The 288,358-nt window shown below is 45.8% G+C and overlaps 1 protein-coding gene across 2 annotated transcripts; it reads left to right on the top strand.

Moving 5' to 3' along the window:
• On the top strand, positions 107,821–274,185 carry SORL1 (sortilin related receptor 1). 2 transcript variants are annotated; one of them, XM_018059640.1, is made up of 48 exons: positions 107,821–108,170; positions 125,491–125,607; positions 132,591–132,716; positions 140,750–140,911; positions 142,553–142,620; positions 148,278–148,458; positions 161,493–161,594; positions 162,601–162,770; positions 170,501–170,693; positions 172,844–172,961; positions 173,172–173,245; positions 178,630–178,718; positions 191,016–191,194; positions 192,752–192,938; positions 196,045–196,173; positions 196,995–197,080; positions 201,183–201,355; positions 202,408–202,539; positions 204,684–204,775; positions 206,417–206,663; positions 207,345–207,483; positions 213,199–213,372; positions 215,826–215,939; positions 220,120–220,242; positions 222,650–222,769; positions 229,098–229,223; positions 232,534–232,641; positions 233,790–233,921; positions 235,064–235,195; positions 236,156–236,290; positions 237,234–237,389; positions 239,128–239,277; positions 240,985–241,116; positions 242,608–242,734; positions 242,897–243,066; positions 245,647–245,759; positions 246,011–246,115; positions 246,922–246,994; positions 250,594–250,676; positions 252,636–252,732; positions 255,017–255,201; positions 258,608–258,727; positions 259,675–259,839; positions 260,827–261,001; positions 261,993–262,099; positions 265,581–265,773; positions 268,543–268,755; positions 270,125–273,862. In XM_018059640.1, exons 1-48 carry the CDS (start codon positions 107,895–107,897, stop codon positions 270,190–270,192), a joined length of 6,636 nt encoding a protein of 2,211 aa, XP_017915129.1. In that variant the 5' UTR covers positions 107,821–107,894; the 3' UTR covers positions 270,193–273,862. The 2 variants fall into 2 exon arrangements, with proteins under 2 accessions (XP_017915129.1, XP_017915127.1); XM_018059638.1 differs by having other exon boundaries at positions 107,840–108,170; positions 236,156–236,305; positions 270,125–274,185.

Genomic DNA, 288,358 nt, shown 5'->3' with positions numbered 1-288,358 from the left:
TCCATCCATGTTGCGGCAAATGGCATTCTCTCATTCCTCTTATGGCTGAGGAATATTCCATTGTGTATATATACCACATCTTCTTTACCCACTAATCTACCCATGAACCCTTAGGTTGCTTCCAATTCTTGGCTATTACAAACAGTGCCGCTATGAACCCTGGGATGGATGCAGTTCTGTTTTAAAAAGAAGATCCCCTGCATAGTCTTAGGGTTACAAGAAAAATCACCAGCCCATAAGTTAGCATTCCCATTAAGCTATAATACCAGAGAGCCTATTTAGCCTGTGATGTTGGCCTCTCTACAGCTGGGCTGGGTATATGGAATTGGAGAAGAAGTTTGGGATGCTTTGGAGAGAAAACAGAGGAAAGCAAAATATTATTAGCTCTCTAGTAAATCAATCACAGATGGCCTTCAAAAAATTAACCCAAAAGCAGAATGCCCATTCTCAGAAAATGCCTGCCTTCTTAAAATAATCTGGAAAAGTCCCAAGAATATCTCCCATATGATCCAATACTCACTGCTTCAGCTGGAAATGTGAAAAATAATCTTTGTTCTTTCAGTCTTTGCTCCTCCCATTTTTCCTGACAATAGCAAACCAGGGAATAGCACGAAATGATTCCACCCTGTGTGGATGAGGGCTCCATCTCCTGCCCTAGGAAAGGGCTGGTCCATTCAGAAACGAGCTTCTCTGCAGGCAGGTGCAGAAGGGAGTTTCGTCTGACTGGTCCAGGCTATGACTGTCACCCACAGGGCATCTAAGCTGCCAGCCTTCTCCTGCTTCCTGTAGCCAGTGGCCCTGCACTCTGAGTTGTTTATTGTGTGATTAATGAAAGGTAATGGCCTTTGCAGGTACTTTGCCAGGGATCCCCAAATTCAAACTCATGCTACTAAGATGGACTCTTCCTGCCTCCTTTTATTCATCCAGCTCTGTAAAATGTTTTTAAAGCTCACAGAGTCTCTGAGAATTCTTCTGGTTGTTAATCTCAGCATTAGAACCCTTCTCTCTCGATTAAGATTCCTACAAAAAACCCCACAAAACTACAGAAAGGAAGTCATTGCTTTTTCTCTTTAGGCCTGTTATCTGCTTTATCCTGGGGGAAAACAGCCCAGCCAATAAATCTTGGGGATAAACAACAAGGTCCCACTGTATAGCCCAGGGAACTTTATTCAATATCCTGTGATAAACCATAATGGAAAAAAATAGGAAAAGGAATATGTAGAACTTCCCTGGTGGTCCAGTGGTTAAGAATCCACCTGCCAGTGAAGAGGACATGGGTTTGATCCCTGATCTGGGAGGATTCCACATGCTGTGGGACAACAAAGATTGTGGATCACAATTACCGAGCCACACTCTGGAGTCTGTGCTCCGCAAAGAGAAGCCACGGCAGTGAGAAACCCAAGCACTGCAACCAGAGAAAGCCTGCATGCAGCAACGAAGGCCCAGCACAGCCAAAAAAAAAGAATATCATATAAGCAGCATGCCAGTTATATGAATAACTGAATCACTTTGTGTATACCTAAAACTAGCACAACAGTGTATATCAACTATACTTTAATCAAATAAAATTTAAAAAAGAGCCTTTGTTGGCTGACCAGAGCCTCAAACTGTGCTTCTGCTCAGAACTTCCAATACATGGTTTAAAATCATAGCTAATGCTTCACGGAAATAAATATTTCAAACCATTTGCTTTCTGGCCTGCCAGATGGCTGCATTTCACACTTCCAACTGTGTTAGACTCCAAAAAACTCAGCGGCTCCAATTTTGCAATGAAGTTTATGATCCTGGAGTAGGGGTTGGGGCGGTGGGTGGATAAAATAGGAAAGGTGTTTTTATTTTCTTCAATTTTTTTATTGGAATGAGTTCCACTTGCTTCACTCAAGCATCATAGAAACATCATTCGTGGGTAATTCCACAGCAGAAATTACAGTTAACCAATGCACTCAGCAAAAGTTCTTCTCATATTTGCCTGTCCACACCTGCTGCACCCTCATATCACATCCTGCATCAGTTTCTTTAGCTGTGTCTCTCTTGCTCCCTGCAGAATAAACCCAGGGAACACCAGTCTCTGAGGTGGGTTGACACACTTAGAATTCTTAACATATTAGATACAGATGTCCATAAAGAAGAGCCCAAGTATTGGGTTGGCCGAAAAGTTCATATGGGTTTTTTATGTAAGATGTTACAGAAAAACCTAAATGAACTTTTTGGCCAACGTAACATCACTTCATGGCAAATAGATAGGGAAACAGTGGCTGACTATTTTGGGGGGGCTCCAAAATCACTGCAGATGGTGATTGCAGCCATGAAATTAAAAGACACTTACTCCTTGAAAGGAAAGTTATGACCAGCCTTGACAGCATATTAACAAACAGAGACATTACTTTGTCAACAAAGGTCCGTCTAGTCAAGGCTATGGTTTTTCCAGTGGTCACATATGGATGTGAGAGCTGGACTATAAAGAAAGCTGAGCACCAAAGAATTGATGCTTTTGAACTGTGGTGTTGGAGAAGATTCTTGAGAGTCCCTTGGACTGCAAGGAGATCCAACCAGTCCATCCTAAAGAAAATCAGTCCTAGGTGTTCATTGGAAGGACTGATGTCGAAGCTGAAACTCCAATACTTTGACCACCTGATGCGAAGAGCTGACTCATTTGAAAAGACCCTGATGCTGGGAAAGCTTGAAGGCAGGAGGAGAAGGGAATGACAGAGGATGAGATGGTTGGATGGCATCACCTACTCAATGGACATGAGTTTGGGTAGGCTCTGGGATGGACAGGGAAACCTGGCGTGCTGCAGTTCATGGGGTCACAAAGAACTGGACACGAATGAGCAACTGAACTGAACTGAACTGAATAGGACTGAGGGGTGGAGTCCTCCGAATCTTTTTAGATCCAAGATTTTCTCTGTCCTTTGGGGCTGCTATAACAGAATATCATGGGTGGGGTGGCTTATAAATGACAGACATTTCCTTCTCGCAGTTCTGGCAGCTGGGAAGTCCAAGACTCAGAGTCTGGTGAGTGCCCACTTCCTGGTCCATAGCTGTCGTCCCACTGTGTCTCATGTGGCGGAGGGGGAAGGGCACTCTCTGGGGTCTCTCTTACAAGGGCACTAATCCTCTTCAGGACCCACCCCCAATTACCTACCTATGGCTGCACCTTCTAATACCATCACGTGGGGTGATAGGAGTTCAACATATGAATCTGGGGAACAAAATGACTCAGTCCCTTGCAATGGTCTTGGTTTCTCTTAGATCCTTCCTGACTGTCTTTCAGGACTTGTGTTGAAAGGGTATCCAAATAGTAGCAGGTCATTTAAGCCTCTCGTTGCCGTATGTTCGGTAGTAGCAGTATTGTTTATTATTATTTGCCTGTGCGCTGTCATTTCGGTCACGTCTGACTCTTTGCAGTCCTGTGGACCATAGCCAGCCAAGCTCTTCTGTCCGTGGGGTTCTCCGGGAGAGAGTACTGGAATGGGCTGCCATGCCCTCCCTCAGGGGATCTTCCTGACCCAGGGCACAAACTCACATCTCTTAGGTCTCCTGCATTAGCGCGTGTGTTCTTTATCACTAGCGCCACCTGGATAGTCCTTGTCATTGTATAAGTAATATATATTCATTAAAGAAAAATCAGAAAAGAAGAATAAATCAGAGAAGGCAAAATTCTAAACACACATATACACAAACCATGCCAGATCTTATAATACAAAGAAAACCAGTACTAACCTTTTACTGTATATGTCCCCAAACTTTCTCTGTATGTAATTATGTACACACATAGTAGATTTTGTGACACCAGGTTCATGCTATATCTACTGTTTTGAATATTGTTGTTGTTGTTGTTGTTTTCATTTAACAACATACTGTGGACTTCTTTCCAAGGCCATATAAACCCTCTGTACTCGTGTGATCACGCTCACACACACGCTCCCACAGCATCTGGATCCCTTGCAAACAGAAGCTTCCTCCCCCCAGAAATGCCCACAGATTTCAAGAAGTTCAGTGTCAGGGTTGAGTTGAACTAAGAAAAGCAAGAGGATGAATTTTCTCCCTGACTCCCACTGATGCTCCCAGTCTCAGCTCTGCTCCTCCCTAGATACCAGACCAGGCTCAGAAAGGGGAGAGGGTGATCCTGCTGGAGGCAGCATGAGAAGAGGCTGAGATCAGGCACTCTCTGTAGCCATAGAAATTCAGGACCATGGACACGAAAGCTCTGGGAGCACAAACTGTGGGAACGGTTCCAAAGCAGAGGCCCTTGCTCTCACCTAGCCTTAGATAAGGCTGACGTGCAGCATAAAAACATAAATCAGTGAGTTGCGGATGCTGCCTCCCTTCCTAATTAGCATGAGAAATGTCATGTCCTTGGCAGCCCCCACTGCCTCTCTCCCAGCCTGAGAAGCCAGCTGAGAGAGTTCTAGCAGCTGGGAGCCTCCTGTAGCCCTGCCAACCAGTCTTTCCCCAGACCCGGGGCAGCAGGGGGTGGACTGCCACCATCCTTATGTTCTCTGCCAACAAGCCTGGCGAGAAAGCTACTCTCCAGAAATCAGCACCTCTGAGCAACGCGCTGCCCTGGACAACTCTGCTCTGCCTAGCAGCCTGAACTACAAGGGGCTCTCACGGTCCTCAGGGCACCAAGTCCCCTGAGCTCTAGCAGCCAGTAGTAGTATCCTTTGCACAGAAACTCTAATGTGCATGAGCTACATGAGCATCCTGCACTCAGTACACTAGCTGTTCCATGCCGAGCGTGCGATGCCTACAGGAGGAAGTCGTCCAGCTTCAGCCAGGCATTCAGTCAATCATCAGGCATTTATTAAAGCTTTCCCCTCTCTTCCCTCCTCTCTTTCCCATTTCTTATCTCTCACCAAGTTGCTTTTTTAAAAGTTATTGAATCTGTCCCTTCCTCCTCAAGCCCAATTCTTCCTTAGTTTCGACCTCAGTGAAGTTGATCGTGGCAGATGTGTTAATAGCTGTGTCTGTCCTATATGTCCTCAGTTCCTTCTCGTTTTGGTAACTATACCAGCTTATCCCTGGGGAAGGGTCTTTTATCCAGTCTACAGGGGTGAGCCTGGCACTGTGCCCTGGGGAGTCCGAGGGCCCAACACATCTGCCCCCAAGGAGGATGTGTTCCATGCAGAGCCAATCAGAGCACGTCTGTGAAATTTGATATGAAGTTTCAGGGAGGAAGAGGGTCTCTTTTCTTTTTTTAAAAAAATATTTTTAATATTTAGCCGTGTTGGGTCTTAACCGCGGCATGCAGGATCTTCAGCCCTCGTTACGGCATACTGATCTTTCAGTCGTAGCATGTGGAATTTAGTTCCTTCACCAGGGAAGGAATCCGAGGCCCCTGGCACTGGGAACACAGAGTTTTAACCACTAGACCACCAGGGAAGTCCCTCTTTCACTTCTGAGTCAAAAATTATAAGGATATAGTCTTGAAGTTTTCAGCATCCATTGTTCCTGCCCTGTGGACATAATCTGTCTGTAGGATGAGAGGCTATAACACATAAAGAAAAGAGAAAACTAGCGGAGTCGAGAGATGGAGACAGGGACGTACGTGGTGGTCCAGTGGTTAAGACTCTGCCCACCCAATGCAGGGGCTCAGGGTCGATCCCAGGTCAGGGAGCTAGATCCCACTCACCACAGTGAAGGCCCGGTGCGGCCAAATTAAAAGGTGGGAGAGGGAGATGCAGAGAGATCTGATGACCTTTTTTGCATTCCTGAATCCAGTGGTGCCTTTACACCCCGCTCTATGACTCCGCCTCTCTCTCTCTGTTTATCTGAAGTTAGTTTGAATTGGATTTGTGTTTTAAATGAAGAGTTGACAAACACACGTCTGGACGTCTAGACGGTGTCCCTGCTTCTCATCTCACCACCACCTCCTTCAATCTGTTCTCCCTGATTCTACCAGAGTTAACTTTCTAAAACATACTATGATTTATAAAAGATGTATAAAATATTAATACAAATATGGCTGTGTTATCTCATTATCTCTGAAATATCAGTGATTTCCTTATCTGAGATAAGGATAAACTTGAAACTCCGTATCATAACGTATTAGTCTCCTATGGTCTGATGGCTGACTATTTCTGCATTCTCACTTATCATTATTTCCCTTCCCTTCCTTATGCCCCTAAGCACTGCCATCACTTCATAGTCTACACTCCAGCTTTACAAACTGACCACTTCTTTACCATGCTTTGCTGTTTGCATACATTCTTACCCTGTCATTGCAACTTGGCTGCCTGGTGAACTCACACCCATCCTTCAAAACTCAGCTAAAGGATTTCCCCAGGGGTGCAGTGGTAAAGAGTCTGACTGCAATGCAGGAGGTGCAGGAGATGTAGTTTGATCTGTGGGTCGGGAGGATCCCCCAGGGAAGGAAATGGCAACCCACTCCAGTGTTCTTGCCTGGAGAATCCCATGGACAGAGGAGCCTGGCAGGCTGTAGTCCATGGGGTTGCAAAAGAGTCAGACATGACTTACTTATCTAAGAAAAACAACAACTCAGCTCAAGGGGTACTGACCCATCTCTCTTTGGTTCCCCACTACATCCTATACACACCTTCAAGATAGCATATGTGCCCCTAAACAATCTCAATCCTGGACTAGAGCTTATTGATTTCAAGGTTTGTGTCTTATTTGAGCTCTCTGCAGTTAGTTCTGTGCCTGGTATACAGTAGGCACACCGTAAATGTTTGATAAATGATTGAACCAATGAATGAATAAGGTGTGTGCCCTGAGATTGGCACGGCCCAGGGAGGTTATGACAGCAACTGTCTGGGACAAGTGGGTCCTACTGTTTACCTGCTTATCTTCTTTCCCATTTCCATTCCATCTCCTCATTGTGCCACCCAACCCCAGAGGGCATTAGAGGGAATAATTGATGAAACAAAGTGGCAGTTTATCCTCTGAGTACTCAAAATATCTTAGAAAAAGCCAGTCATTTGGCTTTTCGTCAATCAGCCTCATCTTCAGGAGGCAACAGGGAAAAAGAAACAGTCAGTGCCCACCCTCTTGACTCCATGAGGCCCAGGACGCTGCAGTATCCAGGGCGATGTCCCCAGGCACTGAGAATAGACATCTACTAAGTGCTTGACTCAGTGACTGACAGGTCACATGTCAAAGGCCGAGTAGTAAGAGAAACTCAGCACCTTGACTATACCCACTATCTCATCTCTCCCCAGCCAGACACATCATCCTGCTTTATAAAGCTCATTGACAACTCCTGACTCTCTGTGGTGTAACGATGCCATTTCTCAAGCATGGCTAGAGCTGAGCTCACAGCCTCTGACTTCAGCCTCATCAGTTCAGTTGTCATCCAGGCTTCCCCACTGTCTGTAAGAGCTGGCTCTTTGCCTTTTCAGGTGACAGAACCTAAGGGCTGAGCTGGGGGTGCAGCTGGCATTCAGGTCAGGCTGATGCTCTCAAAGAAAGGCAATGGGACAGAGCCCTTCCTTAAGCAGCACAGAAGAGACTCAGCCTGACCGCGGAGCACCAGCCCAGCCAGGAGCTCTAACCAGGTCCAATGGAGGGAGTTGATTTTGAGATAAACAATCTATTTATCTTACAGACCCTGCAGATCCATAGGGAAGTTGTATAAAGTTGGGGGAGAGGGGGAGGGAAAGGGTGTTCTTTGTGATAGCAAATGCAAGTCAATAAAATACTTGAAAAAGGAGGCATGATAAGAAACTAACTTTACATGGTCACTAAATTGAGAATTAATTAAAAAGTTAAGCTCCAGCAGAAGATGGCCTTTTTTTTCTTCTCTGTCACCAGCTGATGGTATTTGGGGCAGGGGAGAGAACCAAGGCCCACAGGGATGCAGGAGGGAAATAAAGCAGTGGGGTGGGTCATGCTTCCATTACCACCAAGCTCACTGGACCAACACCTTCTCAAGACCACCAGGCAGGGCCACCAGGAACTCAAGGAGGAGGGAGAGGAGCCAGGAAGGGGAAGGGGGAGGGATAGGGGACAGAGTTGAGAGCCCAAGAAGGTGATGCTGGTGGGGGCACCTAGCCAGACCTGCAAGAATTTTGAAGAGGCCTGGGAATGAGAGCTCTTGCTAGAGAGCCCTGGAGAAAGTCACAGTGAGTGGGGTTATCCAGATGAAAACAGCCTTTATTTTATTCTTTTTTTATTTTTGAAAAAAAAATATATATTTTATTTGGCTGTGATAGGTCTTAGTTGTAACATGCAGGATCTTCAATCTTTGTTGCAGCATGAGGGACTTTTTTTTGAATGGCAGTATGTGGGATCTAGTTCCCTGACCAGGGATCGAACCTGGGCCTCCTGCATGGAGTCTTAGCCACTGGATCACCAGGGAAGTCCTGAAAACAGCCTTTAATATGGAGGGAGGGAGATAATAAAAAGGCTTTTCAACTCTCCGGTGTTGATAGAGGTTGCGTATGGGCTCTTCCAATGACTTCTTTTCATATTGAACAAGTTCATTCTTCCCCTAAACTCAGGCCTCCTCCTCATCCATAAAATGACAATGATAGTCCCTTCTTCATAGTCATTTTGGGGATTAAGTGAGATTATTCATGGTAGCCTGGGACCTCACAAATACTAGGTTTTCAATATTACTGTTTTGTGTATTTGCAATACTGAGTTGGTATTGGAATTGAGCAGACTCAATACATTAGCAGAACCTGTAGCCAAAATCAAGGAGCAACTGTTCTTCATTCAATAAAACCTTTCTGAGCACCTTCCAGGCTGTACTGCCAGGAACTTGAATACACAGGGTGACGGAACAGTTGGTTGCACCGTCACACCCTTCCACGGGAACTGCCTTCAGGGGGCCTTTTCGGGGCATAGGACACACGGAAATATAACCACAGGTGGGCATGTGGAGAGGGAGTCAACTGCATCTTCAATGTAGGCACACTGCATTTTATTGCACTTTGCAGATACTGAGTTGTTATTATCATTTAGAGTGTTTTCCTGTGTTTGCTTTAACAAATCAAAGGTTTGTGGCAACACTGAGTTGTTGTATAAGTGCCGTTGGCCAAGAGCACTGGCTCATTTCATGCCTTTTGTGTCACATTTTGATAATTCTCACAATATTTCAAACTTTTCCACCCTGATTATGTTTGTTACGGTGATCTGTGGTCTTCGATGTTACTGTTGGACCTGTCTTGAGGCACCACCAGTAGCCTTGCCATGTAAGACAGGGAACTTAATCATTAGATGCTAATGTGCTCTGATTGCTCCATCGACCAGCTGTTGCCCCTTCTTCCCTCTCCTCAGACCTCCTTATTCCCAGACACATAAAAGTACTGAAATTAGGCCCATTAATAACCCTGTGGGGACTTCCCTGGTTGTCCCGCGGTTAAGACTCCACGCTTCCACTGCAGAGGGTATGGGTCCATCCCTGGTTGGGTAACTAAGATTCTGAATGCCACGAAGCACAGCCAAAAATAAAGAAAAAAAAAAACCTACAATGACCTCCAAGTGTTCAAGCAAAAGGAAGAGTCATATATCTCTCACTTTAAGTAAAACTGATTTGTAAATGATTCAGCTTAGTGAGGAAGTTACGTTGGAAGCCAAGATGGGCCAAAACTAGGCTTCTTGTGCCAAAGTTTGCCAAGGTGTGAATGCAAATTTCAGTTGTGTGTGTGTATATATATATATGGCTATGCTGGATCTCCATTGCTGCACAACTTTTTTTTTCTTTTCTTTCTCTAGTTGCAGGAAGCAGAGGGCACTCATCATTGCATTGCTCAGACTTCTCATTTTGGTGGCTTCTCTGGTCGCACAGCACAGGCTCTAGAGCACAGGCTCAGTAGTTGTGATGCACGGACTTAGTTGCCCCGTGGATGTGAGATCTTCCCAGATCCAGGATCCAACCTGTCTCACCTGCATGGGCAGGTGGATTCTTATCCACTGAGCCACCAAGGAAGTCCAAAGGAAAAGGTCTTGAAGAAAATGGTCAGTGTTACTGCAGTGAACACATGAATGATAAGAAAGTGAACAGCCTTATTGCTAGCAGTGCAAGAAAGGGTCCAGAAGATGTAGAGGCTAGATATTGAGGAACAAACCTCCGTAGTTGACAAAAGAGACCAAGACATGAGATCCTTCAATTTTCTTATTTATCCATTACTATGTGTTGGAGTTATACTTGTTTTACAGATAATAAAATGGAGGCTCAGGAAAGTTAAGTAATCTGCTCAAGATGTTTCAACTAATACATGTCAAAGCCAATGGTATTTCCAACCTCAAAGGCCATCGTCTTTCCATTCAGAGATTGTTCACCAAAAAAACAGCATAACACGATGATTAGAAGCACAAAGTTTGGAACCAGATGGCCCCAGCTTCCTTGTATTTAGAGTAAGGATAATGTGCCTATCGTAGAACATTATTATGAAGATATAGTAAGTTAATCTTGCTAAGTGCTAAGCAAAGGTCAGCTGTGGTGTGGTAGTAGTTGCAGTAGGCTGGGTTTTCCTTTGGGTGTAACAATCAGGAAGAGAAAGGGAGATGCGGTTTTGGAAGACTGGATTCCAGTGCAAGTGAGTGAAATGATGAGTCATTTATATCACCGAAACATAGGGCATCTGGTGGAAAAAGTAATAAGAGGAAAGACCATGTGGGGTGCTAGGTACAAAGCCTGAGCAGCTTCAGCTAGGACTGGAGAAGGATGTGAGATGGGGGCAGAATGACATGCTGAGTGTGTCCATTGGCTGCTGAAGGTCAGGGACTCCCCACCAACAGAAGGACCCCCCAACACACACATACACACACACCCATCATGGGCAGTCCTGGAAAGCTGCAAGGAACTGCACTTGACCTGAACCTTCTCATTCCCACACCATGCCGACCCCCAAATCACTTCTTACCTCTCCACCTCTTCAGAATTCCACGTACTTGTCCCATTGATCTTGAGCACTAGGACTCTGCAATGTCCCATCAAGGCCCGAGTGCATTTAAAAGAAAAGACTTGGTAATTTAAGATTCTGGGACTGCTGATCTCTGGCAGTGAGACACAGAGGGAGCCCACAAGTTCAAATGCCTTTGTGACCCCTTTTCACTGAGTTGAGCAGGCTGCACCGTGGTTCTTAAACCTGTCTGTGCAGAGAAGTCATCCAGAAAACTCAAAAAGAAACATTCCTTGGCTCCATCATCAACTTTCTGTCTCAGAATCTCCAGGGCTAATGAAGAAGACTAACACCTAGGTGACAACGTCACTGGCTCTTAAGGTTGAGGATCTAGACTTGGGTTGCACAGCCCCCACACAGAGAGGTATCCTCCTTCCCTATCAACTGCAGGGGCTGTGGGACTTCCCTGGTGGTCCAGTGATTAAGACTCCATGTTTCTGTTACAGGAGGCTTGGTCCAACCCCTGGTCAGGGAGCTAAGATCACACATGCCTGGTGCAGCTGGGAAAAAAAAAAAAATGCAGGAGCTGTGAAGGCCCAATGAGCATGCCCCTTGACATGGGCAGAGACCACCAGCACCCGCCTGGTGTCCTGGCCAATGCCTTTCCCTCCCACCTCCTCCTTCATGCCCTGTGTCACCACTCTGTTGTGGAGGAAACCTCCCCCTCCTCCACCATCACCACCTCCACTGCAATGCCCACCCCAACAAGGGAAATACAGGTATTTTCTATTGAATGTCTTATCCCAAAAGTATTACATTCATTATTTCCCTGAATCATCACAACCATATGAGGTAGTCACTATTATTATCTTCATTTTATAAATAAGAAAGGACTTCCCTGGTGGCTTAGATGGTAAAGCGTCTGTCTACAATGCGGGAGACCCGGGTTCTGGGTCGGGAAGATCCCCTGGAGAAGGAAATGGCAACCCACTCCAGTACTATTGCCTGGAAAATCCCATAGATGGAGGAGCCTGGTAGGCTACAGTCCATGGGGTCTCAAAGAGTAGGACACGACTGAGCGACTTCACTTTCACTTTTATAGATAAGAAAATCAAAACTAAAAGCAATTAAGAAATATGCCTGCAAGCATGAAGCTAAGACATGGTAGGACTTTGACCTTAGGTTGGTCCAGATCCGGAACTGTAATTCCTAACTCCTGCACTTGGCTGCCCCAAAATGTTCCCAGCCACTAGGTCTTCACAGAAACCATGTCTCTTTTTTACAGAGAACAACTGTTACACATTCTTCCCTTTGAGGGCTGGAGATGGAGGAGCAGCTTGTGACTAGCAACACAGAGCCACCTACCCTCACAATAGACTCACATCCTCCTGCTCCTTATAGGGAGCCTTCAAGACTGTTCTAGGAGTCTGCCTTCCTAGGCTCCTGAAACAGGGCTATGAACGGGGCTGCCTGCCAGCCAGCCAGCCAGCCACCTGTCTCCATAATATAATGCCTGGGGCTCTAATCCTCCCACAGAGCCACTGAATGGCAGTGAACTGCAGCGACGCATGGAACATTTTGTACTCCCGTCCCTTGGTCCAGCATCATATGTTTGAACTACTAGTTTTTTCAGTCGCTCAGTTGTGTCCAACTCTTTGTGAACCCAACGCCTAGCTTGGGTTCCCTGTCCTTCACTGTCTCCCAGAGTTTTCTCAAATTCATGCCCATGGAGTCGATGATGCCATCCAATCATCTCATCCTCTGTCACCCCCGTCTCCACTGGGTGTTAACTGTACTCCTTGAATGGTGTTTTTCAACCCTGGATGCTCTTTCCAAGAGCTTAAAGAAAAAAAAAACAACAACAAAAAAAACCCACAGCTCTGCCCTACCAACCAGAATTTCTGGCTTAACTGAGTTAGGATTGTGCCCAAAGTCCCCAGGGATTCTAATGGGTGACCATGTTTAGGAAGCCCAACCCTAGGATATTGCTGCTGGTCTGGTGCTAAGAATGTCTTTTAAATTTGGGAAAGTGGTGTTTCTTTCCTCCTGGAGAAACCTAAGTAACTCTTCTCTGATGAGAGGGAGGCAGTTGCTCATAATGAGAAAAAGTTGTTTCTCTTTCCCTCCCCATGTGGACCAGAGAATCCCTATATGCTGGGGTCTCATGAGAGCAGAGACCCTCCAGACAAAAGCTCTCTGCCTCAGCAGTCCTGGTGGAGAAACTGCGTCGAGGGCCAGAATCAGAACCCTCCTTATAGTCAGAAGAATGAGAATAGAAAGGGTGGAATCAGAGACCTGGATTCTTTTTTTTTTTGCCTTGGGCTGTACTGTGTCTTCTTTGCTGCGTGGCTTTTCTCTAGTTGTGGCAAGTAGGGGCTCCCCTTTAGTTGCCATGCTTGGGCCTCTAGTTGCAGTGGCTTCTCTTGTTGCGGAGTATGAACGCGAGGGCACGTGGGCTTCAGTAGTGGCAGCATGTGGGTCAGTAGTTATGACCTCCGGGCTCTAGAGCACGGGCTTAATAGTTGTGGTGCACATGCTGCTCAGCATGTGGGATCTTCCTGGACCAGGGAGCGAACTCGTGTCTCTTGCCCTGGCAGGTGGATTCTTCACCACTGAGCCACCAGGGACACTGGAAGCCTGGATTCTGGTCGTTTGTCCTGTAAGGACTGTTGTCAGCCACCCCATAAGGAGAGCTGTCTCTAAAATCTAGAAAGAAGCCTGCTGCCCTCCCTGTCCCTTATTCCTCCATCTCACAATACTTGGAGTCTAACAGTTCTTTCTCACATGTATTCCAAACCCCTCCTGCTGCAGTGAAACTGCAGTTTTCTTGTCTGTCCTTGTCTGAAACAAAGAACCGCTGTTCCCCTTGTACAGATCTCCTGAGGACTAGCTGGTGGAGAGCCTGGTGGCAGAGGGTAAAGATAGAGCTGTCTGACTCTGGTTGTGTGTAAGCCCTCAGGTAAAATTCTTCTTCCTCCGGGACCCTAATGAGCTAAACAGAAGGTCATTCAAGTGAAGGCTCCTAGGTTTCACTCCTGGAATGAATAACTGAGACTTGAGGTTGTTATTGTTCATTCTGTCTCTTCACTTATAAAGGAGATGACATTGTTTTGAGGGAAAGCCTCATCTAAGGAACAAATCAGGGCTTTCCTGGTGGCCCAGTGGTAAAGAATCCACCTGCTAATGCAGGAGACATGGGTTTGATCTCTGGGTCAGGAAGATCCCCTGGAGTAGGAAATGGCAACCCACTCTAGAAATGGCAGCCCACTCTAGTACTGTCTGGGAAATCCCATGGACAGAGGAGCCTGGTAGGCTACAGTCCATGGGGTCACAGAGTTGAATGCGACTTAGTGACTAAACAGCAACAATAACAAGGAACAAATCATCTTTATTTGCACTTATTCTACTGCTCTGCGCCTCCCCCAACTTCCACCAACACCACCAATAGCTTCACCTGAATTTTATAAAGCAAAAAGAAGGGCAGATAAAGCCAGCATATGCACTGGCTCCTTTCTGCAGCCTACAGAAACGAGGATGGCAGGGACAGCATGAGACCGTTGCATGTAACAGCCATAGATTTGTTCCAAGGGACAAGTCTCCGTGCTGTTACACTGAACAGAGGCGGTCATCTGAGGGGCTTAGGGGACTTACCAGGGTCATGTCTCTGTTCATCTGTGGCTGTGCTGTCTGTGTTCTGGCTTCATAGTTGCTCCCACCACCTGCTGGGGAGAGAACAACCACCCTGCCTGCTCAGCGACTAACTGGTTGAAATCAAGTCTTCCGTCTATTGGGCAGATTGTCCCACTTTTCTTCCCCTCCTGCCCTCATGCCACACTGTTTAGTAAAGAGTGTCTCTTTCCAGTTTTCCCCACAGGAATAGCATTCTTGAAGGCAAAGTCACCCCACTCCAGTATTCTTGCCTCGAAAATCCCATGGATGGAGGAGCCTGGTAGGCTGCAGTCCATGGGGTCGCCACGAGTTGGACACGACTGAGTGACTTCACTTTCACTTTTTACTTTCATGCTTTGGAGAAGGAAATGGCAACCCACTCCGGTGTTCTTGCTGGGGGAATCCCAAGGACGGGGGAGCCTGGTGGGCTGCCGTCTATGGGGTCACACAGAGTCGGACACGACTAAAGTGACTTAGCAGCAGCAGCAGCAGCAGCAGCAGCAGCAGTGTTGTCTGCGGTAGATTATCAACTAGAATCTATGATTCATTGACCCAAATTATGTTCCCACTGACAATATCTTCTGTTCCACAATGGCTTGCTGAATTTACAGGAAACATACATCACTCCCTGGAATTCACCCTCCCCAGTAAGGCCAACAAAAGAGCAAATTACATCTTATCTCCTCAAAAGTCCTTGATGAAGAACGTACTGGTCTTGGCAATTCACTGTGTCTTTTCAAAAAGTTATGAGAAAGCAAGATCATTAGGGTTTTTCTGTGAAGTACAGTTAAATCCCAAGGCATTTATGAAAGACTTCTCTGTTTGGACAATAAGCTATTTTCTGAAACCACAATTCTGAGATCAAGTCCTAGGCTTACTTCGTGCTATAAGCACCTAAAGGCGTCACAGACAGTTTTCTCAGCAGCTCTGTGAAGTGCATGGGAACCAGGATCTATCTTTGATTTCTCTTGCCCATGATCTTAAGGAGGAAACAAAGTAATGTAAAAAATGAAGAAGCCAGACATATGTTGCTTTCCTTAATAGATAAGCTTCTTTGTAGTGATTTTGGTTTTTATACACTCATCTCAGAATGAAATAAAGTAAAAGTTAAAAACCTCCTTCGTTAGTTTATAAGTTGTGGAGCAGAGTTAGGTGGAATTCTTGCAAAGCAAAACAGAAGCTGAAGATGGAGCAAGCATACTCTACCTCCTCTCTCCCAATGAAGGCAGCTATAAAAACTGGAAAGAATGCATGGGGCAGCTGAAAAAATGATGTCAGGTGGCTTGGGAAAGAAGACCAGAATTTGAAGTACCACAGAACCTGCAATGAATCTCCTCCTCCCACTTGTTCCCCTTGGTGTCTGCTGGCTGGACTCAAGGCAGTCTGAAAACTGGAAGTAAGAACAAGACACGGATAGAGTTCCAGGAGAAGCCTCCACTTCCAGCTCAACAATCAGAAAGGAGACTCCTTAATGCTTAGGGGGAGTAGAGAAAATGGTCCATTTTTCCTTCTCTCTTTACTTTTTTGCCCCAGACCCCAGAAGATCCTGAGGTGATGGTGGCATGGCAGCAGAGGGGCCCCTGAGCATCTAAAATCATGAGAAGAGGAACTTCCCACTCTGATTTGAGAAGCTGTGGTCTCCAGGGGATGTTCCCTCCATTGCTATCACTATCTCTCTTGTTCTCCTGCTGCCTGGACCCAGATTTAGGTGCCCTTGTGAAAGTACACAGCAGAACAAGGAAATTAAAGCCCCAATTTTCTGGCTAAAGGAATGAGAAGTGGAGCCCCAGAAAGTACTGAGGAGGTTATGGAGAAGGAGGGCCTAGGGACATTGTTGATGAATTCCTGAGCTCACCCATAAGCTTGACATGCATGAATCTGACCCTAAGCAATATACTAAAGACTCTGAAAACTGAACTACGGGAGAGACCACTGCCCCCACCCCAGACTGACCACAGGGTCCTTACATGGGAGGACATTGAGAAATCTGAGTAACACTGCAAAGACTTTGAAAATGGAACTGACATTGGAACCACACACACAGAAGTATGTAGTTGGAGCGTGTGTCCTGAGCCCAGCCAAGCCGGTTACTACTAAAACAGAAGTATCAATACTCTTCACAGGATATAAATAAGACCTAGGATCTCATAGAAGAATATTGAAAATATCCAGAATAATCTAAAATTACTTGGCATACAATGAATCAGAAAAATCTCAAATTGCACAAGAAAAGATAATCAACAGATGTCAACAGTAAGATGATACAGATGTTGGAATAATCAAAGACTTAAAGCAACTATTATAAAAAATCCTCCAAGAAGGGTGAATATTCTTGAACCAAATGAAAACATAGAAAGTCTCAGTAAAGAAATAGAAGACATTAAATAAAGAACCAAATGGTAATTTTAGAATTAGATAATATAATAACAAATTTTTTTAATGCATAGATGGGATACATTTTATTTATTATATGTTAAAATGGAAGAATGGAGATGTTAGAAGAAAGAATGAAAGAACTGGAAAATAGATCAGTAGAATCATCCAATCTCAAAAACAGTAAAGAAAAAAATTGGAAAAAGTAAACAAAACGGCAATTCCCCAGGGACATATGGGACATTGCCAAATGTCATTGGACATTTTTAGGTCTACTACTGATGTCACTGGACATTTTCAGGTCTACCACTGAGGTCACTGGACATTTTTAGGTCTAATATTGATGTCATTGGAGTCCTAGAAAGAATGCAGTGCACGAAAGTCATTTGAGGAAATAATGGCCCAAAATTTCCTAATTTGGTGAAAGATATTAATTGTGGTGCTGGAGAAGACTCTTGAGATTTCCTTAGACAGCAAGGAGATCAAACCAGTCAATCCTAAAGGAAATCAACCCTGAATATTCGCTGGAAGGATTGATGCTGCAGCTGAAGCTCCAGTACTTTGGCCAATAATGCAAAGGGCCAACTCATTGGAAAAGACCCTGATGCTGGGAAAGATTGAGGGCAGGAGGAGAAGGATGAGATGGTTGGATGGCGTCACTGACTCAATGGACATGAGTTTGAGTAAACTCCGGTAGATAACAAAGGCCAGGGAAGCCTGGCATGCTGCAGTTCACAGGGTCACAAAGAGTCGGGCACGACTTAGTGACTGAACAACAAAGAAATGCATAGGGGCTTTCCTGGTGGCTCAGTGGCCAAGAACCCACCTGCCAATGCTTGAGACTGGATTCAGTCCCTGGGTCTGGAAGATTCCCCTGGAGAAGGAAATGGCAACCCACTGCAGTATTCTTGCCTGGGAAATTCCGTGGACAGAGGAGCCCACCAGGCTCCTCTGCCCATGGGGTCGCAAGGAGTCGGACACAACTAGAGACTAAAAAACAAAACAACATTAATGTATAAAATCAAGCAGCTCAGCAAACTCACAAAAGTAAACATCGAAAGTCATCCATACCAAGATGCATCACAATTGTTGAAACAAAAGAAAAAATCCTGGGAGCAACTTAAGAGAAAGGACACAACAGAAAGGACACAATAATAATCTTTATTATTGTCTTAATAAAGATAAGAGCAGAAATCAATTACATTGGAAACAAAAATCCAATAGAGAAAAACCAAAAGTTGTTTCCTTAAAAAGATCAGTTACACTGATAACTCTCTCTGTCTTTGTCTTTATCTCCCCATCCTCACAACCTCAGCCCCATTTCCTGTGTTAATTACTGCATTCCTCCCTCCCTCACTCGCTCTCCATGTGCATACAGCCCCTTCTCTTTGGGATGCCTTTGTCTTTTTCCTCCTTTTCCCCTCTTCCACATCTCCCCAAATCCCTTTCATATCCAACTCAGTAAGACAAAAATTTGTCATTAGTCCAAATTGTTATTGTCAGTTACCTAAGCCCTAGATATGAGCTACAAGGCACCATAGAGTCAAGGCATTCCTAGTTGCTTTGGGCTTAACCAGAGTTTGATGCTCAGAGAAAACAGGGTTTAGAATATGTTCTCTTAGTCTCTCTGAAGTACTTACCTAAAATTCCTTAATCCTTGAAGACATTTTCATATGAATCCTTTATCCATTTTTTTCCTTCACAGAAGTGGAATATTTTCAAAGTACCAAGGATTACTGCAAATCATTGTGGATTCAAGATATTGAAAAATATAAGAACATTACCATGTCTTCATCATAGGAGGGGATATATTTCTATATCTAGATATCACTTACTTTACTTGATCTGCTGTCATTAATTTGCCAGATATTTATTGAGAAGCAACTATGTGCACAGCGCAAATAAAACTTTGAGAAACTGCTTTTGACTGTTAGAAGCTTTGTTTGCCCAGCTCCATCCTGAAATAGCAAAGTATTAATGCCTGCTTCTCCAGAATCCTGGTTGGAGCTTGGAAATTAAACCCATAGTGCATTCAAGCAGAAGTGGGAAGATCTGTCTCACCTACATGAAAACGCAAGTAAGGGAGAATGGCCATCCCTGGCAGTTCACCCTCAGAGAGAACGGTTCCCTCTCAAGGTTGGACACACGTATGGCCTATCTCCCTCTGGAAAAGCAGAGCTTCTTTTTTCCTTTTTTTAAAAGACTTCTTTATGTGGACCATTTTTAAAGCCTTTATTTGTTGCAGTATTGCTTCTGTTTTATGTTTTGGTTTTTTGGTCACAAGGCATGGGGGGTCTTAGCTCCCCAAGCAGGGATCAAACCTGCAACCCCTGCTTGTGTGTGTGCTAAGTTGCTCCAGTCGTGTCCAACTCTTTGTAACTTTATGGACTGTACTCCACCAGGCTCCTCTGTCCGTGGGCTTCTCCAGGCCTGAATACTGGAGTGAGTTGCCATACCCTCCTCCATGGGATCCTCCCACCCCAGGGATTGAACCCACATCTCTTATGTCTCTTGCACTGGCAGGCAGCTTCTTTACCACGAGCACCACCTGGGAAGCCCCCTGCATTGGAAGGCAAAGTCTTAACCACTTGACCCCCACAGAAGTCCCAGAGCTTCCTAAATAGACACTGAACTTCAAGACCAGACAGTTCTCCCTGGAGTCCGAGCATGTGCTGGGGGGAGGGAACCCAAGTCTCCTTTCCTCCCCTCCTCCACCACTACTATTGAGTATTGAGTAAGCCCTAAGTCGCTTCTTTGAGAAGGCAGCTGCTCTTCCTTGGGCAGAGCCACCTCTCTGCCCAACCTTATCTGGCTTCTTCAGATTAGCTTCATTGCCAGCCTGACCGACCCCAGCACCTGACCTAACCTCCCCCTTCCAAGGGGACCACCACTTGCTTACTCTGAAGGGCTCATGTCTATTACTACAAGGCAAGGCGGGGGGAGAATTGGGCTGGCACTTGAGTCAGCAGTGCCATACAGCATGTTTCCCCATAAATCATCATTTCAGAGTCCCGTTCAGGGTCCTTGTCATGACTGACGAGGAACCAGGTGGGGCCAGAACTTCATATTTGATCCCTTTGAAGCCAGAGGGAACGGTAAGCCTTTTCCATGCCTGAGCATGAGGCTGATGGCGCACAGAACATTTGGTGTGTCCCACATATAGAGTCTGCAAGGCCTGAGCTTCCTGCTTTCTAAATGCAGAAATGTTTATCTGCACCGTTGCCTTGGTAGACTTCCCAGGCCTGATGATGCTTCTGAGTTACCTAGGGAGCTTATTAGGGACTCCAGAGGGCTGGTTCCACAGTCTGATGAGCTGGAGCCCAGGAATCTGTTCTTCACAACACATCTGGGGTGACTCTGAGGCAGCAGGTGCACTAGGCTGACATTTGGAAACAACTGGCCTATGTCACGACTCTGGATCAATCAGCGAGATGAGCTGATCTTAGATGGGGACTGTGGCTCTTAGACTGTTCTGAGTTGTTCAGGGACCCGTAAGAGTCCAATTCTCGAGGCCATACCATAGTTTTTTCAGGACATCAGCTCTGCACATTTCCAATTCACCCTCTGGCACAGAAAATGCTGACTGGAGAAAGCAGAGCTGGCTAATGTGGAAAAGCTCTTAAGCACAAAGGGATGCTTGAACAAACTGGCGTTTCCCCTAAACAGTTCTCAACAGCCCTTTAAAAATGCAACAGAACCGACTGTATTTTTAATCATATCATTCAGCTCACTCACTCTCTCCCCACGATCCCCCATGCCTTCCTCTAGAGGTCACTTCGAACATCGGGTTCCAAAAATCCTGGGCACAGGCCCAAACAAGCATCTTCATGGGATTTTCTGTTTGTTTTTAAATGTTGCAAGGTTACAAACCAAGACAAAGACTCCAATCAGAACAAAAGAAAGAGAGCAGTCATTGTCATCTATCCATTCATAAGGCCAAACTTTGGAATTCATTGCTGTGCTAACACAAATCATCTCAATATTTAATTCTGCAAGAGAAAAAGAATGGAAACAAATCAAATGCCTGTCAATGAAAGGCTGATTACATGAGAAAGGATACAGTGGAAAACGATGCAGTCCTAAAAAAGGAATAGTTTGTGTGTCTTGATTTGGCAAAAATGTTTATAAATGTGATGTTAATTGAAAAATAAAAGCAAAATGCAGAATCAAGGAAATGACATATGTGTGCATTTGTTTATATCTGATTACATGTGCGTTCCTGAAAGAACATCTTTAAATAATCACATTGTTTGCTTCTGAAAAAACACTATTTGGTGGTGTGTGTGTGTGTGTATACCCATGTGGAAACACACATGGGTATATAAGGTATGAGGGAGAATTCACCTATAGCCTTTTATACTTTAGTTTATGGGTTACCTGTTCAAAACATTGAATTAAAATATATATGTACACTAACAACTGTACATTGAGGGAACACATGTAATCCAAATGAAGCTAAATATTGAAGTATTTATATCTAGTTTTAGTTTGGTTTCATCTTTTTTTTTTCCAACAAATTTGCCTCTCTAATCATATTTTGCTCACTCTAATTTTAGGCCACATCTGAATTATATGAACATACACACCAGCTGGACAGTAGGAGGAAGCAGTTAAGAATCCATTCTGGGAAAGAACATTTGCCTTGAGTGACTGATGTGCAAATAATGGAGAGTGGCTATGTTTTCAGCCCCACTATCTTCTGATGGTGACAGTGTGAAGGTCAAGACCCACTGCTAGGGTGCCCTGGAATCTGCATAGTCTTACAAATAGTCAAAGAGTGTGAGTCAATTTAAAATGATGACAGTTGATCCCCCAAATGATGCCCGATTATTCCTCTTCATGTTGTCACACACTTACTCTAACTTGCAGCTCGCCTTATTAAGAGGTAGAGTCTACTGCCCAACTTCTTGACTCAGAACTGGCCTTTTGACTTGCTTTAGCCAAAAAAATGAAGCAAATGTAGTCATATCCCATGTTCAGGCCTAAAAATCAAGAGGTCTTGCACACTTCTTTCTCTCTCTTGGAACCCTGCCTTGGACATGAGCCCAAACATGGGTTAACGGCTGTGATGAGACCACATGGACCTGAGCAGAGGTCCCCACTGTGGGACAGAGCCCAGCAAGATCAGCCGAGCCAGCCTGTCAACTGACTGCTGACACTTGAGCATCTCCTTGGGATCAGAAGAGTCGAGCTGGCCTGTACACTCATGACTTAAATAGAGGCTTATTGTTTTAACCCACTGGGTTGTTTTAATTTGTTTGTTTGTTTAACTAAACTATAGCAAATCCCATGGATGGAGGAGCCTGGTAGGCTGCAGTCCATGGGGTCGCTAGCAGTCGGACACGACTGAGAGACTTCACTTTCACTTTTCACTTTCATGCATTGGAGGAGGAAATGGCAACCCACTCCAGTGTTCTTGCCCGGAGAATCCCAGGGACAGGGGAGCCTGGTGGGCTGCCGGACATGACTGAAGCGACTTAGCAGCAGCAGCATAGTTAATTTACACTGTGTTGTTCATTTCAGGTGTACAGCAAAGTTATTCAGTTTTATATATTTTATGTATATATATTCAGTTAAGTTATTGTTCAGTCATCCAGTCACGTCTGACTCTTTGCAACCCCATGGCCTGCAGCACGCCAAGCCTCCTTGTCCCTCATTACCTCCCAAAGTTTGCCCAAGTTCATGTTCATTGCTTTGGTGATGCCATCCAGCCAGATATATCCATCTGGTTAGATATATATAACTGAATATATAAAACAATCTGAAAAATAATGCATCTTCTTTCAGATTCTTTTCTTTTATAGGGGCCAGATGGCTTTATATGTATTTTTATTATTACTTATTACAAGATACTGAATATAGTTCCCTGCGCTATACAGTAAATCCTTGTTGTTTATCTATTTGCATATATTAATAGTATGTAATCCCAAACTTGCTAATCACAAACTCCTAATTTATCCCCCTCTCCTTTCCCTCTTGGTAACCATGTTTGTATTCTGGCTATGAGTCTATTTCCCTTTTGTAAATAAGTTTATTTGTACTATTTCTTAGACTCCACATATAAGTGACGCTTCATGATATTTGTCTTTCTCTGTCTGATTTACTTCGCTTAGGATGATAGACTGTAGGTCCACTCATGTTTCTGCCAGTGGCATTCTTGTGTCTTTTTCGTGGCTGAGTAATATTCCATCGTATCTACGTACCACATCTTCTTGACCCATTCATCTGTTGACGGACTCTTAGTTTTCTTCCATGTCTTGGCCACTGTAAATAGTACTGGAATGAATACCGGGGTGCGTGTGTTATCATTTCAAATTAGAGTTCTTGCTTTTTCTGGATATATGGCCCAGGAGTGGGACTGCTGTATCATACGGTACCTTTAAGTTTAGCTTTTTAAGGAAACTCCATACTGTTTCTTAGTGTAAGTTACTGGGTTTGGGGGTTGTTTCTTACATAAGCTTATTGTGGCGACAGATGACAGAAATAGAACTCCATCACTGCCCTAGCTTTGTTTCTTTCCTCTCTCTGTTAAGTCACTTCAGTCGTGTCTGACTCTGTACGACCCCATAGACAGCAGCCCACTAGGCTCCCCCGTCCCTGGGATTCTCCAGGCAAGAACACTGGAGTGGGTTGCCATTTCCTCCTCCAATGCATGAAAGTGAAAAGTGAAAGTGAAGTCGCTGAGTCGTGTCCGACTCTTTGCGACCGCATGGACCGCAGCCCACCAGGCTCCTCCGTCCATGGGATTTTCCAGGCAAGAGTACTGGAGTGGGGTGCCATCACCTTCTCCACTTTCCTCTCTCTAGTGCTATACTATTGCCTTCTCATCACCCACCCCCAGGTCTCCATTCATAAGCCCCCTTAGTAGACAGCATCCCTCATCCATCGTGTTATTAGACAGCATCCATCGTCCATCATGTGTCCGATCTTTGATACACACTCCTTGACTTCCAGGGACTGACAGCAGGTGGGGAAGCAGATAGACAGGAGGAGGTGTGTGCTGACCATCATGAACTTACATGGGAGGAGCACTAGCTCAGCCTGGACACCCAGCAGAGTTTTCTGGAAGTGACCTCTGAGCTATTTTAAAGGATAAACAAAAGTGTGTCAGTGAAATTTGCAGGCAAAGTTCAACACAGGGAAAAGCATGGGGACCTGTGTGTGAAAGACACCAACCAGCAGCGAAATGTTCCCTGCACTTTTCTCCCATTTCTAATCCTTTCTGGTTTCTAATCTCCACCACCATCCCCCAGGCCCCTCCTACCACTTCTTCCTTTTTATTTTTTCCACGGTCTTCTGATTATAGTTTCTTAGTAGAATCTCTTACAGTCTTGATATTCAAAGTGTGACCAGCAGACCAGCAGCTGTAACATCACCTGGGAGCTTGTTTTAAATGCAGATTTAGGTCCCATCCCCGACGTGCATCAGAATTTTCATTCTAACAAGATGTTGAGGTGGTTCACACACACAGCGAATTATACCCATTATCTTGTAATAACCTGTAATGAATATAATCTGTAAAATATTGAATCATTATACTTCCCACCTGAAATTAACACAATACTGTGGTATCAGGGGGAAGGCTAACAACTTGCCCTATAACTGAATCAATCACACAAACCGTTTAATAATAAACTTTGCAGAATGTAAGTTCACCTGCAGAACATAGAATGCTTGTATCAGCTACATTTTAGACTATCTTCTTAATAATATGGGATTCCCAGGTGGCCCCTGCCAATGCAGGAGATACAGGTTCGATCCCTGGTTCAGGAAGGTACGCTGGAGAAGGAAATGGCAGCCCACTCCAGTATTCTTGCCTGGGAAATCTCATGGACAGAGGAGCCTGGTGAGCTACAGTCCATCCAGTCACAAAAAGTCGGGCTTAGCAACTAAACAACAACTATTAATAAAGCTATTTTTCTTGAAGACATGTTTTTATCTCCCTAATTAGATTATAATCAAGGAATATGTTTCCTCAATTCATTACTCTTAAGTGCCTCAGGCAGAAAGAAAATGCTGATATGATAGAGACAGAATCTTCCATTTCAGAGTCTGCAACCTATGTCACTATGAACTGAAACTCAGCTTCATGCCTTGCTCTGCACCTTGCTAAGGGATATCCCTGGACAAGTTTCCTGATGTCAATGAGCCTCAGGTTTCTCATACAAAAAAAAAAGGTATAGCACATAATTGGTTCATAATGCAAGTTCATTGTAAGGATTAGAGGTGACAGGTATAAAGTGCTCAAGATGAGACGTGGCACAGTGTTGGCGTTTCAGAAATAGATGGCACAAAAGAGAGAAACAAATATGCTGATGCTACAGAAAAAAAGGAGAAGTCACATTTCACTGAGGGAGTCAAGACAGGCCTTGCAAAAGAACTAGCACTAGAAAGGACAGGGAAGCCTCAGAGAGGCAGCAAAATCATGATTTTATTTTATATTTTTAAACTGAAATTCTTCTTTTAAAAAATGTTTATTTTTATTTATCTACTTGGCTGTGCCAGGTCTAAACTGCAGCATACAGGATCTTCAGTCTTCATTGAGTCATGTGGGATCTTTAATTGTGGCATGTGGGATCTCTAATTGTGGCATGTGGGATCTAGTTCCCTGACTAGGAATCGAACCCACGTCCCCTGCTTTGGAAGGCATCTTCTTAACCACTGGACCACCAGGAAAGTCCTTCCAGAGAGAGCTTGTAAAGGTGAAAGAAAATAAATAAGTAAACACATTCTCAGAAGATTGCATAAGGCATTTTGGGGAGACCAAGAAGTCATTCTGATTCACCCCTCCCCCATTTGTGAATGTATTGATAGGAATGGTCTTTTAAAAGGTAAAGCAATTGGATAACTTTAAAAAAATATATTTATGCATTTAAAAAGTTGCCTTTACTATAAAGATTAAAATGATGAGAAATAAGATCGCCCAGAAAATCTGGGCCATATGGTTCCCGCACATCGTGGTTGTCTACACAGATTCAGCCCTTGTGTTGGCTGCCTGCTGCCCAGACAGTGGGGTGAAGTCAGGACAGAGCCCCTGTTTCAGCATGAATGCCTCTGCCTTCTCTTGCTAACACATTCCCTGCTCCACTTAAGAATGCACAGAGCATTTGCCAGGTCAGGAATGCCTGGCTATGACAGCACCATTTGCAAAGTAAAGAGTCTATTTATGAAGATAATGGCAATACCCAGGCCAAGCCCACCGTGGGAGAACCTTGGCTCCTAATTAGCAAGAGCGGTGCATTTTAATGAGGACACTCGGTGGGCAGTTGGCTCCTGCCTTGACTGCCAATGAATCTGGGGCAGAGGGAGGGTTGGCAAAGAGAACACGGAGCAGGTGAGGAGAAAAAACAGAGATGTGCTCATCTGTTGGAAACCTTAAGCCTTAGAATTATGTGATTCCCCTATTATCCTGGCTGTCATCCCATAGGTTGTTTCTCTGAGAGCAAACAGCTCTTAGAAGAAACAGCAGATCTTGGGTGAGCCAAGGTAAGCAGTGCATCAGTTTTAGCAACCCCGGAACTATTGCTGGAATAGAGAGCGGAGGCCTAACAGGGCTGGAGGCCTGGAAACAGGAGCACTTGATCTCTCTTGAAAAGCAGTCAAGCAGTTGCTAAGAGAGCTATTGGAGAAATCTGAATCCTTTGCATTTTTTTGGTTGGGCAGCAATAGCTCAGGCCTTCATAGACCTGTGGAGGTGATCTGACATTATCAAAGGCAATTTAAGCCAGAACTTCAAAGTTTGTTGCAGACTGCTGAAGGTATACTGCTTGGAGATGACATAAAGAAAGCAGAACTCAGCACCTATGTTGTTTCTGAACTCTGTCTCAAGGAGATGATCCCCCTACTGAAAGGGTGAATGACCATTCCTAGGTGGGGATAGGTGCTCCAAGGTGCATGAGCACCCTAATGGTTTAATTGACTTCACATCTTGAGCTTCTGCAACTTACACCAAAAGAACAGGTAAGTAGTTAAACTCTAGCTGGCTATCTCTGATGCATCAGGGACAACAAAAGAGGACTGAAAGACGAAATTATTTTCAGAAACGGAAAGGATTCCAAGAACTACATACAGCCTCTGAGTTTAACAGTGAGCCCAAGCAAGGTAAACAATGGGATTTTCAAAAGAATGTGTGTGGACTACTGGAAGAGAAAGAAGTGAATTTTAGGACTGGATTAAGATTATCTGTCCCCCCACCCCCACCCCGCCCGCCCCAGTCCCGGGAAAAAAGTTGCTGTAGAGACTTCTAGTTATCTCCCAATATCTAGCCTTTCCTTTTTCCAAAGTAACAGAAATTTCAGCAGAGCAAATAGATACTATGTTAGCTTCTTGTTGCCACTATAACAAATTGTCACAAATTTAGTGGTCTAAATCAACACAAACTTACTCTGTTCTGGAGGCCAGAAGTTTAAATGGATCAGCGGAGCTGCATTTCTTCTGGAAGTTCTAGGAGATAATCTATCTATATGCCTTTTCTGCTTCCCTAGTGGCTCAGATGGTTAAGAATCTGCCTGCAATGCAGAAGACCTGGATTTGATCCCTGGGTTGGAAAGATCCGCTGCAGAAGGGAATGGCAACCCATTTCTGTATTTTGTCTGGAGAATTCCATGGACAAAGGAAACTTGCAGGCTATAGTCCATGGGGTAGCAAAGACATGGCTGAGTGACTAACACTTTCTCTTTCATGCCTTTTCTAGCTTGTACAGGCTGCCTGCATTCTTTGGCTTGTGGCCCCTTCCCTCATCTTCAAAACTACCAGCATAACATCTTTAAATCTCTCTTTCTCCCTCTCAGTCACCTCTGCTTTCATCCTCTGCCTTCTGACTTTCCTGCATCTCTCTTAAAAGGACCTTTTGGGGAAATTAAGATTGATACATACACACTGCTATACTTAAGATAGGGGCTTCCCAGGTGGTGCTAAGGGTAAAGAACCTACCTTTCAATACAGAAGACATGAGATGTGGATTCAATCCCTGGGTCCGGAAGATCCCCTGGAGGAGAGCATGGCAACCCACCCCAGTATTTTTGCCTGGAGAATTCCATGGGCAGAGGAGCCTGGCAGGCTATAATCCGTGGGGTCGAAAAGAGTTGGACACAACTGAAGTGACTCAGCGCATATGCATGCACTTGAGACAGATAAACAACAGGACCTGCTATATAGGACAGGAGACTCTGCTCAGTACTCTGTAGTAACCTGTGTGGGAAAAGAATCTGGAAAAGAATAGGTACATTATAACTGTACACTTGCCATATCCCTGAAACTAAAACAACATTGTAAGTCAACTATGTGGTGATGGTTTAGTCACTAAGTCATGTCCCACTCTTTGTGGCCCTGTGGACTGTAGCCCACCAGGCTCCTCTGTCCACGGGATTTCCCAGGCAAGAATACTGGATTGAGTTGCCATTCTTTTTTCAGAATCAACTACAGTCCAATATAAAATCTAAAAAAAAAATTTTAAGACCCCTTTTTAATACATTGGACTTATCTGTATAATCAGTAATAATCTCCACATCTCAGGTTCTTTAACTTAATCATATCTACAAAGCCTTTTGCCACATAAGGTAACATATTTACAGGTCCCATGGATTAGGACATGGGCATCTTGAGAGTAGGGGACTTTATTCACCTTACCTTAAAAAAAAAATTTCCTAGCCTCACTTGCAGCTAGGTTTAGAACATGTGACCAAGTTGTGCTGTGAGCAAAAGCAAAGTACACTTTTTCTGAGTCATGCCCCCAAACAAAGATGCATGTTATTGCTAAAATGTGGATGGGTGGGTCCTTTTGGACCATGCAGATGAGGTCAGTATGTAAGTGTGGGACAGCAATAAGAGCCTATATCCCTGACAATCCCTTGGAGCAAAGCTAGTATACCAACTTGAACCTTTACATAAGAGTAAAATAAATTGCAATCTTGTTTAACTCTTGCAGATAAAATCATACCCAACAATACATGATTCTAGAAGACCAGGGAGCTATAATTTTCAGTATTTTGGTATTTTAGCAACATTTATCAAAATCTCCTATGATTTCAATATACTCAAGCTGGAGAAATATGGATTAAAGCCATAATTAGGTGGTATAACTGCTTGAGTGATTGTAAGGATAGAGATGAACAGATTGGTATTAATCTCTACAGAGGTTTTAATGTTATGGCCTTGTCCATGCTCTGGACAGGACAGATCACAGCTGAAATGCTTAACTTTCTTTCAAGGGCCTCACTTGTAGAGGGCTGTAGATACAAAAGGTATGTCAGAAATGGTAACGAAATGGTGGAGGCACTTGAGTTCAGAGCATATAAGAAAGAGTTGAAGGAGCAGCAATAAAGATATGAGAGGACTCTTTATTGGCTGTAAGGCACAACTGCCATGTCAAGTAACATGGACAGAAAAAAGTGAGAAGGATACATACCTTGCTCCTCTTCTCACAGGGGCCAGGGGATATTTACATAAATGTGTACAAGGTAACTCACAACTTAGCTTGCAGGCTAGACCATTAAGAACTTATTTTACTGGGGTTTTCTATTTTGTTTATGCTTTGTTAACTCTAGCAGAGTCCCTTTGTCCATCTCTGATAGATGATGATTCATCAGAAAGGACGGGAAACATTGTTTTATTCTGGGAAAAAATCAACATCTGTTTCTAGGAATTGAGTTCCCTCTGCCCCTACATGAGGGCAAACAAGTTTTAGGTTGTCCCACACAGGGCTGGACAAATTTTCCAGTCCATTATCAACCATCAGGCTCTTTAGAGGAACTATTAAGCCCTTTTATGGTTTAAAAAACAAAATGAATTAGAAGAATAGGGGCTTTTGAGAGTGAGGCCAAAAAAGAAAATGAGAGTAGGAGGTGGAGTTGAAGAGGAAATAAGGAGAAAGGCTCTGAGTCCGGGGGCATCTACTCCGGAGAGTTGGATCAGGTTGGCCCACTGCCCCCAAAGTGCCAGGGGAAGTGGACCCCAAGGAAATGCATGAGAGTCCTGTGTGTGTCTAGGAGCTGTGAATGCCAGAATCTCAGCCTAGAAACCCTTTATCAGGGCATGAGCGGGATGCTGGCCCTGTCTGTGCTCACCTGCCAACCCACAATTCTCCAGGACCCTCAAGAACATCAGGGTGCCACAAGAGCTGATGGCCACCGTATTAGCACACTCTGAGCTGGGGCTGCAAGGAATGAATATCCCTGTTGCATACGAGTGCATACATTGGGATATCATGGATTCAAACAGAGGCATTTGGCCCAGCCTTGACCTAGCCACAACATAGATGAACTTAAATATTTTTCAAGTTTCCCTTTATGGATAGGCTCTGAAGAAGTGTCTGCTTTCTTTCTCTTTCCATGCAGAATTCTTACGAAAGTTCAGAGGAGTTTCCATTCAGTAAACCAGTTGAACAGCAATTTCCTTTGTCCTCTAGCCCTTTCCACCCTTTAGAACCAGTTTGCATCTCTCTTCCTGCCTGGAGGGCCCTCACCCTTCTTCCTGCCTCCTGGGTATAGTTACTCTCTCCTATGGTAAGGATGGGTTTCAGCCTGTGCAGAAGATGTGGACTGAAAGATGCTGTAAAAGGGCTTAGGATAAATACCAATTAGTGACAATCAAAAAGTAATTCCCAGGCAGAAAGAGGACTGGCCCCCTCTTGGTTTCAAGCTCATGGGGATGTCTGTTTGTTTAGTTGATAGAGGTCTGGGGAAGGATGCTAAAATGGGACATGATCTCTTATTGACAATGACTAGAGAGGTCTCTGCCAGAAATCTGCACTGCATCTGCAAATAGTCAGGAGCCAGAGCTCACAGGAGTTGGGAAAATGATCATCTCTTCAGAAAAGAAAAGTATGTCAAGTGTCTTGATGACACTTTTCCAGCCTGCAAGTTTTATATTAAATCCTACTGGTGTTCCACAAACATAACTTTAACAGCTTTAATAATTTTAACTGGATACCTGCTGTGTTTCAGGAGTTTTCTACACAACACGTTATGTCTCAAAGTAGGAGAAACTGCAGCTGAGAGTCAGTAAGTGACCCGTGCAGTGTCGTCTGGGATAAGGTGCGAAGCTGGGGTCTGAACCCAGGTTTGCCTGTGCTCTTCCCAAGATCTTTCCCCAGTCACACCGTCAAAGTGCAGAGGGATAGAGATCTGAACAGGAATTCCTTTCAGTTCTTCACAGTAGGAAAGGCATTATTGTCTGGGTAATCATTTATACCCCCTTTTGCTCCTGCAAACCAAAATGCCTGGGAGAGGGTTTATATCAGGTAGTTGGCCTTGGCCCATTGGCAAGCACACATACAGAGCTGGAGAATCCCCGGGACGAGGCAGCCTGGTGGGCTGCCATCTATGGGGTCGCACAGAGTCAGACTTAGCAGCAGCAGCAGCATCAAGAACGACAAAGACTCCAAGGCACATGCTTACCTCCATGTGTCTGGTACTTTGTACAAAACCCCACGCCTCCCCCACAAGCCGCAGCAACCATGCTTTGCACAAAAGGGAGTTCATCCAGGGGACAACAGTCCATTGTTTTTTCTGAAGAATTGCTGTCCTCCCTCCAGGGGCTGATGGGCAGGTATAAATTGCTATGAACACTCAGTCTCTGCCTATGCACATGGAGTATTTGTCCACCCTGCAAAGGGCAGCAGAAGAGAAAGGTCTTATTAAACCCCTGTGTTCTCTTTCGCAGAAGGGAGAACCAGGCTGCTTACTCAACCCACTGTCCTCATGCACTAGAGAAGCCAAGTAAATATTTGCTAAATAATGAAAGTTGACTGGACACCCATGGCATGTGGAGGACAACAACGGACAGGATCCAGGCTCTCTTTCCACCTGAGCCAAAATACAAAGCACAGAAATAGGACTGGTTAGTTGGAAAATTGAGTCACTGAAAGAACCGGTTATGTTAGCATCACCACAATATTTGCATAATTCTGACCTTCCTCGCTGCCTGTGTTTATGTCTTAAGAGTCTGGACTAGGCATCCACTAAGGTTTCTGTCACTTTTTTAGGAGAGAAGTAACAAATTTTCTCACCAAGAAGAAATGTTCTCCCTGAATTGAAATAATTCAGGGAATTAGATCTGAACTATGTCTCATTCAAATTTCTGATTTTTTTTTTTTTTGCAAGCAAACTGACAGAAGCGATGATTTTTAAACCTAGAACAAAAATTATTTCACAAAATTAGAGCCCTACTCTGAGTGACACATTAATAATGGAACAGAATACTGAATAAATTGCATTAACTTTGTCACTTCATAACAATAGGACAGCGAAGGGGTGATTAAATTGAACTCCCTGACACAAGAGATAACTCCATACCAGATGCAGTGTTATATTGTGTAAAAAAAGGCATCTTTGCCTTTGCTGGTCTAAACTGTGAAGTAATGACACATAAAAAGATCCCTAAACTTCAGCTTCCTGAACAGCTCAAATTAAACCGAGTTTATTTTTTTAATTATGTTTATTTTTAACACAGTAATAAATGTACACAGTAAAATAGAAAAAAAGTCAAGTGGCAGTGAAGAGACAGAAGAAAAATTGGTTTTTCTTGCTTTCATTGTTGCTGTTCAGTTGCTAAGTTTTGTCCAACTCTTTGCAACCCCATGGACTGTAGCCTGCCAGGCCACTCCATCCTTCAAAATCTCCCAGAGTTTGCTCAAATTCACGTCCATTGAGTCGGCGATGCTATCTTACCATCTTGTTGTCCTCTGTCACCCCCTTTTCTTTTGCTTTTAATCTATCCTCGATCAGGGTCTTTTCCTACAAGTTGGTTCTTCTCATCAGATGGCCAAAGTATTGGAGCTTCAGCTTCCGCAACAGTCCTGAATCAACAATATTAAGGGTTGATTTCCTGTAGGACTAACTGGTTTGATCTCCTTGCTGTCCAAGAGACTCTCAAGAGTCTTCTCCAGCACCACCATTCGAAAGTATCAATTCTTTGGCACTCAGTCTTCTTTATGGTCCAACACCCACATCTGTTCACGACTACTGGAAAAACCTTAGCTTTGGTTTTTCTTTGGGATCTTGCTTGGCAAAGTGATATCTCTGTTTTTAATATGCTGTCTAGGTTTGTTGTAGCTTTCCTTCCAAAGAGTGTTGTTTAATTTTGTAGCTGCAGTCACCATCCACAGTGATTTTCAAGGCCAAGAACATAAAATCTTTTACTACTTCCATTTTTTCCCATTCTATTTGCCATGAAGTAATGGACCAGATACCATAATCTTATTTTTTTGAATGTTGAGTTGTAAGCCAGCTTTTTAATTCTTCTCTTTCACTTTCATCAAGAGGCTCTTTAGTTCCTCTTTCATTTCTACCACTAGAGTGGTATTGTCTGCATATCAGTAGTTATTGATATGTCTCCTGGCAATTGTGATGCTACTTTGGGATTCATCTAGCATGGCATTTCACATGATATACTCTGCATAAAAGTTAAATAAGCAGGGTGACAATATAAAGCCTTGACATACTCCTTTCCCAGTGTTGAACCAGTCCATTGTTCCATGTCTGGTTCTAACTATTCTTTCTTGACCCGAATACCATTTTCTCAGGAGACAGGTAAAGTGGTCTGGTAGTCCCATCTCTTATTTAGGCTTTAGCATAGTCAATGAAGCAGAAGTCGATGTTTTTCTGAAATTCCCTTGCACATAGTCAATGAAGCAGAAGTAGATGTTTTTCTGAAATTCCCTTGCTATCTCTATGATCCAACAGATGTTGACAATTTGATCTCTGGTTCCTCTGCCTTTTCTAAATCCAGCTTGTACATCTGGAAGTTCTTAGTTCGTGTACTGTTGAAGCCTAGCTTGAAGAATTATGAGCATTACCTTGTTAGCATGTGAAATGAGTGCAATTGTGTGATAGTTTGAATACTCTTTGGCCTTGCCTTTCTTTTGATTGGAATGAAAACAGACCTTTACCAGTCCTGTGGCCAACTGCTGAGTTTTCCAGTTCTGCTGCAGCACTTTAACATCATCATTTTTTTAGGATTTTAAATAGCTCAGCTGGAATTCCATCACCTCCACTATCTCTGTCTGTAGTAATGCTTCCTAAGGTCCACTTGACTTCACACTCCAGGATATTCGGCTCTAGGTGAGTGAGTGACTGACCATACAGTCATAGTTACCTGGGTCATTAAGATCTTTTTGTACAATTCTGTGTACTCTTGCCACCTCTTCTTAATCTCTTCTGCTTCTGTTAGATCCTTGCCATTTCTGTCCTTCATCACACCCACCCTTGCATGAAGTGTTTTCTTGATATCTCCAATTTTCTTGAAGAGATATGTAGCCTTTCCCATTCTAGTGTTTTCCTGTATTTCTTTGCATTGTTCATCTAAGAAGGCCTTCTTATCTCTCTTTGCTGTTCTCTGGAATTCTGCATTCAGTTGGGTATATCTTCTTCTATCTCCCTTGCCTTTTGCTTCTCTTCTCTTCTCAGCTATTTGAAAATCCTCCTCAGACAATCACTTTATCTTCTTGCATTTCTTTTTCTTTGGGATGGTTTTGGTCACTGCCTCTTATACAACATTATGAACTTCTGTCCATAGTTCTTCAGGCACTCTGTCTACCAGATATAATCCCTTGAGTCTGTTTGTCACCTCCACTGTATCACCATAAGGGATTTGATTTAGGTCATACCTAAATGGCCTTGTCATGATGAAGGGGCTTGGATAACTCAATGGAGCTATAAGCCATGCCCTGCCATGGCCACCCAAGATGGGCAGATCATAGTGAAGAGTTCTGACCAAACATGGGTCACTGGAGAAGGAAATGGCAACCCATTTCAGAGAGAGTATGAAAAGGCAAAAAAAAAAAAAAATATGACACTGGAAGATGAGTCCCCCAGGTCAGAAAGTGTCCAAAATGCTACTGGGGAAGGCTGGAGGAAAATTAGTAATAGCTCCAGTAAGAATGAAGTGGCTGGGCCAAAGCAGAAATGCTGCTCAGCTGTGGGTGTGTCTGGTGGAAGGAAAGGCCAGTGCTGTAAAGAACAGCAGTGCTTCCCAGGTGGCACTAGTGGTAAAGAACCCACCTGCTAATGCGGGAGGCATAAGAGACTTGGGTTGATCTCTGGGTTGGGAAGATCCCCTGGAGGAGGGCATGGTAACCCACTGCAGTATTTTTTCCTGGAGAATCCCATGGACAGAGGAATCTGGAAGGCCACAGTCCATAAGGTCACAAAGAGCTGGACATGACTGAAGCGACTTGGCATGCACAGGAACCTGGAATATTAGATCTGTGAATCAAGGTAAATTGGATGTGGTCATGCAGGAGATGGCAAGAGTGAGCATCGACATCTCAGGAATCAGTGAACTAAAATGGATGGGAATGGGCAAGTTTAACACAGAGGACCATTATATCTACTACTGTGTAGTCTAGTCAAAGCTATAGTTTTTCCAGTTGTCATGTATGGATGTGAGAGTTGGACTATGAAGAAAGCTGAGTGCTGAAGAATTGATGCTTCTGAATTGTGGTGTTGGAGAAGACTCTTGAGAGTCACTTGGACTGCAAGGAGATCCAACCAGTCTGTCCTAAAGGCAATCAGTCCTGAATATTCATTGGAAGGACTGTTGCTGAAGCTGAAACTCCAATACCCTGGCCACCTGATGTGAAGATCTGACTCATTGGAAAAGACCTTGATTCTGGGAAAGATTGAAGGCAGGAGGAGAAGGGGATGACAGAGGCTAAGACAGTTAGATGGCATCACTACTTCAATGGACATGAGTTTGAGCATGCTACAGGAGTTGGGGATGGATAGAGAGGCCTGGCGTGCTGCAGTCCAGGGGGTCGCAAAGAGTCAGACACAACTGAGTGACTGAACTGAACTGAACTGTGGGCAAGAATCCCTTAGAAGAAATGGAGTAGCCCTCATAATTAACGAAAGAGTCTGAAATTGGGTGCAGTTTCAAAAATGACAGAATAATCTTGGTTCATTTCCAAGGCAAACCATTCAACATCACAGTTATCCAAGTCTATGCCCCAAACACTGATGATGATGAAGCTGAAGTTGGCCCATTGTATAAAGACCTACAAGAACTTCTAGAACTAACACCAAGGAAAAAAAAAAAAAAAAGATATCCTTTTCATTATAGGGGATTGGAATGCAAAAGTCGAAAGTCAAGAGATACCCGGGATGACAGGCAAATTTGGCCTTGGCGTAAAAAATGAAGCAGGGCAAAGGCTAACAGAGTTTTGTCAAGAGAACACACTGGTCATAGCAAACACCCTCTTCCAACAACACAAGAGAAGGCTCTACAAGTGGACATCACCAGATGGTCAATACTGAAATCAGATTGATTATGTTCTTTGCAACCAAAGATGGAGAAACTCTATACAGCAAAAACAAGACCAGGAGATGACTGTGGCTCAGACCATGAGATCCTGATTGCAAAATTCAGGCTTAAATTACAGAAAGTAGGGAAAACCCACTAGGCCTTTCAGGTATGACCTAAATCAAATTCTGCCTGCATACCTCTTGTCAATAGCCCCATTCCTCAGATGCACTGACTTTCAATGTTTAAGCTATTTCTTCTGGTATTTATTTCTGTACTTGTAAATAACTTGTTTATATTAGTATGTCTTGGTTCAACAATTTTAGATAATATCTATTCATTTTTATATTTCAGGAGATGAGGATTTCTTGCTCTTATACTTCTCTTTTCATCTCTTTCTTTACTGTTAATCTCAATTTTTGTTAAATCCATATTCAATACTTACATTATTATACCTGTATGCTGCTGCTGCTGCTGCTAAGTCGCTTCAGTCGTGTCCGACTCTGTGCGACCCCATAGACGGCAGCTCAACAGGCTCCCCCGTCCCTGGGATTCTCCAGGCAAGAACGCTGGAGTGGGTTGCCATTTCCCTCTCCAATGCATGAAAGTGAAAAGTGAAAGTGAAGTCGCTCAGTTGTGTCCGACCCTCAGCGACCCCGTGGACTGCAGCCTACCAGGCTCCTCCGTCCATGGGATTTTCCAGGCAAGAGTACTGGAGTGGGGTGCCATTGCCTTCTCCATTATACCTGTATAAATAAAATTTATTACTATTCATTGGAGTATTATATTGGTAGTATACTAGTAAAAATTGAGTCACATGTTATTATTGTTTCCCTTGTTATAAAATGTAATTATAATACATTTTATATAATTATTATAATAATTATTATATTATATATAATATATTATATTATATTATATTATTAAATATTATAATTATTATATAATAATTATTTTGGTTTCTTATTGTTTAAATTTTTAAAATCTATTCAGAAAGTTATAGGTAAAAATAGATCAGACGATGAAATCCTATTGACATCTTAGAACCTTAGGGTAGAAGTGATAAGACAAACAGTTGTAGGGCTAAAGCACATGTAGCACTTTTAAGATTATCAAATCATTTGCATAACCATAAGGTGAAGACTCAGGATCTGAGACAGAGAGCTGCGTTCTTTTACTGATCTCAGATCCCACATAAGTCAATAGTATAATTCGGTTGTTAAAATACAAGCTTAGGCTATATTAACTAAAATATACTCTCCAGAACAGATGGTAATTCTGGTCTATCCATGTTACATAAGCAATCTATTCTGGTTCCACATTTTAAGAAATGCAAAATTCACAAAACAATAACCAGCATACATCAGCCAATGTTATGAGAATCTGAAGAATAGGTCCTATGAGAAATAGTTGAAGGAAATTGAGAGGACATTTAACCTGGAAATGTCTTAGGGAGAAGTTACAATTATCTTCAAATATTTGAAAAGCTTTTGTGTAAAAAGTGAGATAGATTTATGCTCCCTGAGTGCGGGCAGATGTAGGACCAAGAGGTGAACGTCAGAGAGGCGGACTCAGTTTAGGCAGCACAGAATTTTCTAAGAACTGGATCTGCTCACATCTGTGGTGGACCCTGCCTTTCCCTTCCAGCATCCAATCTCCTCTTTGCTTTCCTGGTGATAGCATTTTATGCTGGACCCTTGGCTGACCAACTGAAGATTCGTTTTCTTCTCTTCCTTGGTATGGCTTTGAAATTAGGTTCAGGCCAGTGGGATGTAACCAGAAATGATCCACCTGCTAATATGCTTAATAGAAAAGGAGCAGTCCCTCTTCCCAGGGACTTAGTGGTTCCCAGGTGGCTTAGTGGTTGAGAATGCACCAGCCAATGCAGGAAACACAGGTTTAATCCCCAGGATGGAAAGACCCCCTGGAGGAGGAAATGGCAATACCGTACCAGAGCACGGTATTCTTGCCTAGAGAATCCCACTGACAGACGAACCTGGTGGGCTCAGTCCATGGGGTTGCAAAGAGCTGGACCCAACTGAGCATGCATGCACACAGTCCTTCTTTCACTCGCACTCTCCCTACAGTCTGGAATGTGGTCATGAGAAATCTTTGATCCTCTGGACAAACCTAGAAACTGCAAAGCAACCAGATGGAAGGACCTTGAGTTCCCAGTACCAATATCCAACACTCCTCTCTCAGCCTGAACTACACAAACTGTTAACTAAGAGAGAAACTATCCAGTTAAATTTTCTGCCTGGTTAAGCCACATGTTCGGATCTTTGTGATACTAGTTGTAAACTGTATTTTAAAATAATGGAGATGCCTTCCAAATACTGGTCTTCAGGAGGTCATCCTTGACTCCTCCTTTCCTTTCATTCCACTGTTTTTTCCAACACCCAAGAAATTGAATCATTTCTGACATTCTCTATCTGAAGTTGATATCAGATCCCACAGCTTAAGGGCTCAGCCCTAAAGACTGTCCCTTCTGCTCCCTTTAGATGCCCATCACAAGTCCAGGCTATTACTTATACTTCTGACCTATGGGCTATAGATGGGAGATTCCCACAAACCTCTCCTCAGGTTCAATGAATTTGCTAGAGTGCTTCACAGAACTCAGAGAAACATTTGCTTACGTTTACCCAAAGAGTCCGACACGACTGAGTGACTGAACTGAACTGAGCTGAACCAGTTTATTGTAAAAGATGTTATGAAGGACAAAAGGACACAAGGACACACTGGACACCTGGCAGTCCAGCAATCAGGACTCTGAGCTGTCACTGCCAAGGGACCAGGTTCAGTCCCCAGTCAGGGAAGTAACGTGCTCTTCCAAAATGAAACAAAGGATATAGATGTAACAGATGTACAACCTGATGGAAGAAAGAAACGCTTAGGGCAAGGGATGGGGAAAGTGGTGTGGCATTCCCATGCTCTCGCTGAGCACGCCACCCTCCCAGCACCTCCATGTTTTCACCAACTCAGAAGCTCTCTGATCTCTGTGCTTTTGTGTTTTTATGGAGCCTTCATTACATAGATGTGATTGATTAAATCATTGGCCTTGGGTGATTAAACTCATAAAATCAGGCGTGACCAAAAGGGGCTTGTTACAAATAATAAGACAATCCTCTGACCTTTCTGGCTCTGGAGCTGTTTCAGGAGCCAAGGACAAATGATCAAATACTGCAGCAAAAGATGCTCCCATTACTTTTCCAGCTTGGGAAATTCCTAGGGTTCTGAGAGCTACGTGCCAGGAATAGAGATGAAGACCAAACATACACTTCTTCTTTTAAATCACAATATCCCACTTATTTCTACATGCTCTAAGCCCAACCAGACAATCTTATACATACCATTTTATACAATTGCCTCTTAAATCAGTTAAGAGATGAAAGAACACAAAGACATTTACACTGTCTTTTTAAATTACATTATTATCTTTACTGGTACTCTTTGTTTTTACAACGTGGATTTGAATTGTTTCTTGGGGTCACTTGCTTTAATTCTGAAGAAATCCCTTTGTTATGTCTTTTTTTTTTTCTTTTATTATTTCTTGAATCCAAAGAGGAGAAAGTCTGATGGGCAAAAATGTGGTTTCCTGCAATAATGAACAACAAAGAGAAAAATGGAGAAGTAGGTAAAATCAAACAGGCAAATGCCTAGCCAGCTATGCTAAAGCATTTGTACAGTTGCATTACTAGAAACTTGAATAAGCCTGCCTTACTGAGTCATTGAATTTCACCTGTTTCAACTATATTGCCAGATATGGGTCTTGGTGTTTTTAAGTGTACTTTATTATGTTCAGTTCAGTTCAGTCGCTCAGTCGTGTCCAACTCTTTGAGACCCCCATGAATCACAGCACACCAGGCCTTCCTGTCCATCACCATCTCCTGGAGTTCACTCAAACTCATGTCCATCAAGTCAGTGATGCCATCCAGCCATCTCATCCTCTGTCGTCCCCTTCTCCTCCTGCCCCCAATCCCTCCCAGCATCAGAGTCTTTTCCAATGAGTCAACTCTTCGCATGAGGTGGCCAAAGTACTGGAGTTTCAGCTTCAGCATCATTCCCTCCAAAGAAATCCCAGGGTTGATCTCCTTCAGAATGGACTGGTTGAATCTCCTTGCAGTCCAAGGGACTCTCAAGAGTCTTCTCCAACACCACAGCTCAAAAGCATCATTTCTTCAGCGCTCAGCCTTCTTCACAGTCCAACTCTCACATCCATACATGACCACGGGAAAAACCATAGCCTTGACTTTATTATGTAATGTTTAAGAACTCAGTCGTTAAAACAAAACAAAGCAAAGAAAACCATACATGCACACACAAAAACCGAACTTGGGCTTTTCATCAGATAGAGATGAGTTCAGTCTTGAATATGCCACCTACAAAGACTGTGACTTTGGGAAAGTTACTTAAACCTCCACAAATCTTATTTACCCAACTATAAAACAGAGTGTATACCACATAGAGTTGTTTCACAGTTACATGAGAAATGCACGTAAAGTGTTTAGCCTTCCACACAAATGCTCAGTAAATGTATGGGCGTGCTCAGTGAGTCATGTCCAACCCTTCATGATTTCGTGAACTGTAGTCTGCCAGGCTCCTCTGTCCATGGAATTTTCCAAGCAAGATTACTGGAGTGGGCTGTCATTTCCTGTGCCTGGTCATCTTCCCAACCCAGGGAAAGCAAGCTTTAAAATCATAGTAAGGGAATTCCCTGGTGGTCCAGTGGTTAGGACTTTGCAGTTCCACTGCTAGGGGCTAGGGTTCCACTCCTGGTCAGAAAACTGGGATCCCATATGCTGCACAATGTGGCCAGGGGAAAAAATAGTAATATTGGACTTGACATCTATTTAAAACTTTACTTATCAGAGTATAGTTGATTTATAATGTTGTATTAGTTTTAGTTGCAAAACAAAGTGAATCAGTTATACATACACATATATCCATTCTGTTTTAGATTCTTTTCCCATACAGGCTATTACAGAATATTGAGTAGAGTTCCATGTGCTATACAGTAAATCCTTATAAGGTCCATCTAGTCAAGGCTATGGTTTTTCCTGTGGTCATGTATGGATGTGAGAGTTGGACTGTGAAGAAGGCTGAGTGCCGAAGAATGGATGCTTTTGAGCTGTGGTGTTGGAGAAGACTCTTGAGGGTTCCTTGGACTGAAAGGAGATCCAACCAGTCCATTCTGAAGGAGATCAGCCCTGGGATTTCTTTGGAAGGAATGATGCTAAAGCTGAAACTCCAGTACTTTGGCCACCTCATGCGAAGAGTTGACTCATTGGAAAAGACTCTGATGCTGGGAGGGATTGGGGCAGGAGGAGAAGAGGATGACCGAGGATGAGATGGCTGGATGGCATCATGGATTTGATGGACGTGAGTCTGAGTGAACTCCGGGAGATGGTGATGGACAGGGAGGCCTGGCGTGCTGTGATTCATGGGGTCGCAAAGAGTCGGACACGACTGAGCGACTGAACTGAACTGAGTAGTGTATATATATTAATCCCAATCTCCTAATTTATCCTCCTCCCACCCTTTGCCTTTGGTAACCATAAGTTTGTCCTCTGTACCTGGGATTCTATTTCTGGTTTGTCAATAAGTCCTCTTGTACCATTTTGTTTGGATTCCACATATGAATGCTATCATATGATATTTGTCTTTCTCTGACTTATTTCACTTAGGGTTGAAGAGGAAAAGTTAAAATTTTACATAACCTCCTGCTCCTTCTACCTCTGTAACTCAGCTTGCCCCTTACAAAGTCTAGATCATGTAGGCCTCAGAAAGCGGGGACTTGCAATACTAGGAACTGGAGTTTATCTCACTCACCCTTGTCCTGCTCTTTGCAATCACCCAGCCCCTACAAACCTGCTTAATTACACCTGTCCAGGCCAGACTTCCCCCTGCACATCTTGACTGCTGTTCCTGCGAGGGATACCCCTTAGCTTAAACCAGTCTGTTAACAGTTAGAGTTGCCCACTACAGTCTGTCTATGAAAACTGTGATCGCCTTGCTCGGGGCTCAGAGCTGGGAGTGCTAACTCCTCTGGGCCCAGCAGCGTAATGAACCTGAGTTCTCCGGTTCTCCGAGCGTGGTGCTTGGTTTGTCAAGTGCTGGTTTCTGCGACGGTGTAACGTCTAGTTTCCTCCATGTCACTGCAAGCGGCGTTTCATTCTTGTAGAGCTGAGCAAAGGTTCCATTGTCTATGTGGACCACATCTTCTCCATCCATTCATCTGTTAATGGACATTTAGTTTGCTTCCCTGTCTTGGCTAAATCTAGCTGCAGTGAACACTGGGGAACATATATATTTTTAAAGTATGGTTTTCTCAGGATGGACTTAGGATTTTACCATGATGGGAAATAGATCTCAAATTTATGTTTAAAATTCTTTACCTATGTATGTGTTTTTTCCTTCTTGGCTGCACTGGGTCTTTGTGGCTGCACCCGGGCTTTCTCTAGCTGCAGTGAGCAAGGGCTACTCTTCATTGCAGTGCATGGTTTCTCGTTACAGTGGCTTCTCTTGTTGCAGGGCGTGGGCCCTAGAGTGCTCAGACTTCAGTAGTTGCAGTCGGTGGGCTCTAGAGTGCCAGCTCAGTAGCTGTGATGCGCAGGTTTAATTGGCTCACAGCATGTGGGATCTTCCAGGACCAAGGATGGAACCCATGTCCCCTATATTGGCAGGAAGACTTTTAACCACTGCACCTCCAGGGAAGCCTTCAAATTTATTTTTATATTGTAAACGATTGTATAACTGTTATGTTACATTCAAGGTTTAAAAATTGTGTTCCATTTTCTGAGTTTGAAAAGTTATGTTCAAGCTTTACACAAGAGATGTAGGAAGGATTTTATCCTTTAAAAATTAAAAACTTTAGATGGACTCCCCGTACATCACATCTTTCTGCCTGGGAGTTATTTCTAAGGTGCCATGAAGGCAGTCAGATTTTGCAATTCAGTTCAGTTCAGCTGCTCAGTCGTGTCTGACTCTTTGTGACCCCATGGACTGCAGCACACCAGGCCTCCCTGTCCATCACCAGCTCTCTAAGTTTACTCAAACTCACATCCATCAAGTCGGTGATGCCATACAACCATCTTGTCCTCTGTCGTCCCCTTCTTCCACCTTCAATTTTTCCCAGCATCGGGGTCTTTTCCAATGAGTTGGCTCTTCGTATCAGGTGGCCAAAGTATTGGAGCTTCAGCTTCAGCATCAGTCCTTCCAATAAATATTCAGACTGATTTCCTTTAGGATGGACTGGTTGGATCTCCTTGCAGTCCAAGGGACTCTCAAGAGTCTTCTCCAACAACACAGTTCAAAAGCATCAATTCTTTGGTGCTCAGCTTTCTTTGTAGTACAGCTCTCACATCCATACATGACTACTGGAAGAATCATAGCTTTGATTAGGTGGTAAGCAAAGTAATGTCTCTGCTTTTTAATATGCTATCTAGGTTGGTCATAACTTTTCTTCCAAGGAGTAAGCATCTTTTAATTTCATGGCTACAGTCACCATCTGCAGTGATTTTGGAGCCCCCAAAAATAAAGCCTGACACTGTTTCTATTGCTTCCCCATCTATGTGCCATGAAGTGATGGAACCAGATGCCATGATCTCAGTTTTCTGAATGTTGAGCTTGAAGCCAACTTTTTCACTCTCCTCTTTCACTTTCATCAAGAGGCTCTTTAGTTCTTCTTCACTTTCTGCCATAAAAGTGGTGTCATCTGCATATCTGAGGTTATTGATATGTCTCCCAGCAATCTTGATTCCAGCTTGTGCTTTCTCTAGCCCAGCGTTTCTCATGATGTACTCTGCATATAAGTTAAATAAGCAGAGTGGAGCATTAGAGGGCAGCAAGCCATGCAGAGACAGAGCTCCAGAAATTAGCCTAGGGTAACCTTGAGTCTTTGGCTAAAGACAAAGTTAAATATGTACATTGCAAGACTAATGTAGGCCTGGCAGAGAATAGCTACTAGGGGATCACTGAGACCATCTGAGGTTTGGTGGTCACACAGTACTGGGAAATATTGGAATTCCAACCAACCAGAATACAGAAATCTTGCTGTACAACCCTAGTGTTGCTCAACAACTCTTAAGACCACAGTAAACTCATACCTTAAGAGTAAGACTACTCTTGCCCGGAGTTAGATCCATTTTAATAAAACTTAAAAACAAGTCTGAACAAGAAAAAGTAGACCCCTCAACAGATGAATAACCTGTCAGAACAAAAATTTCAAGACTTTTTGAAAAAAGCAAAATCTACCTTCCAAAAAAGGAAGAATTTACAGTGCCCAACAGACAATCAGAAATAACTCAGCATATGAAAAAGAAGAAAAATATAACTCATAGCTGGAAGGAAAAAAGTCCATGGAAAAAGAGATGATAGAATTAGCGAAGACTTTAACACGAGTTATTATAAGTATGTTAGAAAATTTAAATGAAAAATGAATATAATGAGTATGACAGACTGAAAAATAGCTTCCCCAAAGATTTTGCATCCTAATCCTGAATCCTGTGAATATTACCTTATGAGGCAGTTTTTATGGATGTGATTAAGAATCTTGAGATGGGAGTTGCGTGTGTGTGTGCGTGTGTGTGTGTGAGTCACTGAGTCATGTCCGACTCTTTGCAATCCCATGTACTGTAGTCCACCAGGCTCCTCTGTCCACAGAATTTTGGAAGCAAGAATACTGGGGCAGATTGCCATTTCCTACTCCCGGGGGATCTTCCCAACCTAGGGATGCAACCTGCGTCTCTTGAAACTCCTGTATTTGCAGGTGGGTTCTTTACCACGGAGATCCCAGGGAAGCCCCTATGATCTTAGCCAAAAGGAGTTTATCTGAGTGGGCCTGAAACACAGGCACATGTACCCTTTCAAGAGGAAGGCAGAAGGAGATTTACACCTCCCCTTCAAACACACACACAAAAGAGACTCCAGAGCAGGGGGAGATTTGAAGGTGTGGGCCCTAAAGACTGGAGTGATAGGATCACAAGCCAAGAAATTTTGGTAGTCACCAGAAGCTGCAAGAGGCATGCAACAGATTCTCTCTAGAATCTTAGAGAGGGTGACCCCCTGACACCTTAATTTCAGTAATACTGATTTCAGACTTTCGGCCTCCTGAACAGTGAAAGAAAACTTTTTCTGTTGTTTATAGAAACCCATTATATGCTGTCATATATATGCCATATAAACCTGTTGTATACATGGCATCACTGACTCAATGGACATGAGTTTGAGCAAGCTCCATGAGATGCTGAAGGACAGGGAAGCCTAGTGTGATGCATTCCATGGGGTCACAAAGAGTCAGACATGACTGTGTGACTGAACAACGATAGGAACCCAGTGTGTAGTAATATATCATGGCAACTGCGGGAAACCAATACAATGAGGGAATACAGAGGGAGCTCAACAGAGAAATGAGAATTATTTTTTAAAAGCAAATGAAAATAATAGTGAAACAACAATGAAAATTACAACATTCAAAATGAAAATAATCACTGGATTTTTACATATTTACAAAATATTGGATACTTTAGGGGGAAAAGATTAGTAGTCTGAAAGATGGGGCAATGAAAATTAAACAGACTGGATGTAAAGAGATAAAGAGTGAAAACAAAATGAACAGAACCTTGGTGTTTCATTATGAGACAACATAAGGTGGTGTAAATATTTAAACAAGAAACAATACTCAGTTTGTGCATATACTTTTAGGGAAAAAAAAAGGAAAGAGCACTTACCACTTCATTTTACAAGGCCAGAATTACCCTGTTATCAAAATAAGACAAGGACATTACAGTAAGAGGTAATTATAGATAAGTAACCTTCATACTGCTTACATCCGCTGGATCATGGAAAAAGCAAGAGAGTTCCAGAAAAACATCTATTTCTGCTTTATTGACTATGCCAAAGCCTTTGACTGTGTGGATCACAATAAACTGTGGAAAATTCTGAGAGAGATGGGAATACCAGACCACCTGACCTGCCTCTTGAGAAATCTGTATGCAGGTCAGGAAGCAACAGTTAGAACTGGACATGAAACAACAGACTGGTTCCAAATAGGAAACGGAGTACTTCAAGGCTGTATATTGTCACCCTGCTTATTTAACTTCTATGCAGAGTACATCATGAGAAACGCTGGGCTAGAGGAAGCACAAGCTGGAATCAAGATTGCCGGGAGAAATATCAATAACCTCAGATATGCAGATGACACCACCCTTATGGCAGAAAGTGAAGAGGAGCTAAAAAGCCTCTTGATGAAAGTGAAAGAGGAGAGTGAAAAAGTTGGCTTAAAGCTCAACATTCAGAAAACGAAGACCATGGCATCTGGTCCCATCACTTCATGGGAAATAGATGGAGAAACAGTGGAAACAGTGTCAGACTTTATTTTTGGGGGCTCCAAAATCACTGCAGATGGTGATTGCAGCCATGAAATTAAAAGACACTTACTCCTTGAAAGAAAAGTTATGACCAACCTAGATAGCATATTCAAAAGCAGAGACATTACTTTGCCAGCAAAGGTCCATCTAGCCAAGGCTATGGTTTTTCCTGTGGTCATGTATGAATGTGAAAGTTGGACTGTGAAGAAAGCTGAGCACCGAAGAATTGATGCTTTTGAACTGTGGTGTTGGAAAAGGCTCTTGAGAGTCCCTTGGACTGCAAGGAAATCCAACCAACCATTCTAAAGGAGATCAGCCCTGAGTGTTCTTTGGAAGGAATGATGCTACAGCTGAAACTCCAGTATTTTGGCCACCTGATGCTAAGAGTTGACTCATTGGAAAAGACCCTGATGCTGGGAGGGATTGGGGGCAGGAGGAGAAGGGGACGACAGAGGATGAGATGGCTGGATGGCATCACCGACTCGATGCACATGAGTTTGGGTGAACTCCGGGAGTTGATGATGGACAGGGAGGCCTGGCGTGCTGCAATTCATGGGGTCACAAAGAGTATTGGACATGACTGAGCGACTGAACTGAACTGAACTGAACCTTCATAAGGCTTCCCAGGTGGCTCAGTGGTAAAGACCCCACGTGCCAATTCAGGAGATGCAGGAGACTTGGGTTCAACCCCTGGGCTGGGATCCCTTGCAGAAGGAAATGGCACCCCACTCCATTATTCTTGCCTGGAAAGTCCCATGGACAGAGAAGCCTGATGAGCTACAGTCCATGGGGTTACAAAAGAGTCCAACAGGACTTAGCCACTAAGCAACAATAACAACCTTCATAGACATAAAAGAAAAAGTATTTAACAAAATGTTAGCATATTGAATTCAGCAATGTATGGAATATAAGGATAGTACATCATGGTCAACAGTTTGTAGGCAAGAATGGAAAGTTAGTTCAATAATAAGAATCAGTCATTATAGTTCACTACATTAAAAGAATAAAGGAGAAAGTCATAAGATTGCCTTAATAGATGCAGCAAAAGAATATGACAAAATTCAACTAATCTCTCATCAAACTAGAGAAAGAAGAGCAGTCTGGTAAAGGGCATCTACAAAATCCATAGCTCATCTGTATTTAACGTTAAAGGGCTAAAAGCCTTTCCCCTTAGCCTGGAAACAAGGCGAGAATATCTATTCTGACAATTCTATTAGTATTAGCCAGCAAAAAAGACATGGAAAAGAAATAAAAGGGCTACAGATAATAAAGGAAGATACGAAAGAACTCCATTCATAGACAATATGATAGTGTACTTGGAAAATCATTCTAAAAATCTACCCAAAAACCCAAACTTTATAGAAATAAGTGAATTTATCCAGGTCACCGTATATAATTTCAACATGTAAGAATTAAAGATTTTAAAATTTAAAAAATAAAAAACTAAAAAAAAAAAAAAGTTAATTATATTTCTATATGCCGGCAATAAACCATTAGAAATAATTTTAATGTATTGATTATAATGGGCTTCCCTGGTGGCTCAAACAGTAAAGAATCTTCCTGCAATGCAGGAGACACAGGTTCAATCCCTGGGTTGGGAATATCCCTTGGAGAAGGGAATGGCTACCCATTCCAGTATTCTTGCCTGGAGAATTCCACCAATAGTATTAAGAAAAATCCTTGGGGATGAATTTAATGAATGAGGATTGAGAACTACTGAGAAATTGAAAAAAGCCTAAATACTTTAGAGAGATAGACCATGATAGTTAATAATTCACCAGATTGTGGAGACTGCGGGGAAATGGCATTGCTGTACGTTGTTGGTGGTTACTTTTTCTAAATACATACTGCTTAAACTATTACATAATAAGATAATAATAATTGCTACCACTTATGAGTGCCAGTTGTGACTGACAAATTAAATTCCTTAGAGGACAGCTTTGATCTTGGCACTTCCCTGCTCAGAAACTCCTTCTGTTCATGGAATCAGTGACAAACTCCTCTGGCATTCCCTGACCTTCCACCATTGATTCCAAGCTTCCTTTCTATATTCATCTCCCCAGTTATCCCCCACACACCTCCTACATTTCAACAATACTGGATTCTTTGCCATTGTCCAATTTAAATTTTTTTTTGCATATTACAGGTACATTTCTTCATGCCACGTGTATAACGATATTTCATGTTCCCATCTAAAAGAGCTTTCTTAAATTTACAGCCAGACTGATGTTCCATCTGATGTGTGCTCCAAGTAAAGATGGTTAATGATGACCATGAGCAGAATCAGGACTCAAAATTTTCTTTCGTTCTTTTCACTGGAGTAGGCTTCCCAGGTGGCAATAGTGGTAAAGAACCCGTGGGCCAACGCAACAGACGTAAGAGATGTGGGTTTGATCCCTGGGTCACGAAGAGCCCTGGAGGAGGGCATGGCAACCTACTCCAGTATTCTTGCCTGGAAAATCCCATGGACAGAGGAGCCTGGCGGGCTATAGTCTATTGGGTTGCAAAGAGTTGGCCATGACTGAGCAACTTAGCATGCACGCACAAACAGTGGCTTTACGTTGCTGTGTTAGTTTCTGTGTACAGCGAATAGAATCAGCCACGCCTACACATATCCCCTCTTCTCTGGATTTCCTTCCCATTTAGGTCACCACAGAGCACTGAGTAGAGTTTCTTGTGCTATAGAGTAGGTTCTCAAGAGTTATCTATTTTAGACATAGTATCAATAGTGTGTATATGTTAATCCCAACTCCCAGGTCATTCCACCCTCTACCCTTCCCTCCTTGGCATCCATATATTTACTTTCTATGTCTGTAGGACTCAAAACTTTACTTCTTTTTACCAGCACTTCTGGTATTATAAACAGTGAAGCCCATCAACCCATTCCTCCCCAGTCTTCTGGTAAACTTGAATATAATAGGGCTTTCTGGGGATCCAAAGTTTTTGGAGGAGGGGCATGCCACATGACTGTGTGATCTTAGTTCCCTGACCAGGAATTGAGCCTCGGCCCTTAGCAGTGAAAACACAGAGTCCTAACCACCAGGCTGCCTGGGAATTTCCCAAACATTTTTAATAAGGTTTTGAAACATCTCTGTGCAGAAACAATGGCTCGGGTAACTCCAAACCCTACATTCAACAACTTGGAAAGGTCACCAAATGAGATTATTTTTTTGGTGGTAGTTGTGGTGACTCAAACAGGGATTGAACACCAAATGACCAATTTAAGATTTTGACTTTCATGCCTTGGCTCATAATACTGTCTTCTTTTAGATGACCCTTCATCCCACCACTGCAGTCATCCTTATCTGTGGACTGGTCCCCAGTGGTTACAATACTTAGCACAGCATGGGGCGCATAAAGTTCAGGAAGTATAGGAAGTAGTTGCTGAATAAATAAGAGAAGAAAAATAGTTCACTGACAGCCATCCAGAGGGGAGGATAAATGGATGCACTTGATTCTGAATAAAGACAGATGGGGATAAAAATGCATGGTAGACAACGCAGACAAATCCCCTTAATCGGCAGGCCCATTTGGAGACAGATTGCCATAATGAGCCAAAGCCACAATCATTCTAATTTTAGAGAATTCACAGAAATTTAGTAATTGTGGGGCATTTATTTGTTCCTTCTATTGTTTAATTAAAGAATTGCCAATTTTTTTAGTATATAGATGATCAGTGATGCTTTCAATGGATTTGTTGATTGAAATATACCCATTATAGCCAAAGGAGAGTTTTGAAATTATCAAGGCAAAGAGCCTTGAATAAAATTGGTGCAGCTGATACAGGTGTTGTCATATACCTAGGGCTGGCTTCACTGACACATGACCTGTGCAATTAGTTACACAGGCCCCACACTTAGAAGGACTCTGCACTTTGTTTAATGCTCTGTTGTTGCCATCTTGAAATTCTTAACAAGGGGTCTGAATTTTCACTTTATGCAGGGCCCTGCAGATTGTGTCACCAGTCCTGCGTATACCCTCTCATTCTCCATCATCCCCTCCCTCCAGGTACCTCCCCAGCCAGACAGCAATTTCAATGCCTAGAGAGAGGGAGGGAGCATTGTATGCAGAATACTGGAGGTTGCATCACCTCGCCAATCCAATCTTTACGATTCCCTCTCAGTCCTCCCTGTCTGATCCCCAACAAAATCTGGAGACTTTTAAGCCGGTCCAAGTTTCCCATTTCCCATTTGAGAAAAACCAAGATCCAGAGAGGCCAGATATCCCAGTTACCATTTAAATAATTTAAATGAACGCAATCAGGGACATTAATGATTCATCACTCCAGTATGATGGGGTACAGGATGAGAACCTGTTCCTGTCTCAGATGAAGCCAGGTCCTAATCCTAGGCAGAGCTCTGAGCTCTTGACCTCTCTCTCTGGCAGTATTCCCACATCCATCTCCACTTCAACACCAAGTAGTATGTCTCACTCAGGAAGCCTTAGACCATCACCTCTACACCATATGATCTTGCAGTCCCACTCCTGGGCATATATCTGGAGAAAACCATAATCCAAAAGGACAAATGCACCCCAGTGCTCATTGCAGCACTATTGACAATAGCCAAGACATGGAAGCAGTCTAGATGTCCACTGACAAATGAATGGATAAAGATGCGGTGCGTGCCAAGGACTATTACTCAGCCATAAAAAAGAATGACAGAATGCCATTCGCAGCAACGTGAATGGGCCTTGAGACTACAGCGCTAAACGAAGTAAGTCAGATGGAGAAAGACAGGTATCCTATGATATCACTTATATGTGAAATCTTAGAAATGATACAAACAAACTTGTTTATAAAACAGAGACTCACAGACATAAAAAACAAATTTATAGTTGCCCAAGGGGAAAGGTGGGTAGCTGAGGGATAAATTAGAAGATTAGGATTAACATATACATACTACTATATACAAAATAGATAATCAACAAGGACCTACACAAGGAACTCTACCTGATACTCTATAATAACCCATATGGGAAAAGAAATGGAAAAAGAATGGACATGTGTATATATATAACTGAATCACTTTGCTGTACAACTGAAATTAACACAACATTGTAAATCAGCTGTACTCCAATGCAGGCTGATTCTTTACCGTTGAGCCATCTAGGAAGCCCTATACTCCATATATATATGGAGTGGGGGGAATTTCCCGGCAATCCAGTAGTTAGGACTCAGCTCTTTTACTGCAGGAACCAGTTTCTATAGCTGGTGGGGGAGGTGGGCAACTAATAAGATCCCACAAGCTGCAAGGCTCAGACAAATAAAAAAAAGTCACTTCTAAGTCTCTGGAAATCTTACTTGTTGAGTGCAGGCCTGTTTCATTTTATTAGAAAGTACTTTCTTTTTATAAAGAACAGTAATCGGACTGCTAATTTCAATTGTGGGGATTGATGCCTCTATAAAAATGACAAGCAATGACTTTACTTCCTTCTCTGCATAACAGCTTTTCAAATAATTGCAAACGGCTTCACTTCCACCACCCCTTCCCCAGAGCCTGTTTGTTTGTTTTCTTAGTTGAACACTCAGTTGTTTGCAATGTTCCGTACTGATGTGGTTTCTAAACACCTTCCTATATTTATATCTTCTCTGTTGGAATCCTTAGAGCTATTAAAAAACCCTTAGATTACTAAAAGGAAATAGGACAGTGGAAAAGTATTATAGTATGTGTTTTACTTTAATTTACAGACTTCAAACTCAGTTAAAAATATATATATATACAACCAGAAAGACTGCAGCCAAGATTATAGGAAAAGAGTAGATACATAAATTAAAGCTTTTGGTTGCAAATGACAGTACCAATCTGGGACTTGCTTAAACAAACATGAGAACATCTTCATCAGAGAGCAAAGAGCCCACTTCTCTTTCAATTCAGTTGGAATAGTTCAAGGAAAGGTCTGTGATTGGTTAAATTGTGTCATTGTCCATCCCTGTGTCAGCCAGTCAGAGCTGAGTAAGAAGAGAAAAGTTCTTCTGAGATGTCTTGGTTGAAGGAACAAGGGTGTGTGGTGAGCACTCTTTTTGGAAGGGAGGGTGCTGGGCAAACAGGAATAAATGTGCCCTACAGTGGATGGACCAGACAGCCAAAGAAAGATATTAAGGATTAATACTGAAAGGAAGAGGAGAGACAGTAACAATATCCTAAGGGTAGAGTAAATAAGAGAGCAACAACACTGGGAAAAAATTTTTAATTAGCTAATGAGTAACATGTGAAGAAAGCTGAGCACTAAAGAAGTGAGGCTTTTGAACTGCGGTGTTGGAGAAGACTCTTGAGAGTCCCTTGGACTGCAAAGAGATCCAACCAGTCCATCCTAAAGGAGATCAGTTCTGAATGTTCATTGGAAGGACTGATGCTAAAGCTGAAACTCCAATACTTTGGCCACCTCATGCGAAGAGTTGACTTAGTGGAAAAGACTCTGATGCTGGGAGGGATTGGGGGCAGGAGGAGAAGGGGATGACAGAGGATGAGATGGCTGGATGGCATCACCGACTCGATGGACATGAGTTTGAGTAAACTCCAGGAGTTGGTGATGAACAGGGAGGCCTGGCGTGCTGTGATTCATGGGGTCACAAAGAGTCGGACATGACTGAGCGACTGAACTGAACTGAACATATATAGCTTTTTTTCTTCCAGTTTTACTGAGATATATTGACATATATCCCTGTATAAGTTTAAGGTGTACAGCATAATGATTTGACTTACATACATCATGAAATGATTATCACAGTAAATTTAGTGAACATCCATCTCATACACACACAATATTAAACAAGTATGAAAAAAGTTATTTTTGCTTGTAATGATAGCTCTTAGGATTTACTCTTAAACAACTTTCATTTATAACATACAGCAGTGTTAATTATATTTACCATTTACAGTAGATCTCTAGTACTGATTTATCACATAACTGGGAGTTGGTACCTTTTGACTTGCCTTCATTCAATTCTTCCTCCCCTCACCCCCTCCCTCTGGAAACCACAAATCTATTTTTTTTTTCCTATGAGTTTGCTTATTCCTTTCTGAAGTGTAATTGATTTACAACATTATGTTAGTTCCATAGTAATTCAATATTTTTATATATTTCAAAATGATGACCATGATAAGAAATCACAATCTGATCACTTTGGAACATGGAAGCATTGAACCACAACGGAACTAAGGTAGTGTTGTAAATCAATTACATACATAGATATTACATAGGTTATTACTACATTCCACACACTGTACCTTTGTACCTGTGACTCATTTATTTTGCTGAAAGTCTGGAACCGGAAGTATGTACCTCTCAATCTCCCTTATATATATAGCTGTGTTTTGGGTTTTTGTTTTTTTTTAAGGGAGTAATGTATAATGAGCAAACAATAAAATGTTGAATATATTAATTTTTTAATTGATGTCTACTGAAATGAAATTTGGTGGAAAGGAATTATACTCATTTAAATATATTTTACATTAAGTTCTAAAACCTGTGCTTATGAGTTAATACTTGTGTGAAAGTGCTTTGAAATCTAAAACCGAAATGACTTATAACCACATGAAAGTGGAAAAGAGCCAACCACTGAAGGCAGTAGAACCCGATGGAAAGAGCCTGTCATTCTCCGCCCTTGGCAGGGCTCCCAGGGAAGAGGCACACGGAGCATGCGCTGTGGGCGGACACTCAGCCTGCATTTCTAATACGCTGCTTTCTTGAGCACCAGGAAAGCTGGAAGAGGAGCATTTCATTTGTCCAACTAAGATGGGTTTTCACTGAGTGCCACCCTGGAGCCCGCAAACCACAGGCACAAGTGCTTTAGTGGCTCCCAGGAGCCAATAAAGGCATCTAAAATGTTAGCAAGCAAGGCCGCAGAGTGCTTCTCGTGGCCGCAGAGTGGCTGCAGTCTGTTAACAGCCCAAAACTGACCCCATGGGCCTGGATCGGTGTACAGGGAGCAAGTGAGGGGAAGTTAGCCAATACTGGATCTAGGCCAGTCAACCCTCTGAAAACATGTGCCAGCAAGGAGCCAGGGAGACCCTTGCCAAGAGAAAGCTTGCAAGCTAGGACTGTTTCTCATGGAGACATAATGCATTGACCGGCCAACTGCTTGCACTGGCCCAACACAAAAGGTATCCTGCCTCTCCAAGGCTACAGAGTGATTACTCTGAGGGGAGTCCCATGAGATGAAAGAAGATCAGTATGGCTGTCTGGTAGATAAATGTGACTTGGGGCACTTTGTAGAGCTTGTCATGTTCTCTTAGGGGGCTGTGGTTGTTTATACAAAATGAGAAAAACTTTAAGTTTGAAGGGTTGAAACTTTTGATATGTTACTTTCTAAAGGGAACTCTGTGGGCATTTTAAAATCAGTCGGCAAATATTTAGCAATCAGCTACCATATGCAAACTCTTGTGAGCTCAGCTGTGTCCAACTCTTTGCAACCCTATGGAGTGTAGCCTGCCAGGTTTCTCAGTCCGTGGGATTATCCAGGCAAGAACACTGAAGTGGATTGCCATTTCCTCCTCCAGGGTATCTTCCCTAACCAGGGATCAAACCCCTTGTGTCTCCTACACTGGCAAGAGGATTCTTCGCAGTCAGTGCTACAAGATGCAATGTATTGTGCTAAACTGTTGTAGATGCACAAGAATGGTGTAATTAAGCCATGCAAATGAAATTAACCATTTTATAATCAATATCTCTGAATTTATATATCAGATAAACATTGTCTCTTCAGTATGATTATATCTTAATGCAATGGTGTTGTCTGTGAAGAAATCATTTTCAGAAAAGCTTTTCTTAGTGCATCACTTTCAGAGTTTATGATACATTCTTTGAATAGTCTCATGTTGTGAAGCTATTGAGAATAAAGAAAACATAAAATTGAGAAATACATTTTCTGATTTAAAAAAAGGAATGAAGTCCACTCAAAGACTTACATGTGAATGTTAAGAGCAGCTCTATTCATAGCAGCCAATAACTGGAAACAAACCAAGTAACCATCAACTGAGGAGCGGATAAACAAATATCATATACACTTAAAATGGAATACAGTTGTTGTTCAGTTGCTCAGTCCTATCTGACTATTTGTGACCCCATGGACGATAGCACACCAGGCTTCCCTGTCCTTCATCGTCTCCTGGAGCTTGCTCAAACTCATGTCCATTGAGTGGGTGATGCCATCCAATCATCTCATCCTCTGTCGTCCCCTTCTCTTCCTGCCTTCTATCTTTCCCAGCATCAGGGTCTTTCCAGTGAGTCAGTTCTTAGCATCAGGTGGCCAAAGTATTGGAGCTTCAGCTTCAGCATCAGTCCTTCAAATGAATATTCAGGACTGATTTCCTTTAGGATTGACTGATTTGCTTTAGGATTGACTTGTTTGATCTCCTTGCTGCCCAAGGGACTCCCAAGAGTCTTTTCCAGCACCACAGTTTAAAAGCATCAATTCTTTGGTGCTCCCTTCTTTATGGTCCAGATCTCACATCCATACATGACCACTGGAAAAACCATAGGTTTGACCTACTTTGTAGGCAAAGTAGTGTCTCTGCTTTTTAATAGGCTGTCCAGGTTTGTTGTAGCTTTTCTTCCAAGGAGAAAGTGTCTTTTATGTCATGGCTGCAGTCACCATCTGCAGTGATTTTGGAGCCCCCCAAAATAAAGTCTGTCACTGTTTCCATTGTTTCTCCATCTATTTGCCATGAAGTGATGGGAACAGATGCCATGAACTTTGTTTTTTGAATGTTGAGTTTTAAGCCAGCTTTTTCACTCTCCTCTTTCACCCTCATCAAGAGGCTGTTTAGTTCCTCTTTGCTTTCTGCCATAAGGGTGGTGTCATCTGCATATCTAAGGTTATTGATATTTCTGCCAGCATTCTTGATTCCAGCTTGTGTTTCATCCAGCCTGATGTACTCTGTATATAAGTTAAGTAGGCAGGGTTGAGTCCTAAAAATGAGTGAAGTGTTAATACATGCTACAACGTGGATGAACCTTAAAAACAAAAAGATTATGCTAAGTGAAGTAAGTCAGTCACAAAAGCTTATATATCTTATGATTCTATTTATATGAAATATCTAGAAAAAGCATATCTACACAGACAGAAAGCCGATGAGTGGTTGCCAGGGCTATGGATGGGAACAGGTGATGAAGATGCTCCAAAACTAGATTGTGGTGATTGTTGCACAGTTCTATAACTTTGGTAAAAATTATGGAAATATATGCTTAAAACGGGTGAGTTTTATGATATGTAAATTATACCTCGGTAATTCTTTAAAAAATAAATGAAATGTAATGATTATAAAACATCCAAACTGATTCTGGGGGTGACTTGTGAACAAGTTCTAAAGAAAATGTGGGAAATGTCATATTGCTGTTAAACAATAGCAGCACTTTGAAAATGAGGGTAATAAACAAGATGAAGTTTATGTCTGAAGAAAGATTCAGGAATACGTTTTATTTTTTATATTTATTTACTTATTTTGGGGGCTGTGCAGGGGCTTCATTGCTGCCCGGGGTTTTTCGCTAACAGGGGCTACTCTCTATTTGTGGTGCTCAGTTTTGTCGTTGCCTTGGCTTCTCCTGTGGCAGACCACGTGCTCTAGGTAAGTGAGCTTCAGTAGCTGTGGCACTGGGCTTAGTTCCCTCGTGGCATATGGAATCTTCCCAGACCAAGGATCAAACCGATGTCCCCTACATTGGCAGACAGATTCTTAATCACTGGACAACCAGGAAAGTCCTAGGTATACATTTTAAAAGAAAGGGAGTCATGATATTTATTGAATAACAAGGGATTTGACCTTGAAGGAGTGAAATATCAGGAATATTTTTGTTAGCTCTGTTTTGAGCATTTAGAATATGTTACGTGTTATCAAATTATTTTGACGATGGAGGGGCTGGTTTCCCTCATCGTCCTGTCCCTGGATGGACGACAAACCTGGACAGCCTATTAAAAATCCACACATTTATTTCTATATAGTCATGAAGTTATGATCATGCTTTTCCAAGAATTGTGATTATTATTCACCATCACTGAAAGAAACACTTAAGGGAAGTGGTCAAGATGGGGATGAGTGACAGCCAAGTCTGATGGGCACTATTTCTGCAATGCTTTAACTAATACTGAATTACTGCCTTTCCCCAAGTCTACAGTCCACTGGGGAGATTATATTTATCATATTTATCAATAATATATATATAGAGGCTTCCCTGGTGGCATCACTTAGCCGACAAAGGTCCATATAATCAAAGCTATGGTTTTTCCAGTAATCACGTACAGATGTGAGAGCTGGACCATAAAGAAGGCTAGTACTGAACAATTGATGCTTTCTAATTGTGGTGCTGGAAAGACAGAATCTGTTGGACTGCCAAGAGATCAAATCAGTCAATTTTAAAGGAAATCAACCCTAAGTATTAATTGGAAGGACTGTTGCTGAAGCTGAAGCTCCAATATTTTCGCCACCTGATACAAAAAGCCAACTCATTGGAAAAGAACTTGATGCTGGGAAATATTGAAGGTGGGAGAAGCAGGCAACAGAGGATGAGATGGTTGTATGGCTTCACCAATTCAATGGACATGAACTTGGCAAACTCCAGGAGACTGTGAAAGACAGGGAAACCTGGTGTGCTGCAGTCCGTGGGGCTGCAAAGTGTTGGACATGACTTAGCAACTGAACAACAACAACTGGTGGCTCAGTGGTAAATAATCCTCCTCTCAATGCAAGGGACACAAGTTCAGTCCCTGGGTTGGAAAGATCCCCTGGAGAAGCAAATGGCAAACCACTCTAGTATTCTTGCCTGAGAAATTCCACAGACAGCTACAGTCCATGGGGTCACAAAAGAGTCAGAGATGACTTAGTTTCTAAGCAACAACTATATATATAATACATATTATATATATATATATATGGTAGATGTAGGAGGGATGAAATCATGTTTAGAATCAAACTTCAGACCCACCAGCAATGCTCAGAGGGTGCAAACAAAAACCTTGTAAGCACCAAGACTTAGGGAAAGGTGCAGTGACCCCCACAAGAGACTAAGCCAGACCTGACTTTGAGTGTTTGAGTGTCTCCTGTGAGGCACAGGTCATCAGTGGCCTGCCATGGGGACAGAGGCCCTGGTTGCAGCAGACCTGGGAGACGGTGGGTGGCATAAGTCCTCTTGGAGGAGATCACCATTAGCATCACCATAGAGCTGCCAAGCAGACGACTCACTAACTGGAGAATAGGTCTCTCACACTGTTGCAAAAGTTCTAGGGCCCACAACAGATTTCCCAACCTGGGGATCTGACAAGAGGACTGAGAACCTCCAGGGAATTTGACTTTGAAGGCCAGTGGGATTTGATTGCAGAACTTTCACAGGACTGGGGAAACAAACTCTTGGAGAGCACAAATAAAGCCTTGTGCATAACAGGACCCAGGAGAAAGGAGCAGTGACTCCACAAGAGACTGAGCCAGATTTGCCTATGAGTGTCCAAGAGTCTCCAGCAGAGGTGTGGGTCAACAGTCCGATGCTGCGGGGTCAGGGGCACTGACTACAATAGTCCTGGGAACCACAGCATGCTAGCCTAAGTTCTTTTGAAGGAGGTGGCCATTACCCCTCCCATAGCTTGGCCTTAGGCCAAATGACAGGGAGGGAACACAGCCCCACCCATCAGAAAAAATTGGATTAAAGATTTACTGAGCAAGGCTTGTAAATGATTTACTGAGCCTTGGACTGAAAGGAGATCAAACCAGTCAATCCTAAAGGAAATCAGTCCTATTCATTGGAAGGACTGATGCTGAAACTGAAGCTCCAATACTTTGACCACCTGATGCAAAGAACTGACTCAGTGGAAAAGACCCTGATGCTGGGAAAGATAGAAGGCAGGAGGAGAAGGGGACAACAGAGGATTAGATGGTTGGATGGCATCCGATTCAATGGACATGAGTTTGAGCAAGCTCGGGGAGTTGGTGATAGACAGGGAAGGCTGGTGTGCTGCAGTCCATGGAGTCTTAAGGAGTCGGATCAACTGAACTGAAGTGATCATGGCCCCACCCACCAGAGCAAGACCCAGTTTTCCCCACAGTCAGCCCCTCCATCAGGAAGCTTCTGCAAGACTCTTATTCTCACCTATCAGAGGGCAGACAAAATGAAAACCACAAACACAGACAATTAACCAAACTGATCACATTGGATCACAGCCTTGTCTAACTCAGTGAAACTATGAGCCATGCTGTGTAGGGCCATCCAAGACAGATGGGTCATGGAAAGTTCTGTCAAAATGTGGTCCATTGGAGAAGGGGATGGAAAACCACTTCAGCATGCTTGTCTTGAGAACCCCATGAATAGTATGAAAAGACAAAAAGACACGACACTGAAAGATGAACTCCCCAGGTCAGTAGGCACTCCCTGGGTGCATAATATGCTACTGGAGAAGAGTGGACCAAAAGCTCAAGAAGGAATGAATAGGTTGAGCCAAAGTGGAAATAATGCCCAGTTGTGGATGTCTGGTGGTGAAAGTTAAGTCTGATGCTGTAAAGAACAGTATTGCATAGGAACCTGGAATGTTAGATCCACGAATCAAGGCAAATTGGAAGTGATCAAACAGGCAAAGGCAAGAGTGAACATTGACATTTTAGGAATCAGCCAACTAAAATGGACTGGAATGGGCAAATTTAATTCAGATGACCATTATATCTACTACTGTGGGCAAGAATCCTTAGAAGAAATGAAGTAGCCCTCATAGTCAGCAAAAGTCCGAAATGCAGTACTTAGATGCAATCTCAAAAATGATGCAATGATCTCTGTTCATTTCCAAGGCAAACCATTTAGTATCACAGTAATCCAAGTCTATGCCCCAACCATTAATGCTGAAGAAGCTGAAGTTAAGTGGTTCTATGAGGACCTACAAGAACTTCTAGAACTAACACCAAAAAATGATGTCCTTTTCATCACAGGGGACTGGAATGCAAAAGTAGGAAGTCAAGAGATACCTGAAGTAGCAGGCAAGTTTGGCCTTGGAATACAAAATGAAGCAGGGCAAAACTACAGAGTTTTGCTAAGAGAACACACTGGTCATAGCAAACACCCTCTTCCAACAACACAAGAGAAGACTCTACACATGGACATCACCAGACGGTCAATACTAAAATCAGATTGTTTATATTCTTTACAACTGAAGATGTAGAAACTCTATACAGCCAGAAAAAAACAAGCTGCTGCTAAGTCGCTTCAGTTGTGTCCGAATCTGTGCGACCCCATAGACGGCAGCCCACCAGGCTCCCCCGTCCCTGGGATTCTCCAGGCAAGAACACTGGAGTGGGTTGCCATTTCCTTCTCCAATGCATGAAAGTGAAAAGTGAAAGGGAAGTCGCTCAGTAGTGTCCGACTCTTAGCGACCCCATGGACTGCAGCCCACCAGGCTCCTCCATCCATGGGATTTTCCAGGCAAGAGTACTGGACTGGGTTGCCACTGCCTTCTCCAAGAAAAAACAAGACCAGGAGCTAACTGTGGCTCCGATAATGAACTCCTTATTGCAAAATTCAGATTTAAATTGAAGAAAGTAGGCAAAACCACTAGACCATTCAGGTAGGACTTAAATCAAATCCCTTATGATTATACAGTGGAAGTGACAAATAGATTCAAGGGATTAGATCTGATAGACAGTGCCTGAAGAACTATGAATGCAGGAGGTTCGTAACACTGTACAGGAGGCGGTGATCAAAACCATCCCCAAGAAAAAGAAATGCAAAAAGCCAAAATGGTGTCTGAGGAGGCCTTACAAACAGTTCAGAAAAGAAGAAAAGTGAAAGGCAAAAGAGAAAAGGAAAGATATATCCATCTGAATGCATTTGAATGCAGAGTTCCAAAGAGTAGCAAGAGAGATAAGAAAGCCTTCCTCAGTGATCAGTGCAAAGAAATAGAGGAAAACAATTGAACAGGAAAGACTAGAGATCTCTTCAAGAAAATTAGAGATACCAAGGGACTATTTCATGCAAAGATGAGCACAATAAAGGAGAAAAATAGTATGGACCTAACAGAAGCAGAAGATATTAAAAAGAGGTGACAAGAATATATAGAAGACCTATACAAAAAAGATCTTCACGACCCAGATAATCATGAAGATGTGATCACTCACACTCACCTAGAGCCGGACATCCTGGAATGTGAAGTCAGGTGGACCTTAGGAAGCATCACTATGAACAAAGCTAGTGGAAGTGATGGAATTCCAGTTGAGCTCTTTCAAATCCTAAAAGATGATGTTGTTAAAGTACTGCACTAAATATGTCAGAAAATTTGGATAACTCAGTAGTGGCCTCAGGACTGGAAAAGGTCAATTTTCATTCCAATCCCAAAGAAGGGCAATGCCAAAGAATGTTCAAACTACCACACAATTGCACTCATCTCACAAGCTAGCAAAGTAATACTCAAAATTCTCCAAACAAGGCTTAAATAGTACATGAACCAAGAACTTCCAGATGTTCAAGCTGGATTTAGAAAATGCAGAGGAACCAGAGATCAAATTGCCAACATCTGTTAGATCAAAGAAAAAGCAAGAGAATTCCAGGAAGAACATCTGCTTTATTGACTACACTAAAGCCTTTGACTATGGATCAAAACAAACTTAAAAATTCTTAAAGAGATGGGAATACCAGACCACCTTACCTGCCTCCTGAGAAACCTGTAGGAAGTTAAGAAGTAGCAGTTAGAATCAGACATGAAATGATGGATTGGTTCCAAATTATGAAGGAGTACATCAAGGCTGCATATTGTCACCCTGATTATTTAACTTCTATGCAAAGTATATCATGTGAAATGCCAGGCTGGATGAAGCACAAGCTGGAATCAAGATTGCCAGGAGAAATATTAATAACCCCAGATGTGCAAATGACACCACTGTTATGGCAGAAAGTGAAGAGGAATGAAAGAACCTCTTGATAATGTTGAAAGAGGAGAGTGAAAAAGCTGACTTAAAAGTCAGCATTCAAAAAATGAAGATTATGGCATCTGGTGTCATCACTTCATGGCAAATAGATGTGGAAACAATGGAAACAGTGACAGACTTTATACTGGGGGTCTCCAAAATCACTGCAGATGGTGACTGCAGCCATGAAATTAAAAGACGCTTGCTCCTTGGAAGAAAAGTTATGACCAACCTAGACAGCATAATAAAAAGCGGAGACATTACTTTGCCAACAAAGGTCTAGTCAAACCTATGGTTTTTCCAGTGGTCATTGTATGGATGTGAGACCTGGACCATAAAGAAAGTGAAAGTGAAGTCGCTCAATCGTGTCCCACTCTTTGCGACCCGTGGACTGTAGCCCACCAAGCTCCTCCGTCCGTGGGATTCTCCAGGCAAGAATACTGGAGTGGGTAGCCGTTTCCTTCTCCAGGGGATCTTTCCGACCCAGGGATCGAACCCAGGTCTCCCACATTGCAGGCAGATGCTTTAACCTCTGCACCACTAGGGAAGCCCTTACATACAAGAATACAGTCTGTCAGAAAACCTCCTATAGAGACACAGAACTTCAGATCCAAGCACTAACATCAAAGATTTCAAGGGAGGAAAGGAAGCCAGGTTGAAAGAAGAATTGGGAGGAGGCAGGAGAGGGGGGCGAAAGGGGTGGTCTTACAGATGTCTCCTGCCACCTACAGACACCCAGGCGCTATGGGACCATAAAGAAGGGAGCACCAAAGAATTGATGCTTTTGAACTGTGGTGTTGAAGAAGACTCTTGAGAGTCCCTTGGACTGCAAGGAGATCAAACCAGTCAATCCTAAAGGAAACCAGTCCATCCTCAAGGAAATCAACACTGAATATTCATTTGAAGGACTGATGCTGAAGTTGAAGCTCCAATATTTTGGCCACCTGATGAGAAGAGCTGCCTCCTTAGAAAAGACCCTGATGCTGGGAAAGACTGCAGGCAGGAGGAGAAGGGGACGATAAAGGATGAGATGGTTGGATGGCAACACCAGCTCAAAGGACATGAGTTTGAGAAAGCTCAGAGAAATGGTGAAGGACAGGGAAGCCTGGCCTGCTGCAATCCATGCAAAGAGGCAGACACAACTGAACAGCAGTGTGTGTGCGTGTTTGTGTGTGTGTGTATGTATATATAAATTAATTAATTAACCTCATACCAGTAAAGACACTTTTTCTCTTTTCAAAGTGTGAGTTGATGGCACTGTAAGACATAGTGAGGTTTTCTTTTTTATGGCCAGTTTGCAGGATGACTGCATAAGGAATAAGAAAGATCAGTCTTGAGGCATACATAAAATCTCCAAATGAGAAATATACTCTTCTTTCTCCCTCCTTCCAGTGTTGCTGTAGTAATTGGAACCTTCCACTCAAGTCCTTTTGCCCCAGGTCCAAAGGAAATAGCACCACAATTTACATTGCCTTTTCAAAGTTACAAATACATAGAACTAACTTGCAGCTACAGTTCAAACAGCTGACTGCATTTTAAATTTCAGCTGACATAGGGTTGAAATCCATCTCTTTGGCATAGTCACCATTTCCCTGCAGAGCTGAAGTTGGCAGCCTGAGGTTTTTCGTTAGTGGATTCACAAAGGACCTCTTTCTCCCCTTACCTCAGTTTCTTGCCTTGAGATTTCTTGCCCCAAGTGCAGAATGGTTTTCCTATTGTACTCTAAAGAATAATCTCACACAAAATGACTGACATCAAGTTCTGTGCCAGGGTGTGGTCATGGGCTTAGGAATTTTCAGGTCCAGTTTTGTAGGATTTTCAAAGCTTCTTAGCACAGCAGGAAATTGGGCTTGTTAATTACTCAGATAAATGCCAGCTGACCTGTGAAACGCAGGTTTAAGTTGTCATTAAGATTTGCTCCAACTGGCTTTACAAAAAGATGGAGAGTTACAGTTTTCCTGAGGGATGGAGAGGTGCATTCAGATTTGTGCTGTAAAGACAGATGGACTTCCCATGTCACTGCAGGGTCTCTTAAGTGATGCCTGAAGAATAAGAAGAGAGTGTTCAATAAATGTATGTCATGGAGAATGGAGTTTCCTGATGCATGCTCGTCAGTTCAAACTTAATAGAATCAAAACAGCAGTCACTGAGGAGGGAAATTTAGAATAAAAGCAGTAGGAGAAAAAGCCTAAGATGTTTTCTGGAGAGAAGGTGCATGCTAAGTCATTTCAGTCATGTGTAACTCTGTGCGACGCTATGGACTGTAGCCCGCCAGCTGTCCATGAGATTCTCCAGGCAAGAATACTGGAGTGTTTTGCCATTTCCCTCTCCAGGGATCTCCCCAACCCAGGGATCAAACCTGCGTCTCTCACATCTCCTGAATTGGCAGCACGTTCTTTACCACTAGCGCACCTGGGGAGAGGGGAATACAACAAATTTTAAGACTTTTTTTTTGTTGAAAGCTTAAAAGCTTTCAATGTTCTCACTGTTATTGGGATCAGGCAGTTCTGAGCACCAGGCAGTTCTAGCATATTTCAGTAGATCTAGTAGGAGGGGAGACTCAGCACTTAGTTGTTCAAACTTTAGCTAGGAAGCAACTGTGTATTAATCATTTTGACACATGAGCATATTTCGCAGTACTGTGTTAAACTGTTTTGTGTTCATGTCAGCTTTGGAATATAAATATTCAGAGGATACCAATTATATCCACTTGAACTCAATTGCTAGTGCTTAGCATAGATTCTACAAGGATGCTTAAACAATATTATTGGATTCTGCTGACTTTAAAAAGGTCAGCAAGCTCAACTAAACAGAAAAACACAACCTCTCACCCACTTAAATCAATGCTAGCCAAGAGTACCTCTTAGATTTGTCATATGAGTTAATAACAGAAAAATTGCTCTCCCAAACTAAGCCATCAAATCAAATCCCCTTGTTGGTCACCTCTTTTGTAACTAAAACAAACGTGTGACTTCGCTGGATGAACCATCACTCAAGAGGGAACATTAAAGCACAGACATTAACCATGATAACTTCTCAGAGGCACTAAATAGAGTAGAAATGTATTTATAAGACTGAGCAGTGGCTCAAAGATATGCTAGATTTTCATTGAGGACTATCAGGAGCAAGGGGGATTGAAGCAGTGTCAAAAGGCAAATAAGAGGGAGCCTGCTGTCCACAAGCGATGAGGCCAGGGTGAACCTAAGGGAAACAAGAATCACCCAGTGCCCATGTTCCAGGTCTCAGAGGGCAGGAAGAACATGGATCAGTCTGCTTGAGCAAAGAAACCATACCTTAGGCAAAGCAAACAGGAAATTAGGTAAGAGACAAAGGGAAGGAAGAGATACTTGACTCAAAGAAAGAAGGAGAGGGAGAAGAGGAAGGAAGCTGTAGGGTGACCGCATGTCAACAGGAAGAGGCTAATGCTACTGAAAGATATGTGCATGCTAAGTCACTTCAGCTGTGTCCAACTCTAGCCCTCCAGGCTCCTCTGTCCATGGGATTCTCCAGACAACAGTACTGGAGTGGGTTGCATTTCCTTCTGTAGGGGATTTTCCCCACCCAGGGATCGAACCCATGTCTCTTAATCTCTTGCATTGGCTGGCAGGTTCTTTACCATTAGTGCCATCTGGGAATCCACCTCCTGAGAGTAGGAGGTACTGGTGCCACACAGGGCCACATGGAGAAGCACTAGATTGGGTCAGGAGGCAGAAATAGGACTTAGAGGAAAGCACAGGCTCCACTCTTTTTCTGTGGGAAAGATTGGATTGGACAAGGTAAAACAGTTGAGGATCGGCTAGTTTGAAACATTCCTGTAAGCTTTGGGGCAGAGGGACTGGCCCTAGTTTCCTGGTCCCTGGCCTTGTGTTGATTGATTCAGGGCAGGGGAAATGCCGGTTTGATGTGTGAGAGGTAGAGAAGAAGGTGATTGGGAGTATGGCCTCAGGACTGGTTGGTTAGTTTAAAATGTGATTTTTGTGAACCGACTTAAGCTGGATCACTAGAGGGACATAAACTATTAATACTTTGGCTATAATTTGACCCTGTGATTAACGGATGCAAATAGACAGAATCTGAGAAAACACAGATCTTGGGAGTCATCCATCTGTAGGTATTCATAGTGCCTAGTTCACCACTGTACATGTAGTATTTGTTATTGTTGTTCAGTTGCTAAGTTGTGTCTGACTCTTTGAGACCCCATGGACTGCAGCACACCAGGCCCCTCTGTCCTTCACCATCTCCAAGATCATGTCCATTGAATCACTGATGCCATCCGACCAAGATCAATAAATATTGACTGGCTGGATGGATGGATAAGATTTTTGGTAGCTGAGAAGCTTTGAATGAGAAGGGTGTCACTTCCCTATTATCCCTAAACTATACCCAGCCTACAGCAGGATTTGTAAGCTGTAAGGATTGTATCCCCAGCTGCTCAGGGAAGAAATGGCCTGGGTGAGAGAAATGTTGATAGCTTTTTGGGCTAGGTGATTTTTGCTAGAAGATACCACCATGCTCATTTTATTCATGATTTATTTTTTATGCTTCACCACAAGCTGGCCAGATATAAAAAATGTTTCCTTATTTAATAAGAATCCAGGACTACACATGGGACTCTTTGGTGTGTCTTCCAGTAAAGGTAGAAATGCTGTAGGGGCTCTCATCTGGCTCACAGTCAAATCCAAAATTCATAAAGTGGCCACGACCAGTCAAATAAAACCCCACCCCACTATCTCTCCACCTTCCTCTCTCTGCACTCTCCCTCCATCATTCTGCTCAGTCACTTAGGCCTCTTCTCAGCTCCTGGACCTTTGCATTTCCCCTTCCTCTGCCTGAAATGCCCCAGGTATCCATGTAGCTTTCTTTATCATCTCCTTCATCTTTCTAATCAAATGTCATCTTATTACAGAGCCTTTGAGATATATATATATATATATATATGGCACCATATATATATATGTGGCACTATATATATATATATATATATATGGCACTACCATATATCAAACTGCAAACCATTCCCTATATGTATGCTGCTGCTGCTGCTAAGTCACTTCAGTCATGTCCGACTCTGTGCGACCCCATAGACAGAAGCCCACCAGGCTCCCCCGTCCCTGGGATTCTCCAGGCAAGAACACTGGAGTGGGTTGCCATTTCCTTCTCCAAAGCATGAAAGTGAAAAGTGAAAGTGAAGTCACTCAGTCATGTCCGACTCTTCGCGACCCCATGGACTGCAGCCCACCAGGCTCCTCCATCCATGGGATTTTCCAGGCAAGAGTGCTGGAGTGGGTTGCCATTGCCCTCTATCATATGTATAGACACACTTAATTTTTTATCCTTTATATTGTTTCATTTTATTCATAGTACTCATCGCCATTTGGTATATTATGTACTTTTTGTGTGTACACATGTATACACCATACCTAGTGGAATAGAAATTCTATGAGACCAAGAACTTTGGCAATCCCCAAACCTAGGAGAGTGTTTTCCTGGTGGCTCAGTGGCAAAGAATCCACCTGCCAATGCAGGAGACTTGAGTTCAGTCTCTGAGTCTAGAAGATCCCCTGGAGGAGGAAATGACAACCCTCTCCAGTATTCTTGCCTGGGAAATCCCATGGACAGCGGAGTCTGGTGGGCTACAGTCCATGGGGTCACAAGAGAGTCAGACATAACTGAAGCAACCAAATAACAACAACAAAACCTAGAAGAGGGTCTGGCATATGATACATATCTGTTGAGTGAATGAATGATCTTAATAAGAGTACACATTTCCTCTTTTTCTCTCTCTTTTTTTTTTTTTCTCAATTTCATGCCCAGAATTCCCACTGGATAAGAGTAAGTGGCTACTGAATGACACGCAGCTTGTTCTGCAAGAAAATCACTGCCTCCCACCCTCAACGCTTAAGTTTCTCCTCCTATTGGCCCTTATCTGGATAAAAGGCACCATCATCCAGAATGCAGTCACCCATGGTTCCTCTTTTCTCCTTACCCCCTTCTCAGCATATCAGCAAGTCCTGGAGGGTCAACCTCCCAGACACATATCCCTGTCCCCTGAATGTGTGATATTTATCACCATGGTCCTCTTTCACTCAGTCTCCTAATCTCCTCTTCTCTTCAACTCTTGACCCATCTCCACTTCCCACCTGGTTTGTGCACAGTAACCAGAGAGGGCTTTTAAAATCTGCCTAAGATCGTACATACAAACAAAGGAATACTACTCCGTCATAAGAAGGAACAAAACTGGGTCATTTGTGGTGATGTGGATGGACCTCGAGTCTGTCATACAGAACACAGTAAGTCAGAAAGAGAAAAACAAATATCATATATTAACACATTAAAAAAATGATACAGATGAACCTATTTGCAGGGCAGGAATAGAGACGAGGATGTAGAGAACGGATGTGTGGTCACAGAGGAGGGGAAGGGGAGGTGGGACAGACTGGGAGAATAGCACTGACGTATACACACTACCGTCTATAAAACAGATAGCTAGCAGGAAGCTGCTGCGTAGTGCAGCAAGCTCCGCGGGGTACGCTGTGACAACCTAGAGGGGTGGATGAGGGTGGGGTAGAAGGGAGGCTCAAGAGGGAGGGGATGTATGTGTCCACATAGCTGATTCACTTTGTTGTACAGCAGAAACTAACACAATATTGTAAAGCAATTTTAATTCATTAAAAAAGAAGATAAAATAAGTCTACCTAAGATCTTGTAACGACCCTAAAAGCCCTTTAGTGTGTATGTAAACTTCCTATTTAGGCCCCAGAACTATGTGTGATCCAGCACTGTTCCCCTTTATACTCATCCTTTGCCACTCCTCCTTGCTCCTTGATCCTGGCCTGAAACTTTCCTGCTTGCTTCTTCCTACTCCTTTGTGTAGGGCTGGTTCCTGAAAACCATGGTTTACGTCTCAGCCCTAACGACACCTTCTTAGAGGGGCCTCCACGGACTAGTCCGTCTGCAGCAGAACTCCTCACACTACTTCCTACCACACCACCCAGATAAATACTGTGTAAGTGGCAATGATTTTATAGTTGTCTGCAGAACAATCTTTCAAACGGACCCTGAGATATACCTCTATCAGTACTGATAACAAAATATATCAGGCCACAGAACTTGCACTTTTTTCCCTCTCCTGTTTTCCCTTTCCCAGTTTCACATCTACATCCAGTGATGAATGCTCCCTCACTCTCTTCCTCCAATTGTCCCCTAATTGTCTAATCAAATCCTGCCCTTTTGAAAGTAGCCTGGTGTCAGTAGTACTTGTTAGCATGAGTGGACAGACTCCAGTTTGTTGCCAGTGTCAGTCTAGAGCTCTTTGTTGAGAATTCTCAGATGTATTAATATCAGATTGAATGGGATACTCTGCTTTGCGTCCATCAATGCTTAGGGAAAGAGCAGTGATGGAGTACATTGTTGTTGTTGTTCATTTGCTAATTTGTGTCCAACTCTTTGCGACCCCACACCAGGCTTTCCTGTCCTTCACTATCTCCCAGAGTTTGCTTACATTCATGTCCAGTGAAGCGGTGATGCCATCCAACCATCCTATCCTCTGCTGCCCGCTTCTCCTCCTGTCCTTAATCTTTCCCAGCAGCAGGGTCTTTTTCAATACGTCAACATTTCGCATCAGGTGGCCAAAGTATTGGAGCTTCAGCTTCAGCATCAGTCCTTCCAGTGATGGGGTTTATGGCCATATATTTATCAGACGTGGCAGAGTGAATATATTTGACTTGATTGTTCCTTATCCTCAAGATTATTTACGATTTCAACCTTATTTATTTATTTAAGATCCTGAGGATCTTAGTTCCCCAACCAGGGAATGAACCTGAGCCCTTATCAGTGAAAGTGAAGACTCCTAACCACTGGGCCATCAGGGAATTCCCTCCATCTTCTTTCTAATCTGGTATAAAAGGTTTTGTCTTCTGGAAAAAAATTTTAAAAGCTGCCGACAAAGGAGAAAGATATTTCATAGATTCAGCAGCTTCTGCAATAATATCACTAATTTCTGAAGGATCTTCAAGTGCTTTTGAACACAGATTTGAATTATCACACACACAGATCTGACTTAATTATCACACAAACCCTCAGTAATTTATTATCATGTTTTCATGGAAGAAAATTAAGCTTTCAAATATTGATCCTTTCCTCCCACGCAGCTGTGAATAGGAGAGCTGGAATTTCACCTCTGCAATTTTCAGAGCCCAGGATCTCTCACTACACCAGTAAATAAGTTCCTCATTTGTCTTTGCTTAAAGCGAGTTCCTTGGACAGCAAGGAGATCAAACTAGTCAATTCTAAAGGAAATCAACCCTGAATATTCATTGGAAGGACCGATGCTGAAGCTGAAGCTCCAATACTTTGTCCACCTGATGTGAAGAGCCAACTGATTGGAAAAGATTGAGGGCAGGAGGAGAAGGGGGCGGCAGAGGATAAGATGGTTGGATGGCAACATCGACTCAGTGGACATGAGTTGGAGCAAACTTTGGGGATAGTGAAGGACAGGGAAGCCTGGCGTGCTACAGTCCTTGGAGTTGCACACTGTTGCAGCTGTTGTTCATGAAAGAGTCAGACACACCTTAGCAACTGAACAACAACAAAAGCAGCCTGGGGATGAGGGGAGAGTAAAGGGAAATTATATAGACACAAAAAAGAAGGTCCCTGCCCAAGAGCCATCACCTGGGAAAACAGGAGGTACACTCATAACCCAAGACTCATGAAATTTTCAATCCATACACAGACGAGAGAAGGTGAACCTAATTGGAACTTACTAGCAATTATTGTTTAAATGATGGGAAACATGTATCAATAATTAGATCCGGAAGTAATTAACCAAGGAAGACTTTCTGGAGGGAATAATTTCATATCAGGATTTTGAAAGAGTGCTGATACAATGGGGGGAGGGATTCTGAGAACAGGAAAATGAGACTTGCACTCGTAAGTTTGTTAGTTCTAGCTTTCCAGATGAGTGTTTGAATGTGAGCAGCTGTATGAAGGCATCACCTTTTATTTCTTTGGAAAATTCTGTTATGTTTTATTTAAATAGCTGAAACTCTAGGGGGCCTCCCAAAGTTCTTTTTAAAAATTGGTCATTATATTGAAACTGTCTAATAGATGAATTATAAAAGCCAGCTGTCAGAAAACACCCTCATTGACAAATAAGAGAGATTTCATGACTTTATCACAGAAGAACGATGCATAATACGGCTGTGATCTCTTTTCATTGTCTTTTTGGCTTTACCCCAGTGGAAAGAGAAGGCAGATTAAGGAACTGAGAGCAGAAAAGAATAAATGCAGCTGTTGTTCATGTGCAATCTGTGTGAAAATGCCTTCTTTTTCTGTCTCACAGGTGTGTCTCTAGCTGCAATCTGGGGAGGCTGGAGGGTTAGCTGGGGAGGTGGTGCAGCAGAGTGACCCTTCCAGTTTCTAAAATCTAGATTGTATTCACTAGATGATTATCATCAACCAGTGGTCCTCCAGGAAGTACAAAGAGTTCTGAGGGTGATGGGGCAGAAGATGACCTCTGACCTATCCTTGATGCTGTCAAGCCTGCAATGCTCCTTTTTTCTAAGCTGAATACACACCGAACTCCATGTGTGCAAAAACAGCTTCATATTGGAGAGTTTAGGAAAATGTTCAAGCCAAATGGAATTCGGGGTATAGTGAATAGCTGTCCTCCAAGCCATCCATCTGAGAAATGCCCTGAGAATCGTCCATAGCAATCACACTATGTGATTTTCGTGAGTATATGTCTCCAGCTGAACAGTCAGAATATCCCATCCTCCTGGATGGAGTAAGATAAGCATGTAACCTTACCAGGGTCCTGTTTGGAAACTGACATGGACTGAACATTATGCTAGGGAGAGAAAATTCTTTCTTTTCTGTTTGTGTATATAGATGATATCAGCCAGGGACAACTCGTGATCCTCCTGACTGTCACCTGACAAAAATTTGCTTGGGCCCAACAGAACTAGCTGGGCTTCCAAGGTGGCTCAGAGGCAAAGAATCTGCCTGCCAATGCAGGACACTCAGGTTCAGTCCCTGGGTCGAGAAGATCCGCTGGAGGAGGGACTGGCCACCCACTCCAGTACTCTTTTCTGGGAAATCTCATGGACAGAGGAGCTGGCAGTCTGCAGTCCATGGGGTCACAAAAGAGTCAGACATGACTGAGCAATTAAAACAACAGAACTAGATGCCTGTAGAGCTAAGGGGTGGTGAAAACCATAGTCCTCATGTGGTAATTTGAAACCCTGGGTCCAACTGGACCTGAACTTAGATCAGCTTTTGGATTTCTTGGTTATAGAAGTGTAGTAGAGCAATTTATATTGGGTTCTCTGGTAGCTCAGCTGGTAAAGAATCCACCTGCAATGCAGCAGACCTCGATTTAATTCCCGGGTCAGGAAGATCTCCTGGAGAAGGAGGCTACCTGCTCGAGTGTTCATGGGCTTCCCTAATAGCTCAGACAGTAAAGAATCCACCTGCAATTTGGGAGACCTGGGTTTCATCCCTGGATTGGGAAGTTTCCCTGGAGGAGGGCATGGCAACCCACTCCAGTATTCTTGCCTGGAGAATCCCCATGGACAGAAGCACCTGGCAGGCTACAGTCCATGGGGTCACAAAGAATTGGACACGACTGAGCAACTAAGCACATAACAATTTGCAATAAGATATATTTGATTTTCATTTCCTTTTCTAGCACAGAGCTCCTAAAATCTTTGGAAGTTCCTAAATGATAGGAGAGATTAAGGTGTATTTTGTCATTCATAACAAGCTCCTTTGAACTGTGCCTAAGTTTATGTTAATGAGATGATTTTGGAAAGCGTCTACGGGTAGGGATTCAATGCCAAGGGAACCAACCACGTGATTAGATGGTTGGAACTTTTAGCCCCAATCCCTGCCCACCCCCACACCTCTGGGGAGGGGAGAGTGGATAGAGAGTGAATTAATCACCAACAACTAATGATTTAATCAATTAATCTTATGTAATGACAATAACCTCAGATATGCAGATGACACCACCCTTATGGCAGAAAGTGAAGAGGAACTAATGAGCCCCTTGATGAAAGTAAAAGAGGAGAGTGAAAAAGTTGGCTTAAAGCTCAACATTCAGAAAACTAAGATAATGGCATCTGATCCCATCACTTCATGGGAAATAGATGGGGAAACAGTGGAACAGTGGCTAACTTTATTTTGGGGGTCTCCAAAATCACTACAGATGGTGATTGCAGCCATGAAGTTAAAAGACACTTACTCCTTGGAAGGAAAGTTGTGACCAACCTAGATATCATATTCAAAAGCAGAGACATTACTTTGCCAACAAAAGTCCATCTAGTCAAGGCTATGGTTTTTCCAGTAGTCATGTATGGATGTGAGAGTTGGACTGTGAAGAAGGCTGAGTGCTGAAGAATTGATGCTTTTGAACTGTGGTGTTGGAGAAGACTCTTGAGAGTCCCTTGGACTGCAAGGAGATCCAACCAGTCCATTCTAAAGGAGATCAGTCCTGGGTGTTCTTTGGAAGGACTGATACTAAAGCTGAAACTCCAGTACTTTGGCCACCTCATGCGAAGAGTTGACTCATTGGAAAAGACTCTGATGCTGGGAGGGATTGGGGGCAGGAGGAAAAGGGGACAACAGAGGATATGGCTGGATGGCATCACTGACTGGATGGACATGAGTTTGAGTGAACTCCGGGAGTTGGTGATGGACAGGGAGGCCTGGCATGCTGCAATTCACGGGGTTGCAAAGAGTCGGACATGACTGAGCGACTGAACTGAACTGAATGAGGCTCCCATAAAGCCCTGAAAGAATGGGGTTTGGGGAGCTTCTGGGTTGAGGAAGCACTCGTCTATATGCCTGGAGGATGATGTACCCCAAACTCCCTGGGCACAAAGCTCCTGTGCTCAGTCCCCTTCCAGATCTCTTCATCTGGCTGTTTATTTGTACCCTTTAACATCCTTTGTAATCAACTGGTAATCTAGCAAGCAAACTGTTTTTCTGAGTACAGAGCTCAGAAGTGGCATTTTCTTATCAGTATTCACCTGTCTTGTGATCCAGGAATTCCAAAAGAAATGAAAACCTATATCTACTAAAAAAAACTGTATAAGAATGTTAATTGTGACTCTGTTTCTAATAGCCAGAACTTGGAAACAATGGAAATGTCCATCAACAGGAGAACAGATAGACAAATTGCCCCTTTAACACTTTTCTCCTCTCCCTTCCCCGGTTCAATCCCCCTTTTCTCCTGGAATCCACTACCTTCCCAAGAAAAGTATTAATAGTTAAATTTCAACTCCTCCAAGCCTTTTTCTTGTGTACAGTAAATTCCACATCCTCAGTCTTTGCGGTTCTGGATGGTTTTACTGGTACCCTTAGCAGGACTGCTCTGTAGCAAGGAGGGAAGGTTCTGGACTTAGGGTGCCCTGGCTTCCCCAGGAAAGGAGGCAGCTTACCATCCATCAGATCTGAGGGTGAGGAATGGGAGCAGGACAGTAATATTCCACACTGGGCTGCGGGTGCCTTCCTCAGGGGCACCTGTAACCAAACACACATCAAGAATTCAAGAACTGATGCAGGATAAAAGCTTTTATCTGGTCTACCAAAGAAATGCATATTCCCCTATTAGCATAAATCTGACACTGTGGGAGTGATAATCCTGGCCTCGTTTTACTAAGAAAGCCTTTATCCCTTTACTATCCTGTGTTACATCTTAATTTAATGTACCAAAATCCCAGAATAAGCAGACATTAAACAGCTCTGGGCCCAGACCACTCCTTCCAGATCACAAGTTCTGTTTCTCAGGAGGGTAAAGCTGAGAGGCTGGACTTGGGGGGGTGGGGGGTGGGCGATGGGGGGGAGGGGGGGTGGGGGGGAGGGCGGGTGGGGGGGAGGGTGGGTGGGGGTGGGGGGGAGGGGAGGGAGTCAGTTTCTCTACCATAGTGGCAAAAAGATTATCTAAAAGCTCCTTCAGGAGTGTGAGGAATAAAATATTCAAGAAAACTGGCTTAAAATCACAGATGCTTAAAAATCAGAACTTGGGGAGTTCTGCGGTGGCCTATTGGTTCGAATACTGGGCTTTCACTGATGTCTCCTGGGTTCAGTCCCTGGTTAGAGAACTGAGATAGCACAGACTTTGTGGCGTAGCCAAAAAAGAAAAAAATCAAAAATTGAACCAACCGTACAAAGTTCAGGAAGGTTTTTGACGCCAAGAAAAATTTCAGGGTAAAGTTAAAAGGTTCTTTTCTATTTAAATGTGGGGGGGAAACCTAAAGTAGTTTGAGAAGAGACTGAGAATAATAAAAAGGCAAAGAGAAAGAGATCAAATTATACTTAGTATTTGTACTTAAATCGTATTTATGTATTAATTAACACCACAGAGCTCTGAGCTATGTGCCAGGTACTGTTCTAAGCACTTTAAAAATGGTCACTCATTTAACCTTCAAAACAACCTGATGAGAGCATTTACTTTATGGTTGGCACGTCATTATTTTAACATTTTACTAATGGTAGTAATTATGATCAATAGCATTTTCGAGTGCTTACTGTATTCATACCTTATATTATTTCATTTAACCTTTACCACAATCATAAGAACTAGGTACAATTTTTAAGTCTATTTTATAGATGAGAAAAAAAGAAAGAGGTTAAGTAACATTCCAAAAGGTACACAGCTAATAGGTAGAAGATTTGAATATCTAACTTTAAAGCTTGTGTTTTAAATTACTGTACTATGCCTATTAATACTCAATTACTCTTAACATTTTACTGTTTTTATATGATCTTAGTTTCATAGGCTCACATACTTGAGTTTAAAAAGCAAGCATATTTAATGCTGCTGCTGCTAAGTCACTTCAGTCGTGTCCGACTCTGTGCGACCCCATAGGTGGCAGCCCACCAGGCTCCCCCGTCCCTAGGATTCTCCAGGCAAGAACACTGGAGTGGGTTGCCATTTCCTTCTCCAATGCATGAAAGTGAAAAGTGAAAGTGAAGATGCTCAGTCGTGTCTGACTCTTCGCAACCCCGTGAACTGCAGCCTACCAGGCTCCTCCGTCCGTGGGATTTTCGAGGCAAGAGTGCTGGAGAGGGGTGCCATTGCCTTCTCCTGATATTTAGCACTAGCACATATCTAACAACATTACTGCCAAGCACTACCACCCATCCGAATGCCCGTGCGCTCAGTCGCTCCATCACGGCTGACTCTTCGCAACCCTTTGATCTGTAGCCAGCCCAGCTCCTCTGTCCATGGGATTTTTTAGGCAAGAACACCGGAGAGGGTTGCCATTTCCTCCTCCAGAGGATATTCCTGACCCAGGGATCGAACCTGTAACTCCTGCATTGCAGGTGGATCCACTGAGCTTTCGGTGAAGCCTGTATCTAAAGGCAACTTACTCAAACTGGAGGCAGTTTGAATGAAGAACTTTTCAAAGTTCTCTTTGCAACACTCAAAACTCATAAGGTTAGAGGATAAGATAGTAGTCAGTATATAAACTTGCCTTGGGGACAGTTACTCTGATCTTCATTTCCATGTCATGAGTTTGACAGCTCTTCATTAAAAATCAGGTTGATTGAACATTAGACATGTTCTGAGATGACACATGCAATTCTATATTTTAAGTCAGTCAGACAGCTCAGTCGCGCAGTCGTGTCTGACTCTTTGCAACCCCATGAATCACAGCACGCCAGGCCTCCCTGTCCATCACCAACTCCCGGAGTCCACTCAAACTCACGTCCATCAAGTTGGTCATGCCATCCAGCCATCTCATCCTCTGTCATCCCCTTTTCCTCCTGCCCCCAATCCCTCCCAGCATCAGAGTCTTTTCCAATGAGTCAACTCTTCGCATCAGGTGGCCAAAGTATTGGAGTTTCAGCTTTAGCATCATTCCTTCCAAAGAACACCCAGGACTCATCTCCTTTAGGATGGACTGGTTGGATCTCCTTGCAGTCCAAGGGACTCTCAAGAGTCTTCTCCAACACCACAGTTCAAAAGCATCAATTCTTTGGTGCTCAGCTTTCTTCACAGTCCAACTCTCACATCCATACATGACCACAGGAAAAACCATAGCCTTGACTAGATGGACTTTTGTTGGCAAAGTAATGTCTCTGCTTTTGAATATGCTATCTAGGTTGGTCATAACTTTTCTTCCAAGGAGTAAGTGTCTTTTAATTTCATGGCTGCAGTCACCATCTGCAGTGATTTTGGAGCCCCCAAAAATAAAGTCTGACACTGTTTCCACTGTTTCCCAATCTATTTCCCATGAAGTAATGGGACCGGATGCCATGATCTTAGTTTTCTGAATGTTGAGCTTTAAGCCAACCTTGTCACTCTCCTCTTTCACTTTCATCAAGAGGCTGTTTAGTTCCTCTTCACTTTCTGCCATAAGGGTGGTGTCATCTGCATATCTGAGGTTATTGATATTTCTCCCAGCAATCTTGATTCCAGCTTGTGCTTCTTCCAGCCCAGCGTTTCTCATGATGTACTCTGCATATAAGTTAAATAAGCAGGGTGACAATATACAGCCTTGAAGTACTCCTTTTCCTATTTGGAACCAGTCTGTTGTTCCATGTCCAGTTCTAACTGTTGCTTCCTGACCTGCATACAGATTTCTAAAGAGGCAGGTCAGGTGGTCTGGGATTCCCATCTCTTTCAGAATTTTCCACAGTTTATCGTGATCCACACAGTCAAAGTCTTTGGCATAGTCAATAAAACAGAAATAGATGTTTTTCTGGAACTCTCTTGCTTTTATGATGATCCAGCGGATGTTGGCAATTTGATCTCTGGTTCCTCTGCCTTTTCTAAAACCAGCTTGAACGTCTGGAAGTTCAGGGTTCACGTTTTGCTGAAGCCTGGCTTGGAAAATTTTGAGCATTACTTTACTAGCGTATGAGATGATTGCAATTGTGTGGTAGTTTGAGCATTCTTTGGCATTGCCTTTCTTTGGGATTGGAATGAAAACTGACCTTTTCCAGTCCTGTGGCCACTGCTGAGTTTTCCAAATCTGCTGGCATATTGAGTGCAGCACTTTCACAACATCATCTTTCAGGATATGAAAGAGCTCAACTGGAATTCCATCACCTCCACTAGCTTTGTTCATAGTGATGCTTTCTAAGGCCCACTTGACATCACATTCCAGGATGTCTGGCTCTAGGTGAGTGATTATACCATCGTGATTATCTTGGTTGTGAATCTTTTTTTGAACAGTTCTGTGTATTCTTGCCACCTCTTCTTAATATCTTCTGCTTCTGTTAGGTCCATACCATTTCTGTCCTTTAGCGAGCCCATCTTTGCATGAAATGTTCCCTTAGTATCTCTAATTTTCTTGAAGAGATCTCTAGTCTTCCCCATTCTGTTGTTTTCCTCTGTTTCTTTGCATTGATCGCTGAGGAAGGCTTTCTTATCTCTTCTTGCTATTCTTTGGAAGTCTGCATTCAGATGCTTATACCTTTCCTTTTCTCCTTTGCTTTTTGCTTCTCTTTTCACAGTTATTTGTAAGGCCTCCCTAGACAGCCATTTTGCTTTTTTGCGTTTCTTTTCCATGGGGATGGTCTTGATGACCAGTGTGTTCTCTTGGCACTGGTTCCTGGTTCTCTATTAGCCTTTGCCCTGCTCATTTCGTATTCCAAGGCCAAATCTGCCTGTTACTCCAGGTGTTTCTTGATTTCCTACTTTTGCATTCCAGTCCCCTATAATGAAAAGGACATCTTTTCTGGGTGTTAGTTCTAAAAGGTCTTGTAGGTCTTCATAGAACCATTCAGCTTCAGCTTCTTCAGTGTTACTGGTTGCATAGACTTGGATTACTGTGATATTGAATGGTTTGCCTTGGAAACGAACAGAGATCATTCTGTTGTTTTTGAGATTGCATCCAAGTACTGCATTTTGGACTCTTTTGTTGACCATGATGGCTACTCCATTTCTTCTAAGGGATTCCTGCCCACAGTAGTAGATATAATGGTCGTCTGAGTTACATTCACCCATTCCAGTCCATTCTAGTTCACTGATTCCTAGAATGTCGACGTTCACTCTTGCCATCTCCTATTTGACCACTTCCAATTTGCCTTGATTCATGGACCTAACATTCCAGGTTCCTATGCAATATTGCTCTTTACAGCATTGGACCTTGCTGCTATCACAGCTGGGTATTGTTTTTGCTTTGGCTCCATCCCTTCATTCTTTCTGGAGTTATTTCTCCCCTGATCTCCAGTAGCATATTGGGCACCTACTGACCTGGGGTGTTCCTCTTTCAGTATCCTATCATTTTGCCTTTTCATGCTGTTCATGGGGTTCTCAAGGCAAGAATACTGAAGTGGTTTGCCATTCCCTTCTCCAGTGGACCACATTCTGTCAGACCTCTCCACAATGACCTGCTTGTCTTGGGTCGCCCCACAGGGCGTGGCTCAGTTTCATTGAGTTAGACAAGGCTGTGGTCCTAGTGTGATTAGATTGACTAGTTTTCTGTGATTATGGTTTCAGTGTGTCAAAGTATGGAACATTTGTAAGGAATAATACAGAATTCTGGGCTAATAACTGTGGGGAAACTCTCTCATCCCTTAGGCTTGTATGAAAGAGAGCTGCCTGACAGGACCTGGGACAAGGTTAATCCACAGCGACCTGGAAGGCAGGAAATTGAAAGAATAAGTACGCTTGTTACCGAAAGAGTGGGTTCCAGCTGCTTGATGCTCTAAAATCAATAAGCAGGCCAGGTTGGTGGAAAGAAAGGTTTGGTTTATTTCAGATGCTGGCAACTGGAGGGGAAGCTAAATGTCTATCCAAAGGCCACTCCCCCCACGGACAATCGGTAGGCAACAACTTTTATAGATGGGTGGCGGGATTGGGGGTGGGTGGCACTGTCTGCAGAAACAGTACAGTCAGCTCTGACAGGCCTCTTGACATTGGTCATGGGAGGTCTGACCAGCATCATCTTGATTGTTATAGGTACAGTTAATCTTTAGTTCCAGGGTTGGTTTGTTTCCATTTCCTTGAGCTCAATTCTCAGAATTGTGGCCGCTGACATCACAGCAACAGTCTGGTCATCATCTGGTTAACTTTTTCACCTGCTGGGGGTTTCTGTATCTTTAAGACAGGTCACAGGATGTGGCTCAGAATATTATCTGTGGGATAGATAGGTCCTTGACTTCGCTTAATGGCAGCGTTATTACTATTTGGTCTCCTTTGACTATTTTCCGTTGTTTCTGCATCTTCTCTGATTTCTCACATCTTCTCTGATTTCTCACATCTTCTCTGATTTCTCACTGCTCTGATGAAACATATTCTTTAGCTAAATTTTTTCCACACATGAAAGGCAGGCTGAGGACACGGCACAGGACCGGGACCGCAGAGCCCTGCTCCATTTCATGCTGGTCACCTCTCTCTGTTTACACGGTGATCTGCTGCCAGTGCTTCTGATTGGCCAAAGACAATTGAGAGCCAGGGGGCGAGGGATTCTGTTGACGTGGACCATTTTGCCAGCCTCTGGAGCACAGAGCAGGCCGAGTAGGAATGGAGACCATGCTAGAGGTCAATGGACCATATCCGGGAAATAGAAATGGGCCAAATCAGTGCTTGTGCTTTGATAAAACTGAATTTCTGAGCGTGCCAAATTAAGAACCAGCTCCTAGATCTAGAGAATCTCCATCGAGTATGGATCCCTGTACCAGCCTAAATAATTGGTCAGTCTGACTATTGTAATCCTCTCTCAATCTTTGTCTCCATCCCTTAAATTCAAAAAGGCCTCTGACCCAAGTTAAACCAGCCCCTGGCTTTGGTCCCCTTAATGCGCTTCCTAACCGGCTGGCACAACAAAGTGCCACTTGCTGAAGGTTCCTCCAATGAGGGCCAATGCCAGCTCAGTATTTACACTTTGTTCTGACCTCTGGGGTGGCCCCGTTTGTTGTTCTTGCCAAAGGCTTCCTCGGGAAATTTCACAATCCCGTCTGCTCAACAGATATCTGCCCTGAGGTAGGTTTGGAAAAGTTACAGACTTAAGCAACAGTCAGAAAACCTGGCTTCTGTTCCCAGACTTGTACAAAGTACATCTCTTCTACTGTACTGGCAACCAGAAGAGATGCTGGAGGTGGTGTGTTTATTCAAGCTGTCGGGTGAGGGAAAGTATCAACATGTTAGCCCAGTTCAGCTTCCTTTCTTGATCCTTACTTAGAAACCACTCAAGGCAAGTATTACACATGAATAGTCCACCCTTTTTCCCTTTAATGATACCTAATCTCATATGGCTCATCCCCACCAGGATGTCTCACTGTCATGTTTGGCTCAGCCTTGCTTTCTGGATAGTGCTCAAGGCACTGGTTCTTCCTCTCAGCTCTGGTCTCTATAAAAATGTGCAGTGGACTCTGGCTGGAACAACATGGGTTTGAATGGCATGGGTTCACTTAAAGGCAGCTTTTTCTCAATAGCAAATATCAAGGCCGTTGGTTGAGTCTGCAGATGTGAAACATGGGCTAGAGAGGACCTGTGCTATGGAGAGCTGACTATGAGTTATAGGAGGATTTTCAGTCCCTCAGTGGGTGGGTCCCCTGAACCACAGTGTCATCCAAAGGTCACCTGCACTTGTCCTGGGTCTCATTCCCCACACTGAGTTGAAGAAAATGGAAAGAATAAAGAGAAATGAACCAGCTATCTGTTGCTAAATGAATGATGCTGTTCTCAACATGCGCTCTGCCCCTTACTAACTTAGATATTGTAGCTTTAAAACCTCTCGTTCTCCAACTCAGTGGCCTGAGACATTTTAGGTTTCAATTCTGAGGTTTGAGGTTAGGCTCTTGAGTAAGAAAGACCCAGAATTCTGGGTATTCGCAGCACTATTTTTGAAAGCAAAGATTTCCCCATAATACGGCCATGTGTGCTCAAGAGAAGGAGGAGGAAAACATGGAGAAATGAGTTCCTAGTAGGTGCTGAATGTGTTTGTTGTAGTTTTTGCTTATTTAGACCAAGGGACCAAGGCAGGATGACTATTGCAGAGTACCAGCATAACATTGCTATGGTTTTCTGCTCCTGGTTCCCATGCCTACTAGCTTAGTGCCTGCATTTCCCTTGGCTAGACCATAGTTTCATAGTACAATTGACTCTATGGTCTACATAAGGTCTCATTCCACCTTAATGAGAATAAATCCGTTTCTCCATCTCTTTAATGAATATTTGCTTCTTGTCTTACCTTGTCCCCTCATCAGTCTTGTTTTATATGACTCCAAACTACCCTGCTATAGAAATCTGATGAAACTCAGATGAATAGAACAGATAAAGAATATTTGAAGTTCTTACTGTAGCAGTGTCTGCATCCTCCTGCTTCTATTGAAATTATAATTTACACTTATCTACTAATCATGCAATAAGAGTAGAGATTCAGATTACATACGAAAAAGGGCTCCCTGGCTGGAGATGTGAGAGATGCTGGAACAGGTTATTGGGGAATGCTGCAGACTCCTCTTCCCAGATAACCTAAAAATAATGGGAAAAGGATTATCTGTTTGGGCTGCTTGAGGTACCTGAAACCAAGAGACAGGGCAAAATGATTTTGGCAGCTCTTTTCCTAGGAAACAGAAGAGCCTGGTGATTGACAGTATGGACTCTAGAGTCAAACAGACTCAGAAATGAGACCCAGTTCTATCACTTCCTAGCTCTGAAGTCTTGGGTACACTACTTAATCTCTCCACAGAGAGTTATAATGAGGATTAAATAAGAGTCATGGATTCAAAGTGTTTAGCATAGAATCTGGCACCAGAGAAAGTACCCCATAAATATTGGAGTACTGCAATACTCCAATATTTGGAGTATCTGCATTTAGTCTTGAGTTGTATGAATCCTTTTCTCTCAAACCCCTGCACCCAGGGCCCTCATGAAGACCCACTCTGCCACCACCAAGTTTAGTGCTTTCATATCAGACCCCAAAGCCTCAAGCATCCAACTCTACATGAGTCTGACAGTATCAGCCTACTCTTATCAGTCAGTGGAGACCATAGTTTCCAATTTAAATTTAGGTGCTGTACTTCCCATAGAAAAGTGTCCCCAGGTTCTGTTTTTTTCATTTGTCTTCCTCATGTGGAACCTCATGAAGATGCTACTGCTGGTGACTTGACTGTTTCTCTTCTTTCGAGTCTAGACCCAATTGTTCAAAGAGCTAAAATTTTTGAGCCAGAAGAAACCTTGGCATCATTTAACCTGAGGTAAAGGCAGCGTTACAGATAAACCTAGAATAAGCACAGAACTCAAACTATGGGGAGTGAGTGGTGTTTACTGGGAAGTCTTGCTGGTGTGGTGATTTCTGCATGAAATCTTCAAGGAGAGGCAGAAGTTGACGAGAAATGGGGGTGGGGAGGATGTTTAACAAAGGAAGTGTACAAACACCACACCTTCTAAGATAGGAACACAGAATGGTGTCAGGAGGGAAGTAAAGATAAGGCCAGATAAGGGGAGACTTCCAGAAAATAAAAAGAAACAAAAACATTTTAAAACACCTTGAAATTTCTAGCAACATAAATTTCCTTATCTGTGTTGAATATTTGAAAAGAGAAGATGAACACAGGTACTGCTTTTTACAAAATATATGATTAGAATGGTATCATGTATACCAAGGTTTTGAAAATCTGAGTTTACTTTCTATTAAATGACTTAGTCTCAACCATCCACAATACCTCCAACAACATGTAGTTTAGCCTGAATACTTCAAGTGCCAAGGAGCAAAATACTGGGAGATGCAACTCATTTCCTCCTTTTATTTATTTAAATTCATTTTAAATTAAAACATAATTACATGCAGTAAGGTGCACAGACCTCAAGTGTACAATTTGATGAGTTTTGACAAATATACCTGTGTATCCAATGGCTTAATAAAAATACAGAAGATTGCTGTCGCACAAAAATTTCCCCATGATCCTTTCTGGTTAACCACCTTCCCCCCACCTCCCAGAAGAAACCACAATCATCTCTTTCTTCTTTAAACCTTTTATTTATTTATTATTTTTTGGCCATGCTGCACAGCATGCAGGATTTTAGTTCCCCAACCATGGATCGAACCTGGGCCCCTGCAGTGGAAGTGTGGAGCCTTAAACACTGGACCACCAGAGATGTCCAATAACCACAATTCTGATTTCCCTTTGCACAGATCAGTTTTGCCTGTTTCTGGGCATCATTACATAAATGAGTCATTCAGTGTATATACTCTTTCATGTCTGTTTTTTTTAAATAATGTAATATTTTTTAATATTCATCTATGTTGCTATTACTGTATGTTTTAATAATTTATTCCTTTTAATTTATGGACAACATCCCACTGTACCACCAAAGATGGACCGGTCATGGTGGAGAGGTCTGACAGAATGTGGTCCACTGGAGAAGGGAATGGCAAACCACTTCAGTATTCTTGCCTTGAGAACCCCATGAACAGTATGAAAAGACAAAAAGATAGGACACTGAAAGATGAACTCCCCAGGTTGGTAGGTGCCCAATATGCTACTGCAGATCAGTGGAGAAATAACTCCAGAAAGAATGAAGAGATAGAACCAAAGCAAAAACAACATCCAGTTGTGGATGTAACTGGTGATGGAAGTAAAGTCTATGCTATAAAGTGCAGTATTGTATAGGAACCTGGAATGTTAGGTCCACGAATCAAGGCAAATTGGAAGTGGTCAAAAGGAGATGACAAGAGTGAACATTGACATTTTAGGGATCAGCCAACTAAAATGGACTAGAATGGGTGAATTTAACTCAGATGATCATTATATCTACTACTGTGGGCACGAATCCCTTAGAAGAAATGGAGCGGCCATCATAGTCAACAAACGAGTCCGAAATGCAGTACTTGGATGCAATCTCAAAAATGACAGAATGATCTCTGTTCATTTCCAAGGCCATTCAATATCGCGGTAATCCAAGTCTATGCCCCAACCAGTAATGCTGAAGAAGCTGAAGCTGGATGGTTCTATGAAGACCTACAAGACCTTCTAGAACTAATACCAAAAAAAGATGTCCTTTTCATTATAGGAGACTGGAATGCAAGGGTAGGAAGTCAAGAGATACCCAGAATAACAGGCAAATAACAGGCAAATTTGACCATGGAGTACAAAATAAAGTAGGTCAAAGGCTAACAGAGCTTTGCCAAGAGAATACACTGGTCATATCAAACACCCTTTTCCAAAAACACAGAGCAACGAAGAATTGATGCTTTTGAAATGTGGTGTTGGAGAAGTCCAAGAGAGTCTCTTGGACTGCAAGGAGATACAACCAACCCATCCTGAAGGAATTCAGTCCTGAATATTCATTGGAAGGACTGATGCTGCAGCTGAAACTCCAATACTTTGGCCACCTGATGTGAAGAGCTGACTTATTTGAAAAGACTCTGATGCTGGGAAAGGTTGAAGGCAGGAGGAGAAGGGAATGACAGAGGATGAAATGGTTGGATGGCATCATCGACTTGATGGACATGAGTTTGAGAAAGTTTCGGGAGTTGGTGATGAACAGGGAGGCCTAGTGCGCTGTAGTCCATGGGGTCGCAAAGAGTCAGACACAACTGAGCAACTGAGCTGTACTGAACTGAACTGATCCCACTGTACAAACATATCTCAGTTTGTCTATTCACTCTGCTGTTGATGAACTTACATTGTTTCCAAGGTCTGGCTATCAGAAATAAAGCCACAATTAACATTCTTATACAATTTTTAGTAAACATATGATTTAATTTCTTTTGAAATTCCTGGATCACAAGAGAGCTGAATATTTATAAGAAAATGCCAGTTTTCCAAAGCGGCTGTACCATTTTATCTTTTCACCATCAATGTACAAGAGATCCAGTTGCTCCATAGCCTCCCTAATATTTGGTATTGTTACAATTTTAAAAATTTAACCCTTTCAGTGGGTTTGTAGTAGTATCCTGCTGTACTTTTAATTTTCATTTCCCTATTGATCAAGGATACTGAGTGTCTTTTTTATGTGCTTATTGGCTACGCACATATTTTCTTTTGGGAAACATGTCCATGTTATTTTCCCATTAAAAAATATTCTTTGTCTTTTTATTGTATACTTTTAGGAGTTCTTGCATATTCTGTTTAGGAGTCCTTTGTCAGAAACACATATTTCTTCCAGTCTGGGGATTGCCTGTTGATTAGACATTTTTTTTTAATAAAGTACATTGAATCTGTTTTTGTTTTCTTTATGGACCCACCGCAGGGCAAATGGAATCTTAGTTGCCTGATCAGGGATCAGATTGCACCCCTGCATTGGAAGCTCAGTCTTAATCACTGAGAAGTGATTAAGTCATAATTTTTTTTCTGTTCTTGTTATATTTTTATGTGGCCTAGGAAATCTTTCCACCTCAGTCTTTGCATATATATTCTCCCATATCTTCTTCTAGAAGGTTTATAGGTTAGTTTTTACATTTAGGTTTATGATCCATCTCAAATGAATTTTTGCATATGGTATGAAATGGAGGTTGAGGATCATCGCTGCTGATGCTGCTAAGTCACTTCAGTCGTGTCTGACTCTGTGCGACCCCATAGATGGCAGCCCACCAGGCTTCCCCGTCTCTGGGATTCTCCATGCAAGAATGCTGGAGTGGGTTGTCATTTCCTTCTCCAGTGCATGAAAGTGAAAAGTGAAAGGGAAGTCACTCAGTCGTGTCCGACTCTTAGCGACCCCATGGACTGCAGCCTACCAGGCTCCTCTGCCCATGGGATTTTCCAGACAAGAGTACTAGAGTGGGGTGCCATTGCCTTCTCCGTGAGGATTGTTGCTGATGCTGCTGCTGCTGTTAAGTTGCTCAATCCTGTCTGACTCAGCGACTGCATGGACTGTAGCCTACCAGGATCCTCCGCCCATGGGATTTTCCAGACAAGAGTACTGGAGTGGGTTGCCATTGCCTTCTCCGAGGATCATTGAGCTTATATAAATATCAAATTATTCAAGTACCACTAAAAAATGATTTTTCCTCTATTGAATTGCCTTTGTCAGAAATCATTGGACTCTGTGTATGATTCTGTTTCTAGATTCTATTTTTTCCCATCTATCTGTTCATCTATCTATGCCAATACCATACTTTCTTAATTACTATAGCTTTATAGCAAGTGTCAAATCATGTATTATAAGCCCTTTGAATTTGTTCTTTTATAAAATTGCTTTGATTACTCTAGGTCCTTTACATTTCTATATAAAATCTACTATTAGCTCACCAATACATTTTATTTTTTTAATGACTCTGTCGTTAGAATGTTAGTCACTCAGTCATGTCTGATTCTTTGCTTCTCCATGGTCTATAGCCTGCAAGGCTCCTCTCTCCATGGGATTCTCCAGGCAAGAATACTGGAGTGGGTAGCCCTTCCCTTCTCCAGGGAATCTTCCTGACCCAGGAATCAAACCAGGGTCTCCTGCATTGCAGGTGGAGTCTTTACTGTCTGAGCCACCAGAATTCTTTATTTGAACGTATCTTTCCTGGCTCTCTTGTAATGGCTTCGTTCTGCTCTATAAAGTAATGTGAGTATTACCATTTCCTCTTCCACAAAGAAGGCAGCATGACTGCGGGACAGAGCTTCTCCTTTGGAGCCAGGCACCCAAGCGTTTGAAGCTTGACTCTGGTTACATGTCTTCTGCAAGTAACTCAAAATCTCTGCTCTTCAGTGCCTTTGTCAATGAAATGAAAATAATCCCCATGATACAGGATTACTTTGAGTATTTGAAAGAATAACATGTAAAGTACTGGGCCCAGTTCAGGTCTTGGCACATAATAAAAGAACTTAAAGGTAGTGATTATTATTAAAAATGTTTAAAGATGATGACTGAGCTGTTCCCCCTTCCAAATATCCTCTATTTTAGGTTTAATTCAGTTCAGTTCAGTCACTCATTCGTGTCTGACTCTTTCCAACCCCATGAACCACAGCATGCCAGGCCTCCCTGTCCATCACCAACTCCCAGAATCCACCTAAATTCATGTCCATTGAGTCGGTGATGCCATCCAACCATCTCATCCTCTGTCGTTCCCCCTCTCCTCCTGCCCCCAATCCCTCCCAGCATCAGGGTCTTTTCCAATGAGTCAACTCTTCACATGAGGTGGCCAAAGTAATGGAGTTTCAGCTTCAGCATCATTCCCTCCAAAGAAATCCCAGGGCTGATCTCCTTCAGAATGGACTGGTTGGATCTCTCAAGAGTCATCTCCAACACCACAGTTCAAAAGCATCAATCCTTTGGCGCTCAGCCTTCTTCACAGTCCAACTCTCACATCCATACATGACCACAGGAAAAACCATAGCCTTGACTAGACGGACCTTTGTTGGCAAAGTAATGTCTCTGCTTTTGAATATGCTATCTAGGTTGGTCATAACTTTTCTTCCAAGGAGTAAGCATCTTTTAATTTCATGGCTGCAGTCACCATCTGCAGTGATTTTGCAGCCCCCAGAAATAAAATCTGACACTGTTTTCTACTGTTTCCCAATCTATTTCCCATGAAGTGATGGGATCAGATACCATGATCTTTGTTTTCTGAATGTTGAGCTTTAAGCCAACTTTTTCACTCTCCTCTTTCACTTTCATCAAGAGGCTTTTTAGTTCCTCTTCACTTTCTGCCATAAGGATGGTGTCATCTGCATATTTGAGGTTATTGATATTTCTCCCGGCAATCTTGATTCCAGTTGTGCTTCTTCCAGCCCAGTGTTTCTCATGATGTACTCTGCATGTAAGTTAAATAAGCAGGGTGACAATATACAGCCTTGAAGTACTCCTTTTCCTATTTGGAACCAGTCTGTTGTTCCATGTCCAGTTCTAACTGTTGCTTCCTGACCTGCATACAGATTTCTCAAGAGGCAGGTCAGGTGGTCTGGTATTCCCACCTCTCTCAGAATTTTCCACAGTTTATTATGATCCACACAGTCAAAGGCTTTGGCATAGTCAATAAAGCAGAAATAGATGTTTTTCTGGAACTCTCTTGCTTTTTTGATGATCCAGCAGATGTTGGCAATTTGATCTCTGGTTCCTCTGCCTTTTCTAAAACCAGCTTGAGCATCTGGAAGTTCACGGTTCACGTATTAGTCATGCCTAATCATTAGTTCTTTTTGATGGATAATGGTAGCTGCCAAATTGGAGCAGGTACAGATTATCTACTCCTTGTTACTGGCTGAACTGTGTCCACCCACACATTGTATGTTGAAATCTAACCCTCAGTACCTTGGAAGATAGCCATATTTGAAGATATTGTCTTTAAAGAGGTGATTAGGTTAATTGTGGCCTTTAGTGAAGTGAAAGTTTCTCACTTGTGTCTGACTCTTTGTGACCCCTTGGTCTATACAGTCCATGGAATTCTCCAGGCCAGAATACTGGAGTGGGTACCCTTTCCCTTCTCCAGGGGATTTTCCAAGCCCAGAGATAGAACCCAGGTCTCCCACATTGCAGGTGGATTTTTTACCAGCTGAGCCACAAGGGAAGCCCAGTTGAGGCCTCTAGGGTGAGCCCTACTCTGATCTGATTGGTGTCCTCATAGGAAGAGGAAGAGACTCCAGATGTGTACACAGGGATGACCATAGGAGGACCCAGCAAGAGGACAGTCATCTGGAAGCCAATGAGAGAGGCCTCAGAAGAAACCCGCCCTGCTGACACCTTGAGCTTGGGCTTCCAGTCTCCAGAACTGTGAGAAACTACAGTTCTGTTGTTTCAGCCACTTTGTCTGTAGTATTTTGTTGCGGCAGCCTTAGCAGACAAACACACTCCCTGTAACCTCACTGCCAGATTTTAATGACAGCAAATCTCGTGGCAGGTTCTGCTGTACACACAGACATTTATCACACATTGACAAGGAAAAGGGCACATCCCGTGTCATCTCTCTTATGTATTCTCATCACACCTTATTTGATGCGCTTAATTAGACATTGGTAACAGACAACTGGAATCCTCAGACCATGCACACAGAGCATGAACAATATTCTGCCAGCTCCGAGGCTGCAGGACTTGTTATATTCTTGCACCTGCTCACAAAATGACTGGGTGTGTCTATGAAATCTTTTTGATGAGCCGTCTGTCATAAATACTTCTGAATTCACTACCCAATGTCCGTTTGAATACTCATTAAGCTCATTAACAAACCAGTAGTGAAAATCAATTTTTAACATTTGTTATGCTAATTAGTAAAAAAAGAATCACTTGTATTGACTGAGACTTAGAATAACCAAAACATTTGTAATAGCTATCTCTAGAGTGTGGACTTTCAGATGAGAACCTAGTTGACTATTCCAAAGGCATGAATTCCTGATGAGGGCAAATGACTGTCCTAGGGCATTGCCCAAACAACACTGACTATCTCACTGTCCAGGCTGTGCTGTGCTTAGTATCTCAATCATGTCTGACTCCTTGAGACCCCGTGAACTGTAGCCCACCAGGCTTCTCTGTCCATGGAATTCTCCAGACAAGAATACTGGAGTGGGTTGCCATGCCCTCCTCCAGGGGATCTTCCCAACCCAGGGATCAAACCCAGGTCTCCTGCATTGTAGGTGAATTCTTTACCATCTGAGCCACCAGGGAAGCCTGTTTGGAGGCTCCTAAGTAGATGGCTGCTGCTGCTGTTGCCAAGTCGCTCAGTCATGTCCGACTCTTAAGCGACCTCATGGATTGCAGCCTACCAGGCTCCTCTGTCCATGGGATTTTCCAGGCAAGAGTACTGGAGTGGGGTGCCATTGCCTTCTCTGAAGTAAATGGCAGACATGAGCAATTCTCACTGAAAGAGAATCCATGACATGATTCTAAAGGAAAAACATTCTCCTTGTGTGTGTTACTTTACACTCCACACTCAGCTACAACACTCCTTCACTTTAAAAAATAATAATTAATTTTACTTTAACTGAACTGGGTCTTCATTGTCGCACTCAGGCTTCCTCTAGTTACAGGGCACAGGGGCTACTCTTTGCTGCAGCATGCAGCTTCTCATTGCGGTGGCTTCTCTTGTTGCCAAGCATGGGCTCTAGGGTGTGTGTAGCACACCAACTCAGTTCCCCATGGTATGTGGGATCCTAATTCCTGGGCCAGGGATTTAACCCACATCTCCAGAATTGCAAGAGGGATTCTTAACCACTGGTCTATCAGGGAAGTCCCATCCTTCACTTCTGATGCCAGATACGTGAGTTTTCCAAACATTGAGCAGTTCTGTGACACCAGCTGAGTGTCCTACAGTTTAACTCAGTCCTGACACTATCTACCTGGAGATCGCATCAGAACCCCCGGTTCATCGTTCAGACTGGCCTCCTCCACTTCAGAAGGGAAGGGAAGGAAGGGCAAGTATCTCAGTCATGTCTGACTCTTTGTGACCCCATGGACTTTATAGGCCATGGAATTCTCCAGGCCAGACAGAATACTGGAGTGAGTAGCCTTTCCCTTCTCCAGGGGATCTTCCCAACCCAAGGACTGAACCCAGGTCTCCTGCATTACAGGCAGATGTGGATCCCAAATCCAAGTTGTTAGCCGTGCTTCTGACCAACTGGCTACAGATTGGAGGTTCCCACCATCTCCTCCTGAAGTTTGATTAATTTTGCTCCATAAATTAATCAAATTGATTAATTGGCTTACAGAACTCAGGAGGACATTTTACTTACTAGATCACCAGCTTACTACAAAAGGATAAAACTCAGGAACCGTCAGGTGGAAGAGATGCTTAGGGCAATGCATGGGGAAAGGGCACAGAGTCCCGTGTCCTCTCTGGGAACACCCATATCTCCATGAATGCCCCAACTTAGAAGTTGCCCGAATCCCATCCTTCTGGGTTTCTCCTGGAGGCTTCAATGCATAGGCATGGTTGATTAAATCGTTGGCTGTCCACAGTTGATTTAACCTTGAGCCCCTCTCCCATCCCCAGAGGTCAGGAGTGGGGAGGTCGATAGATAGTTCCAGCCCTTTAATCTTGGTTGGTTCCCTTGGCAACCAGCTCCCATCCTTAGGGGACTTTCCAAAAATCACCTTATTAACATAAACTCTGGTGCGGTTGAAGCGGGCTTGTTAGAAATAACAAAAGACAACTTTCTTAAGCCTATCACTTAGAAAGAAGGGTTTAGAAACTCAGTGTTAGAAATGGGATGAAGACAAAATTATGCGTTTCTTATTATCAACCACAATAGTTTATGTCTGTCTCTTGTTCTGTTGCTGTTGGAAGCTTTTGTTTATTTGTCTCTAGTTGACTTTTAACTACTTTAATATAAACAGAGTCAAGTATGAGTGTATAAATTAATTTTAATCCCTGCCTGGGGCATACTGTTAACATTTAAAGGGTCCTAGTCAGGAATCCAAGGTTCCCAGATGGGTCAGCAATAAAAAAAAATCCGCCTGCAATGCAGGTGACACAGGAGACTCAGGTTCCATCCCTGGGTTGGGATGATCCCCTGGAGGAGGAAATGGCAACACACTCTAATATTCTCGCCTGGAGAAACCCATGGACAGAGGAGCTTGGCAGGCTATAATCCATGGGGCCGCAAAAGAGTCGGATACAACTGAGCACAATCGCGCATATTGACGAAGCCAGGATTGACACTCTAAGTGGGGTCTGCATTTGAAGCACCTTATTCCGGAATCCAAGCTGCTGAGGTGGCTCCCTCCACCCAGATCTTGCAACATCTCGATCTCAATCTGAATCCAATGATGCAGGAATTAGCATAAGGAATACCAGGAATTATTTTTCACAGGTGAAATTGATGCTGCCTAAGAAACACGGTCGTCTGGGATGGGCTTGAGTGAACGAGCTGTGAGAACCTGGCAAACAGCCGGCCAATTCCTGCTTCAGAGCTGTGTCACCAGGCGCCATGCGTCTCGTCTCTTGTCCCCGTGCTTAATGAGAAACTCTGTTACCTGGTCTGACCGGGAGTTTAGTAGACCCTTGGCCCCAGAACAGTGAAACATCTTCCTAGGGCCCATGTTTTCCTGCAAGGGGTGGGGGTGAGAGGAGGACCTCACCTGAGTCTCCAGAAACAGGCTACAGGAATGCTTTGTACCCATTTGTTAAGAAATGCTTGTGTGTGTGACTGAACCAGACCTGGGTCTTGTTTATGTGGCCACTTGTCACTGGGTAGGTGGGACACAGACAAACCCGAATAAAACCCCGACATTGGCAGAATGGCAAACTGATTTAGCCACAATCTCTCATTTGAATATTCCATAATATCCATAGGTAACATTTAGTGGACAAGTTTTATGTGCCATGCAATGTTGACATGTACAATCTCACTTAATTCTTTACACTTGCAGAAGTAGCCAGTTCATTTACAGATGAAGACAGGGTCTGAGAAGGTGTCTGAGATGATCCAGCAGGTCAGGGGAAAACCAGGGGAATAAACCCAGGTGAGCTGGCTCCCTGATGTCCAAACTCAGGCCTCTGCTCTCTCCACGCTGTTCCCAGGTCAACCTCCTGAGAAATGGGATGTGAAAACACAGGAAACCGGCCCCATTTAGCTGAGGTGCATATCAAAGGGATGATTTCAGTGAGCCCATATTCTTGCATCTTCCCATACCTAGAAAAGTGCTAAATTCCTTAACTTGATATGTCTGGTTTTCTTTCTTTTCTTTACTTTTTTAAAAATTTATTTGGCTGTGTTGGGCCTTTGTTGCAGCCTTTGAACTCTTGGTGGCATGTGGGATCTAGTTCCCTGACCAGGGATCCAACCCAGGCCCCTGGCTTTGGGAGCACAGAGTCTTAGCCACTGGGTCACCAGGGAAGTCCCTCTGGTTTTCTTTAATAACAATAATCTTTTGGAGTTCAGGCTACCTGCCCTTTGTTGCAAAGCTTCTATATAACCTGCCCCCACTTACCTGCCTTTAGGCAGCAGTTCTCTCATGATCATTTGAGATCTTGTATCCCAGGGTGGAAGTCCTAAAAATTCCCACCAAATAAAATGTAACTCTCAACTTTTAGGTTGTGAATATTTTTTAAGTCCTGTTCCATTTATGTGATGAAATGATCTTGGCAAGATTAGATCATTGAGGAGGAAGAGGGGTAGAGGGCCAGCTCTGATTTTAGTGAGCAGAAAAAATGGGGACACAGTGGGTGCCCCTCTGCTATGAGGTCCATGAGGCAGATGGGGGAGCAGGAACCACACACCGTGCTTGGCAGTGGGTGAAGTATTCCATGGCGTCATTATCACAGAAGAGCAGCCTTTTAGAATTAAGAATAGTCTTAATTTGCACTTCGTTGAGTTTTTCATTTGCATAATGTTAGAATGCAAAGAAAATTCATACACAAAATCCACTGCTAATTTGGCATAGAAATTCTTGTTGAAATAACCACTGAAAGTGAAGGATTTCTCACTTATCCCTCAGCTTAGGTGGTGGGACTAACTCTGGCAGTGGGTCAAACCCTAGATGAGAACTGTCATGTGAGTATATGTTCCTTGGTTCTTTGTCTCGTCACAACAAAGATCTGGAGTGACGGACATTAAAGCCCCCTCAGCGTGTCACAGCTCTCAGGTCTTGGATAGACCGTGTTATAGCTCTCAGGTCTCGAATGGACTGTGTTATAGCTCTTAGACAAATCAGTGTTACAGCTCAGTGTTACAACTCTATTTTATTTAGAAGATAGCAGGAAAATCCATCTTCGAGGTGTGAGGGCATGTAGATCCAAAGACAGAGGAGAACAGCGCCCCAGCGCCTGGGAGAGAGAGAGAGCTGGCTTTGGCTCCTCTATTTATATGTTTATCTTTCCCTGGGCCTGTCCTATGTAAATTGGGCCAGCCAGGAGTGTTGTTTGTTTTACCTGAGGTCCTCACTCCGGTCCTCAGACCTTCTTTTGTTCTATTTTTGCGGGCTTTTCCCTTCCTTGTCTTTTAGCCACCGCCATTTTGGACTCCTTCTCCCTAGTCTACCTACCTAACAAGGTCCGTCTAGTCAAGGCTATGGTTTTTCCTGTGGTCATGTATGGATGTGAGAGTTGGACTGTGAAGAAGGCTGAGCGCCGAAGAATTGATGCTTTTGAACTGTGGTGTTGGAGAAGACTCTTGAGAGTCCCTTGGACTGCAAGGAGATCCAACCAGTCCATTCTGAAGGAGATCAGCCCTGGGATTTCTTTGGAAGGAATGATGCTAAAGCTGAAACTCCAGTACTTTGGCCACCTGATGCGAAGAGTTGACTCATTGGAAAAGACTCTGATGCTGGGAGGGATTGGGGGCAGGAGGAGAAGGGGACAGCAGAGGATGAGATGGCTGGATGGCATCACTGACTCGATGGATGTGAGTCTGAGTGAACTCCGGGAGCTGGTGATGGACAGGGAGGCCTGTGATTCATGGGGTCGCAAAGAGTTGGACACGACTGAGTGACTGAACTGAACTGAACAAGACCATAACAATATTTGCCTCCCTGTAGATCTTTTGGTGGAGAAGGCAATGGAACCCCACTCCAGTACTCTTGCCTGGAAAATCCCATTGATGGAGGAGCCTGGTGGGCTGCAGTCCATGGGGTTGCTAAGAGTCAGACACGACTGAGTGACTTCACTTTCACTTTTCACTTTCATGCTTTGGAGAAGGAAATGGCAACCCACTCCAGTGTTCTTGCCTGGAGAATCCCATGGACGGGGGAGCCTGGTAGGCTGCCGTCCATGGGGTCGCACGGAGTCGGACACGACTGAAGCGACTTAGCAGCAGCAGAAGATCTTTTGGTAGGCTCCAAGCTCTATTCACCGTTTCAATCATTTATTTGGTGTGGAGGATTTAATAGAATTTGTTTAAGGACTCTGAGAAAATGTATTCCTTTATTCGGGGCCTCATTAAAAGCACTTGCAGCTTTGAGTCCAGTGGGAATGATCAGTTTAGCACATACTAACTTGGTTGATGACACCACACAAATTTTCCAGTGTGAAGGATTTTGAGATGGCAGACAGTGAGAGAGGTATGATCCTGATGACCCATGAAAGATCCAATGTGTGATAAACACGTGCCTCCCAGAAGAAGGGGGTAAACAAAGCAGTGATTGTGGAGTGTAGATTATGGTCCTGATGAAAGAGTTGCCCTGGTTGCCCAGCATCTGTAACTCTCCTGGACCACAGTCCTTATGTTGCAGGAAGGGGAAATCCCGTCCAGGGCCCCAAACTGGAAATGAAACACTCAGAAATGAATTATCCAAGGAGACAAATGTGCTGACAAAGCAAGAGTTTTTATTGGGAAAGGGCACCCGGGTGGAGAGCAGTAGGGTAAGGGAACCCAGGAGAACTGCTCTGCCACGTGGCTCGCAGTCTCAGGTTTTATGGTGATGGGATTAGTTTCCGGGTTGTCGTTAGTCAATCATTCTGACTCAGAGTCCTTCCTGGTGGTGCACACCTTGTTCAGCCAAGATGGATGCCAGCGAGAAGGATTCTGGGAGGTGGTTGGACATGTGGTGTCTCCTTTAAATCTTTCCCGAGCTCTTCCGGTTGGTGGTGGCTTATTAGTTCCGTGTTCCTTACCAGGACCTCCTGTTTGTAAAATAACTCATGCAAATGGTTACGATGGTATCTGGCCAGGACTGGCAGTTTCAATCAGTGTGCTTCTCTAGACTTACACAATTAGATGAGGCTCTCTTGGTTTCTCATGCCCTTTGCCTTCCCATCCTCTGGCAGCTCGCACCACCCCACCTTCCCTTGCTACCACCCGCTTACCTTGTAGCTTTTCCTCATTCCCTCAGACATGTACCTTCCTATTCCTCCTGGACACAGCAATTTCAGCCTTCTCCCCATCCACATCCCACCCCCAGACACACACTAGAGACTACGGTCCCAATGGTCTGGTTCTCTAAAAAATTTTCCCTGGCTCACTCTCCCCAAACCCACTGATCATCTTTGTTTTCAAAACAGAGCTATTTCTGTTATTAAATGATAAACTGGGGCATGTAATGCATGCAAAAGTTGATTCAATCAGGCAGTACCAAACTGGAAATGGTTAGAAGAACTTGGTGGAAGGAATCAGAAAAGACATATAGAGAAGGTAAGGAAGCAAAGGAAGGAAATTAATTTATTTGCTGTAGCTTATTCAGTTTTCATTCCAATCCCAAAGAAAGCCAATGCCAAAGAATGCTCAAACTGCCGCACAATTGCACTCATCTCACACACTAGTAAAGTAATGCTCAAAATTCTCCATGCCAGGCTTCAGCAATATGAGAACCCTGAATTTTGAGATATTCAAGCTGGTTTAAAAAAGGCAGAGGAACTGAGGAACTAGAGATCAAATTTCCAACATTCACTGGATCATGGAAAAATCAAGAGAGTTCCAGAAAAACATCTATTTCTGCTTTATTGACTAAGCCAAAGCCTTTGACTGTGGATCACAATAAACTGTGGAAAATTCTGAAAGAGAGGGGAATACCAGACCGTCTGACCTGCCTCTTGAGAAATCTGTATGCAGGCCAGGAAGCAACAGTTAGAACTGGACATGGAACAACAGACTGGTTTCAAATAGGAAAAGGAGTACGTCAAGGCTGTATATTGTCACCCTACTTATTTAACTTATATGCAGAGGACATCATGAGAAATGCTGAGCTGGAAGAGACACAAGCTGGAATCAAGATTGCCGGGAGAAATATCAATAACCTCAGATATGCAAATGACAACCACCCTTATGGCAGAAAGTGAAGAGGAACTAAAAAGCCTCTTGATGAAAGTGAAAGAAGAGAGTGAAAAAGTTGGCTTAAAGCTCAACATTCAGAAAACAAAGATCATGGTATCTGGTCCCGCCACTTCATGGGAAATAGATGGCGAAACAGTGTCAGACTTTATATTTTGGGGCTGCAAAATCACTGCAGATGGTGACTGCAGCCATGAAATTAAAAGACGCTTACTCCTCGAAAGAAAAGTTATGACAAACCTAGATAGTATATTGAAAAGCAGAGACATTGCTTTGCCAACAAAAGTCCATCTAGTCAAGGCTATGGTTTTTCCAGTTGTCATGTATGGATGTAAGAGTTGGACTGTGAAGAAAGCTGAGCACCAAAGAATTGATGCTTTTGAACTGTGGTGTTGGAGAAGACTCTTGAGAGTCCCTTGGACTGCAAGGAGATCCAACCAATCCATTCTGAAGGAGATCAGTCCTGGGATTTCTTTGAAAGGACTGATGCTAAAGCTGAAACTCCAATACTTTGGCCACCTCATGCGAAGAGTTGACTCATTGGAAAAGACCCTGATGCTGGGAGGGATTGGGGGCAGGAGGAGAAGGGGATGACAGAGGATGAGATGACTGGATGGCATCACCGACTCGATGGACATGAGTTTGGGTGAACTCCGGGAGGTGGTGATGGACAGGGAGGCCTGGTGTGCTGCGATTCATGGGGTCGCAGAGAGTCGGACACGACTGAGTGACTGAACTGAACTGAATGTTTAGTTGGTTGTTTGTGGTTCGCTGTCCTTTGGTTTCCTTTTTTTAACTTCAAGGCATGTGCTATTATTTAGTGGCTAAGTTGTGTCTGACTCTTCTGTGACTCCATGAACTATAGTCCACCAGGTCTATTTCCCAGGCAAGAATACTGCAGTGGGTTGCCATTTCCTACTCCACACCTGGAGTAGGACCTTCCTGACCCAGGGATAAAACCCATGTCTCTTGCATTAGCAGTGGATTCTTTACCACTGAGCCAGAAACAACAACAAAGGTTTCTGTTTCTTAACTTCAAGGCGTGTATAGACTGATTTTGGTTTGCTTACAAGGTCACAAAGCATTTGAGCCACTTGAGCCGTATAGCTTCCTTGTTTAATTAATTTAATGCTGTTTCCACATATTGCTGCTATTTGTGTTTGTCTTTCCTTGAGGGTAGTGGCTGGATTTTTTAGACACTCTTTATCCCCATCCTCAGGCAGTAGGTAATGACAAGGTCAAACACTCAACTGTGTCAAGGGAAGGACTCACTTCTCATCTCCGGCTGAGGACCCTCAAGCTATCTTTCCAGCATTGTTTGATGTAAACATTAGGATGGAAACATTCAGTCTCCCAAGAGCAGTCATTCAAACTTAGAACCAACTGTCAAGTTGTGAGGAGCAGGGGTGAGGGTTCACCACCCCATTCCCACCCCCACCCCAGCTGTTCATTTCAACTCAGCAGGATAGACTCTATTAAGTGCAAGCTTAGAGGATAGATCTAAAGACATTATTATCATTTAGAAAAGGAGGTTTAGTACCAAGATAGCTGCTGTAATGAAAGGCAGAACATTGTCAACATCTCAGGTGTGTGCTAAGTTGCTTCAGCCAGGTCAGACTCTGTGACCCTATGGCCTGCTGCCTACCAGACTCCTCTGTCCATAGCATTCACCAGGCAAGAATACTGGAGTGGGTTGCCATTTCCTGACTTCAGGGGATATTCCTGACCCAGGGATTGAAGCTGTGTCTCTTACATCTCCTGCATTGGCAGGCAGGCAGATTCTTTACCTCTAGAACCGCCTGGGAAGGCATAAATCCAAGATAGCAGGGCTTTGGATGATTGGGGAGAGATCTGGGCAGAATCAAGAAATGACTTCGTAAAAGAGTTAACAATAGTGTGGTGTTTATCTCATTTCCACTGATGCAGGAAAACCGAAGGAGGGTTTCTGGGTCTCTGTTACAGTGAGAAAGTGAAACAAGTGTTAGTCCTTCAGTCGTACCTGACTCTTTTTGACCCCATGGACTATAGCCCGCCAGTCTCCTCTGTCTGTGCAATTCTCCAAACAAGAAGATTGGAGTGAGTTGCCATTCCCTTCTCCAGGGGATCTTCCTGATCCAGGGGTCAAACCCAAGTCTCCCGCATTGCAGGCAGATTCTTTACCAACTGAGCCACCAGGTGGGTCTCGAAGCCAGTCAGCCTGCCTATTTCCCTTGTCTGGATGGCCCCAAGACCACTTCAGACCATATGTTGCACTAAAGCATCACAGACTTAAACTGACTCCTGACAGGGCAGTGCCCCCTGGCTCTCTAGCACCTAAAGCTGTGCTTGCCCTGTTATTGTATTGCAAATGCTCCAAGGAAACGCTACCGGAGCCTTTGATATGTAATTACTTAGGGATTTCCAGAGAATCTCCAGCTTTACTTCCTCCCATTCACTCCCAATTCAGGAGGCTGAGTCCTATTCTATATTCCTGGGGAGGAATATAATTTCCCATTGTCTTCCAACTGGAGTGTTTGTCCTGGCATCTACATAACAATCAGGACCTTTCCAGGTTTTCCTTTCACACTCTTTGTAAGAAAGGTCTAAATGCTTTCCTCTTAACAGAAGCTCAAGAAGTTGAGTTTCTGAGTGATAGAGGCCAAATGACCAGGGTAAGCAGTGGGATTGAAAGCTTTTAAAACCTGCCCCCTCCTTCACTGGGTTTTGAGTACAAAGTCCTCTTTTGAAAATTTGAAATCAACTCTCTCATTCCATTTATATTCTAGAAAATCGGGGAAAACAGAGTTTGACTCATGAGCTCTGTAATATTACTGTCTACTTGAGCACCATGCCTCAGCGAGGCACCCCGGGAAGGGGAGGGGCAGGACAGTGCTGGTTTACTGAGGGTTCACGCAGGGCTGAGTTGTGCAAGAGGTGAGGACTTGGGCAACTGTCTTCTCCTTTCTGTTCTGGCTCTCACTGCCCTGCTCCACCCAGGACTTGAAACACTAACTCTTCTCTCTTCCTAAGGGAGGTATCAGATGCGGTAGAAAAAGTCAGAGAACCTTAGTTTGAATTGAAACCTTATAAACCAAAAAAAAAAAAAAAAAGAAACCTTATAAACCATGTGACTCTGGGCAAGTCCTTCCTTAATCCCCCAAATCTATAAAATGTCTGCTTTTTCCCCCATTTAAAGGGTTGCTTTGAGAGGAAATCTGTTAGACAATGCCGTTGTAATGCAAATAGAAATCACTGCTGTGTGAAAGTAAGTTACAACTATTTTCAGAACCTCCTCTTTGAATTTAATGTATTCAAGAGTGACAGTCTGAGTCATACAGCAAATTCCCATTGACCATCTATTTTACATATGGTAATGTAAGTTTCCATGTTAATCTCTCCATATATCCCACCTCAAACTGGGACTCTGTAACAGCCTAGAGGGGTGAGATGCAGAGGGAGGTGGGAGGGAGGTTCAAGAGGGAGGGGATATTTGTATACCTATGGCTGATTCATGTTGATGTTTGGCAGAAACCAACACAATTCCAGAAAGCAATTATCCTTCAATTAGAAAGTAAATGAATTAAAGAAAAATAAAACCACAGTGACAGTCTTTAAGTTACTTGTTCTATGTTCTGGGTGCATCTGTATTTTAAACCTCATCAGTTATCCTACACTGTGGCTTAACTAGAGGCATTTTTGGCAACAGCAGGAGAAAGTTATTTCTTTGGGGTCGGAGGGTGTTTCTACTTCACCCTGACTGATGAGGTAAATGGTAGTTACTTGACCAAAATGATATAGAAGTGGGAATAAAGTTCACCACTCTGGGCACTGGATGGAAGTGGGGGTGGGTTCCTTTTGTGCTTCAGCAACTCAGAAGTCTGGTTCTGACTCAGGTCAGGCAGCTTTGAGAGAAAGAAGTGGTGGAGGGCAGATAGTGGTCAAATTCTGATATTCAATTGTTGTAGCCACGCGTTCTGGGAAACAAACTCACTCAGAAGGACAATGCAGATAGTGAGTGCAGTTTCTTACACCAGCTGGCCCAAGGCAGAGTCTCTTCTTAGCCAAGGACCCCAGCCAGTTTTTGTGAACACCTTATATACCCTAAGTGTACCTGCCCAAACCCACCTCCCCAAATTCCCTGAAACTAGTCTGAATTCGTGATTCATTTGCCTTAACCCTAGGTAGTTAACAGTGGACAATTATCAATAGGCCTGTGGCCATACCCCAATAAACATAATAGAATGTATGATTCCATTTAGTTACACAGATAATTAGGGTATTCTTTCCTGCAAAGGAGAGCCTAGGCACAAGCCCCTGGGCTCTTCCTTCGGGGGCCTGGTTTTCCAGTTGGTATGTTGTTTCTACAGATACTGGGCATATAGCTCAAAGTCCACAGTTCAGCCCAAGATGGAGTCCTGCTTTCAAGACAGAGTCTGTTCTGTCTGTTTCCTCCTTCACAATCACATCTGCTCCTTACCACTCTCTAACCCTCACCACGAGACATAGGGTGTCTTCTCGAACTCTTTTCATTCATACAGACGTTCTATAAACGTCACTGGGTACCCACTCTATGCAAGAATCATATAAGCACTGGAAGCACAGACATTGAGAAAGATGAACCTGGTTTTGCTTATAGTTTTGCTATGTTATATTGTTGTTTAGTTGCTAGGTCATGTGACCCCCACAGACTGTAGCCCACCAGCCTCCTTTGTCTGTGTGTTGATGGGATTTCCTAGGCAAGAATGCTGGCATGGGTTGTCATTTCCTACTGCAGGGGATCTTCTCGACCTAGGGATCGTATTCACATCTCCTGTGTCCCCTACATTGGCAGGCAAATTCTTTTTTTTTTTTTTTTTTAATTTATTTAGTTATTTTAATTTGAGGATAATTACTTTACAATATTGTGATGGTTTTCACCATACATCAACATGAATCAGCCATGCGTGCACATGTGTCCCCCCCCCATCCTGAACCCACACCCACCTCCCTCCCCACCCCATCCTTCTGGGTTGTTCCAGAGCACTGGCTTTGAGAGCCCTGCTTCATGCATCCAACTTGCACTGGTCATCTGTTTTACATATGGTAATATACATGCTTCAATGCTATTATCTCATATCTTCCCACCCTCACCTCCCACAGAGTCTAAAAGTCTGTTCTTTACACCTGTGTCTCTTTTGCTGCCTTGTGTATACGATCATTGTTACCGTCTCCCTAAATTCCATATATCAGTTCAGTTCAGTTCAGTCGCTCAGTTGTGTCCGGCTCTTTCTGACCCCATGAACGTTAATAAATTGTATTGGTGTTTCTCTTTCTGACTTACTTCACTCTGCATAATAGGCTCCAGTTTCATCCACCTCATTAGAACTGACTCAAATTTGTTCTTTTTAATAGCTAACTAGCATTCCATTGTGTATACATATCACAACTTCCTTATCCATTTGTCTGCCGATGGACATCTAGGTTGCTTCCGTTTTCTAGCTATTGTAAACAGGAAGCAGACAGATTCTTTACCACCTAGCCATCTACAGAAAATCTGACTACAGGTTGGATCTGTTCCTTTTACTTTAACCTTTGCTTCCTGTTAAAGATACTGTCTGTACATAATGGCCTGCCATAGGGAACCCAGCCCCTCTTCTTGAAGGTTAAAGTGCCTTTGTTCAGGGAGACATCCTGATGTTGCCACCTATGAATGGCTGAAAGAAAAAAGAACTGTACATATCCTTGCCTTGAGGCTGGCCATTTCAGGAGATGTTTGTAAAATTAATGGCTCTTTTTTACATCCTCACCTCCTCTACCTCTGTGTTCTGTAAAAGATACTGGTATCCAGGCCCAAATAGCTAGGATAGTTATTTTGAGACACTAGTCTGCCATCTTCTTGGTGGACTTGGCAACAGTTTGAGAGGAAAATGAGGTTAAGTAAGTAATGTGACCAGAGGGAAAGTACCAAAGATTGCAAGAGACTTAGGGCCTCTATCTAAGTAACGTGGCGTAACCTAGGCTACTCCGGAGGCCTCTTAGAACCTGAAGGTTGCACAGAAGTTGGCTAGGCCAGGGGCTGGGCAGGGAGGGAGGGTGAGATGCCAGATACCAGCATTAGGGAAGGCCAGGAGGGGAGAGAGAGAACATAAAAAAGTCCAGTTCGGCTTTGGGAGTTTTTCTTGCTTCTTTGTGGCTGTCCTTGTTGCTGCATTAACAGTGACTCCATCTGGATAAGATGTGGGACTCTGGTGACCTCTGGGTGATCTTTCCTTGGCCCCGTCATCAGCTCTATTTTAGGATGGCCTGGGTGGGGCAGAAGGACAGAGGAGTGCAGTTTAAAGGCTGACCCTGGAGCTTCCCTGGTGGTAAAGAATCCACCTGCCGATACACGGGACACGGGTTCGATCCCTGATTTGGGAAGGGGAAGATCCCACATGTTGTGGGGCAACTAAGCCTGAGCGCTACAACTACTGAGCTTGAGTGTCTAGCCCCCGTTATCTGCAACAAGAGAAGCCACTGCAATGAGAAGCCCATGGACTGCAAATAAAGAGTGACCTCCACTTGCCACAAATAGAGAAAGACCATGGAGCAACAAAGACTCGTGGAATGCAGTCCATGGAATTCTCTAGGCCAGAGTACTGGAGTGGGTAGCCTTTCCCTCCTCCAGGGGATCTTCCCAGCTCAGGGATCAAACCCAGGTCTCCCGCATTGCAAACAAATTCTTTACCAATTGAGCTATCAGGGAAGCCCAATAAAGACCCAGCACAGCCCAAAGCAAATAAATAATAAAAAATAAAGTCTTACCCCAGGCTCAAGACCTTTTTATACACAGTAACAAGTCTAGTATAAAATTCCCATGCATCTTGGTTTTCCTCCTGATGGGGAGCAGCAATGAGACAAAGGCCATGCAAGTTGGGGGGGAGGGGGGTGGGGATCCTCCATTCTCTCCATCTACCTTCCCACCCCAATACGGACGTTGTTTTGGAGGCATGGAGGAAGTGGAGGCTTGTTTACAATCCAGAGCCGGTTTTGAAGCTAGGAGGAACATCCTGCTCAATTGCAAAAGCCAGCCGTGGCCCTCGGCTGCACCCATCTTGTGCCCAGGTGGAGGTCCTGAAGGGGTGGGGAATGGTCAGGGCTGTGAGGTCTCTTTTCATTTCACATACGAAGACATCAATGCCCAGAGAGACCGGATGATCAAGAACAAACCCGTGTACAGTACTTCTATCTGGGGTCTTCACAATTTGCCTGGTAATGTTAGTTCACTTACATTATCTCCTGTGATGCTATCAGTATATCTGTGTGGATAGGCAGGAATTAAGATCCTTATTTTGCAGATGAGAAAACTGACATTTGGTTGGAGAGGCAGTGTGGTTACGAGGCTCACACAGTCTCAGGGTTTGCTGATTATTCACCTTAGAACAGTGTGGAAGGTACATAATGATTACAGAGGAGGGCTTTCAAGGAGCAAATTATCCATGTTTGATCATTCCTGCCAGTTCTCCAGCAGCCATGTTGCAAATCAAAATCAAAATCAGCAAGTAGCTGGCCCTGCCCTACCAATCCTTCCCTGCAAATTGCCATTTGCACCTCAAGCCAACGGTTTTCATTGGAAAAGGAGCTTTCCATCTTCAAGTCCACACTTAAGGGACACGTGTTTTCTGCTGGGACTCTGACACTCACTCTTATAGAGAAGGTTCTCATTAAATATATATTGAAATAAACAACAATTGAAACTGCAGGGTGTTCTGACTCTAGCTCTGTTCCTCTCATTTTCACTTGAGGGTTAAATAGGTGTTGATGTGTCTCCGCTCCTGGTCTGGGGAGGCCACAGAGTGGTCCATGCCTGGTCAGGTGATACTGACCAGACATTGCTGGTCCAGATGGGGAGTTGCAGCTGGCAGTGGATCCGTGGCTTTCCCAGAGGATCGGTGATTTGTTTGGTGGGGGAGAACTAAGTGGTTCTATGATTATGGTGAGATGGATAGAAAGACTGGGGGAGAAAGGAAGGGGTGAGAGCAACCTGGGGACTAAAGAATCTGACCCAGGTCCCCAGAGAGTCTGGCATGGGGTATGAGATGGGGGTAGAAGACTGGATTTAGGGAGGCAAGGAAAGGCTGTCCCTCTTTGGGTGGGTTGTCCCCAGGGGTTATGCTAGGTAGGGGAAGAGGGTGAGCTAAGCTAACTGGAGAGTCCAAACGGGCAAACCATGGAAACAGTGTCAGACTTTATTTTATTGGGCTCCAAAATCACTGCAGATGGTGACTGCAGCCATGAAATTAAAAGACGCTTACTCCTTGGAAGAAAAGTTATGACCAACCTAGATAGCATATTCAAAAGCAGAGACATTACTTTGCCAACAAAGGTCCATCTAGTCAAGGCTATGGTTTTTCCAATGGTCATGTATGGATGCAAGAGTTGGACTGTGAAGAAAGCTGAGCACCGAAGAATTGATGCTTTTGAAGTGTGGTGTTGGAGAAGACTCTTGAGAGTCCTTTGGACTGCAAGGAGATCCAACCAGTCCATTCTAAAGGAGATCAGCCCTTGGTGTTCATTGGAGGGACTGATGCGTAAGCGGAAACTCCAATACTCTGGCCACCTCATGTGAAGAGTTGACTCATTGGAAAAGACTCTGATGCTGGGAGGGATTGGGGGCAGGAGGAGAAGGGGATGACAGAGGATGAGATGGCTGGATGGCATCACCGACTCGACAGACATGAGTTTGAGTGAACTCCGGGAGTTGGTGATGAACAGGGAGGCCTGGCGTGCTACAGTTCATGGGGTTGCAAAGAGTCGGACACCACTGAGTGACTGAACTGAACTGAACTGAGGACCAGCAGCATTTAGTGGGCACTGAAATGACCATCCTCTCCTCCCTCTCAGCTTCTCAAGGGCTTGCATGAAACTCTAGAAGTCTCTCCTTCAGCCCTGCTTCCTCTGTCTTATCAAGAACCAGGGTCTGAGTCCAGAGCACAGCGAAACATAAAATGAAACAGAGGATAGGCCTTGGCGGCTCCCACAAACCTGCAGACAAATATTGACCTTGGGTTTGTCTCCGCCCGTACCGTTTATCTCCTTGTGCTTTGAACAAGGTCTTGGATCCTCCAGCTGCATGTAGAGTTAATTTAAAATGTGTCCTCCCCACTCTCCAGTGTCTACCCCACCTGCCCCCAGTGGCAAGGCTTTACCCACCCTGGGAGGAGGACTTGTAACAGCATTGGCTGTGGGCTGCAGGGTCTGGAGTGTGTGCACAGATTTGAGGGTTTAGGTAGGATGGTTCGGTGCTCCGCCACCCAGGCGGGGGTCACAAGGAAGCCACTGTGCTGGGGCCGTGTGTCCCGCGCAGGTCTTCTGTGTGCAAGGAACCACTGTAACTAACTGGGTGGACTGTTCAGGTGTGGAGTCTTGTCTGACTATCCTTGTTTTTAAGGCCTCTGTGCCAGGAGTATATTTACTATGTTCCAGGCAGGGGCAGTTTAGTTTGAGCAACGGTAGTTTGGTGCCCAGAGTAATTGAAACTGTGAGTTGCACCATGGGGGCGGGCTCATCTGGACGTGCCCGCCGCGTTCTCTGCGCTAATCTCCTCGGACTCCCCACGCTTCCTCGGAGGTGGGGACGCGACAGGGGGCGGACGAGGTGGTCGTGTGGCGGGACCCAGGTCTGTGCAGTCGGGAAAGGAAACTGGCCGAGGTTGAGGGCGACCTCGACACGACCCGAGAGAGAAGGCGAGAACTCCAGGGAGGACCGGCGAGCCCCACGCGACTCCCAGTTGCCGCAGGGCGCACGGGCGACAAGGACCGCCCGCCCGGGGCCGGGGCCGCGTGCCCACTGCCTTGACTTCCCCATCGCCGCGCGGGGGAGGGGCCGCGGCCGAGAAAGTGCGCGAAGGGGCCGCGGCGGCGAGCGTCCCACGTGACGGCGCCGCGCCGAGCCGAGCGGGACCCGGCGGCGGCGGCGGGCGCAGCGGGGCGGCCTGGAGCCCCGGGAGCGGCGCGCGCGGCCCCGGCCCGGCCGGCGTCCCGGCCTCGCGCTGCACATTCTCTCCTGGCGGCGGCGCCACCTGCGGTCGCGTTCGCCCGAACATGGCGACACGGAGCAGCAGGAGGGAGTCGCGACTCCCCTTCCTCTTCGTCCTGATCGCGCTGCTGCCCCCCGGGGCTGTCGGCCAGATCTGGCCGCAGACGCTGCCCGGCGGCCGCGCGCCTGGGCCCCAGGACCGGGGCTTCCTCGTGGTGCGGGGCGACCCGTTCGAACTGCGGCTGGGGGCGCGCGGGGCGCCCCGGGGGGCGGACGAGAAGCCGCTCCGGAGGAGACGGAGCGCTGCCCTGCAGCAGGAGCCCATCCAGGTGTACGGACAGGTGAGCGGTCGGCCCCCGCCTTCCCTCTGGCTTTTTCTTCTCCCTGCGCCGCCGCACCCCCGCATCCATCCTTAGCTGTCGCCTCCCAGGTGCAGGCACCGCTGGGGACTTCCCGGCTGGCGTTTGTTTTTCTCCCCTCCGCACACAGGAGTACAACCGTCAGCACTTGAATCGCCTTGATCTTTCCTTCTTCCTGCCAATTTTAGCAGACGGATTCCAGGGCACTCGTGGGGTGCACTGTTTCCCCCAGGCTGCGTGCTCTCCGGTGGAGTTTCTGGCAGGTATCGGAAGGGCGCAGCTTCATTTTACGTGTAGATGGAAAACGGGCTTGCTTTCTTGTATCATCAGTTAGCAGCGGAGGCGAGCACTCTGCAGTTGCTGTACGTTTACCCAGAACAGTCAGAGGAGGGGGTTTCCGCACTTACCGTTTTAAACCACAATTAAGGTGGGCAAACCTGATATCTTGACTCTGGGCATATAGTCACACAAGAGGTGTGTGTCTGTAAGCTGAATTCTTATTTTGGTGGTGATGGGGGGCGGGGGGTGAGGTTCTATCCATCCTACCCCTTTCAAAACACTGATTTAATGTTGGAATATTTTTCATGACACTTGGGGATTTGAAAAACTGCAGGAGTTTGGTAGGTGTTATTATTCAGTAGATGATTTATTTCTATCCAGGCAATGGGCTTATTAGATCATGAGGAACATGAATTTCACTTTTATGGCCGGACTTACTGCTGGCAATTGCAAACCGAGTTTGTGGGCTAGAATCAGTGTCGGCAAAATTAATTTCTCCGTGTTATTGCCTCATGAGACTCACAGTCCTGTGGTTGAGATTGACCTGTGGGGGAAAAGAAGTGGAAACAGTGGAGGTGGTCAATTATGTGATTTCTCCAGTCAAAATGTTCCCTTCAAAGTAGAAATTAAAAGATTGGTCTGAATTCTGCATCTCTTCACTGATTATCCTTTAGCCATTTCATCAGGAAACATACAGAGTTTAATGTTCAACGTTTGGAGCCGGAAGAACATTATAAACCATCTCTCCCTATTGTGTCATTTTGATGATGAAGCCACCAGAGCCGGAAAAGGTGAAGTGACTAGCCCAAGGTCACGTGGGGCAGGGTTGCTGGCTCTTTAGATTTTGTCCGTATTGTCTCAGTGATCTTTGAGAGATCAAATAGTCGCCCACTCTTTATGCAGTGCTTCTTAATAACTTCTTTCTAAAGAAAAATATATTGGTAAGAAAGGGGATTGGGATGGAGGTTCGAGGATGGGAGCATTTGACTTCCATTTACCACCAGCCCTAAGGCAAGAGCATGTGCTGTGGGCATATAATAGCTGGTTGGCATGGGCTGATGGAACTTGCCTGTGTGGGTCCCGCGAGGGTCCAGATCCTTGTTGCCCTCTCCACTCCCTTCTGAAACTTCTTTTTTGTATTAGTGAAAGAAGTCAGCAGGGTCCTTGCTCTCCACAGGGACACCAGCATCCTGATGGAGGATGGGGGAGGGCGAGAGAGAGGCTCCTGGGTTCACTGAGTCTTCCCATCAGCTCAGCTCTCTTGTGGACTTGAGTCACCTTTCTGGGGGCTGGGAATGGGGAGCAACGGAAGCTGATCCCTTCTGGATCTCAGGTCCCCCCCGAATATAGATTGGGCTGCCAGAAGAACTTCCTGGTGGCAAAAATATGCACGCAGGTGCCATTTGTAAAAGCTCCTGGGGATTTGGGACAAGTTAAACTGTGTTCTCCTTAGGAGTGACTAAAAAACCTTCGGCTTTCATATTTCTGAGTCAGCCAGATTGAATTTGTTTCCGTGGAAGGATGGAGAACTAGCCGTGAAACTCTTAATGAGGAATTCCTATCAAGGGTAAGGGCCCAGAGCAGTGTTTCGTCTTCTCCGAGGCTGCCTCCCTGTGCGTTTGTTCTTGGTTGCCCTGAGGTTAATAAAAGTGGGATTAACTTGAATCTGTAAGTGTCTGAGTTAGATTGAAGGAAGGACTTCCTGGGCTTTCTGCTACAAGCACTGTCTGGTGCAGACCTTTCAGACCCCAGGCACAGGAATCGGGCTGAAGGGGTTTGGCCTGTCCGTCTTGGAGCTCTGAAGGGCCTCAGGACTCTTTGGAAGGATCTTTCTAGTAAAGATGACCATTTGCCCTTTTTTTCCCCTGGGACAGACCTGGTTTAGAAGTTGTCCCTGTTGGATATGAAATGTGCTGTGTTCACTCTCAAAAGTATCAGGGTGCAGACTATAAATTAGATCCTTGATGGCTCAGATGGTAAAGAATCTGTCTGCACTGTGGGAGACTGGGGTTCGATCCCTGGGTTGGGAAGATCCCCTGGAGAGGGAAATGGCTACCTACCACTCCAATGCCTGGAGAATTCCAGGGACAGAGGAGCCTGGCCGGCTACAGTCCATGGGGTCACAAAGAGTCAGACACGACTGAGCAACTAACACATTCTGCTTCTAGCCTTAGCCAGTTCTCACTAAAGAGAGAGTATAAATACTCCCCCCAACCCCCCCACTTTAAGTTTTTCTGTATCATCAGTTGAATTCAGTACTATTCTATGTAGGGATGGAGTGCAAATGAAGGGGCAGGGGAAGTTTTCATCACTGCTTTCAGAAAATTTAGAATCTAAGGAGCAGATAAAGCAGATGCAAATATATGTACAGGCATGGAAATGTACCAGACAGGGACAAGGAAACAGGGACGTGATAAAGCGGCCACAACTCTCCAGTGGGGTGTGAGTGGGTTGTTTGACATGGAAGGTGTGGCAGATGAAGTGATAAAGGGTCAGTGGGCTCAGACACTCTGCAGCGTCTCATCCTCTGACCTTTGAGTGCATTTGAGAGGATGCCAGGCACCACAGATCAGGGCTGGAAGCAGAAGCTGCCTGATGGAAAAAGACCCCCGGGGTGATGTTCAGGCTGCCAGCTTCAGGGAGGGGAGCCAGAGGGCTTCTGCATCTGAGAAAGAGCCCTGTGTTGGAATCAGTGTCATTCTTTTCCTTTGGCGCTGCTAACCTTTGGAGTAAACTAGGTTTAGTTGTTGTGCCTCTTCTGAAACAGGCCAGATCCAAGAAGGGGGATTCCAACATTCTTGCTGCACTGGATTCCTTCTTGATTTCATGTCAGCTCCATGCCTCTGTGCCACCTGCTTTTTCCTCTGCCTCCATTATTCTTCCCCTGTTTATCTGTTTGCCTGCAAAAACCTCTATTCCATTTTTCAGTATCCAAGGAAAGTCTCTTAGTATTCCCAAGCTCTGATGGGAAGAGTTCTTTTGAGCTTGGTTACAGCACCGACTGTCTTGTGTTCTAATTGCTTGTGTGACTGTTTCATCTCCCAGTTTGCTCCTTGAGGGCATGGATCAAGCCTCTCCTCAGTGTCCCTGGCACTTGGGAGGCCCTTAATGAATATTTGTGGACCAGCTGCCCACCTGGAAGGTGAAAAAAGGCCTGGAGGGTAGGAAGCACATCCAAGTTATAGAAAAGGTATTTATAAGGAGGACTGTGGTGAGCCCACAAATGGAGAGTGGAAATGAGTTGGCTCAGAATGTGGGTTAGGGAGCCCTGATTTTCCTGTGCTTTTCTGGGGGTTTATTTTGAACGAAGAGCTGCAATTCTGTTGTGCAGAATGCTCCCTTTTAGGGCTATCATGTTAATGCTAATGGTATTGTTTTGGGGAAAAAGCGTTTGGAATGAAGCGCAAAGCCTAACAGGATTTACAGGTTTATTTTCCTCCCAATGAGCTCTCTCTTGATAATTCCTGCTTTTTAGAGGCCAGGGAGTATTCAGTGTCCTGATTTGAGACTGAAAATAAAGTGTCTGTTACAGTACAAGGACCCAAGACAAAGAGCCTCCTTTGGGGGATGGAAGACTGTGTAGCTTTAGATCTCTTTGAGGTAGATTCTTGTTTGATACACTTGCTTGGGGAAGAATTGGCTGGTTGATTCTGAAGTTAGGACATTTGACCTGTATGCTTCCAAAAGATGAGAAGGCAAAGCCTCTGTGGTGTCAGGTTGGTTGGCTTCTGCATAGCTGAAGAGTTCCTTAGCCTGTTGGGTTGTCTTGATGAAGGGTGTGACCGTGAAAGACTTCCTGGTCTTGCTTGGCGTCTCGTCTTGGGCACAGTTCTTGGTTCCGTCTCTGGCCGCTGTTTAACAGCTTGCCTGTCTAGGGGCAAGCGTCGATGGAGGCTTCGAGAGGTGGAGTGAATGGAAGGAAAAGGGACAGAGAAGAGGAGCGAGGAGATGGAGAATGAAGGGGGTGAAATGATGAGCCATCCATTCTGTTTATTTAGCCTTCAGTAGGTAACACGTGTTTGCAAAACAGTATTTGTTCAGAAGAGTATATAGTGAGAAGTACAGTTCCTTCCCTCCTGTGTCCCCATTCACCTGGTGTCCCTTCCCAGTGGACACCCGTGGTCATCAGTATTTTGTGTGTCCTTCCAAAAACGTTCCATGTATATATAACATACGGACATGAAACTTGAAAGGCTTTCTCTCATCCGTAGCCCCTAATATCATCAGTAATGACATTAGCTCCAAAGTATATTTATGGCAATAGGAGGGGAGTTACCTGAAGTGTCCTAGTATAAAATGGATTGTACTTTTACTCCAGGCCAGGGTAGAAAATACTATTCCACTTGGAGGGTTCCTGTGGGCTGAGGCCAGGAGAGCAGCATTCTGTAGCCTTGTCATTTGGAAAGGTGCTGGAGGGCAGTTCCCTGGAGATGTAGAGCTCACGTGTGTGAGAGCATCAGAATACAGAGATCATGGATCTTGGCTTTAACTCATTTTCTTTTGGAGAATGTTTTCTTTAAATTCTATAAAGTGGAGTTAAAATAGTATGCTTAATAAATTCCTTTGAGACCTGGGATCCGGGGAGGCAGATTCTAACAGCAACGAGTATTCCCCAGTCAAAAGATGGATGTTGCAGGAACATTTCATTTGTCATATTTTGGATTTTCCTCCTTAAGAGATGACTGCTATTGCAGTGTCACTGTTTAATCCCAGGGCCAGGGATCCGTGGAGCCGAGCGTCATACTGTCAGCTGTAATGGACAGACACAGGAGCTTGCAAATAATCTGAAGAACGGGTAACCCCCAAAATAGCTTATTTGCTTTTGCTATTTGTTTATTTAGTCTTTAAAGCATCAATTTACCTTCCTAATTAAAGTTTGCTTAGGTGCATATTAAAATGAGCTTGTATTCTTTGAGCAGTTGGTATGCAAATAGCTGGCATACATGTGTTAGGGAAAGCCAGTTTGGAGTTTAGAAATTTTGACAATAATTCAGATGCTGATAATTTGAGAGTTGACTGCAGAGAAATATATTAAAGCTGAGGTATTATAATAACCTTTCCTCCATCTTTTTTTTAGGTTTGTGTATGATGGAAAGGAAAGGAGAACTCACTGCATTTTGGTTTGAATATTCAGGGATCAGTATTTCAGCAGAAATGGTCTGGGCTGCAGGGCTGAGCCGTCCTCTTTGTCGAGTACAGAACCTTCCTGTGCATTTTCAGGCCAGAATCTGTCGGCACATGGCGTATTCAGTCCAACCACGTAGATGCAAAAATCAATTTCCTTCAGTTTAAAATGAGTCGCAGTTAATTTCGCCCTAATTTATTGGTTTATTGACCTGTGGACCTTGGGCCTTTGAAGAAGTGGCATGGGCAGCCTTCTAGCATTGAAGTGGCTGATGGTGCTATAAATCAGAGAAGGCAGGTGGGCTGCTGATCATGATCAAGATTTGGGTTTCATCCCATGTTACTGTGAAACCCTAAGTTTTTTTATTGTAATATGAGGCATGCATTGAGCATTTTGGGGTGGGTTCCATAAAAATAGGACCCCATAAATGACTTACCTCTTGCAGCCAGGACCCCAACAGGGATTTAAAAATAATTACAAAATTCTGTTGTCTACTGGGTAACTGTCAGTCATAATGGTAACATCCAGGTCATGTCACTGCTACCAGCCAGGAGCCGGAAGACTTTATCTTCTTGGCCTCATGTCAGGTCTCTTTGATGGATCTTCCTGCCATGATGGAAATATTCTGTATCTGAGCTGGTCAGCGTGTCCATGAGCCATCTGTGGGGGTTGAGCGCTTGAAATGTGGTTAGGATGACCGAAGAATTGAAGTTATTTTCCTTTCATTGAATTTTAATCAAGTTAAATTTAAGTTTGAATGGCTGCATGTGGCCCGTGGACGGCATAGCTTTCCCTGGGTGGTGTGTGGCCCCCTTTCCCACTGCGGTCGCTGCCTCACCCAGGGAGCGGCTGTAGGCACCGCTAGGCTGGTCTTTGTTTCCACCACAAGCAGGGGAAGGAAAGCAGGGGAAGGAAAGCGAGGGTTGAGGACTGCTGTCTGAACTTGAGGTTTTGGTGGCTGCTGGCTGCCAGGGAGAGTGTCAGGAGACCCTGGCCTTTCTTTCTGCGGTAGGGGTGCAGCACCCGGCTGTGGTGGAGGGTACCCTGGGTGTCCCGTTCACCTTAGCGGCAGCCTGTGCGCAGATGCTTCCTCCCACTGGGGACCTGGGCGCTGAAGGCAGACCTGTGTGTCTTTGCTTTTGCTATGGCTTTGCCCACACAGCAGCCCACATGGCCCCGGCTGGTGTGCAGACCCTACCCATCTGTTGAGCCAAGAAAGCAGTAATGATGCCTGAACTGGGGGCCACCTCCTCACCTCTGCCCTCTGCTTCCCAGACTCGCCTTGTTTTCCCCCAGTGCAGTCAGGTCTGTCTTCATCCCTGCAGCCCTGCAGGCCAGCACAAAGACAAACATTGGGCGTGCTGTCTCCATCACGGCCTGGGTGGGAACTCCCCCACCCCCGTCCCTGCCCTTTAACCCTGCCTGTCGCTGCCGCTGCCTCCACTCAACTCAGCAAATCGGGACCCTTCACTATGATTTATCTCCAGTTCCCTGAATTAGATTAAAAACACTGCTACGAATTCTCAGAAAGGCAGGCTGATGTGATTGCATCCCACATCGGAGCGGTAGACAAGGGCAATAAAAAGATGTGCTTATATCATCCGTGTTTTGTGCCTTGTAGGGGCCACCATGTGATTTATTGTTCCTTTCCTTTTTTTAAGTGAGGAAGGTAAGCAACATTGCTTCTTTTATTTAGAAAAGAGACTAGTCTGTCGAGCAGAAACCCTCTGCCCCCAAAGCACTGGATCAAAGCAGGGAAGGCGGATGGGGTGCTTCTGAAATAAAATAAGGGAGGGTTTGAGCCTGTGAGGTGAATGGAGATTGTAATGTGTCAGTTGGGACTGAGGTGAGAGCCAGCCTACTTTGATGGGCTGGGGAGCCAAATAGTGTCAGGGTGAAATTTCTCACTCGCAGGAAACCTCTGTGCCCAGAAGAAATGGGGAGAAGCTGGAATGATGTGTTGGAGTTTGGAGGGATGGGGGTTAAAAACAATGCTGGGAGTAAGGCCAGTTTAGGGACCCTCTCCGGAGAACCTCATGTGGGTGCCTCCGAGAGGAGCCACACATGGGGGAAGGGCCCAGATAGTAAAGGACCCTGTTTCTCTGTTAGCCCAGGGGACACAGGCAAGACACTTCCATGTGGGTCTACCCTAGAGGCCTGGGAACAAGAGCTGCCCCAGGGTCCCCCCAGAGGACCCTGCTGATGGCAGAGGGTGGGGAGAGCAGCAGACAGAGACGGGTGAGGGGATGTGAGGCTGGGGGAGGGTGGAAGAGACTTGAAATGTTTTAAACCTGTGCTCAATTAATCGAGTAACATGAGACTGTGTACCTATGACTTACCTCATCTGTATATATTTAGTTCCCTGAAGTTCTCTCAACTGAGGAGTTCTTTTAAAAAAAATCCTGTAGTTAACCATGCTCACGGTTCGCTGGATTTGGCAAGGCAAGCTGTTGCTGGAGGTGATGCCGGGGTTCCTGCAGAGACGAGGCCTCCTCCGTCCTTGAGAGGGAAGAATTCAGCAGTGGATGTGGAGAGCTGGGTGGAGGAGAAAGGGCTGTCATCACAGGGCTGGGGATTTAAGCTGGGGCTGGGGAGTTGCCCCGGGGGCTTCTGCTTGCCCTCCTGGTACCAGAGGCATCTCACGTGAATGAGAGGTCAGCCTTGCTGTGGGGTTTAAGCCACAGGTAAGGTGAGGTCACGGAGAAGGCAATGGCAACCCACTCCAGTACTCTTGCCTGGAAAATCCCATGGGTGGAGGAGCCTGGTAGGCTGCAGTCCATGGGGTCGCGAAGAGTCGGACACAACTGAGCGACTTCACTTTCATGCATGGGGAAGGAAATGGCAACCCACTCCAGTGTCCTTGTCTGGAGAATCCCAGGGACGGGGGAGCCTGGTGGGCTACCATCTATGGGGTCGCACAGAGTCAGACACGACTGAAGCGACTTAGCAGCAGCAGCAGCAGGTGAGGTCGGGCTTTCCTGGTGGTTCAGTGGTAAAGAATCCACCTGCAATGCAGGAGCCGCAGGAGACATGAGTTCAATCCCTGGGTCGGGAAGACCCCCTGGAGGAGAGCACGGCAACCCACTCTAGTATCCTTGCCTGGAGAATCCCATGGACAGAGGAGCCTGGCGGGCTGCAGTCAATGGGAGCGCAAAGAGTTGGTCAGAACTGAAGTGACCTAGCACTCACACAAGGTGAGGTCTTGAGGCATTTGGTTCTGGCATGTAATGTAAATGCTTTACTCTTGGGGCGAGGAAAGTGCTAGAAATCAGTGTCACGTCTGCGTTGGTTCCTTGGAGCTTTGGAAACTGGAGCTTGGGTTTCCCCGGGTTGCGGATCTCAGGTGTGGAGTGAGGGGAAGGCTGCTTGAATGCAGGGCTTGGCCATGACTGGCTTCTGAGCTTGACACAGACATGCAGTGTCTCATCAGGGTAGGTATATCTTTGCTTCCCGCTCTTAGGCCTCGGTGTTCCAGACCTGGCCATGCGCACAGTAGTTTTTTAAAAATGTTATTTGTTTATTTTTATTTTTGGCTGCTCTGGGTCTTTGCTGCTGTGAGAGGGCTTTCACTAGTTGTGGCGAGCGGGGCTACTCTCTTGCTGTGGTGCGCGGGCTTCTCGTTGCAGAGCACAGACTCTAGGGTGCTCGGGCTCAAAACTGTGGCCCACGGGCTTAGCTGCTTGTGGCATGTGTGATCTTCCCAGATCAGGAATCAAATCCACATCCCCTGCAATGTCACATTAGTTTCCTGTGTGTTGCCATTTTGTGAAGAATGGTTTATTTTGGTATAAAGACCATACCAGTAACAAGGGAACATATTTCAGCATTTTGCAGTTTATGAAATATATTCATGAATATCATCTCATTTGAATCTTAACAGCCATCCTGTAAAATTAGTAAGGCAAGCCTTATTATTATTTTAGCAATATGAAAAGAAGCCTTTCTTTCCTAGGGAGGAATGGCAGCAGGGTCATTGTTAAAGACTAAATCTTAATGAAAGGCATCCATACATTAAAAAAAAAAGCACATATTTTAATTTTGTCATAAGTTTGTCTTTCCACTCTTTGACATCCCTAAGAAATGCAGTTTGCCAAAGAATTCCTTTTGCCCTGCAGAGCTTCTCCAATTCATGTCTACACAGTGAGTTTTCCCTCCTTTGGTAAGAAAGCAAAAGTATCCCCAGGCACCTGCTGTGGATGGGCCGGTGGGCAGATAGATGTCGTAGAGACCCTGAATTGTGTGGTTGTTGCTGTTATGGAGGTGGTGGTTAAAGTACAACTTTCCACTGGCTCTCTGGTGTCGCTCATCTTACAGCCTTATTATTCTGCTCATTTCACAGATGAGTATCTTGAGGCTCCAAAAAGCAAAGGGACATCCCAAGAGCTGTACAGCTGGTCAACTGTAGAGACCAAGATTCAAACCCAAGTCTCTGATTTGTCTCAACTTTACGGTCTTTGCCTTTTGTAAATAATCCAGTGAAGGCCTTGCTTTCAGCCAGGGGTCCGGTGGCTGCGATCTCTTTTGTTCCCCTTTAAAAGCCAAGAGGTCTCGTATAATTCCACCCTCTCCTTGGCTCTTCTGGCTCCATGAATTTTCTTTGAACTTGTCAAGTTGCGGGTCCCCCCGAGTCCTTGGCTTTCGCCCTGATCGTCCTCTTAGCTCCTCAGTCTCTCTGCTCTGTTCTCCACCCTCTTTGCCAGGACTCCTTCCTCTTCATCCTTTTGGTGCCCACTGGGGGTCCTGTCTTCAGTGCAGCCCTGCACTTGGTTATGCCCTCCCCCCAAATAACAACTGTAAGCATTATTCATGAAATTAACTCTTTACTGTTTGTTTCCCCTAATGATTTGAGAGCCACAAGGCAAGACCTAGAAGTCTGATGTTTTCTTAACACCTCTTGTGGCACCTGATATGGAGCAAGTGCTCAATAAGTATTTACTGAATGAATGAGGTGGGGGGCTATTTATTGTGAAGCTGTAGAGCTGAAGAGGAGAGTCAAGGAGAGGGGATACTCTGGAACCATCCTACAGAGGTGAATCCTAATTTAAGGCTGGTTCTAGTTCTGGGCTTCCCTGGTGGCTCAGATGGTGAGGAATCCACGTGCAGTGCAGGAGACGCAAGTTTGATTCCTGGGTCTGGGAGATCCTCTGGAGAAGGGAATGGCAACCCACTCCAGTGTTCTTACCTGGAGAATTCCATGGTCAGAGGAGCCTGGCAGGCTACAGAGGGTCGAAAAGAGTCAGACACGACTGACTTGCTGTGCTCTGCGCCCCCGAGTTTTAAGGCAGATGGATGGAAACCCCAGCTCTAAATCTTTGGATTTAACCCCATCTGCGTGGTGTGGAAGATGGTTTAGATGTTCCTGAAGTTTCTTCTGGCCTGAATATTTTCTTTTTTTTTTTTTGTCTTACTTGCCAACTGGTGAATTAAGGGGCAATTATTTTCACGACAAAGAGATTTTTCACAGGTTCTTTTTTTTTTTTTTAACAGGGAGCCCTCCCAGAACAGCAGAGCTGGCTATTTGCTAAATGACAAAGTGGGCTTCCCCAGGAGGGAGTGGCAGGTAGAGGTCAACAGCGGGTGGATTCTGCTTGCCAAAGATCTATCAGAAATAGTCTCTCTGAACTGATACTGTAAGTCAGGAGGCGGCATATAAGTAATCTAAAGACTACTCATGACTCTAGTTAAAGAGATTATAGAGAAATGCTAAGTTTTTAGTTTGAGGTTCTTCTCCCTTTGTGTCCTGGTCTGTGAAATGGGCAGCCCGCGCTGATCAGTGAAGTAGTTAATGAGTTCTCTGGCTGAAGCGTCACTGAGAAAAGTCAGATGAGTGAGCAGAGAGGCCAGGATAGGGCTTCTCTACAGGGAGCAATTAAACTAGATTTCAGCTCTCCTTCTGAGGTGGAGAGTCCAGGGAGGAAAATGAGCTTACTAAATATAGTGGGGACACAGTCTCGAAAGGGGACACGGAGGGCCGATTTGCATAAGCAGCATTTAGGTCGTGCAAACGGACGGTGGGAGGAACTTTGTTATTCTTGGACCTCGGGTGTCTGTCTTTGGTTTCCTCAGGCCTGTCCTGCAGTTCCGAGGATTTAGCAGCCGCCTCTGTCCTCGGAGTTGAAGGACAGGATATTTGCTTTATACTTCACTGTAGAATTTTTTAAATGCTTCTGTGTATTTCACTGCTAGTGAGGCAGAGGAATGAGCCAGACTGCCTTATTTGTCCTCCTCGTCTTGTGCTCTGGGAAGAAGCTGTGTAGGAGTGGTGAGGACGACCGGCCGTGGGTGTCTGGGACGTCCTGATCTTCACGTTTGACCGATTGGAGAGACATAATGGCAGAAGAAATGAATGAAGGCGGCATCAGACCCATTCCATTAAGGGGTCCCCGTCTTTTTGAGTAAGACTCAATGACCGTACAGATCTTGGTGGGTTTTATTGTAAATTTCTTACTACTCGTCAGACTTGTCACTCTGATTTCCTCCAGAAGTGTTCTGGGGACTGACAGGTGAGAAGTGACTAAGGAGCCTCAAAAGATACCTAGTCCCTTTGGGGCCTTGGGGAATATAAGTGAGCCCTGCCTTCATACAACAAGCAGTTTATGCAGTTTATTCGTCCGCCTTCTATTTATAATAAGCCAGAGCCTGGGGCTTGGGCGGCCCCAGCTTCTTCCCTCTCTCTGAATAATGAAGCAAAACACGTAACCTCTTTGGAGCATCTGGGTCTGCCCGGAGACTGAGATGATGTGTGAGTTTGGAAGTGGATACTAGTCCTGAGCCTCTGGCCCTTTCTCTAGCCAGGGACCAGGGAGCAGGGAGCAGGTCTGCAAGGATGTTGTGGCTTTGCAGAGGCCGCTGACAGCATTTTGATGGATTGCCTTGGCCAGAGACCCACTCCTCAGCCTGCCTCCTCTATGACTCACTTGAGCTGCATATTTCAGTAGCATGAAGGCTTGACATGAGAAGAAAGGAGTATTTCTTATGAGTGGGAGCTCTTAGGTATTGAATCAGCACTTGAGAAGTGTGATGTTCTTTGCAGGTCAGAGGCTTTTGAAAAAATGGAGATGAAATTCACGTAACATGAGAGTCACCATTTTAAAGGGAATGATTCAATTTGGTGGCATTTTGTACATTCCCAGTGCTGTGCAGCCATGACCTCTCTCTGGTTCCAAACCATTTTCATTCAGAATAAAACCTATTCCCTGTTAAACAGCTACTGCCTTTTCCCTGCTCCCCCTAGTCCCTAGCAGCCACCAGGCTGTTTCTATGGATTTGCCTGTTCTGGATGTTTTATATAAATGGAATCATGTAATATGTGACCTTTTGTGTTTGGCTTCCTTCAGTTAACATATTGTTTCTGAGGTTCGTCCATGTTGGGGCACATATCAGTAGATCATACAGTTTTAACAACTGCCCAAGATTCCCGAGGTGGCACAGTGATAAAGAACTCACTTGCCAACGCAGGAGATGCAGATGTGGGTTCAATCCCTGGGTCGGGAAGATCCCTTGGAGGAGGGCATGGCAACCCACCCCAGTATTCTTGCCTGGAGAATTCCATGGACAGAGCAGCCTGGCGAGCTATAGCCCATAGGGTCGCAAAGAGTCAAACATGAGTGAGTGAGCACGCATGCAAGATACCCAAAGACAAACCTGCAGAAAAAGAGTGCTCCTTCTAGCCACTGTCATCTAAGCCCCAGTTTCTGCCAGAGGAAGGGGAATGAACTAGATTCATCATTCCCGGAATAAGCTGCATTAGAGACACCAGGGGTATGTCTTTAAAAATACCGATTCCTGGACTCCACTCGGAGGGTTCTGCATCAGTAGGTCAGGGGTTTCTCTGGGGTTGCTGATTTTAGCATGCTGGGTGTGGGACCCTGAACCAGGAGACCTCTCGGGGGTCATCTTGACTCTTAACGACCTGCCTGTGATCTTAGCAGAGGCCTGAACCCCACGCACCATACTCTTTGTTGTTCATGAGGCAGTTCCTCTGTGCCCAGACCTCTGTGGCTTCCGATTTCCCTGTTCGCCTTCTGAGGGGAGGCGCAGGGCTCCCTCCCAGTTGCTTTTTATGGCCCCAATTAATTGTGGCTCATTTATCAAGCGCCAGCTACGCCCTGTGAGCTGGAGATGGGAGAGGGAAGGTTGTTCACGCCCCGGGGTGGTAGTTACAACTGACTGCACATCAAGGTTACGTTCTGGAAAAGCCACCCTCCCACTCGCCCTCACTCCCTCCTAGACGAGCGTCTCCCTGGGGCCCTGTGTGCCCACCGCTCTCCATGTGGTCTGTGGGACCCAGTGAGCAAGGCTGAGAGGAGTGAGCGGGATGTAGGGAAGCCTGCAGCTGCACCCAGAGGGTTGGGCATGGGGGAATCTCAGGGGCTGAGGCCAGGAGGAAGTCCCTGGGGATAGAAAAGGACCTCAGCAAGCTAGCAACCAGCCACACAGTGGGGGATCCAGCCTGGACACCTGTGGGTGCTGTGATCACAGGGGAAGGAGAGGGGGCTACTCTGGACCTCTGGTTGCCTGGTCACTTTCCATGGACGGCTTGCTTTGACCTCTTCCTTTCTGGGGAGGGGCCGGGAGAATGAACGCCAAGGGGAAATGGAGAGGAGGAAAGTGAGACCAGAGAGCACCGTGATGTCTTTGCCTTAATAAATGTGCCAGCCTGCCTGGTGGTGGACTCCCGCAGCTGACTCTGCTCTTTGCTGGGGGAATATGCACGTGGGGTGCGGTGGGGGTCAGCCTCAGCCAGGTCGGAGAGTTACTCCTCTGACCAGGAGGTGCCCATGCTGACGTCTAGCCGAGGGAAGGCATTGGGCTGTTTGTGTGAGTTGCCTGGTGGCCCTTGGACAAGCTGTTCCTTGCCTGAGATTTTTTTTTTTCTCTACACTGTGCTGCCCTTTTGCAGTCTGCTGTTAGGAATGAAAGGGACATTTTTTCTTTTTTTTTTAAAGGTGTTTCAGCAAGCTCACCTTCTCGGTTTCCTTTGTCAGAAAGCCCTTGGATGTTCGGGTGCCTCCTTTGTGTTGCTCTTACCCCTTCACCTCTCCTAGGATTGGTTCAGGGGCCCCGTAAATCTCTAGTCCCCCGAGCAGAAAGGCTTGTGCAAGTTGTGCTCAGACCTCGAGCCTGCTCTGATCACCGCAGGCTTTGTAACCTGTTCCGAGCATTATTTGATGAGGAACCTGCCTGAGGGGCTGTTGGGAGGATGCCCCCAGTGCAGCATTACTGGGCTTTCTTATGCCAGACCCTGGATGAACTTAGTGATTTTTTTCAGGCTCCAGATCATTGATCGTACTGACGTTTGCATAAATCATCTATTTATTCCTCTCTGGTTCTGAGGGTGAGGACGTTTTGGAGGGAGAAAGCCTTTAGCCCAGACTCCCAGGGCTCCTGCGCTGGTGGGCTTTTTCTGATCTGTCGATGCTTACAGATTCTTCCCAGAGGTGAGGGCTGGCAGGAGAGAGGGGGAGAGGGTGGGCTGGGAGAAGGCCTCTGCGGCTGGTGGTGATTTCCTTAGCTGCTTTCCTCCTTGCATACCCTGAGCTAAGTAATTTACTCATTTCTTTTTTTTCTTTGCACATCTCTGCCGATGTGTGCCTGGACTTACCTCTCTGGAAAGGAGAAGGAATGTTTTGGAATGACGTATTTTCCTTAAAAGAAAACACATCTTTTCCTTTAAAGAGGCCTCATTTCACCTATTTTCCAGGAGCCTGGATCCTGGATCAAATTAGATGCAGGTGTTTAAGACCTGAAGCAGGGTGGTGAGGGATTAGCTCCTTTGTTGTTCTGTCAGCCAAGTTGGTGACACAGGTGTTCCCCTTCTCCCTTGGGACTCCTGAGAGCATCTTGAGTAGTGGGTGGGGAGGGAGGAGGAGGAAGGTAAAGGAGAAGGCCGCTGTGGGTGGTGGGGGAGGGGGGTGGAGGGTTTTCTGCTCAGACCCTTGATGGGAAGACAGCTGGGAGGGCCCATCAGTCCAGGAGGTGGAGAGGGGGGTGGGCAGTGTGCAGGTGGATGGTGCAGAGACCCCTCGGGTTCCAGAAGGTTGGTCTCCTTCATGTGCCTGAGACAAGCCACGGTTGAAGGGGCTGGTGGAATAGGCTTCTCCCAGGCATTGCTCCTGCTCCGGATTTTGGGGGCTTTGTCTTGAACGTTCACACCAGCTCTCAGAATTTTTCTGAGTATGGTCATCAGTTGGCTGTTCCTACCCGAAAGGGGCGAAATGGTGTGCCAGCATGCCAGCCCTTGAACTATCCATCAGTGACGGGGGAAATGGGAAAAATAAGAGGAATGGAGTTAGCGTTCCATAAAGCAAAGCCTCTCGTAAAAAAACTGCTCTTGGTTCTGAGAGTCTGTCTGTCCTCAGTTTTCAGTGTTAAAACGTCCTTGCTTTGAACTATGACAGTGATTCTAGATGGTAGCTGTGTTGCTTGGGTGAGGGGTGGCCACATAACAGGTGAGTCCCAGGAGTTCAGTGGGGTGAATGCATTTCGTGATTAGGAGAGGTTCAAGATGAGCAGAGGAACTTCTCCTCGGGGATTCGGGCTCCTTCTGTCCTATGGCCCCATTCTTCTCTGGGACTCTGGGGTCCTAAATGCATTCTGCCAGTAGGGAGTGAAAACGGGGCCGTGTGGGCACCATGCCCCATTGTAAGCCCTGGGGAACAGTCTGCTGTGTCCTCAGGAGATCCAGAGACCAGCCAGCCATGCCCTTGGCACAGTGGCTGTTTTGTTTTGTCCTTACCTGGCTAAATAGAGGTGGCTAACCAGCCCTCTACTGGCCTGCCTAGTTCATCTGCATTTTACTGGTTTATAAGATCCAGAAGCCTGGAAACTACTATTTGCAATAAGCCAAAGGTCATTTCTGTGGAGTCCTGGAAAATATTTCCTTACTTGGAATACTTTATAACTGACTGAATATAGCTGATGTTTTTCCTTTCTTCTTCCTTATTACAAGCTAAGCATAAGCAACATCACCTATAGGCCAGAGAGAACCAGTCTGGACGGGGGCTGGCAAGCATGTGGTCTTTCTGGCTTGTGCCCCTTTTTTAAATGAGGAAGGTGCGTCAGTGTTTTGGTTTCAAATCTGACAAGTGTCCCACGTGTGGAGTAAGGATAAGAGGAACCAGAGGTTGATTTCACAAAGGACAAAAATAACCCAAGTAATTAGTTATGCCAATGAGAGCCTGAGAAGATGATATTTTTTTTTTGCAGTCTGGCTAATACCAAATAGCAGAGGACTAGTGTTTCTTCTTTGGGAAGTGAATCTGGCAGAGTCAGCAGAGGGGGAAACACAGGCCATCCTGGCCCCATGCTCCAGGTATAAGCATCGTAGGCATTTCTGAGTTAGAGTTGTGGAGAGAGAGTCTTGCTTTATTATTATTATTGGTTTTTTCCTTTTCTTTATTGGCCATGCCGTGTGGCTTGCAGGATCTTAGGTCCCTGACCAGGGATTGAATCTGTACCCCTTGCTGTGGAAGCATGGAGTCTGAACCATTGTTTCGTTTATTTGTTTAATCACTAGGTCATGTCCAACTCTTTGTGACCCTGTGGACTGCAGCACGCCAGGCTTCCCTGTCCTCTGCCATCTCCTGCAGTTTGCTCAGACTCATGTCCTTAGAGTCGGTGATGCCATCCAACCATCTCGTCCTCAGTCATTCCCTTCTCCTCCTGCCTTCCATCTTTCCCAGCATCAGGGTCTTTTCCAGTGAGTTGGCTCTTTGCGTCAGGTGGCCAAAGTATTGAAGCGTCAACTTCAGCATCGGTCCTTCCAATGAATACTCAGGGTTGATTTTCTTTAGGAGTGACTGTTTGGACCACCAGGGAAGTCCTGAGAGTCTTAGAATGGTGATGGCCGTCACTCATCCTGGGTCCTAATTCCTGTGTTGGTTTGATCTCTTTCAGGTTAGTCTCAATGATTCCCACAATCAGATGGTGGTCCACTGGGCCGGCGAGAAGAGCAACGTCATCGTGGCCTTGGCCCGGGACAGCCTGGCACTGGCGAAGCCCAAGAGCAGTGACGTGAGTATTGTTGTTGCTCTGGCGGTCCCTCTAAGGTGCCAGGGCACCTGTTTCTCCTCCACTGGGGTTATTATCATGCCAGGCAAAATATCGAGTAATTGAGGAATCGGGAAAATCGTATATAACCCTTACTTGCTGAACACAGGGTGCTGCACTCAGGGTTGCAGTGAGACCCATGTGATATGTGGTGACTTTTGTGCAGTGGTAGAGTGTGCTCGGGGGCTTCCCACGTGGCTCAGCAGTAAGAGTCTGCCTGCCCATGCAGGAGACCTGGGTTTGATCCCTTGGTGGGGAAGATCTCCTGGAGAAGGAGATGCAACCACTTCAGTATTCTTGCCTGGAGAATCCTATACACGGAGGAGCCTGGGGGCTACAGTCCATGGGGTCACAAAGAGTCAAATATGACTTAGCAACTAAACAACAACAACAGCAAGGGTGTGATCTGGATCATGCCTCTGCTCAGCAGAATGCCAGAAGTGTGTTCCTGGGCAAAGCTGCCCATCGGCAACCGAGCCCAATGGAATCGAATTGGTCTTTCCTTGTGCTGATTTCTGCTAACTTGTTACAGTTGGGCGAGTCCTTCAATCTGAATTGCTCATCCTCTTAATTTCCGCAGTTGGCTCTTTACGATGTTTAATTGTCTAGATGCTTTGAAGACTTTAGGCCAAGGATCACACACTCAAAGACCTGTGATAGGGGCCTCGTAGGTAAGGGTCAGGGGTGAAGCTGCCCCCAGGCTTACACCACCCGTTACCTCTGAGAGGAAGAAGGATCTCTCCCGTTATTCTTGAAGTCTACAGCCTTCTGGGACGTTATTTTGTTCTCCCACTTTTTAGAGAGATGCAGGTTCAAGAAACAGTCTCCTGTATTGATTTGAACATGGTGCGTGGTGATGGATGCTTGCTTCTTGGTCTCAGTTTATGAGAGACTCTGGAAAGTGGGAGGGACTTTGAGCTTCTGGGTGTTATTATCAGCTCTCAGCTCTGGTTGCCATGTGGCTGGATCTGATTTTTCGAGAGAAATTCAGAGGTGAGGTTGTTTTTTTTTTTTTTCAGAGGTGGGGATTTTTACGAGAAACTGCTGAGTCTTAGAAGTTGGCAGCTGACGGATAGTTTTTATAAACCCTGTGTGGGCCAAGTAAAACATATATGAGGACCAGAGTGAGCCCTTGGGTCCCCAGTGTGTAGCCCCTGCTCCAGACACCCCTGCCCCCCGTACCACTTGTGGGGAAGAGAAACAGGGCCTGCCTCAGGTCAGGGTCTGACATGGTCACAGGGTGAGGCTGTGGACAGAAAAGCCCACTGTGGAGCTTGGTCACTCTGCACTCGGGCCAGAGAAAAACCCCTGAAGAGTTTGCTAGCCCTGCCCCATCAGCCCAGTGGACATGTTTGTAATACTGGGGCCTGGATTTGGTCTCTGAGGGGCCCCTCGCTCTGTGTCCATCATCTGGGTTTGATGTGCTCCAGGGTCGGGGACCAGAGGTGCCCCAGGGACTGTTTTCTGGTGAGTAAAATAGGGGCAGCCACAGATGGAGAGGGCAGACGAAGGCCTGGCCATAACGATGTGTAACTTGGCTCAGGGTGGGTGTCCAGCAGTGGTAGTGGGAAACCACTGCAGCTGACAGCTGGCCTGGGTGCAGGGATGTGGGGCAGGGCTGAGCTTGTTCGGGGCTGTGAGGTTGGCCCAGTTATAGATTCGAGCAGGGTTGGCAAGCACAGACGGCAGGGTGTCGATGACAGCTGGCCTGAGAGAGTTTTAGCCCACTGTGTTCAGCACTGTCACCGTCTAGCAGCATCTCTTTTAAGCACAGGCGGCAGCTCTCTGCCCTACTGTGTTGAGAAATCCTCCTTAGGGTATTTAAGAATTCTTTGTCCAGATGGTATTTCTAAGACAGGTAAAGACCTATCTTTCCACTGTTTTGCTGGACAAACAGGAGCCCAGAGGCATTCAGTGATTTGCATGGGGTCCCTTGGCATGTGTGTGGGAGGGTTGGAGCTACGACCTGATCATGTACTCAGTGTGTGAGAATGTAATATAGCCAGGGTGACCAGCATTGGCTTTAGCGCTGAAAGACCTACATCCTGGGACCCTCCTCAGTCATGGATGAACCAGGAAGAATGGTCACCCTACATACATTGACAGTCTATCCAAACCTAATGGAGAAGGAAATGTCAACCCACTCAGTGTCCTTGCCTGGGAAATCCCACCGACAGAGGGAGCCTCAAGGGCTACAGTCCATGGCGTTGCAAAAAAGTTGGACACGACTTAGTGTCAACAACATCCGAACCTATGTCTCCCTCTGCCTAAGTATTTGGGTGATTCTTACTAAGGACTGATGGAACTTTTGAAACAAGAACCTATTCTGGAATGAAGTATATGCCAAGATTAAGTGGGAAGGAAACTTCATGCTTGGAGATAGTAAATCAGGATGGCAGAGATTTCTCTCATCAGTATATCAGCTGCGTTAAAGAACTGGCAGATGAAACTGAGGTGGTCTGATGTGAAAAGCTAATTCAAAAATAAATTCTGACTCAGAGGCAGGAGTAGGTGGTGCCAGAGTAGTAACAATCTAAATTTTCTCTGAAGACTGGAAGCATGGTTTCCAGGGCCCCATCAGCATCCAGAGGGTAAAGGAATACAGATCAGGAGCTGTGCGCGTGTTGGAGAATGGCCAACTCATACATATTCAGTGTATAAACAAGGGATGACCTGGAAGTTGGAATCCCAGAAGATTTGCTTTTAAGCAGGAAAAAACAAAAATAATAACCTGGTGAACTTGTGGCCAGTGATTTTGTGAAGCACGGCTCCTACAGGACCCTTCTTTTTCTGTGTTAAGTCTGGAGATGAAAGAAAACCGAAAGTGTTGTTTTTCTTGATTGTCCCTGCCTCTCATTTCTGCATTTTTCTGACCTATTTTATCAAATACCCACCAGTTGCCACATAATTTGACCAAAGAAGTTTCCAGAGATATTGTCCACTAGAAGATCGGAATCACCCAGTGCAGGCATCAGGAATGGTGGGGATCACTGCCCTTGTACCCAGAGTTGTGGGCGTTGCAGTTGCTGCCTCTGGGGACTGGCCGGGGAGCAGGGCCTTCACTTGCCAACAGTGCAGAACTTGGTAGCCTATGGGAGCCGGTGTCTAGCTGAGCCCCAGCTCTGAGAACTGAGCGCGTGGGTTTGAATCCTGGCTCTACCATTCATCAGCTGTCTGACCTTCAGCCAAACCCTTCACTTCCCCTTGGTTTTCTCATCCATCAATGAGAAATCTTGTGATTTCATCCTTGTGACATCTTGCTCCCCAAAGGGTGGTATGCTGATCGGCAGCATGGGGATTTTCTGGAGGGTGCTTGGAAATGCAGAATCTCAGTTCTCACCCTGGGACTTCCTGAATCTGAGGTTTGCATTTTGACCTGTGTCCTGAGGGGTGATTTGTAGGCATGTTTGAGAAGCACTGGTGTCAAGCACTTAGAATGTCACCAGACATGGAGATGTTTTCTGGATGTTTTAACCCTTCTTCCCCTCCTCTTCCCTTTTCCGCTCTTCTCCTCCTCCTCCTTATTATATAGTTTTGATGTACAGGAGAAATAATTTAAAAATGTTCACCTCAAAGGACCATCTTTATAGGTAAGACTCATTTAACTAGCAACTTCTGGCAGTTTAGAAACTAGTTATGGAATTGAGAGATACAGACTACTATATATGAAATAAAAAAGCCACAAAGGTATAGTGTCCAGTGCACGGAAATGTAGCCATTATTTTGTAATAACTTTACATGGAATATAATCTATAAAAATATGGAATCACTATGTTGTCCACCTGAAACTAATATAATACTGTAGCTCAACTATACTTCAATTGGAAAAGAAAAAACACCTCCTTGCTTTAATTCTTAGGGAATTATGTCCTCTCAAAGCCAGAGAGGATGGATTAGGGCAGAAACCTGTGTCTGGATGCAAAACAAACTGCAAAGCACAAGGTGAGTGAGCCTCGGCAGTTTGCCCTACAACACCTGGAGCTCATTGTGGGCAGTGAGCCAGGCAGCAGCCTCGGTCTGCCACGAGGAAAAGACCCCCTGACCCAGAATGTACCAACGGGGGTGCAGTGTGGATGCTACAAGGCCATCAACCTGCTTGGTCTTCTTATCCGAACAACTGGCAGAGGTCCTTCCAGGGTCCTTCTCCTGGGAGGAAGGCAGATAGCTGTGCGTGGCCCCGAGCTTGCATTTGCCCTATTGATTCATTGATCAAATAGGAATGAGAATTGTGAGGACAGGATCAAAATACTGTGCTGGAATTGTTTAGCCTGGAGAAAGGAAGGTTGATGAGCAGTTTGAGAGCTGCAGGCATAGCAAGGACCCTCACGTTCCCAGTCGTAACTTCTGTTTAGTATAAGCCCAAAGCGATAGGGTGTGCTTACAGACAAGAATGTTAAGGAGGGGCTTTTTGGTCGGAGGGTGGTTGCCCCTCTACCACCAGTGAGAGGTGTGTTGGGGAATCCAGGGAAAGCCCTGTGTTCCGTTCAAGGTGGTGTTTCTGCCTCCATCCAGCATTCCTTCCACTGCCTGGGCTGTAGCTTTGGTGCTTTTCTTCCTGTTGAGCAGAGAGACAGAGGAGGATATTCACCCAGAAGGCTGACTTGTGAGCCTGGAAAGTCAGCGGGGCTTGGGCTGGGAGGAACCTGTCCTGGTTTTGTCACTTTCAAGCAGCTTGACCTTGGCCTCGTGGTTCATTTCTTGGAGTCTTAGATTCTGTTTTCTCTTATATAAGGAAGTAGTCATTCTCTTGGTCACTTAAGGATCCATTCATCTCACTCTTGTTCATTTACGGAGCACGTGTGTTTACTCATGCTGTGGTTTATAATGACGCTTATTTATTCCAGAAGTCTTCCCTGAGCACCTGCTATGTTCCAGGTCCATGGAGGGCAGGAAAGAGACTCATTCGACAGGGTTTTTAAAGATGCAGAGAGATGATGTATACAAAAGAGTGTGTCTGTGTGCATGCTCAGTGGCTTCAGGCGCGTCTGACTCTTTGCAACCGCATGAACTGTAGACTGTCAGGCTCCTGTGTGCATGGGATTCTCCAGGAATAATACGGGAGTGGGCTGCCATGCCCTCCTCCAGGCGATTTTCTTGACCCAGGGATCAAATCCGCGTCCCCTTTGTCTTTTGCATTGCAGGTGGATTCTTTACCCACTGAGCCACCTAGGAAGCTCATACAAAAGAGTATTGTTACTGAAAAATGCTGCCCTGATGTGAACTTATTATTACACTGGTGTCTCTGAGAAGGTGACTTGGAGTGGATTTTCCATTTAGGGGATGCTGGGGCTAGAAGTGGCCTGAGCTCCCTTTTGGAGAAGCCGTCAGTTTGCTCCATGTGACTTTGAGTGTCGGAAGAGACCCTTCTTTCTGTTCTCGGCCTGGAGGGTGGAAGTGAGAAAGCACCATTTTCTTCCAACCTCTCAGGTGATCTGTGAGCTCTCAAGCTGCTGGCTTTCAGAAGCTGTTTTTGCGGCAGCCCCTTACTGTGTGTTTAGTAGCTGGGATCATGTGCTGTATTTAAGCGTGTGTGTTTGTAACAGGGATTCTTCAGATACCGGCAGAGACTCTTTCTGTGCTCTTCCAACCTCGACATCTAATAAATATTAATGACCACGTGTGTGCTCAATTTTCTTTGCACAAACCTCGTGTTGTTCATTGTTTACGGGGGTCATTGTTCGTAAGCAGTGACATGTTCACATCCTCGTGGTGTGAAGGGCTATGTCTTTGTATGCCTGGTGTCTAGCATGGGACCTGGCTCATGTGAAGCCCTCGGAATGTGTTGCTGCTGAAGTCAACAGGATTCATCCCGAGGTCCCATTCCTTCCTGGGCCTCACCTGTCCTTTATCTGTAATGCTTTCCCCAGTTCTAAGTCAGTGTTGTTAGTATTATCTTCATCTGTCGGGCTCCTTTTTAACCCACTGATTATATTAATTTCACAGTGAATGGGGTAGGGAAGTCCAGGGTCCGAATATCTGACAGCTTCCATTTCTTCCATCCGTCTCTGGAGGTGGGACGGCCATCAGGTTTCTGGCTTTAGAGGCAGGCAGCCTGGGTCAGGATGCCGCACTGCCGCTTACTTCGTTACTTTGGCAAGTGACTCATCAGCCCCTGTTGCCCTGTCTGTAAGATGGTTTTAATAATTGCGGTTGCTGTGTAGGGTGGGGGCGAGAGCTCTCTGAGTTCATCATGCGAAGAGGGTGGCGCACAAGTTACCCTTCTGTTTCATACCTGTGGTTACCGTGGAGCCGGAAATGTGGAAGCAGCAGGGAAATAAATACCATTGGCACCTGCACAGACCTGGTTGTCATTCCTCTAAACTCAGAATCAGTCCCCTGCGTTACAGGGTCAGAAGACATGGGTGCTGGAGCAGGGTTCTGGGACCCTGTGTGCAGCCTCCATGCATGTTTAGTCACTTAGTACTGCCCTCTTTTTTTTTTTTTTTTTTGTATCTCTGGGGCTACTCTGAAAACCTAAGAGGGTTTTTTTTTTTTTTTTTAAACTCTTCTGGAATGCTGTAAGGACAAAACTTCCCAGCAGAGGGACGAGAATTAGATTACCTTTTGGGGACATTTCAACAGACAGCAAAACAAATTCTCAATCCCTTCCCCTCAGTCAACCACATTCTCCGGTCTGGGCCTCTGGATGTAATTTGTTAAAACACTCAGCCTGGCCGTGGTGAGGAGCTTATCATGGTTTCTGTCCACACGTCTCCCCTCCAGGGAATCATCGTGGCCTCAGAAAAGAGGCCACCAGCTCGGGGACAGACGCAGAGGTCGACTGCTTCTTCTCTGTGGGTTGTCTTCACGTCTGTGATTTCATGGTATTGGGGACCCGTCAGGACCCGCATGCAGAATGGCGGGGGCGTATTTGCAGGCGGAGACGGAGCCGCCCTCCTGCCGCATCTCTCGCTGACCCTTTTCTTCCTTCTCGCCTTCTCCTCCAGGTGTACGTGTCCTACGACTACGGAAGGTCATTCAAGAGAATCTCAGAGAAGCTGAACTTCGGCGAGGGGAACAGCAGCGAAGCTGTGATCGCCCAGTTCTACCACAGCCCTGCGGACAACAAGCGTGTAAGGATGTCACCCCCTGTGACTGTGTAGGGCTGGCTGGCTAGAGGCGGCTGGGAGACGGGGCTCTTGGGGCATCTTTGCAGCGTGGCTGCTGTCTGAGGGCTGTTTCTCTGCTCACCTGGGAGTCGGTGACAGAAAGTCACTTTCAGGGCGGGACTGTGCATAATCAAGCAAGCTGGGTTCCTGGCCAGGCAGGATTTCTAGACAAACAAAGGCAGGTTAAAGCACAGAAAATCTGCCAGCTGCCAAACAAATTGCCTGACTCATAAGTGGCAAAAACCCGGATCCACCGGGACTTGCACTGAGGTCTAATCTAGGTCTTCCAGGGCAGCTGCCAAAGTCTTGGTTTTATGGGCATCACTAGTGTGTGCACACACGTGTGTTTGTGTATGTGCACTGCCTTCCCTCCCACCTATACTGGGTCTAGAAAGGAAAACCAGGGCAGCTGATACTGCTGGCACTCCTGACTTGCTTTCCCAGCTGGCTGGCCCGGGGCTGTGGTCCTACAGTGGTAGCTGGGCAATTTGGTTTGGAGGAAGCCTTGACTTGAGATTGCTTTGGGCCCCAGGAAGGAAGAGGGGTCTGTGTGCAGGGGTCAGGCAGCCTTCTGGTTAGGTAGCTTTAGCTCGCAGACTTGTCTGTGGTTGCTTTCTTCCCCACTCTAGTGATCCCCACTCATTCCCAGGATACGGTGGATGGCTGCTTCAAAGGATGCTGAAAAACTAGCCCCTTAGCAGCAAAAGTGCAGGAGTGGGTAGCTGCTGCTTTTTGCTCATCCATGAAGGAAGGAGAGTGAGAAATCCACAGGGTCCTCTGACCAGGTCCCCTGCCCCCCTCCTCTACACACCCCCCACCTCCCCCTCAGCGCTGGCTTCTCAGGTTGCCTGTGGTCTGTGAGCAGGGACTGTATTCAAAATATTTAGCCACTGGAAGGGCACTGACCAATCAGAACAGACTGGATCTGAAGGGAGCTGGGTCCTGAAGGCCACCCTGCTGAGCCAGGCATTAACCTTTCAGTTGCTGGATTGTGGGCAGGTCCTGGGGAAGGGGCAAGGCCACTGGGACTTTAGACGGGGCCTCTCATGGGTTTAAATGGGCTGTTTACTAACAGAAGCAATTGTGTTTTTATTTAATTTCTTTTTTAAATTGAATTTTAGTCGATTTACAGTGTTTGTTGTGCCAGTCTTAACTGTACAGCAAGAAGCAATTGTATTTGTATTTTAATTATTTTATTTAAAAAATTGAAGTATAATTGATTTACAGTGTTGTGTTAATCTCTGCTGTACAGCAGGAAGCAATTTTTTTAAAAGATTTTTTTTGATATGGCTCATTTTTAAAGTCTTTGTTGAATTTGGTTGTAATATTGCTTCTGTTTTGTGTTTTTGGTTTCTTGGCTACGGGGCATGTGGGATCTTAACTCCCTGACCAGGGATCAGACCCACAACTTCTGCACTGGAAATACGGAGTCTTAACCACTGGACCTCCAAGGAAGTCATAGCAGTTTTTTTTTTTTTTTTAAACAACTTGAATAGTTATTACTGGTGCCCTCTAGTTGAGATCAGCCTTGCCTGCTGATCCTTGCGTTGCAGGCAGGTTCTTTACCATCTTAGCCACCCAGGGAAGCCCCCTGCATGATGATCTCAAAGCTGAGGGGCAGTTAGGACAGATGCCCTCTAACCTGACTCCAGGGTGGCAGAGCATCCTGGAGAAGAGCGCAGAAGGGTGTTGAAGGGAGTTGGCTCCCTGTGCCCTGCCCCACTGCACTGGGGCCAGGCAGGCCGGGGGTTGCGGATTCCCAGTACCTTGAGTGATTGAGGAGCCCTGCCCCAGGGTCCAGCTCTCTTCCCTGGCTGCATCTCCTGTGGATCCATCTGTGTGCCCCCCGCCTCACAAGAATCATACAACCCTTGGGATAGTTTCTTTGAGAGGTTGTATGTATCTAGTAGTTATTGCTATTATTATTATTATACATTATCCCAAAGTTGTTTTTGTTTAGTTACTAAGTCGTGTCTCTTTGTGACCTCATGGACTGTAGCCCACCAGGCTCCTCGGTCCACAGGATTTCCCAGGCAAGAGTACTGGAGCGGGTTGCCATTTCCTTCTCCAGGGGATCTTCCTGGACCAGGGATTGAACCTGTGTCTCCTGCACTGGCACGCGGATTCTTTACCACTGAACCACCAGGGAAGTGTTAGTGTGTATTCGTTGCTCAGTCGTGTTCGACTCCTTGTGACCCCATGGACGGTAGCCCACCAGGCTCCTCTGTCCATGGAACTCTCCAGGCAAGAAGACTGGAGTGGGTTGCCATTTCCTTCTCGAGGGGATTTTCCTGACCCAGGGATTGAACCCAGGTCTCCCACATTGTAGGCAGACTCTTTACCATCTGAGCCACCAGGGAAGCTGTGTCCCAAAATTAACTCTTGCTGCAGTCGTGGCCTTGAAGCTGCCTGGTTGTCCCCATAGCGTCTCTGTTTTCAGCCCCATCTCGTGCCCTCGTCACCTCAGCCACAGGGCACAGCTGTCTGTGAGCAGGCTTGTCTCCCTTCCTGCTTGTCTCAGGTTGTGGTGAGCAACCTGCTAAGTCCGCCCATCGGAAGAGTCAGATCACAGGAAAGATTGTGGGCTTGCGGGGTGGGGTGTCGGGGTTAGTGCAGGAAGAGGATCTGGGGCCTTTGGAGCAGAAGGAGCAGGGCAGGGCGCAGGGCCTTGGGGCGAGACAGGAGGAGAACCGGGGGATGGTTGCAGTGAAGGAGCTCCAGGGGCTGCGGGTGCGGTGCGAGCAGTGGGCCTGCGACCTCAGAGCTGTCCCCTGAAGGGCAGGGCTGCTCAGACTGCTGGGGCTGAGCCGGGGATGGTTTGGAGTTGGTGTGGAGGGCTGCCTCCTTGGAGGACTTGCTGACAGTTGGACTGTGGCCCGGAGCAGGCTCAGTGAGGTTAGGCGTGGGGTTCCTGATTGCCCAGGGGAGGCTGTTACCCCTCCTCAGACCTCTCAGGGAGGAAGTGACTCTAACTGTGCTGATGACTTCACTTACTGTTGCCTTTGTGCCTTGGAAGGCAGATCGCCCCCTCCAGACCTGCCCCTTCCTGAGAAACATCACCCAGGTCTAAGCGCTTTGCTCCCCCGACTCAACCCCTGAAAGGTGCTAGGTCCTGGCAAGTCACCTGTTCACAAATGTTTTCACTGTGGCTGCCACGGAGGGCAATTGAAACTGGTTGAAATGACTGTTAACAGCTGCTAGGAAAGGTCAAGATGTCACGAAAGGGAACACGAAAGTCTGGTGGGGGTGTGTGGCCTGCGGAAGGGGAAAGATGGTGTTGCTTTAGGCAAATGGAGTGGCTGGGGGGTCATGTGAGAGTTTGGGTCTATTTTCAAACCGGCCCGCCATCCTACTTCCTTCTTCGTGGTCCCATGTGCTGACGCCTGGACCAGCGTGCGGCTCTGACCACCTGGCAGTTCCACCAGCTTCTTGAGGAACCCGAGACCAGTCAGCAGTGGCCAGACGTGTCTGGGCTCTTTTAAGGTCACTGGACGTGCAGTCGGGTTTCTCAGCCTCCACTGATGCGAGAGCTGGTCCTGTCTTTATCCCAGAGGGTGGTCCTGGGGGAGAGTGTGAACCGTGCTGTCTCTTTCCCTTGGTTCCCACCTCCTGGGGGTATGTCCCTTCTTGCCTCCTCTGACTATGCTCTTGGTTTCTCCACTCAGAACCAGAGAGAGTCACTTATGCTGACGCAGAGATGAATTCTGTACTGTCTTTTGTTTTCTTTCTGAGGTCTTTGTATTTCAGGAGGAAATGTAGCTTTAAGCTAAAGGATGAAGCACCTCTGGAACATTAAGTGATTGCAGACAGACCAGGAGATGAGAATGCTCTTGAAGTTGCCCAGCTCAGGAAGCACTTACCAAGTAGGTCAGCTCTGCTGGCCAATCCATGGGGTCACCTGAGCAGACCTGAAAGCCAGGCAGTCCCACGACTGAAAGCAGAGTGGGACGTTCTGTGCACACATGATAAGGTCACTTCATAGTAGGAGGCACACGTGCCTAAGGGCAGAATGGAAGCTGCTGGTCACTAGAGCTGGGGATCGAGTGAGGTGGGACCAGAGACGTGAAGGCTTCACGGGTGCTCGGGATTAGGCCTGGAGCCTCAGAGATGGGCACAGTTTCTGTAGCTGGAGCAGGGCTGGTGGGAGCTCTTGGGGAGGAGAAGGGCGTGGGCAGAGGCTTCAGGATGCCAAATATGGTTTCCCTGCAGGTGGGGAGGGGAGAGTTTGCACTGAATGGCTTCGTGATGTCACTGGGGCCCCATCTGAAGAGGGAGCAGCTTGCCTTCTGCCTGGAGGACTGGAGGGAGCTGTGGAGTGGTCCGAGGTGGGGAGTTACTGTGAATACTATCTCTTCGGAACATGTGTCTGCCGACAGCTGCAGGATGATCTGGATGGGCAAGAGTAGAGAAGGATCAGCAAGGGATCCCATGACTAGCCTAGGCATGAAGTTGCCTAGTCATCCGACCAAACCGAGGATCACCCTCTAAGAGTCTCACTCCCTGCTGGTCCTGGAAGCCAGGAGGATGAATAAAACCCAGTGCTGACCCCGTTTCCTCGGAGTGCCTAGTAGGGCCGCAGGCCACACTAGGAGCCCTGGGAAGAGAAAGGAAGGCACTCATGGTGAAAAACATTTTAGAGGAAAGCATAAGAGGGTGGGCGACTGATTGAGAGGGAGGGCCAGAGGAAGGCAGTGGGAAAGAAGCCTCGTGTGCGTGCTGGGACTGCGCAAGGGGTCATGTGGACCGGACGTGGGATGTGTGGAGGGAGAAGTGGGTTTGGGGGGAAGGCGGCAAAGAATTTGGTGTTGGACAGAGTGGAGTATTTGGCACATCCGGATGGAGGTGCTGAGAAGGTGCAAGAAGGACCTGAAATAGACTCTTCCGGGAGATGTCAGGGTGGAGGTGGGGATTTGAGGGTCTCGGAAAGCATGCTTTTGGAGGCAGTGGCGGAAGCTTTGTGGGAGGATGAACCGTAAACCAAGGTTGTAGCCGAGGATGGAGGGAGTCAAGGAGGTCACCCAAGGGCAAGGAGCTGAAGAAGACAGGAGCTGGCGAGAGAGAAGCAGAGACAGATGGGCAGGGGTGGGGTGTGGAGCGTTGATGAGACAGTATCCAGAAGGCAAGAGGGTTTCCAGGGCAGCCTGAGGAGTGGAGTAAGAGAGGAGGCGCATCGCTGCCCCTAACAGTCCAGGCTGAGACCTATGGCTCAGTTTGGGAAGTCTGCCTTTTAAGAATATTTATTTATTTTTAATTGAAGGATAATTGCTTTACAGTTTTGTGTCGGTTTCTGCCATGCATCAACATGAATTAACCATGGGTATATGTGTATGTCCAGGCTTCCCCAGTGGCTCAGTGGTAAAGAAGCCGCCTGCAATGCAGGAGCCGCAGGTTTGATCCCTGGGTTGGGAAGATCCCCTGGAGGAGGGCACAGCAGCCCACTCCAGTGTTCTTGCCTGGAGAACCCCACAGACAGAGGAGCCTGGTGGGCTACAGTCGCGGAGAGTCGGAAGCGACTGAAGCGACTTAGCACACACGCACGAATACATATGTCCCCTCTCTCTCGAACCTCTCCCACCTCCCTTCCCATCCCACCCCTGTAGGTTGGTACAGAGCCTTGGTTTGAGCTCCCTGAGTCCTGCGGCAAATTCCCGTTGGCCGTCTGTTTTACGTATGGTAGCGTGAGAGAATCCCAGGGACAGAGGAGCCTGGTGGGCTGCTGTCTATGGGGACGCGCAGAGTCGGACACGACTGAAGCGACTTAGCAGCAGCAGCGTACCTGTTTCCATGCTGCCCTCTCCATTCATCTCACCTTCTTCTTCCACCCCACCTGTGTCCGGAAGTCTGTTCTCTATGTCTGTGTCTCCACTGCTGCCCTGACCGTAGGTCTACCGGTACCATCTTTCTAGATTCCATATATACGTGTTAGTATACGATGCTTGTTCTCTTTCTGAGGCCCTTCGCTCTGTATAACAGGCTCTAGGTTGTTGGAAGGAGAGTGGTGAGGATTGATGAACCAGCCGGACACTGATGTGTGTGCTGCTGCCCCCTAGTCGTCTCAGGGGGCTGACCGCTCTCAGCATCCGTGTCCTCCTTAGTAAGAGAGGAAATAACACTCTCATGGCCTGGAGGTGCTGTGGACACTCTGAGGGTGAAAGGAGGCAAGGTGTGCGAACGTTCAGCCCGCTTCCTGGTACAGACCCAGTGCCCTTGACAAACTGGAGCTGTTATGAACACCGTGACCGGGCGTGTGACTGCCAGGTCTTCAGATGTGAAACTGCAAGCAGGCTTCTGATGGGTGCTTCTGGAGAAAACTTTTGAAACTGAGAGAACACTCCCTCCCCCAGTAACCAAGATGGTTTCAGAGCAGGAAGATGGGCTATGTCATTTCTAGCAGGGGGCGGACACTTCTATACCCCAAATTATGATGGTCCTTTTAGGGTCATCATTGTTTTTTATCACTGTGCTTTTGGTGCGGATAGTTTCTGCTCTCACAGCGTTTATTATCCTTTAGAGTGAGATTTAATTAGGCTTCTTCAGAGTCTGGAGTTTGACATTAGATGCTGTGGAGGAAACAACACATAAAACAGACGCCCGGGGAGTTTTCAGTCTGGATGTGGGGAGCAAGTGGGAGGGAACAGGAGCAGGAACCTATGGCAGCCACGTGCAGACAAGCGTGGCGTGTTCCTGCAGGCTGGGGCTCTGAGTGCTGAAAGGGTTCTGAGCTGAAGCGGGGTCTGGAGCAGGTGGGCTCCATTAGGGAACGAGTCCTTGGCCTGATTCCCGTGCATCGTTGATTTCTGGGACGTCGCTGGCTGGCTGGCCGGTGGCGGCGGCGCTGGGTCCCTCGGCTCTAGGTTTGGTTCACGCTGTGCTCCTGAGAGCGGGGCCGCCCTCCAGCCATGTGTGTGTGTGTGTGTGTGTGTGTGCGTGCGCACGCACGCACACGCAGGCCCAGCCACCTTCCGGGGCGGCCAGCCTCATTCCCTGACGTTCCCCTCGGGCCCTCAAGACTGTCATCATGCCAGTGCTGTGTTTCCCCTCTTCTTTGGTTCTCCAGGTCAAACTGCCCTGGCCACGGCGTGTTCCTTCCCTGTGGGCGTTTTGCCTGCACTATGAGGCCTAAATCTTCAATGGAGTTACGTCCTGTTCCCCAAACCGCAGCTCATCTGTGGCCTGTGCTGTCTCAGGACTCTGTCCTGGGTTTCTCAGTTACTCTCATTTCCCCTTGAACTGGAGCTGGCTGTGGGCATGGCTCTCTCCCACATCAGGCTGGAAGGTGCTTAAGAGGAAGCATCATCTGTTTTCTCTGGGGTACCTCCGGCATCTGGTCCGTGGGGAATATTCGGGGCACATTTCTTCAGTGGAATTGCTTTGGTCCTTTCCCCTAGAGAACTCTTTAGGCTGGCAGTCCCTTTCCAGCCAGACATGTTCAGAGTCGCTCACCCATGTGGGAGCAAAATAAGCTGAGCCCCTGCTCGCCCACTGGTCCCCAGGGTGGGTCTGCCGGCCCGAGTGCAGCTGAGTCCTCAGAGCTGCCCTGTCACCTGGCACCAAGGCATGACGGGGAAGCTCAGCTTCCTGGGTGGGCGTGATGTCGGGTATCCTTCTGGAAAGGCCTGTCAGAGTATGCACGGATGGTGAGCAGGCCGGTCCACGTGTAGCCAGTCTGGATAGCAACCCTCTGACCAAGACTGGTGACCCCGCTGAAGAGTGAGAAAGGCCGAGTCGGTGGAAAGAAAGGATGGAAAGGCTTGATTAGCTTTGTTACCTGGATAAACAGGAGCACCGTCTGGGTTCACTTTGGCCTGTTCACACCCTTCCTTTGCCAAGCCTTGTGTTGTGTACACCAGAGTCTCTTCACTGGCAGCAGATGGCAAGAAAGCCACATTCAAGGGCACCACCCTGGCCCTTGCTTGCATGGGGACTCAAACTGGGTTGAGGAGGGGGCATCAGGGGCCTGGCCAGGCCTGCTCTGAGCCCCTCTCCTTTCCTCGCAGTACATTTTCACAGATGCTTATGCTCAGTACCTCTGGACCACGTTCGACTTCTGCAACACCATCCAAGGCTTCTCTATCCCATTCCGGGCAGCCGACCTCCTCCTGCACAGCAAGGCCTCCAACCTTCTCCTGGGCTTTGACAGGTCTCACCCCAACAAGCAGGTAAGAGAGCTTCGGGAATACAGTCAGGTAGTGCTTCCAGAGGTTTCTATTCTGCCCGGGTGGTTCGCCTGTCCTTTGGGTGACCTGTGCAGCTACCATTTCACTTCCCACGGCTACAGAAAAATATATACCCCTGGAGCTCTTGGTCTGCGTCCCGGCCAGGGAGTGACACCCCCCAGTGGCCCTGTTAGTTATACATCAGGCCCTTCTCACTGCTCGGGCACGTCTCTTAGTCCTGGGCGTAGATTGGGGCTCTGGAATTGGATCAGAGAGCTAGGTAGAGAAGGCTGATGGCAGTTCTGCTGGGACCTCTCGTTGAATTTCTGTTCTGTCTTTCCCATCCTCGGCCTTCAGCATACTGCGCATGCCTGTCATTTAGTTGATGTTGTTGTTGTTTAGTTGCTAAATTTGTCTGACCCTTTTCCAGCCCCCTGGACTATAGCCCGCCAGGGTTCTTTGTCCAGACAATAATACTGAAGTGGGTTGCCATTTCCTTTTCCAGCCGTTCTTCCTGGATCAGGGATTGAACCCATGTCTCCTGCATTGCAGGCAGAGTCTTTACCACTGAGCTGCCAGGGAAACACTTATTTGATGTTACCATTAACTTAAATATTCTCCCTGTGTGTGTGTGGGCACACACATATGCGTGTAATATAAACGTGTGCATTTTCCTCCTTCAAGCAAGTTTGAAGGAAAGGTGAGAGATGAGAAGAGAGCCCAGGTAAGTTTCTGTCTCAAGGTTGAAACTTGCCATGTCAAGAGTATTGATCTGGCATAATTCTATGAAACCTGTCAGTCCTGTGGGATTGGGTTCACAGTGAGTTTCAAATGGCTGTGCTCAGAGGAACCTTGGAACGATTCTGTTTGTTGGCAGGTTTTAACCAAAACATGACCTGTTTAATCTTCACTTGCCGTAGGAAGTAACCCACGTTTGGGCTGGGCTGGTTTGCCAGTATAGGTGGATGATTGTTCTTTTCGGCCTCCTGTTTCTCACTCCCTGGTCCCCAGGACCACAAGAACCCTCAGTTTTTGTCTTTGGAAGTCGAGGGGCTTTTGCAGAGATTGGCAAGTCAATTTCTCCTGGCCACACCTTGTGTATTCAGGTGATTCCCTTTGGTGCTCTGATTCTGCACTGAGCCAAAGTCCTTTCCATTCGGCTCTCATCGTTGTGGCCTGCATGGGTTTTTAAAGACACTGTTTCTCAGATGAGAAGTACTTAGTTTAATCTTTTTTGCTTTAACCGCCACTTGAGGATCTGAAGTAACATGTAGGATTGGCCAAAAAGTTCATTCAGGTTTTTCTGTAAGCTGGCACCAAAAACCCAAATGAACTTTTTGGCCAAGCCAGTATAATTTCTGATAATCTATAAAAGGAGGAGAAGCCACGTTTGTTTTTCCTTCCTTCCGATACGAAGGCATTGAGACCTTAGTGACTATGGAGAAGAGCACAGAGGTGATCTATCCTGTCCTCCCCACCCTTGCTGGCACGTGGGTAACCGAGCTGGCCAAGGTGATCTTGCCTGTCTTCTCAGGTGGCATATTGTGAAGGGTGGGGTTTCCATGGTGTGTGCTGGCCAGGCCATTCAGGGATCATATGTTGTGTCTCTTGCATCCTGACCACTTGTCGCTTTGGTCTTTGCAGCTATGGAAATCAGATGACTTTGGCCAGACTTGGATCATGATTCAGGAACATGTGAAGTCTGTTTCTTGGTAAGTCATGCCATCTAAAAAATTAGAATTATATAGTTTCTTTGCTTCAGCTTCTCGCTCCTCCATGCGGGGCGAATCTGCCCTTCTCCAAACAAGGTGAAGTGTCTGGTTCAGGAAATACACATTCCAGGCCCAAGAATTAGAACTGCAAGTGTAACAGGCTCACCATGGGGGTGAGGAAGGAACGTAACTTGTGGGAGAAGTGACAGAACCTTTGCATTTTCCAGTCCATCAGGGTATCCAGGGGACTCTTGAAGCTCTTGCATGTATTATAATTTCTAAAATACCTTCATTTTTAGAGCATCATATCAGAAGTCGGGGTTTTTCTCTAAAACTCATTTGTTCATTCATAACATTTTTTGAATGTCTGCTGAATACAAAGCATGCCAGATGCTTTAGGGAGTAAGAAGCTGAATAATTGATAGATATAGTTATTAAGGAGATTGCAGTTTAGGAGAAAAGGAAAGACATTTTGTGCATATTAACACACATCATGAAAGAAACACAAAGTCCCACAGACACAGCACAAGAAGCCAGAGGTGGGTCATCGTCCTTCCAGATGGACCATAGACAGCTCCACAGAGCAGGTTATTGTTGATCCAAGATGTGCACACCAGGTAGGGCATGGCTGTGCAGGACAGGAATTCCAGACGGGATCAGAATGGCTCATAGCAGAGATGAGGCACTGTGGTGCTTGGGCAGAGAACTCTGAATCTTATCCTTGGACAGTGTATTCGGCGAAGTTCAGAAAACGATGTTGGTATCAGAACCTGCAGGGCTTGATAAAGGAATTTGGACTGAATTCTGAAAGCAGTGGGGAGCCTTTGTCAATTTTTGAGAAGGAAAGTGAAATTAACATGACTACCCTTTAAGAAGCACAGTTTTTTCTGGTTTTAGTCACTTCTAATCTTTTACTATTACCGAGATGGTGTATATAATCTTTTTTTTTTTTAAAGGTTTTTTTTTTTGTGTTTGTTTTGTTGTTTTTGATTTTTTTTTGGCCGTGCTATGCAGCCTGTGGGATCATAGCTCCCTGGCTGGGAACTGAACCTGCCCCCTTGGCAGTGAAAGCATGGAGTCTTAACCAGTAGACCGCCCTATATAGGGAGCTCCCTGTAGTCTTCAGTTTGTGCATATGCAGACGAATGTGTAGAATAGATTCCCAGGAGTGGACTTGGAGGGTCTGTGAGGAAAGTCAAGCCATTCACACCTGGTAAACTTGTTACCTCTTGATCTTCGCTGCCCCTAATCGGCTCCACTCGTATGGTCTTCTCCATTTCCCCTTTTCACTTTCTAGGTGCTCAGGTCAAAAACTAAGTCGTCCCGGATTCTCTGTTGTTTCCTGCTTCACGTTCAGTCCATCAGGAAAGCCTGTTGGCTCTGCCTTCAGTATACATGCAAGATCCGCTCCCCAGCTACTGCTTTACTTCAAACCACTGCTGTCCCTCACTGGTCATCCAGCTGGACTTCCTGCTGCTGCTTTTGTCCTTCTAACATTCTCAGAGCATGGCCACGTTAGAAACAGGTCAGATCAGGGGACTTCCCTAGTGGTCCAGTGGTTAAGGACTCATCTTGCAACATAGGGGAAGTGGGTTCCATCCCTGGTTGGGAAACTAAGATCCCACATGCTGTGGGACAACTAAGCCCGCACACTCTGGAGCCTGCATGCTGCAACTAGAGAGTCCATGTGCTGCAAAGAAAGATCCTATCCTGGATCCTGCATGCTGCAGCTAAGACCTGATGCAGTCAAATACATACATACATACACATTAAAAAAGAACCAGGTCAGATCATGTTCTTCTGCTTTGAACGCTTCGCTGTGTCTCGTTTCTCTCAGATGAAATGCCAGCTCCAGTCCTACCACGGGGTTTCTGCACTTGCCGTTTTCCTCTGCCTGGAAAGCTTTTACTGAAGACACACTTGCTCCTCTACCTCATTCAGGTCTTCTCAAATGACTAACCTTCTAGATGGGGGTCTTTCCTAAGTATCGTATTAAAATTGCAACTGTGCCCCTCTCAGTCCCAGTCTGCCATAGCCTGATCTGTTCTTTTCTAGCGTAGCACTCATCACGTCTTAATACACTCTTATTATGCTTGTTATTTGTCTTTCTTCAATAGAATAAAAGTTCCAACAGGGCATGGACTTCTGTCAGCTTTGCACTGATATATCCCAGGTGAATGGATCATTGAGATTGTAACTTTGCCAAATTTCCTATAGAAAGCATCAGAATGTTCACTCATTCTCAACAACATAGAATTGTGCCTTTTTCCACAGTCAGTCTTTTAGTGTCAGTTTAATTTTAATATGCATTTTTCTTTCTTTTTAAAATTTTTTTTGTCTTTTGGCCACACCATGTGGCATGTGGAATCTAGATCCACTATTGGAATTGAACCCACATACCCTACATTGGAAGCACAAAATCCTAACCGCTGGACTGCCAGGCAAGTCCCTGCATTTTTCTTTTCATGCATGAGTTTGAACATCTTTTAACTAAGTCAGGGTCGCTTTTACTTCTTTTTGGGGACATGTCTGTTCATGCCCTTAGCCCTTTTTCTATTGGATTGTTCATCTCTTTATTATTGATTTCTAGGAGCTCTTTATATATTTGAGATTGGTCCTTTGTGATATGAGATAGGTTTTATGGATGTGTTCATTTGTATTTCCCAGTTTATCCTTTTTCTCTTACATGTAGTTTTATCCTCTTTACATGTTGTCACCCATGAGATATGGATCCTGTCTGCATCTTTTTGTTGTCACTTTGAAGAGGAATGTCAGTGAGTTCTTATTTCTTCCTTAGTAATTAAGGACAATAAAGAAGGACAGAGCAGAGAGGGTCCTTAGAGCTGAGTATCTTCAGTGGACTTCCTTGTTACAGAAGGCAGCTGTTTCTGACTTTTTCATTATTTTCCTTGGGCAGTGGTTGTAGAATCAGTGAAATTATAACCACAATCTCATCCAAGTACAGCCTTTATCCAAGGAATACCATTAAAACTTTTTTTTTGCTTTCTTTGAACTTTAAAGGGACAAATTGCTCTATTTTCAGTTTAGAGAATCATATATTAAGAGGGCAAACCAGCAGGATTATTAAACAGAAAAACTTCACATCTGGGAATTTGTGTTGTACCTTCTGCGTCTGTGCAGACATGCAGATAGTTATCTTAGGGGAAAGGGCTGGCCTGGCTTATTGTAGATAATTACGTGTCTGGAGTCAGGAAATTTCAGGCTGTTTGGGGGGATTTTCGCCTAGGACTCGCCGTAATAGGTGAGCGCGTAAGCTAACCTCTCAGAGAATAATGGCACCCTTTGTTTCACAATGCTTGGCAGCCTAGGAGCAGCAGCAGTGAGGAAAAACCAGTGATTCATGTTATCCAGAGCTGGAGATTGGCAGGATGGAACAGAGGATGAGCCATGGGGGCGGGTTCCCGAGATGGCCCCCTGCAGCATCCCAGAAGGGCTATGAGGCGGGGGAGGCCAGGCAAGGACCAATGACTGTGCCAGACACAGAGCAAGGCTTGGAATTTCCAAATGAGGGGAGAGAGAACAGTAAGTCCAGGTCAGTGAGCCTGGAAAGTGGGAGGCCAGTGATTTCCAAGGACAAGAATTTGTAGGGGGAGCAGCTCTCCGAAATGGGAGGTTCAGATGTGAAATACGAAAGAGAATTGGTATGAAAGTCACAGCTCTTTCCATCCCTAGCTGTTGGCTGCTGGTCTTGGTTATGAAAGTATAGTAGGCATGAGCTCTGCCTCAAGATATCTGAATAAAGGTCCCTTCCTCTCTGCCTTTTTAAAAATATCCTGTGTGTTGTAATTTGCATATCCTCTAGGGTAGAGGAAGTACTTTAATCAGTACTTCTAATTGTGGAAAGAGAACATGTCCTCCCCCACCCCAATCCCACTGTGCACACAGAGCATCTTTTGATGAACATGAGTTTCTCATGTTGATACAGGCTGGTTTCTCTAGTGTCCAACCAAGACCCCAAATTGTAGGGCCAAAGGGAAGTCTTACCCCCTGCCCCACGATGGGAAAAAAGGCTGTTTGTTTTTGTTTTCGTCTCTCTCTTCCTCACTCCTTTCTTTTCTTTTCCTTCCCTCCTTGCCTTGGAACTTGCTCTTTTTTTTCCCCCTTGATACGCAGAATCTTTTAGTTGCGGCATGCAAACTCTTGGTTGTGGCACGTGGGATCTAGTTCTCTGACCAGGGCTCGAACCTGGGTCCCCACCCCGGACCCCCACACTGGGAGCACGGAGTCTTAGTCACTGGACCACCAGGGAAGTCCCGGAAACTTGCTTTTGACAATGCATCTTTGAAGGAATTTGTCATTGCCTTCATTATCCCGAGAGCCGTCGAGTCCTTCTGCTTCTGTTTGGGCACCACTGCATCCTCGTGTGCCCCTCTCTTCCAGTTGTCTTCAGCTGTTTTGCCCACTTGCTGAAAGGTCCTCCTGGCTTCCATGTTTCTTGTGTGTGTCAGGTAACTCGGGCAGGTTGGCTGTCCTCCCAGGCTGCCCTTGGGGGCCTTCTTTGGGGGCACACCAGTGCAGAGATTCTTCTCTGAAGTAGTTTGATATGATCACTCTACGGTTTTCAGTTTGGAAGAGCTTCTGTATCATGTCCATGGATCCTTGCAGCAAAGATCTATGCAGCTAGGAACTTGGTAGGATCAAAAGAAGTATAAGACTTGGCCTTTGAAGGAATATGTACTCTGTCTAGGAAGCTCAGACAGAAACATTATGGTGGACAGTGTAATACAGTGGGAGAGAAATGAGACTGTGCGTAAAGTGAGGCGTTTGATCCCCAAATCTGCTTAATCTAGGTGTCTACCTTTGTTTGAAACTCATAAAAAAGACTTGGAATTGAGTGCTACAGAGATGCATTGTTAGTTTTGGGAGAAGGGAAAAGGGCATGAGGGCGGGCTTCCTGGAAGAAGGGGACTTGCACTTGGCCTCAGAAGATGAGTAGGATTTGGGCGTGCAGATCAGTGTCTATGCGGAGGGCATGTGGGCAGAGGGGGATGGTGTGGCGGAAGCACAGAGGGAGGGGTGAGCCCTACGTTACTGAAGATCAGCGTGTGCGAGAAAGAGTTTGTGAAGGAGCCTCGTGGGAGGTGAACCTGCGCTGATCGGATGAACGCTGGCTGCACAGATTCGTGACAACGGCGTGGGACAGACAGGAAGGGCAGCGTCTGTTAGAAGGTGGGGGGCGGGTCACCGGTTCCTCCTGTGGTTTCCTCTAGAGCTGTTCCACTGAGGACATAGCATCCTGGGGACAAACGTTCCTTCATTCCTCTGCGGTTCACAGCTTGAGGCCAGAAGCTTGGTGACAGCCTCATGCAAGCAGTTCGTTGTTCACTGGCTCTGAAACACTTCCTTTCACTTTTCCTTCTGTTCCCTTCACTCCAGCACAGCCCAGGCTTGCCTGGAGCGAAACGCAGGCTGCCTTGTGAACAACCACCCAGCAGAAGATACTGTGCACAAGTGGCAGTTTCTTCCCCTATTTCCCGAGCCAAGGAGCCACCAAAGGGCCGGGTTTGTGGCACAGAGAGCCGCAAACACTTGCAGCTGCCACCACAGTGGCCCCGAGTCCTCACTGATGGTCTGCATGGCAGGACCTCCATGCCTCAGCGTGGAGATGATGACAAGCACTTTGTTTTTTCTTCCAGGGGAATCGATCCCTACGACAAGCCAAACACCATCTACGTGGAACGGCATGAACCCTCTGGCTATTCCACAGTTTTCCGAAGCACAGACTTCTTCCAGTCTCGGGAGAACCTGGAGGTGATCCTGGAGGAAGTGAGGGACTTCCAGCTGCGGGACAAGTACATGTTTGCCACCAAGGTGGTGGTGAGTTGAAAGCATTAAGGATTCAGCTGCTTTTGTGTTTCCTTTCTGAGGCTGGGCATTCTGGGATCAGGCTGGGAGAGGGGTTCATACAAGCAGAGATGTGGGGGTGGGGGTTGATTGTAGATGCTGGACATAGATGGACTTTCCCAAGGGGCCCGGAAGGTTCTGAAAGGTCAAGGGGTGGGAACACTTATATAACCACTCAGAGGGTCTCTGGGTGCTAGGAATTTGGTCTTTTCCTGGTCTGGGCATCCTTGACAAACACACATTTCTTTGAAATCCCAATGGAAGAAGACAGAAAGGAGGGATGAGGCTAAGTGGCTTTTTTCTTTAATCCTACTACTGAATTCTCTTCAACTCAGGCCGATTTCTTTGGGAGGTTTGAACACATGTTCATCTACATGGCTAATAGAATGTGTAGTTATTGGCTAGTGGGAGTTAATGCTCTAAGAAAAGTAGTAATTAAGCTTCCAGCTGTCAGTAAGTAGCTTAACTCTAAGCCTTTGGGAAAATCTTCTCCTTGATTTTATATGTTGAAGCCACATGCTGAAATGGAGGGCTTGCTCATTCAAAACCACAGTTGATTATTTAACGGGACTTGCCTTGCAGCTGTATCAAGTTGCAACCATACTTCCCCTTGAGTAAAGGAAAAAGCCAGGCCTGGCCAAGAGTCAGTTGGGCTGCTCTAGCTGGAGGGAGGTGAGCTCGCTTTCCTAATGCGTTTTGCGGCTGGTGCCTGCTTGACCTCGGGCTCTGACAGTCTCCCCTGTGCCTGGGAGGTTACTCTTTTTGCTGTTAAACCTTAAGGGCTAAAACCAGATGTCATGTTTTCCTTCAGGTTCTCACTTATTTATATGATTGGTAGCTGGCCAAGCAGAAGCAGGTCAGTCCCCTTGGTAGGTTCTAGGGTGGAGAGAGGATCTCCCCTAAAAGGAAAGCAGGGAGTGAGGTTGAAATCGGGAGAGAAGAGGCGAGAGGCTGAAGGCCAGAGGGGTTCCCCCTTACACACCTTGAACAAGGTTTTTTAAAACCACTAAACTATGGCAGATTTTCTTCTGACAGGCCGTTTGCCTTGAGACACTCCTGGATCATTTGCTTTCTGCCTTGCCTGTCTCTTTTACGCACACATACATGTGCGCACATACACAGAGCGGCCCAGGAGCACAAGCATCCTTGAGTTGCTTGGGGCTGGGATGTGCTGGGAACGTGGAGGTGAGAGGTCAGGCCTGAGGACTGATACCTCCAGTTGTATGGTGCCTCATAGGTCTTTTTTGTTTTAGTTTCTTGGGCATGTGCCTTCTGTGATTTTAATTTCTTAATTTTAAGGCCCAAGGACTGATTCTCAGATTTCTTTTACAGACGGAGTCGAGTGGGGCTGAGGTAGAGCATTATCTTGCATTCCTTTATCCCTATTATTTCTAGATCTCACACCCAAGAATAAGATATATCCCATTTGGGGCTTTCTGTACTCTTCTTTCTGACCTCAAAGCCGTCTGTTTTGCAGACATAGCTGCTTTGCTGAGTGCTGATGGTGATTACCGTTTCTGGCCAGTGGTAGGATCAGGGGCCATGTCTGTCTGAGCCGCACTGGTACGGTACCCAGTATTTTGCACAATGCTTGATATATAACATATGTACAATAGAGTTGAATGAATCTTGGCCTAATGTAGAAAGATTAGGCTACTGGGCTTTTTTACTGGGAGCATGGGATGGGGTTGGGGGACATTAACTTATTGGTTCTTTTATTATAACTCTCCCCTCTTGTGTGTGGCTTATTGATTTACCTGGTATTGGTGGCAAAATTGTAGTTGTGTTGACTTCTTCCCTTAGCACACAGACGGACCACCAGATTCCAAGGTCAGTGGTGTTAGCTGGAGGTTCCAGATGAGACGAGCTAGGCTACCACCTGGAAGTGTTGTCTTAGGATCACCTGTGGCAGCATCAGCAAGGGCCCTGGTTAAAAATGCAGATGGCCTGGCCCCCATGCATATTCTCCCCCTGCCCACCCTCCTGAGAATCCCTGGGGTGCCCAAGAATCTCTAAAATTTGAGACATTCTTCCCTGAAGCCTTGTATATGCAGGAGCTTTTGGCAGTAATTATATCATCAAAGGGACATTTCTCAGTGGATAGGTTGAGAGAAGAGATGCCACTGGCAGTGGATGACAAAATAGGTATTTTTCTGCTTAATATATTCGAGTCTTAAGCCATAAGGATATATGACATCGGCCCTAGTTGGATCACTCTATCAGTAGGCATGTTGGGGTCTGCACCTCCACCTTCTTATCCGGGGTGTTCCCAGCACTGTAGGTGCTGGATTTGGGGAATTCCAAACGCCTTTAATGTTTGTTGTCGTTCAGTCCAGCTCTTTGTGACCCCTTGGACGGCAACACGCCAGGCTGCCCTGTCCTTCACTGTTGCCCGGAGTTTTCTCAAACTCATGTCCATTGAGTCGGTGATGCCACCCAACAGTCTTGTCCTCTGTCATCCCCTTCTCCTGCCTTCAGTCTTCCCAACATCAGGGTCTTTTCCAGTGAGTTTCCAATGAGTCGACTTTAATGCTAACTGGATTCAAATCAATTTAGGAAAGCTAAGAAAATAATTGCAAAATGACAGAAAATTGCTTTGGGGTGATTAACTTTTTTGCTTTTTTCCAGCAATGTGACTGATTCCAACTGCTTGCAAGTTAGTTTTTTAGAACATGTCAGGGCAGCCAACCAGGTTCTGGACTGGGGCTGGTTTCCAAGTCTCCAGAACCCCCTGGGGCCCTCCTGGCCTAGCTGTTACTTCATGAGTGCTTTGTATCTGATGCCCATCAATTTTTTTTTATTCCTTTGTTTTTGACATGAAGTTCATATGCTTACTAGTCCACACCAAATGATAGGGCCTTTAATAATTTGTGCCCCCATAAACTGCAGCCAGCCATGCTTCTCCGTCCATGGGATTTTCCAGGCAGGAATACTGGAGTGGGCTGCCTTGTTTCCTCCAGGGGGATTTATTATTTACTTGGCTGCGCAGCATCTGAGTTGCAGCATGTGGGATCTTCCAGTTGCAGGAGGCAGAATCTTTAGCTGTGGCATGCAGACTCTTAGTTATGGCATGTGGGATCCAGTTCTCTGACCAGGGATCAAACCTGGGCTCCTGCATTGGGAGCATGAAGGCTTAGCCATTGGACCACCAGGGAAGTTCCGATGGGGCCTTTAAAGCCACAGAGAGGCACCTCTGCAAAGGGACTAACATCAGTTTGTGAACTTCGTGAGACACAGCTGGTAGGTGCTTCCTGGAGGTAACAGTAGTTGCCAGAAAGTTGGAAGGATGTGAGGCTTGGCTGCTTCACTCTCCAGCTTCACTCCTAGCCTCTCCTGAAAGGCAGGCTCAGACATTTCTTGCCCAAAGTGCAGCAGTGCGCCAGTGCCTGATGCGTGGGCTTGATGGAGTCTCCTCTCTGTTCTTACAAGTGATGGCAGCCACAGCTTGGCAGGGTGCAGACGGTGTTCTTGGGCAGCCTTGGCAGACCATGCTGTTTGGTTTTGTCAGTAAAGTTTTATTGAAACAAGGCTTGCTCATTTGCTCTGTGTCATCCATTGCTGCATTCATGTTAGAGTGGCAGAAATGAATTGCTGCATAGAGGCGGGATGGCCCACAAAGGCTAAAATACTTCTGAGTGGACCTTTACAGAAAAAGTTTGCCAACTGTTGTTGTAGGGGCAGGATTCTGTTCCCCTTTCAGTTGGCGTTAGGCAGCTAGGATCCTCTGGTGCAGGAGCGTGCACTAGATGAACCTGAAGTATATCCCCCGAGAGCTGAGGTGGCAGGCCTCCCTAAGTTGCTGTGCCCTTTACATGCCATGGTCTTATCTTTGGGATGCGTGTGTGTGTGTGTGCGCTCAGTTGCCTCAATATGTCTGACTCTTGCGACCCCATGGACTGTAGCCTGCCAGGCTCCTCTGTCCATAGGATTCTCCAGGCAAGAATACTGGAGTGGGTTGCCATGCCTTCCTCCAGGGGAGCTTCCTGACCCAGGGATGGAACCTGTGTCTCCTGTGTCTCCTGTGTCTCCTGTGTCTCCTGTGTCTCCTGCATTGGCAGGCAGATTCTTTACTGCTGAGCCACCTGGGAAGCCCAATCTTTGTGATATCACGGCTCATTCAGACATCTTGCATGCCACAGATTTCCTGAGAGAACTCAATTGTACTTTCGCTATTCTGACCAGCCAACCACTAATTTCACTATTGGAAACCAACTTCTAACCATCGTTATGCTATTTTTAAGTCCCTAATGTTGATAGAGTTAACAGAAAAACCTAGTAGTTGCCTCAGAATTGTGGGCTTCTACATGAGAGGTTAACTGACCACAATTGAAGTGTGACTTTTAGGATAACCAGCCAAAATCCAAGCATTGACAAATTATTTTAATTGTGACATTGCTTAAATGTATCCGAACATAGACATTTAAGCAATGTCATAAGCACCTAACGCTTGTAACTCCGTGTACAATAAAGTTCAAACGTGTTTACAGATTAAAAAGGAGACTATAATACCAATACATTTAAAACTGATTTTTTTATAATACCAGTATTGAGATATGATTCATATCCTGTAACATTTACCCTTGTAAAGTGTACAGTTCAGTGATTTTTAGTATGTTCATAAGCTCGGGTATTGCTCACCACTATCTAAATCCAGAGCATTGTTGTGACCTGTGAAGGAAACCTCATCAGTTCGGTTCAGTTCAGTTTAGTTGGTCAGTCGTGTCTGACTCTTTGCAACCCCATGAATTGCAGCACGCCAGGCCTCCCTGTCCATCACCAACTCCTGGAGTTCACTCAAACTCATGTCCATCGAGTCAGTGATGCCATCCAGCTGTCTCATCCTCTGTCGTCCCCTTCTCCTCCGGCCCTCAATCCCTCCCAGCATCAAAGTCTTCGAATGAGTCAGCTCTTCTCGTGAGGTGGCCAAAGTATTGGAGTTTCAGCTTCAGCATCAGTCTTTCCAAAGAACACCCAGGACTGATCTCCTTTAGGATGGACTGGTTGGACCTCCTTGCAGTCCAAGGGACTCTCAAGACTATTCTCCAACACCACAGTTCAAAAGCATCAATTCTTCGGCACTCAGCCTTCTTCACAGTCCAGCTCTCACATCCATACATGACTACTGGAAAAATCGTAGCCTTGACTAGACGGACCTTTGTTGGTAAAGTAATGTCTCTGCTTTTGAATATGCTATCTAGGTTGGTCATACTTTCCTTCCAAAGAGTAAGCGTCTTATAATTTCATGGCTGCAATCACCATCCGCAGTGATTTTGGAGCCCCCAAAAGTAAAGTCTGACACTGTTTCCACTGTTTCCCAATCTATTTGCCATGAAGTGATGGGACCAGATGCCATGATCTTAGCTTTCTGAATGTTGAGCTTTAAGTCAACTTTTTCACTCTCCTCTTTTACTTTCATCAAGAGGCTGTTTGGTTTCTCTTCACTTTCTGCCATAAGGGTGGTGTCATCTGCATATCTGAGGTTATTGATATTTCTCCCGGCAATCTTGATTCCAGCTTGTGTTTCTTCCAGCCCAGCGTTTCTCATGATGTACTCTACATATAAGTTAAATAAGCAGGGTGACAATATACAGCCTTGACGTACTCCTTTTCCTATTTGGAACCAGTCTGTTGTTCCATGTCCAGTTCTAACTGTTGCTTCGTGACCTGCATATAGGTTTTTCAAGAGGCAGGTCAGGTGGTCTGGTATTCCCATCTCTTTCAGAATTTTCCACAGTTTATTGTCATAGCCACTAGCAATACTTTCTACTCCTCTCTCCTTCCAGCCCCTGGCAACCAGGAATCTACTTTCTGCCTTATGGATTTGCCTGTTCTCGACATTATTATTATTTGCTGCACCTTGAGGTATGTGGGATCTAAGTTCCCTGACTAGGGATTGAACCCACACCCCCTGCGTTGGAAGCGTTGGGTCTTAACCACTGGATCACCAGGGAAGTCCCCCTTTTAAATTCTTGATATGTTATTTCCTTTAGTTCTTTGAATGTATTTAGGATGGAGGATTTAAATTTTAGGTCCAGCGTCTGGCCTTCCTCAAGAATAGGTTGTATTGGCTGTTGTGTGTGTTTGCTTTTCATTTTTTGGTGGAAAACCAGATATTTTAAGTGAGATACTGTGGCAATTCTTCTAAATCAGGGTAAGTCCTTCCCAGGGCTTTTTGTTGTTGCCTCTTCTCAGTATTATTGTTGCCTCTTTTGGCTTTTGTGTTGTGAGTTTCCTGCATTGACGTTGTAGAGTCTGCACCCTTCATGGGGTGTACTGGTGGAGTCCTGACCGTTAGTGGTCAGCTGGTGATCAGTGATTACCTAAAGGCTCTCAGCCAGTCGTCCTTTGGCCTTTGCTGAGGGCCTCTGAGTGTGTGTTGGGGCATGCCCTCAGTGCCTTCTCCAGCTCTGCCTTAGTCTTCACTTCTTGTTTGTGTGGAGACTCAAGATTATTAACCAGACGTGAGGAATTAGGCCCTTTCCATTCTTTCCTGAGCAGAACACAGCCCTTCTTGCGTGTGACCTTGTAAATTCCTTGGAATGTTTCAGGGCTTATCAAGGCCTCTTATGGATATCTTCTCCCATTTTTCCTTTTATGCTTTTTAGTTCACCTTTTGTGAGCTCCAAGTGATAATGTTTCTCTGGCAGATGTGGTGTTGAAAACACTTATCGCTTGTCAGCGTTTCCCTTAAATGCCCAGGCTGTAGGTCTGTGTGTAGAGAGAGCTGAGTCAGGTTATTTAAGGAGACGACCTGAGAATCCAGCTATCAAGCGAGTCACCAGGCAGATAAAATCTGACAGTCCTCTGGCTGTGGGGCATTTGGGGAGCTCCAAACCTGTTCTGTCCTCTCCTGGGCTGCTGGTTTTCATAGCGATTGTGGCTGTGATGCTGTGGGTTTCCCACGCTACTAGTACTTCAGATAGCGTAGAAGCATTGGGATTAGGACAAGTTGAAACATCACCAAGTTCACTCTTCTTGCTGAGCTTCAGTCATTGTTTTGAATAAATGCTTCTTGAATTTTTGCAAGCTTTTTTTTTAATTTTCAGGATTCTGAAAAAGTTGATTTTGAGAATTTTTGTCAATGCTCTTGTTGTTCGCATGGATGAGTGGATTTTTAGAGTTCTTTCCTCTGTCATTCCAGAAGTGCTTTCAGTTAATATCAGCTCTGCAAACTTTTTATTATTTCCACACCTACACACAGAAAATTTTTTTGTGTGCTGATATGACCTCCCCTAGTGCCTTTATTCAGTCTCAAGAGTATCTACGTTTGCTAATCTCTCCAACTGTCTATGCACTACTTATTTTTTCTTGGACTATTTTAGACTAAATCTCAGACATATCATTTTGTCCATCAGTTATTAGGTATAGATAACATGAAGGTGAATGATATTTTGCTGCAACTTTGTTACTGCTTCGAAGAGAAAGTGGCAGCAAATGTTACAGCCCAGGTGCTTCTGAAGCCAGGTCTTTGTCTGCCACGTGCCTTGGGTCCCTCATTTTTCCCACCAGTTGAATAGATCACTGAATATATCTTTCAGCCTTCACTTGGCAAGAATATATCATATTTAGTTCCCTTCTGCTCTCTTTTCCTGCTCCCCCCCGCCCCCTTTTTTTGGCTGTTGACTTAATCTCAAGCATAAATGTAAACTCAGGCTCTGAAATTCAGATTATTCAGATTCTTTTATTTGTTTTTTGCTTATCAGAAATGAAAACACCAAATGCAAAATATCTTGCTATGAATTCACAGACCCTATAATATTGCGGTAAATAAAACATTTAAATAATTCCTAGTTGTTGGTGAAAGTATGTGTGCTGGTGGATGTATTGACTGGAATAGCCTTTCAGGAAGGCCGTTTATGCTATCTGTCAAAATGGAAAATTTGACATAGGAATTCTAATAATGCATCTTACAGATTTTCTCCTGTAGCTGTGAAAAAGGTAATTCATACAAGTACGTTCATTGAAGAGTGCTTCTGGAAATAACCTAAATGGCCATTAATAGCTGTTAAATCAAAGATGTCTAAGATACACTGCTGATGGAAACAGTTAAATTGTAGAACAGTAAGATACTCTGTTAGTGAAAAAAGTGTTACATAATACCATTTCTCCCATGAGTTACACAGCCATATTTCTATCATGATCCAGTTGTATGTGAAAAAGAAATTTGCATGTATCAATCTGGCAATGCGTTTGGCTACTCTTAACAGACTAGAAATAAAAGCAACTTCGCCAAGACAGAGGTTTATTTTTCTCTCTTTAGTGCTGCCTAAAGCTAGGGCTGGCATGTTGGTGCCCTGGTGTTCCTGGGGACCAAGGCCTCTTTTTCTTAATTTTTTGGCCGCCCACATGGCATTTTCCTGACCAGGAATTGAACTTGTGCCCCCTGCATTGGAAGAGCAGAGGCCTAACCGCTGGACCACTGGGGAAGTCCCCAAGCCTCTATCTTGCTGTTTGACCATCCAAAGGAATAATTTGCACGCTCTCCCTCATGGTCCCTGATATTTACACTAGGCTTCGAGTCTTTTGGAGTCAGGAAGAATGAAGACAGATAGAAAGGCCACAATAGGACCCCTCCCAGCTGATTCAGTCCCTTTCAGCAGCTTTCCTTGAAACCCAGCACAATAGTCTGTTCATGTCTTATTGACTGGTCCTTAGTAACATGACCACACAGAGTTGTCCAAAAGAAAGAGAGCCTTAGGCTTTTATTTGGGTGGTTGTCAGGGTTTGCTAAGGAGGAAAGGGCTGATGGATGTTGTGGTGAGTGGTACGTCTGTCACTGTGTAAATATACACATAGGTGGTGGCACACAGCATCTCTGAAGGAATGGCCCAGAGCCAGTTACCAGTGGGCATTTATGAGAGCAAACGGATCTGCATTCTACCTTATACCTGTCTGTACTGTTGAATTTTTCATGAGCATACAGTATTTTACTTCCATAATAACGATAAAGAGAAATTCAGCATCAACAATGGTTTATTAAGAAATATATCTTACCATTAATAGTGTGTCATAGTTTTATTGTTAATACTTTTCTTGATAGTGGTAAAATATTGCACTAACTTGTCTACGAATGCTTTAGAAGTGAACCTAACTATCCAGACTTAGGAATACTTCTCCCAGAATAAAGTGAGATGGATGTACTTAAAGGTTTTTCATGACCTTTGTACTCTTGCATTTATATCTTGCTATCTATTCTCACTTCTCAGGTCTCCCAGCAATCATCTTTAAGAACATGTAACTGGTGATGGGCTTGGCCTTCCCTGTTGGTCCAGTGGTAAAGACTCTGTGCTCCCAACACAGGGGCCATGGGTTTGATCCCTGGTTGGGAAACTAAGACCCTGCATGCCGTGTGGCACAGCCAAACAAAACAAACCCAAGAAACAAACAAAAGCTAATGATGGGCTTGAGTGTCACTGAGAGAAATGGCTCCTTTCTCAGGTATAACTGCAGTAAGAAGTAGTGAAAAAACCTAAAGCATAAAAAAGTGTTTCACTGATATCTGTGTCTAGTTCCAGTTCAGTTCACTCAGTCGTGTCCGAGTCTTTGTGACCCCATGAACCGCAGCACGCCAGGCCTCCCTGTCCATCACCAACTCCCAGAGTCCACCCAAACCCATGTCCATTGTGTTGGTGATTCCATCCAACCATCTCATCCTCTGTTATCCCCTTCTTCTCCTGCCCTCAATCTTTCCCAGCATCAGGGTCTTCTCAAATTAGTAAGTTGTCCGCATCAGGTGGCCAGAGTATTGGAGTTTCAGCTTCAGCATCAGTCCTTTCAGTGCAATATTCAGGATTTATTTCCTTTAGGATGGACTGGTTGGATCAACTTGCAGTCCAAGGGACTCTCAAGAGTCTTCTCCAACACCACAGTTCAAAGGTATCAATTCTACGGCGCTCAGCTTTCTTTATAGTCCAACTCTCACATCCATACATGACTACTGGAAAAACCGTAGCCTTGACTAGATGGATCTGTGTTGGCAAAGTAATGTCTCTGCTTTTGAATATGCTATCTAGGTTGGTCATAACTTTCCTTCCAAGGAGCAAGCGTCTTTTAATTTCATGACTGCAGTCACCATCCGCAGTGATTTTGGAGCCCCCCCAAATAAAGTCAGCCACTGTTTCCACTGTTTCCCCATCTATTTCCCATGAAGTGATGGGACCGGATGCCATGATCTTCGTTTTCTGAATGTTGAGTTTTAAGCCAACTTTTTCACTTTCCTCTTTCACTTCCATCAAGAGGCTGTTTAGTTTCTCTTCACTTTCTGCCATAAGGGTGGTGTCATCTGCATATCTGAGGTTATTGATATTTCTCCCGGCAATCTTGATTCCAGCTTGTGTCTCTTCCAGCCCAGCGTTTCTCATGATGTACTCTGCATAGAAGTTAAATAAGCAGGGTGACAATATACAGCCTTGACGTACTCCTTTTCCTATTTGGAACCAGTCTGTTGTTTCACGTCCAGTTCTAACTATTGATTCCTGACCTGCATATAGGTTTCTCATGAGGCAAAGTCAGGTGGTCTGGTATTCCCATCTGTTTCAGAATTTTCCACAGTTTATTGTGAACCACACAGTCAAAGTCTTTGGCATAGTCAATAAAGCAGAAATAGATGCTTTTTTGGAACTCTCTCGCTTTTTCAATGATCCAGCGGATGTTGGCAATTTGATCTCTGGTTCCTCTGCCTTTTGTAAAACCAGCTTGAACATCTGGAAATTCCCGGTTCACGTATTGCTGAAGCCTGGCTTGGAGAATTTTGAGCATTACTAGCATGTGAGATGAGTGCAACTGTGTGGTAGTTTGAGCATTCTTTGGCATTGCCTTTCTTTGGGATTGGAATGAAAACTGACCTTTTCCAGTCCTGTGGCCACTGCTGAGTTTTCCAAATTTGCTGACATATTGAGTGCAGCACTTTGACAGCATCATCTTTTAGGATTTGAAACAGCTCAACTGGAATTCCATCACTTCCTCTAGCTTTCGTGGTGTTGCTTCCTAAGGCCCACGTGACTTCACATTCCAGGATGTCCAGCTGTTGATGAGTGTGAGTGATCACGTCTTTGTGATTATCTGGGTCGTGAAGATCTTTTTTGTACAGTTCTTCTGTGTATTCTTGCCACCTCTTGTTAATATCTTTTGCCTCTGTGTATTTATGTATAATCATAAGGATTTATATAGGGTGGCTTAAATCATCTGACCTTGATACATAGCTATAAAACTTTATTGACTTAAGGAGGGCTTTTGGAATTTATACATAGCAATTTTGGGAACTCTCTCACTTGGGTGATACATTTTGTGTTTTAATCAATCCATCATTTCTATAACCCCATACTGAGGACAGGCTATTATGCAGTTTTCAGGGTGCCATTTTGGGAAGGCAGTCTTCTGTACTTCTCTGCCTGGCTTCTTTAAAACAAACTACTTTTAACCAGTGTTCAGTGGTGGCTTGGAAAAAATGTGAGTGTGTGTGTGTACATTCAGCTGCTCAGGTGAATAGAAAAAGACTTCACCTTCATCAGCTTGCTCTTCACAAAGTTTGTTAGACATCCATGAGCATGGAGTATTTAGCAGTTGTCATATTACAGTCAAGAAAACGTGACATCAAAAAAAAAAAAAAAAGGAAAATTGGAAATCTTCTATACTCTGTAGGAATTAAAAATCTGTAATAAACAGTAGCAACATAGTCGAGGGTAAGTGAAGCCAAGCTCACCGTTTCTGGCTGAGGATCCCGACATTCAAGTCGGATGATAGTCATGCCCATGAGGATGTCCACACGAGGATGGGCCTCCCTGTCTGTTCTCCTAGGCGTGCAATAATTGGCCTTCAGTTTCTGGTCACAGACTTGTAGAACTGGAAAGAGACATTTAGAGCCTTTGCAGTGTTTCGTATTCTTTTTTGGATCACTGGCCCTTTTGAGAAACTTTTAAAATGTATATATCCTCCCAGCAAAGTGAGTGAGTGCATCCACATGGAAAATTTGCATGTATATTTATGGGGTTCCTGGATCATTTAAACCCATACCCTAAGTCCTCATTCAAATCAGCTTCTCAATTTATAGAGGGATACACTGGAACCTAGGCTTCCCTGGTGGCTCAGATGGTAAAAAATCCACCTGCAATGTGGGAGACCTGGGTTCGATCCCTGGGTTGGGAAGATCCCCTGGAGCAGGGAATGGCAACCCTCTCCAATTTTCTTGCCTAGAGAATCCCCATGGACAGCGGAGCCTGGCGGGCTGCAGTACATGGGGTCTCAAAGAGTCGGACACGAGTGAGCAACTAAACACACAGAAATGGGAACATAGAGAAATTGAGAGCTAAGTCTGAATCTAGCACTTTCAGACACATGAGCACGCTCCCAGCTGTGATTAGTATCCCTGAAACACAGTGTGACCAGTGTCGCGTGCGTGGTCAGCATCCCACGGAGTACCCTGTCTCTCCCAAAGAAAACATATTGTAGCAAGAGACCCTAGTCAGTGAGAAGGATGAAAAGACTGAAAAATAGAATCGGTGACGATTCCCTCAACTGCTGGTAAAAGCTAAGGCCCTGTGGCTCGGGGATCCTTGCGATCTAGAAATAGTAGAAAGGGGAAGAGGGTGTGTTTTGTGTGCGTATCAGGTGTGTGGCGGACGTCACCCTCTGGTGGTTTTGGGGCTGTATGTTCCACCCAGCTTGTCTCTCCAGCCTCATCACACAGCCCTCTCCCTTTCGCTCTCTGCTGAAGCTTTGGCAGCCCCCGGCCCCCTCCCCAAGCTCAGGTTCTCCCTTCACACTCTGTCCTTTCTCTTCGTGTACTGCCCGGAGTGTCTGTATCTGTTGCAGACCAGGTATCTAGGATAGAGTGGTACCGCCCAGGCTGCCCAGTGACGGCAGACGTTGCAAAATGTGCATTTGTGGTCACACTGGTTAGTGTTTTTAGTAGAATCAGAGGGATCTGACTGTCCTGTTTCCTTTTACACTTGTTCTGAATGATTATCATATGGTACAGTTGGTGTTTTTCTCCTCCTCTTCCTTGGCAGCATCTCTTCGGCAGTCCACAACCGTCCTCTGTCCAGCTCTGGGTCTCCTTTGGCCGGAAGCCCATGCGAGCAGCCCAGTTTGTCACAAGACATCCTATTAATGTGAGTGGGGTCCGCGGTGGGTGGGGGGGAGTGCTGCTGTCCTCAGGCAGAGGTCAGGGGGAGGGGGATGGGGGAGGATATTCGATGGAAGCTCCCTGGAGTCACTTTCTAGACTAGTCTCTATGCTTTGGGCATCTTGGTCTGTTTTTCCCCTCCTCATTTGTTGAAGTGGAGCTGAATGGGAGCCTTAATTTGCTTGAAGTGGAGAAGGATTGGCAGAGAGGTTTGGAGCCAGAGTCAATGGGCTCAGTGTGCCCATGCTGAAGGAATGGAAAGGCAGGGACAGCAGCCGTTATTCATTAAGTACCTGCTGTGTTGCTCATAGATGGCGAGGTTCCATAAGGGGACAGGATTGGAGTCTCACCCTTTTAGAAACAGATGGGTTGGAGGGTCCAAGAACAGAGCAGAGGAAGAAGCCATGTACAGTCAAAGGCCTGACTGTGCAGCGTGTGCCAGGACATAGAGAACCATAGGAAAGGTCAGTGTGAGCAGGGTCATCGGAGAAGTGACCGTGGGGAGGAGGTGGCACTTGAAGGCCTTGATGCCAGCGCCTCGTGTGATGGAGGATTAGTAGCTCAGAGGAGTATGTGATGGAGAACTTGTTTGTTAGTTCTTTGCTTTCTCTGGGTTCTGCCTTCCTGTAGTCATCTTAGAGGAAATGAGAGGGAAGGAAATGCACATTAATTTGCATTATGCTTTGTAGTAATGATAAGGAGACACCATTACGTAAAAGTGATTTCTAGGTCGTTTTTTGGAGTTCAAGGCCCATTCTTATTTTGTGCCCCATCTGCTGATAAGGGGTCTGCTCCAGCCAGAGGACAGCCTCAAGGTCTCTAAAGATAGTCAGCCAAGCTTCTTTCCCAAGACTGGGAAGCTCTCGTGGGCTCCAAGACTGCCCTCTTCCCTGGGACACTGAGAAGCCCTTGCTTGTGTGTGCAAAGGGACCTTCCACAGGGCATATGTGTTTTTTTTTGACTTGTGTCTTTTTCATTTTTTGATGCCAAAGGAATATTACATCGCGGACGCCTCCGAGGACCAGGTGTTTGTGTGTGTCAGTCACAGTAACAACCGCACCAACCTGTATATCTCGGAGGCAGACGGGCTGAAGTTCTCACTGTCCTTGGAGAACGTGCTCTATTACAGCCCAGCAGGGGCAGGCAGTGACACCTTGGTGAGGTAAGGAGACCGGTAGGCAGGGCCACTTCCTGCTTTCTTACCCGGCACGACCTCTCGTTGGGTGGTTTTCAGCATCCCCTGAACATTTGGACTCCCCTGGGGGTGGTTTCAGAAGCCCCAGTGATTACTGGTTCACCTTCCCAGACAGTACTTTTTTTATCCGGTTTGAGGTGTGACAGGCACTTGAGGATCTTGTTTAATTTTTAAAACAACTTTAACTGGTTCGGTTTTCTCTGCACTGGGTCTCTGTTGCTGCTGGTGGGCTTTCTCCAGTTGCGGAGGGTGGGGGCTCCTCTCTAGTTGCAGCGCATGGACTTCTCACTGCAGTGGCTTTCCCTTGTTTCGGAGCACCGGCTCTAGAGCCTGGGCTCAGTAGTTGCGGCTAGAGGGCTGTAGAGCACACGCTCAGTAGCGGTGGTGCACGGGCTTAATTGCCCCGAGGCATGTGGGATCGTCCCAGACCAGGGGTCGAACCTGTGTCTCCTGCATTGGCAGGAGGGTTCTTAACCACTGGCCCACCATGGAGGTCCCCACATGTTTATGTGGTGCAGAGGCTGAGCACTGCTGTGCTGGGTGACTCAGGATCACTGCCACCGTGTCAGCCGCTCCTTTGGGGTTCCTTCATTCAGTTACCTGGTTTTGTGATCTCAGACCCAGTAGGAAAGAGCACTGGCAAAACGTCATCCCCACCTGTGGGCCAGTTGGCATGTGTGTCTACAAGGCCCTTCCTCCACGTGACTCTGGTTAATTAACATCATTATTCTCCCCCCGGTAATTGCAAGGTATTGTTCTGTGGTATCTGTGGGAAAGTCCTTTATCAGTACGTCACCTGCCTGGAGTGGTCCTGCTGTAACAGTGTTCTCAGGGCCATGAAGGAGTCTGGGACAGGGAAGGGGTGGATGCCATGCCATGTGGGTGGCACTGTGATCCATCAGTGGCGCGAGGTCATTTACTCTCGTTTGTCTGTGACAGACCACTCTTGTGTGCGTCTCAATGTGATTAAGACTGCTCTCTGCTCTTGGGAAGAGCCAGCTGGCAGAACTGGCTGGTCTGCAGTGAGGTCTGGCTTGATCACCGTGAACCTCAGGTCAGAGGGCATGTCCTTGCTGCCCGCTGTCCCTCTTCAAGTTGCTGGGTCATTCAGCAAGGATGCTGCTGTTCAGTGCCTGGTGGCTTTGCATGTACAGCCGTGCAAGTATTGTGTATCCAGCAAGGAAAACTTGGAACAAGCTCCCTCATCCATGGAGCTTTTGTTCTAATTGTGGGAAGACAAAATAGAAACAAATACGTGCTCTGCCGATAATGCTGAGTGCGGAGAAGAAAAAAAAAGTGAGATAAGAGGACAGTGGGTTACCAGGGCATTGCTTTGTATTGCTTTTGTATGGAAGGCTGTTCTAGGAGAATGATGTTTGAGCAGGTGCCTGAGTTACACAGGAGAGGGAGCCGGGCACATAACCTGGGGAGGAGGCTTGCAGGTGGAGGAACAGTGGGCACAGGGGCTCTGGGGTGGGACTTGAGTGGTTTAAGAGCAGTGTGGAGGCCAGGGTGGATCAACCAGCTGATGGATGGGAGAGAGCATCCCTAAGACACAGGAACCAAGAAAGCAGGGTTTAGATTGTACAGGGCCCTCAAGGGCATAGCAGGATCTTTTTTTTTTTTTTTTTTTTCCTCTTAAGCATGATGGAGGGTTTTGACCAGAAGCTGGATATCACTTGATTTAACCTGTTACATTTTTTGGACACCACTTTAAAAAATGTGAATTGAATTATGTAAAGAAAAGTGCATAAAACATAAATGGGCAGTATTATAGATTATTTTCAGTGGATACTCATGTGACTTATCTTTTAAAGAAGCCATGCTACATGCTGTGTGGAAATCAGACAGCAGACTTGCAAACTGGGAGATCCAGCTGTGAGATCACTGCCGAAATCCGGGCCAGTGGAGGTTGAGGTTGGCGGGACCTGGAGTGGTAGCCGTGGAGATGATGGAAATGGTCAGAGGCTTCCTGATGGCTCAGACAGTAAAAGACCCACCTGTAATGCAGAAGACGTGGATTTGATCCCTGGGTTGGAAAGATTCCCCTGCAGGAGGGAATGGCTACCCCCTCTAGTATTCTTGCCTGGAGATTTCCATGGGCAGAGGAGCCTGGAGGGCTACAGTCCATAGGGTCGCATAGGAGCGAGTATCACTTTCGTTTTGACCCATTTGCTGATGCATTTGACTGATGGATTGGACATGGGGTTTGCGAGAAGGAGGGGAAGTCAGGGACCCACCACTGCTTGGCTGGAGCAACCGGCACAGTGATGGTTTCAGACTGTCCAGGAGGGCTGGGCGAGTTCCCATCTGAGGATGCCTATTAGATACCAAGTCGAGAACTTTCTGTGGGCTCTGGTACACTTTTCCACACCCTATTTCTTCTCCTTTGGAGGTGCTGTCATCTTTTACTCCTTAGCTTTGTTTCCCAGCGTAGACTCAGAGGTTGTTTATTATTCAGTGTCTTGCAGTGTGTTATAAACCATCCCTTCTGTGATTCATCCTCAGGTTGTTCTGGTTTGGTCAGTCACTGCCTCCTCAGGCTGGCCCCCAGTGGCTTTCTTTTATTTTTAATGATTTATTGAAGTGAAACTCTCATAACGTAAACTTATCCGTTTTAAAGTAAACAACTCAGTGCAACATAGCACATTTACAGTGCTGTGCAACCACCAACCTTACCGAATTCCCAAACATTTACATTTTTCCCAAAGAAAATCACTTAACTGTTCAGTAATTTCTCTCCCCTAAGCCCCTGGCAGTCATCAGGCTGCTTTCTGTCTCTATGAATTTGCCTTTTCTGGCTATTTCATATAAATAGAATCATACTGTAACACCTGACCTTTGTGTCTAGTTCGCTTTGGGTAGTGTTTTCAGATTTTATCCATGTGTAACGTACGCCATTCCTTTGTAGCAGTGAGCAATAGTCGCCTTCAGTTCAGTTCAGTTCAGTCTCTCAGTCGTGTCTGACTCTTTGCAACCCCGTGGACTGCAGCATGCCAGGCTCCCTGTCCATCACTAACTCCTGGAATTACTCAAATTAAAGTCCATTGAGTTGGTGATGCCATCTAACCATCTCATCCTCTGTCGTCCCCTTCTCCTCCTGCCTTCAATCTTTCCCAGCATCCGGATCTTTTCCAGTGAGTCAGTTCTCTACATGTGGCCAAAGTATTGGAGCTTCAGCTTTAGCATCAGTCCTTCCAATGAACACGCAGGACTGATCTCCTTTAGGATGGACTGGTTGGATCTCCTTGCAGTCCAAGGGACTCTCAAGAGTCTTCTCCAACACCACAGTTCAAAAGCATCAGTTCTTCAGCGCTCAGCTTTCTTTATAGCCCAACTCTCACATCCGTACATGACCACTGGAAAACCCATAGCTTTGACTAGACAGACCTTTGTTGGCAAAGTAACGTCTCTGCTTTTAAATATGCTGTCTAGGTTGGTCATAACTTTTCTTCCAAGGAGCAAGTGTCTTTTAATTTCATGACTGCAGTCACCATCCACAGTGATTTTGGAGCCCCCCAAAATAAAGTCAGCCACTGTTTCCATTGTTTCCCCATCTACTTGCCCTGAAGTGATGGGACCGGATGCCATGATCTTAGTTTTCTGAATGTTGAGTTTTAAGCCAACTTTTTCACTCTCTTCTTTCACTTTCATCAAGAGGCATTTTAGTTCCTCTTCACTTTCTGCCATAAGGATGGTGTCATCTGCATATCTGAGGTTATTGATATTTCTCCCGGCAATCTTGATTCCAGCTTGTGTTTCTTCAAGCCCAACGTTTCTCATGATGTACTCTGCATATAAGTTCAATAAGCAGGGTGACAATATACAGCCTTGACGTACTCCTTGTCCTATTTGGAACCAGTCTGTTGTTTCATGTCCAGTTCTAACTGTTGCTTCGTGACCTGCATATAGGTTTCTCAGGAGGCAGGTCAGGTGGTCTGGGATTCCCATCTCTCGAAGAATTTTCCACAGTTGATTGTGATCCACACAGTCAAAGGCTTTGGCATAGTCAATAAAGCAGAAATAGATGTTTTTCTGGAACTCTCTTGCTTTTTTGATGATCCAGTGGATGTTGGCAATTTGATCTCTGGTTCCTCTGCCTTTTCTAAATCCAGCTTGAACATCTGGATAGTCGCCTGAGTTGTAATTAAAATCATGAACCACTCTCTCTGGCCTCTTGCCGACTCTCTCACCTTTGAGAGACTCTGGCCATGGGGCCAGTGAGTCACAGCTCAGCCAAAGTTCCCTCAGCTTCTGCATCTGTCAGCTCTTCAGGATGGAGATGGGAGGGGGAGCCCAGAGCTGCAGAGCGTGGCTCTCTGCGGGGTGGGAACCTCCGTAATGCCAGCACGCAAATGGCCCTTTATGAAGTTACGGCATTTCCCGCCCCGCCTCGCCTGAGCATCCAGTTACGAAACTGAAAATAGATTTACATCAAGATTCATAGACTGCTTTCCTCTTTGGCTTTCTCATTCCTTTCTTCAGATTTTTATCTTGAGACTGGAGATGTGCTCACTTAAGTGACCTTTGCCATCTGCATCTCCATCTCAGTGTGATGACACTGGAGAAGTGTGAGTGAGCAGTTTATGTGGGCAGGCTGGCTTAACTCAGAAAGGAAAACCAAACAACATGAGCTATGATTTGCACCTAGTGGGGAAGTGGGTGCCAAGGACCTGGGTCTCGTTACTTAGGGACCTGGAGGAGGAATTCTTCCCAGGGATGGCCCTGACCTTGGTGAGAGGTGCCGAGGGGAGGCACTGTCTAAGGTGGCAGGACAGACGTGGGGTGGACGGAAGAAGTGGCTTGCCTGTGGGGCATTTTGAGGAGGACTGCTGGGTTCTGGGCTGAAGGTGGCCGAGAGGGACCTGGTGAGCTGTCTGGCGAGAGGGAAAAGCAAGTGGTGAGAGCCAGTGAGAGAAAATGGAAGAATACAGACTCTTGTGGAGAGGTGCTTGGGTGAGTCAGGTGGTTGCAAGGTGTGAGGTGTTAGAAGGAGAGATGACAGGATGGACCGGGACCCGGAGGAGAGTGGAGGTACAGGGGACAGGCTTCTGCTTGGATTGAAAAGATAAAACGCCAGGAGAAAGACCATGGAAAGAAACAAGGCTCCTTGAGACAAGGGAAACTCAGACCTCCCAGATAAATTGGAAGAAGCCTGTGGTGACCCTCACAATAGTAGAATCACAAGCAAGAGAGTCGTGTGAATAGAGGGCAAGGTGGGTAACAGACCTGGGCTGATTCCTAGGGAAGCAACTGAAAACCAACTAAACCAGAACTAAGGAAACCACGTATCAGAACATGTGGTCTCAGCGCCAGTGTTTTCTGGAGGACCTTGCTCTCTCAGGCAAGGTGGTTCTGCCACTTCTGTGTGCATCTCTCTGTCTGAACCTGTGTGCATCTCTCTGTCTGAACTGGCAAAACAGTCTTCCTGCTTCAGATTTATATGACGGATGACAGGAACGTGTAGTTCTGTGTGTGTGTGTGTGTGTTTTTTTTTAATAAAGCCCGGTGGCTCAGAACTCTCCAAACAAAGGACATGCTTCCAGTTTTAAAAGCCACGTGTGAACTGTGGCTACCTTTCTTGGGAATCTGTCCTTAGAACGTGTACCATGTTAGTGCAAAACTACTGCTCAGGGAAGTTGCAGGATCTGGGCATAGCAGTTAAGGCCAGGGAGGTCTTTGTCACTGTTTCCCTGTTAATAAGCATAACGTCAAGGTTTCCAGAGCCATCCTTGTTGGATGTACTGTGTCTTTGGGAAGGCTTCTGCTCTGTTCCCTGACAAATCCTATGGGCTTCTGTCTGATCAGGGTGTTGGCTAATTAGTTATAAGTATCTGGACAGTGTAATCCCTTAGCTATATTTCTGTAGACTAGGTTAAATTGTAAGCCCCAGCACTGCACTATAATTTTTATTTTAAACTGAAGTCTAGTTGATTTACAGTGTTGTCTTAATTTCTGCTGTGTGACAGAGTGATTGATTTATACACACACATGCACACACACACACATTCTTTTCCATTATAGTTTCTCGCAGTATATTGAATATAGTTCCCTGTGCTATACAGTTAGAGCTTTGCTGTTTATCCAGCCTATATATAAAATAGCTTGCATCTGCTAAGCCCGAACTCTCCATCCTTCCCTTCCCCATCCCTGTCAGCAGCCACAGGTCTGTTCTCCATGTCTGCGAGTCTGCTTTAATTTCCTAGATTGGTTTGTATTCCTAGATTGGGTTGTATTTTAGGGTCCACATGCAAGTGGTGTTTGTCGTTCTCTTTCTGACTTACTTCGCTTATGGTCATCTCCGGGTCCGCCCCTGTTGCTGCAGATGGCATTATTTCATTCTTTTCTGTGGCTGAGTAGCATTCCATTGTATACATGCCACATCTTTATCCCCTCATCTGTGGATGGACATTCAGGCTGCTTCCATGTCTTGGCTATTGTGAACAGGCCAGTACTGTAATTAGTATCTGGTAAGTTTGGTTTATTGTTTCCTGTTTATCCAGGCTCACTGGAGGATTTGGGGTCAATATCATTCGTGGAGAAATAACTGTAACACTCACATCAACTTTTCTGTGTTATAGTTATCATTCTGAGCCCCATGTGAGGAGTAATTGATCAGATGAGCATCTTGGCCTTCAAAGTTAAAAAAAAAAGGCAGTTTATTCAGCCACAGGAAGGAAGGAATACAGTACCGATACAACATGGATGAACCTTGAAAACAGAGTAAGGGAAAGTAACCAGATACAAAAGGTCATATGTTATATAATTACATGTATATGAAATATCCAGAATAGGCAAGTCCAAGCTATGGTTTTTCCAGTAGCTGTGTACGGATGTGAGAGTTGGACCATAAAGAAGGCTGAGTGGTGAAGAATTGATGCTTTCAAGCTGTGGTACTGGAGAAAACTCTTGAGAGTCCCTTGGACTGCAGGGAGATCAAACCAGTCTATCCTAAAGGAAATCAGTCCTGAATATTCTTTGGAAGGACTGATGCTGAAGTTCCAATACTTTGGCCACCTGATGCAAAGAGCTGACTTCATTGGAAAAGACCCTGATGCTGGGAAAGATAGAAGGTGGGAGGAGAAGGGGACGACAGAGGATGAGACAGCTGGATGGCATCACTGACTCAATGGACATGAATCTGAGCAAACTCTGGAGACAGTGAAGGACAGGGAAGCCTGGCATGCTGCAGTCCATGGGGTCACAAAGAGTTGGACTCGACTTAGCAACTGAATAGCAGTGACAAATAGAGACAGTAAACTGACCAGTGGTTGCCAGAATCTGGAGTGGGAAGAATAGTGAGGTGTGGCTTCCAGAGGGTGCAGGGTTTGCCTTTGGGATGATAGAAATGTTCTGGGACTATATAGTGATGAAGGTTGCATAACATTAGGAAGATACTTAATGCCAGTGAATCTTCTTTATTGGTTAAATTTTGTGGGGACTTCCTTGGTGGTCCAGGGGTTGAGACTTCGCCTTCTAGTGCAGGGAAGGTGCAGTTTCAGTTCCTGGTTGGGGAGCTGAGATCCCACATGGCTTGCAACCAAAAAGCCAAAACATAAAACAGAAGTAATGTAACAGAGTCAATCAAGACTTTAAAAATTGTCCACATTAAAAAAAATCTTAAAAATGGTTAACTTCTGTTATTTAAAATAAAAATATCCCTAGCGGATAACACCACTTATTTTCTCTTACTGTAGGTATTTTGCCAATGAACCATTTGCTGACTTCCACCGAGTGGAGGGGTTACAGGGGGTCTACATTGCTACTCTCATCAGTGGCTCCATGAATGAGGAAAACATGAGATCCGTCATCACCTTCGACAAAGGTGGGACCTGGGAGTTCCTTCAGGCCCCAGCCTTCACCGAATACGGAGAGAAAATCAACTGTGAGGTATAGATGCTATGCTCTTGTTTGGATTGTTTTAAAAACACTTGTAACTGTAGTTCTGCTCTCACTGTTCTGAAACTCTGCACCGAGTTGTCTTGGGGTGCTGTAATGGGCTTGCAGAGGCACCATGGGGTATTTTAAATTTTTGAAGGGTGCTTGACGTCTGTTGGTCACCATCTGAATTTACTCTCTTGGGTTAGTTCATAGCTTCAACATTAACTCATGCTGTATGTCTTTGGATGACATATCTTTGTGAAGCTGGACTCTTGCTTGGCAGTTTACATGGTGAAAAGCAAGTACGAAAATCCGTCTGGTTTAGGAAATGGTAGTAGTGGTATCTGCTTAGATTCTGAAGTTTGAGAAGCTGTGCAGTGCCTAACAGGTGTTTACATCCTATTATTAAGTAATTGTGGTTATGTAAGGATGAAATAAAAGTTTTATGGTGTTTTCAGCTTAACTATAAACACATGCAGTATTATTTCAGACTGTTGCTGCTACATTATTAGGACATGCACATATTAGGTTGTTTGGACTTAACTGTGGTTAAAAATATTAGTATTTCTTCTGATCTGAGGCAATTATAAAAATAATTTACTGAGACACTGATTGTGTTGGGAACCTAGAAAGTTTGGGAACCCTTGCCATACGTTATTATTTCTGAGGAATGTCTTATGAAATTCTTTCCTGAATATAATTTAGGATTCTACCATTTTCCTTACCTGTGGCTTCATCTAAAAAGCTCATGATCCTCAAATGTGTTATTTGGCCTCATTCAGGGTTCCCATTCACTCAAGCAGCTGCTTCCTTTTTCCTGGAAAGAAGTCCGTGACCGTGATCCCTAGCTTTATATGATGCCCTACACTTCCATTTTCTTTTTCTTTTAGAAAAATTTATTTTTTTTGCCTATGCTAAGTCTCAGTTGTGACAGGTGGGATGTAGTTCCCTGACCAGGAATCAAATGCCTGCCCCCTGCATTGGAAGTGCAGATGTTAAACACCGGACCACCGGGAAAGGTCCCCCGTCCTTATTTTAAGACAGATATTCGTTAGAGAAATCCTTTTGTTATAAAAGTAAGTATATCTAGAAAATCATATCCGTTTTGCCCTGTAAAATAAGCACAAATAGAGATACCCTATCTAGAATACTAGACGAGGCTAAGTGACATTTGACAGTCAGTTTCTGGCTGGAGAATTGGACATGACCTGATCCTATAGCAAAAGACCTTGTTTGCAGAACTATTGAAATTTGAACCTAAGTACTGGAGGCCAGTCGGAATAACTTCCAAGTCTTGCAGAGGACACCTGAAGACTTTCTGTACAAATGCAGACTACTTGAAAAAATGCCATGTGGATCTTTTGGTGTTTATATCTCAGATGTTGTACATCTGGAAGTGTATCAGTAAGACTTTCTGACTTCTGAGTCTTGGTTTTCCTTCTGACTGAGTTGCTTAAATCATATTTGAAATGCATCTCCAGTGACTTAGAAAATAAGTACCATGAAATCATTTCAGTTCTCTGAGTGACGTGAGAGAAATGCTGGGTAACACTGAGAGAGGGACAGCTTTCACATCTAGTTAAGTTGGCACTGACTTCTTTCTTTCAAAATTTTCATTGAATTATAGTTGGTTTACAATGTTGTGTTAGTTTCGGGTGTGCAGCAAAGTGATTCAGTCATACATACATACGTAGATATATACCTGCATATACTCTTTCAGATTCTTTTCCCTTTTTGGCACTGAGTGTAGTTCTCCGTGCCATACAATAGTTCCTTGTGGGTTGATGATGGACAGGGAGGCCTGGCATGCTGCAGTCCATGGGGTCGCAAAGAGTCGGACACAACTGAGCGACTGAACTGAACTGAGATTACCTGTTTATATATAGCTCTGATTTCTAACTGCTCTTCTCTTAGAGTCTCAGAAGGAATTTTTTTTCCTTAGTGTCTTTCTCTTTTCTCCCACGAGTGGTGTTAACATGGTTCAGATGCTCATGTCCATCTGGGGCGAGGGTGGGGACAGCCTGGCTGTGGCTCTGGTCTTCTTGGGGCCAAGTCTCCTTGCTTTGTGGCAGCTGCAGTGTGGGCACAGGAAGCCTCGGCCTTTAGAGGGAGACTGGGGGGCATGTCACGCAATGACAGCAGCTGAACTTGTGTTGCAGCTCTCCCAGGGCTGCTCCCTGCACCTGGCCCAGCGGCTCAGCCAGCTGCTGAGCCTCCAGCTTCGGAGGATGCCCATCCTGTCCAAGGAGTCGGCGCCCGGGCTCATCATCGCCACTGGTGAGTTGACTTTGCCTGTCGTCACTGATGGGTTTAGCTGCTGGCTTATGTGCAGCCGCATACACAAGGACCCCTGCCACCTAGGGCAGCCCTGGCTGTTCGTGGTTCTGAGATATCCTTGTTGTTAGAGGACTCAGCAGTTCTGGTTGGGCCAGGTGATAAACTGATGTTTTCTTGACCTTAGGAATAATTGCTCTTCTTGCATTTTAGGTTCGGTGGGAAAGAACCTGGCGAGCAAGACCAACGTATATATCTCCAGCAGTGCTGGAGCCCGGTGGCGAGAGGTCAGCTCCCTCATCCCACACCCCTGTTCTTGTTAGTGTGAGAATGTGGGCCGTGTCTTAATGTGTCAGGGACACACATGGCCTGTGGGGGGGAGCCCACAGAGCCAAGTGTGGTTATGAAATTCAGAGAGATACCAGGAGCCACACGCAGGGTCAGCTGCACTGATTTGTTATCACACTCCATAATGTGGGCTTGTGATTTTGCTACAAATGTGACTTTGAATCAAAAACAGACTTAATAAAACAACAACTGTGAATTTGTATAAACATTCCAAAATGACAAGTTCCACGAGGATAAAGTGGTGTCTGTTTTGTCACTTCTTTACCTCTGGGACTAACAGTGTCTAGTATGGACACTGGGTGCTCAGCAAGGGTTAGCTGAATCCATCAGCAAATTCTAATGTAGTGGTATCATGTCTGAACTAGACACTTACTTTTCTTTGCGTGCTAGTGAAGGTTTAAGTCAAGCCCGCCCCCCCATCACTGGGTCCTTCATCTCATTCTGTGCTATGGCACATTCTGTGCTGTGGAGGGAAGCTGTGTCTGCCTTAAGTTCATGTGACTAAATTTGGGTCCTCAGGAATCAATTATACTGGTTCTGAAGCGCTAGTACTCTAGTCCCAAAATGCTAACTCAGCCTTGGACATTAGAGAATTTCCAAACTTGTAAAACAAAGAAGTGTTTTTTCCCTCACCAGGGAGACAGGCATCTGGTCTCGTTCTGTGCCTGTGGGGAGCGGCTGGGGTAGAACCCCCCAGATCTCCTGCCAGCCGGGCGTGACCTCAGGAGGGCTGAGGGGTTGTCAGCAGAGCCAGCAGGCAGCTCCCATCCTCATGGTGCCCTTCCTGGGAATGCGACTTGTGTGCTTTCATAGAGAAATACTCTGTACGTGAAGCAGTAGTCATGCCCAACATTTATCTGGGTCTTTGCAGTCTACAGAGGCCTGTCATGTACCTTATCTCATTTGGGGTAGGGTTCACCATTCCTCCACCTGAGACATGTAGGACCCAGACATCGTGTGTGTGTGTGTGTGTGAGTGAGAGAAACAGAGAGGGAGAAAGAGAGACAGAGATACAGCTCTACAGCAGGGTAGAGAACATAATTCTGTATTTGGATGAAGGAGACTGTTAAGTCCAGAGTAGTCAAAAATGTGTGAACAGTTTGGAATTTGGGGCCATCCTCGTCCCGCCCCCATGGGAGCGATTAAGCAGTGGTTTTCCTCTTCCCTGGAGCCGGACATTCCTTTTGAAATTGGGTGTTCTTTCCTCTGCGAATAGGCTTGTGGTTGGTTTGTACCTTATGATGTTGGTGTAATTTGGAATTTGAACATCTGCAAGCGATTTCCTTCTGCGGAGAAAGTGGTGTCTCGCTGCTCCTGCAGGGAAGTGGGGTTGTCCGGCTGATGTGGGGGCAGCTGTCAGTGCCTTCTGCTGGGCACGCTCCCCGCCAGCCAAGAGGTGGCCATCCCACAGGGACCACAGTTTTGGAACTAGCAGAGAGCTAACGAGGGGATGAAAAGATTGAGAGTGTCTGTGTGAGGGGGAATCTGAGTCCCCATGGGCAGCCTTCTCCTAAGAGGGCAGTCTCGACTGTGTGAAGGGGATCGATGGCAGCCCGCGATGAAGAAATGGGATGCAGTTGACAGATGCTGCCTAGAAAACTGATGACTAGAATTCTTGTTCCCCTTCTATTCATACTGCTAATTAGGTGGGCAAATCCTCAAATTCATAGAGGTCCTTCAACAACAACAACAACTTTATTGAGGTATATAGAGGTACAATAAACTGCACGTATTTGAAGTATACTGTTTGATCAGAATTGATCACCCTTACTACCTCTTCACCAACGCACCACGATTAAGACCGCTTCATCGCCCCACCCAAGTATCTTTTTGTCTCCTTTGCGATTCATCCCTCTCTCTACCCTCATCCCTCCAGATTATTAACATTTTCTAGAATTCTGTGTAAATGGACTCATACACTGTGCAGTCTTTTGGCCTGGCTGCTAGCTCTCATTGTGAGAATTTTGAGGTTCTTTTATGTTGTTTCATTTATCAGCGGTTCTTTCCTTTTTTATTGTTGATTAGTATCCCATTGTGGGGATATTCCACAATTTCTTTATCCATTGGTTAGTTGATGAACGTTCTCATTTCTACTGATTACAATGTAGTTGTTACAAGCATTTAATTACATGTTTTTTAGGTGGACATATATATTTAATTTCTCTTGGGTAGATACTGCAGGAAGGAAAGAGTGGGCAACCTAATTGGTATATGTCTAACTTTTAAAGGAATTAGCAAATTATATTCCAAAGTGGATGTATCATTTCACATTTCCACCAGCAGTGTGTGAGTTCTGATTGCTTTAGATGCTTGCCAACACTTGATAAGGTCAACATTTTAAATTTTACACATTTTAATAAGTGCATTTGATATCTCATTGTAGTTTTAATTGGCATTTCTTTGACTAATGATGTTGAGCTTCATGTGCTCATTGGCTGTTTAAAAATCTTTTCTGAAGGGTCTGTTCTGATATTTTACCCTTTTTAAAAAATTAGGTTGTCTTATTGAGCTGTAAGAGGTTTTTCTGAAAAAAAAAAAAAATTCTGGATTTAAGTCTTTTTCTGTGTATTATAAATATTTCCTCAGCCTGTGGCTTGTTTTTTTTTTTTTTTTTTTTTTAAATTCATGGTGTCTTTTGAAGAGTAGATGTTTTTACTTTTGATGAAGTCTAATTTATCAGCTCTTTTCTTCAGTGTTTTATGCTCTTTGTTGTTCTGAGAGATGTTTGTCCTTTCCACGGTTGCAGAGATTGTCCCTTACTTATTCTTTTGCAGGTTTTATAGTTTTAGGGTTTAGGTTTATGATCTATTTTGAGTTAATTTGTATATCTGGTATGAGAGAAGGGTTGATATTCCTTTATCCTTATAGACATTCAGTTGGTCCAATATCCCCTGTTGGAAATACTTCTCTTTCCTCCACTGAATTGCCTTGGTGCCTGTTTGAAAATCAATTGGCCATATATGTGTGAGTCTATTTTAAGGCTTTCTGTTCTACTCCATTGAGCAATAAAACATTTTAAAATTAAAGTATGTACATTGTTTTATTTATACATAATGCTCTTGTACACTTACTAGAGTGTAGTTTAGTGCAAATATAACTTTAATAAGCACTGAGAAACCAAAAAACTATGTGATTTGCTTCATGGTGGTTCGTGTCTTTGTGGTGGTCTGGAACTGAACCGATAGTATCTCCCAGGTGCGTTTGTGCTTTGAAGATGTACTATCTTCTGATGCGAAATCTATACTCATTGGTTATCATTTTCATGTATGTATCATGTCATTTTTCTTAAGATACTCTGATATTGTTTTATCTTTGGTTTTCGACAGTTTTATTATGATGTTTCTAGGTATAATTTTCTTTGTGCTTAGTGTTTTGGGGGACACTTATCTTGAATATACAAATTTATCTCTTTCATCAAATTTGGGAAATTTTCAGCCATTATTTTTTTCAAATATTTTTCCTGCTTCAGTTCCTTTCTCCTGTTCATCATGGCCTGCAATTATTAGGCCCTTTGTCCCATGAGTCTTTGGGGCTTTTCTCTTTTAAGTCTTTTATTCTGTACGTTCTTTAGAATAGATCATTTTTATTCCTGTATATTCACGTTTAAATTCACTAATTCCTTTGTCATTTCTGTTCTGTCATTGAGCCCGTCAATGACTTTCCTATTTCAAACACTTCATTTTCCTGTTCTAGAGTTCTTTCCTTTTTTTTTTTTTATAAAGTAGTTTTCACTTCTCTGGGAAGAATTCTTGTCTTTTGCTCATTTCAGGTGTGTTTTCCTTTACATTGTGAAACACAGTTATGACTGTTTTTATAGCATTTGGCAATTCCAACCTTTGAATTGTCTTGAGCTTGGCACCCATTGATTGTCTTTTCCCTGGAGGATTGGAGACATTTTCCTGAGCTGTATGTATGTTGAGTGATTTTTGGATAGTATCCAGGACATGAAATGAAATCTTCTGGAGGATGTGGCAATTTCTGTTTTAGCATGTAATGAATCTGTTCAGAGGCGGACTGTAAGTTCCATCTTGCATTCTGTGGAAACCTCGGTTCAGGTTGCTGAGTCTTTTCTGTGCTGGTTTGGGTCTGTTCCACACACATACAGCTTAGGGGTCAAGCTGAAATCTGAGTCTATACACAGAATTAGAGGGTTTACTTCCTCAAACTCCCCTCTCTGGGATTCCATCTACATTTTTCTGTAGGAAAATTGCAGGAGCTTATTTCCTGTCTCCTTAAGCAGAAAATTTCTATAAAACTTTAGCCACCTGCCTGGGATTGTGGTATCCGAGGCTGGGGCATTCCCTCAGGGTAAAGGTGTACCAGGAAGCCTCAGTCATTTGGGTAGCTTCTCCAGGTTTTTAGGCCCCTTCACAAGCTGCCTGATTCTGTTTACTTGACAGCATCCTCAGGTAGCTGCCATTTTGTCCAAAGGTTTCTATTTGTAATTAGTAGGAAAGGTGGGCTCTAGTGGGCTTATTCTGTCACAGTAGACCCAGAATTCCAGTTGGTTACTTGTTTGTTTTTGGGGGGCCTGTGCTGGGTCTCATTCAGGTGCACAGGCTCTAGAGTGTGCAGGCTCAGTAGTTGGGGCACATGGGCTTAGTTGCCCCTCAGCATGTAGGATCTTAGCTCCCTGATCAGGGATCAAACCTGTGTCCTCTGCGCTGGAAGGCAGATCCGTAACCAGTGGACTACCAGAGAAGTCCCTGCTTGGTTACCCTTTAATCACAGCTGGTGAAGCGCAGAGATTTGAGTTTGATTCCTACCTTTGCTGTTTATAGTCTGCCACTTTTATTAGAAACTCTAGTTTTTTTTCATTTGGCAAAAAAAAAAAACCACTGGGGACTTCTCTGATGGTCTACTGGTTAAGAATCCACCATCCAATGCAGGGGACCCAGGTTCAGTCCCTGGTCTGGGAAGATTCCATATGCCTTGGGGCAGCTTAAGCCTGTCCACCACAACTGTTGAGTCCACAAGCCACCCCAATGAGAAGCCCACCCACCACAACTAGAGAGTGACCCTGCCGCTCACCGCAACTAGAGAAAGCCCATGTGCAACAACAGAGACGCAGTGCAGCTGGGTATATATAAATGAAATTTAAAAATCGGGATGTGAGTACTTGCTCTGTTCCTGCCTGGGGCTGTGTGCAGCAGGTGAGATAATGGATGTGAAGTACTCTGGGAATGGAAATTTGTATTCAGGTGGTGGCATCCCTGCCTTGTGTGTGCATGTGCCTGTGAATGTGTGTGAGGTGCGCACTGTTCCTTCCTGGCCACCTCCCTGGCAGTGGCATGAGCACTTGTCTGTCTGTGTCTCCCTCCAGGCTCTGCCCGGACCTCACTACTACACATGGGGGGACCATGGCGGCATCATCATGGCCATTGCCCAGGGCATGGAAACCAACGAGCTGAAGTAAGTGTCTCCATGGAGCCTTAAAAAAAAGTTATTGAAATACAGTTGATTGATTTACAATGTTGTGTTAGTTTCAGGTGTACAGCAGAGTGGTCAGTATACATATATACAGATACATAAATCTCTGTATATTCTTTTTTATATTCTCTTCTGTTACAGGTTATTATAAAATAGTGAGCACTGTAAGGCCCCTAGATACGAACAAGTTGCACGTTCTGAGAGCAGTTTGTTCTTAAGTCCAGCAAAGCTAGCCTCGATATACCCAACTAACACAATCATCTGTATAGCACTGTATTATAACAGGTCTATAACGCTTTTCCTAAAAGTAATGCAGAAAAAGCAAACACAAAAATGAAGAAAACATTTTAAGTCTTACAGTTTAGTATTTTGAAAAGTACAGTAGTACAGCGCAACAGCTGGCATACAGGGGCTGGCATCGAGTGAACAGGCAAGAGGAGTTACCAACTGGAGGAGGGAGAGGAGGTGGGAGGTGGTGGAGCTGAAGGATCATCAGCAATAGGAGACGGAAGGCAAGCTGCAATTTCATTCATGCCTGACGTTGATGGCTCAGGTTCTGGTTCCTTGCTGGAACCACATGCATTTTCACATGTTTGGAAGTTCACAACTTGAAGGTTTGTATGTAGGGGACTTACTGTATAGTTGCCTGTGCTATGCCATAGGTCCTTGTTGTTTATTTTATGCAAAGTAGTGTGTGTATTTTAATCCCAAAGTCCTAATTTTTCTCTGCTTCTGCTTTGGGAACCATAAATTTGTTTTCTGTATCTGTGAGTCAGTTTCTGTCTTGCAGATAAGTTCATTGGTATCATTTTTAGATTCTAGGTATAAGTGATATCATACAATATTTATCTTTCTCTCTTGGCTTACTTCAGTTCAGTTGCTCAGTTGTGTCCGACTCTTTGCAACCCCATGAATCACAGCACACCAGGCCTGCCTCCCCATCACCAACTCCCAGAGTTCACTTAAACTCATGTTCATCGAGTCGGTGATGCCATCCAGCCCTCTCATCCTCTGTCATCCCCTTCTCCTCCTGCCCCCAATCCCTCCCAGCGTCAGGGTCTTTTCCAATGAGTTAACTCTTTGAATGAAGTGGCCAAAGTACTGGAGTTTCCACTTTCGCATCAGTCCCTCCAATGAACACCCAGGACTGATCTCCTTCAGAATGGACTGGTTGGATCTCCATGCAGTCCAAAGGACTCTCAAGAGTCTTCTCCAACACCACAGTTCAAAAGCATCAATTCTTCGGCGCTCAGCTTTCTTCCCAGTCCAACTCTCACATCCATACATGACCACTGGAAAAACCATAGCCTTGACTAAGATGGACCTTTGTAGGCAAAGTAATGTCTCTGCTTTTGAATATGCTATCTAGGTTGGTCATAACTTTCCTTCCAAGGAGTAAGCGTCTTTTAATTTTATGGCTGCAATCACCATCTGCAGTGATTTTGGAGCCCCCAAAAATAAAGTTAGCCACTGTTCCACTGTTTCCCCATCTATTTCCCATGAAGTGATGGGATCAGATGCCATGATCTTAGTTTTCTGAATGTTGAGCTTTAGGCCGACTTTTTCACTCTCCACTTTCACTTTCATCAAGAGGCTGTTTAGTTCCTCTTCACTTTCTGCCATAAGGGTGGTGTCATCTGCATATCTGAGGTTATTAATACTTCTCCCGTCAATCTTGATTCCAGCTTGTGCTTCTTCCAGCCCAGTGTTTCTCATGATGTACTCTGCATAGAAGTTAAATAAGCAGGGTGACAATATACAGCCTTGACGTACTCCTTTTCCTATTTGGACCCAGTCTGTTGTTCCATGTCCAGTTCTAACTATTGCTTCCTGACCTGCATATGGGTTTCTCAAGAGGCAACGTCAGGTAGTCTGGTATTCCCATCTCTTTCAGAATTTTCCACAGTTTATTGTGATCCACACAATAAACAATAATAAACAATAAGTCAAAGGCTTTGGCATAGTAAATTTCTTCCCTTAGTATGATTAATTTCTGTATTTTTTGATGAAGCTTTTTAACATCATACTGTTCTTCCAGAAATTTAACTCTGTGATTATATGTGGATTATTTGTTTCACTAGGTTATTGAGCACAAAATTTGTGACTAAGGAAATTATTTAAACTTTTCTTGTTTATAAAATGGGACTGAAAATCTGCCTTTCCTCTCTCAGAGAGGAACAAAAGAAATAATTTTATTGATTTGAAAAAGTACAACTCTATATTATAAAATATAAATTAATAATGACTAAAAAATTAACTGGAGGCTCTTCAATTTGTCTTTCTTAGCTTTGTGTGTGACACAGTTATTCATAGAATGAGTAATAATAATAATAGTACTTGAGTAATAATTTCAGGAATGCGTGTTATTAGATAACCAGGTGACTTTTACTATGATAACCTTTGGTTCTGGGGTTTTTACAGCTAGACTGGAAAGGACATTTGGGTTAGTGGCTTCATTTTATAGATGAGAAAACAGAGGCTCAGAAAGTAAAGTACCTTGCTCAAAGTACCGCTTTGTTCATAACAGGCAAGACTAACATTCACGTCTTTAAATTACATTCTGTATTCTTTGCAGTACATTCCTCTGAAAAGCAAAAATGTCAAGAGTTAGTAACTTCTGCCTTCTTGAATCTGATATTATCAGAACCAGTTCTTTCATTACTTTTGTCCGAGTTGTGACAACGGTTAATTTTGTCAACATTAGGCTGGGGCAGACTAGCTCTCACTTCTTCTTGTTATGGGGCTGAATTCATGAGACAGGTTGCTAGAGGAGGAGGAGAGGGCTTCTATAATCATCTCATTTAATGCAAGGAAGAAAGCCTTCTTTTTCTTTACTCCTTTTAGAAACAGGATTAGCAGCAAGACAGAGAGGTGGGTGGTTTGAAAAAAGAGATCTTAACAACTGGTTTCTTTTCCTTGTGGGTAGTGGGACTTGTGCTGAGCAGACTGGCCTCCAAGAAACAGGGAGAAACAAAGTCCTGCCATTCTGCCGTTCACCCGGCTGCTCTCTGGTCCATGCAGCGCTGGTCAGAGGCTGCCTTAGAGCCAGGAGCCTGAAGAAGCCCTCTTTGTATGCAGCATGCTGTGTCCACGTTCAGGTTGTTGTTTGTAAAGAGGAGGACAGTCAGAGGGCACCTGCTTCCCACATACATGTCATCATGTATTTATCCATTAATTTTTCTGTAACTTGTATTTTTTTTTTTCCTTTTGGCCTTGCCGTGTGGCATGCAAGATCTGAGTTTCCTGACCAGGGATCAAACCCATGCCTCCTGCATTGGGAGCATGGAGTCTTAATCACTGGACCGCCAGGGAAGTCTCTGTTTATCCATTAATTTATTAATTCCCATCTCACACATTTCTCAAGCACTTACGGTGATGGGTGACGTGTGTCTAAAGAGAAATAGGATGTTTTCCTCCACTCTCAGGGAGTCCATCCTCTAGTGCTAAGATACTTAAATACACAATGTGGCATCCAGGACACTCTGGGAGGAGTGTGGTAGGGGACTTCTGTGGTAGTTTGACTGCCTGGGAATACATTTCATTCTGTGTGTGGCAGTCAGACTGCAGAGACACACTTCCTGATTTTCCCTTGTTTAACTCTCCTCCAGACTATATTTGCATTCCAAACTAGCTTTTCTGAAGCAGTTAACGTGATTCTGATCCTCTTACACCATCTGTCGGCGCATATGTGCTCAGGGAACGCAGAGTCATTGCTAGCGAGCTGCAGCAAAACACGATCAGGAAATGAGACCTGCTGCCAGAAGGTCACAGGGCCCTCTGCCGACGTTGAACGACTCTGGGGTCGTAGACACGTGGGAGATGGGCTCTCTAGTGTTCCTTTATTTGCTCAGCTCATTTGGAGGTGTCTGTAGGTGTGATTTAAATAATGCGTTTGCAAATTGAAAATATGTTCAGGCCTCCTATTGACAGGTGCGCGTGTCCCAGATATCAGTCTGAGCTGGGCCAAAACCTGTGTAGTGCAGCCACCTGGCATTTGTATTTTGCTCACAGAGTTTTTTTTTTCCCCTTGCTTCTCCTGCTGCTCTGCTTTTGACCTGTGTGCTGTCAGCCTCATCAGAAGAGAAGCAGAAAATCCTATTGTAATTAGTTCAGATCTTTAAACCACGTGAGTGGAGGCTCCTTCTGACTCAACTGGACTTGTGTTGCTGGTCTAGGGCTTCAGACCCTTCTAAGGCTGTTGTCCCCAGCCGAGGCCTGGGCTCCCTCCTTCGCGTCTCGTGCTGTTTATCGGCAGCTGTCTCGTTGATTGGGCATTCAGCACATACTGCCTCCATTTGTTAGTTACCTTTTCATCATATGCCTGAATTCCTCAACTCATTAACACGGTCTTTGTAGACAAGGATTTTTATTCTACGCAGGCTAGCAGGCACTTAGTAAATGTTTGATTGTTCGATAAATAGGTCATGCACACTTAGTGTTCCAGCGCTGCTTAATTTTTTTCCTGATTAATAAAACTGGAAGAGGTGGAGTAGCATAACAGTCTTACAAAGCCCTGGGGGTCGGGGGCAGTTCTCTGGTGTTCTGTGGTTAATGGCAATCCCTGGAACGCAAATGTGCATGGCGGGGGGCCCCCAGATGTGTGCAACCTGGTGAGAATGTGACTGTCAGGAGCTCAGATTCACGCTGGACAGAAATTGAACATGTTTCTGTTAGGCATCATTTTAGGTCAATTGCACAAACATTTGTTGAATATCCATGAGAAGCCAGTTATTGTTCTAGGAAGAGAGGATACAGAGGTTAGCGAGACATCCAGCCCCACTGTGGCTCCGAGATGTTTCTGAACCAGCTGGAGGGAGAGACTGGGGGACAAGCTTTCTGACGCAAAGCTTACCCAACCTTAGGGAGTAAGGGGTAACATCTAATTCTAGTAAGAGGTTTAGTAGAACAGAGGTTGGAACCTTGCTTAATGTAAGAATTAAGTTTAGGTGTTTTTTTTTTTTTTTAAATTATTCATGTCTTTCTCTCCCTAATTAGCACAGCTAAGAGTTTATAGTTACTTGTTTCAGCTTCTGCTGAGATTCTCCACTGAGGCTGTTTTCTTTGTTGTTGTTAATTGAAATTGAGAGTAAGAAGAGGAACAGTTTGTTTTTGCTCCTGCATGTCTGAAATGAGTAAATAAGAACTTCTTCTGGGAGTCACTTAACCCTTCAGTCAGCATGCTGTCATCGTGAACCTGCTCAGGGGTTTGCAGGTCTTCTTGTGTAGAATCAGTGTTCTTCAGAGAGGGGGATGTTGTGTTTTTACACTCTGACCAAAACCAAACCCAAACCCTAGCTTGACAGTCTGATCTAGAGGGACATAATCAGTTTTGTTTCTTCCCGGTGCTTTGCCTATCAGCATAAGGATATTATTAGTAGTTACTAATAATACCTTGGATGTTCCCCAAAGCCTCTTTCCTCATAGGAGATTTCAGATTTTGTAGGGTTTCCCTCTGTGAGTCCTGAAAAGCCACTGCAAAGACTCCGCCCAGCAGAGCAGCTATCTTTTCTAGACCTGAGTTCTGGAAGCAGCCTCACAGTTCCAGAATGTGGGAGGTGGCAGATAACCAGTTTGTTTGGTTGTAGAACCTGATCTCATAGTACCTTTGATGGTTGAGAGTCACCCCCACTTCATTTTCACCCCCATGTGATTTCTTCAGCCCTTGAGTTATAAAGGAGGAGGTGTTCTTATCAGTCTTTAACTGTTGAGAAACTGACAAATGGGGTTAAAAAATATATATTTATATACAATGCTGTTCATTTAATTTCCTTTAACATAAAATATTAATTAATGCCCTTCTGTGTGCCAGGGGCAGAAAAGTGAGTAAGAAGTCTTATTCCTGATAAATGGTAGCTGTCATAGAAGATACTGAAAAATCAGGTCATTAAATAAGTAGGTATGTTACTGAACCAAACTTGGGTCTGCTCGCCCATCTACTGATGTTGGGTTGTGGTGAAGAAAAGAGCAGCATTTATTATAAGGCCTTAGACAAGGAGTCCAGGACAACTAGTGCTCAAAAAGCTTGAGCTCCCTGAAGGGTTTCAGGAGAGCATTTTTTTTTAATTTTTAATTTTGTACAGGAGTATAGCTGATTAACAATATTGTGATAGTTTCAGGTGGACAATGAAGGGACTTAGCCATATATATTCCTTTCTCCCCCAAAGTCTTTTCCCATCCAGGCTGCCACATAACATTGAGAAGAGTTCCCTGTGCTATACAGTAGGTCCTTGTTGGTTATCCAAGTAGCAGTGCGTAAAGACCAGATGAGGCTTTCCGGGTGGCATTAGTGGTTAAGAATCTGCCTGCCAAGGCAGGGGAGAAGAGATGCGGGTTTGATCCCTAGATCAGGAAATGGCAGCCCACTCCAGGATTCTTGCCTGGAGAACTGCATGGACAGAGGAGCTTGCTGGGCTATAGTCTATAGGGTTGGAAGAGTCAGACATAACTGAGAACACACACAGAGACACACACAGAGACTCACACAGAGACACGCGCGCACAGAGACACGCGCGCACAGAGACGCGCGCACGCGCACGCACGCACGCGCACGCACACCACGCGCGCACGCACACACACACACACACACACACACCCCTGCAAAGTTCTCTGATTGCTTGATATTGAGGTAACAGTGTGGTGTCACAGGGGTTTCACATTATCCATCCTCCTTAGGTTCCAGTAGCTATGCTCATTGTTATCAAGTCATTAACATCTTCCATTTGGTGGTAGTTTTAGCATCTGTAAAACAGCTTAGGAAGTGTGCATCAGATACTCTTATCTAGGTATTTCAGAAAGGAGCTGCAGCAGAGAACCTGGGGAGGGGTTTGCCTGAGAGAGGCATCTTGGGGTCTTGCTGGGTTACAGGTATAAAGCAGAGGGGAGCACGGGGTCCTAGGGGAAACCACAGAAGGAGGGCCAGGCAGGCTTCTGGGAGGAGAGGAGCCTTGGGCTGAGACTTCAAGGGTAAATAACATTGCTGGGGTACTGTCCCAGGGTCAGAAAGAGCTTTAGGGGAGAGGAGACCAACGTGAATCAGTGGAAGGTGCAAGCCTTTAGTGTTGATAGAATGTAGATCTCAGGGTGGAGGTGTGAGGACTGAGGCCTGAGGTGGGTGTGTGAGAAGGGGCCAGGGCCCCCCAGGACTTTTATGTGCTTTACCAGGGAGACTGGACTTTGCTTTTGAAGTGATGGCATCCCCTTCAAGGGTTTAAACTAGGAGAATGACATGGCTTGTTTAGAAAGATGGCTCTGGCAATGTTGAGGAGCAGAAATGTTTTAAACTTTTTGTTTATTATTCATTTTTGGCCATGCTGGGTCTTTGTTGCAGCACAGGCTTTCCTCTAGTTGGGGTGAGCAGGAGCTACTTTCTAATTGCAGTGCCTGGGCTTCTCATTGCTGTGGCTTCTTTCATTGAGGAGCATGGGCTCTAGAGCTCAAGGGCTCAGTAGTTGTGGCTCCTGAGCTCTAGAGCACAGGCTCAACAGTTGTGGTTCATGGGCTTAGTTGCTCTGAGGCATGTGGGATCTTCTCAGACCAGGGATCGAACCCATGTCCCCTGCACTGATAGATGGATTCTTTAGCATTGAGCCACCAGGGAAACCCAGGAGCATGAATTTTCAAAGGACCAAGACTGGAGGTGAGAGATGTTGCTTAGATAGGGACCAAGCGTTTTCAGGGCTAAGTCTGTAGGAGTTGCTTTTTGACCAGACAGCAGTTTGCAGGGGCTGGGTAGATGACAGGTTGAGATGACCACATCATCACAGAAAAGCAGAGGAAAAGGAGTCGGCTGTAAGGATCAGGGGATGAGTGCAGATTTGGACAGGGTGAACTGACGTGGCTGTGGGATGTCCATAGGGAGATAGGCAGCAGGAATCTGGCAACATTACATCCTCTAGTTCCATCTTCCTCCATCCATTGCAAGAACTGCCTGTCATCAGTGATGGATGATCACCCAGCCTTTGCTTGAATAATTCTAGTGATGGAGACTTCGCCAAATTGAGAAATAAAAAGCTTCTGTTTCACCTTGGGACAGTTTGTGGTTCATGTGTTCATGCACTCTATTTCCATTCCCTTACGAGTGGAAGTTCTCAGGTCAGAGAGAGCCTAAATCTTCCTCACTCCTATTTCTAGGCATTGGGCTCAGCTCTGCTTCCAGGAGATGCACCCAACAGGTATTTCCTCTTTTGCTGAAAGCCTTTCAGATGCTTGAGGACCCCTCCCTGTTCTCCGGAGAGCATCTCCCATCCACAGCAGACAGCCCCAGTTCCTTCCCTCCAGTGCTGTAGGATCCTGAATCTGCACCCTCTAGGTTCTCCCTTGGGTCCTTCTCACACTATCAGGGCTTTAAGGTGAGGGGGCCCAATCTGCCTCCAGCAGCCTGAAACACACATCCCATTGGCATTGATCCCCACATGATCCTAGAGACTTGATTTCTGTTAATAAAACCCTAAGACTGTTTTTACACTTTGACAGTCTTCTCAAGCTGGTAGCTCCTACTAAATCATGTTTTTAGTTGAGATATCCTTTACACACCATGAGATGCTCTTAAGTACACCATTTCATCCATTCTGAAGGTCGCATGTCAAGATGCAGAAGTTTTCCATCACCCCAGAAAATATCCACATGCCCCTCCCCAGCCAATACTGACCCCTCAGCCCACTGCCACGAATATCCTTATGAAAAGTATGCCTTATCATTGCCTTGTTCTCAAATCGAGAATTAGCCCCGAGAAGAAGAAACAGGGTTCGTTTGTTGTGACTTGTGTGTGAAACCATGTGTGTTCCCAGCCCCACCTTCCTTTGTATCTAAGTTCTCTCAAGTCAGCTGTTTCATAGTCCATTCTTGAACCCAATTTTTTTCTTCTTCAGGGAAATAAAACTACTTTTTTTTCATCTAGTTTTGAGATCTTTATCTGTTCTCGTGGTTCTTTTTAGAGATTATTAAAAGGAACTTTGCAGTCATTCCTTTAAATCTTTCGGTTCCCTCAAATGTGCTTTATTTCGTATTCATTTTCCTTTAACTTCCTTTTTTCCCCTGCTTTGTCCAGTTTGAAGATCATTCCCCTCAATAAAAATAAACCCAACATAGAAATTGACTAACCTCTTCTGCTTTTCTCTGTCATTGCTATTTATACCATTAACCATCAGATGGGTGATCCCATTCCATTCTGATTCTTTTTAGAACTTGCTGGGTAAACCAACCCATGTCCCACTGCCCACTAATCTGCCAATTATTTTGGTAATTTGAAGCATTATCTTTGGCTCATTTTGAGCTTGAGCTGTTTGGTCACTGTTCCTGCAGGTTACTAGTGTGAAGAATTATAGCTAAAATTAATTAGCAGATTGCTATGGCTCTTTAAGTTTTTGCCCTTGGTTATATGACTGTTCTCATCTTGAATATGTTCTTTAAAAGTCTGAGCTCATCAGGACCTTTCTGTGGAACCATAGATTTGTGTTTTGAGTTTCTAGCCCTGCGTCCCTTATTTAGTGTATCTTGGTTATATTATATTTTTATCATCATTGTGTACATAGTCTCATCTTTTTGAGAGTTTTGGCCGTGAGATTATGTCTGTATTTTATTTGAATGTTTTGAATTCCCCCTTCCTAAGGCCCGAGGCCCTACATCCTCTTCCACAACTATTAGGAACATAAAGATGTCTTGGTTTGTTTTCTTGCAAGGTTCTTGTCATTTTCACTTTACCAACACAGGTTCTCCTTCAGAGATCAGAATTCAGCCCAGAATAGATGATCCCTTAACTGTTGAACTGATGATGTGACTGCCTTTTCTCCAAAATTCTGAAAAACGCTGTTTTCTAAAGGCACAGTTTATTCTTAAGTACAAAGCTGCACTCAGCTGAGCACCTGCTTTTAGTCTCAGTAATATGTTGTTGTCAGAGTCTGCTGGGAACTTCTCAAGAAATGGGATGATTCATTTCCTGAGGTTATCTTGGGTTCGAGGATTATTCAACAGAATTACCTACGTGGTGTACAAGTAGACGGACTTCCTTTGTGATCACAGAGCAGAGGGATAGCTCCCATCGTGTTTGGCTGATGGACCGCCTCTGCAGGTTCAGGTTGCTTTAAAGATGCTGCTGAGCCTTTGCTTCCCAGGTGACACAGTGGTAAAGAATCTGCCTGCAATTCAGGAGACATAGGAGAAACAGGTTCGATTCCTGGGTTGGGAAGATCTGGAGTAGGAAATGGCGACCCACTCCAGTATTCTAGCCTAGAAAATCTCATGGACAGAGGAGTCTGGTGGGCTACTGCCCCTGGGGTCGATAAGAGTCAGATGTGACTGAGCTTGAAAGCCTTTAGCTCATCACCCTGTCGCAAGAAGGAGACTAAGTTAACTTATCTCCTTATCTGCTGCAGGTTAGCTTAAACCAGAAGCACGTCAGCCGGAGGAGAACTTCCCCTCTCAGGAAGATCTGTAGAGGAGATCGCTCAATCCCCTCTGCCCTGTCCCCACCCCACCCCCACCACGACCGCGGTTTAACCCGTAGCCTTCTTGCAGAAGTACCAGTTTTAGTAATCTCAAGAGGAAGTGTTGAATTGAATGACGTAAAAAGACTTACATCAAGCATTAAGATCCTGAGTAAAAGTAAAATCTCAAAAACTTGAGAAAAGTGTAAGAAAAGCTCTGTGTTTAAATTGGATTTTGGAGAGGCCCAGGAACTCTGTGACCCTAATTGAACCCACTCTAGTTGAGAGGTTTCTTATGGTGAGCATCTCACCAGCTTGCTGGGTGATGAAGCCAGTACCAGGCACATTTTCCTCCTCCTCCTCCTCTATAATACAAAAGTTGATTTAAAATCAATACGTTGAATTCAGTGCTGCTTTTTTCCCCAAGAGGGCTTGCACGCTTTTTCTGATGTAGTCTGCCTTTTCTCAGGACACACTTTCATCCAGCTTTTAATTTTTAAGACTATGGGAAAAGTTGTAAAAGTTGTGTAAAAAAGTGCTCATGTTACCTTCACTTACACCTCGTGTAATAATCACCAGTTGTTAATGTTTTGTGTGCTTTGCTTTTGTTGTCTGTTTATCCTGTCTGCCATCTTGCCATCCATCTATCCCTCCGTTTTGGGGGAAATCATTTGAAAAATAGTTGCAGATATTGTACCCCTTCATAGCTCAATACACATATATTAAATAAATAAAGGTCTTCTCCTACACAGTCAGAATGCTGTTATCATGCCCAAGAAAATGATCATGAACTTAGGATGACTTATTTTGTTGTTCAGTCACCGAGTTGTATCTGACTCTTCGTAACCCAATGGACTGCAGCATGCCAGGCTTCCCTATCCTTCACCATCTCCTGGAGTTTGCCCAAGTTCATGTCCATTGAATTGGTGATGCTGTCCAATACCAATGATGATGGCATTGCTATAAGTATTACTTATAGACTGTTATATTTTCTCAGTTGTTGATTTTTTTTTTCTAATCTAGAGTTCCGTCAGGGTTTACATTTGTCTTTAGTCTCTTTTTAATCTATAACAAGTCCACTGCCTCTTGGGTTGTTTGCTTGGTTTTTGATAACCTTGATGTTTTGAAGGTTCTAGGCCAGTTGTCACATAGAATATTGCACATCCAGTTGCACGGACTCTTGCCTAGATGATGCATCATCCTCAGTGCTTTTGTCTGAGAGGTACATAACATCAGGTTGTCTTGTCCCTCTTTGAGTGCTGCTGAATTTGCAAGAGTTGTAACTCCGTTCATCCACTATAAATTACGTTTCCTCCTTTGCAGTGAGTGAGTTGGTATCTTTGGACCATGTGGACGCTCTGGTCCCTAACATTCTTTCACCCAGTGTTTTTGGCATCCAGAGATAATCTTGTCTGACTTGGTTGTTGCAGTGGGGTTACAGCACAGTCACTGTTCTCATTCTGTCATTGTTTTTTTTTTTTTTAACAATTATTAGGAAGTACTATGATATAATAATTTCCCTTCTCTTCCCTTTTTTCTCTATCATGTACAGACCCATGCCCTGTTTTCATTCAGTATATTATCTGTTACCATCATTTCTCTGTTTTTTAAGTTCACATTGTCCCAGCCTGGCCAGTTGGAGCCCCGTGGAGCTGGCTCCTGTTTCCTTTCGCATTGACAGCATCAATCTCTGAGCGTTTCCATGCTTTCTAGCACAACCTTAAACTTCCCTGGCGTTGTCCTGGGATCAGCCGCTGCTCCAAGGAGACCCTGTTCCTGCTACAGGTGACTGTTATCTGGAAACCAAGTTCTTGCCCCAGACTTTAACTGCAAGGATCCTCTTCTTACATCTGGGCAGGTACAGCACCAATGAAGGGGAGACCTGGAAAACGTTCATCTTCTCGGAGAAGCCGGTGTTTGTGTACGGGCTCCTCACGGAGCCTGGCGAGAAGAGCACAGTCTTCACCATCTTCGGCTCCAACAAGGAGAACATCCACAGCTGGCTGATCCTCCAGGTCAATGCCACAAATGCCTTGGGTAAGCCCCTGCCTCCTTGGCCCTTTTCATGGAAGTACCTTTTCCTTTTTTTAGCAATTGGAGTGTGGTTGCTTTACAATGCTGTGTTAGTTTCTACTGTACAGCAAAGTGAATCAGCTATTCGTATACATAGATCTTCTCGTTTTTGGATTGACATCAGCTTAGATGTTCTCAGAAGGGTCTGTAATCCGCTGAAGACAGCACGCATGCAGTAAGTAAATGAGAGATTCAGAGGCAGTTACTCAGGTACTTTTAACAGGGCCTTGCAGTCTCTGTATCCTTGTTTCCTGTGCAGTCATGGGCACAGGCTGGGTTTAGGTGTATGTGTGCTGAACAGGTAAATGAATAAATGCTTGAAAACCATTCTTCCAAACTAGCAGTTCCAGTTTGGCACATTCAGTGGGTAAACTCTACTAATGGTGCAGCGTCCTCTCACAGCTGTCTGGGATCTCGTCTCCATCTGCTGGCCGAGGCCCAGGTCCTGCCAGTAAGGGAGCAGGGAGAGTAAACCTCCGCAGCATCCTTCTTCCTACTTGCCCCCATGTAACCCTGCCCTCTGCTCCTTCTCTGCCCTGGCTGATGTTATTCCAGCTGCCTGGAATGCTCTGTGGGCTACCCATTCAATATCTGCCAGTTGAAATCCTTTTCATGGATCAGGACCCAATGCACTTGGCTGCTAATAACCCAGCCAGACCTCCGCCCTCTTCTCTGTGTCCAGAATGGGTGTGTACTCTTCACACCTTGGATTATAGATTTGTATCTGCCACGCTTTGTGTGTCATCTCTCATCAACTGGATCACAGGTCTTTAGGTATAAGAACCTGCTCTGTGCATCTTTATCTTCTACCCACTGGATGGCCTGATAGCCTTATCAGTAAGGGTTTAATAAATGCTTGCTGATTGGGATGGCGTTAAGTTGACAGGAGTTCATCTGTTCAGGCAGCATTTAATCTAACCAAAGACACACGTATAAAAAGGATATAAACTACTAGGATAGACTGGTGTACTTTGGAATTCTTGTAGAAACAACTCTTTTTAAATTTTACATGGATGTGGGTAGATGGAGTGACCGTCCAGGTTGTCTGACCAATTCTCCGCCTCCTTCCATGGAGGCCTTGCACCTTCCAAGCAGTAACAGTGGATTCTCTTGCTCATGAGCCACACTACAGATGCGTCCATGCCGTCTTGGGAATCTGACAGGGAGCACTACTCCTCAGTGATGCCACCTCTCGGGAGTCCAGCCTTGACCTTCCTCCCCAGAGACAAACACCTCTGGGGACCTAGTTCTAAAGGAAACTACAGAATCTGCTCAACTCTTTCAGAAGTTTAGACTGAGCGCCAGGGGGGCTTGCTCCCTCCCAGCTTTCTCAGGCGGATGTCTGTGTTTCTGGGGACACTAGAGGCAGGTGCTGCTTGGCCCCAGAGCCAGCCAGCAAGGGGGTCAGGACGCCCGCTGGGAGGCAGCGAGAGGCCCAGGAAGTGGGTGGCCACGCCTGGGTCAGGCGGGACAGGAACCCCACGTGGGCGTGCCCGTAATGCTGCGTTTCCTCCTCCTCAGGGGTCCCGTGCACAGAGAATGACTACAAGCTGTGGTCCCCGTCTGATGAGCGGGGCAACGAGTGTCTGCTGGGGCACAAGACTGTTTTCAAACGGAGGACCCCCCATGCCACGTGCTTTAACGGAGAAGACTTTGACCGGCCGGTGGTCGTGTCCAACTGCTCCTGCACCCGGGAGGACTATGAATGGTTGGTTGTCATCCACTCCAGGGACTGAGTGCTCTTCTGGCCCCTCAGCAGTGTGGGCAACAGGCTGGGGCGTATGCCTTCCCCTAAAGAGAGGGAGTGGCTCACAGGAAACAAGTATTTATTAAGCAGCTCTTACGAGCCAGGCGCTGTGCTGGGCACTTTTTATGTTGGTTTTTCCATTTGGTTGTTTCAGCAGTGTGATGTGATGGAGGTGTGACCACCCTCCCATCCCCCCCGACCTGGAGCAAGCTGCAGTAATTTATGCAGGAATAGATTACTCTGGGATTTATTTCCATGAGGGCAAGCCAAGGAAGGAACATGCTGAAAGTTCCATTGTGGATAACTCCTTTTCCTTAGGAGCCCTATTTTCAAGGAAATTTGTTTCTTTATCTGAAACAAGGGTGTGTGTGTGTGTGTGTGTGTGTGTGTGTGTGTGTGTGCTTCCCAGATGGTGCTAGTGGTAAAGAATCTGCCTGCCAATACGGGAGACACCAGAGACATGGGTTCGATCCCTGGGTCAGGAACATCCCAGGAAATGGAACCCACCCCATGGCAACCCACTCCAGTATTCTTGCCTGGAGAATCCCATGGATAGAGAGCCTGATGGACTACAGTCCATGGGGTTGCGAAGAGTCAGACATGACGGAGGCAACTTTGCGTGCATGCACATATATATATTTGTGTGTGTAAATACACATACATATGTATATTTGTTTATTCATTAGTCCTTAAGTAAAATATCTAAGGCATTGCCTGAGGCTGTAGAAGAAACAGTATGCACACAAATAATTGTAATGGGGGGTGGAAAGACGTAGGTACCTTGGAGGAGGAATGGGTGTTTTCCTGGGATTATTGATAGGAAAGAGGAGACTGTAATTCGCTGCTGCTGTTGTTCAGTCGCTCAGTCGTGTGTGCCTCTTTGTGACCCCATGGACTGCAGCATGCCGGGCTTCCCTGTCCTTCACTATCTCCCAGAGTTTGCTCAAACTCATGTCCATTGGGTTGGTGATGCCATCCAACCACCTTATCCTCTGTCGTCCCCTTCTTCTCCTACCCTCGATCTTTCCAGCATCAGAGTCTTTTCCAGTGGGCTGGCTTTTTGCATCAGGTGACCAAAGTATTGGAGCTTCTGCTTCAGCATCAGTCCTTCCAATGAATATACAGGGTTGATTTCCTGTAGGATTGACTGGTTTGATCTCCTTGCTGTCCAAGAACTCTCAAGAGTCTTCTCTAGCACCATAGTTCGAAAGCATCAGAAGTTTCTTTTACATCTTGATATTCCCAACGTTGCCAATAAGAGAGGTTTTCAAACTCTTGACCGCAGTCCCTAGTAAGCAGTGTATTTTATGGTATGCCTCTTTACCTATACATATTTGTGTATGTAGACACAGGTACACATCTATATAAACAAAAGTTTTGTGAGCTAAGGCTTGCTTTCAAGTGCGATGAGTTTTGCAGTCTTCTGTTCTTTGTGGGGAGGGGAGGAAGCAGGTCCAGACCCTCCAACATGCTTTCACAGGCTCACTAGTTTGTGACCTACAGTTTGAAGAAACTGCCTATGAAGGGTAGTTAGCTATTGGAGTAATTAATGCTCTGCCTGGTCCCCCAAAAGATTGAAAGCAGCCACTCCGTAAAAATTTGCCTGATTTAACAAGTGGGACTTGTTCGGTACAGTAATGAAACTCCTCCCTTCTGAGTAATTCTGTGTTGAGGGTTTGGTGTGGACTGTGGCGCGATGTACACGTGAACCGCTCTGCTGTGTCCCTGTTCATACCTTCCCTATAGTAGCTGTTACACGTAATAGAGTCAATGAAACCTTATGGGTAAAGCACACCAACCTGGAAAATGCCTTTGGATTTCTAGTTGATGGTTTGGGCCAGACCTCGGGAAGTACATATTACAGCTGCCTCATTTCAGAGCTGTCAGCTCAGGCATTGGCAGTAACAGGACAGAGCCAAGATTGCACCTGGGACTCCTGCTTTCTACCCCAGGGCTTTACCTGGCTAGCAGGTGGGAGTGGCAGAGATGTGGTCCCCATAAGCAGGAGTCTCATGGACTAAAGGACTAAGTGTCAGAGTATGTGAGGAGGAAGCCAGGATGATTTTAGGTCGCAAGTGGACATGGTCTTGCTGTTGCTAAGTCACTTCAGTCGTGTCCGACTCTGTGCGACACCATAGACGGCAGCCCACCAGGCTCCCCCGTCCCTGGGATTCTCCAGGCAAGAACACTGGAGTGGGTTGCCATTTCCTTCTCCAATGCAGAAAAGAGAAAAGTGAAAGTGAAGTCGCTCAGTAGTGTCCGACCCTCAGCAACCCCATGGACTGCAACCTTCCAGGCTCCTCCATCCATGGGATTTTCCAGGCAAGAGTACTGGAGTGGGATGCCATTGCCTTCCACTTAAATAACAGCAAATCTTTAGTTTAGAAAAAAGACTATTCTTTTAAATTTCTCTTTTAATTCTCCCAATAGTGTCAAGGAGAAAGTGTCACTGGCTAAGACACAGCAAACTTTTCACCTTTGCTGATGCATTTTAACAAGAAAGAGGGCAGGCACAGAGTCTTTGGGTGGGGAACTGGATCCAGCTAAAAAATACAGTATTATTTTGTTTTGGAAATCATGATCTGTCTCGTTTTTGTCTATTTATGGCATGGATAGTGGTTTTCCAATTAAGGCTCTGATATAAAGTTTTTTTTATTTTGAAATGTACTGGGCATAAAAAAATGGGTATTTGTTAAAGGGACACGTTAAGGAACTGCAATATATGTATATTCAGGTGTTCATTCAGCATTGCTGGATCTTGGTTGTGACATTCGCGATCTTTGTTGCAGGACGCAGGCTCTCTCTCTAGTTGCAGTGCTCAGACTTGGTAGTTGTGGCCCAAGGGCTTGGTTGCACTGTGGCATATGGGATCCTAGTTCCCCGACCAGGGATCAAACCCACATCCCCTGCCTTGCAAGGTGGATTCTTAACCACTAGGTCACCAGGGAAGTCCCTAAGTGATTTATAAAGCTGGTGTGGGGCAGTAGAGTAGATGTCACAATGGAGGGGTTTAAATACCTGAAGTGTGTAAACCAACAGCCTTGACAAGCCCCGATTGTCTTTTCAGTGACTTTGGCTTCAAGATGAGTGAAGATTTGTCACTGGAGGTTTGTGTTCCGGATCCAGAGTTTTCTGGGAATTCGTACGCCCCTCCCGTGCCTTGTCCTGTGGGTTCTACTTACAGGAGAACCAGAGGGTAGGTCACGGCTGCCACGTCCGGGACACATCAGGTTTGCTTGGCTGGAGAGAGAAGGGGACCACCTGGGTTCCTTTCATACTGTCAATGACAGAATTCCACATTAGCATCTTTCAGGTAGCCAGCACAAAATTTAACATTGTGATGTTTGCAAACTCTTCTCCCTACCCACCCGCCATGGGTAAACAGTGCAAGTCTGTAAGCTTCTCTGAGATTCCTTTTGCTTTTTAAGTCATAAACTTCAGCCAATGCATGTCTTCAGAGTGGCATGTTAAAGAAATATGGTTGACCCTGGAACAATACACATTTGAAATGCACATGTCTACTTACAGGTGGATTTTAATCAATAAATATAGTACCCATATTTTCATTTTACAGATCTTAATTAACTAAGGGTGGGGAAATATTTGTGGTTGATTAGAGATCACAATACATAGAATCAAGAGAACTAGGATTCTAGCCCTGATTCTCTTCAGACTGTTGAGTTTCCTACCTTTGGGTGAGTTATTTATGAATTCCTTTAATTTTGAGGGAGAGAGAGCAGTTATGCAGATTTTTACCTGTTGGAGGGGTGTAAGTGCCCCTAATGTTCAAGTTGCTCACGGGTCAACAGTATATGTGAAACCCATCTAGGACTGTGCTTCAGAATGTTGGGCTGCCTAATTGCTTTACAGACAGAAGCAGTTCAGAGTGAGTCAACATTGTCCTCTGTGCTCTGTAGGAAAATGAATAGATAAGCTCTAATGTCCGTGTTTCTTCATGACTGTACTTTGATGTTTCTGACTTCTTGCTTTTGTGGCGGGGGGGGGGCTCGGTGACAGCTATCGGAAGATTTCTGGGGACACCTGCAGTGGAGGAGATGTCGAAATGCGCCTGGAAGGAGAGCTGGTGCCGTGCCCCTTGGCAGGTAAGAGACGTGGTTTCTTCCCTTTGTTTCGTCGGGACATTGTTGAAGCATTGCTGTGATCTCACCCGGCTCTTCCAACTTAATGGAGAGAAAGAATGGAGATTACAGGCCTCTCAGAGCTCCTGTCTGCCCCAAACCGTGGTCTCTAAATAACATTTATTTATGGCCTTATGCTTTTATAGGAATGGGAGACATTGGAGGGAAATTCCTTTTGTTCGTTGAAAGATGTTTATTTGGCATCTGTTGTATGTTAGGCGAGGAGGTGCCGAGGGACCCCCATAGGCCTTCTGTGTGCTTCTTAATCCATTTGTCATAGAAACAGACTCATGGCTTTCTGGGAAGTAGCTAAGTGGTCTGTCTTCATTTATGTAATGATAATTGTGACTGATATTTTAATGGAATTTTACACATTTTAATTCACTTTTCCATGTGTTATCAATTTAATCTTTATAACTACCCAATGAAGCAGATATTATTGTTAGCTCCATTCTTTTTAATATGAAGATGCATGTTTAGAGGAGAGAGTCAAACAGTTTATTTAAGGTCTCATGTCTGGTCAGCAACAGAGCAAAAGTTCAGACTCTAAGCCCCATGTTCTTCCTTGGCCATCTCTCAAGCATCATGCCCATTCCTTGACCATGCATCCTTATGCAGGCTCTTTAGGGGAAATCTTAGGAGCAAGTGAATATGCCGTCAAGATATAGCGTGTCCCAAATATTTCAAGCTGATATGGTAGTGATGGCTCATGTTGAGGTATTTGTAGTATACTGGGAAGATCCCCTGGAGGAGGGCTTGGCAGTCCACTCCTGTATTCTTGCCTGGAGAATCCCATGGACAGAGGAACCTGGTGGGCTGCAGTTCATAGGGTTGCAAAGAGTAGATCACAACTGAAGCAACTTACACGCACGCACACGTGAAATCATGCATGCACGCACACATGAAATTATGATACCTTAATGAAGAGCTGATCTCTTAGCACCTTTTCTTTCTTCGCTGTGTTCTAGTCTTATTCATATAGGGCTTCTCTTCCCTCTGAGCCCTCCCTCCTGCTTGTGCCTTTTGCGAAAGGTGCATGATTAGGGCAGACTCCCTCAGCAGAGGTGGCGTTCAGTGGAACAGCCATCAACACCACGTGAATCATGAGAGAACCACCTCGTCCTGCGTGGGTGGGGAAGAGCAGCCCTCTCGCTTGCTCAGTGCTTGCCAGCTTGCCCTGGTGTTTTCATGCTAAGCTCATTAGTTCCTTAATTTAATCTTCCATCGTTACCCAAGTAATTAACATCCCTCACCATGGAGACTTAAAAAGAACACGGCTTCAGCAGATTACCACAAACGAGCAGATAATACTCAGATAGTCCTCTCAAGAGAGCTGTTATTGATGAGGGCCTGGGTGAGCAGGGTTTGAGTGATTGCTCATAAGGGGCTGGAGCATGTACTTTGGTGATAAATATTTCTGAAGATGTCACCGAGGGACAAAACAGTTTGTTTAGAGCTGTCTGAAATGGTAGGAAAGCTATTTTCTCTTCTGATAGGAGAGGATAGAATAGGGAATAAGTGAAAAAATCTCATTTGTAGTGTAGCATGTATGTGTGCTAAGTCACTTCAGTGACTCCGTGGACCATAGCCTGCCAGGCTCCTCTGTCCCTGGAATTCTCCAGGCAAGAATACTGGAGTGGGTTGCTGTGCCCTCCTCCAGGGGATCTTCCTGACCTGACCTAGAAGTCAAACCTGTGCCTCTTATGTCTCCTGCATTGGCAGGTGGGGTCTTTACGACTAGTGCCGCCTAGGAAGCCTTGTAGGTTAGTGAGTGAAGTGAAGTCGCTCAGCCGTGTTGTGTCCGACTCTTTGCCACCCCGTGGACTTTAGCCTACTGTGCTCCTCCGTCCATGGGATTTCCCAGGCAAGAGTACTGGGATGGGTTGCCATTTCCTTCTTCAGAATATCTTCCTGACCCAGGGAACGAACCCAGGTCCCCTGCATTCTAGGCAGACGCTTTACTATCTGAGCCACCAGGGAAGGTTGTAGGGTAGGGTGGGCTACCTTCCAGTTTTTTTTTTCCCCCAAAGCTTGGAGCAAAGGCAGGAATGTACCATGAAAGGAAAAGATATTTCATAGGACTAACACGGAACCATAATATATTTGCAAAGATGAGATGATCTGGTCGTCTGGAAGGATTTTTAACAGTGAAGAAATTTTTTTTTCCTTCAAGATTAGGATAATGACACATTTCTAGGCTGGGCTTATGTATGCCTGGGATTGACCAATTCTATTTCTTTTCTAACACACAACATGCTGGCTGTTTCTCTACTCCCCATCGTAAGGCAGGTGTTTCTGGACTCAAAAGGCAGTGTCGGTTAGAAGAAAAAAATCCCAAAGCAACAGAATGAGGTTTCTAAATGCTGGAGAGAGGTGGGGCGAAGGGCTCGCTGCTATGAATGCATCTCCACAACTCCGTGTGGCAGTGCCACAACGAGTCTGTGATTCCAGCACTGCTTAGAAACTCAGCACTTTTCATCTGACTGCCTGGTGTCCTGGGAATTATAGTGGGATGGTTTTCTTGAAAACCAAAGAGAGTGATTCGTTATCATGTAGTAGCTTAGATCCTTTTGAAGTGAGACCAGAGGAAAAGAGGGCAGATTTACCTTTGGTTAAAAAAAAAATTATAGGTAGATTTAAGTTTTTGAGTGCGTTATTTATATTGGAGCTTTATAAAGCAGAGGTGGCTAACATATGTTTAAAGAATGGAATGAGAGGGGGGGGAAAAAAAAAACCAACCGTCGCCATGCAGGCTTGCAGCAGAGGGACCCAGATTTGTCACTTGCAGATGTGATATATTGTCACAGTGACACCTCGGAAATGGATGCGGGTGTGTTGCTGATTTTCATTCTCTCAGGAAACTCCAGATGTTTTCCAGGCCGGTCCCTACGAGGAAGAGAGAGACCGCCAAGAGCACCAGCTCTTCCTGTTCTTCGTTGTCTGACATTAAATCAGTCTCTCAAGCACTCTGAGCTTCTGTTTCTCTGTCTTGAGAGATTGGTGTCTATATTTGCAAGAAATAGCCTTGGGTGTTAAAGCTTAGACTCTGGATCCAGACCACTGGAGTTCGGTTCTTGGTTCTGCCATGTAGCAGTTGTGTGACCTTGCATGGGTTACTTAACCTCTGCTCTCAGCTTTCTTATTTGTAAAATCGAATTAATAGTTCTTCCATTATACAGTTGTTCTCTCTCTTTCTCTCTCTCTCAAACTCATTTAGTCATCTCTGACTCTGCGACCCTGTGGACTGTAGCCCACTTGGCCCCTCTGTCCATGGAGTTCTCCTGGCAAGAATACTGGAATGGATAGTCATTGTTTTCTCCAGGGGCTCTTCTCAACCCAGGGATCGAACCTGGGTCTCCTGCATTGCAGGCAAATCTTTCATGTCTTAGCCACCAGGGAGGCCCATTTTACAGTTGTTACTGGGGTCAAACAGTTCCTTATGCATAGTATGTATGTTGTGTAAGTATTTAAGTAGAAGTAGAATCTTCCTAATGATTATGTTGTAATACATTCTGTAGGTGGCCAGGAACATACATATTATTACTTTGAAAATAGAATAGGTTGATATGATTGCTCTGTGTCATGAACAGTATTGAATGGGTAAGCAAATAGATTAGAAAACTTAGCTATAAATCTGCAGTGAAAAGTTCCCTAGTCCGTGAGATTACGGTGCCACATGACGCGGTCCGTCCTGTGATGAGGAGGGATGTGCTGAGTGGTATGACTATTTTCATATGTGACAAAAACTTTTAGGTTGAGCTCTGAAGCTGGATAGTGGAGCATGCCCACTATGGAGGGCAGGGCTGTGGAGGACACAGATTTAAGGGGAAAAAAAAAGTAGCTGTAAAAAGCAGAGATTCATGAATGTCTGAGTGGCTTGGCCGAGGCAGAAATGTTCCTGCTTTACTCTCCTTCTAAGTTACGATCCCGAAGTTCTCACTTGATTCACACCTTGTGCCATCCATGGCTCTGAGGCTTCTGGGTGAGAAAGAGGTAGGTCGGACGTGCAAGGACCCCTTCAGCACCCCCAGGCCCACCCGCCCTCTTGTCTTGTGTGTCTGTGCAGAGGAGAATGAGTTCATCTTGTACGCCATGCGCAAGTCCATCCATCGCTACGACCTGGCCTCGGGGGCCACCGAGCAGCTGCCCCTCACCGGGCTGCGGTCAGCGGTAGCCCTGGACTTCGACTATGAGCGCAACTGCTTGTACTGGTCCGACCTGGCCTTGGACGTCATCCAGGTGTGTCTTCCCTGGGTCTGCTTGTGGGGGCCCTGCCTTGTGACTGCTGAGTCCAGGTAAACCTATTTCAGAGTGTTCTAAGGAGATGGGTATTTGAGGTTTTTATCTCATCTCAGGGCCAATGGATGACACTTTCCAATTTTCTGTTCTAGTATTTTCTTTCCCTGCCTACCTCTGTCCTTATGGGAAAAACAGAGGGAGCCCTCAAATCTGCATTCTTGCTTGTAAGTGAGGTCTCCCTTTTCCTGCTGGGAAGATCTTAGGGCTCAGTATGTAGCCCTCTTCGGCCCTACTATCATAGCCACTGCCTCGTTTGTGTCCTTCTTTTCAAGCCCTGATATAGTAGCTCTTGACTTCTCTGTAGTTCACGTAATTATCCACTTCAGCTATTCCAAGCACAGTCAAGAACCAGAAAGTAAGCTGTAAAGATCGCTGGGAAGGCCAGATAAATGGCCGTACTTGTAGACCCATGCATTTTAAAGAGAGCTCTTTGATCTTTTTTCATTGCCTATTTAATCCTTTTATAAAAGCAATTCTAACAAGTTTTATCTGGACTTCCAACCCAATAGAAATTTTACAGGGCCTGGGTATTCGAGGAGGTGGGGACAGGGAGGTGGGGGAAGGGGCTGCCTCCCGTGGCTGTCCAAGCAGTAGCACCTGATGATTTGGAACCTCCAAGGGAGGAAGGACTATAAAAAGCAGACACAAGATCTTAAAAATAACAGCAGTCTGGTTTCATTTATTTTAAAAGCAAGCAGACTCATGCATCTTGGTCATCTCTGCCTCATTATTGTGATACAGTATAGCTCAGTGACCGGTGTTCACGACCATCATGCAGGAAGATATAAATGACTCGGTTCTGTTAAGGTATCCTGCTTCAAACAGGAAGCTGTAATCCATTTAAGAAATGCTTTTAGTGAAAACGGCTTCATGCATGTGGAACACTGCCCTTGCCAGTCAAGCCAGTTGAATAAGCAGGTTCCCTTCGATGGAACTGATTTGGCTGGAGGTCGTGTGCGCATTTCACAGTATTTCTTCTTCTGTCCCTTCAGCGCCTCTGTTTGAACGGGAGCACGGGGCAGGAGGTGATCATCAGTTCTGGCCTGGAGACAGTAGAAGCCTTGGCTTTTGAACCCCTTAGCCAGTTACTTTACTGGGTGGATTCTGGCTTCAAGAAGATTGAGGTATGTGCCTTCCGTGCTGTCTGTGATTAAGCAAGCAGGGAGGAGCTGGGCTGGGAGCCAGATTTGACGCAGAGGGGGAAGCCAGTGTGTCCAGCTCCTCTGGAGATTCCCTGAGAATTGCAGAGAAAGGGGGTCCCGTGTGCAAACGGGATTTCTGCATCTGTCAAACAGATTTCATTAAGATACCTGAAGACTTGTATTGGGGCTAGCAGCAGCATAGCACAGTAACTGTAATGATAATGGTACCGTGGCATTACTATAATGCTGTAACATCCACACTCCAGTATTACGCTTTTAGTGTAATGAAGATAATATTGTGACTGCCATCCTCATTGTGGTTGTAATGTGGTTGCCATACTCATGTGGTCGTTCTCTGTTGGAACCACTTTGCATGAATTCTCTGATTCACTTCTCACAGCTGCCCTGTAAGGTAGGTCCTCTCGCCTCCTCACTTCACCGGTCTGCACCTGAGCTCTGCAGAGCCGAGAGGGGTGAGAGATCATGGGCTCCTAGGCATGCTCAGTTCCTGCATATTCCTGCTGGGGCCCTGGGGCACCATCTCAATACCTCTTTACACTGACTTCTGGGGAGGCATGATTTGTGTAAGGTGCAATAGAAACAGGGAGACCCAGAGAGACAGGACACATCACACAGCAAAAGCCACAAACTCGAGAGACGGACCTGGGTTCAGTCTTTATCCCTTTTTTTCTTATTTTAAAAAAGTGTTTATTTTTATTTATTTGGCTGCACCAGATCTTAGTTATAGCACTCAGGATCTTCTTTTGTTGCGGCCTGCAGGATCTTTAGTTGAGGCATGTAAACTCTGAGTTACAACATGTGGGATCTAGTTCCCTGACCAGGGATCGAACCCCAGCCCCCTGCATTGGGAGTTTGGGATCTTAGCCACTGGACCAGAGAGAAGTCCCCTAGTCCTTATTCTGGTAGCTAAATGACTCAGGTGAGTATCTTATCCCCTCTAAGCTTCAGTTTCTTTATCCGTAAGGTGAAGATTCCATTGTTCAGTCAGTCATTTGGCAGGTGCTGTGTCCCAGCCCACTGGGTGCCAGGTCTGGTTTTAGATCCTGATGATACAGCAGGAGGCAAGACATGCAGGTCCCTGTGCTGAGAGATTAGGTTTTAGTGGAGGAAGCAAAATAACAAAGAAGGAAGTCTGTCTGTCCTGTTGGTGCCATGTGCTGCGGTGAACATCACACAGGGTATGTGATTGCATGATGGGGAAGAGGAGGTGTCTTCGAGGTGACATCTGAGCTGAGCTCTGACCGAGCAGGGATCATTGGCATGTTCCCCTTATGGGACGGTTGAGAGAAAGGTTGGAAGGATGCATAGCACTGGTCACATTTTGAGCCGTGCATTGGTGGTCTTGTCGTTACTCTTCCTCTCTCTTTTTTTAATTGAGTGTGCTCAGCGCTTTGCTAGAAGGATGCAGGTAAAGCTTGACTGTCTATAGGCTCGCAGTGTAAACCCAAATACTGTGTGTGAAATGGTGAAAGAAGAGTCAGTGATGAGAACTATGGATGCCCATTGATCAAGGTGGATCAGAAAGGTTAGCAAAGGAGGGGTATTTTGAAGGAAGGATAGGATTTGATTACAAAGCAGAGGACAGGTCTTTGGGGAATACATGGCAAGAGCAGACAAGAGTGGGTGTCAGGCTTGGGGATCCCTGAGAAGACCAGTCTCCCTGAGGTTGTAGGGGCTGATGTGGAGGAGAGAGAACGTGGAGAGAAAAGAATCTGGGGACTCTGACTTGGTGAGGTAGTGACATTGAGAATTTGTTTTATGGATAAAGCAGAGACATTGGTGGCTTTGGAGCTTGGAGTGGCAGAGGCGGGTGGAGTAAATAAACACGCAGCGACCACTTACTTTGTGCAGGTCATCACACCCCCAGAACTGGGGGTGCAGGTGATGCTGGCTCCTCTGTTAGACCCGGTGAGAATTGCTGCCTGAGCCAGAGGAGGGAGCAACTCAGTCTGACTGGAGAGCAGGGCAGGTTTCCCAAATCAGTCTGCAGGGGAATCCAGTCACCATAGAGGACCGTGCGTGGGAACCAAGAAGGAAGCTTTGCAGCATGGGTCTTATAAGGAGCTCAGACCCCTCTCAGCCTTTCCCTCTCCTTTATTTGTCAGGTGGGGCATCCAGACGGCGACTTCCGCCTCACCATTGTCAATTCCTCTGTGCTTGATCGACCCAGGGCTCTGGTCCTCGTGCCCCAAGATGGGTGAGTGTGGTCCCAGAGAAGATCCATGTGGGTCCAGGACTGCCACAGAGTCTCTTGGAAATGCAAACTGCTGGACAAAAACTTGTTTCTGATCATTGTGGTTGAAATAATCTAGGAAGTCTTGGAACTGTAGCTTAGTCATCCTGGGCAGCACACTCCATCCCCTTTCTGTTAGCAAGCATCACAGTCTATTTAGGCACCCAGATGTCTCGCAGCTGTGGGGTGTTTCTCTAACAGAAAGTAGTATTTAAAGTCTCTCTGGACATAGTCAGCCCTGCTTGAATATTGTAAGGACCCTTTATCTTGAGTTTCACGTGTGATACAAATATTTAAACCATTCCTTCTTTTTCCTGCCCCCAGCTTGTGTTTTCTTACCAGCAGTTTGCATGCAAACTGGAAAATGGGAAATGCAGAGGTGCTTCTTGTTAACTTATTGCTAACTTAAGGAAACATACCTAAAAAGGGAAATTCTGGATTAGTCTTTCTAGCATTTGTGATTGAGAAATCAGTTTTTAAAAGAAAATTCTGAAGGTAACATATGCACTTGGTTAAAAATATTGAAAGAAAGTAGAAATTTATGAAATGAAAAATATTGGTTTCTTTTCGCTTTCACATTTTCTAGGAGTAATCATGGTTAATATTTTCTTGTGTCTCATTCAGAGTTTATTTTTACCCATGTACGTGTGTACACCCTTTAACACACAGAGACACATACGCACACACATGCATCAAAGAGGATCATAGGATATTTACTATTTGCATATTTTAGAAATATTAATATGGTTGGAAGATTTTTTAATCTGAATGCATGTAGATGTTTAGATATTTTACTGTTCTTTTCTATGTACCATAATGTAACAATTTACAGATTAATATTATTGTGTATATATATACACACATACTCTTAAATATATATATATATGTATGTATGCACATCTACCTATATATGTATATTTTTTGCTAGTATGGACAATGGGCTTCCCACGTGACTCAATGGTAAAGAATCCACATGCAATTCAGGAGACCTGGGTTTGATCCCTGGGTCAAGAGGATTCCCTGGAGAAGGAAATGGCAACCTGCTCCAGTATTCTTGCCTGGGAAGTCCCATGGACAGAGAAGCCTGGTGGGCTACTATCCATGGGGTTGCAAAGAGTCTGACACAATTTAATGGCTAAACAACAACAAATGTGACCAATGCTGATGATGAACATGTTTGTACACTCTCTTTGCATAACTTGATTCTATCCATAGATAATTTCCAGTGAAAGAATTTCTGGGTCAGGTAGTTAATGGGCTTTAAGTAGTATAATTAGAGATTACAAGGCAGAACTAACTGGCTGAATGCTTGGCACTTTGGAGGAGTATTTGAGTGTCCATCTCCCCATGCTTTCCCCAATGGCTCAGTGGTAAACAATCTGCCTGCAGTGTTAGAAGATGCAGGTTCCATCCCTGGGTGGGGAAGATCCCCTGGAGGAGGGCGTGGCAACCCACTCCAGTATTCTGGCCTGGAGAATCCCACGGACAGAGGAGCCTGGTAGGCTGTGGTCCGTGGGGTCTCAAAGAGTCGGACACGACTGAAGCGACTGAGCACGCACACTCCCCATTCTGATGGGATGTGTGTTTTTCCCTGGTTTCGCCCAGGGTGATGTTCTGGACCGACTGGGGGGACCTGAGGCCTGGCATTTACCGGAGCAACATGGATGGTTCAGCTGCCTACCGCCTTGTATCAGAGGATGTGAAGTGGCCCAACGGCATCGCTGTGGACGAGCAGTGGATCTACTGGACGGATGCCTACCTGGACTGTATTGAGCGGATCACTTTCAGTGGCCAGCAGCGCTCCGTCATCCTGGACAACCTCCCGCACCCCTACGCTATTGCTGTCTTTAAGGTGGGACCTCACCTGTTCCCAGCATTGGGCTACCTGTCTACGTAGGTGAGGAGCAGACTGAGGCAAAGAGCCTGCTGTCTCTGGGTTTTTACTGAGATGCTTATCTAACTTGTAGAAAATCAGCTCGTTTCTGAATTGGAGGCAGTTTCTTTCGGCCCCTAGAGAGGGATTCCAGACCCAGCTGCCAGGGATCCAGGGTGCTCATCATTCTCGTTTCAGAAGGTTGAAGTTCAGGGTTGCATGTGATGAAAATTCCTGGCTTGCCTTTCAGTGTTGGTAGCCTCCGTTGGGCTCCGAGTTCCCGCCTGTTGTGCGGTTTGCTCTCTTCATTCCCTGATGTCTTGAGATGAGCCCCACCCTGCCTCCTGGGGGCCTGTCACTTATGCTTCAACCCTGCAACATACAGTAGTTCTTTAGATTTTGAACTCAAGGGTTGAGCTTGTGGTCAAACTCGAACACTCATTGGATAGTTTCTTTTTGGGCTGTTCCTTCAGTGTGGATTATTGGTGAGGTTTGGATAAAAGTACTGATTGCTGCCTTTAACTGGCATCTTGCTCACGCTGATCATTCATCCAGGGAATGTTAGGTGTCACTCCACAATGGAGTTCTTGTTCTTAATGCGGGTTCTGAGTGAAAGACAGGAGAGCTGACTAATGAGTGAATCTAATCTCATCTTTTTAGAATGAGATATACTGGGATGACTGGTCACAGCTCAGCATCTTCCGAGCTTCCAAATACAGCGGGTCCGACATGGCCATTCTGGCGAGCCGGCTCACGGGGCCCATGGACTTGAAGATTTTCTACCGGGGCAAGACGACTGGTAAGGCAGCATGCCCTCCTTCATCTCTGTCGCGTTGATCTCTCGAAAGGGGCTGGGTGTGGGCAATCCCTGCTGAAGCAGGACCTGGCAGCCTTTGTCTTTGTTGTCACGACAACGTGCACATTATTTAATTTCTTCCTAATGACATCTTAATTTCTTTCCTAATGATACACAAACAGCTGGAAGACTGTGTGTCTTTGCCTGCCTGGAATGCTGGCATTTGGTGGGTAATTACACCCTCCTCCTGCCTCTGGCCCCTGCCTGCTGGGCGGTGTGGCTTCTCTTGCAGCCCGAGAGGCCCAGCGTGCCCTGCATCTTTATTTGGCACCTGGACAGGGAGCCATGCTGTGCTGGGTGCTCAGCCAGTGCTGGTTCCCGATAGGAGTCCTGTCTTCTCTGGTTGCTCAGATGACGGATTGCTCACTGAAACCTGCTCCTCTGGCATGGCAGAGTCTAGTTATAGGATGACTTATTTCTTGTCCTCACCGTGAAACTCTAAACCCCATGAAGAAGGAGGTTTTGTCTTTTTTGCTCAGTAATCTTACCAGTGCCCAGCAGTCAGTCGCTGCTCACTTCATAGTTGCTGAAAGAAGAAGGGATGGGGCAGGGGAAGCCTTGCCAGGTCCTGTAGAGAATGAGTGTCTGAAAGATGATGGGGTGAGGCTTCAAGACCTGCTGCCAGGCTCTGCCTGGCTGTCCTGGGCTCTGAGACCGTTCAGTAGGACGCCTTCTTCCTTCTTCATTGCCCGTTCCATTTGTTGATCTCCCAGTCACACTGTTAATTATGGAGGAGAGGGATCAGGACACCCTCCCCCCCCATCCCCCTGCTGAAGAATAGTTCCTTTAAGAAGAACCTTCTTTATCTCAGCAGGACTCAGTAGCATCCTGGGTCTGCTGACAGCCCTTTATTGACAGACTGCTAGGTTTCCTGTTTTGAACTAGAACGTGGATGTTGTCTTGTGGTTTTTGGCTGGCCCCGTGCTAAGAGAAAATTGACTCTCAGGGGAAGTAATCGGCTGTAGATATCACTGCTGTGCTTTTGGGACTGGAGAGGGGAGCATGAGAAAGGGGAGCACACTTAGAAAACTATAAAGAATCCTAGAGATGGAAGTCTGTATTATTGTTGTGCCTTCGCAGCTGACTGTGAGGTGGGCAGGGCTGGCATTAGAATCGTGGTTTCTCGATTAGGGAACGGAATCTCACATGTGAATTAGCTTTCCCAAAGGCCCCTCTCTTATTTAGGAGCTGGGTTTTTTGTTCCAGTTCTGCCATAAAACAAAGAAGTCACATTCTTTCCTAGAGGAGGTGCCTGTTTGGAAATAGGAAGAAAGAGACAAAAAACAAAAAAAATACAAAAGAAATAAATGAGATAGGGAGAGAGGACTCCTGCTTTCCAGCTCTAGTGTTTGAAATCGCAGGGCTTTTGACAGAGGACACCCACCCCTACTGATCCACCCCGCCGGCAAGCTGAGGGAACAATCACCGTTTCTCCAGGTTACCTCCCCATCTGGAAGAGCAGGTCTGTGTTTTGACATGTGCTTGTGAGCACCTGCTGGTTGAGCACACGGCCTCAGCCCCTGCAACTCCATGTTCAGATGCACCGGAGAACCCTGTTTCCCACCCACAGGCTCGGCTGATCACTTCATCCCAGCTGCCATGCTGTACCCCTGTGATCTGGAGGCTGCTCTGGCTAATTTAAATAAGTCATCAAGGGGAAATACCGGCCTGTCTCCTGCCTCCAGGGGACCCGCTGTCCACAGATGCAAGGCCGGGGAAGCACGTCTGTCGTCTTTCAGGCCTGTATGAGCTCAAGCACTTGCAGTGGCCTCTGGCTGCCAGCACTGCCTGTCTGCAGTGGGTGCCTCTTGGCCTTGGACTTGTTTGCTCCATCCTGCCTGCTCTGTTGGACATGGAGAGCATTGCAAATTTATGACAGTATTGGCCATCCCCGGTGCCAGGCAAGCTTTATTACCTCTGTTGTCTGTTCCTGACACATCCAGGACTTTGTACAAGCCATGTGTAAGGTAATAACAGCAGTGATAAAGGACATTCACTCTAAGGGATTTTGCTGTGTCATAAGCACCACACTGATTTCCTTCGTCGGCTTAAGCTCAGGTTGGAGAATGAAATGGCAACCCACTTCAGTATTCTTGCCTGGGAAATCCTTTGGACAGAGGAGCCTGGCGGGCTTCAGTCCATGGGGGTCACATCAGAGTCGTCATAATTTAACAGTTTTCCCCAAGTCCATCTGTATTATTAATTTTACAGATGAGAACCCGGAAATGAGGTTCAGTAACTTCTCTCCATCACACATTTAGTTAGTGGTGAGAGTTTGAACCATGGCCTAGCTGACTTCAGAGCTTGAACTTCCAAGGAAGCAACAGGCTATGTTCCACCTCTCACCTGTTGTTGGATTAGCAGTGCCCCGGTGTACGACAGTGATTTAGAAGTCTTAGGTTTTAGTGTATTCTTGTTTAGGACGATGAGAATTTTGTTCATGTGCAGTGTTGTCAATTTAGAATATTTAGTTATAAACAGGCACATTTCTTTTTTTGTCTTCATACCTGGTTGTTCTTACACAGGGTTCCTGGAATTAACTCTTCATAGAGAGTGTTCTTTTCTTTAAACAACTCTGTCAGCAGGGCTACTGGTGTATTCAGTTGATGCTGCAATGGGTTAAACTGTTTTGGAGTTCTTGGACTGTTCCTTCAGAGCCTGCAGTAAACACATAGTTTTAGATATCTATCATGAGGGTGACTATTTACCATACTGGGTGGATCTGATTTTGATATTGTCGAGTGTGTGGATGGTTAAGCCAGATAATAGCAGCGTTGGCTCCTCAGAGGGTTCTGGAGGAATTTTCCAAAGAGGAGATCTGTGAATGTCCTGGATATGCCCAGTGAAGGCCTCACAGGGCTAAACGTTTGGTCTCCGACAGGGACGTCTTTGGAGACGGAGGCTGCCAGCTGCCCAGTCTTCACGCGGCGCCCCTGGCCCACACGAGACCGTGGTGCCCTAGGGCAGGGCTCTCTGGCTGTGTTCTGATGGAACTCTGCCACATCTTCCCTGTGTTCTCCCAGGTTCTCTGTGACCAGTGCTCCCGTATTCTGTACTGTGGCTTTGTGTGTTTATTTTAAATATATATATATTTTATTTCTTCATTCATTCCTGTGGCTGTCCCAGGTCTTAGCTGCAGCTCTCGGAGTCTTTAGTTGCAGCATGTGGAATCTAGTTCTCTGGCCAGGGATCGAACCCGGGCCCCGTGCATTAGGAGTGCAGAAGGGAAGTCCCTGTGCTGTGGCTTTGGACCTGCCCACACGTGCCTGCCCTGCCTACTCCTTTAGGATCAGTGACTTGGTCGCACGGTTTGGGGTTTGTCCCTGGCCGTGCCTCTCAGATTACAGTTTCATTCATGCCTGTGGGAGCCCGTCTCCAGAAATACTGCTGCTCCCTTTGGGTTCTGTACTTTCAGTTTTCTTCTTTGGGTGGAATCACTTACCCTGCATGTGAAAATGTCACTGATGCTATTTCACAGACTCCATGTGAAAATACTCCTGTTGATGAGTATTTGTTAAATGTTCTATTATTGTTCAATTTCTTGGAACATCAAATGACATGGTGTCCTTTGAATACAAAGAACATGTTCCAGAACCCCAGATGGGGTTGTTTTTGTTATTGGCAGCTCGGCATTCCCTCCTGCAGCCCACGGCAGGTGCATTTGAGATAGCGGGACAGGCATCTGCCCACGGAACAGATGAGAGGGAGCTAGTTCCTGGCATCTCTGCTCCCATCAGCAGGTTATTCACTGTGATGATCCAGCCTGTCAGTTGATGGAGTCTTTTGCAGACCCCTTTGAATGTTTCATCAAACAGATCTCCCCCTGGTTGTGTGTATTTTATCCGCTTGGTAATGCCTTGTGCTCTTGGATCCTTAGCATCAAAGCAATACTGTTGCTGTATCATGAGGAATTTTATTTTTTATGTGTAGTTTATACCAGTTAAACACTGAAGAGACGCCAACACATTTGCAGCTTACAAGTATGTCATCACTTGTCTCATTACCAATTGTCATGAATGAACCCTGTTTCCCAGCCTGCAGGCCAGGATGGCATAGGCTAAACTTTGGCTGACTGGAAACAGATTATTTAGATTTGATTCTGGTGGGGTCCTCTGTCCCTGAGAGGGCACACCTGAAGAATCTTTATCAGCTGAGTTTTACTCAAGCGTTTACATTTATTTTCCCCAATTAAACATTTACTTATTTATTTATTTTTGGCTGTGCTGGGTCTTTGTTGGCCTTCCCAGGTGGCGCTAGTGGGAAAGACACATGGCTGCCAGTGCAAGAGGTATAGAGACACGGGTTCAGTCCTTGAGTTGGAAGGATCCCTTGGAGGAGGAAATGGCAACTACTCCAGTATTCTTCTCTGGAGAATCCCATGGACAGAGGAGCCTGGCAGGCTGTAGTCCATGGTGTCACGAAGAGTCAGACACGATGGAAGCTACTTGGCACACATGGGTTTTTGTTGTTTTCTGGGTTTTTCTCTAGTTGTGGCGAGCAGGCTTCTCATTGATGTGGGTTCTCTTGTTGAGGAGTGCGGGCTCTAGGCATGTGGGCTGCAGTAATGGTGGCACATGGGCTTAGTTGCTCCGCAGCACGTGGGACCCTCCTGGATCAGGGGTCGCGCCCTGGTGGATTCTTAACTCCTGAGCCCCCAGGGAAGGCCCTATTCATTTTTGATTATAAGTAGTCACAGGCAAAAAGAAAAACACACAGTTCTTAGTTTATATGACTTTCACGTTGCTTGATCATTGTATCACATTTTCAGCTGTTGAGAAATGGTTTCCTCTGTTATAGCTCCTCTGTCTCCTTCCCAGAAGGATGCGGGGGATAGAAAACACCTCCGTCACCGTGCATCCACAAACGTTCTCTCTCGAGAGTGCGGTGAAGGATTGTATGGACTCTAGCTGGCATTCTTTTTGGGAAGCTGAACCACAGAAAAGATTGGAAATAGTGGACTAGATCAACATTAGCTGATCCTTATGTGGGCCCATTGCCCATGGATTTATTGCCTGATGGGTATCTGGTCGGTTCCTCACTGAGCTCAGCGACTGTGCTCTGATAGCACAAAGGAATTAAGGAGGCAGACTTGGATTTTTGTCTGGGGCCTGCAGGTGCTTGGATGTATGCTTGTTCTAGTTAAGGGCTTTTGGGTCACAGGGCACAGAAAACCGCTCAAGGTAAAAGTGCTATGGGAAGAATGAAGGGAGATGGGAAGGAGCCCGAGAGAGGAGGCACAGGTGTGTTGATGGGGACTGGGGCCTGGCCCGGCCGAGCCCCACAACCCCCGCACCCCGGGTGCCCGTGTCATCCTTCCTTCTCTTCCTAAGTCAGCTCTATCCTCCTGATGCTGCAGACTGATCTTACCTGCCTGCCTCTGACTTGCACAGGTTTTTGCCTTGCATCCCCTGAGACACCCCCGGGCGACGACCCTCCTCCCCGCTGCAGCTCCCTGCCTACCTTGTGGTGTCTCACCATCCTCCATCCATATTCCCAGTGGGCTTGCTTTCGGGGCCATCCGATCCAGCTGGGGCCCCACTCATGCTCGCCACTTCACCTTTTTCTTCCTGTAAAAGGAGTCGTCCCTGGGTCTCAGGCCTGCGTTTGGCGCCCCCTGGTGTCTGCTAACCCGGCTGCTGCCGCCTGTCTCCTCTCCAGGAAGCAATGCCTGTGCGTCCCGGCCTTGCAGCCTGCTGTGCCTGCCCAAGGCCGACGGCAGCAGGAGCTGCAGGTGTCCAGATGGTGTGTCCAGCAGTGTCCTCCCGTCCGGGGACCTGATGTGCGAGTGCCCCCATGGCTACCAGCAGAAGAACCGCACGTGTGTCAAAGAAGGTGTGTCCCCTTCTTCCTTTTCTGCCCATCCTCCCCCTTTGATGTGTCCTTGATACACTCGTGTTTGGGGTTTTTGAAAATGCCCAAGGTAGACAATAAAACCCTCTAGACACGGGCATCCTAGTTCACCTTCCAAGGCCCGTGGTCCCTCAGTCCTCATCCAGAGCAGGCCCACACTGTTCTCTTAAAGATGAGTTGCTTTGGGGTTAAGTGTCGGGGGATGCGGACCTTCCTGTGAGTGCACCTTTCTTTCCTTTTTCTGCCTCTTCCTCTCCTCATCCACCCCACACCAATCATCCCCAGCTCCTCTGCTTCTGTAAGAGTGCAGGGTACAGTTGGCCCACCCTGACTTTAGCAAAGGACTCCCGCAGAGCTCACCTCGTCTCATCCAGCAGTTCCCCTCCCTGCCCAGCCTAGAAACATCAGAACTTTCTGACCAGTTTTGCAAAGCACTTCAAGTCTTTCCTCTTAAGCCACAGCCAGATGCCTGCAGCAGCCTCACCCCACTCCCCCTTGGAGTCTGAACACACAAACTCTAACATGTCACCTTGAAAACCTGTTACATCTTTCTTTCCTGTCTAGTTTTTCCTTTTACCACTTCCCCAGTCCCCAGCCTCACATTTCTTTTGGGAAGGTGAGCCCCTGGAGGGGTTTTGCCACAAAGTATCCTGTTGATAAACATGGCCTGGATTCCTACCTTTCCTTATTCTCAAGCTTATGTTTGCTTTGTAATCATAACTTCCCCTGTCACAGCAGCCTTTGAGTCCAGGGAAGCAAAAACTGCAAAGTGGCCTTCTGGGCCCTCTTAAAAAATACAGATGGAAAAAAGATGACCTTTTTGTCTAAGACACAGGGCACTCTTTCAGGCACTGGTCATCATCTTAAAGTTGTTTGGAAAGAAATGGGGTTAACACTGAATTGCAGGAGGAGGAGAAAAGGGCCTTTCTGTATCCCTGTCAGAAAGCCTTGACTTAATCCAGCCAGGAGGCCAGTCATCACGTGTTCATAAGCCAGTTGACTAAACAGCGCACTTTTTTTTTTTTTTTTTTGGTCTGTGTGAGGAATTATGACTGCTCACTTTGAAGGAGTCATGGGGTAGGAAAAAATCCTCAAAAATACGTAAAGCAATCTCCATAATCCTCCTGGTTGTTAAATTGAACACACATGAACATATATGACCATATATAAACTATAAACTACAGATACAGATATACTGAATATGTGTATATAAACTATATAGGTATAGATAAACTGAATAGGGTTAGATATACTATTTAGGTATAGATAAACTATATAGGCGGAGAAGGCAGTGGCAACCCACTCCAGTGTTCTTGCCTGGAGAATCCCAGGGGCAGTGGAGCCTGGTGGGCTGCCGTCTGTGGGGTCACACAGAGTCAGCCACGACTGAAGCGACTTAGCAGCAGTAGCAGCAGCAAACTATATAGGTATAGATATGCTGAATATGGATGTTTGGATAATGGCTACACAGGCTTCCCTTGTGGCTCAGCTGGTAAAGAATTTGCCTGCAATGCAGGAGACCTGGGTTCAATCCCTGGGTTGGGAAGATCCCCTAAGGGAAAGGCTACCCACTCCAGTATTCTGGCCTAGAGAATTCCATGGATATCCATGGGGTTGCAAAGAGTCGGACATGACTGAGCAACTTTCACTTCACTTCTCTTCTGTGGCTACACAGTCCCTTAAGGAATTCCTTGTGGAGTTAGTATTTTTTTTTTTTTCTTACGGCTACAGCATGTGGGATCATAGACTGGGGATTGAACCCACACCCCCTGCAAAGTATTAACCACTGGAAGTGGAAAGTGTTAACCACTGAATGGCCAAGAAAGCCCCTGGAATTAATATTTTATAGTGTTTATATGCGGAGAAGGCAATGGCACCCCATTCCAGTACTCTTGCCTGGAATATCCCATGGACAGAGGAGCCTGGTAGGCTGTAGTCCATGGGGTCGCTAAGGGTTGGACACGACTGAGCGACTTCACTTTCACTTTTCGCTTTCATGCATTGGAGAAGGAAATGGCAACCCACTCCAGTGTTCTTGCCTGGAGAACCCCAGGGACGGGGGAGCCTGGTGGGCTGCCGTGTATGGGGTCACACAGAGTCGGACACGACTGAAGTGACTTAGCAGCAGCAGCAGTGTTTATGTGTCTCTACTCGCTAGATCCACCTGACACCGTGACTCTCCTTTTTCATCATTGTAACCCCCTCTGCTGCTCCTAGAGGCCTCTCCTTCAATTTTAATTAAAAGAGGAGAGAAGGAGGTCTCTTTGGATGCTGGTTTCCCTCTGGGCACCTGTGCAAAGCATCCCGCTTCCCCTTTGCTGTCTGAGGCATGTTATTTGAGGAAGATGAATGGAAACTCAGAATAGAAAGTCTCATGGTCCAGCAGGAAGAATGATATTGGTTTTGTTTTTTCCTCTGCCTCCCTCCATGGCCAGAGGACACCTGTCTCCGCAACCAGTATCGGTGCAGCAACGGGAAGTGTATCAACAGCATCTGGTGGTGTGATTTTGACAACGACTGCGGAGACATGAGCGACGAGAGGAACTGCCGTGAGTCCCTGCTTAGCAGAGTTTTTGGGAGGATAGGCATTTCCTGGTACAATCAGCCCCTCCTGGGCGGGGCCTGGAGCCTAGGGCCCCTGTGATCAGTGATGCCCATTTAAGTGGCTGGAGAAAACATACTTCCATACCCTATTACATGTGTGCACTTCCCAGGTGGCTCAGTGGTGAAGAGTCTGCCCGCCAATGCAGGAGACACGGATTTAGTGCTTGGGTTGGGAAGATCCTATGGAGGAGGAAGTGGCAACCCACTCCAGTATCCTTGCCTGGGAAATCCCATGGACAGAGGAGCCTCGCGGGCTGCAGTCCATGGGGTTGCAAAAGAGTCAGACACAAGTGAAGGACTGAGCATGCACGTGAGCACATTAGATCTGTATTATTATTTAAAAGCAAAGCCATGTAAGTAAGCTAGGTACTCATTAGAAGAGATTTACAAATAAGCATTGCAGGGTTGAAACTGAGCTGGTTTGGGAGACAGGCAGTCTGGGCTCTGACTGTGGCCCTTTCCAAGAGATAGAGCTGGTGATCTGAGACAGGTGACCGGGTGATAGCCCTTGAATTTAAATTCAATGTTCAACCTTTTCAGGGATGGGGAACAAGTTTTTCCTTGTTATCTCCAATTAGGGGATGCCAGCTGCCTGCCAGGCTCAGGAGTGGTTGTTCAAGCTGAGTAGTGATGCCAGTTTTGGCCTGCGATGTGGGAGCGTTGGTTTGTGTGCATTTAAGTGTCCTCTTTGGAATATGTAATATCTAAGGTCTGATTGTTAAGTATGTGATTCTGTTTAGCAGCGTTTAGGACAAACAAATAACTGCTTATAGGGGAACTCTGTTTACTGCAGATTTGGCCGTCTCTCCTTCAGTTAACTTTTAGTGGCTTTGACATCATCTCCTAAGGAGGTGTCAGTCAGTAGCGTGCTGACCTGTTCACTCAACAGGTGTATATTGAGGACCCTGGTGTTCCAGGCTCTGTGCTGGGTTTGGAGATAAACTGATGGTTAAAGTGGACACAGGAGTTTACAGTCGGAAGTGGGTGGTCAGAGAAGTAACCAACCAAGCATATGTGAGCCACAGGCCCTGTATTGGGGCGGCACCACGAGCCTTAATGAGTCTTAAGAATGGCACCCAGGTCAGACCTTGGGAGGGTCTTAGGAAGAGCAGGCAGAGGGGAGCCAAGCAGAGCTGCAGGGAGGAAAGTTCCAGGGAAGGCGTTCGCATGGATGAAAGCCCCGAGGTTGGTGTGTGCATGGTGAGCAGTGGGGGCAAGTAGGAGGGTGAACAGGTGCATGAGACCTTTGAATTTTATGAAAAGAACAGTTTGCAACCCTTGAAATGACAGGCTTAGATTTTGCCTTTGGAAAGCTAAGACGTGGGCAGAATGGATGAGATGGAAGAAAGGCCAGAGAAGGGAAGCCAGACACCCATCTGAAGCCTTCTCTTTTAAATATTTGCCTTTGGAAATCCATAAGCTCATTTATCATTTTGTGTTGTAAGCACAGATTAGTGGCTGGGTCCTGTCTCGTACCCCCTTGCCCCTGGTGGATGTCATTTTGCCAGCTATCTGCAGAGCCTGGGCCAGTTCCCATGCTGCTCCTCCCAGAAAGCCGCTTTAGAAGCAGTCAACTTGTTCAGCTCACCCGGGCCTTGCAATCCCTTGAATTGCCTTTCCTAGCGTGTAGGAGGTTATTACCAAACCTTCCTTAATCATTTCTCCTTGGCTTCAGAGGCCGCCTTTCATCCCCAGGGAGAGGAGTATTAGATAAAAATCTAATTAATTTAGAGAGCGGTAGCCTCTCTGTGTATTCTTCTTTTTTGCAAAAGGAGCATTGATCAAACCTCCTCTACTGACCAGGGTCTCAGGAAGGTGTGCCATTTGTGAGGAAGTAGCCAAAGCTCCTTGAAAACATGAGTTAATATTAACATCGTTAGAGCAGATGCTAGAAAGGAGTTTGTTACGGAACAGGGTGGGCAAGGAGACACATCTTAGAATTAACCCGTTACAAGAAAATTGACCAGACGTGATGAGACATAGTGGAGGCAGAGAGCTATGAATTGAATGGCCTCCTGTCCGTTGGCGAGGGGTTCCTCTTTGGGTCCCTGGGCTTTGGTTTCTACTGGATGTACGTGGTGGGCTCTCCTGTTGGTTCAGTGTTTCGCTAGGAAGTTTCCCTCCATCTCCTCCCCACCAGCCCCTGAGCTCGCAGGGTTCCCTGAAGAGTTTAAGCTTCTCCTAGGGCTGGATTTTGCAGCCAGCTCTGCCCTCCTCCTGGTTTGGTGCAAATGTTAGCTGCAATTGACCCTCTCAAGACCCTGAGACTTGTCGGACTCTTTGCAATCCCATGGGCTGCAGCACCCCAGGCCTTCCTGTCCTTCACTATCACCTGGAATTTGCTCAAACTCCTGTCCATTGAGTCGATGATGCCATCCAACCATCTTGTCCTGTGTCGTCCCCTTTTCCTCTTATCCTCAATCTTTCCCAGCATCAGGGTCTTTTCCAGTAAATCACTGTTGGCATCAGGTGGCCAAAGTATTGGAGCTTCAGCTTCAGCATCGGTCCTTCCAATGAATATTCAGAGTTGATTCCCTTTAGGATGGACTAGTTTGATCTCCTTGCAGTCCAAGGGACTCTCAAGAGTCTTCCTAGCACCACAGTTTGAAAGCATCAGTTCTGCTCTGCTTTCTCATGATTCCGTGTGCTCGGGTCCCGACTTAGTCAGATGTGGTGGAGGTGAGGGATGCAGGGGCTGAAATGTGGAGCCTCGGAGCCAGGAGAGCAGTGCTCATCTGAGCTTTCCTGAGGGCCTCTGTCATCAAGGAAGAGGTGAGAGGAGGAGGCGAGGGGCATGCTGGTCCAGGCAGGGCTATAGGAGGGGTCAGGCCATGGCTGGGCAGCGCTGTCTGGAAGTTAAGCGAGGCCCCCCCCACTCCTGTCAGCTGCCAGGGAAGAGAAGAGGCGTGGAGATAGAGGCAGGTATGGGAGGGATTCTGTTGGCAGATCCCCTTTCCTCTTCGGCAGGCTCCTGCCCTGGGTGATTGTCAGGCACTGGGGGTTTTGACGTAAATCCCCTGCAGTCTCGTCATTTTTGCATTCATCCCCTGCCTCCCACCATGAGCTCAATTATGGAGAAGAAATGGAGCCTCAAATAAGAGCTGCCAGGGACGTCTGATTGCGGGGTTGCCACCTGCTTCTCACTTCCTGCCACTGCCCCCCACTCCCCCCGCTCCGCCCCACTTTTTTGCAGGATTCTGTTCTATTCCTGGGAGCAGCCTTCTTTCCTGAAGCCGTTTCTTCAGAGTTCTATGGCTTATGCCTAAACCTGGATCATTTCTATTGAGAAGAGGGAGAAACTATGTTCATGTTCTGAGCAGAAGGGCGTGAGGATGGATGGGAAGAGAAGTTGGATTTGTTTAGAGCCCATAGTATTTCATCCTAATGATGGGCACTGGTCCCAGAGTTGTTTCCTTATTGACTTTCATAATAATGCCAGGAGGGTAGGTATTGTCTCCATTTCACAGTAGCAGGAACAGAGGCCCAGAGGGGTGGGTAGAGTGAATTGTGGGCGGTAGCATTAATCCCCATCTCTCGTCTTGTTTGTCATCGCAAGCACCTGCTCACATTACCTTATCTTCCTTTTCCTGCGGAGGAAACGGAGGCTCGGGGAGGTTAAGATTAATTTCTGAAGGAAGAAATAGAGCCAAGATTTGAAACCAGTCCCGCCTGACTGCAGGGCCCCTGCTCCTGCTGTAGGACTTTCCACCCTCCCTGTCATCTGTATGGTGAGGGGCCAGCTTTGTGGGTGAAAGTGGGCTTCCTAAAGGTAGTTTTCCGGATAATGGTATATCTGCCAGTTATTTAGAAAGACACCGTCACATCTGTGGGGGTGGTCCTAGGGGCTTATCTAGCACATCACACCATCTCCCAGCTAGATGACGGCTTCTCACTTTCCCCAGCCCCGTTGACATCTGGAAGCCATCCATGAAAGGACAGGCCTTTATGTCCCTTGGCTGTAAATTTCAGGCTATCACGCAGTTACATTTTTCTGTACGTTGAGGTTTCAGTTCTGTTGTTGAAATTGATATTACAATGGAAACCTGCTTCCTTCACTTTCCAGTGGGATGTCTGGGGGGAGCTGATTGGATCTACTGAGCCTGTTGTCTCTCTTTCGCATCTTAGCAACCACCGTCTGTGACCTGGACACGCAGTTCCGCTGCCACGAGTCCGGGACCTGTATCCCCCTCTCCTACAAGTGTGACCTTGAGGATGACTGTGGCGACAATAGCGATGAAAGTCACTGTGGTAAGGGGGCATGACGTTCAGAAGGGGCCGCGCTCTTGCTCATGGGGAGGGTTGGAAAGGGAGGGTTTCTGAACATCATTGTGGGATTTGTAATGTCAGCTGCACGGCCAGCTCCGTACACATGGTAGGAGTGATTCATTCATAAGGGGATAGAACTTCATTCTGCAGTGCTGCTGTGCACACGCGTGTAAGACTAGGGAAGATTCCTAAATGAATTCAGGCCTTTATTGATGGCTCTACAGCCTTAGCCCACATTTCTAGGTGGCTGTGAGATGAGCTTCTTGTAGACCCAGAGCTATACCTTTGTGAATCCTTTTTTTTTAAACTCATGTAATTCAGGAAACCCTGTTAGAAGTCAGCAGATAGCACAAACATTATTTGAGCACCTGTTTTCTGGATGGAAATTTTTATTTAGGAAAATGGTGTGTTGGAACTGAAGCAGTGGTGGGATTTTCTACTTCAGTCCTTTGATTTCCAGGTGAAACGACGGAGGTCCACAGAGGTCCGGGGGCTTGTTCAGGGGGATACTGTTAGTTTGTGTCAGAAAAGGGAATTGGAATTCTTCTTGCATACTCCTCTCCTGTCGGTTGTAGGAGGCCTGTGTTAGTTGACGGGCTCTGGTTCCAAGCCCGTAGCTGCTAATCACTGTGGGAGGTAACAGAGTGCCCCAGCCTGGAGGGGGCCAGCCTGGGCCCAGACGCTGACCCCACCACTATGAAGGGCCAGCGAGGCCCCATGGGGTCCCTGTCTGTCCACAGGGGCATGTCCGGTCCAGCTGGGCCTGTGCTTCCGGATGGGGCCTGAGTCACCACAGGCAGGGGTTTGATTCACTGGGACTGAAATAAGGGGAACCCTCAGAGCAGTTTTTTGGGGGTGGTTATATCATTTTCCTTCATTTTTGTAAAACACAAATTTCCAGGAAACAGTCCTTGGGGTTCACACTCTTCCCTTCATCCTTCCCTTGTCCCGTCTGCACTCAGAGGGCCCAGCTGTGTGGCCGGCTTTGCTCTCTCAAGGAGGAATCAGCACGTGGTCACGCATTTATCAGGTGTCCTCTCAGCCCGTCACTGGACACACATTTGACCATTAAACAGTGTCTGTCCCTCAGAGTCTCTGCTTGTGGCCTGTTCAGGCTGGTGCATCCTGAATCCACCTTGGGGTCTCAGGTGGTCCCCTCCTCAGATCCAGGTCCTCTCTGAGAGTCTCCAGACGGTGTCCCCATGAATATCTGCTTCCCCAGTTCACCATCAGCCTCTCTTCCTGAGGCCGCCACCCTGGGACCCCAGTCGTCTCGGCTACTCCTGTTTTCCTGGACTCTTTACAGTTCCATGGGAAAGTCCTGTGTTGCTGCTGTCCTCAGGGTCTACATAAGATTCTGCCAGTAGAGCTGCCTTTCCTGTCTTGGGCAGGCTGCGCGGGTTCATTTGCCTCCAGCCTCCACCCTTCCTGAGACAGCCCACCGGCCAGCATCCCTGGAGCTATGCTCATGGACAGTCCCCAGCCTCTCCATTCAGAGAGCTCAGCGCTGGTCTTAATTTTCCTGACCTGAGCACCTCACATGGATCTGCACTTTTGAGGTTCTCATCACTCCTTTTCTGAAACCGCAGGCTCTGTCTCTAGAAGTCTTCTGAAATTGTGGCTTTCTGGGCAACCAGAGCATTGCTTCCCCAACCTTTTGCCCATCAAGGGAAGCATAGAAAATATTTGTAAAGTGTACCAAGATAAATGGACAATACCTTTGTGACCTAGAGGCCCTGAGTGTGAGGTGTCAGGATCTCAGCACACCTGTGCCCCATTCACAGTGCACTACCATTGTCCCTGGGTGTCCACAGGGCATCAGTGCCAGGACCCACCACAGGTTCCGAAATCCATGGGTGCCCAAGGCCCTCCATGTCCACGGATTCTGCATCCACAGATTCACCCAGCCATGGATCATAATCGTAGTACCCAATGCTGTTGTTTATTGTTTAGTCACTAGATCGAGTCTGACTCTTTGTGGCCCCATGGACTGTACCTGCCAGGCTTCTCTGTCCATGGGATTTTCCTGGCAAGAATACTGGAGTGGGTTGCCATTTCCTACTCCAGGGCATCTTCCCAATCCAGGGACTGAACTTGAGTTTCCTGTTGGGCAGGCAGATGCTTTATCACTCAGCTACCTGGGAAATGTACGGTGCATGGTTCGTTTAATCCATGGATGCAGAACCTACAGGTCCAGAGGGCCAACTCTACTTGGGCACCATTCCTCATGATTTTCCATCCCTGGTTTAAGTCTTCCTCCGTGCATTCTGGATCATCAGGGATGGTGGGGATATCGGGTGCATCTCTACCTACCAGGAGCCCTGACATAAGAGACAGAATTCTGAGCAAGCTTTTGCGCTCACACCCTTGTCTGTGGTCTCACCTGCAGAAATGCACCAGTGTCGGAGTGACGAATACGGCTGCAGCTCTGGCATGTGCATCCGCTCCTCCTGGGTGTGCGATGGGGACAACGACTGCAGGGACTGGTCTGATGAAGCCAACTGTACTGGTCAGTATTTCCTGGCCTCCCTGAGCTGCACTTAACCTGTTCATATAGTGGGCAGCATTACCGCCCTACATGATCACAGAATCAAGTCTCTAAGAAATGGACCTTAGAAACGAAGAGCTGGTCTGTGATCACCTTGTGCCAAAATGTTACCAGCTCTTTGCTTCCTTCATTGAGAAAGTCTTGCTATGGAAGAATATTAACTGAGCAATGTCATGAGTGATACAGTTGTTTTACATTTTGGCTCAAGTTTATTTTCCTAGGAACAGTAGCAAAGAGTTTACAGACTGGCCCCTGGTCTGGGGACCATACGTTGAGGAGCAGTGAACTAGCTCATGTTTTAGGAGTGGAGCATCAAGATGTTCCCTAAACAGTGAAAACTTAAATTGTGCTTGCACCTGTTTGGGGTAAGATTTCATTAAAGATAAAGTTGGAAACAGCAGGAGACTATGAAAAGAAGGCTGAGTGGTCTGAGATTCTAATTATTCTGCTGGTGTTAGGTTCACTCATGTTCACGCCACTATTTTTTTGTGAATGAATGAATGAACAAACAAGGGCATGTACATTATGATGGAATCGGGGAGAGCAAGGAGTTGGGGCAGTTGTAGAGGCAGAAAAACAAACCCTACTAGCTGATGGGTAAATTTTCTCTGCACCCTCCTTTAGAAATTGTTGCTCAAGTCTACCTTAAATCCCACCAGTGATGGGGATAACGATATTTCCTTTCACCCTTTTGTGGCAAGTGAGGGCAGATCTGGTATTTCAGGCTTCCTTTTGCCATCTATTGTTAATGGATCTTCATGCTTGCAAATTAAATCACTTTTCATTCCTTTTTTTTTTCTTAAAGATTTTTTGTTGTTGTGGACCTTTTTTTAAAGTCTTTATTAAATCTGCTACAACACTGCTTCTGTCCCATGTTTCGCTTTTTTGGCCACATGGGATCCTAGTTCTCTGACCAGGGATCAAACCTGCACCTGCTATATTGTAAGGCAAAGTCCTAATCACTGGCCCACCAGGAAAGTGCCTCATTCCCATATCTTAATTGTCCTTACCCCAGCAGTATCCTGGCAGTTCCTATACTGTCCGGCAGCCGGAGTCTCAGAGCATGCTTCCTAATTTCTAAAAGCAAAAAAGAAAAAAGTAGATCTGCTATTATATCCCACTCTTGTGGTCTGCTTTGGTTTAGATTTGGTTTGTGAAGGACAGAAATGATCTTTTACTCCTTTCAGTTCAGTTCAGTTCAGTTGCTCAGTCGTGTCCGACTGTTTGTGACCCCATGAATCGCACCACGCCAGGCCTCCCTGTCCATCACCATCTCCCGGAGTTCACTCAGACTCACGTCCATCGAGTCCGTGATGCCATCCAGCCATCTCATCCTCTGTCATCCCCTTCTCCTCCTGCCCCCGATCCCTCCCAGCATCAGAGTCTTTTCCAGTGAGTCAGTTCTTCTCATGAGGTGGCCAAAGTACTGGAGTTTCAGCTTTTGCATCATTCCTTCCAAAGAAATCCCAGGGTTGATCTCCTTCAGAATGGACTGGTTGGATCTCCTTGCAGTCCAAGGGACTCTCAAGAGTCTTCTCCAACACCACAGTTCAAAAGCATCAATTCTTTGGCGCTCAGCCTTCTTCACAGTCCAACTCTCATATCCATACATGACCACAGGAAAAACCATAGCCTTGACTAGATGGACCTTTGTTGGCAAAGTAATGTCTCTGCTTTTCAATATGCTATCTAGGTTGGTCATAACTTTCCTTCCAAGGAGTTAAGCATCTTATAATTTCATGGCTGCAGTCACCATCTGCAGTGATTTGGGAGCCCCAAAAAATAAAGTCTGACACTGTTTCCACTGTTTCCCCATCTATTTCCCATAAAGTGATGGGACCGGATGCCATGATCTTTGTTTTCTGAATGTTGAGCTTTAAGCCAACTTTTTTGCTCTCTTTCACTTTCATCAAGAGGCTTTTTAACTCCTCTTCACTTTCTGCCATAAGGGTGGTGTCATCTGCATATCTGAGGTTATTGATATTTCTCCCAGCAATCTTGATTCCAGCTTGTGTTTCTTCCAGTCCAGCGTTTCTCATGATGTGCTCTGCATATACTCCTTTATGTTCTCCCAATGCCCAGTTCCGAGAACCTTTGTTGATTGGTCCGTTTTATTTTAGAGGTGACCTTATGTGGCTTTAAGGAATAAATGGACCTACTCAAAGGCCAAGTATATCACACTGGGTGATCTGTGATGTTACCAGATTCCTGCCCACCTCGTAAACTCCCCATTCCTGTGTCCTCTCTGGCACAGCCTTGTTGTGTGCCCCTCTGCTTCTGGAAAGACTGCATGTATTGCTTTCTTTGAAAGCCTGGCTCGCAGAAGGAGGGATAAACAAGGTCTCGGAAGAAACCGCCATCAGCCCAGAAAGCACACAAGGGCTGTTTGGCAGCTTTGGGTTTGGGTGGATCATTGATTGATAAATTAGAGAGGTGCCTCTGGGCATTTCCATTTGTAAGTTTCATGATGACTGGACATATTATTAGCACAACCACATTAGTCAAACTTGCGTTTCAGCTGCATGAGCTGGTCTTCCACAGTGGATTAAGAACTTCATTTCTGTGGGTAGGCTGGTCACTGACCCTGGTTTTATCTCTGGTTTCCTCTGGCAGGACTGCGTGGGGAAATGCAGAGTGCCTACACAGCCACTGCAGCCTCATTCCAATGGCTGTGCTTCCAAACCCTTATAAAGGAGATTGTCCATCTTATCCGTAGATTAGCTGGAGGTAGTATGTGCGCTCATTGTGTGGTTGCTTCGTTTCCTGGCCTAGTAAGTTAAGTCACGTGCAGAGCCAAAGAAATGGGTCAGGGCCTGCTGACTTCCTGTGGGCTTCAGCTCTCATGCATGGTCTGTACTGGGCCTTTTTGTGGCTCTTCCCCTCCCTTGTTTTGCTTTCCATGGATTTGAGCCTTTTATTCCCCCCTGCATTGATTTGGAACTTAAACATTTCATTTCTGTTTTTTTAGCTGTTGCCCTAGACATCTTATGCATATTCCTGATATCTTTCCCCCTCCTGGACCTGCCTTGATTCCAGTCTCTGCCCATAATGTCAGTATTGACGAACTCAGTATATATTTAGTATTTTAAAACACGTGGACTTCCTTGGAGGTTGGTCCAGTGGTTGAGACTCCACCTTTCCAGTGCAGGGAGCTCGGACTCAGTCCCTAGTCGGGGAACTAGGAACCCACGTGCTGCATGGTATGGCCCCCATCGCACCCCACCCCCAAATAAAACCGCGAAATACTTCATAGTTTAATTTTACGTTTAAAATCCTAAAATCAGGCATCGTTATTATCGTTTAGTAACCACACTTATGTATAGGTGCCTATGCGTCGGTCACTTCCCCTTCCTGTGTTTACTGCTTCCTGCCTGTGTTCATCCTTCAGCGTTTCATAGCAGAGTCTATGAGTCGTAAACTTAAAAGTTTTGTTCCTATAACCATGTCTTTGTTTCGTTCTCAACACTGAAATTGATGCATCTGGTTTTCTAGATTTGTAGTAATTTTTCCTAAGTATTTTGGTGGAATCATTCCATTTCTTTCTGGCCTCTTTTGTGCTGATTTCAATTCTCCTGCCAGATTATCTGTTCCAGTAATAACGGACGTTCTTTTCTCTCTAGTTGCCTTTAGGTTTTTTTATATTTTGTTTGCTGCTCAGTTTCACCTACCTAGGCGTGAAATTATTTTCATTTATCCTGTTTGTCGCCGTCCTAAAATCTGAGGATTTATGTTTTTCATCAGTTCTAGGCAGCTGCAGCCAACTGTCTTTTCTGCTGTGTCTGTTAGCTACTTCGTCTTGCCTTGTTAGCAGCAGCTATCAGCCCTTCGCTGGACTTCCTCATCCTGATATTTATGCCTTTGGTTTTTAGATTTTCTGTCTCCTTATGACTCTGAGTTACTTCCTCAGATTTCTTTTCCTGTTCAACAGTCCTCTTTTCAGCTGAATCTAATCTCCTATGTCACACATCCACTGAGCTGTTTTTATTTCCATGACTCTGTTTTTTATATCTAGAATTTCTGATTGGTTCTTTTCCAGATTTGCCTTTTATTTTTCACTGTCCTTTATGCTTTACGTTATTTTTTACATTATTAATCATTCAGGTTGTGTTGACACTAACATTTTTTTTCCTCCTTCATTTTGTAAGAGTCCAGTGTTTTATAATAAGGCAGTGCTTGTCACAGTAATTAACTCATCTCTTCTGCCCCGCTTTTATTCGGCTAATGTTTTTGATCAGGGGGTCACATAGGGTCTTGCTGAGTCAGGAGAGATGTGTTCATGTCAGAGTAAGCCAGAGGATAATGGCCTTTATTAGAAACTCTGATATTCTAATTTCATGATCATTTGCCCCAGTAGCCCTTCTATTCTTAGGGTCATGATGGACCCTTGCTATGCAAAGGATTCTTTTTTATCTGCCTGAAATTCTTTAGTCTATTTTAAAGTCCATCTCTTTCATCCTTACAGTTAAATATTATCAATTGAACATAGATCATTCATCAGACACTCAGTGTCAGAGAGCTAGTAAGTTACTCAGAAGACAGAAAAAGAGACTATGTTAAGCATTCCAGCCCTTCCTGGCCATTTGAATGAAATTGTGTAAATTAATTAGTCTTTCTCAGCTCAGCATCAGTGGTAGAATCTGGAGCTGTCAAACATGCCCTTCAGCGTTGTCCACTTGGAAACTCCATTAGCACTCAGAAATTGTTTTCAGTTGAAATCCATAGGCTGAATAATAGTGAGTATTTCAGTGTGGCAGTGATTTAGGTGACAGTATCTTTTATGATAGCGAGCAAGGCTTTGGTGAGGAATTTTTTAAAGGGCTATCAGATTTGTAAAACCAATAAATCAGAAGTATTCCAGGCAATGGCTGTTACTGGGGCAAAGCTCATCTAACATGCAGGGACACATTTATCTTTCTTATCAGAGATAAGTATATTTTAAAAAGATATTTAATGGATCCTGACTGCTAATATTGTAAAATACTGAAACTTCCAGTAGATGTATTTGCATGTGACTGGACATAGCATTGGTCTTTGAGAAGCCAACAGATGATGGACCACCTTTTGTTGTAAAGTGGTTTGAAAAATCAGGGGGTTTGTATTTCAGACTATTGCGCAAAATAGCCTCAAATGCAGTAGCAATTCTAGATGGCATTGGAAGCCCATTTTCCCAACCCTTGAGTCACTGTTACCAACCATCTCAGCTGAATAGGTAACTGTGGTTTGCACTCAACAGCCCACTTTTGTTTGCTTTGCCTGCTCCTGTCACAAGGACGCCCTGTCCACTCGGTTCAACCAAGAGAGCCAGTCTGTCTTGGTTATGTTATTTCATGCTGGTTGCAAACAAGGCCAGCCCTGGCTTGCATTCAGCAGTGAACAGACACAAATTGCTCTCTGCATCAGAGGAGGGAAGGAAAATCTGATGGAGAAGGCGGCCAGTAGTGTTGCTTGGGTTGCAGGCAGATATTATGCATCTGAAATAGTCTCTGACTGAAGTTTTGACATTTTCTAAATGACTTTCAGGTGGCCTCAGCCTGTGTATGCAAATGAGCCTGTTCAGTTATAACAGTGACTGGTTCCCTGGCACTTTAATTTTTTTTTCTTTTAATGGTTGTAGAGGATGCCGTGTCATATTAGCTGGTAGACGTCACTCTTGGCTATCCAGAAAGTTAAGGAATTCTAGGTTTCTGGGCCTGCTTTCTTTGTGATTTTAGATGCATCTTTGGACGGGAGGTTTTCCACTTATGAAACTGGGCAGTTCATTTAGAATTATAAAATCAGGCCCTTTCACAACTTACAGGGCTCCTTAGATATCAGTGCAGAGGATGACATCAAGGTCCCTACAGTGTCGGGAGCAGGTCTAGGACCCAGAGCCCCGAGCACCCTCTACCTGTTCTTGTCCAGCAGAGTCTGGAGGAGTGAGAAGATTAAGTACCCAAGTGGACTGGAGAAAGCACAGGCTTTGGACTTGGACAGCCCTGGTGCTATTACTTCATTATCTTTATTACTCTCGGGGACCTTCTGAGAGTCCTAAACCTCGTTCTTATCTGTAAGTGGGGAGTAGTCCTGACCTCATAGGTTGCTGTGAAAGTGACCGAGTTTTTAACGTGTACATCTGTGCTTGTGTAACACTGATGAACCCCAAGGCTCGAGCTGATGCCCCTTCAGGAGGCTGCATTCTGCCTTTAGAGTAGTACCCCGTCGTACCTCCTTTGCAGTCGGCTGCTGAGGGTGATGGGGCTGCGGAGGTGAAGGAGGCCTTGACCATTTTTCTCTCCTGTTTCGTTGGCAGCCATCTATCACACCTGTGAGGCCTCCAACTTCCAGTGTCGAAACGGGCACTGCATCCCCCAGCGCTGGGCGTGTGATGGTGACATGGATTGCCAGGACGGCTCTGACGAGGATCCGGTCAACTGTGGTGAGTGCAGGCGCTTTGGCCCCAACCCACACGTCTCCCATGTCTGCTGTTCAGGAGGAGGGGCAACGGATGGACCAGGAGATGGACCAGGGTCCCCACTGTGCCTGGTGCACGTTAGTGAGCTCGCCCTTGCGGTGTGGCACTGCTGTTCAACGTGTAGGCCTGGGCTATGTGATTCTAATTATTTATTATTATTTATTTATTTACTTTTGGCTGCACTGGGTCTTCGATTGCTTTGCACAGCCTTTCTCTGGTTGCGGCAAGCAGGGGCTGCTCTTTATTATGGTGCATGGGCGTCTCATTGCAGTGGCTTCTTTTGTTTTCTGGGGCACAGGCTTTAGGCGTGCGGGTTTCCACAGTTGCTGCCCGTGGCCTCTAGTAATTGTGGCGCACACAGGTGTAGTCGTCCTGAGGAATCTTCCCGGACCAGGGATCGGACCCGTGTCCCCTGCATTGGCAGGTGGATTCTTTATCCCTGAGCCATCAGCAAGTCCTGTAATTTTAATTCTTGGGCAAGCAGGTTGCCTCCATAAAAACAAGAAAAGAAATGGGAAAGCCACTAACCCACCTGGAACATTAAGTAGGGTCACATTACCAGTGTTCTGTCAGAAATTAGCCAGCAGTTTCTGTATAGATGGCATACTTTACGGCTGAGAGGTTGCTGTGATGGTCCTTTGGGAAAATGGATACCCATACTCATAAGTCAGAACTTTTTCAGTGTAGTTGATTTAAAGAAGGATTCTGAGATAGTTAATGGAAATTAAGCATAAAATAGCTGCCGCACAAACATAATGTATAAAATGCTTTTTCACACCAAATTAAATGCATATTTTACATTGGCGTATAGCTGACTTACAGTGTTGTGTTAGATTGAGGTGTACAGCAAACTGATTCTGTTTTGTCATCGTTTAGTCACTAAGTCGTGTCCAGCTCTTTTCAGCTCCGTGGACTGTAGCCCATCAGGCTCCTCTGTTCATGGGATTTTCCAGGCAAGAACACTGGAGTGGGCTGCCATTCTCTAGGAGTTCTTCCCAACCCAGGGATCGAACCCATGTCTCCTGCTTGGAAGGTAGATTCTTTACCACTGAGCCACCAGGGAAGCTTGATTCGGTGATACATATACACATATGCATTCTTTTTCAGATTCTTTCTCCAAACTGGTTATTCCAGAATTTTGAGTATAATTTCTTGTGCTATACAGTAGGTCCTTTTTAGTTTTCTGTTTTATATATGGTAGTGTGTACGTGTTAATCCTACACTTCCTTGGTGGCTCAGCAGTAAAAAACCCACCTACCAACCAGGAGATGTGGGTTCGATCCCTGGGTCACAAAGAACCCCTGGAGAAGGAGTGGCAACCCATACCAGTATCCTTGCCTGGAAAATTCCATAGGTAGGGGAGCCTGACAGGCTACGTCAATGGGTCCACAGAGTCGGACACGACTAAGTGACTGAGCACATTTATTCATTAGGAGCCTTATGCCAGAAACCAAGGGCAGAGGCCAATATCCATATTTGCTATTGTTCCACACTCACGTCCCTAACTTTCGTGGAACTGCAGTCGCTGTCTGCATGCTGCTGTGTGTTCTGCTCTTTTCATGGCACGGTGTTAAAGCTGTTTCCATACATCTGTATTTTTCTGTGGTTAGCATTTTCATGGCAGATGCCCATCCTCTTTGTATTATTGCTGTGACGTAGTTTACTTAGTCGCTCCCTGGTGGGGTAATGCCCATTTTGCCCTGTCATGTATTGTAAAAACTGTTCGTGTCCTTGGAAATGAAGGCTTAGATTTCCCTTGAGATGCTACTTCCTGGGGAATATCCCTTCATATGGAAGTGCTGGATTACAGGTTCCGATCCATTTCCATGATTCTTGTTGTTTCCAGATTTTATTTCCAAGTGATTATACCAAAAGGATCTCCATTAGTAACATTGGATGTTTCCCTAAGCCTCTCTTGATTTTTATCTTTTGACTTGAGTGAGTGATAACTTGTCTTGTACAATTTAAATTGTATATTTTTGAAAAGCCTTCTTATGCTGAAATCTATTTCCCCATCTCGTGGTACTCATTCACTGTTTCTGTTTTGATGTCCTTTGAACAATGTCCTGGGGATGATGACTTTTTACAGGATTAAAACACATTTTCTTGCCTTATCCCTGATCCTCCTGAAAGTATTCTGCCAAGAGTTGGGTTTACAACTGACCTACTAGAAGTGATTCTTAAGCCAAATGTCTGGCAGTTGCTTTCTGTTCAGGAGAATGGATGACCTAGTAGTAAAAGTTCTACACCAACTGCAAAATCTAAGACTCTTAACATTTATGGGGCTTTGGTTTAGAATTCCTGAAGAAATAAAATGGTGAGTGATGTAAGAGCTTAAAAACCCCAGGGTCTATAAAATCAGGGTTCATGTCCTCTTTGTTTCCATCTAATTGGTGCTTTCATTTTACTTTTCGTAAAAAAAAAAAAAAAAAAAAAAGTTTTGAGTAGATAACACGTTCACGTGGTTCACAATGGAAAAGTATAAGGAGATTAAACAGTAAATGCTTTTCTCCCATCTGCCAGTTTCCCCGCTTTGCTGTGTATCCTTTCAGAATATTTTTGTGCATACATGCAAATTTAAATATATGACATGTACTTGTGCTATTTTTACACATGTAGCATGCCATGCTGGAGAAGGCAATGGCACCCCACTCCAGTCCTCTTGCCTGGAAAATCCATGGTTGGAGGAGCCTGGTGGGCTGCAGACCATGGCGTTGCTAAGAGTTGGACACGACTGAGAGACTTCACTTTCACTTTTCTTTTTCATGCATTGGAGAAGGAAATGGCAGCCCACTCCAGTGTTCTTGCCTGGAGAGTCCCAGGGACGGGGAGCCTGGCGGGCTGCCGTCTGTGGGGTCGCACAGAGTCGGACACGACTGAAGCGACTCAGCAGCAGCAGCAGCATGCTGTGCACGTTTTTGGTACTTGGGTTTTCAGATAACTGTCTGTCTAGGACATGTGTTCATCGAGTGCTTCTTCAGCCTCTCTGTGCCAGTCTGGTGTTCCTGTGTACAGTAGCATTTCACAGTCCCCTGCGGATGGATCCGTAGGTGGCTTTCGGTCTATTACAAACAGTGCTGCAGTGAATAAGCTGGTTCCTCTGTTATTTTTCACTCATGTGTGTAGATTACATTCTTGGGTCAGAGTATGTGTGTATCTGTAATTGTGATAGCCCTCCATAGGGAGACACACATGTGGGTATAAATATCCGCGCCGCGGTGATGTGAATATCTGCCTGTCTCCTCATTCTGCTGCTCCTTGAACCACTTTCCAGAGAAGAAGTGCAACGGGTTCCGCTGCCCGAACGGCACCTGCATCCCATCCAGCAAACACTGTGACGGTCTGCACGACTGCTCGGATGGCTCGGACGAACAGCACTGCGGTGAGTCCTCACGTTGGGCTAAATCCTCTCCTCCCCTGGTACCTGCCTGCGTCAGGTCCTGCATTGCCAGGACCCTGAGAGGGGTGGAGCAGAGAGGCGTGGCTTGGGTGAAGGAGAGGAAGCAGGGGGCCGTGGAGGGTGGCCGTGGAATTAGGTCAGTGTCCACGATCATCACTGTTCAGCTGCAGTTTGTCCTGTGAATGGACCAGTGATCTGGAATTGGACACTTATTTCTCCTCCTTCATTGGTTTTGCTAGTTGCTGATTATCACTCGGCTAACAGTTTTAGGCACGGTGACTTTGTATGCTGTGTTTTCTTTGGACCCAGAAAGGTAGTCTGGGGTCAGTGGTGCTCATCTTTGGGAAAAGCAAGCTAGAGATCCAAGGATGAGTTAGTGTGTCAATTCAGGCGTAAAGGCCACCTTCCCATGTCCTCACATGGCCTATTTGCCTGCATCTCTGGTGCTGCTTAGAAGGACACTATTCCTATAGATCCTTTTAACCTTAGCTACCTCCCTTAGCCTGGATTTCCTCTTTAAAGCTCTATCAGGGAACTTCTTGGAAGTCCAGTGGTGAAGACTCTGCTGCCAGTGCGAGAGGCATAGGCTCAGTCCCTGGTTGGGGAACTAAGATCCCACATGGCATGTGACACAGCCAAAAAAAAATTAATTAAAAAAAGTACTGCCCTTTCTCCAGATCCAGTCACGTTGGAGATTAGGGCTTCAACATATAAATTGGTGGCAGGTACAGTTCAGTGGGTAACATCGATCCTTCATAGAAGGGGATTGCCAGGCCCCATATTCGAGAGTCGGTGTTATGTCGATAGTGGTTAAGATCGTGGCCTGTGATGTCAGGCAGCTCTGGGTTTCAGTTTTGGCTCCACCTTCATCAGTCGTGTGCTCTTGGCAAAATACATAATGTTGCCGTCCCCTGTGCTTCATTTGGGAAACAGGACAGTAAAACCTCTCATCATGTTGTGCTGGGAGCTTAATGTGGTCCTGAAGCTCAGGGTTTGCTCAAAGCTTGTGGTTGGTGGTGGTGCCCATTACCTCCTGAATTGCACATCCGGTCAGAGCGTGTTCTGCCGTGGCCCATGAGGTCCCCAGCTCCAGGGGCTCACGACCCCTTCCCCTCGCTGGTCCCTTTCAGAGCCCCTGTGTACTCGCTTCATGGACTTCGTGTGTAAGAACCGCCAGCAGTGCCTCTTCCAGTCCATGGTCTGTGACGGCATCATCCAGTGCCGGGACGGCTCCGACGAGGACCCGGAGTTTGCAGGATGCTGTGAGTTGGGGGCGCTGGAGAGACTCGGGGGGGCCACCCTGGGCATGTGCCTCCATCCAGTTTTCAGGTCTCCACTGAGGGTCCAGACTTGCATTTTCAATGAAAGGCTCACCTTGGTTGCTTTGGAAGCCTGCTTGTTAGTTTTTGGTGCACAGCTCAAGGCGGGGATCAAGGTTGACAGTGGTCTTGGCCCACGTGTCACCTCCTTCCACAGCCTTTCTTGTGCCCCCGGAGTGGCCCCCTCACCTCGCCGCAGTGTCTGTACCCCACTCACCTCCACTCTGCACACTGCAGTTATTTTGTGGCCTGCCCCCACCCACCCCCCACCAGCTAGCCTTCTCTGTGTGTGCCCGAGAGCAGGTCCTTGTCTCGTTCACGGCTGCAGCCCTGTCCCCAAGATTGCCCTGCCTGCATGATAGTGGGGACTTGCATCAGTCTGCTTGGTCTCCCCAAACAAAGGACCACAGCCTAGGGGGTTAATCACAGTTCTGGGGGCTGCAGATCAGAGGTTAAGGTATCGGCAGGGTTGGTTTCCTCTGAGGCGCCTCTCCTTGGCTTGTAAATGGCCATCCTCTGTCTTCACTTACTCTGTTTATGAGAACACCAGTCCTGTTAGATTAGGGCTCCATCCTAATGTAATGACCGCACGTTAGCTTAATTACCCCTTTAAAGACGTTATCTGCAGATGTTATTGCAGTCTGAGTTGCTGGGGACCAGGAGAGGGCCATGGCACCCGACTCTGGTACTCTTGCCTGGAAAATCCCATGGATGGAGGAGCCTGGTGGGCTGCAGTCCATGGGGTTGCAAAGAGTTGGGCACGACTAAGCGACTTCCCTTTCACTTTTCACTTTGATGCACTGGAGAGGGAAATGGCAACCCACTCCAGTGTTCTTGCTTGGAGAATCCCAGGGACAGGGAGCCTGGTGGGCTGCCGTCTATGGGGTCACACAGAGTCAGACACGACTGAAGTGACTTAGTAGCAGCAGCAGTAGGCCTTTGACTTGCTTTCGAGGAATCCTCCAGCTGGGCCATCTCTTGGTAGAGGCCCTTTGTTCTTGCCTCTTATTTCCAAACAACAGTGCCATGTTGAGCTCTCCAGTGTGGAAGTAATCTGGACTTACGTATGTTGATTCCTTCCCTAGCCCGAGACCCCGAGTTCCACAAGGTGTGTGACGAGTTCAGCTTCCAGTGTCAGAACGGAGTGTGCATCAGTTTGATCTGGAAGTGTGATGGGATGGATGACTGCGGCGATGACTCCGACGAAGCCAACTGTGGTAAGGAGACCTCAGCTCTGCCCCCGGGCATCCCAGGCTCCAGGTCACACAATGCTTGGCTTTGCCTTCTCCCTCTTCAGCCATAATTCCTTCCAGGTCTTGAATCTGCATGTAACAAATTGAGTCTTAAAGTGAGAACCTACCCCCTAGCAGAGATTGATTGGTTGGTTTAGTCACTGAGTCATGCCCAACTCTTAGCAACCCTGTGGACTATAGCCCACCAGCCTCCTCTGTCCGTGGGATATTCTGGGCAAGAATACTGGAGTGGGTTGCCATTTCCTTCTCTACCAGCAGAGGTTAGGGTGTATTTATTCTCTTTCTCCAGTTGGGAAGTTGACATTGTGTATAAGGAACATGGTAGAGGAGTTATGGTAAATATTTTAGAGTATATTTCCCCCACCCCCTACATGTTGCAGATGTCACAGCATGATGGAATCATTGTTACTGTTGGGTTATCATCAACAGTTAGGTCATTCCTTCAGTAGACTATCAAAATTCAAACTTGGGTATCAGGACTTCCCTGGTGGTCCAGTGGCTAAGACTCTGTGCTCCCAATGCAGGGGTCCAGGTTCCATCCCTGGTCAGGGAACGAGGTCCCACATGCCTCAAGTAAGAGTTTGCGTAAGATTAGAACTATAAGATCCCATGTGCTGCAGCTAAGACCTGGTGCAGACCCATAAATAAGTAAAATAATAAAAGGATAAATATAAAAAAACCCACTTGGGTGTCATTGGCAAGATGTAGAAGCATAGGAGACTATGGCCTCGGGTCCAGGGAGGCAAGGTTTTGTCCAGTTTGTGGATATGCTCTTGGTCTCCCTCCAGTCCGGGAAGCTGCCTCATCCTTCTCTGGGGGGGTCACGCGGGCTGCCCTGGGGCTTGGGTGAGGAGCCTGTGGGTCCTTGGAGGCCTCTGTTCACGCTGTGCAGGCCATAAACTGACCCTGCGGTTCATCCCCCAGAAAACCCCACTGAGGCCCCCAGCTGCTCCCGCTACTTCCAGTTCCGGTGCGAGAACGGGCGCTGCATCCCCAGCAGGTGGAAATGCGACCGGGAGAACGACTGCGGGGACTGGTCTGACGAGAAGGACTGCGGAGGTGAGGGCCGCGGAGGTGAGGCTCGGGGGCTGGTCTGACGAGAAGGGCCGCGGAGGTGAGGCTCGGGGGCTGGTCTGACGAGAAGGGCCGCGGAGGTGAGGCTCGGGGGCTGGTCTGACGAGGAGGACTGCGGAGGTGAGGGTCGGGGGCGGCCCGCCGCCCAGGCCGCTAGAGCTCGCCTGTCTCTTCAGCCTCGGGCTTAGGCAGTGATTTTGGGGGGCAGGTTGGGCGGGTAACTGAGTTGTGTTCTCTCCCCCTCCCATGGTGACCTCTCCTGTTCCCAGGGTTATTCTTTCCAGGGCACAGTGGGAACTTGAGAGACTGGTCCCATGAGTATGGGCTGCAGGCCTGCAGCTCCTTGTTTGAACAGCAGCCCCTGACCCCACCCGAGGCCTCCCTCCTGCAATGTGTCCCGCATTGTAACAGGCGCTCTGGGTGGCGCCTGGGCCATGATGCATACATGTGTACGTGATACACGCCGAGGGGCCACCAGAGTGCACACAAGACCGTCCCTTTCCTTTTTGGTGTTCTTGTCCCTGAGCTGCTCTTGAGGTGGTTGGGGTTGAGTGAACCAGAATTGGTTTAACCTGGATAGGAATGAATTCTCCCATCTGCCCTGTGCCTTCCAAGTCCCCTTCCTTCCACCAGCCTGCACAAGGCCCTGCAAAAGCAAACGCATCTGAATAGTAGCCCAAGGCAAATATAATAGGTAAGGTGAATCCGCTCCATGGAAGGGAAGGGAACACAGTGTGTCCTGACACCCCTCCATACGCGATTTTTAGATGAGCCACAGCTCAGAACAGTCCTGGCACGCAGCCCCCCACCCCTCTATCCCCCAGCTGTGCAGCTAAACCTGGGACATCATACTGGCCCGGGACACGTCGGGGTCTGAGCTCAAGCTTCCTGTGACATTGTGGGTTTCCTTGTTTGGTGTCTTCTCCAGATTCACATGTTCTTCCCTCCCCCACTCCCGGGCCCTCCACGTGTCTGCCCAACTACTACCGCTGCAGCAGTGGGGCCTGCGTGATGGACAGCTGGGTGTGCGACGGATATCGAGACTGCATGGACGGCTCGGACGAGGAGGCCTGCCCCTCGCCTGGTAACTATGGCCCCAGCGCTGACCCGGGGCACTTGCTTCAAGGAGAGGACCTTTGAGGCTGCACCCTGGGTGGCCGAGGGCAGTGCCTGCCCTTGGGGACTCTGCTCTGTGGCCAGGCTCCTTCTCACCTCAGAACAGGGAGATCCCTGGGCACTCAGAAGTCATCTTCCCTCACTGCCCTCTGTATCCGGCTGACCACCGTGGCTGCTTCCTCTCCCAGGAGGTTACCATGGGGATTGTAGGAAAGGTCTCTGTATTAAACTCTCCTAAATCTCTGGTTTGCTAGTTGGCAGCCATCCTATTTAAAAAAGGGTAAGCAGTGCCATCTAGTGGCTAAATATGGCAAGGCACCTGGAGGTCTGTGCTTTCACCTTGTTGCTGGAAGCCCATGGATAGCCAGGATAATCGTCAAGGCGCCCCCGTAACTGCAGGCAGAACTGTGTCTTTTTCTCAATAGGTTTCCATTTCAGAGTCAGTTATAATAAGAGAATAGATCATCACTTGCCGCGGTTTATGTAATTCTGTTCAGCAAATTCCTGGATCCTTTAAGGCTGTTTTTATCCCATCTCTTCTCTGTTTAAAATCATGAGTGGTCGGATTTCCCTGGCAGTCCACTGGTTAAGACTTCACCTTCCAGGGGGCTCAGGTTCAATCCCTAGTTGGGGAGCTTAGATCCTACATGCTTTGTGGCCAAAAACCAAACCCAAACATAAAAAACAGAAGCAATACTGTAATAATTCCATAAAAACTTTAAAAATGGTCCACATCAAAAAATCTTTAAAAAAAACAAAGTAACTTTTTAAAAGACTCATCACTGGTTTCTGCTTGTCCTCTTGTCCAGAAAATAGACCCTAACCCTTGAGTCCTCTTTTCAAGGCCCTGTTTGAGCCCTGTTAGACCCTTTGTGCTTGCCATGACTTCTCACTTCCATACGCTGGGCTCCTCAGTTGCTGTGGACAGACCTACCTCTTGTTTACTTAGATTCCTCCAGCAGAACTTTCACCCTGTCCGCCTTGATGTTGTCCCCCTTCTTGCCTTCTGTGAAGCCCACTGTCCGTCAGGGCAGACAGAAGCATGGGATGCCACTATGCCATCACTCTTTCTCGCATTACAGCATGTAGAACAACCTGTAGGGAATCACTTGGGTTGTTTCTAAAAAGTATAGAATATCTTATGTATGTATATATATTTTATCTATATTTATAAAAATACAGAACCAGAATTTCTGCCTGGAGCCCAGGAGCTCCCCCTGTGAATGACAGGTTGACTGATTGTCTTGTGGGGATAGTGAGGCAGGGGAGTGGGGAGTCTCACTGCTGCTTTAGCATCTTTCAGTGGCTCCCTTGTATAATTTTCACCCTTTTCTCTCCTGGCCAAAGGATACCATTTTCCAGTCTGTTTGCAGATTCGGAGAAGTTGGTCTTAATGGAGCTTCGCTTTCTCCCGTGACAGCCTAGGGCAGAGTCCTCTCTGCTCTGAAGTATCTAGCCACTCAGCCCTGTCTGTCGGCTTCCCAGTTTCCCAGGTCCTGTTGCCTTTGTCTCTATCAGGGGCTTCCCGGGAGAGAAGCAGGATGAGATGCTTGTGTCTTAGCAACCTTCCATCTTCACCAGAGCTTACATGTCTGTTTGGGTTCTTGTCGAAATTCCCAGCGCACCAACATCCCCAGCACATTGAATAGGTCGCTGTTGCTGGCCTCAATACTAAAAAAGTGAATTTTAAAAATCTTTTCTTCTAGCCAACGTGACTGCTGCCTCCACTCCTACCCAGCTTGGGCGGTGCGACCGGTTTGAATTCGAGTGCCGCCAACCGAAGAAGTGTATCCCTAACTGGAGGCGCTGTGACGGCCACCAGGACTGCCAGGATGGCCAGGACGAGGCCAACTGCCGTGAGTGGTCGGCAGGGCCGTCTGCCCTCGGGGAGGCTCCAGGAGACCAGGATAGCGCGTGCTTGTGCTTTGGGTCTCACATTAATAAATTCTGGCCTTACGCCTCCATTTTAGAGATAGGAAAGTTAAGCTTCAAAGAGGGTCACCTCGTCCGCAGCAGATTGGGGGCATTTACTTAGTATTTTCTTTGTACAAAACCATGATCTTCTCATCATACCATGTGGAAAGTTCTTGTAGGGAGGAATACTCCAAAACAACACAGAGAAATTAAATGGGGATTAGCGTAAAATCCTGCACTTACATGAAGAGACTGAACAAAGTGGACCTTTGGGACATTCAGATAACAGGGCAGGTTGAAACAACACTCATCAAAATCATAGTAGGAACGTCTGAGCCAGATAAGTATGGTAAGAAGAACATTAACCGTAATTAACAAAGAGGAAATGAAATAGGACCTTCCTCTTGGGTGAGATTAATTCATTAATGGGTGTTCTTTAAATAAATATCTTTTGCCTGTTTCAAATCTGTCTTGTACATAAGGCAATCGCTTGGTTAAGGGGCTTCAAATCAAGATGTGCTCTATCTACAGTTTTCCTCAATCCATTAATCGGATAACCCCATCAACAAAGCAAATGAGATTAGCATGACATGCCTCTTCTCAGAGCAGCTGGCCCCTGAAGGCTACTACATTGTTTTAAGTGCCCATTAATCATCTGTTAAGAACCAGTTTAAGAATTTTCAGACAACCTTATTCCCAGTTTCTAAAAACCATGTTTCCTTCCTTTGAAAATATTGAGATGTTTCCTAAAGAAATGTCAGACATCTTTCAGCTTGACTATTCATCTGTTTTTTGATTATATTTTACCACGTTCTTAGCAAGTGGAGGGGTGGTAATTCTGTGATGGGGATCTTGGTATTTTCCATAATAATCCCCTCTGAGCATAGAGTCCTTCCCTGACTCTCCTGTATAATATCCCCATCACTCTTTTCCAGTTACTCTCAGTATATTTCTTTGTAGCCCTATCACTGTCTAAAATAATGTATTTGTTTGTTTACTTGTTTGCTCTTTCTCTCAGTAAGCTCTGTGAGGATAGGTCCTTTGTTTCACATATCACCATATCCTTAGCGTCTTTAACAGTATCTGATTCATGATAGACCCTCCCTTAAAGTTGGATGGATGGATGGATGGATAGATAAATGGGTGGATGAATCCCATCTTGGGCTTCTGAGGCTGTTCACTAGTGGTTCTAAAACCTTTTCTGAGGGCTTCCCTGGTGGCTCAGTGGTAAAGAATCTGCCTGCCACTGAAATATGGTTTTCAGAAGTGGGTGCAGTGCCTCAGCCAGAAAACAGGGTTATCTAGTTCTAGAGCGGAAGTTCTCAGGGCTGACCAGTTCTGAGGAATCACTGTGGAGCTTCTAAGTCCTGCACGTGCCCAGTGCTATGTTTCTGCCTCAGTAGGTTTGGAGCAAACCTCTGTGCTTCACAAATTCCCCAGAAGACTATAAAGACCCTTTGTTAGTAGACTCTCTGCTGTTGGATCACCACCCTGGCTTAGTGGTCTGTTTGGCTTCCTTTTCGTTTGGATAGAGTCATTGTATGGAGCATCGTGTGCATATTTGCATGGGGCGGGGAGCACTAGTTGATGAGTTCCCTTTCCCAGAACCTGGGAACGCTTTGGTGACTGTGGACCCTCACGTGTTGCAGCCACTCACAGCACTCTGACCTGCACGGCCCTGGAGTTCCAATGCCAGGACGGTGAGGCCTGCATCATGCTCTCCGAGCGCTGCGACGGCTTCCTGGACTGCTCGGATGAGAGCGACGAGCTCGCCTGCAGCGGTGAGGTGGCCCCCCAGGACCCCCGGCTCATCCTCCACCCCGCGGGGCGGGGGGGCCCAGGGCAGAACCTGTTGAGCTTTGCCTCAGTCTGAACAAGCTAAGATTCTCGCTCACTGTTGGAGCTGCAGAGGAGGCCTGTCCCACCTCTGATACGGTCTCCAGCTCACCTCGCCCCTCTCAGGGAGATGCTGGTCGAGACTGGGGTTTTCATTTTGTTTTTTGCTTTAGTCCTTGCGTTGGTGGGCTTCCCTGGTGGCTCAGACAGTAAAGAATCTGCCTCTGCAATGCAGGAGACCCAGGTTTGATCCCTGGGTTGGGAAGATTCCCTGGAGGAGGGCATGGCAACCCACTCCAGTATTCTTTCCTGGAGAATTCCACAGACAGAGGAGCCTGGCGGGCTACGGTCCACGGGGTCTCAAAGGGTAGGATACCGCTGAGCGGCTAACCTATCACCAGCTCGTGTTGAGGCATTGTTGCTCCTGCAGTGCCTCAGGCTTTGCGGTGGGGTGAACTCCATCCTTGTGTCTGAAATGCATTTAGCAATCTTTTGGAGGCTGTTATCACAGAATGCCACTGACTGCTGCTGCTGCTGCTGCTAAGTCGCTTCAGTCGTGTCCAACTCTGTGCGGCCCCATAGACGGCAGCCCGCCAGGCTCCCCCGTCCCTGGGACTCTCCAGGCAAGAACACTGGAGTGGGTTGCCATTTCCTTCTCCAATGCATGAAAGTGAAAAGTGAAAGTGAAGTCGCTCAGTCGTGTCTGACTCTTAGCGACCCCATGGACGGCAGCCCACCAGGCTCCTCCATCCATGGGATTCTCCAGGCAAGAGTACTGGAGTGGGGTGCCATTGCCTTCTCCGATGCCACTGACTGGGTGGCACGAAAGCAGCAGAAACTTAATGTCTCACAGCTCTGGAGGCTGGAAAGCCTGACACTGAAGCCCAGCAGATTCGGTGTCTGGCGAGGGCCCACCTGTTGGTCCACAGACAGCCGTGTTCTCCGTGTTGGCCCATGGTGGACGGAAATGCTCTGGGGTCTTTTTTATGAAAACACTAGCCTCACTCACGAGGGCTCCGTCCTTAGGACCTAGTCACCTCCCGAGGACCCGCCTCCTAGTACCATCACATTGGGGCTGAGGCATCAGCTTATGGATTCTGGGGCACATAAGCATCTCAGTCTCTAGAAGTCACAGATCCTGCTGTGACAGTGTCCCTGGGTTTGTGGTACTCTCTGTTGAGAATCAGGCTTGTCTCAGTGCAGACAAGGAGGTGAAATGCAAGGAGAAATATCACAGCTGGAAATTTAGGAGACCCTGGGGAAGGGTGGATGAGAAGGTTTGAACTCTTTTTTTTTTTCTGGGGTGTTTTAAGATGATGGTGGCCAGACCACGCAGAGCCCAGTAGGTCTGCCTGAAACCAAGGAACCTCCTGTGTCCTTTGAAATGCAGAGATTTGTAAGGTATCACTTGCTTTTTCTCCCTTTTCTCTCTCTAGAGGAATTAAATGTATACAAAATACAGAACCTTCAGTGGACAGCAGACTTCTCTGGGGATGTGACTTTGACCTGGATACGGCCCAAGAAGATGCCCTCTGCTTCTTGTGTGTATAACATTTACTACAGGTGGGTCCCTTCTTTGCCTCGGGAGAAGAAAATGATGTTTTTATTGCCACCGGGTATTCCATAAACTCTTGTGTGTGCACCGAGCAACTCCGTTGATGGGTTCAGACATCTTGGCCACCCCGTGCTGCTTTGATGCGATGCTGTCTTTGTTCTCTTGGCCAGGGTGGTTGGAGAGAGCATATGGAATACTCTGGAGACCCACAGCAATAAAACGAGCACAGTACTGAAAGTCTTGAAGCCAGACACCACGTATCAGGTCAAAGTCCAGGTCCAGTGTCTGAGCAAGGTGCACAGTACCAACGACGTCGTGACCCTGAGGACTCCCGAAGGATGTGAGTGCCACAGGGACAAGCCCTTCTGTGGATTTGCAGAGTTTCCCAGGATGCTCAGGGACAGGGCAACCACATTACACGTGCCGCCTTTGTGCCTAAGTTTATAGTCCTGGCTGTCCCTCTCCTTATTATAGCACATAATTTTTTTAAAAAGCACAATTCTGGTTTTTGAAGTGTAGTTGATATATAGTGTTTTAGGTAGGTATACAGCAGAGTGATTGAGTTACACATGTATATCGCTCTTCTTTTTCAGAGTCTTTTCTATTATAGGTTATTACGAGATCTTGACTATAGTCCCCAGTGCCGTACAGTATGTCCTTGTTGTTTATTGCTTCGATTATGCCCAGCTCTTTGTGACCCTGTGGACTGTAGCCTGCCAGGCTCCTCTGTCCATGGGGTTTCCCAGGCAAGAACACTGGAGTGGGTAGCCATTTCCTTCTCCAGGGGAATCTTCCCAATCCAGGGATTGAACACGCGTCCCTTATGTCTCCTGCATTGGCAGGTGGGTCCTTTACGACCAGGGGCACTTGGGAAGCCATTTTATGTAGAGTAGTGTATATCTGTTAATCCCCAAACCCTCATTTATCCCTTGATCCCTTTCCCCTTCCGTAACCATACATTTGTTTTTGACATCGTAACACAATTTTTTTTTTAATTGAAGTATAATTGACCCACAACACTGTGTTGGTTCCAAATGTATGACATAGTGATTCGGTATTTGTGTAATTACAAACCTATCACCATGCGTAATGTTTTTCTCTCTTAGGAAGTTAATTTGATCTCCCCATCCCTGCCCTTTTTTGCATTTCTTATCTAATTTCTGTCTCTGCCTTCCGTCTCTAGGTATTTCCCAGTATTTAGTGCTTAGGAGATCGGCATCATTAACATATGAAGCGTGTTAGAAATATTTTGGGCATACTATAAAGAAATTTACCAAAGCTCGAGGGTTGTAGAGTTCCCTACTTTCTCCCTTCTTCATGGTAGTTGACATTGGGTGACTGCGCTTGTTCCCATGACCTTTGCTCTGGGTTTTGTGAACTTTTCATTCTCAGTTGCCATCAGAACCATGTTTACATTTGGAGATGTTAATATGAACTCATGTTCATCTTAATGTGCATGCATGTGGGTACACATAAAATCTTTATAGGTATATGTATCTGCACGAGTTAGTATACTGCAGGCATCTCCTTGTTTCCTCAACTGGAAAGGCCCAGGAAAACTTTGATAGTGTTGAGCACACCTGGCACTCAATCAGGGTTTCTAACGCTGTTCTTCAGTAAAAGGATACAAGGCTCCTTGAAGAAATCTAGGCCTGGGGAAGGAGATCTAGAAGATGGGCTTGCCAGGAAGTGAGGATGTACTTATTACGTGAAGGCCACCAGACAGAAAGACAAATATCACATGATAATGCTTATATATGGAATAGAGAAAACTGGTACAAACGAACTTATTTACAAAGCGGAAATAGACACACAAACATAGAAACCAAACTTATGGTTACCTGAGGGGAATTGGAGTTGGTGACGGACAGGGAGGCCTGGCGTGCTGCGATTCATGGGGTCGCAGAGAGTCAGACACAACTGAGCAACTGAACTGATAAATTAAGGGTTTAAGCAACTCTAGGAGATAGTGAAGGACAGAGAAGTCTGGCATGCTGCAGTCCATGGGGTCACAAAGAGTCTGACCTGACTTAATGACTTATGACTTCTCAACGTATGAACAATAAACAATAATAAATTAGGAGGTTGGGCTTAACAGACACTACTGTATACAAAATAGATAAACAACAAGGAGCTACTGGATAGTACAGGGAACTATACTTGGTATAATGTAATAATCTATAGAGGAAAAGAATCTAAAAAATACATGTATATGTATGTGTATATACATATAAAAATACACATGTATATATATGTTTCTCTGTGTGTGTACACACCCCCACACCCCCACACCCACACACCCCCACCCCCACACCGCCACACCCCCCCACACCCACACCCACACCCACATCCACCCACCCCCACACCCACACCCCAGGTGGCGCTAGTGGTAAAGAACCCTCCTGCCAATACAGGAGACAGAGCTGTGGCTTCGGTCCCTGGGTTGGAAAGATCCCCTGGAGGAGGGCATGGCAACCCACTCCAATCCTCTTGCATGGAGTATCCCATGGACAGCAGCTATAATCCATAGGGCCTCAAAGAGTCAGACACAACTAAAGCAACTTAGCACCCACACACATATATGTAAATATGAGAGTTCAGGGCAGCTGCCTTTGAGAATCAAAACCTCAGCCTGGAAGCCCAGGGCCAATGCTGGCTTAACCTACCCAGGTGATTCTGTCCTGCAGCCCTTAGGAGCCCGCAGCCTATGTCAGACTCTCTGAACCATTGTTGGTCTGATGGGTGGACAGCAGGGAGGAAAGATGTTCCATCAGCGGGAAGACCAAGCTAACACCTCTTTCTGGCGCACAGGTCCCCTGCTGGGTCTGGATTCTTTCTCGTGTGTGTTTTAAGCTCAGGGAAGTTCCTCCAGTTGACAAGGATGCAGATGGATTTTAACCCCACGGGCTTCTTTTTCTAGTGCCAGATGCCCCTCAAAACCTCCAGCTGTTGCTCCACAGGGAAGTGGAAGGAGTGATCATGGGCCACTGGGCCCCACCCGTCCATACCCATGGCCTCATTCGGGAGTACATAGTAAGTTCCTCCCAGGAGTGGGCAGTGCGTGTGGGTGAGCGTGGGAGATGGCCGGGTCTCCTGGAGCAGAATCATGTTCTGTGTGATGCGGACTTGGTTTGGTACTGCCTTATAATCATCCATCCGCTGGGACATTTTGCAGCCCACCTTCCCCTCTCTCCTCCTGCCTTTTTGTAAGGTGTTACGATGCCCAGACCTTTGGTACCTGTTCATGGTATAGTATTTTTATTTTTATTTTTCTCTCTCTCTAGGTAGAATATAGCAGGAGTGGTTCTAAGACGTGGGCCTCCCAGAGAGCTCTTAGCAACTTTACAGAAATAAGGAACCTACTGGTCAACACTCAGTACACGGTCAGAGTGAGTGTTCGCACAACGTTTCAGCTGTCTGGCTGGGTGGCCTGGGATCATGGGGAGATGGTTGCACTTTCATGAGAACCCCATGCCTTTTTTTACGAGGTGCTGACTAGTGGTCTGCTCAATACCCAGCCCCTTGCTCTGGGAGCTCATGTTTTCTTTTAGTCTCTCAAATCAAGGCCACATAGAGAACTCAAATCAACCTTCACTCAAATAACTGAGAATTGATTATTAATGCAGCTCTTCCTGCTGTTAACCCAGATATTCTGCTAGCATTCCAGTTCCAATTTCTTTTGCACCCACCTCTTATCTTTAGCTGCAGGGAGAGCCAGAGCTGTGATAAGTGGCATTTATGAAATGATCTTCTGGAGTTCTTATGAAATAGATTGTCAAAATCTTCAGTAGAAAAAAGAGCCTGTGCACAACATGTTTGGAGACCATTGAGTGCATTCACAAGCTCCCTTACACTGAGAGTCTCGTGCCTGTGTGTGGTTATGCATGTATGTGGACGTACACATGCACGCATGCACTCCCTCTCACACCCCTGCCCTTTAGAAAAACTTGGACACCTGTCAATCAACAGAAATTTCATAATTTCAGCTTTGTCACAGTTCCCTTTCCTCAGGTTGCCTCCTGTGCTCTCTTTCCCTGTCTTATTTCCCTTGCAGGCGCCTCAGACTATCTCGCATCCCTCTGTGTGTATTTCTTCCCCCCATATTGCCAAAGCCTCACCTCTTTTGCCCACTTGGGATTCTCGCTGTGTGGCATGTTGCCTTTATTCCATACTAATTCACACTCTGATTTGAAAGGTGGCTGCGGTGACCAGTCGTGGAATAGGAAATTGGAGCGATTCTAAATCCATTACCACCATAAAAGGACAAGGTAAATGATTCCAGCGTTTGCAGATTTAGAGAAGATAGAAACCCTTAGAGAAAACTCTGTGTGATTGGCAAATGAAGACGCATAGATCAGAATAGTTCACACAGCCTCCCTCCCCACAACAGGTAAACTTCTCTGGGTGTCTCTGCTGTGCTTTAGACATGAAGTCTTTTGGGGGGGACTGTTGATCATTCCTCCTTCTATATAGAACTGGGCATCTGTTGTAACAAAAGCATACAGGTGGATTTCTGAAGGCCGCCATGCCCGGCTCTGCTTCTCAGGGGGAGTATCCATGACGTAAGGAGTCCTCCTTTCTCAGCCAAGATAAAGATGGTCTTGTTGTTCATTTCACCTGTGGGGTGCTGTAAGAGAGTGCCATGCCTACACTCTTTACTGCCCTGGGGAAGCCACCAGCAACACGTAGGTGGCAGTTTCTGTTTTTCTATCGCTGCTGCTGCTAAGTCGCTTCACTTGTGTCCGACCCTGTGCAACCCCATAGCCGGCAGCCCACCAGGCTCCTCTGTCCCTGGGATTCTCCAGGCAAGAACACTGGAGTGGGTTGCCATTTCCTTCTATCGCTAGAGGTGATCCAAGTCATGGACCTGGAAGGCTGTCATGCCAGCTGCTCTGCTTATGCCAGCTTATCTCATTGAGCCCTCAGAGCAACTATAAGGACGGATAAGGGAATGGAAAGGTTGTGTCATTTGCACATAGAGCTGGGGTTGGAACCTGATCTGCTGACTCTGGAACGTGAGCCCTGAACCCCTGCAGGGTCTGCCTCCTGGGCGGGGGTCCTCACCTGGCATGTGTGCCTCACATGTGCTGCCACCCCATCCTCGGTGTGGAGTTAGGAGCCGATGAAATCACGGATGAGTGAGTGAACTGAAGCAGGTGAACGGAAGGCTCTGGTGCTCGGTGGGAGATGCACCAGCTCATCTTCCTGATCTTAGCCTTGGCACTTTCATTTCTGGATTGGCGGATGGGTACAAAAGCTGGAAATGCCACCAGGAATGTGATCGAGGGATTTTGCTTTAGCCTGAGCCTGTGAGAAATAGGCGGTGGGTCTTGAAGAGTCACTGTCTGGTTGCCTTTGAAAACATGGGGTGGTTGAGATCAGCACAGGGGCCAAGCTGAACTTGGTGAAGCCAGCCAGTCTGTGAATCAGGGAGATTGTACATGTTGGAAAATGTGTGCTGAGTTCACACTTCCTTAGAGTTGTGCTTTGTTTTCTTCTTTTCTGTTTTAGTTATTTTTGGCTGTGCTGGGTCTTGGTTGGTGCAAGGGTTTTCCTCTGGTTGTAGCAAGCAAAGATTACTCTATAGTGCTGTGCTTGGGCTTCTCATTGCAATACCTTCTTGCTGCAGAGAATGGGCTCTAGGGTACGTGTGCTTCTGTTGTTGGAGCTCGTGGGCTCTCGAGCACAGGCTCGGTAGCTGTGGCTTAGTCATTCTGCAGCACGTGGGATCTTCCTGGACCAGAGATCGAACCCCTGTTCTCCTGCATTGGCAGGTAGATTGTTTACCACTGAGCCACCAAAGAAGCTCCTCCCCTAGAGTTTTGACTGTGGTATTATTTTCCTCTACGATCAGTCAGAACATACTGACCATACCTACTGAAAAGGAGGGACATTGGAAAGTCATCAGACAAACAGGTAGCATCTTGTAGTCCTCATCACAGTTCACACCTGCATTTGAAAATCTCAGTGATTAGGGGTTGCTGCTCTCAGAAGACCTGGGTTCGATCCCTGGGTCAGGAACATCTCCTGGAGAAGGAAATAGCAATCCACTCCAGTATTCTTGCCTGGGAAATCCCATGGATAGAGGAGCCTGGTGGGCTACAAGGCCATGGGATCGCAAAGAATCGGACATGACTTAGCGATTAAACAGCAACCACAATGATTTTTAGGATGAACCTCAACTCCTCATATGTGTATTGGTTAGAAGGCAACTGTGTGCAGAGTTGAAAAGCGTGTGTTATGATCTGTGTGTGACCTTGGGTCCTAGTAATGTAGGAAGATGGGATTCGAGACAGCGGGAGCATCACCCAGGATCACCACCGTCATAGTGGACACAGTGGGTTAATGATGACAACAGCCGCCATACTTTGAGCACTGCAGCAAGCACCTTGCAGACTGTTTTTATAGGGGTTTACCTCCCCTAGTCCTTATCAACCCTGTGAGTATTCTCACTCTTTGGGTGGCTGAGGACACTGGGGCTTGGAGAGGACAGTGCTGTAACTCCCACCGCTATGGTTATCACCCAGGTCAGGTGAATAGCAGCACCTGAACTACTTTGCTCTGAGCTGCCTGCCTGCAACTCCTAATACCCTTCCTTCTTCTGCATGCTGTATTTTCCTCAAGCCCACTTCTATTGAACATCTAGAGAGACTCCTGTAATGTTTGAACCATCTCTTTGCCACCAAGTCTTAGCTACTCCTTTGGGTCTTTCTTGCCTTGCTGATATAAAAGGCATACGTGCTAAGAATCTAATCCATTTGAAGGTTATATTCTGATGAAGCTGACCCCATCAAGCCCTCTTAGGTCACACCTGCAGGACACTGCTGGGTTTCTGGTGGGTAGACATTCAAAATGACCAGCGTGGTGCTGTTCACTTGAGTCAAGAGGAGTCTTTTTCTCTCTGCTACCCTTTCCCTGCCCCCTTAGCTCCCAGGCTGAGCTCTGGTGTGTTTTTTTGTTTTGTTTGTTTTCTTTTAAATTACATTTACTAATTAGGCAGCATGGAGTCTTAATTGTGGCACACAGGATGTTCTGTTGGGGCGCACAGATTCCCTAGTTGCAGTGTGTGGGCTTAGGTGTTCCGTGGCACGTGGAGTCTTAGTTCCCTGACCAGGATTGAACCCACATCCCCTGCATTGCAAGGCAGATTCTTAACCACTGGACTACTCAGGGAAGTCCCAAGCTCTGGTCTTGACGAGGATGCCAGTATCTCATCAGGTCTTTAATCTGTCGTGGGTGGGACTTTACCGGAAAGAGAGAAAGGGAACTTTGAGTATCAAGACACATATTATTTTAGTGAATTTTGCCATCTCTGTGAAATACAGATGGTATCTCTAGGTTTAGCAAGGACAGGTAACTCGCCCCAGGGCACACAGTTGCTAAGTGTCTCAACAGGAATTTGAATTCCAGGGCCCAGATTCTTTCCATTTCGTCCCACATACATCTACAAGTTAGGACTTAAGATTTAGCATGCTGTCAACCTTCAAAAAGGACCTGAGGCCACTGGGACTTCATTGGTGCCAGTAAAGGTGGTTCCCAGTGTGACCCCCAGACTTTTCAAAACCAGGCTGAAGCTGGGCTGACTTGGGGCATTTACATAATGGATCTTTTCTGCTCGGCCCAATTGCTGGGATAGCTGACCCAGCCGAGATAGTTCTGTGTTCACCAGGCAACTGTGGACTCAGCCCCAGCCTCAGCCTCAGGGCAACAGTAGCCAAAGCGATAGAGGAGTCAGAAGTGCCAAAGCAACGCCTTTTCTTTTCCAACTGAAAGATCGCTTTGTCCCTTGAGTTGAAAACTGTGAAGTCCTGCCTTCTTCACTTTTCATCACACGGTTTCTCTCTTTGAATCCCTTTTTTGTTCTTAGTGATCCCACCACCAGACATCCGCATTGACAGCTTCGGTGAAAATTTTCTAAGCTTTACCCTCTCCATGGACACGGACATCAAGGTAACGTGGACATTTCAAACCAGCAGTCAGGTGGGGCTTTGCTTTGCGTGGGAACCGATAGAGCAGAGGACAGGAAGATTAAGAGACAAGAGTGACTTGTTCCAGCGAAGCTAAAATACCACACCTAGGTTGGCTCCTTCCCCCACGAAGAACAACTAGAGTCTTCCCATGTAATTATTCTGCCTCAGCCTGGTGCCTTTTTTTTTCCTTTTAAACCATATAATTAAATGGTTCACAGCTACAGTGCAAATAAAGAGTTGGTGTTAACAGAATATGTTTGCCCTGTAATTTTCAGCTTTATTGGATTTCCTGGTTGCTGAGCGCTAATGCAGAGGTTCCCTCAGTGGAAGAGGGTCTTAGGGAAGAGTCAGATCCCTCGGACACATATCCACCTGTGTGCACCCAGAGCCCTTCCCCTTCCAGCAGCTTTATCTCCTCTGCTTGGTCCATCAGGGTGGCCACCTTCCCCGTAGCTGTCTGTGCCCCCTGGTTTCTCAAGTTGCCGTTCACCTTCCATGGTGTTTTTTCCTCTTTGTTTTGCCTCACGTCCGTCCCAGTCTGTGAAGCTGTGGTGGGACCAAAGGCCTGCAGAGTCCTCGTGCTGTTGACTGCGCTACAGTGTGGTCTCAGTGCTCTTGGCTTCAGGGACTGCTGGTGCCAGAAATGGCCTTGCGGAGGCTTTGGTCTTGAACACATTTTAATCTGGGCCATTGTCTAATAGTTTTAAGGACTTTTAGGTCAGAACTTTCTATGAGCTCAGAACTCAGAAGAGGTGGTCGTCCGTGACTCATGGATGTAATTGCCTCTGTTCGGCAGTGGGGGCTTTCCTGGTGGCTCGGACGGCAAAGCATCTGCCTGCAGTGTGGGAGACCTGGATTTGATTCTGGGTCAGGAAGATCCCCTGGGGAAGGGAATGGCAACCCACTTCAGTATTCTTGCCTGGAGAAGCCCATGAGATCTGACCAAGCTTGTGACTGCTTGGCCTTGACTGCAAGGACTACCTGAGCTAAGCATGCATGTGTGTGTGCTAAGTTGCTTCAGCCGTGTCTGACTCTTTTTGATTCTATGGCCTATAGCCTGCCAGGCTCCTCTGTCTATGGAATTCTCCTGGCAAGAACACTGGGGTGGGTCGCTGAGCCCTTCTCTAGGAGATCTTCCTGACCAAGGGATCGAACCCACACCTCCTGCAGCTCCTGCACGGCCCGTGGACACTTTACTGCTCAGCCACCAGGGACGCCCATCTGAGCTAAGATGGATCCTTAATTACTGTAATCTAATTACCTTTTCAAATTTTCTTCTTTCTTCCTTTTTAGTTGGTTCTTGTCCTTTTATTTTGCATTAATTTTTTTGTTTCATTGAATCTATTTAAAAATATTTTTAAATTGGAGTATAATTGTGTAAGTTTCTGCTGTACAGTAACATGAATCAATTATATGTGTACATATATCCTCTCTCTCTTGAGCCTCCCTCCTTCCATCTCACCCCTCTAGGTCATCGCAGAGCACCGAGGTGATCTCTCTGCTGTACAGCAACTTCCCACTGGCTTTCTCTTGTACACATCGTAGTGTGTATGCTTGTCCCATCCTCTCCTTCTGCGCCTGTATCCACAAGTTCATTCTCCATGTCTGCGTCTCTGTTCCTGTCCTGCAAATAGGTTCATCAGTAACATTTTTCTAGATTGCTTATATATATGTGTGTGTGTGTATAGATATATATGTTAATACACAATAGAATCTATATTTTACTTTATAAATTGTTGCACATTCATTTTTAGAAGCTTGGAGGAGTATGATTGTTCAGTGTTAGCACAAATGGAACTGGTCTAAGGATCCAAAGGGCCAGCCCGTTCTTTATAAGAAGGGAGACAGCCAAGGAACAGCAGGAAAGTCCTGCACTTCCTGTCTGGTGAGGTCTGTGCGTGTGCACTGCCCGTGTAACCTGGCTCTTGACTCTCGGCAGGTGAATGGCTATGTGGTGACCCTCTTCTGGTCGTTTGACGCCCACAGACAGGAGAAGAGAACGTTGAACTTCCGAGGGACCGTCTTGTCGCAGAAAGGTAGTGTCCCGGAGCTAGTCGGTGTGTAAGCAGGAAGGAGGAAGGCTAGACTGAGGCTTTCCTGGCAGTAGAGCTTGTGTGGGGGGCCAGGAAAGGCGAGGGGTCTTCTCTGCAGCCGTTCTGAGTGGGCCCGTGTTGTCCATGGAAGATCCTGTCAGTGGCTCCTGAGCCCAGGTGAGGAATCCACTGGGTGGGTCCCCAAATCCCCCTTCTAATCTGATGGCTCTTCAGGGAAGTTGGAGGCTTAAAAAGGATGAAACGCTGGAAAGAACTCGGATTAACCTTTTACAGATGATGTTTTCCCTCCCCAAAGAATTCTCGGGATTAGTTACCTCTCTTTTTACCCCCCTGGTTCACTCCTCTTTTGCTGATATTAATACAAGGTGGTGTAGGGCTGCAGCGTAATTGGCATTTTGTAAATATTTGTTGAATAAATGGGCCAATAGACTGAGAGAAGAAGAGGTTCCAGTTCCTCTTGGATCTGTGCAAATAGTGAATCTCAAAGTCCTCATATCTGAAAATAGGCTAAAGGAAGGATTTTAATTCCTTCTAAGACAAAACCTTCAATGGCCAAGGCTGCATATGAATGTAGAGAAGGACATGAGAGCTTCTTTTCCCTTCTAACCTGATTGCAAAGTACTTCCAATCCTAACAAGTATTCTATGATATATGTATACACATACATAGGTTGCCCAAGGGGGTTATGCAAGAGTAAAGCTATCACTGGTTACTTAGCATGTGCAGGCATTTACCCAGCAGGCACTCTGTGTGTGTTTTATTACCTAACACTTCAAAAATGAGGCTGCGGCATATCCTCATTTTATGGATCAGAACATAAGGTTCAGGGATCGGGTGGTTCCCTCAGAAGGCAGCAGAGCCGGGATTGGAAGCCACATCTCTAATTCCGAAGGCTGCGATCTCACTGCCCCCACATCACACCAAGAGAAACTAGCGGAGTCGGGGACAAAAGTCCCACGAGCCATTGGCTGAGACCCACAAAGGCCTGCTTCATGCCAGGGGCCAGGCAAAGCACTTGTTGACGAGCGTTTTCTTTTTTATTCCTTGCAACAGCCAGCCTCCATAAGTGCTATTATTCTACATCTTACAAACAAGGACGTGGACTTGGAGAGTTTGAATACTTTACTCTTGGCTTCTGCAACCAGGAAGCATAGAGTTAGGCCTTGAACCCAAGTCCTCTTGACTCCAGAGACTGTCCTCTTAGCATATCCTTCTTGTTTTTCTGCTTGATATTTATTTCTATGGAAATATAGTTGATTTACAATGATAACCATGATTTACAACGTTACATTTACAATGTTTAATTCCCATTAAGCATATCCTTCTTACGGCTCACTGCTCTTTTAGTTTCTGATGACAGTTTCCTGACTTAGAAAGGGGCACATCTTTATTACAGAAAATTTAGAAAACAAAAACATGTATAATAAAATTTTTGAATTCCTATAATTTAACTTCCTAGGGCAACCACTTTTATTAATAATTTTGAGTATCTCCTAACTTCGTACTTTTCCTCCTCATTGATTTCTCGGTATATACTGTATATTCTTTACTTCCTGCTTTTTTTACTGAACCTAAATCACAGAATTTTCTAGTCGCACTGTGTATTCTTGGAAACAACTTCTGGTGGCTGTGTAACAGTTCATGGAATGCACTTGAAGTTCACGGATGCACCTAATTTAACTGTTGCTTTGTGGTTGGGTGATCAGATGATTATGCTTTTTTTTTTTGCTGCGACAAATACGGTGACAGACATCCTGATTGCACACATTTTTGGATCCCTCTCTTGTACCTGGATTGAAGGTTATGAAGGATTTCAAGACCCTCACAAGGCCAAATGGCTCTCCACAAGGATCGTATCAGTTTATATCCACAGATGGTCAGCCTTAAAGGGATTTTTTCCACGCCCGTGCACTGTGTTATTTGCAGTTTTCATTAATAAATCATGCCGAGTGAATTCATAAAATAAACTTCCTACATGAGAGACTCACTTAAATGGAGAGGTTACATTGGAAAAAATAGGTGGACTTCCCTAGTGGTCCAGGGGTTAAGATTCCATGCTAGTGGGTGAGAGTTCGATCCCTGATTGAGGAGCTAAGATCCTACATGCCGCATGGCACAGTCAAAAGATAAAAAGGAAAAAAAAAAATGTAAAAAAATAAGGTGTACATATAAAGACATGTGCAAAAGAAGAAGATTTGTTTTTAATTTAAAAATTGAGTGTGCGTATAAAGACCACTGCTCCAACCCTTTGACCCTATTTCCCCAGTTGGCAACCTGACAGCTCATACGCCCTACGAGATTTCTGCCTGGGCCAAGACCGACCTGGGGGACAGTCCTCTGGCATTCAAGCGTGTCACAACCAGAGGTGTCCGCCCACCCGCCCCGAGCCTCAAAGCCAAGGCCATCAATCAGACGGCAGTGGAATGCACCTGGACGGGCCCCAGGAATGTGGTAAGTCAGCCTGGATGACCTCTGCAGACTGGGGATGGACCCTCCCCTGGCACTAGACCACCAGACGCCCCCAGGGCTTCCCCCGTCACTGCTCTTTTTTCCTTATCCCAAACACAAGCTGCCCTCTTGGTCAGCTCTGGATTGCCTCCAAGAGGCACCTGACATCCCTTTCTACAACCTGGCCTGGCATCTAAGAAGAAAGAACCCCTGTAGTTTAAGCCGAGTGTGAAGAGGGGTCACATTCCTGATCGGGCACTGCGGGGGGCGCTTCTTACCTGGGGATGGGTGAGAAGTCAGTTGCCTTGACAATGAGTATTGCACCTGAGGACCATGCCCGGGTTCCTCTCGCCCCTCCCCACCCGGGGGATCCCCCACCCACAGGTTGTCTTCTCAGGCGCCGCCCCCACAAGACATGCCTCCCTATTCATTCCAGGGTCCCCACTGCACTTGTGCTTGGCTCTGTTTCTTTTATTTATTCCTTTTAATGCGTTTGATGCCCTGGGATTAGATCCGTGCTGCTTTTTGAGTCTGGTTTTGCCTTCCCTCCTCCCCAGTGCGCACCTTCCTTTGCTCATAGGCACACCTTCTCAGGGCTGTTTCCGTCCACCTCCTGCCTCTGCCCCGTGGCTCCTGCTCTGTCTTCCCTGGAAACCTTCCCCCTCCTGCTGTGCAGTCAAACCCTAGCTCTTCTCCTTGGTCTCCTTCCCTTAAGAACTAAATCCCTGGAGTTGGTGCCATGCAGCCTGTTTCATCAGACGCTGTGGATCTGATTTGATATCTTCTGTCTACTCTCATCTCCCTAGCTAGTTGATAAGACCTTGAAGGGAAGGGTCATTCTCTGAGTTTTCCAAATGGGAATGTGTGTGGGACTGAATCTCTAAGAATCCTCGGTGGCTGGTGAGGAGGGATTGGCCTCTGTCTTCTGAGGGTGCATCCAGTGTGCACTGGGGGCAGCACTGGTTCGTGGGGAGAGAAGCAAGGTTTGCCAGTAACTGTCTGTGCGCTCAGCCGTGAAGAAGGAAGGGAGGTGAGAGTTGCTGAGCACCTACCGTGTGCCGGGCATGATGCCCGCGCTCCATCCACGGTCTCCCCCTTCCTACTTTTATCAGCTCTGCGGGGTAAATGGTTCTGCTCTACCAGTGAGGAGACCACGGCCCAGAGGGGTGAGGTCACTGGCCACAGTCAAGGGTTAGTAAGCAGCAGACTGAGTGAGAGCTCAGGTCCAGCTGGAGTAACAGCCTGGGCGCTTCTGTTGAACCTCACTCTGAGGCAGGGACGGGGATGAGATGCCCAGAGCCACCCCTGGGCTCTGTTTTACCTGGAACTGGACTCTCCTCAGAGAGGGGCCTCTGTCTCTGGTTTATGTGCCCAACTCGGGCCTGCCTACCTGTCACACCCAGCCATCTGCACAGAGTGGGCGTTGTGTATAGAGCACTAGTCTGCGACTTGATTTTGGTGTCTTATCACATGTGAACTTGGAGAAGGAGCCTCCTCCACGTTGAGTCTGCTTGCACTCATGGTAGCCTGAGGGTCAGGGGCCCCTGGAGTGCCCTGAACGAAGCTCTCAGCTCCCACCTGTCTCCAGCTCACTGTGGATGCTGGAGTCTCACCCAGTGTTGTTGTCTCCACCACAAGAGCTGTTCCCATCGCTGCAAGTGTGGCCTTCTTACACCCTGGCTCCCTGGGCTCTGGGGTCCCCTTTCCTGGCTCTTGGCTGGAGCCCCCATCACGTGGTGGCCACAGGCCCATCCTCTCCAGGGTCAGACCTGCCTGCACCTGGGTGCCCCTCTGCTGTCCCATCTGAGCTCGCTTGTTCCCCTATTCCTGCTCCATTCCTATTTGTTTATCTGGAACATGAGAATCCCTGATAGGTTTCCTGCACCCCCAGGGCTTCTCCAGACCTGTACGGTTTTCAGGTCCCCTGTCTTGCCGCTTATATGCTCATGGAGAAAATGCCCTCTGTCTCTACCTTACAAAGAAAGCATCCTCACACTTACCCTGTTATAAACACTCCCAGCCTTCATTTTTCCCGCTATAAGGGCCATCAGACTCCTGCTTTAAACTCCGTGTATATCACTTAGGGTTAAGAATGGCCACATACAACAGGAGTGGCTTTCAACAGTTTATTTCCCTCCTAATTATGAGTTGTTCAGAGTTTGGAGTTCAACCATCCGGGGCTTCTGTATCAGCAACATGATTTGATCCGTTTCCCAGGCCCTACCGACAAAGGTCTGTGTAGTCAAAGCTGTGGTTTTTCTTATATGGATGTGAGAGTTGGACCATAAGGAGGGCTGAGCACTGAAGAATTGATGCTTTCAAACTGTGGTGCCGGAGAAGACTCTTAGAGTCCTTTGGACAGCAAGGAGATGAAACCAGTCGATCCTAAAGGAAATTAACCCTGAATGTTCATTGGGAGGACTGATGCTGAAGCTCCAATACTTTGGCCACCTGATGCAAAGAGCTGACTCTTTGGAAAAGATTGAGGGGAAGATTGAGGGCAAAAGAAGAAGGGTGGGGGGTGACAGAGAATGAGATGCTTGGGTGGCATCACTGATTGAATGGACATGAGTTTGAGCAAACTCCAGGAGATGGTGAAGAACAGGGAAGCCTGGCTTGCTGCAGCCCATGGGGTTGCAAAGAGTTGAGCACAGCTTAGTGACTGAATGACAACAGCCAGTGTCCTGCCACCCTGGCCTGTGGCAGGGCTTGCAGTCCAGGGCTTGGACTGGCCCACGTCACCTTGTGTACTCCAGGCAGCAGGAGGGGGAAGAAGTGCTCTCCCTGCGTTTCCATGAGGCCCACTGAAGTCCCGCCCAGGATGTCTGCTAACATCCTGTTGACCATCCCTGTCACCTGGCCTCTCCTGCCTGGAGGAGGGAGGTGGGATGCGGGCTTGTTTCCAGGTAGCAGCTCACTGAGAACCAGGATTCTGCTGCGGGGGCATGGGAGATCAGGGACCTGCTGGGCAGCCGGCAGTGTCTGCCCTCCCGGCACACATTCTCTCCACCAGCTTGCACACTCGCTACCCCCATCACACTAAAAGAGTGGCCCCACTTCTTGGTCATTCCCTCTTTTTCCCAGCTTATCATGCGGTCTTCTAGTATAGCTTCCAGGAGTTTCATATTTACAACTCGTTATTTATAAATCTGTTTTTCTTTTTTGCCTGGCTTTCCTCAAGAAAGTGAGCTCTGAGGACAGAGACCACATTTTGTTTGTCTTCGTAGGTGGGAAGCCGCTGCCTGGCCCAGGGTGCCTTCTCTGTAAACGCTGATGAAATAGATGCCGAGTGAAGACTTCTTTGTGTGCTCATGTGGAGCAGTTCCCAGGGTCTTAAATCAGGGCTTTCATGAGAGTGAGGTCACTGGCCATTGAACTGGTGCCCTTTTCTGATCTCTCCTTTTACCAGGTTTACGGTATCTTCTATGCCACGTCCTTTCTTGACCTCTATCGCAACCCCAAGAGCTTGACTACTTCGCAGCACAACAGAACAGTCCTTGTCAGTGGGGATGAGCAATATTTGTTTCTGGTAAGTTTCCTAATGCCAGGAGCACAGAGGAATGTTTTATTTTTTGAGGAGGTCTTAATTGCAGGGCTCCAAGCTCAGACCTAGGACCTGGGGAGCTGGAGATGCAGATTCCAGGAACCGTGTGTGTGTGTGCGCACGCGCGTGGGTGTGCATTCAGTGTGAGGGGGTGGGAGGAGGGAAGGAGAGAGATGAGAGGATAGTTCCTCTCCATAAGCATCAGGTTTTTACTTGAAGCACAGAATGAACAGCCACTTAACCATCTGCAGCTCCCTTGTGCAGGACTGAGAACTTGGTAATGAGTCTCAGGAATAGATGAAAGCTTGTATCAGATTCCACTTCTAGGAATTTAGCTATATTTCTTTTACATGCGTGCCAAGGTATATGGAAAATCATGTTTGGGCTACTATTACTTGTGAAAACAAAAGATTTGAAACAAACATCTATCAGGAGAAGACTGGTTAAAAGTATGACAGCTTATCTTTGAGATGGAATACGGGGCAGTCATCCAGCACAAATATAACAAACTAAATGTACCAATTTGGAAAAATTCCCAAGCTGTATTATTAAGTCAGAGAACCAAAGAGCATAATTATGTGTGTAGTGGTTTTCCATTTGTGTAAAAAAGTTAAGGACAGTAAGTTATACATACACACACATGCATAAGCACACACACATATGTATGTATGTATGTATGTATCTACACACACACACCCTCCCATCCCTGTGTATCTGTGCTTATATTTGCATGGGACATTTCTGGAAGGAAGCATGTAAAATCATTACTAGGACTGCCTGTGGGAAATGGATGAGAGATCTGGGGTAGGTGGGGGCTTATCCTGCATCTTTTTGTATGCCTTGAATTTTAACCGTGTACGTGTGTCAATGTGTTGTTGGGGAAAAAAATGGTTTGCTGACCACTGTGTGAATTCGCGTGGTGTTTGTTTCAGGTCCGGGTGGTGGTGCCTTACCAGGGGCCATCCTCTGACTATGTCGTGGTGAGGATGATCCCGGATAGCCGGCTTCCTCCCCGTCACCTGCACGTGGTCTGTATGGGCAAAACCTCTGCTGTCATCAAGTGGGAATCCCCGTACGATTCTCCGGACCAGGACCTGGTGAGCAGGCCAGGCGTGCTGGCGACCTTGCTTACTCTGGAAGTGGTTTGGTCTGGGGGCAGGGGGTCCTGTAATGGGGCAGGAAACCCAGGCCTGGTGCGTGGAGCTCAGCAGGAGGTTCCCCCCCATTTCCGCCTCGCCAAAGACAGGATCCTCATAGGTATCTCCTCTTTGTGGTCATGTCCTGGCTGCTATATTGGTTTGTTCCCCCTTTTCTCTGCCTTCAGCAACAGTTGGCCTGCAGGTTAAATCTAGCCCACTGCCTATTTTTCTAAATAAAGTTTTATTAGAACCAAGTTATACCCATTTGTTTACATGTTATCTATGGCTACTTTCATGCTACAAACAAGAGAGTTGAGTAATTGTGGTACATACCATCTAACCTTCAAGGCTAAGATATTTACCATCTGAACCTTTATAAAAAAGTTTGCTGGCCCCTGCCCTAAGGTAGGGCTTCCTGGTGGCTCAGTGGTAAAGAATCCACTGGCCAGGGCAGAAGGCACGTGTTTGATCCCTGGGTTCGGAAGATCCCCTGGAGAAGGAAATGGCAACCTACTCCAGGATTCTTGCCTGAGAAATCCATGGACAGAGGATCCTGGCATGCTGCAGTCCTTGGGGTTGCAAGAATCTGATATAACTTGGCAACTAAACAACTGACCCTAAAAGAAGAGGCATTTATTCTAGAAACATCTCCCACTTTCACTTTCCCAGGCTGCTTTGACCTCCATCCCCTCGCCCTCCCTGCCATCCCAGGGGTGGGTGGTTTTTTGGGATCATACTGATAATTCTGTGCACAGTTCTGTGCATGAATACTTGTTGTAAAGTTGGACCTGACCATCCCAGAGGCTTTCAGAGTCAGATGTTGTGACCCATATTTTTGGGGGTCACAGCCACTGACATACTTCTGTCACTTGGGCCGCTACTGAACTTCAGAGTAGAAAAGGCCAGGTTTCTGATTACCATTAAGATGTCTTTTTCTTGTCCCAGTTATATGCAATTGCAGTTAAAGATCTAATAAGAAAGAGTGAGAGGAGCTACAAGGTGAAATCCCGCAACAGTACCGTGGAGTACACGCTGAACAAGTTGGAGCCTGGAGGGAAATATCACATCATTGTCCAGCTGGGGAACATGAGCAAAGACTCCAGTATCAAAATTACCACGGGTAAGCTGGTGAGAGATTAGAGGCCTTCTCACACAGCAGGGCTCCCTATTGCTGCTAGGACTTCTCAAGGTGTGGCATTTCTTTTTTTTCCCTCTTTTATTTTTTTAAAGACATGGGATTTCCATCAGGACTTGCCCAGGAAGTGCAAAGATGACCCTCCAAATCCTGGCTGGGGCAGAGCTGTGCAGGGGCCCCAGGCTCTGGGTTGCAGGGTGGTGGCAGGGGCACCATGGGCAGGATAGTAGCTATCATTTTCTATATTCTCTGTCCCCTGTGGTCTCCCTTCCCCTAGCTGGTCTTGACATTTTCAAGAGAGTTAGGAAATGAAACTGAATCTTTGCCCCTTAAAGCCAAACGTTGCATCTGTGCTGTGTACCTGGACTGAAGTCATAGTGGTTTCTAGGGCAATATGAGATGCAGAAATGGACAGAGACCAGGAACTGGTTAATACCTTAAAGGATGATTTGCTGGCTCATGTCAGGTTCAAGTTCACAGAGCAGGTAGTAAGCCCAGTTATTTGGACAGCAGACAACATCAGGAGTAACAGTATTGGAGGCTGGCAGTGTGGACTGTGGGCCTGGAACATACTTGGTGGTCATTCCGGAGCTCTGTCTTCGGGCTGAGCTCTCTAGGCCCTCACTGAGCCCCTCTGGAATTTGGGGCAGGAAAGCAGGCTGGAACCAGAGCAGAAGTGCAGGCAGGCTTTGGACTAGTCCAGCCTCACCCCATCCCCATTTGTTTTTGACCATCTTTTGGTCTAAGGGCTGCTAAATTAGATACCATCCAAATTTCTTGGCTAAAGACATAACAACAAAGTAGCTGTCAGATAAAGTGTCTAGACTGCTAGGCTGTGTACTAAGTGGATATATGTGGTTTCTTTCCCCTTAACTAATTCCTTTAGGGTTGGTGTTATTTCATCAGCCTTTGATGGACAAGCAGAGACTCACACGTATAGCCACTAACTGTCTCTTTCTTCATCTTTCATTTTCAGTTTCGTTATTAGCACCTGATGCCTTAAAAATCATAACAGAAAATGACCACGTCCTTCTGTTTTGGAAGAGCCTAGCTTTGAAAGAAAAGTATTTTAATGAAAGCAGGGTAAGTTCTCCCTCCTTTTCAATGGCTTTGGAAATCTAATTGAAATGCCGTTTTGGAGATGAGCTCGTTAACAGCCTGCTGGCATAGATGGAGTCCAAAGAAAGAATAGGGCAGGGGAGTGAACGTGAGAATTAAAGGACCATTTTCGATGGGATTGCTAATTAGCCAAATGTTTATACTGCCCATTAAAGATGCGAATCTCTGCACTAAGCACTTTTCAGTTGTGAACTGGTCGTCCCCTGAAAGACAGGGAAATGGGCTGGAGTCCTCGCTCTGCTTCCTAGGGCTTGACTGGGACTCAGCAGCGGCACTCAGGGCCCATCTCTCCCAGATAGTCTGAGGGCAGGGCCATGGTATGGCTTCAGTACAGGGGAGCCGAGCTGCACTGCCAACCTGGAATCCCATCAGTTTCTCTCCAGTGAACAGGAGGTGCTTGAAGGTAGTCTGTTGACATATGAAAAACACTGTGTTTTGTTGTTAGCAGGCCAATTACTATATTCACAGCAGGAGATAGGAGGAGGCGTGTGGCACCTGGAAACAGATTTGCCACTCAAGGGTCTTGAATGAAGCTGTTTGGCTGCATTGTGAGCTAAATAGAGACACAATAAAAATCAACAACGGCTTTTTTGGGTTATGGTGTCCACAAAGACCCCAATGGCTTTAAATCATCACAGTGTAATGCCAGAAGCAAAGAGAAATTAAATGTGAAAATTCTTCACAACTCTCACACTGGTGACATATAAATGGTTAGTATACATAAGTATAAAGAAGGCTTTCAAACAAATTCAAAACAGAAATACAACCCTTGAAAAATGCAGATTTGAGCTGTGCACGTCCACAGATAGCCTACAGTACAGTAAGTCCCCTATACCTGAACCTTCAAACTGTGAACTTCTGAAGATGCGAACGTGGGTTCACATGTCCAGTCACGTAAGTTAGTTCACATGGCTGGGGGGTTGTCACGTGTGCATCCTCAAGTGGTTGTGCGTTTGTGTACTTTAGTGTACTGTATAGAGTGGGTTTCACTGGTAGCTCAGATGGTAAGGAATCTGCCTCCAATGCAAGGGACCCAGGTTCAATCCCTGGGTCAGAAAGATCCCTTGGAGAAGGGAATTGGTACCCACTCCGGTATTTTTGCCTGGAGAATTCCATGGAATGAGAAGGCTGGTGGGCTACAGTCCACGGGGTCGCAAAGAGTCAGACACGACGGAGTGACTAACACTTTCACTTTTCACTGTATAGAGTACATTAGACAGCATCTTTATTTCCAGCCCAGGATGTCCAGATGTGGATGGTTTAGTCGCTAAGTTGTGTCTGACTCTTTGCGACCCCGTGGACTCTAGCCCACCAGGCTCCTTTGTCCATGGATTTCCCAGGCAAGAATACTGGAGTGGTTGCCATTTCCTTCTCCAGGGGGTCTTTTCGACCCAGGGATTGAACCCAGGCCACTTGCATTGCAGGCAGATTGTTCACTGACTGAGCCACGAGGGAAACGCTGGAATGGCCAGCAGGAAGTGTAAAAGTAGTGGTATAGAGCCAATTGTGTTAGTCGGGTACCTAGGCTAATTTTGTTGAACTTAACGATCAAATTGGACTTACAAATGCACTCTCTGAATGGAACTTGTTCGTCTGTAGGGGACTTAATATACCAAACAGTCTGCAGATAGTTGGATCCAAAGATGCAGACCACGAGTCCAGAGGAAGCACTCTAAGTCATTCTCGGATTTTTGAGGGTCAGAGCCCCCACTGCCACAGTGTTCAAGGGTCAACTTATTCTCATTTTGAATAAGGTGCAGGTAACGAAGTTAAGAGTTTCAACCAACAGTGAGCAAAAGAAAATAGTTTCAGCTCCACTAGGAATCTAAACTTGCAACAAGACACTGCACTTTCACATTACATTGACAAAAGTTTTGGGGAGGGATAGTTATTCATGCATTGGAGAAGGAAATGGCAACCCACTCCAGTGTTCTTGCCTGGAGAATCCCAGGGACGGCGGAGCCTGGTGGGCTGCCATCTACGGGGTTGCACAGAGTCGGACACAACTGAAGCGACTTAGCAGCAGCAGCAGTTACTAGTAAGAGGGTCATAGCTGGAAAGAGGAGCCCCCTGGGAGAATGAATGGGCTCCACCTTCTGTAGGGCACTTACAGTAGGTATCAGACGCATTGAAAATGTGACATCCTTCGATCTAGTAATCCTTCTAGGATTTTACTCTAAGGAAACAATGTGCATAAAGAATTCTATTTATAACAGTAATTAAGAAGAGATAACCTAATGCCCACCAGAAAAGGATCAGTCCAGTAAATTTTGGGTGGCTAGCATTTGTATCATTTTCCATTTTTTTAAATACCTTTATGTGTTTTGCAAATGTCCTATATCACATATATGTTAGATAGAAGATAATAAATGCTAGTGACTAGTTTATAAACAAGGATGTAGGAGTGGGGACTCTAGGCAGGTGGTCCAGGACACCCAGTTGTCATCAGGGTGGCAGGAGCCCAGCTTTATAAAGGTTGGGCTTGCAGTCAGTATTCCATTCCCATCGGAGGGTTCCGGCCTAAGCTGTACGGGTCCTTCTTCCTGCTACCTGACTTGGAGTTCAAAGAAGGTGCAGGTCAACAGAACAAGAACCAGGAGATCATGATTATGCTGTGGGGCCCAATATGTGAGTAGAGATAGAGAGGAGAAGGGGTTTTGCGGGGACAGAGGAGGTGCCGGTAGCTCTGATGCTGGGAAACTTGGAGACTGACCTAGAAGTCTGGAAGTCAGTCCTGGTCCTAGCCAGCATGCTGGGTTCGGGCTATTCCAAGAGGGACTTTCCCAGCACAGGAGCCAAGGACTCGCGCTGAGCCAGTCTAAGTCAGAGGCGTATTCCATACTCCCCCAGTGAACAGATCGGAGCTGCTGTGGTGCTGCTGGGTTCAAGGCCAGGCTGGACTGGGGCTAAGATCAGCTTGGAAGAGTAGGAAAGAAAGGAGGGAGGAAGTGAGCTGGCAGCTGACAGTGGAGTTCCCACAGGCTGTTTTAAGGAGCAATGTCTCATTTTCACTATTGCAAATTCCTCTTTTTTTTTAAACCTCATGGCTGAAATCCACTGCTGCCTGGATTAGTCCAATCCCATTACAGTGAACTGTTGCTTTAATTGTATGGATTCTTTGTGGCATTTAAACATTCCTGGAGATGAGTGAACCCACCAGAACTTTAAAAAGTCAGTGTTTGTTAAAATGACTTTTGTTTTTCCACTTCTGCTACGTGGCTCAGAAGCAGACATGGTAGTTATTTGAGACTTTAGGGATGAGAAAATGCCCATTTTCTGAATCTAATCTCAGTGATAATGTACAAAGAACTGGTACGAAACTCAGAGTGCTTTAACATCTATCAGTCCCTGCAGGAATGAGCTTATATAAGGTTGTAACCTGTAGCAGAAGCTGTCGGTGTCCTTGTTTAACTTCCTGAGCAGTCCCTCCTGTGTTTGTTTTCAGGGCTACGAGATACACATGTTTGATAGTGTCATGAATATCTCAGCTTACCTTGGGAATACTACTGACAATTTCTTTAAAATTTCCAACCTGAAACTGGGTCATAATTATACTTTCACTGTCCAAGCACGATGTCTTTTCGGGAGCCAGATCTGTGGGGAGCCTGCGGTCCTTCTTTATGATGAGCTGGGGTCTGGTAAGTCACTGTTGCTACCATTTCCTGGGAGATATATCAAGGGTGTAGCGTGGTTTGATGAACATGTGCGTGCGTGCACAGATGCTTCAGTTAGATTCTTTGCGAGCCTATGAACTGTAGCCCTCCAGGCTCCTCAGTCCATGGGATTCTCCAGGCAAAAATACTGGAGTGGGTTTCCATGTCCTCCTCCAGGGAATCTTCCTGACCCAGGGATCAAACCCACATCTCGTGTCTCCTGCATTGGCAGGCGGGTTCTTTACCCCTAGCACCACCTACCCTTGATGAACATGTGTCTTTCTAAAAATGCATTTGAAATATTCTTGTAGTGCTAAAGAAAATCGTTTATGCATCAGCTTAATCAGGCATTGGTTTATTTAACAAATCCTTCCCTAGTCAGGCATGCTGTGAGGTGCTAGGGTTACAAGGTGACCATATTCTGAATGTAAGTCAGAAGAAAGGAAATGTTTTGTTTAAAAAGGAGATTCTATTTGAGGAGCTGTAGCTTAATGAGTTTTGTTTTTATTTTCTGGAGGGCCTTTCAGAGCCTTTAGTATGCTAATATTCCCCATGATTTTCCAAATCAATAGATTATCTCATCACAGGGTCACTGACTTCCCAGCCTTCCCTCCATCTTTGCCGTCACCCTCAGATCACATCTTGAGGTCAGTCTGGGACCTGTCTTCTGGATGCTGACAGACAGCAGTGTGAGGCCATGCTTATGGCAAGGGAGAGGAACCTCCCATTTACACAGAGATTCTGCTCAGGGCGTAATAGCTTACCCAGGATTTCAACAAGTGTTTTGCCACTGGTCTATTTAGTTACATTTACTCCCAGTCAACAACCAGCCAGTGCTTAAGCTCAGAATCTTATGTTAGACCTGTTGTCTGTTCCACCACCCTTCCTGGCGTGGCTTCTAGTGGAATAACCTATCCTTGGCATCTCTCTAAGAGAGGGAGAGCTTGGGACTTCCCTGGTGACTCAGTGGATGGGAACCCGCCTGACAGTGCAGGGGACACAGGTTCTATCCCTGGGCCAGGAAGATTCCACGTGCCGAGGAGCAGCTAAGTCCATGCACCACACACAGCTGCTGAGCCCGCCCTCTAGAGCCTGAGCGATGCGACTGCTACAGCCTGTGTGCCTAGACCCCATGCGCCGCGGCACGAGACGCACTGCAAGAAGAAGCCCACGTACTGCAGCGGGAAATAGGCCCTGCTCGCCACCGTGAGAGAAAGCCCACGCGCAGCAGTAAAGGCCCAGCGGGGCCAAAATAGATAAATAAATAAAAACTGTAAAAGGAAACCTGGTACATCACAACCCTTTGGAGAATTGTAGCCCATTCGCAGGTCTATAAAGTTCCTACACAAAACAACCAACCAAACTCTTGTCTTAGTGGGTCTTAAGCAGAGCCTCCTTTTAAAGTAAAACCAAGTAGCAACCTGTGAAATAGACTTTGGGGGAAAACTGCCTTGAGGACATGTGCCAGCTGCCTTTGTAAAACCAGGATTGTCAGGTGGGAGAGTTGCTCGGGTGGACGTTTCCTTGGAGCACATCCTGCTCTGTGATGCTCGCATCCCCTTGGAGGTGGGTGGGGGTGGGAACGCACTCCATCTCTGTCGCCTCCGCCATGCTGGCTTCCTCTTGACTGCTCCAGCCCAGAGCTTTCCCCCTGGTTACCACTTCACAGTTGAGGTTAGGTTGGGACACGTGACAGACTGGGGAGAGTTTTGTCTAGTAAAGTCAATGGTGAAGGAAATGAAAGACATGGATATTGAATTGTTATATCAGGCTTGCAGGAAATAGCTGTTCTCTGGCTCATCTTTATGGGGACCTGTTGTGATGAATCCCTGTGTAACTACTGAACTTCCCCCATGAGGAGGAGGCTTGGCCCCATCTCCTCACCCTGCACCAGGGAGCAGCATCAAGGCTAATGAGGCTTCTCATGGAGACCAAGGAAGTCTACTTTGCTTCCTTAGCTAAAACTGACTCACATGACTGTGTTCCTGCCGCAGGCTCAGACTTTCCCCAGGGTTTCTGCCATACAAAGTCTGCCCTTTTCAGAAAGACTGGCTCAAACCCAACAGAGTCCTGTTGCTATAACCGTATCCGTACATCATGAAGCTAGTATTTGTGGAAGACAATGGGAAGGCAATATCACTGATAGGTTATAGACACCCAAAAGGCTTTGCAGAGAGCTTTTAAAAAATGTTAAATGTATATGGAAAGATTCCCTCTTTCTCTTTTAAGTAAAAAATAAACCTCATAAAACTTCATGAGCTGTTAAGTCAGTATTGCAGTAAAGGAATCTCGTTTGTATCACTTAATGGAGCTTCAGGTAATTGCAGTTCAGAGTGACTTTGGTGCCAAGTAGGGGGAAATAATTGCAATCTCGTTAATTAGTGGTCTGATTTCACATCCTCTTATGTAAGGCAAGCAAGTGGTCTTAAGTAATAATGCTAATGAAATCAGTGTTGATACCCCAACAAAGGTCTCCCTTCCAAGAGATTATCTAAATAACCAACGAGGCAGTGATTAGGAGCCTGATGTAATTACCGTATTTGCACGCATGAGGCCTGTCCTCCATCAGCTCGTGGTGAGGAGTTGGGAAACATTTGGATGGCACGTGTAGGAACGTGCCACAGGGGACAGGCGATTCGGGCAGCTGCTGCAGACTCTCGGCATCGTTTGGGTGGCTCGCAAGGCGAGGGGTGGCCTGGTCCTTTCTCCTGCCCTCCCGTGGGAGCCTTATGGGTTGGTGTCTCGCTTTGGCAGGTGGCGATGCGTCAGTGATCCAGGCTGCCAGATCTACCGACGTAGCTGCCGTGGTGGTCCCCATCTTGTTCCTGATCCTGCTGAGCCTGGGCGTCGGGTTCGCCATCCTATACACAAAGCATCGGAGGCTGCAGAGCAGCTTCACAGCTTTCGCCAACAGCCACTACAGTTCCAGGCTGGGCTCAGCCATCTTCTCCTCGGGGGATGACCTGGGTGAGTGGGGCAGGGTGCAAAGTTCTCCCCCCTGGGGTGGACCCCACAAGGCCAGGGGCTTGCTGAGGAATTGCCTACCTTGAGCTCATCTTTTGATGCTAGCAGAGTTCTTCATTAACCAATAATCCCACTGCTTTGGGATGAATCAGTCGGAGCCCTTTATTTTGCAATTGCTTCTAAATTAAAATACCAGTCCTCTGTTCAGTGGGAGCTTCCCTGGTGGCTCAGTGGTAAAGAATGCACCTGCCAATGCAGGAGATGTGGGTTTGATCCCTGGTCTGGGAAGATCCCCTGGAGAAGGAAATGGCAACCCACTCCAGTATTCTTGCCTTCATGGGAAAGCCCATGGACAGAGGAGACTGGTGGGCTGCAGCCCATGGGGTCACAAAAGAGTTGGACACAACTGAGCAACTAAACAAAACTGTTCGATAGCATGCCCAAGACAGGGAGTTCTGTCAAAGGTGGGAGCTTGCCTTGTACACAAAGGGTGGGTGGACCCTGCCTGGGCTTTGGGTGTTCCCAAAGTGGCAGCAGATTCTCAAGAATTTCCGACCCCTCTCATCCCTCAGAGATGGAGGTCTGACATCTTTGGAGATGTTTGTCTTGACTGACAAAAAGCCATGCTTTCTTCATCGGTCTCTGTCTAAATTACCCTTCCCATCATGCTGTTTCTGTCTCCCGTGGCTAGCACAACCTCACTGGCTGTTCTTCTTTTTCGTATTGGTGGTATATGACCTGGGGAAGAGAAGGAAATGTCCCTGTTCTTATATAAATGTATGTGTGCTCAAATTCCAAAATGCTCATGGAGGAATTAAACTACTTAATAAATAAAATTAACTCATTACTGACCGGGGGATTTTTGCAAAACTAATGCCTGTGACTGGTAATTTTTATTTTGGCCAGCCAAAGATTAATTCTGGTTATTTCTTTGTGAGTTACTACAATTACTAGGTATACCTGACACACCTGTAAAGCCTGAAGGAGCTTTTCGGCCAGCCTGGTGTGTATGAAACATACGGTGACTTTCACCATGCTGGCATAGGGTGTGGACGACTCAAACGGGGGCACCTAAGCCACTCATTGGAATTGGGGATGGATAATAAGATCCCCCGTCTTTAAATTTACTTTCCTTTTTTGGTTAAGTTCAAGCTATCCTGAGAAGAAGGTTGGCCACCTGTTGATGGGGAGCAGGTGACCCAAGAATGTCAGAAGCTGGGCTGGTTTCAGCACTGATTCTTGTGCCTGGCTGGCTCTGCTGCTGCCTTTTCTAGCTGGGGCTTGTGATGTAGGGATGGGGGTCAGCGGCGGGAGGTGGGGGTCAGGCAGAAGTGCCCCAGAACTCACCAAAGACTGACTGTCTTGCCTTTAGGGGAGGACGATGAAGATGCTCCGATGATAACTGGATTTTCCGACGACGTCCCCATGGTGATAGCCTGAAAGAGCTTTCCTCACTAGAAACCAAATGTTGTAAATATTTTATTTGATAAAGATAGCTGATGGTTTATTTTAAAAGATGCACTTTGAGTTGCATATGTTATTTTTATATGGGCCAAAAACAAAACAAAAAACGAAAAAAAAAGGAAAGAAAGAAATGAATAAAGTGTGTCGTAATCAACTGTGAACTTCAAACCAGGTTGATTTCAGTAACCAAATTGCTTTGATTTGATATTAATATAGTCTTACAGGGCTGTGCTTACTGGGCATGCTTTTAAGTCTGTGAGATAATTTTGGTTCAATAAATTGGCCATTCTTTTTATTTTTCTAAGACGCAGAAATGTATTTAATAAAGACTTCAAGAGAGAGTGATGGGTAGAACCCCTCCTCCTTGAAAGTAAGCTCAAATTTAAATTTTTGTTTGCAGGTAGTTTATACGAAAGTGTTTGGGTGTATGAAGGGGGGGACATTTCTTTTATTTTGTTAATTTATTGGGACTGTGTGTAGGGCCAGGCTTCAGTGGTCATCTGACACCACAAAATTTATGAGCACCCCCGCCTGCAGGGTTGGACGATGAAGAACAGAAGCAGTTTTGTTGCCATTCCGGAAACAATCCATTTTTATTCGCTTGTGTGTCACACGATGGTGTTTGGCAGAAGAGCCTGCTGAGTCATTGCTCCATTTCCGCTAAACAGAGCTGTAGCTTGGGAAGCCCTGCAAGCAGCCCTTCTTCTCTTATGCTGATGGATGGACTCTCGCTGCACACACCTCCGTGCAAGACGCAGCTTTCACAGCTACAAAATGACAACGCTGCTTTATTCTATACTGGTGTCATTGTCGTTGAAAAAAATTCCTCTGGCTGTGGGAGAGAGTTTTACATCTGTGCCAGGATAGCTACACTGGCAGATATAGGACCTAATTTTCCTGTTTTTTTGGGGGGAGGGGTTATTTTATTTTGGTTTGCTTTTACTTACCACTGAAGAATCTCAAATGGAAAGGTTTATGTTTGTGTTGAGGTGGCCACTTACTGCCCTTAAAAATCCACACTGAAATATGCAGTCACTTTGAATTGGGTCAGTGCCTTCTTGCTCTTTTTTTTTTTTTTTAATTCTCTTCTTTCACCTCCCTCGCCTGTACCCCTGCCCAATTTTAAGAGAAAATGCTATGCACCCTTACAGGAGATGTGTGAATTCGAGACCATTCAATCTAGCTCACAGTAGCAGCAGTGCTAGAATTGATGTTCTTTGTAAGATAAGCTGTGCTGTATCCTTCTGCCTTTCAATGCCTCCCCTGTATTCAAACCATGGCCTCTTGGTAGGTATGTGAGATCCAGTGGGGACTGATGCCCACTCTTGAGACCTACTGTTGTCAGCCCCATTGTTGTGATGCCTACTGTATGCACCTCACTGCAGTTCTTCCCAGCTGAGAAGCAGTGAGCTCTGGGGCCATCTGTTCCAAAGTCATGCTTTGGCATAGTGTCCCTCACCTGCAGGCTTTGTCAGAACCCCATCAAAACCCTCTTTGATGCAACACATCACCCTCTCGCAAGTCTTTGCTTTCTTTTAACCAAGAGTATCATTCTTGGCTGATAACATAGTTTTATTCTACCTGGGGAGTGTTTGGGAAACAAAGAGCCAATTAAAGTGTTTTTAGTTAAAAAATTTTTTATTTGTGTATATATATGTTTTGCTTGAGGAATATTTTCAACTGTAGATGTTAGGATGTTGCGAATGGTGGTAAATGACTAGTCTTCTTCCAGCATGATTTCCTTCTCTTTCCTGTGTTATGTTTTGAAAGACTGGAATTTCTTTGGCTTTATCTTGTGTCTTGCTTTGGAGTTTCATTCAAAACTCCGAGCCCTACCACCTTCCCTTTTAAATAAGCACTTTAAGTAACTGAAAGATGAATGGTCTGGTGGGAGGCAAGTCATTTAATCGAACCACTAGAAAGTCTATTTTCTTGTTTTTCTTTCCCTGCCAAATTTGGGGGGCATTTGTGAAAGCTGATATCAAAGGCACTGAGATTTTATATTTAGTTCTTCCTTAGGCAAGCCTTTCTACCGAGCACATGTCTCCAGTTGGCAGCTTGAGATATTTCTGAGCGTCCGAGTCTTGTTCCCAGTGCCTGCCAATGCTTAGTGCACCGTACTGTATAGACTGGCCATCACCCCTCTCCTTGGAAAATGCCACTGGGCTGTTTGAGAACAAGCAGCCTTTTAGGGCTAGAGTATTTTATATAAACAGAAGAGCTAAGTTCCCGAAGACTAAGCTAGACAGATGCAGTTGTGTGTAAATTGTATATTTTTATGAACTATTGAAGCACGCACTGTCACCTCCCTCTGCATAGCTTTGTGAGGTTTTGATGTATATATGCCGTCTGTGAGAGTCCCGAGGTGGGAGGGACAAGAGGAAATGAGAGCAGAGACTCCGTGGAGCCTTTGAAGGTGACCAGATAACTGTCTTCACTGTGACCAATTGGAGCCCCTGAAGAAGGGGCTTTCATACCTCGTTGGAGATGCCACCTCCAGAGTTCACACTGTACAGGATAAAAGGCTTTATTTTCTCCCAGGATGCATTAGAATGTCAGAAGCCCACATCCATGTGGATGACAACAGACCGCCAGTGGACCACTATGATATGGCGGGCAGGGGGACTGTACACAGATTTTCTCTGGAAGCTGGTTTTGCCCCTGGATGGACTGACTGCCCCTCGAGCCTTAGGAGATGTGGGTCTGTGTGGATGAAATAACAGAGAGGAGAGTCCTGCAGAGGTGGGAGAAGCCATGCCTATGCAGAACCTTTTCCAGACAGGTGAGATGCTCCCATGACTGCTGGCTGCCCTGGCAAGCTGGGTGTATAGTTACGAAGCTGGGTAACTGGTTGAAACTTCTGATTTGGGGAAGAGGGTACATCTGTGTTAGTACTGTGGGATATTTTAGGGGGACACATGTGAGACACAGCTGCATGTTCATGTGTGACCCACTAGCTAAAGCTCTGCTTCAACCATGTATGGACATTTGGGGCAGGAAGACTGGAGAACCCTTCCTCTGAGTATTCACCCAGCGATCACTCTCCATCTAGTGAGATCATGTTCTCAGCACTTCCCTAAGGGCAGAAACCCCATCCTGTCAGGATAGGTGGGTCACTTTCCCACTAAGAATGTCATTGTGAATCCCTGAGATGTTTCTTTTCTTTGCAGAGTTGGTGGGGGTGGTGGGTCCCTCTGAGAAAAGACCCAGGCAGGTCAGCAAACTGGATGCCACCTCTATATTGATTTTAGGAATTGACTCTGAATAAAACTCTGTGCAGAATCTCCACTCATGTGGGGATCGTATCATGACATTGCTATTGCATTATTTTTCTTGAAGTGTGTGCTGTCTTTCAGGTACAATTTTTGTGTAATTAAAGCCAGTGCGTTAAGTTTATATAGACTACTTTCTATGCAAGTCTACGGTAGGAGCAGATAGCAAGAGACTGTGTGTGCGGTTGGGTACACGGATGATAAGCGTGTTTTCAGAAGGGGTACCCCAGTGAACACGGTTTGAGAGAGGATGGGTTGTATGTATGTTTCTGCCCACTAATTTTTAGCAGCCATATTTTGAATTAAATCATCAGAGCCAAGTAACCCGAGAATGGTATTAGTTTCCTGTGTAATAGCTCAAATGGAACAAATATGAATGCTGAAATGTAACATTGTTCTCCAACATTCCATGTCATTTCTCACTTAAAACCTCATTATGAATTGTTAGAACCTTTAGGCAAAAATCAAAAGTATTTGCAGCAAAATAAAGGCCTACTCTGCTCTTCAAGTGAAACACTGTATACTTGTTTCTCTCCAAAGTGAAATTAGATATTTATGATTTCAGTTGCCTTGATAAGTTTCCGATTCACTGGTTTATGCTGAAGACTTTACTCTATTGTCACACAGTCTTAAGATCATTTTTGTCTCAATGTCAACTTTTTTCACTGAATAAAAATTTAACTGGGTCAAGAAAACACTTCTTTGAAAAATCCGCTCTCTGCGCGTCTCGAGTTGTTCTTTGGAGTGCAGTGAAGATGGTTAATATGATCTCCAAACACCATTTGATTTGTCATGTTTTAAAAGCGTGTTTATTTCATAGATGAGAGAACGCTAAGACCTGGAATAATTTTGTTATTAACAAGCTGGTTCTCAGACAGTGGATCCTTGAAGAACACGATGTCTTTGTGGTGGCTGAGGAGGGGGGGAGACGTGATGGCTGTTTTGAAGTAAATAAAATTGTTCCACAGGGTAAAGACTAATGTGGCTCCCTTAAAGCTGTAACTACCTTTCCTAGGAGACGATTTGCTAAGAGGGCAATTTTCAAATCTGAGAGAAGAGATGAGAAGCAGTACGGTGAGCTGTGGGTAGAGAACCCTTTTGGAAGGCTTTTGGAGGCAACGAAGTCCGAAAAGGATGCTGCACTTGCCTCTGAGTGGTGATGAAAAGCGGGTGGACCTGCAGAGTCAGGGGAGGTAGTGTGGAACAGGTGGGACAGGGCAGGTAATCTGGTGTAACATCTTCCGGGGTGTTGCTCTTTGTTTAAATATTGAGCCAAAAATCAATCTCTGAAGTTTTGCCATCCTATTTGGTAGATGAGGAAAAAGAGGCTCAGAGAAGTTAGGGAATTTGCTTAATCAGAAAGTAAAATGCTAAAACCATCCTTCAATAGAACAATAGTCCTGTTCTGTATCACTGTGCTGTCTGCCTCCTGCCACCATTCAGTACCAGGATGAACACCCTCAATCCAGTGTCTTATGCCCTGGAAAATCCCAAGGGGATATCTACCCCCTGGTCATAGTGTAGTTCTTAGGTTTCCAGGCTTAGATAGTGGGCATATGATAGTCAATCTCTTGAGGACAAATGCATCTTCAACAAACTCATGAGACTGTTTCATGACAAAATAATGCTCATGCACGAACTAACCTCAGGAAATCGCCTGTCTCTTAGCAGGTTAGTGTGCCCCATGCATTCTCCCCGCATTGGGAGCTCTACTGGGAGGAGCCAGTTGCAACAAGAAGGTGGTTTGGTGAGCTGGGGCGCAGAGAAAATGTGGGAGGGGGCTGGGCATAAATAGCGGTTGTCCAGTGAATACTGAATGGACAACAATGAGTGATTGACAGTCTACTAGAGGAATAATCTATTCCATACGAACTTAATATTTGAAACCTTGATACAGGTCTGTGTCCATTTCTATTTAAAAAGGTCTTGTCAATTGGGCCCTTTTTTAAAAGATTTTTTTCTTTCACGTGGACAATTTTTTTTAAGTCTTCATTGACCGTGTTTCATGTTTTGGTTTTTTGACAACATCGTATGTGGGATCTTAGTTCCCCTGACCGCAAGGCAAAATCTCTTAACCACTGTACTGCCAGGGAAGTCCTGCCAGTGTGGTTCCTTTTTTTTTTTTTTTTTGATTGGAGGATGATTGCTTTATTGCTTTACAATGTTGTGTTGGTTTCTGCCATACATCAACATGAATCAGCCATAAATATACATATATCCCCCCTCTCTTGAACCAACCTCCCACTACCAATGGGGTCTCAATCCTTAACGTCTCTTTGCTGAAGTTTCCCCCAGACTGGACTTGGGCACCACCTGTGTCTGCCACCCTGACTTACCTTTCTGTTATGCGGTTGAGTTCACACCTCTCTGCACTAAAACATTCTATAGTGATGTTAACGGTGCTTTCAGACTGGGCTATGATACCTTCTTGGCTTGAGAGCTGTTATTTCTCTAAGGTGATTCTATTATGTGTTGGTTTGAAAGTAACTCTGAAAGGATGCTGGTTTTGAGTCCTTGGGCACACAGGGTAGCTCCCAAACTCTGCCTACTTGTGTCACCTGTGAATCTCCAGTTCCAGTTAAAAGCAGAAGACCACCAAGGCTGAAGCCCTACCAGCAAAGTTGAAAAGCTATCAGAAAATGTAGACTATCAGAAAACCTCTATTAGGAGATAAAGGAATTCAACGGAAGACTTTGGGGCTATTTAGTAGAGCACTTATTGGCCCCAAAGGGACAGAGTCCTACACATCCCATAGCCCATTTGATTAAAATACTGTTTCCTGCTGTTTGGCACCTTCTGTTTGCCAGTTGCTGAGCTAAACTCTAAAATTTTTTTTTAAAATTCTAAAGTTGATCCTGTGATTTAGATAATTTTTTAAAATTAATTTTTATTGGAGTGTAGTTGCTTTACAGTTCTTCCCAGGTGGCTCGGTGGTAAAAGAATCCACCCGCCAGTGCAGGAGATGTCAGAGACACGGGTTCGATCCCTGGTCGGGAAGATCCCCTGCAGGAGGAAATGGCAACTCATTCCACTATTCTTGCCTGGAGAATCCTGTGGACAGAGGAGCCTGGTGGGCTACAGTCCATGGGGTCACAGAGTTGGACACAACTAAGCGTGAGCATGCGTTGTGTTAGTTTCTACTGTAACAGCAACGTGAATCGGCCATGTGTATTGCCTGTGTCCCCTCCCTTTTGGGCTTTCTTACCCCTCAGGTCAGCGCAGCGTGCTCAGAGATGCAGACAGAGAGGACGAGTGACTCATCCAAGATCTCACGTGTAGTAAGTGGCAGAATCAGGTCTCAAATGTAGGTTTAGTCCATTCTTACTTGTTTTCTTACTTACCATGCTATTTTGCCCTTTGGTACCATGTTAGAAGTCTGTAATAGTAATACAGTTTAAGGAATTCAAGGGTAGAGGTAATACATTTTTAAACGATTTCCACTGGAAAGATTGAAAATGACATGGAGACAGAGATAAATTTAAATTTCTTTGCAAAACCATTTATGTGGAACACAGTAGTCCCTACTGATGCTAGATCAATGAAGCCTTTTTTTTTTACAAAACTGGGAAAAAAAATTTTTTTTTTTTAAGAATTCAGTAATCAGAAACACAAAGGATTCTTTTGCTTTGTAACAACCCAGTTAGATTTTTTATCAAAATCCTTTGCGTCTTGGGAAAGGATGTTCAGTGCATGTTTTTCCCCCCTCTTTTTTGGGCCACTTCGTGTGGCTTGTGGCAGCTTAGTTCCCCAGCCAGAGGTGGAGCCCAGGCTCAGGGCGGTGAATGCCAAGTCCTAACCACTGGGCCGCCAGAGGGAGCCCGTGTTCAGTCTCATTCTGCTCACCTTTATTTCTGTACATGGTGGGCACATGATTGCACCATGTTCCATTAGGGTGCTAGTTAGACTTGCACGGGACCCTTAGCGTTAGCCTCTCAGTCTTTTCCGACTCTTTGCAACCCCATGGACTGTAGCCCACCAGGCTTCTCCATCTGTGGGTTTAGGGTCCCAGCAGAAGGAGGTAGCTGCCATTCTTTTCGTACACCCCTAACCGGCTTGGATGCCAGTGCACCATTAATATTTTTAAGAAAGATTATGTGTAGGGTAATTTGAACCTGCAACAATTTACAGGAGAACAATGAAGTTTAAAAGTTAACGCTTTAAAAAAATGCTAATCTTATCATTGTTAGGTCGCAACTCTATTTAATGACAAATGACAAATGGTAATGTTTGGGAATATTTGTGTGAAAACAATGGCATATCATACTTAAAACTCAGCATCCACAAACTCTAAGGAAGAAAAAAAGGCTTGAATTTAAATGTAAATCAGCCTTTTAGGAAATTTGCCCTTTGGTTGTATGCTCTTACATAAAGCCTTCAAGATAATTGAAGGTCTCGTATTTAAACTTTATTTTTTAGTCTCTGTAGCAGAAGCAGAATCTATTAGTTACCCAGGAAGTGGTTACACCCTAGGTGGTATTGAATTATCTAGGGGTATGTGTGCACATATCTTTTATGGAATTCTTCATAGGCAGTAGGTGAGCAGTGCAAGAACATCAAGCTCTTGGCTTCGTAAACACACCTTACTTAGAACACCAAACAACTTGATGACTTCCAAGAATCGGCTCATCTTCAAGGGAGGAAATTTTATTCAGATTGAAATGATTCAAGGGAATGCGTTTAAGACCTTGAACACAGAATTCCCAAAAGATAGTCCAAAAACATTTTGAGTAATGGTAGTCCTGTGGGAATAAGTCACAATAGCAAATAAGTAATTGTTTTATGCCAGGCATTGTTCTGGGGGTTTCTTGTATATGAACCCATTAAGTCCTCACAATAATTCTATAAAGAGGATACTGTTATTCTCAGAGATAAGGAAGGGCTTCCTTGGTGGCTCAGTGATAAAGAATCTGCCTGCCAGTGCAGGAGATGCAGGAAATTTTGGTTCGATCCCTGGCTCAGGAAGATCCCCTGGAGGAGGAAACGGCAACCCACTCCAGTATTCTTGCCTGGGGAATCCCACGGACAGAGGAGCCTGGCAAAAGAGTAAAGCAACAACAACAATAGACAAGGAAACTGAAGCATAGAAAGATTAAGAAATTTGCCCAAGCACACAACAGTAAGAGGCAGGGCTGATTTCTGGATCTGTGCTTTAAGTCTTTCAAACACTCCAAGTGACCCTTGGAGAGCCCGATTTGGGTGTAGACATTTAGAATGTATTTTAACCAATTTCCCATTATCTTTTGGATTATAAAAGGCCTTTATATCCACTATAGAAATTTGGGGAAAATGAAAGAAGCACCAAGAAGGAAATGAGGTTTCCTGTTAATCGCAGAGATACCTTTATCGCTTTATTTTATATGAGCAGTTGTGTCTGGTTACAGTTCTGTTGTGAATATGACCAAGTTCATGTGGGAGAGTTCCCAAGGCTCTGCTACTCCTGTTCAGTCTTGATTCCAACCACAAAGGTGACTTGGCAGGTCTCAAAAACAGAGTGAACCCCCCTTCCCCTTTGTCCCTGTAAGCAGTTTTGACACAGACATATTCTGAGGACCAGCGGCATCAGAGGACCACCATGCCCTCAACGGCATTTTTACGTTTCATCACAGTCAAGTGCTCTGACTCATCTTCCACACTAATGAAACTCATAGGAGGGTTTGTTTGAGTCACTTCGTCATCCATGGCTCACTAAGTTTTCCCTGTTGAGTTTTTGGTTGCTCGGAATATGGGATAAATGGCTACAGTACTTCTCATCAAAGAAAATGGGTGGCTTAAGTAGACATAAGTGAGCATGAGTCAGACACATAAGCTGAAGATGCTTTGCAAACATGGTTGTCAGATTGAGTGTGTTTGGTCCCTGAGTAACCAAGAAGGCTGTGTCTGAGCTTTAAAGAGGAGAAGCAGATGGTCTAAAGCAAGGTGGTGGGATCACTTTGTGAGTTTCTGAGGGATGGCGTAGGAAGAAAAGAAGGACTTGGAGGGAGATTTGGAGGTATTTAGTGTTGGATGGTGAACACTTTCTCCATTTCAGCTGGGATGTGTTCAGTGGCAAAATAGTTTTCCTAAATATTAAACTGCATTGCCCAGATACACAGGAGCTGGAGGGTAGAACATGCAGATTTTATGTGAATAGAAGCCAAGCCCCCTATTGGCATCTCTTGTTAATATCTGCAGGTCTCTAAGATGCAGAGAGATCAGGTAGGAAGAAGAGAGAATTCTGAGGTTTGGGGCAGTTCCTGAAGGAATCAAAGTTTAATGTTAGGTCTCAAGTTCAAGGCTGGCAAGACTGTGTGATGACCTAGAGGAGTGGGATGGTAGGAGTGGGAGGGAGGCTCAAGAGGGAAGAAATATGTGTATATACGAGGCTGATTTCATATTATTGAGTTATTGATTATATATTATTGATTCACATTATCGTACAGCAGAAACTAACACAACATTGCAAAGCAAGTATCCTCCAATTTGAAAGATGTTACAGAACCACACGGTGGTGTAAGGTTGCACAAAATTGTGAATGTATTAAGGGCTACACTTGAATTATACACTTAAAAAGTTAATAGAATGACAAAAAAAATAAGTATACTCAGACCACAAAAGGGAAGATAACTTTTCCATTGTTCTTAAGCTAGCAAGTTGCAGACCCATGATTTAAACCTAAACAGCCTATGCCCAGAATTTATAGTTTCATTAAAATATTAATAGCAGATTCCTGGTGATAAATTAGGGACATTTTAAATTTTCTTCTTTGTGTTTTTCTAAGTTTCCTAAAATGTCTGCCATAAACGTGTCACATTGTATAACTAGGAAAAAAAAAACACCCTCCCTGGCCAGTCAAGCACCTGATTGCCGGACTCCAGAGTAACACTCATTCAGGAAGTACTCTTGTGGCCTCCCTGGTGGCCCAGTGGTAAAGAATGCGCCTGCCAATTCAGGAGACAGGCTCGATCCCGGGTCTGGTAAGATCCCACACGCCACGGAGCAACTAAGCCCACGCGCTGCAACTGTTGAGCCTGTGCTGAGCCCAGGAGCCGCACCTGCTGAAGCCGGTGCACCCTAGAGCCCGTGCACCACCACGAGAGAAGCGCAGCAGCGATGAGAAGCTAGCGCCCTGCAGCAGAGAGTAGCCCCCACTCACCGCAGCTAGAAAAAGCCCACTCAGCAACAGAGAATGAGCACAGCCAAAACTAAACAGATACATTATATATATAAAAAGAATGCACGGTTCACATTAAAAAAAACAAATACTATTGGAGCACTTCCTCTGGACTACTTCCTGCATCAACCACTGGGAGAATAATGAGGATGGATAGGATGCTTGCCCTCTGGAGCAACAGAGAGTAAAACCTCAAGGTTGGGAAGTCGCTCATGAGTCTTGTGCAGATGGCATATGTGATTTCATAAAAGTGAAAACTGAGGCCAGCTAATTGGGAAGCTAGTCCATCTTAATTCTAAAAGCCTGAGGTCACGCCTATGTGAGGGGAATCCCATGACTACACTGCGGGGGGAAGGAGGCTGCAGTTCAGCTTCTAAAAGAAACCATACTTGAGGTAGGAGAGAGTATCACTGGTTGTGTTGTGGTTCAGTCACTGAGTCGTGTCCGACTCTTTGTGACTCCTTGGACTGCAGCATGCCAGGCCTCACTGTCCCTCACTGTCTCCCGGAGTTTGCCCAAGTGCATATCCATTGAATCGGTGATGCCATCCAGTTATCTCACTGGTTGTGTATCCACACTTTATGAACAATGTGATGATACCTTGTTTCCTTTGAGCTACTGCTGGATCTTAGTTCCCTGACCAGGGATCGAACCTGTGGCCCCCTGCAGTAGAAGCAAGAAGTCTCAACCACTGGCCTGCCAGGAAAGTCTGTAGACTTCCTCAGTGGAAGGAAAGAGGAGTGGATGAATCCTAGCCCAGTTAGACAGGTGTAACTGCAGAAAGAGCAGGGCAAGGGCATGGTGGCCTGCTGCTGCAGCTCTGGCCACGTGACCACACAGACAATTTGTCCAGTCTCTTTAATGCCCCAGTTTTCTCATCCATCAAATGTAGTGGTACCAAAGCTAATGCCACAGAGTGTGGGGAGGTTTAAAGCAACAAACACACCAGAGCTTTTAGACTGGAAGATGCTGCGGGAATTTAGCTTTGACAGGTGATCATGGGAAGGAGGCTATGTTCAGAAGATGGTAATATTAGTCCAGGCTAGTTTCTCTTGTGACTGGTTTCTGACCACCATTTGTACCATACACTTCAGTCTTGCACTGATCTGCAATTGTTCCATCCAGGAAAACTTTTTCCCCTCTATAAGGCTGAGGAGAGAACCCAATTCACAGAGGATGCATGCAACTCCTGTAAGAGATGGGGTCAGGAAGGGAGAGCAATGTTCAGGGTGATTTTGCATGTCAGATCCTGTGGCTGCCTGATGCTTTTCACCAGGACAGGAAAGGCAGGGAGGAAACAGGGGCTGGGAAGGTTCTTGAATTCTAGTTTGGACATTTAAAAAATATTTTTATTTATTTTGCTGCACTGGGACTTGGTTGCTGCACATGGGATCTGTAGTCTTGGCATGCAAACTCTAACTTGCAGCATGTGGGATCTGGTTCCCTGCCCAAGGATCGAACCCAGGGCCCCTGCATTGCGAGCATGGAGTCTTAGCCACTGAACCACGGGCTAATGGCACATCCAAGCAGAGGCAACCAGTTGATAGCTGGCTTCTTTCATTGAGCAGACGTTTATCGAGTGACTACTGTGTACTAGGTGCCTTCCAGGTGCTGGAGATACTGCAGTGAACAGAGCAAGCAAAACCCCTGTGTCTGGGTGCAGCTTGGCACCTGGATGGCACTAGTGGTAAAGAATCCGCCTGCTAATGCAGGACACAGACACGGGTTCAATCCCTAGATCAGGAAGATCCCCTGAAGGAGGGCATGGCAACCCACTCCAGTATTCTTGTCTGGAGAATCCGATGGCCAGAGGAGCCCAGCAGGCTATAGTCCGTGGGGTCGCAGAGTCAGACACACTGAAATGACTTGGCGCACGTGCACGCCGGGTGCAGCTGAGAGTCAGGCAGAGGGAGATGCAGGAGGTTATCACATGGTGCAGTGCTTGGAAGGTGTCAAGTGCTACGGGGGAAAGATAGAGCTCAGAAGGGAGCACTGGGCATGAAGGAGTGGGGTTCACGCAGTGTTTGGAGCTCAGAGACCAAGCTGGGCTGGAGATGTTGGCTGGAGAAGTACATCTAGAACGACCAGAGTGAAAGGGGTTGATGGAGATAAAAGTGTGGGAGAGAAAGAGATGTTAGAAGTGAGATCTCAAAGTAACACCTGAAGATGATGAGTGTGGGGCAGGTGTGAGGGGCAGGTTGGAACTCTCAGGTGCCCTCCCAGGAAGGAGCAAATGCTGCGAGGGAGGCACCATGACCCGCATTTTGGGGCTCTTGCTCTGTGCCTGGCAGCCCTCCATGCAGAGTTGCATGTGGTCAAGGATCTGAGCTGGAACCCTCTCTGTGGAGCTGGTGACTGTTGCGCTGCTGTTCCTTCACCTGTAAATAAGGATCCTTTAGTATCTACCTCATAGGATCGCTGCAAGGATGAAATTAGAGAATTAGATACATTAGGTAATGCCTATGCAATGTCATGGCCATGAACGCTGTCTAGGAGAATGACTCTTGTCCTCCCTGCAGACCTGCGGGGCAGACCCTGATTTTAGATGAGACCAGTGCCTGGAGAATCCCAGAGATGGGGGGAGCCTGGTGGGCTGCTGTCTATGGGGTCACACAGAGTCAGACACAACTGAAGCGACTTAGCAGCAGCAGCAGCAGTGGTGGGTTAGTGTAGGATGAGCAGGGAGTTAGGGTGTGGAGGAGCCACCTTTAGGCTCCTCTGTCTATAGTATCGAGAGACCTAGTGTGAGCTGGGCCCAACCTTGCACAGTATCCAAATGGATACTTGTAAAACAGAGTCTCCTTCAAACTGAGTCCCCCTCACATCATCTCCCCCTGCCGAGTTGATGATTAATGTCTCTACGCAAAACTCGGTTACTCTTCTTGTCCCATCCCTGTTCCCCTCAAGACTGAGAGGTATCAAAAAAGGGCAGGAACCTATGGGGCCCTCCATGTCCCGTGACTCTTGCTTGTAGAAAAAGGCTTTAGTTTCCTAGGCCTTTCCTGAGTTCCAAAGAGCAGATTTAAGCATTTACTAATTAGGGAGGTGAGGTCAAGCAGAAACGAAGGAAAATCGGTTATGCAAGGAAAGCCATGGTAATTGTGCAGCAGGGTCCTAATTCCTCCTGGAGGAATATACACAAAACCTGATGTGTATCTTTGAGTTGATTAGCAGGAACTAAGACCCCTACCCAGGTGGAAGAGAGTGATAACCTGCTGGTCACATGCAGAAGACTGATTGAAACCAGGAGGTTAACGATTAAAATCTCCTGAATAACACACTGTTACCTGCACCATCAACCAATCAAGAAAACCACGCCCCCTACAGCCCCCACCCCCAAATGTTACCTTTAAAAAAACCCTTCCTTGGACGCCACTGGGGAGCTCGGGTCTTTCCGCGTGAGTTGTGGGGCTTAACTTCCCCACAACCAGGCATCAGTGGATGGGTGTCACTGCATGGAAGGTGAGTGGACACAAATTTGATTTGGTTACACTTGCTGCTCCATACTGTTTGCTGCTGCGGCTGAAAGTGCAAAGAGACAACCCAGGCCACTGGATGGGTTGCAGATGGGGAACCGGCGAATGGTGGGTGCCTGACCTGGAGGGAGAGGCTGGGGAGGGGAGGATGTCCCCGATCACCAGCACACTCCACTGGGAGGGAGGGACTCCCACTCTGCCTCTCAGCACCTGGCAGTGACATGCAGTGGCCCTGGGGAGGGGACGCTGGCATTAATGTCAGCCCCTCCATGTCCACTGTGCAGCACCCCTTGCTAAGCACTGGGGATGTCAAGACAAAGGAGGTGCTAGGCCCTCTGCCATCCACAAGGTGAAGGGCTCAGCACTGCCTGGTGCTGTGAGAGAGGAAGGGGCCTGATGCTGTGGGCACTGAAGGGGATGGAACAGCTGTAGGGTTGGGGAAGTTGGGGAAGGTGCCCGAGTGGAGTTGGCACGTGACCGAGGCTTTGAGAAGGAGTAGGAGTTTGCCCAGCTGGTGTGGGGAGACCACGTGTGTGAAGATTGTGGTCTGTGGCAGGAGGAGGTAAGTTGGGTGCTGCGGCTGCTGCGGGCGTGGGGAAGAGTTCCGGGTGAGGGGTATATGGTTGAACCCACGTCTGTGTGCTCAAAGCAGAGCGAGGCCTAACAAACGGATAGGTTGGCGCTTGGAGCAGAGAATGGTTTATGGTGAGACGCCAAGCAAGGAGAACGGGCAACCCATGCTCAAAAGACCCAAATTCCCTGGCGATTTTCAGGGAAGGGTTTTAAAGGCAACATTTGGGGTGAGGGCTGCAGGGGGCATGACTTTCTTCTGACTGGTTGGTGGTGAGGAAGAGGCTGTGTTTCAGAAATCTCCATCATCACCCCACTGGTTCCAGCCAGTCTGGGGTCTGAGTGCTTGTGGTCAGCAAGTAGTCACCAACCTCCACCTGGGTTCCCACAGAACAACTCAGACACTTGCGTTCGATGTTGGGCATATCCCTTGAGGAGGAACTAGGGACTCTTGTTTTATCGCTGAATTACTGTCTCCTGGCTGCTTTTCCTTCCTTTCTGCATTCCCTCACTTTCCTAATTCGTAGTTGCTTGAATCTGCTCTTTGGAATGCAGCAAAGGCTTAGGAGATGAAAGGTTTTTGTCTTTATTTTTTATTTTATTGCAAATAAGAAACAGGTGTGTGTGTGTGTCTGTCTGTCTAGGTACATATGTGTAGTGTGGAGGGGTTTTTGTACCCAAGAGGTGCTCGGTTTCAATGACATTCTATTATGTGTCAGAGCTGCTTCTGGAAAAGCTTCTGGACTCTTCTGGAACACCAGCAGTACCTTCCAAGTCGAGAGGGAAGCCAACTGGAACAACTTCTTGTTTTTCTCATAGTGCTCCAGAAAGGCAGCACTCTGGGCTCAGAGGAACTTGAACTTGCACAGAGTGTTCAGGTCTTACCAGGTGACCTGACCCCCACTTTCTCCCACGTCTCATGGTCAGGGTGTTTATGAGGTTTTCAGACATGGAAATGGGCGTGAGGTGGGTTGAGTAGTGCAAATGGAGTTCACATAGACCGTGTGTTTTATGCCCCAGATGCATTCTGGAAATTTGTGTCAGTTTTCTGCAAATTCAATAGAATCTTAAAGAAATTAGAGGGAGCTGTCATTTCATGGAGTTCAAACCTGCCTCTTTTTTTATCGACTGAAGGATCCTTTTGTCATGCAAATATCTTCTATTCGTGAGCTGGTATTCTGTCTTGACTTTCTTTAAACAAGACACACCTCTGCGGGGCAAACTGTAGGGCTTATAGGCAGCCTTTTCAATGGTAGGCAAATGTCCATCCCCCGCCTTTGTTGTAACCACTCGCTTTGGTGGTCTTTGTTTGGATCAGGTATAATTTTGGCCACTGGAGGGCTCTCCAGATAGAGAATGACTGGAGAATCCCAAATGTGTTCCTGAGCTCAGACTCCAGCTCACACCCAGATTTTTGAGCCGAGCAGCACATCTTGCAAATCGGATTTAACTGGGGAGAGTAACAGTAGCATGGATGTTTCTTTTATTTAGGAATTTAAGCATAAAAGAAGCCTCTATTTAAAAGAGCAGCTTTTGGATGATAGTCTTATTTGGAGCTGGCAAGGAGGTGCTAATCTTGTGTGTGGAGGGTGATCTTGCAGAATTCAGCACAGCTTAGAAAAGTGGAGCTTTGAACAAAGGTTATTTCTCTTGTGCAAACAGAATCACACCGAGATGTATGGAGTGAAGTGGGGCCATAGAGTTTATTTTTGTAACGAGGAAAAGGGAGGACTGAAAGAATAGTTTGGAAGACTGGCATCTTATACCTGGCAAAGCAGAGAACGGCTGCTGTTTATTTACATGCCACGTCTTTCCACCTGCAGCTGTTCTACTTTATTTGTTGAGTTTAGTTCAGAGATTTTATTTGGCTGAATGTTGCCAAAACACCCAAACTTCTGAGCTCAAAGATGTCCCTGTGGCATAACAAATTCTAGATCCAGCTTCCCCCACCTCCCACCGCCCCACCATGGATCAAAACACAGACTTGTTGCAAAACCAGGTAGAAATGAGAAGTCAAGGGAAATGTCCAGAAAGGAACTATGGGCCAGACTGCCTCAGTTTATTAAAAAAAAAAGAAAATTCATCAGAACTGTGCAAAGCAGATAAGTATCAAACTAGACTAAATTAAAGTCTCAAGTTCTAATCTCTGAAGGCCTGCAACAAAAAGTAAAGTTGATTGTATAAATCTGCATGCTTCTTCCATCTCCAGAGCAAGGTGGCTTTGTCGTGCAGGTAGCTTTGAGGATGAATTTGGGCCCTAACCACTGAAGAACTTAGGTCCCATGGAAACTGATATGGGTGCTGGAGATGCAGCTACTGTAAGGCAAGATCTCTGAGGACTGAGGTGGTTCTCATATTATTTGTCCATCTGTGAAATGGGAATGAAGCTTTTTCTGACTTACCTCTTAGATGGTAGTGTTACTGAACCGAACTAGGGTCCACTTACCTGCTGTACAACAAAGCCAATTTACTGACACCAGATTGTGGTGAAGGAAAGCCCTGTGTTTATTTGCAAGACGCCAAGCAAGGAGAATGGTTCATGCGCAAAAGAACTTTGCAAAAGGCAGCTCTTTTCTACATTTATTTGGGAGTGAAATGAAAGAACAGGAAGGAATGAGCCCTAATAGAGAACCTCAGTTTCCCTTTGAACTGGGGAGTTTCAGAAAAGATGAGCAGACAATCTATTCCAGTCTGTATTAGCAGATTTTCCTCTTCTGGGAACCTCAGAAGTAGGCAGTAGAGAGCTGAGGGTGTGTTCAGCAGATGCATGTTGAGAGAGGCAGAGGGACATGATGAGAGCTGCCAACCTGGAACTTTCTATTTGACCAAAGTTCTCCTCTAGACTATCCCCTTATAGCCTGTGTCTTGTTGGGAAGCTCTGTTCACCTAGCTGTATTTTGGAATTTTGCTTCTCCCCAAGATGGCCTGGGAGTCGAGTCTAGGACCCATTTGATTCTGATTTTGGGTGATAGGATGCAGCTTGGATGGTCCCCTAGGAGGGCTGTCCTCTGGCAAAGAGCTTCCCAGGAACTGCAGAGAAGGATTTACGGCTGGATGAATGGAGGTCAAGGCTGAGTCATGTCGACTGAAATCAGTTATTTAGGGGATTAGTCTACACAAGGAATGACTGGGAGAATCGGACTTCTCAGAATTGCCCCCAAACACTGAGAAAAAGTTAACTGAGGGTCTGGAATCCCCTCCCCTCTCTGAACTCACAGCTGTCATTGTCTTGGATGCTCACTCGACATTAAACACACATCTTCCTCTGACATATTTGTATTGTTTTAAAAACTGTATGACAGATAGTTGTGCTGAGTGAGTGAGTGCCGGGCACCTAGCAGGCAGGCAGTAAATATTTGCTGAACAGTGGAAAAAATGCGGTGGCTTGGCTGTCGGTATGGCTTCTATTCAGAGCCCATCCCCAGTGCTCCATTCATACTGGGCTGGGTGAATTTCTCGTTTAAGGGTTGATCGTGCCTGGCCGGACCAGGACGGTCTCTGAGCATGCAGAGTACAAGCCACCGCGGCAGCAAAGGGGGACGGCTGGGGGGAAACACATCTGGGAGTTCTCCTAGAGGCGAGGTGCAGTTCCTTTGTTCTGGCGGGTTTCAGCCAGAAGGAACAGCAAATTTTACTGTCTGCAAACCACCAACGAGCTTATTCCCTTCCCCCTT

This window comes from Capra hircus, chromosome 15 (assembly GCF_001704415.2).
Source record: "Capra hircus breed San Clemente chromosome 15, ASM170441v1, whole genome shotgun sequence".
Lineage (NCBI taxonomy): Eukaryota > Metazoa > Chordata > Mammalia > Artiodactyla > Bovidae > Capra > Capra hircus.
This window is presented reverse-complemented; position numbering and strand designations above follow the sequence as displayed.

Excerpts from the sequence above, each read along its gene's own strand:
- SORL1 (XM_018059638.1), top strand. The coding sequence starts at position 107,895 with ATGGCGACACGGAGCAGCAGGAGGGAGTCGCGACTCCCCTTCCTCTTC. Across the intron at positions 233,922-235,063 it reads CCCGGAGTTTGCAGGATGCT|CCCGAGACCCCGAGTTCCAC; the intron begins GTGAGTTGGGGG and ends TTCCTTCCCTAG. Across the intron at positions 259,840-260,826 it reads ATTCTCCGGACCAGGACCTG|TTATATGCAATTGCAGTTAA; the intron begins GTGAGCAGGCCA and ends TTCTTGTCCCAG.